General features: G+C 36.1%; 44 protein-coding genes across 56 annotated transcripts in view; 23 read left to right on the forward strand and 21 right to left on the reverse strand.

Annotated features, from left to right (window-relative positions):
* Positions 1-5,759: 5,759 nt before the first annotated feature.
* LOC132177416 (transcription factor MYB106-like) lies at positions 5,760-8,058 on the reverse strand. The gene is made up of 3 exons (XM_059589722.1): positions 7,911-8,058; positions 7,668-7,797; positions 5,760-6,800 (listed from the first exon to the last, which is right to left on the reverse strand). Exons 1-3 carry the CDS (start codon positions 8,041-8,043, stop codon positions 5,897-5,899), a joined length of 1,167 nt encoding a protein of 388 aa, XP_059445705.1. The 5' UTR covers positions 8,044-8,058; the 3' UTR covers positions 5,760-5,896.
* A 7,732-nt stretch (positions 8,059-15,790) lies between these two features.
* On the reverse strand, positions 15,791-18,532 carry LOC132177848 (transcription factor MYB106-like). The gene is made up of 3 exons (XM_059590321.1): positions 18,244-18,532; positions 17,993-18,122; positions 15,791-16,808 (listed from the first exon to the last, which is right to left on the reverse strand). The coding sequence occupies exons 1-3, from the start codon at positions 18,374-18,376 to the stop codon at positions 15,911-15,913; spliced, it is 1,161 nt and encodes a 386-aa protein (XP_059446304.1). The 5' UTR covers positions 18,377-18,532; the 3' UTR covers positions 15,791-15,910.
* A 5,819-nt stretch (positions 18,533-24,351) lies between these two features.
* On the reverse strand, positions 24,352-29,090 carry LOC132176911 (mitochondrial uncoupling protein 3). The gene is made up of 2 exons (XM_059589069.1): positions 28,662-29,090; positions 24,352-24,947 (listed from the first exon to the last, which is right to left on the reverse strand). The coding sequence occupies exons 1-2, from the start codon at positions 29,016-29,018 to the stop codon at positions 24,405-24,407; spliced, it is 900 nt and encodes a 299-aa protein (XP_059445052.1). The 5' UTR covers positions 29,019-29,090; the 3' UTR covers positions 24,352-24,404.
* An 89-nt stretch (positions 29,091-29,179) lies between these two features.
* On the forward strand, positions 29,180-39,493 carry LOC132179103 (anaphase-promoting complex subunit 2). Of its 3 annotated transcripts, XM_059591743.1 has the most exons (18): positions 29,180-29,557; positions 29,650-29,727; positions 29,811-30,018; positions 31,360-31,655; positions 31,850-31,921; positions 32,941-33,185; positions 34,184-34,600; positions 34,708-34,909; positions 35,041-35,155; positions 35,681-35,763; positions 36,113-36,232; positions 36,362-36,450; positions 36,528-36,609; positions 37,043-37,234; positions 37,886-37,954; positions 38,044-38,218; positions 38,418-38,779; positions 39,076-39,493. In XM_059591743.1, exons 1-16 carry the CDS (start codon positions 29,318-29,320, stop codon positions 38,164-38,166), a joined length of 2,631 nt encoding a protein of 876 aa, XP_059447726.1. In that variant the 5' UTR covers positions 29,180-29,317; the 3' UTR covers positions 38,167-38,218; positions 38,418-38,779; positions 39,076-39,493. The 3 variants fall into 3 exon arrangements, with proteins under 3 accessions (XP_059447726.1, XP_059447725.1, XP_059447727.1); XM_059591742.1 differs by lacking the exon at positions 39,076-39,493 and having other exon boundaries at positions 38,418-38,923; XM_059591744.1 differs by lacking the exon at positions 39,076-39,493 and having other exon boundaries at positions 38,537-38,923.
* A 412-nt stretch (positions 39,494-39,905) lies between these two features.
* Positions 39,906-41,931, forward strand: LOC132179331 (methyltransferase FGSG_00040). The gene has a single exon (XM_059592035.1). It carries the CDS (start codon positions 40,134-40,136, stop codon positions 41,736-41,738), a length of 1,605 nt encoding a protein of 534 aa, XP_059448018.1. The 5' UTR covers positions 39,906-40,133; the 3' UTR covers positions 41,739-41,931.
* An 811-nt stretch (positions 41,932-42,742) lies between these two features.
* Positions 42,743-46,969, forward strand: LOC132179403 (26S proteasome non-ATPase regulatory subunit 11 homolog). The gene is made up of 2 exons (XM_059592130.1): positions 42,743-42,894; positions 45,435-46,969. The coding sequence occupies exon 2, from the start codon at positions 45,461-45,463 to the stop codon at positions 46,727-46,729; it is 1,269 nt and encodes a 422-aa protein (XP_059448113.1). The 5' UTR covers positions 42,743-42,894; positions 45,435-45,460; the 3' UTR covers positions 46,730-46,969.
* A 1,613-nt stretch (positions 46,970-48,582) lies between these two features.
* On the forward strand, positions 48,583-53,792 carry LOC132177288 (2-hydroxy-palmitic acid dioxygenase mpo1-like). Its single transcript, XM_059589547.1, has 4 exons — positions 48,583-49,252; positions 53,247-53,309; positions 53,390-53,461; positions 53,556-53,792. Exons 1-4 carry the CDS (start codon positions 48,896-48,898, stop codon positions 53,670-53,672), a joined length of 609 nt encoding a protein of 202 aa, XP_059445530.1. The 5' UTR covers positions 48,583-48,895; the 3' UTR covers positions 53,673-53,792.
* On the forward strand, positions 50,154-52,544 carry LOC132177287 (uncharacterized mitochondrial protein AtMg00810-like). Its single transcript, XM_059589546.1, has 2 exons — positions 50,154-50,560; positions 50,651-52,544. The coding sequence occupies exon 2, from the start codon at positions 51,119-51,121 to the stop codon at positions 51,896-51,898; it is 780 nt and encodes a 259-aa protein (XP_059445529.1). The 5' UTR covers positions 50,154-50,560; positions 50,651-51,118; the 3' UTR covers positions 51,899-52,544.
* A 173-nt stretch (positions 53,793-53,965) lies between the features above and the next one.
* Positions 53,966-56,146, reverse strand: LOC132177289 (cytochrome P450 704B1). The gene is given in 6 exon segments (XM_059589548.1): positions 53,966-54,145; positions 54,213-54,413; positions 54,500-54,900; positions 54,977-55,265; positions 55,364-55,579; positions 55,747-56,146. Coding segments are annotated over 6 exon segments (1,614 nt in total). The 5' UTR covers positions 56,074-56,146.
* A 675-nt stretch (positions 56,147-56,821) lies between these two features.
* Positions 56,822-58,232, reverse strand: LOC132177285 (NAC domain-containing protein 2). 2 transcript variants are annotated; one of them, XM_059589544.1, is made up of 3 exons: positions 57,973-58,232; positions 57,584-57,864; positions 56,822-57,487 (listed from the first exon to the last, which is right to left on the reverse strand). In XM_059589544.1, exons 1-3 carry the CDS (start codon positions 58,136-58,138, stop codon positions 57,095-57,097), a joined length of 840 nt encoding a protein of 279 aa, XP_059445527.1. In that variant the 5' UTR covers positions 58,139-58,232; the 3' UTR covers positions 56,822-57,094. The 2 variants fall into 2 exon arrangements, with proteins under 2 accessions (XP_059445527.1, XP_059445528.1); XM_059589545.1 differs by having other exon boundaries at positions 58,010-58,125.
* Positions 58,233-67,666: 9,434 nt separating this feature from the next.
* On the forward strand, positions 67,667-79,426 carry LOC132177246 (protein SHORT ROOT IN SALT MEDIUM 1). Of its 2 annotated transcripts, none has more exons than XM_059589495.1 (21): positions 67,667-67,761; positions 67,937-68,049; positions 68,555-68,758; positions 69,433-69,723; positions 69,882-69,979; positions 70,233-70,907; positions 71,013-71,058; positions 71,777-71,869; positions 71,951-72,006; positions 72,413-72,524; positions 73,685-73,896; positions 73,979-74,042; positions 75,350-75,523; positions 76,125-76,155; positions 76,383-77,548; positions 77,671-77,745; positions 77,916-77,990; positions 78,073-78,642; positions 78,757-78,798; positions 78,884-78,946; positions 79,088-79,426. In XM_059589495.1, the coding sequence occupies exons 2-21, from the start codon at positions 67,978-67,980 to the stop codon at positions 79,175-79,177; spliced, it is 4,209 nt and encodes a 1,402-aa protein (XP_059445478.1). In that variant the 5' UTR covers positions 67,667-67,761; positions 67,937-67,977; the 3' UTR covers positions 79,178-79,426. The 2 variants fall into 2 exon arrangements, with proteins under 2 accessions (XP_059445478.1, XP_059445479.1); XM_059589496.1 differs by having other exon boundaries at positions 67,667-67,756.
* A 1,622-nt stretch (positions 79,427-81,048) lies between these two features.
* Positions 81,049-81,995, forward strand: LOC132178998 (photosynthetic NDH subunit of lumenal location 2, chloroplastic). Its single transcript, XM_059591604.1, has 2 exons — positions 81,049-81,560; positions 81,703-81,995. The coding sequence occupies exons 1-2, from the start codon at positions 81,081-81,083 to the stop codon at positions 81,799-81,801; spliced, it is 579 nt and encodes a 192-aa protein (XP_059447587.1). The 5' UTR covers positions 81,049-81,080; the 3' UTR covers positions 81,802-81,995.
* A 122-nt stretch (positions 81,996-82,117) lies between these two features.
* Positions 82,118-83,347, reverse strand: LOC132178997 (casparian strip membrane protein 1-like). Its single transcript, XM_059591602.1, has 3 exons — positions 82,790-83,347; positions 82,522-82,645; positions 82,118-82,367 (listed from the first exon to the last, which is right to left on the reverse strand). The coding sequence occupies exons 1-3, from the start codon at positions 83,026-83,028 to the stop codon at positions 82,149-82,151; spliced, it is 582 nt and encodes a 193-aa protein (XP_059447585.1). The 5' UTR covers positions 83,029-83,347; the 3' UTR covers positions 82,118-82,148.
* A 5,261-nt stretch (positions 83,348-88,608) lies between these two features.
* LOC132180058 (uncharacterized) lies at positions 88,609-92,247 on the forward strand. The gene is made up of 7 exons (XM_059592902.1): positions 88,609-88,748; positions 89,936-90,092; positions 90,502-90,564; positions 90,670-90,717; positions 90,830-90,883; positions 91,782-91,857; positions 91,963-92,247. The coding sequence occupies exons 2-7, from the start codon at positions 89,946-89,948 to the stop codon at positions 92,100-92,102; spliced, it is 528 nt and encodes a 175-aa protein (XP_059448885.1). The 5' UTR covers positions 88,609-88,748; positions 89,936-89,945; the 3' UTR covers positions 92,103-92,247.
* Positions 92,248-92,610: 363 nt separating this feature from the next.
* Positions 92,611-94,871, forward strand: LOC132180057 (uncharacterized). Its single transcript, XM_059592901.1, has 6 exons — positions 92,611-92,999; positions 93,121-93,216; positions 93,322-93,540; positions 93,967-94,063; positions 94,300-94,362; positions 94,485-94,871. The coding sequence occupies exons 1-6, from the start codon at positions 92,676-92,678 to the stop codon at positions 94,676-94,678; spliced, it is 993 nt and encodes a 330-aa protein (XP_059448884.1). The 5' UTR covers positions 92,611-92,675; the 3' UTR covers positions 94,679-94,871.
* A 3,272-nt stretch (positions 94,872-98,143) lies between these two features.
* LOC132180056 (uncharacterized) lies at positions 98,144-103,647 on the forward strand. Of its 2 annotated transcripts, none has more exons than XM_059592899.1 (4): positions 98,144-98,312; positions 99,358-100,072; positions 102,366-102,406; positions 102,526-103,647. In XM_059592899.1, exons 2-4 carry the CDS (start codon positions 99,751-99,753, stop codon positions 103,387-103,389), a joined length of 1,227 nt encoding a protein of 408 aa, XP_059448882.1. In that variant the 5' UTR covers positions 98,144-98,312; positions 99,358-99,750; the 3' UTR covers positions 103,390-103,647. The 2 variants fall into 2 exon arrangements, with proteins under 2 accessions (XP_059448882.1, XP_059448883.1); XM_059592900.1 differs by having other exon boundaries at positions 102,372-102,406.
* Positions 103,648-113,961: 10,314 nt separating this feature from the next.
* Positions 113,962-115,676, forward strand: LOC132178504 (expansin-A1). Its single transcript, XM_059590932.1, has 4 exons — positions 113,962-114,066; positions 114,191-114,321; positions 114,439-114,751; positions 114,869-115,676. Coding segments are annotated over exons 1-4 (753 nt in total). The 5' UTR covers positions 113,962-114,064; the 3' UTR covers positions 115,176-115,676.
* A 2,389-nt stretch (positions 115,677-118,065) lies between these two features.
* On the reverse strand, positions 118,066-124,770 carry LOC132177790 (agamous-like MADS-box protein AGL30). 3 transcript variants are annotated; one of them, XM_059590248.1, is made up of 12 exons: positions 124,213-124,770; positions 123,407-123,594; positions 121,309-121,368; positions 121,181-121,199; positions 120,990-121,054; positions 120,862-120,877; positions 120,712-120,773; positions 120,500-120,596; positions 119,846-119,893; positions 119,621-119,748; positions 118,943-119,306; positions 118,066-118,524 (listed from the first exon to the last, which is right to left on the reverse strand). In XM_059590248.1, the coding sequence occupies exons 2-12, from the start codon at positions 123,589-123,591 to the stop codon at positions 118,513-118,515; spliced, it is 1,056 nt and encodes a 351-aa protein (XP_059446231.1). In that variant the 5' UTR covers positions 123,592-123,594; positions 124,213-124,770; the 3' UTR covers positions 118,066-118,512. The 3 variants fall into 3 exon arrangements, with proteins under 3 accessions (XP_059446231.1, XP_059446229.1, XP_059446230.1); XM_059590246.1 differs by having other exon boundaries at positions 119,846-119,896; XM_059590247.1 differs by lacking the exon at positions 124,213-124,770 and adding an exon at positions 124,089-124,198 and having other exon boundaries at positions 119,846-119,896.
* A 642-nt stretch (positions 124,771-125,412) lies between these two features.
* On the forward strand, positions 125,413-126,491 carry LOC132179057 (transcription termination factor MTEF1, chloroplastic). Its single transcript, XM_059591682.1, has one exon. The coding sequence runs from the start codon at positions 125,446-125,448 to the stop codon at positions 126,334-126,336; it is 891 nt and encodes a 296-aa protein (XP_059447665.1). The 5' UTR covers positions 125,413-125,445; the 3' UTR covers positions 126,337-126,491.
* A 12,534-nt stretch (positions 126,492-139,025) lies between these two features.
* On the forward strand, positions 139,026-141,045 carry LOC132179142 (transcription factor MYB105-like). Its single transcript, XM_059591790.1, has 3 exons — positions 139,026-139,759; positions 139,861-140,340; positions 140,501-141,045. The coding sequence occupies exons 1-3, from the start codon at positions 139,360-139,362 to the stop codon at positions 140,785-140,787; spliced, it is 1,167 nt and encodes a 388-aa protein (XP_059447773.1). The 5' UTR covers positions 139,026-139,359; the 3' UTR covers positions 140,788-141,045.
* A 2,197-nt stretch (positions 141,046-143,242) lies between these two features.
* On the reverse strand, positions 143,243-145,568 carry LOC132178429 (L-ascorbate oxidase-like). Its single transcript, XM_059590868.1, has 5 exons — positions 145,278-145,568; positions 145,119-145,211; positions 144,817-145,032; positions 144,293-144,484; positions 143,243-144,208 (listed from the first exon to the last, which is right to left on the reverse strand). Exons 1-5 carry the CDS (start codon positions 145,566-145,568, stop codon positions 143,252-143,254), a joined length of 1,749 nt encoding a protein of 582 aa, XP_059446851.1. The 3' UTR covers positions 143,243-143,251.
* A 4,298-nt stretch (positions 145,569-149,866) lies between these two features.
* LOC132177815 (cyclic dof factor 2-like) lies at positions 149,867-153,633 on the reverse strand. The gene is made up of 2 exons (XM_059590278.1): positions 153,255-153,633; positions 149,867-151,697 (listed from the first exon to the last, which is right to left on the reverse strand). The coding sequence occupies exons 1-2, from the start codon at positions 153,441-153,443 to the stop codon at positions 150,414-150,416; spliced, it is 1,473 nt and encodes a 490-aa protein (XP_059446261.1). The 5' UTR covers positions 153,444-153,633; the 3' UTR covers positions 149,867-150,413.
* A 6,646-nt stretch (positions 153,634-160,279) lies between these two features.
* On the forward strand, positions 160,280-161,243 carry LOC132179862 (uncharacterized). The gene is made up of 3 exons (XM_059592654.1): positions 160,280-160,584; positions 160,671-160,729; positions 160,812-161,243. Exons 1-3 carry the CDS (start codon positions 160,305-160,307, stop codon positions 160,935-160,937), a joined length of 465 nt encoding a protein of 154 aa, XP_059448637.1. The 5' UTR covers positions 160,280-160,304; the 3' UTR covers positions 160,938-161,243.
* An 8,324-nt stretch (positions 161,244-169,567) lies between these two features.
* LOC132177425 (myb family transcription factor PHL8) lies at positions 169,568-171,465 on the forward strand. Its single transcript, XM_059589734.1, has 6 exons — positions 169,568-169,915; positions 169,998-170,074; positions 170,172-170,229; positions 170,320-170,398; positions 170,498-170,567; positions 170,659-171,465. Exons 1-6 carry the CDS (start codon positions 169,798-169,800, stop codon positions 171,307-171,309), a joined length of 1,053 nt encoding a protein of 350 aa, XP_059445717.1. The 5' UTR covers positions 169,568-169,797; the 3' UTR covers positions 171,310-171,465.
* A 551-nt stretch (positions 171,466-172,016) lies between these two features.
* LOC132177424 (protein HOTHEAD-like) lies at positions 172,017-173,989 on the forward strand. Its single transcript, XM_059589732.1, has 3 exons — positions 172,017-172,120; positions 172,207-172,848; positions 172,932-173,989. The coding sequence occupies exons 1-3, from the start codon at positions 172,024-172,026 to the stop codon at positions 173,807-173,809; spliced, it is 1,617 nt and encodes a 538-aa protein (XP_059445715.1). The 5' UTR covers positions 172,017-172,023; the 3' UTR covers positions 173,810-173,989.
* A 45-nt stretch (positions 173,990-174,034) lies between these two features.
* LOC132177426 (E3 ubiquitin-protein ligase MPSR1-like) lies at positions 174,035-174,967 on the reverse strand. The gene has a single exon (XM_059589735.1). It carries the CDS (start codon positions 174,775-174,777, stop codon positions 174,121-174,123), a length of 657 nt encoding a protein of 218 aa, XP_059445718.1. The 5' UTR covers positions 174,778-174,967; the 3' UTR covers positions 174,035-174,120.
* A 1,461-nt stretch (positions 174,968-176,428) lies between these two features.
* LOC132180016 (uncharacterized) lies at positions 176,429-180,463 on the reverse strand. 4 transcript variants are annotated; one of them, XM_059592852.1, is made up of 6 exons: positions 180,215-180,305; positions 178,084-178,244; positions 177,871-177,978; positions 177,529-177,617; positions 176,872-177,024; positions 176,429-176,765 (listed from the first exon to the last, which is right to left on the reverse strand). In XM_059592852.1, exons 2-6 carry the CDS (start codon positions 178,088-178,090, stop codon positions 176,610-176,612), a joined length of 513 nt encoding a protein of 170 aa, XP_059448835.1. In that variant the 5' UTR covers positions 178,091-178,244; positions 180,215-180,305; the 3' UTR covers positions 176,429-176,609. The 4 variants fall into 4 exon arrangements, with proteins under 4 accessions (XP_059448835.1, XP_059448836.1, XP_059448837.1 ...); XM_059592853.1 differs by having other exon boundaries at positions 178,084-178,237; positions 180,215-180,304; XM_059592854.1 differs by lacking the exon at positions 180,215-180,305 and adding an exon at positions 178,326-179,034 and having other exon boundaries at positions 178,084-178,237.
* Positions 180,464-183,074: 2,611 nt separating this feature from the next.
* LOC132180073 (protein DMP9-like) lies at positions 183,075-185,214 on the forward strand. Its single transcript, XM_059592918.1, has 2 exons — positions 183,075-183,138; positions 184,474-185,214. Exon 2 carries the CDS (start codon positions 184,514-184,516, stop codon positions 185,162-185,164), a length of 651 nt encoding a protein of 216 aa, XP_059448901.1. The 5' UTR covers positions 183,075-183,138; positions 184,474-184,513; the 3' UTR covers positions 185,165-185,214.
* A 344-nt stretch (positions 185,215-185,558) lies between these two features.
* On the reverse strand, positions 185,559-191,678 carry LOC132179348 (beta-1,3-galactosyltransferase GALT1). The gene is made up of 9 exons (XM_059592051.1): positions 191,467-191,678; positions 189,717-189,931; positions 188,796-189,592; positions 188,126-188,361; positions 187,716-187,997; positions 187,142-187,270; positions 186,886-187,065; positions 186,264-186,371; positions 185,559-186,158 (listed from the first exon to the last, which is right to left on the reverse strand). Exons 2-9 carry the CDS (start codon positions 189,731-189,733, stop codon positions 185,949-185,951), a joined length of 1,959 nt encoding a protein of 652 aa, XP_059448034.1. The 5' UTR covers positions 189,734-189,931; positions 191,467-191,678; the 3' UTR covers positions 185,559-185,948.
* A 4,716-nt stretch (positions 191,679-196,394) lies between these two features.
* LOC132178956 (ribonuclease 3-like) lies at positions 196,395-198,169 on the reverse strand. Its single transcript, XM_059591540.1, has 3 exons — positions 197,882-198,169; positions 197,630-197,785; positions 196,395-197,104 (listed from the first exon to the last, which is right to left on the reverse strand). The coding sequence occupies exons 1-3, from the start codon at positions 197,981-197,983 to the stop codon at positions 196,682-196,684; spliced, it is 681 nt and encodes a 226-aa protein (XP_059447523.1). The 5' UTR covers positions 197,984-198,169; the 3' UTR covers positions 196,395-196,681.
* A 3,708-nt stretch (positions 198,170-201,877) lies between these two features.
* LOC132179228 (extracellular ribonuclease LE-like) lies at positions 201,878-203,346 on the reverse strand. Its single transcript, XM_059591896.1, has 4 exons — positions 203,152-203,346; positions 202,886-203,041; positions 202,292-202,490; positions 201,878-202,188 (listed from the first exon to the last, which is right to left on the reverse strand). The coding sequence occupies exons 1-4, from the start codon at positions 203,254-203,256 to the stop codon at positions 201,965-201,967; spliced, it is 684 nt and encodes a 227-aa protein (XP_059447879.1). The 5' UTR covers positions 203,257-203,346; the 3' UTR covers positions 201,878-201,964.
* A 2,350-nt stretch (positions 203,347-205,696) lies between these two features.
* LOC132179067 (extracellular ribonuclease LE-like) lies at positions 205,697-207,149 on the reverse strand. The gene is made up of 4 exons (XM_059591693.1): positions 206,913-207,149; positions 206,653-206,808; positions 206,141-206,339; positions 205,697-206,035 (listed from the first exon to the last, which is right to left on the reverse strand). The coding sequence occupies exons 1-4, from the start codon at positions 207,012-207,014 to the stop codon at positions 205,812-205,814; spliced, it is 681 nt and encodes a 226-aa protein (XP_059447676.1). The 5' UTR covers positions 207,015-207,149; the 3' UTR covers positions 205,697-205,811.
* Positions 207,150-207,702: 553 nt separating this feature from the next.
* Positions 207,703-209,697, reverse strand: LOC132179066 (amino acid transporter AVT1I-like). Its single transcript, XM_059591692.1, has 4 exons — positions 209,634-209,697; positions 209,310-209,484; positions 208,544-209,151; positions 207,703-208,271 (listed from the first exon to the last, which is right to left on the reverse strand). Exons 2-4 carry the CDS (start codon positions 209,425-209,427, stop codon positions 207,756-207,758), a joined length of 1,242 nt encoding a protein of 413 aa, XP_059447675.1. The 5' UTR covers positions 209,428-209,484; positions 209,634-209,697; the 3' UTR covers positions 207,703-207,755.
* Positions 209,698-211,305: 1,608 nt separating this feature from the next.
* Positions 211,306-213,956, reverse strand: LOC132179065 (pentatricopeptide repeat-containing protein At2g02980, chloroplastic). Its single transcript, XM_059591691.1, has one exon. The coding sequence runs from the start codon at positions 213,944-213,946 to the stop codon at positions 212,162-212,164; it is 1,785 nt and encodes a 594-aa protein (XP_059447674.1). The 5' UTR covers positions 213,947-213,956; the 3' UTR covers positions 211,306-212,161.
* Positions 213,957-215,177: 1,221 nt separating this feature from the next.
* On the reverse strand, positions 215,178-217,217 carry LOC132179813 (amino acid transporter AVT1I-like). Its single transcript, XM_059592595.1, has 3 exons — positions 217,100-217,217; positions 216,117-216,724; positions 215,178-215,706 (listed from the first exon to the last, which is right to left on the reverse strand). Exons 1-3 carry the CDS (start codon positions 217,215-217,217, stop codon positions 215,191-215,193), a joined length of 1,242 nt encoding a protein of 413 aa, XP_059448578.1. The 3' UTR covers positions 215,178-215,190.
* Positions 217,218-223,728: 6,511 nt separating this feature from the next.
* On the forward strand, positions 223,729-230,022 carry LOC132179334 (probable apyrase 6). The gene is made up of 8 exons (XM_059592039.1): positions 223,729-224,550; positions 226,174-226,286; positions 226,869-226,976; positions 227,115-227,169; positions 228,486-228,677; positions 228,778-228,875; positions 229,082-229,278; positions 229,441-230,022. Exons 1-8 carry the CDS (start codon positions 223,944-223,946, stop codon positions 229,712-229,714), a joined length of 1,644 nt encoding a protein of 547 aa, XP_059448022.1. The 5' UTR covers positions 223,729-223,943; the 3' UTR covers positions 229,715-230,022.
* Positions 230,023-232,100: 2,078 nt separating this feature from the next.
* Positions 232,101-235,991, forward strand: LOC132179815 (uncharacterized). The gene is made up of 7 exons (XM_059592598.1): positions 232,101-232,658; positions 233,617-233,688; positions 234,209-234,267; positions 234,399-234,555; positions 235,077-235,157; positions 235,271-235,360; positions 235,589-235,991. The coding sequence occupies exons 1-7, from the start codon at positions 232,398-232,400 to the stop codon at positions 235,706-235,708; spliced, it is 840 nt and encodes a 279-aa protein (XP_059448581.1). The 5' UTR covers positions 232,101-232,397; the 3' UTR covers positions 235,709-235,991.
* A 3,401-nt stretch (positions 235,992-239,392) lies between these two features.
* LOC132178430 (CLAVATA3/ESR (CLE)-related protein 45) lies at positions 239,393-239,677 on the forward strand. Its single transcript, XM_059590869.1, has one exon. The coding sequence runs from the start codon at positions 239,393-239,395 to the stop codon at positions 239,675-239,677; it is 285 nt and encodes a 94-aa protein (XP_059446852.1).
* A 7,848-nt stretch (positions 239,678-247,525) lies between these two features.
* On the forward strand, positions 247,526-249,111 carry LOC132178562 (zinc-finger homeodomain protein 11-like). The gene has a single exon (XM_059591005.1). The coding sequence runs from the start codon at positions 247,873-247,875 to the stop codon at positions 248,788-248,790; it is 918 nt and encodes a 305-aa protein (XP_059446988.1). The 5' UTR covers positions 247,526-247,872; the 3' UTR covers positions 248,791-249,111.
* A 2,053-nt stretch (positions 249,112-251,164) lies between these two features.
* Positions 251,165-255,691, reverse strand: LOC132179645 (TATA box-binding protein-associated factor RNA polymerase I subunit B). 2 transcript variants are annotated; one of them, XM_059592401.1, is made up of 5 exons: positions 255,491-255,691; positions 254,612-255,400; positions 253,473-254,300; positions 253,225-253,358; positions 251,165-251,817 (listed from the first exon to the last, which is right to left on the reverse strand). In XM_059592401.1, the coding sequence occupies exons 2-5, from the start codon at positions 255,240-255,242 to the stop codon at positions 251,185-251,187; spliced, it is 2,226 nt and encodes a 741-aa protein (XP_059448384.1). In that variant the 5' UTR covers positions 255,243-255,400; positions 255,491-255,691; the 3' UTR covers positions 251,165-251,184. The 2 variants fall into 2 exon arrangements, with proteins under 2 accessions (XP_059448384.1, XP_059448383.1); XM_059592400.1 differs by having other exon boundaries at positions 254,612-255,691.
* An 8,891-nt stretch (positions 255,692-264,582) lies between these two features.
* Positions 264,583-268,522, forward strand: LOC132178537 (uncharacterized). Its single transcript, XM_059590976.1, has 5 exons — positions 264,583-265,055; positions 265,140-266,734; positions 267,241-267,651; positions 267,748-267,950; positions 268,057-268,522. Exons 1-5 carry the CDS (start codon positions 264,949-264,951, stop codon positions 268,309-268,311), a joined length of 2,571 nt encoding a protein of 856 aa, XP_059446959.1. The 5' UTR covers positions 264,583-264,948; the 3' UTR covers positions 268,312-268,522.
* Positions 268,523-269,570: 1,048 nt separating this feature from the next.
* LOC132178544 (large ribosomal subunit protein eL34) lies at positions 269,571-271,643 on the forward strand. Its single transcript, XM_059590982.1, has 4 exons — positions 269,571-269,706; positions 269,841-269,920; positions 271,089-271,198; positions 271,303-271,643. Exons 1-4 carry the CDS (start codon positions 269,628-269,630, stop codon positions 271,394-271,396), a joined length of 363 nt encoding a protein of 120 aa, XP_059446965.1. The 5' UTR covers positions 269,571-269,627; the 3' UTR covers positions 271,397-271,643.
* Positions 271,644-272,091: 448 nt separating this feature from the next.
* LOC132179854 (glutathione S-transferase U9-like) lies at positions 272,092-272,902 on the reverse strand. 2 transcript variants are annotated; one of them, XM_059592646.1, is made up of 2 exons: positions 272,532-272,902; positions 272,092-272,463 (listed from the first exon to the last, which is right to left on the reverse strand). In XM_059592646.1, exons 1-2 carry the CDS (start codon positions 272,847-272,849, stop codon positions 272,101-272,103), a joined length of 681 nt encoding a protein of 226 aa, XP_059448629.1. In that variant the 5' UTR covers positions 272,850-272,902; the 3' UTR covers positions 272,092-272,100. The 2 variants fall into 2 exon arrangements, with proteins under 2 accessions (XP_059448629.1, XP_059448628.1); XM_059592645.1 differs by having other exon boundaries at positions 272,092-272,466.
* Positions 272,903-274,993: 2,091 nt separating this feature from the next.
* LOC132179892 (protein FEZ-like) overlaps positions 274,994-276,320 on the reverse strand; it is a 1,640-nt gene continuing 313 nt past the window's right edge. The window contains exons 2-3 of the mRNA XM_059592683.1: positions 276,049-276,320; positions 274,994-275,704 (exon numbers count right to left, since the gene is read on the reverse strand). The exon at positions 276,049-276,320 is cut by the window's right edge and continues 30 nt beyond it. Coding sequence (XP_059448666.1) covers positions 274,994-275,704; positions 276,049-276,320 — 983 coding nt within the window. The remainder of the gene's footprint in view (positions 275,705-276,048) is intronic.

A 276,320-nucleotide genomic window follows, 5' to 3' on the forward strand; every position in this document is an offset into this window, starting at 1 on the left:
CCGATGAGGTCTCATTTCGATGCCTAAATAAGTTTATTGAATAAAAGTTGTATATGCTCAAAAGCACAAAATTTCAATATGAGATTTATACCTGGTATATGAGCCTAGCTAACTATTTATAGGCAAAGAAGTATAGTCAAACTTAGATTAAGTCTCCTACTTCAATTCGACTTGGGATGTATAGAAGTTTGATTGGACCCGAACTCCTACGCTAATTATACTTGGAGTAGGACTGTTAGACCGGATTTGAAGAATTTGAGTTGGATTTGGATTATGCTTCTTACTCCAATTCAATAATTCAACTTGGAGTATGGAGTTTAATCAGAATTATTCGGGATAAGACACTGTCACGTAAAATCATGGATTGAGACCTATCAATACCCTTCCTGAGATTTTGGAATAAAAATTATGTGTACCTTTCGAGTTCAAGACACCTTTGTCAAGCATATATATCCCGGGATGTGACGCGGGACTTGGATGTAGTGGATGAATCTTGGTCTCGAGATGTGCACAGTCTCGAGACTTACTTGATGTGCAATCCTGTCATGTTCTTCCGGCATGTATCTATCTCAGGAGTGACCCAATGAGTATTGTTCATGTCTTCTCAGGGTATACCCACCCCGAAAGGGACCCATTTGTATTTGGGGCTTTGAATTAACAAATCTTTGTGGGTTGGCATTGGCCCTAGCGAACTCCTACAGTGGTTCTCCAGCTCCATTTGTGGTCCAGTTAACTTAGCGGTGTTCTATCGACTTCCAACAGCGGTATGGCAAACTCCAACAGTGATTAGAGTAGGAGATGCTTAAATTCAAAAAATAGTTTACAATTTTATTAAAGAAGATTTCCTTGATTAGACAAACTTTAAAAAAAAAAAAAAATTTGACAAGACTTTTTTATAAGAAATTTTCAAAATTAAAAAAATTCAATATATATACATTGGGTCCAAACAAATTTAACCTTAAATTTGGGAGCTAGCCACACATACTTCGGTGTTGGTGGTATTTAACATAAAGTAGGTTATCCACGTCCAAAGTTGGTCGTGACGCGTAAGCGAAGGTAATGGTTTTTATTGGAGGCAGCTGTGTCTTGGCAAAGGTCGTCGCCTCTATTTGTGGCGGATTGAGGGAGTATCTTTATGGCTGGCAGAGGACTTTGATTAAAAAGATATGGTTGGCGAGACGAGAGTCGACTCAGTTAAATTAACGGCCATTTCCAGCAGAGGCAGAGGTAGTCACGTGCTTAGCAAAAAAAATATAGTGGTTGGGGAGGTTTCTCTGTTGCTACCGACTGAAGCTACAATAATTTTTTATTTATTTTTATTTTTACCACGTTACTTCCTGAGACCAAATGATTATATACGTACGGAATTTTTCTTTCACTGACATTAATTAGCTGACAGTACTTCGTGAATAAATCAACGAGTAAAGAAAGTGGGACCAAAAAAAAAAAAAAACTTTTATTTTATTTTATTTTATTTTTTATTTTTTTATTTTTATCTTTTTAAAGTTTCTATGCTTTCGTAATTATTCTTTTAAAATTTAAAAATTGTGAAAAAAGTTAACAATTTTCTATATTAAATTGAAATTTTTTTAAATTTTTAAAAACAATACAAAAGTAATGAAAATTTAAAATAATAATAATAAAACTAGAAACACGCAGTTGGGTGAGAAACATTGGTTTTGTTTGGAAAAGCCTTTTTTTTTTTTTTTTGGGGTTACTGTTCATCACAATTTTTTAAAAAAATTAACATTAAAACATTCTTATTTTTTCTCACTTTTTATATCACTTTATTTACTGTTTATTATTATTCAAATAAAAATATTAATACAAAATAAATTTTTTTTAACTATTACATATAAGTTTTTTCACTTTTTTACACTAAACATTTTTAACTCTTTTTCCGTCAATCTACAATATCAACTCCGGTATCAAGGAAAAGGATTTGCCAAACAAAGTATTTGTGACGTGGCGAGGGTCTCAAACGTAGAGGAAGTAATGCTCAGCAGATGTCGTTGAAAGCAAACGGTCGGGCAAAAGATGGAAGGTCTGAGTTAAATATACAATAATTTTGAGCAGGTGTACGTAGTGACGACCCAGCAAATTGTTGTTGAAGATCTTTCTTTGCTCTACCAACTGAGGGTACATTTTATTTATCACATCACTACCTGAGATGAATAACGTCCATGTGCAGAATTTAAACTGGAGCACAACATCTTTAAGCTGGGTCGTGTCCAAAACCTGCCATGACATTTAAATTAAATCATATTTTGCATCTTTCTACTTCCACTCTACCACTTCTCTAACAGTACTCTACTACAGTTAGGCTCTTGTCCTGTCACCTACGGTTACTAAAGAGGGTGGGTGGTTCGGACCGCTCAAAGCCCACCTAAACCCAAAACTCTGGAGGCTGTTTGCCGTTGGTTTGAAAAAAAGAAAGTAGTATGAAACTGGAACAAGATTTTACATGTGTGAAAAAAGTTAAAGAGTGTTTAATATGAAAAAGTAAAAAATTTTGTTTGGTAATGATTTTTTTTTATTTGAATATTAGTAAGAGGCCCAATAACTCTATCAGCCGAAAGGAAATCTGACTGACTGACTACCCTGTGAAACTTACCTCCTTCCTCTCTTTCACAAATGTAATGTCCAGTTTTTAACTGTTCATTTAATAGGTACAATCGAAATTAAAGCTATTGTGTCGTATGATATACATGCCAAGGTCCTCATTGATCCAATATTCATTGATAATTTGATGTGATGTGATGTGTCATTTGCATGACAAGAGAGACCGAGGGTGTGTATGTTAAAGAATTTTGTTTTGATAGTGTAACAAAAATTGTTGTAAAAAAAATAAGAATTTTTTTTGTTTAAAAAAATAAAAAAGTAAGAATATTTAATAAGAAAAATTTTATTTTATCAGTAATTTTTATTTAAATAATAATAAAAGATAATTAACGTGATAAAAAAATTTTAAAAATAAAATAAATAGTATCGAATTAAAATAGTTTAAGAAACGAGACACCGCATGTTTATGTAATGCATCACAAAGTACGTACGTTTTGTATAGCGTCTTAATTTCTTTTTTAACACATGATCAGACGTGACACATCACATCTTGTATCCTATCATGTACCGCCCGAGGTCTATTTCAAGGGGTGCTTTCAGGATAATGTTTTAGGGAAAAAGGAATAGAATTAGAGCAGTGTTTGGGAGCAGCACTTTTTCCGGAAGTGCTGTTCCTAAGTAAAAGGTAGGGCGGTAAAAATTGGTGTAGCTGGAACCCATTTAATGGATTACGTAATTGGGTGAATGCTACAGGTACACGGCAAAGAGATAGCTAAGGTACATACGTACATTACTTTTAGTCCCTACCATGTAGGGGTGCCAAAAATACCTAAAAACCGGAAATTAGAAAATTGGAGAGTCGGTTCGGTTTTGATTGTAGAAAAACAAAAAATTGAGGACCCCGGCTTTGGTCCTAATTTTTGGCACCCAATAAAACAAAAAAACGAACCGTGTGATATATATAAAAAATAATATATTTTAATAACATATTCTCTCGACTCTCTCCCTTTTTTCTACATATTTTCACTATTTCCTATGCGTTCCAACTGCTGCACACCTCACATTGTTCACAATCATTCACACCACACGTAAGTCTAGGTCTAGGGTTCACACAAGTGAAAAAAACGCAAATCTCTCTTCTTCTACTGCCGCCGCTCTCTCTCTTCTTCCACAAACACAAATCTCTCTTCTTCTTCTAGCATCTTCTTCTACTTTGTTGGTTCTCTTACTTCCACGTCTCTCATTCTATTTGAGTATTTTCACATTTTCTGAAGAAGATGTGGTATTTTCACATTTTCTGAAGAAGAAGCGGTTGATTGAAAGGAAGAAATCATAGGTAGAAAAGTATTGCATATCATAATTTCGAGTTCTTCCAAAGAAGTATGTCAGCAACTGCAAAATCAACCCAACTTATAATATGAAGCAGATCTCTTTGGTATTTATATTTGTTTGGTTGATGAGAAAGTGTTGGAAAAAAACAATTTTCTTAAAAAACTGGATACCTAGCCCGGTAACCGAGTACAAACCAGAACCAGCCAGTAACTGGGACTCTATTCTTGGTTCCGGTTTCCCAAAACCAACAACCGAGGTACCCCGATTCCGGTCCCCGATTTTGGCCAAAAACCGAAAAATTGGACCAGGTTGACACCCCTACTATCATGTACTGGCCGAGGATCTAACGGTAGTGGAAAATGGGAAGTAAAATATAAACAACCAGTTATACCAATTGAATGGAGCTAATGACCCCCAACGATCAAACAGAGACCGCAAACTTAGGGTTTTAGAGTGCGTTTGTTAAATGATTTTGATTTGATTTTATTCATCTCATTTTTTTTAATATTTTTTTATCTTTTACATCATATCAATAACTTTTTATTACTATTTAAATAAAAAAAATCACAAAAAACAATTTTTTTTTTAAAAAAAAAAAATTTCATACCTAACGTTTTTACTTTTTCAAAAAAAAAATATATACATTTTTTTTTTTTTTACATCAATCATTTTTTATTACCGTATTGGACCAACATTCTTTAACAAACACATCTTGATGCTAAAAACCAACCCACTTTTAATTAAGTACGTAGCTAGGGCAAACAAATGCGTTGAGAGTCTATTCCAATTCGGAATTACAAGACATACTTTTTACTTGTAGAAACTTCTACTTCTTATCAGACATCAAGAAAAAAAGATATAAACGGAATAAAACATAATATGTTAACTTTGGGGGACAAATATGTATTTTTTTAGGGATGAAAGCATAAAATATGTATATTTTATAAAGAATTGTAAAAACTTTGAGGGGACATTGGTCCCCCACCCTTACGCTTGGGTCTGCCGCTATATGTATGCCATGACAAGAGTAGGATTGGTGAGTAGATATTAGTTCAATGACGTTGTGTTTTGGATTGAGAGAACAAAATATGACATGATATATCTATAGTAGCAAATTTTGCTAAGGAAGCAGATAACTGGAAGTCAACTAGCATATATATATATATATATATATATATATATATATATATATATATATATGTGTGTGTGTGTTTCTATTTTGGTGAAACGGTTGATTCTTGATTTCATAAGAAACATAATTGTGTTACGAAATTCACAATAAAAGGTTGAATATATAGCATGCAACAAAGGGGCCGGTAAGTAATGCGGTTTGGACTAAATGCGTTGTTGACCTTTTAAATATAAGTATACATATATAGCAGACGGAAAAATGTGTTTCACAACAATAACGGGGTTTCCTCTTGAATTTTCACCCCACCGGAATTAATCCGACCATACCAATTCCTTTTAAGTTCCTACACAACAAAGTACGAAACATGTCCTTGTCCCCGTTTTCTGTCCGACTAAATTATTACACCGACGTTCTGACTTAGATTAAGTTTGGGGTTGTGTTTAAAAAATAAAACTTTTAAGTAAAAGAAAACGTTTTTTTTGCAAAAACTTCGTTAAGCTATTTTTGGCTTTTTCAAACCCCAAAAAGCGCTTTCAACTTTTTTTTTTTTTTTTTATCAAACCGGTACTTTTTTCTTCAAACAGACTTTTGAATATTAAATACACTTTTATATCCCTTAAACGCACATTCAAACAGGCTCTTAGAGTTACGTTGGAATAATTTTTTTATTTTAAAAAAATAATAAAAAATAAAGAAAGAAAGAGAGGTGATTAAATTTTTGATAAGATGAGAAGAAATAATTAATCTTGAACGAGGTTAGTGATTAAATAACTCGTAATTTTGAAGTCCTACTTATTATTACATTGTGATGCAATGCAAAATATATAACACCTAATTATCTTGCTAGTCTCAGACAATTTAACGACACTTTCAAAACACGTGCGAACCAGAAGATGACCAAACATTCACCAGATTGTTGACGTTGTTCCAGTAATTCTTATTACTGTCCTCAAAATCTCCACTGCAGCTTTTATCTCCATTATCCAAGTTGATCAATAAGTTCATTAAGTTGTGGTCGTCACAATTATATGCCAATGTATCGGTGAAACCTTCCATGATATTTGAGAGAGGCATGTTTTCATTCCCAGCCCTAAAAGAGTCCACAGCCCATGCACTTTCCGTACTATTATACGTCATGTCCTGCAATCCCATTGTGTCAATATCCGATCTTTCTTTGAGTTCCGGCATTTGCGCACAGACTTCTTTGATAAACCCTCCATTGAATGATGTAGCTGAGCTTTTGGCGAAATCATGTAGTAATGTCGTCACTGTGCTTTCATTGAATGCAACAGTTTGAGTTTGGATGGGGAGCGCGTTCTCCGAAAAGTTCAACGTCGACGTTGGAGACTCGAGGTCGTCGCCGGCGATTGGGAACATGCTGCCACTCGTTGACTTCGACCATACCCCTTGCCATACTTTGAGTACGTCAAGGCATGGTGGTAGTGCGAGTTGAGCCAGGTTTTTGTTTCTGATCAGCTGAGCCGGGTGAGCCGGAGAGTTGAGTTGTGGTTGGATAGGGTTGGTAGACACAAGCTTGCACTCTCTTACCAGTCTGGCTTCGGCTTCTAGCCGCGCGCTTTCCCATTGAGCCATGTGGCTTAAATTGGCAGTGTCTTTGGAGTTGCCACCGCCGGAGCTCAGGGAATCGTTTTTGGGCTTGTGGGTCATGGGATCAATGCCCATCCTAGTTAGTCTTTTTTTGAGATGCGTGTTCCAGTAGTTCTTGATCTCGTTGTCAGTTCTTTTGGGCAAGTGAGTCGCAATAGCTGACCATCTGAAACAACAAATCATGTCAAATATTGGGAACAAGGTGCTATATAAGTATGTCGTTTTCATGGAACATTTAGGAATGAAAAAATGGCCCAGATCAAAGGTATATACGGATGGTCGTATGACTCGTATTTGTGTCGGTTATTGCACAATTCTTCGACCTTAATTTCATGCCTTCCAATTCGTTAAAGCTAAGCTTTCGAGCCCCAAGATAAATATATAGTTTTTTTTTCTAAGCAAATAAGGGATGGGTACAAAGATTAAAACACTAAATAAATAACCGGTAACTTCTCAACAATATATCAAAAATAAAAGTTAGAAAGTACATATAAATAGTAGACAATAGGTCATAAATGACCTGAACTTCTCGAAGGGCCACTAAAAGCGATTAAATAAGCAAAATTTAGACGTACATGAAGGTATTCCACGAGCAAGCATCGACCCAAACATCTAAAAAGATGTCGGTAAAAGGAAGACACTGATGATTTCTGAGAAGGATCTATCGGAGAAGCAAACTAATTTTTGGAGACAAGAATCTTCACAAACAAGTTCAAAGAAAACAACTCAAGGCAGAAATACTAATAAAAATCAGAAATAAATGGCACAGTGGTATCAACCGTATCATTGATAAATGGCAGTATGGCACTCTCATGCAACCAGGGCGGCCCAGTAAAAATTGTGGGTCAAAAGCAAAAAAGTTAAAATAAGTATTTTTTTTTAAATTAAAAATAATAATATTCAAAAATAATTCTCCTTACCTTACCTTTTTTGATACAAACGATATTAAAATAAAAAGTGAAAAAACAAAAAAACGATGCACATAATATGTTTAGAAACGGTAAGAACTATTGACTTGTGTTCAAAGATTTACCTGTTCCCGAGAAGAGCGTGGAGCTGAATGATGGTCTGCTCTTCCTGCAAGCTAAACTTTCCTCTTTTGATGTCTGGTCTGAGATAATTAGTCCATCTCAATCTACAGCTCTTCCCACATCTCTGCAGCCCTAAAATCCAACCAGAAAGACAAAAATGAAAAAGTTAGTGGCCTGTCGTAGAATATTTAATAATTAGGTTATCCACGACATCATTAACCACATAAGGGTTGTCGTAAACCTACCAGCCTTTGCAGGCAAGGCTCGCCAGCTTCCATGGCCATGCTTTTCGATGTAAGCAAAAAGCTTCTGGTCCTCCTCAGGGGTCCACGGCCCTTTCTTCAACCCCACCTTCTCACAGCACTGAGACCGGCGCATTTTGGATACTTTAGGCCTCTGAAAGTATCAAGAGATCGAGAGAGAGAAAGAGAGAGAGAGATCGGAGAAAGAGAAAAGTCGGAATCTGAAAGAGGAAAATGTTGAGATGGATCCGGTACTGGTGAAGCAGATTGGTGATTGACAATTTATAGAGGATAAAGAATCGTCTGTATGAGTAAGACCACGTGCGAAACTTTCTTATTCCCAATATTACCCTTAGCTTTATTCCTATAACAAAGCTCACGAGCTAATTTATGTTTGTGTCATTGTGTGTTTTAATCACGTACACTATAAATTATGAATAATCACCATAAAATTATTATTATTATTATTATTTTATTATTAAAAAAAACCAAAAAAAAAAAAAGGATATCTAATGATTGGGTTTCAGTAAGTAGGTGCATTTTAAGTACTATGATATACAGGTTATGTTTAGCAATGGAATAGACTTAGAAAGTGGATCGGTACCCTAAGTGGATCGGTACCCTAACAGATTTGATTAATGAGAAAAAAAAAATGTTTTGTATAAAAAAGTAAAAAAATTTGTTTTGTAATAATTTTTTTATTTAAATAGTAATAAAAACTAATTGAATTGATGTAAAAAATAAGAATGTTGGGGTTGATTTTGAAAAGAAAAGTTAAAAATTTTTTTTGGGTTTTGGGTCATGGGTCCTCTTTCCAGTACGGCCTCTTGCCAAACATAACCACAATTTCTTGGACCAATCCTTCTTCCCTAAAATTTGGATCCAGATGCCCTCTCGTATTCTTGATCCAGCCTTCCAATCTCTACAGAAGACCATGTGTCCCACTACAAAATAAATAATAAAATATTATTTAACTTTTAAAAATAAAATAATAAAAAACTAAAAAAAAAAAATGGGGGTGACCAGCCACCCTGTAGGTGGTACCCGACCACCTCAATTGAGCCATGGGGTGGCCGAACCACCCTCAATGGCCAAACTCATTTTAATAAAATAATGGGTTTGGCCCTTGGGGTAGACGATCCACCCCCAAGGGTTGGATGGGGGTGGACGAAGCCACCCCAAAAGACCGGTTGGGGGTGGCCGAAACCACCCCAAAGGGCTGGTTGGGGGTAGTCAAAGCCACCCCCATGGCACTTGGAGATGGATCAGCCACCCCCATGGCCCATGGGGGTGGCCGAACCACCCCTAAGGGCCCAAATAAAAAATAAAATAAAATATTTTTGGCCCTTAGGGGTGGCTGGCCTCCCCAGTTGAGTCATAGCCACCCCATAACCCTTGGGGGTGTTCGGCCACCCCCTAGTTGTTTTATTCTTTTATGTTAGTTTTTTTTTTTTTTTTTGTTATTATTTTAAAAAAGTTAAATGATAGTTTATTATTTAATTTGTAGTGGGATACGTGGCATTTAGTAGAGTGTTGGATGAGATTGGACTGTTAGGATTAAGCATATGAGAGTCTCATATTCTCCCACCAATTGGAGGGGATCCGGACTCCTAAATTTTTACCTGTTTGTAATTTAGTAGTGTTATGTACCATCTTTTTATCATCCTAAAGCTGATGTGGCTTTCAAAATTACTATTAATTTTTATCATCCTAAAGCTGATGTAGCTTTTAAAATTACTATTAAATTTTAGATGAATCATACTTGAATTTTGATCAAATGATGATTTTGAAAACCACATTAGCTTTAAAAGGATAAAAAGATGGTTCATAACATTACTTTTTATAATTTGTTGCACTCTTGTTGCTCTTGCTAAGGTTTCAGCAAGAGCTTTTGGTCCATTTGCCAAAGGATTGGAGTGGAAATGGACCAAATCGGACAAAAAATTTCAAAAAAATTTATATCATATCAATCGGTTTTTATTATTATTTAAATAAAAAAAATTAATAAAAAATAATTTTTTTTTCAATTTTTAATACAAAATATTCCCTTTTTTTTTCTTCACATTAATCAAATTTACTACTGTTTGGTCCATTTCTTAATGTCTAATTAATACAGTTAGAGAGTCTTAAATCATTGGATTTCAAGAAAAACCATAAATATGAGTACTATTATGTCAGACGAGGGTACAGCGGGGCCCAATTGATTTGATGACTGCTTCTGCTCCCAATAATGCCTGTCCCAACGGAATTTAGTGCTCGGTCATGTCAAACACAACCTTGTTATCCATTCTGTTCACGTATTTTTCTTTTTTTAATATAGAAAAAATGCAAAATATTCTTGAATTTTACCTCATTTGCAATAAACTTTCTTTGGTATGAAAATGTTTTGAAAAATCTATAAAATATGCATCAATAACAAATTAGCAAATATAGATTCTGTTAATGTACCTCGTCAAGACCAATAAAATCGCGTTACTTGTTGGTCACAATAAAAATTAGGTTACATATCTAATAAATTCATGAATTAAAGCGTGAAAACAAAAAATTACCTCAAAATTTATTTATTTATTTATTTTTATTCTGTGCCAATCAAAAAGGCATCATTAAGCCATTCCGTTACATTTTTTTCAAAATGTATAACGTCCGTTATTAAATCTTAAAACTTATTATTTTGCCACGTCAACTTTTTTTTACCTCACTTTAAAATATCAATTTTTACTTATCAAAAAAAAAAAAAAAACACAAACAAAAATAAAGGGGTGGCCAACAGTGAGGCTGCCACCCATGGCCACCCACAAACTTGCAGCCACTCAAGGGGTTAGGGGTGGCTTTGCGGCCACCCCAACACCCATTGGTGGCTTTGCGGCCACCCCAAACTACCCAACAGGATGGCTCGCGGCCACCTCATGGGTGTTGAACAAAAAAAGTTAATGTGACAAAATGGTGAGTTTTAAGATTTATATGGTGGTTGTTAAACAACACCATACATCACCACACTATTCATCTCATTTTTTCAAAAAAATTAACATCAAAATATTCTCAAATTTTTATATCACATCATTCACTTTTTATTACTATTTAAATAAAAAAATAAGTACAATTAAATTTTTCACTTTTCAATATCACTTTTTTTACTTTTCTATACCAATTAGTATTTTTTTTTTTTTTTTTAAATTTTTGTTAATGTCAACAGTAACTTGAAAAATGTGTTGTTGTTTAATAAACAAAACCTTAATAATGAACGTTAGACATTTTTAAGAAAATGTAACGGAATGACTTATAACGTCTTTTCGATTGATCCATGATGTAAAAATTAAAAAGAAAAATGTTGAGATAGTTTTTTGTTTCCACGCATGGAATAAGGGATTTATTAGATATATATTTACCCTAAAAATTATATAAATATACAAAATATTAAATTTATAAAATTATAAAAATTAAAAAACTAATCAATACATATATATAAAAGAGGCTGAAATTGGACGACCCAGCTCCAGCCACCTCTGAGGTGAGGTGGCTAGCGGACCACCATAATCACCGCCCTGTAGCCTCTGCCCCGAGCTGCATACCTAAGCCATAGTGGAAGAATATCAGCTTGTTTCGATCCGCTAGGAACATTGGAAATGGTGACATCACCCTTGGCCAAAGTCATATATATGTTAATTGAATGTGTAGTAAATCAGAGTTAAGCTGTTGGATCTGATTGAAGGCGCGGTGGCTGCTAGCAACCACCGCAAGGCCACCATACTGTGGCCGCCAAACGATGGCCAAGAGTGGCCACCATAAAGCAGCCCCACATGGCCACAGCACAATATATATATATATATATAATTTTTAAAAAACGTTTTATATTTTGTATTTTTTGAGAAATGTTTTGAGCTTTGAGAATTGAATTTTATAATTAGTTTTGAAAAATGCATAAGTTGTAGAACGTCTAAAAGGGCCTTTAATAAGTTAAATTAAAGAGCTCTAAAAAAACCTTTACCAAATATGCCCCATCGTTCTGCTTCTTCCTCGCATTTTCGTTTTGCTGCTATCTTTGTTTTTTTTTTATTAAATTTTTTAATATAGTAAATCACTCCCAGTGACGATCGATTTGCTTAGATGTATTTATTTTGAGTGAAAACTGTGGGTCCCGTACAAATCAACTAGACCAAACATTAAATTTATTTGTTAAACATGTGCGGAACGTGCTTCGATTAACATAAATGCTTAAATTTATTTATATAATAATTTAATAACTGATTTTTAACTCTAAAAGCTCCAAAAAATCGCTTATAATTTTTATTTTTTACTGCACCTATAAATCAAACCCTTTTATATTTATACTCTATATATGATATATCCCTCATAAATTAGACCAAAGCACGGACACCAACTCTCCAAAATGGTTGTGATGATAATTGGGGTGATAAAGGGAAAAATAAAGCTGAAAAATGATCATAAATGAGAGCAGGGTACCTGAACTATGACTAGCTGAAAATGTTTACGGAAACAGAACTCCACGTCCAAAAAGGATGGACTTAACACCTAAAGTTAAAAGAATCTCAGCAAAAGATATTCAAAAGCCATTTTTATTATTAATTGTTCCTCAATTTATTTCTTCTTGTGCCTATGACGTCTAGAGAGAGAGAGAGAGAGAGAGAGAGAGAAATGCTTTTTCTTTTTATATATATATATATATATATATATATCTACGATTGATATCACACCGTTTGGCAGTTGGGAATCTGGTCCCAAAATCAAATATTCGTGAATAGAGCATTAAAAGTTGGCTTTTTATTTTATTTTAACAGGATTACCCTTAGTTAAAGCAAACGCTGTGACACATTATAATCATTTAATTCCCTACGTTAAAAATAACAGTACAGAGCGAGTGGATGTTGTGGTCGATCTTTATATATATACGTGGTCCAGTTGCGTCCATCCACGTTTATCCAATAAGAGAAAGTTGAGTGATGGGAAAAAGTAAACAAGTTTCATTGCACTTCTAAGAGCATTTTCAATGGAGAAGCCATATTTTTATGTAAAATTGTTTTTTAAAATTTATTTTTATCTAGTTTAGTTAAATCATTTTTAAATGTCTCTACATCTGACTAGCTATATTTCTATCTATTTTATTAAAATATTATTAAAACTAAGAAAAGTTTTGGGAAAAAAAGAACATGTGAGAGGAAAAATGAAAAAAAAAAATTGGGAAAAAGAGAACATGTAGAGAAAAAGTAGGAAAAGATTTGGGAAAAAGAGAAAATATGTGAGAGATATAAGGAAAAATAAAATAGCTTTATTGAAAAGTGTTGCTACATTTAGCTTTTCTTTTAGCTCTTCCAATCAAATATCTATTTTACATTTTTTTTTTGCTAATCTAATGTATGGGGTTTTTAAACATTTGAATTGCTATTTTAGATAAAAGTAATATTTAGCTCTTTCATTGGGGAAGCTCTAAGTACGCTCCGGCGGTATTCCCGCTAACTTCCCTCCCCCTCTTTCTTTAGGTAAAGATCCTTTTTTTTTTTTTTCTTTTCTTTTCTTTTTTTGTGAGTTCTAATGTTCTCTTGTTTTTAATGCAATGTTTATTAAAAATAAAATAAAATAAGTAAATAGTACCAACAAAGAACATTGGAGGGTTGATATTCATATAGAACGCTTAATTAGGAAGGTGGCACTACAAAAAACTTAATTTTTAGTGATTACCTATTAGTGACGTTTTAAGGCCAACAACGTCTCTAAAGTTTAGTGACGTGTCACTGACGATGTGTGTAGCAAGTCAGAAATCAGAGTGTCGCTACTGAGACTTTAATGACGTGCCGAAAATTGACACATCACTAAAGTAGTGCCGTGTCAATTTTTGGCAGGTCGGCAGGTGACCACTTTAGTGATGTGTCAATTTTGGGCACGTCACTAAAGTTTAAAAAATTATTAAAATATATATATACATTTTTTTCTGAATTTTTTTTTATATTATTATAAAAACCACTGTTTGAGAAGGTTTCCTCTTAGAACCGCTGCACATGGAAACCCCTCTCTTCTCAGACCTCCACTGGTCCCTTTCTACAGAATTTGCAATGAAGATAGCAATCGTAAATGCTACTCCAGAATTTACAAAGAAGGAAAAGAGCAAAATTTCAAAGAAACATGCACCCATAGAAAAATAGACAGAGGGGCAGACTTTTTTCATAAATATTACTTGAAACATGCCAATAAAACGATAAATTATACCAGATGTTCAGTACATATACAAGTTCTCAGTATTTACTGACCTAGCCATGCATAAACTCATACAACTATTATCCAAATTCAGGGACAGGATGGAACAGAAATCTGTTAAAAATCCAACAAACAGAAAACCCAGAATGTATATTACAACATTTTCCTCCCATTTTCTCAGCAACCAATCACAGAAGCTTAGAATCATCCACAATAACAAACAAAAAAAAAAAACCCACAAACAAGCTAGACTTCATTTAAACACAAAACCCAAGTATCAACAAGAGCAAGATGGTACTGAAATTTTTTTCAAAACAAAAAAAATAAAAAAATAAAAATCATTTACTGACATGTGAATGTTAGAAAGAATTTTTTTTTTTTTTTTAATGAAAATTCATTTCGTGTTACGTACATTCACACGCCACTAATTAGTGACGTGTAAACATTCACACGTCACTAAATGAATTTTTATTTTTATTTTTTATTTTTTATTTTATTTTTTAAGGAAAAAAAAAGGATATAAATAAATAAATAAATCGTTCACAGTTCACTAAAAAATTTAGTGATGTGAGAAAAATGAGAAATGCTAAAGGCCTAACTTTTTTGCCCAACAAAAGTCCAACTTTTACCTTATTTTTTTTTTCTAAAAAATACAAAATGAAAAATGGAAAAAATGTCTGAAGCAACCATATCTATTTTTGGCCTTTCTTTTATTTAGTATTTTTTAAAAAAATGAAAAATAGTATTTTTCTTCATAATAATGACATTTTCTTTTTAAAAAAATGACATTATTATGAAAAAAATACCATTTTTCATTTTTTTTAAAATACCAAATAAAGGAAAGACAAAAAATAGATAGGTTTGCTTCAAACATTTTTTCCATTTTTTATTTTATTTTATTTTATTTTAAAAAAAGACAAAAGTTAGACTTTTATTGGGCAAAAAAGTTGGGTCCCTATCATTTCTCGTGAAAAATTAACATGTCACTAAAGTGAGTCTTGATAATGTTGACGTCTTTGAAATATTGAGGAAGGTTTGGTTTGTGAACAATCAACAATATATATTCACCAACTATATATAGTGAGTCTTGATAAAGTTCATGTCTTAAAAATTCCAGTTTTAACACTAGTCCCTTAAAGTTAATTAAGAGAAACTTTACTTACTTCCTCTAATTTTTTATCACAATTGCAATTACTTTTCAAAACTTTAAATACTCTCAATTTAATATATTATAATTTAAAAAGTTTGCAATGTCACTTTTATATTAGATTTTTTTGTTAAATCATAACGGAGGATGTAAAAATTTTCAAAATTCTCATAGGCTAAGGGAAATTTTGTATTTTATTAGTTTTACAGGGGTATATGTGACATTTTACCTTTTTATCGTTTAATTTGACCCGAAATTCTAATGGTATGGGTAATATTGCAAACTTTTTAAATTTAAGAATTAAGAATTTTTAAATTTAAGTGAATAATTGGAAATGCGATGAAAAATCATGGGTTAAGTGAAGTTAATTTCGCTGACATTAAAACTGAGATTTTTAAGACGTACACATTATCATGGCTCGCGAAGTAAATGTTTTTAGGACCTTCAGACGCACTAGAAACGAGTAGATCTGAGAAGAGTGGCGATTAAATTTCTGGTAAGATGAGAGAAATAATCTTGAACAAGGTTAAGTAGTGATTAACTAACTTGTAATTTTGAACTCCGACTTTTTATTTCATTGTAATGCAATGCATGCAAGATATATAACACCTAATTGTCCTGCAACCTCTCAGACAATTCATCGACACTTTCAGAACACGTGCGAACCAGATGACCAAACATTCACCAGATTGAGCATGTTGTTCCAATAATTCTTATAATTGCAGTCCTCAAAGTCTCCACTGGAGCTTTTATCTCCATTATCCAAGTTGATCAATGAGTTGTGGTCATCACAATAATTATACGCCAATGTATCGGTGAAACCTGCCATGATATTTGAGAGAGGCATGTTTTCATTCCCAGACCTAAAAGAGTCCACAACCCATGCACTTTCCGTACTATTATACGTCATATCCTGCAATCCCATTGTGTCAATATCCGATCTTTCTTTGAGTTCCGGCATTTGCTCACAGACTTCTTTGATAAACCCTCCATTGCATGATGTAGGTGAGCTTTTGGCGAAATCATGTAGTAATGTTGTCACTGTGCTTTCATTGAATTCAACATTTTGAGTTTGGATGGCGAGCGCGTTCTCCGAGCAGTTCAACGTCGACGTTGGAGACTCGAGGTCGTCGCCGGCGAGTGGGAACATGCTACCACTCGTTGACTTCGACCATACCCCTTGCCATACTTTGAGTACGTCAAGGCATGGTGGTAGTGCGAGTTGAGCCAGGTTTTTGTTTCTGATCAGCTGAGCCGGGTGAGCCGGAGAGTTGAGTTGTGGTTGGATAGGGTTGGTAGACACAAGCTTGCACTCTCTTACCAGTCTGGCTTCGGCTTCTAGCCGCGCGCTTTCCCATTGAGCCATGTGGCTTAAATTGGCAGTGTCTTTGGAGTTGCCATCGCCGGAGCTCTGGGAATCGTTTTTGGGCTTGTGGGTCATGGGATCGATGCCCATCCTCGTTAGTCTTTTTTTGAGATGCGTGTTCCAGTAGTTCTTGATCTCGTTGTCAGTTCTTTTGGGCAAGTGAGTCGCAATAGCTGACCATCTGAAACAACAAATCATGTCAAATATTGGAAACGTGGCATGCTATAGATATGTCGTTTTCATGGAATTATAGTTGATATTGAAAATTATGGTTGAGTTCAAAGGTACGGATGGTTGTATTTGCATGTGTCGGTTCTTGCACAATTCTTCGACTTAATTTGAGCAGGCCTTTATTGGTCGTATAGTTTGAGTTAAGTAACATTTTCATCAACCACGTGAAAGGTACGAGCAGGGTCCCAATAAAAATTGTGTCTCAATGACAAAATAGTAAAAATAACGATTTTTTTTTTTTAAAAAAATATATATATATATAATAAAATTTTGTATTAAATATACCGTACTATTCAAAAGCAATTCGATCTTCTTACTTTTTTGGATACAAAATTACTACACAAATATTAAATAATGAGGATGATTTAGAGAGGAAAAAAAAAAGTGATACATACTTTTGTTTGAAATATTCTTAGGACTGATTGAGATTGCGTTTGAAGAGTCTAAAAGTGCGTTTAATACTTAAAAAGTCATTTTGAAGAAAAAAAATGCTTATTTGGTAAAAAAATTAAAATAACTTTTAAGAGTCTAAAAAGCCTAAAAATTGTCAAAACGCACTTTTGATAAAAACTTAAAAATGAACATTTTGTCAAAAAGCATTTTTTTGACTTAATTAAAAGCTCAATTTCTTAAACACAATCTCAAATAGGCTCTTAGGGCCTGTTTGAGATTGCGTTTGAGGAGTTTAAAAGTACTTTTAACACTCAAAAATTCTGAAAAAAAAAAAAAAAAAAAAACTTATTTGGTAAAAAAATTAAAAATGCTTTTAAGAGTCTAAAAAGGCTAAAAATTACAAAAACACATTTTTGGCAAAATCTTAAACATGAAGCTTTTGCCCAAAAACATTTTGTGGCTTAAAATTTCTATTTTTCAAACGCAATTTCAAACATACTCTTAATCATTTAAACATTTCATGACATCTTACCAAGTTGACCTGATATATAACTCAATTTTATTAACAAATAATTTCTTCACTTTTTATTTATAAAAAAATTAAAATTTATTTCATCTTTACACTTTTTCAACAAAAATATAAAAAAGAAATCATCTTAAAAAGATTTGCCAATTAAACACCCATTATTATTAATGTTTTGAAACTAGGATCTATTAATTGACTTGTGTTCAAAGATTCACCTGTTCCCGAGAAGCGCGTGGAGCTGAATGATGGTCTGTTCTTCCTGCAAGCTAAACTTTCCTCTTTTAATGTCTGGTCTGAGATAATTAGTCCATCTCAATCTACAGCTCTTCCCACATCTCTGCAGCCCTAAAATCCAACCAGAAAGAAGAAAATGAAAAACCATAAAAATTAGTGGGCTGTCGTTGAATATTTAATAATTAGACTATCCACGACATCATTAACCACATAAGGGTTGTCGTAAACCTACCAGCCTTTGCAGGCAAGGCTCGCCAGCTTCCAATGCCATGTTCTTCGATGTAAGCCAAAAGCTTCTGGTCTTCCTCAGGGGTCCACGGCCCTTTCTTCAACCCCACCTTTTCACAGCATTGAGACCGGCGCATTTTGGATACTTTAGGCCTCTGAAACTGAAAGTATCAACAGAGAGAGAGAGAGAGAGAGAGAGAGAGAGTCGGAATCTGAACGAGGAAAGTAGTGAGATATCGATGGATCCTGATTCCTGAAGCAGATAGGTGAGTCACAATATATAGAGGAATGAGGATACTGAATTAAATATATGGCCACGTACGTACGAAAACTTTCTTATTGCCAATACAGAATTCCCACACTGGAAATTATGAACAGACTAACAGAGAATTGCTATCCAGCCTATCCACCATTTTTAAGTGTCTTTTTTTTTTTTTTTAATCATTTTTGTCTGCTTGGCATATATATATATATATAAGTGAAAAATAAAAAACCAAAATTTAAAGAATAAAAAGAATGTTAAGAGATATGAATTAGTATTTTTATTCTCAATGTTACTAAACATGCATTATCAAATGTTTATTTTCTAATATTCTTGTTTATCCGGCACATGCCTATCTATTCTTTTTTTTTTTTAATTAAAAAAAAAAAAAAAAAAAAAACTTGAAGATAAAAATTTAAGAATTCTGAGTAATATTTTGTTTTTAGATAAAATACATCAACAACCAATGGAACGATGTGCTAGCTAGTATATAATGATTGGCGGGGCTCGACTAACTAAGTGCATATGCATTTTACGTAGTTTAATATTAAATTTCTTGGACCAACTCTCTTTTTTGCCTAAATGTTCTACGTTTTCGAAGCAATCAATACTATCAGATTTTGCTTTCATCATATACACCCAAAGTATATCGGCTATATATAATCATCAACATGCATATATAATATAATAATATGTGAACCTCTAAGTTTTTAGTAGCGTTGACAAAAGAAGAACGACCCGTTAGAAGCAATGATCGACCGAGGTAAATCAGATTATATTTTTTTAGTGTAGTATATACCTAATATTAAAATGTAATTTGCAGCGTCGTGAAGTTAAGATGTCTGAGAATAGGGATGAACGATCGAGGTAAGTAAGTACTTACAGGACCGGTCTCTAAGAGGTATCTCAATTGGCTGGAACCACACTTAATAAAGCGAAGGTTATTAGTTCGAATTATTCTCTTCCCTATTGTGCATATATGTCATAAAAAAAAAAATAATAATAAAAAAGTACTTATAGGACCGTTAAATTTATTGGTAATCACCATTCACAGACGTACATCATTAATAGCATAATTAGGCCACTATGGATTGGACTTAGTCAGACCTCTAGTAATTGATAATATATATGCATGTTTCATTAGGGGACCGATGTCATACAGCATGTCTCTTAGGATAGTGAAAACCCTATCGAAATGGAGTTAAAGGCTTGAATTGACCGTATAGAAAAAGTTTTGATTATGTATATAATTATGTACAAGATTTTCCTTGTTATGATTTATGCATTAAATTATATTATGAATTTCCCCTGTAATTATGCTTATGTTAATTCAAAATAAACTAGTTCTTTACTATGAACATAATAACAGGGGCAATACTTAGCAATTTGCAAAACTTTATCATATTCAATTACCAGTGTTCAAGAGTTATATTTTTGTCAACTGAGGCTCATTGCATAACAAATTTTATGATAATTTACTTACTAAATCATAAATTTAAGTAGTTACTTTTCACATACGAAACACATTGGTGTTTTGCAGATTAGCAGGCTTGATGGACTGCTGGGTTGAGCTTTTGAAGTGTCTAATTACCTACTTGAACATGTGAGTCTCATATAAGCTGTTTCACATTTCTTGCTCATGCAATTTGATACCAAATTGCTGATAACAAATTATTAGAAATTCTTACTCATTAAATTCAAATATATATATATATATATATATATATATAAACCGTTAAATAATTTCTCGTAATTTCACCGGAGGAAAAAGTACTGGCAAAATTTATACCTTTAAAGGAACGACCAACCCAAAAGATGAGCAATAATATATATACGCAAAGCACATTATTACAATTAAAGGAACGAGCAAATGCCTGCCCATTTTGGAATTTATTTTTATTTATTTAATTATTCATGTCTTATCAGTATTCACCTGAAATTATCTACGGGAAACGGTTGGGTTATAATGCTTAACTAGTTGGCATCATGAATTCCATGAAAGAGTAGATTTCTATTTACTCTCAATATTTATTGTAAATTTGCAATGCTTCCTGCTTTCACATAGGGAGACAGGCTAGACAGCCACTCGATCCGGTTCATGATTGCATGCAGCTGCTTTGCATTTCTTGTAATGTTGTTAGGGAATTGAATATTATATTTTTATTCTAAATTGATGCGATAGTTTATATAATATATACTTTATCACATTAATTGCTAAATTATTATTATTTTTTTAGACAAATTCTCCTAAGGTGCTTTATGCATAACTTCTTATCAAATCGGCCCCTATTTAAATATAATCAATTTACTTTTAAGATCTGAACTATTATTAAATATATCATTCTGTCCTTCTTGCAAAATTTTCAATGTTACGGCCATGTTATATTCAATAAAAATATAAAAAGGTTGGTTGAGTGTTTTTTTTAACATGTCCATGCAAAAGAATGGAGATTCGAACTATTGATATTGATTTAAAGAGACGTAGTCTTTAACCGATTAAACTATCATTTAAAAATAATTGATTGTGCTTTTTGGAAAGAGTTTATGTTTAATGGCATGCCGACCATTTAATTGCAAAGATGAATTTACATTTATTTACTTTGAGTGAAAGCTATGGGTCCCATTCAAATCAATTAGACCAAACGCGTAATTTATTTATTTATTTTTTTTTTGACATGTCAGCACGACCAAACAGGTAATTAATTAAACATTTGCTACGCTAGAGTTAAAAAACCAACATGAAGTTTGTGTAGTTGTGAACCGGAGTCATTGCCATAACTGCCTCCAAAATGGTTCTGATCGATGATAATTCCGGTGGTGAAAGCAAAATAAAGCTGAAAATAATCATAAATTAGGCCACAGAACGGACACCCACTCACTCTGCAAATTGGTTTTGATGATAATTCCTGGGTAAAAAAAAAAGCCTAAAATTATCATAAATTTTACACCAGGGTACGGATCCGGCCCACTTTTTCCGAGGCGAAAAGACAGAAAGGCCCCAAGATAGGTAATTAATTTCCGTTTCTCGTCAAGAAAATTATCATCAAGTAGGAAATCAATTGGCTGTGTTTGGCAAAGCGCAAGATCGGACGGGACTCAAAAATTTAAAAAATTATTCTTAAAATTAATCATAATATTTTTACTTTTTACATCATATTAATCATTTTTATTATTAATCAAATAAAAAAATTATTAGAAAATAATTTTTTTTATTTTTTTATAAAAAAAATCATACTTTTTTATTCTCATATCAATCAAATCTGTTACAGTACCATTTCACTCTTTTTTTTCTATTCTATTGCCAAACACAGCCAATGGGTTCGTTTGGCAATCACTTGTAAAAATTGATTGAGTGAGAAAAAAATAAAAATATTTAATATGAAAAAGTATAAATTTTTTATTTTGTAATAATTTTTTTATTTAATTAATAATAAAAAAAATAATTAATGTGATGCAAAAAAATAAGTAACTGGCTGTTGGCTATTGGCTATTGGCAAACAAACCCATTTCTATCAATTCACTTTCTTTTTTTTTTCCTTTTACATGCATTTGTACTGCTTATAATATTTACAAATTGTTGTAATAGACTAATAGTTCATAATTAATAAAGTCATTAAGGGTGAATAATTGGCAAATTAATTGCTAATTATTTAAATTGATAAATCAATTTTTTTTTAAATTTTTTTTGCATTTTATCAATTTTAACATGTCACGTCAAATGTTTTTTATTTTATTTTTATTTCACATAATTTTATCAATTTCATCATTTTTTATATTAAAAAAGTACTATACTTAATGTACTGCTACATAAACGCTCCTCTGATTCAAGAGTGAAATGAACTTTACCTTTTTTTCTACATAAATGATGAACGTGCAGCTACATAAATGCCCTAGAATATATATATATATATATATTAAAAACCAATTAACTTGAAGTTATTGTTGTTGTCAGCCAGAGTCAGGCCCCATACGGCCACACCGCCTGCAAAATGGTTCTGATGATAATTATATCGTGACAGAAGAAAAATAAAGCTGAAAATAATCATAAAAGGGTCAGAGTTTTCCATTTCCTCAAATCCACTTTCAAATTAACGTGAAAAAAGTACATATATATATATATATATATATATATATATGTTTTTTAATAAATTTTTTAACAAATTTCACCTTGAATCTCTAAATTACCATCCGTTTTAACATTTTCCTTTTAAATTTCAAAATCTCTTAATTTGGACTCCTAAACTTTCAGTTACAGTCAATTTGAACCCCTCAATTAGATTTTAAACTAAATTGTCATGCATTTATTTATATGTAAGAAGTATAATGATTTTTTATTTTTTATTTTTTATAAAAAAAATTTAGTAGAAACTTCAACAATATATCATTATACTTCTTACATATTAAAAAAATGCATGACAATTTAGTTTAGAAAAAAAAAAAATTTAATCGATCATAAGTTAGGAATAATGTTATAAGTCTTCCTCGAGTCATTCCAAATATGATATAATTTTTAAAATTACCAATAGATCAAAAGTCAATAAATAACATCTTAAATTCAACAGTAATTTTAAAAGCCACATTATATTTGAGATGACTCTAAAAAGACTTATAATAGCATTACTCAACAAGTTAGAACACAGTACGGACACCAACAGTCTAAAATGGTTTTGATGATAATTCGGGTGACAGAAAGCAAAAATAAAGCTGACAATGATCATAAATTAAAGCAGGCCAGGTACAGACACCATATTCATTTTGCTGGTTATTAATGGAAACAAACAGACATGTGTTTTAATCACTTCCAATATTTAATCTCTTAATATCACACCGTTTGGCAGTTGGGAATCTGGTTCCAAAATCAAATTTTCATGAATAGAGCATTAAAACTTGTCTCTTTTTTTTTTTTAATTTAATTTTATTTTAAAATGAATTCCATTAGTTAAAGCAAAGGCCGCATCATAATCATTTAATTTTCCCTACGTTAAAAAAAAATAACATTACAGAGCGGGTGGATGTTCTGGTTTGTGGTCCTGTTGCATTCGTGCATGTGCGTTGTTAAATGGCCTTGAGCCTGAGGGAATTAGTTGGGGGATTAATGTATACTAAAATCCTAAGCAAATTTTGGTTGGTTGGGAAGTGAAAGTCCCAACCAACGACCAAAAATTAGATTCAATTAAAATAACCACACAAATTTTGGAAATGAAGTGGCTCTTTGGCTTCTTATATTTATGTATCAATTAAACGTCCATCTTTGGTCGGTCAAGATCCTAATAACCATTCCTAATATTTTTTGTCAAGTAATAAACACTATCAATTACGCAGAAGAAATTAAAAAGTTGATTTTGGTGGCCATCAATTAGAGCGGTCCGTTGGTAAGCAGGCAAACAAATTAGGTAGGGCACGTAGCATTCAATCCCCCTATCACGTACTGCACGATGATCCAACGGCAAAGGGATGCAATAATATTCATATTTCCGTCGTAACCAAATATAAAACAAGCAGTTATACCAATTAAATGGATCCCAACCCCCAATGATCAAACACCCGGCCCACCTAAATGACCTAATTCCCTTGAATTTCAATAAAAATAACCAACCTGCTCATTTAAGAAGCTAGGCAAACAAATGGACTCAAGAGTCCGGCCCAATTCAATTCCACACAGATAAAAGCAACCCAATGCATCCCTAGGAAGACCATTTTGAATTGGATAATGCTACATATATTTTCACTTCTTTATACTAATAAGAGGTGGATTTTAAAACTACCATTGGATTAAAATCCGATAAACACCAATTTCATATCTAATGGTGGTGGTTTTAAAAGCCACTTAGAAGTGTGGAGATACGAGTGTGAAAAAATAGATTGCCATTAGTAGCAACAGTAAAAAGTTGCCAAATAATTTATCAGAAGGAAGAGAGCCCTGCAATTTGTCGGAATTTCTCATAAGAGACCCAAAAAACAAATTGCCATGGACCAAGCCTAGCCCATGTCGGAAAGAACCCCTTCCATGGTGCTCTTAATCCTTCAAATCTAACAGTCTTCATCAGACAATCATAAGAGCTGCTGTACTTAATCTTCCCTTCCTTGTCTGCTGCCTGGTTCATCATTCTTGTCTTTACTACATCAGCTGGACAACTCAAAGCAGTAGCCGAAAGACCTGACATAATAGAAGCCAACGTGTGGGCATAGATATTATCTTGAGCTATCTTATTTTGAATAACAAAACGTTTTGCATGATCATAGCATGCTAATTCCCCCATATTCACCAAAAATGCTCTTTGAACATTTGGGAAAACTCCTTTCCAAAGTCCTCCAAAGCCTTCCATGCGCACAATCTTGTTTAAAGCATCAAAAGGCCCCGAGTATCTAGGTTGGAGACCTTGGCTCACCATCCGGCCATCTGCTTGCATCCTCACTTTAACAAGATCAGCAGGGCTTGCCACTATCTGCACAACTAATGGAAATAGAAAAAAGTACCGTTACTTATCAAACAAATATGTAATTTATGATACAAAAACAGAATTTTCCTTGTTAATCCAATATCCGTTGCAGTATAACATCATTTTGCTACCATAACATAAATTTGTTCATCCACACATGACATGACATGACATGGATCATTTAGCGGTAAAGCTGCCGTAGACTGAAAATGCTGAAAATCTCTAGGTCTGGTGATCAGATATGAAATAGAAACAGTGGATTTAAGGAGCCTCAAATGAGGACGCCAATAATCAATTTTCCTAGCCAATGCTTCAACAGGAGTACATTCATTTGGAGGGTTAAAGAAATTTTTTTAATATTCTGTAAGGGCTAAAAAAAGATTGAAGAGCATAATGCCCCTACTTCTAATTTTTTAGCCAGTTGACATCCTCCATGGAACAAATGAATGGTTTCAGATTTTCCTCTTGAAGACAAAGGAATGCAGGATGATTTTTCATCATCCTAAAAATAAGAGCTCCACGAACATCAACTATATTGTAAGATGTAAGCACTAAAAGATCAGTATTCAATAGAGAAACCTAGAAACCAGCACTAAAAGATCAGTATTCAATAGAGGAACCTAGAAACCAACTTTGTCAATAGAATACAACCCAACGTGATGGTCAATAATCCGGCTTTATGCACTTCATGGCATATATTTGAGTGCTTCAACTAAGATATTGAATATATGCACTTCATGGCATACAATTAGGCCATTAGACATTACAAATTGAATGGTATTTGAGGGGAGCCAACTAAGATATTGAATATATGCACTGTGCTTCAACCGTTACAAGGTCTTATTAAATGGGTATATGCACTTCATGGCATACAATTAGGCCTTTTCTGGGACTTCCTTAGGCCATCAGGTTTAGTGTTTGTTGGAGTGCTTTGCTTTTAGCTCTAATAGATTGCATCTGAGCTTTGTAATCCTTTTTAGCTTGTGATATGCTCTAGTCTTAATTGGTTTTACCAAATGTTTCCATTTGTAAGTTTGTCATTTACGTTGTTTTATAGCATCCCTAGAATTTGTATTTCAGCAATTAGAATTCTATGCTCTGCTATTAGCACTTCATAGAATACAAATTTGTAGTTGTGCCCTTTGGACTTACAAATGCTCCACCGACAATCCAATCCCTCATGAATGAAGTCTTTAAAGATGTTATTCGTAAGTTCACTTTGGTAATCTTTGATGACATTTTAACTTATAGTAGAACTTGGGAAGAGCATTTACAACATATTAATGTAGTCTTGAATTTTAAAGACAACAGTTATTTGCGAGGAAGAAGAAATGCCAATTTGGCCAAGAACTTAAGCCATTTAATCAGACAGCAAGGCGTGCAAATGGACCCTGATAAAGTAAGTGGCTGCAATGTTGGAGTCGCCTAAGCCTACAACTCTCACAGCTTTTTGTGTGTTTCTTGGCTTAACCACGTACTATCGTAAGTTTGTACAACAATTATGGTATAATAACTTGCCCTTTAACCCAAAGTCTGAACAAAAATTCTTTCATTTGGTATTCTCTTGCGGAACAAGCTTTCATGCACAGCTCAAACAAGTAATGAATCAAGCCCTTGATTAGAGTCTACTGGATTTTTCCAAGACTTTTGTGGTAGAATGTGATGCATCTGATTCAAGGGTGGGGGCAGTTTTGATTCAAGAACAACTGCCAATAGCCTATTTCAGCCAAGCTTTGCATGGAAAAAATGTAACACTCTCGACATATAAGAAGAAAATGATTGCTCTTGTTTCTTCCAAAAATAAATGGCAGCCATACTTGGTAGGGAACCAGTTTATTGTGTGGACAGACTAAAGGAGCTTGAAGCATTTGTGGCAACCAAACCATCTCCACTGATGCACAGCAGAAGTGGTTGGTAAAATTGCTTGGTTATGACTTCACCATAGAATGTAAAAACTACATGTCCAGCTGGGCTACTGCAGCCCTGCCCGATCCCCTCCCAAATTTGGGTTGATATCTCGATGAACTTTATTGATGGTCTCCAAAAAGTCAAGAGGGTAGAACCATCCTCTTGGTAGTAGACTGTTTTTCCAAATATGGCGACTTTACTCCCATCAACCACCAATACACGGCACCATTGCCCATGTTTTCTTTGAGCAAATCTTTCGATTGCATGGGATGCCACATTCCATAGTTTGCGATCAGGACCTGGCATTCACAAGTACATTTTGGTGCAAGTTATTCAGTTTGAATGGTACTAAATTTAATTTAAGCCCCTCCCACCATCTTCAAATGGACAAATAGAAGTGGTCAATAGAACGATTGAAATGTAACTCCATTGTTTTACAAGCTCTAATCCTAAAAAGTGGGTGTAATGGCTGCCATAAGTGTGGAATTGGTGGAGAAAACTCTTTACCCAAAGAGATAGAGTGTTGCAGGATGTTAGGGAGGATTTACGTGAAGCCCAAAATTGCATGAAGTTAGTTTATGATAAGCAACATGAGGAGCAGCAGTTTCAGGTAGGCGATGGGGTCTACTTACTTCTACAACCATACCGGCAGTCCTCTCTTGATGTTAGAAAAAATCTGAAACTTACTCCATGTTTTCATGGGCCCTATAAAATTTTACAGAACATCGGACAAGTTGCATATAGGTTGGAGCTACCTCATGGATCCAAAATTCACCATCTATTTCATGTGTCTCTCCTTAAGAAACAGCTAGGCATAAGAGCTGTTGTGCAAGCTACCCTTCTTCCCCTGGATTCACCTGAAGCTATTTTGGATCAATGAAAGAAGAAAAACCAGCAGGAGATATCAGTCCATTGGCAAGGCTTGTCCCCAGCTGAAGGCTGAAGCTACTTGGGATGACTCTTCTGACTTCCACCTTGGTTTCCAACCTTCTCCCTTGAGGACAAGCGCCCTTTAAAGGGAGGAGGAATGTTACAACAGGATAAGGGGGGAGAGGAAACGAAAAGGCAGAGGACAGTGGAACTTTGGGTCAGAATTAGAAGCAGCATGGACTCTACTTCAATGTGCATGGGGCAAAGAGGACTTCCAAAAGATTATTGTTATGCTTGTTATCAATGTTATGAGCTCGGCCATTGCTTGTAGGTCGAAGACTTCAACACTTCTATTATGTTGCCCTCATCCCATTCCTTTCTCTCAGAGGTGGCAGGTCAATAGGCTTGTAATTAGTTATCTTATTCGATTAGGATCAATAAGTTATTTTATGTCACAACTTGGGATTTGCTATCTTAGTTCATGCTTCTCATTTGTAAGCTATAAAGGAAGCCCCTCAGGAATAAAAGACAATCAATTGCAAATTTTCCAGAAAGTTACTCTTATCAAGAAGGTCAAGGTTTCCTCGAATTAGCCTACCTTTAATTTCCACTTTAATTATCTTTTCTTTCTTAAGTTAGGGTTTCCAAAATAGGAAACCAACGTAACAAAGACCTGCTTCTTTACCAGTATCAAAGCCCCTCATACGATCAGTTTACACTGTTAAGCAAAACTGTTCGGTTCTGAGTTCTTCTTCATGACAATACCTGTTGCTTTCTACATTTCTGAAATAGTGGGCAAGTTCTTTGGTACTTATCACTAATCAATCGGTTACATTTGCCTCTGAATTATGAACCAATTCTATACAAAACTAATAATTAAAGAGCTACAACAATTAAACAGAAAACCTATAAATCGTAAAGAAAAACGAGAGGGGCTCTTACCTGAGCGATGAATCCGGAGAAACCGCCGATGAGAGCCTTGCTGGAGAGCGAAAGGGAGCCAGCATCAGTGCAGACGACGTTCCTGAGGTGCTCGTAGCCGACGATCCGGATGGGCGTATAGAAGAGGTGCCTGAGAATAGCTGGGGATAGGCCCTTGTAGAGCCCCACTGGGCCTTGCTCGCGCACGATCTCAGAGGCCACCCGGAAAGCGTTGGTCCGCCCCGCCGAGGACTCGCCATGGAGCTGAAGCCTGGTCTTCGTTAGGTCTATCGGGAACGTCGTCGTCTCCGCCACCATGGCCGCGAGTGACGTCAGCAATATCTTCGTGTTGGCCCGCTTACCGTCGCTTGATCCCATCGTTCATGGCACACAACACGGAGAGAGAGAGTCTGAAACGAGGCCATCTTTCATAAAACGACACTCTCGTTATTGTCGCTTTGGCTTTGTCGTCTTTTTCACAAACGACATAAATGTTTAGAGCGCGGTGAACATTTCGCACGTAACTTACAAAAAAAAAAAAAAAATTTGGCACGTGACAATCAGAGTGGAAACCGAGTGCGCAGTGAGCACTGCGCCGCAGAGCCTTCCCTTCGCCTTTCAATCTCAAGCACTGGCGGCAAACCCAAAGGCTTGTTCAAAAGGAGTGTGAGACAGTGATGACCACGGAGGAGGAAGCGACGTCGTTAGTGCGTAACTTAGGGATTCTGGACACTCTCAGTGACGATTCGATCCAAGAGATCGTCGGGAGCTACAATGGCTTCTGTGCGGCCACCGAGGCCCTCCTCAACGGCGCCGGAGACCTCTCCGTGGACCCCAAATTCGTCGCTCACGTCCATGGCCTCTGCAACCACGGCCTCCGCTCTCTTGTCCGAGACCACTTTCTTCGAGCACTAGAGGTACTGTTTTGATGTCCATTGGAAATTGAATTGCCTTTTGTTATTCATGCTTCAGATTAGGGATGAGTCTCTCTGTATTCCAAATTTTGCAGGAAACCTTTGAGAAAAACGGAGCGTCAAAATTTTGGCGGCATTTTGATGCTTACAGCAATGTCGCACTCCTATGTAAAGTGAGCTTGAACTCTCTCCAGCATTACTCCATTTTAATTAATTAATTAATTAGTTGAATGATTGGAATTATTGATATATGCAGGCACGCGAGGGTGAAGTGGAGCGGGTATTGTGCAAAGCTCTGGAAGACATATGTTTGGAAAAGCTATACCAGGAGAACTGCTTGTTGGCGTTAGTTCACGCTTTGCCCTCCTACAGGGATCAGACATCGGGGAGAGCCCATCTCTTCTCTACGTACCAATTACTCGTGTCTTCGGTGCTTATGGCGACCCTTCCTCGGCATTTTTCAGGTATATAATCTATGACCAATTCCTAATGTGCTTGAGCTTAGAGCTTTTGCTGAGTTAGACTTCAATGATTGTTATTTGATAATAAGCGGTGTCAGGCCGAGTTTGTATAATATAGATTGAAAGTTTGGGTGATGCATACTATGGATTGATTGGATTCTAGTGAATCCAAGGTTCTTTGAGTCCTGTCTAGTGGGTTGGGTATTGCTTTGATCTCTGCATGTCAGTATCCATAATAAATGAAGACAGTCTATTTCATGGCTTATACAGAACAAAATAAGCTGAGAGCGTGATTTATGATCATTCAACTAAATTATTTTGTTATCTTCTGGAGTTCCCTCACAACCATAGCTCCCCCGCCCACCCACAAAAAATAAAAAGGTCAGAAACCCTAAAAATAAAATGTGCATAACCTTTTTTCTTTTTGAAGCGTCATGTACCATTGAGCAATATGATTGAAATGGAGAGGCTTTAAGAAGCATCTAATCTCTATGTTTTTTGGGGATCCATATTACTAGATGAAGCCCATCAGATTTTTTATTTTAAGTTAATTTTGTTCCACCCTCCATTGTTCGTTTGTGTACCAAAATCAGAACAACACTGCCACACTGGTATTTTCTGGAAATACCAAAGAGTGGCTGAACTCATCAAGAAACTAGATGCAGATTGGGCAGCCTTCCTTCTTGTCTTGATTCACTAAGTGTTGGATTGCTCTTCCAGGTATATGGTCTATATATTTGCCACCGCTCAGTTCACCATTCAGTACAGATCACACGTAAGAGTAAAACTGTGCTTTGTATCAGTTTTCCGCGTTCTTGGGATTAAGTGGGTTATGCATGGTGGATGATAGAGTTGTTGGCTTGTTGAAGAGGTTAATTTAGAAGCCACTGTAATATAGATGTGTGGAAGTTGATTACTCTATGCTTAATGTGGTGCATTTAGAGAGAACATAATGCTTGCAACTTCGAAGATTGTGAGAGCACTGTGCCAAAGTTAAAAGCCATTATGTTCAAAAAAATTTATATTTGGATGGTTGCTTACAACCGTGATTGTTTTTCTAATTTCTTAAAGTTTCTTGATTGGTGTTTTTCTTCTACTTCCTGATTGGTTTTTCTCTTGTATACTCCCTGCATATTTTTGGGTTGCTCCACTACTTATGAGAATGAATTGCTTAAATAAAATAATTGATTATCTAGGCTGGATATCTTTCTTAGAAGCTTTATGTTGTGTAACAGTTATACCACTCCATGCATATCTGCTTTTCTTTTGCCCCTCTTTTCTTCTAACAATGCCCTGGACCCTGGTAGTAACTTCCATTTCTTTTAAACTCTGCAATGTTCTTAGAGATACTCCACTGGTATTTTAAGGGAAGATTGGAGGAGTTAAGTACAATCATGGCTGGAGAACTTAATGGTGACAATGAATCTCAAGAAAAAGATGACATGGATTTAGATGAAAAAAGCAAACTTGCCTATCGAACTGGTGAAATGGATATTGATGAATGCTATCACCAAGTCAGGTTCTCAGAGAACAATAAATTGGTGAAGAACATTGGGAAGGTTGTTCGTGATCTTAGAAATCTTGGATTTACGTCTATGACTGAAGATGCCTATGCTTCTGTGATCTTTCTGCTTCTAAAGGTGAGCGAGCATGTGTTCCATTTTGGTCATATGTCCAGCTTATTTCTGTTCACCTCCACATCAGCTCTTTTCCTTTTTTTCTCCCCAATATCCTATTGTACATTCTCTTTTTCAAATATCTGCTCACTTTCTTTTTTTTCCTTATATGTAACTCACCTTTGGGTCCCATCTAAATATTCCTGTATGCATGGCAGGCTAAAGTACATAATCTCGCTGGTGATGATTACAGGAGTTCTGTTCTGGAATCCATTAAACGATGGATACAGGTTATACTGTTGTCTTTGCGTAATCTTATCTCCCCGCCTGCCCCCCAACAAAGCAATAATTAAAATTATTGATGTCTTAACTTGTCAATAGTTTATCTATCCAAGTTGTTTTCATTTGCATAGTACATATGATTTAATAAATTGGATGCACTTTTTAAGTTATTGGCTTTGCTTTTACTGATCTACACCATATCAGTATGGTTTCTTGTCTATCATGGAAGGAAGGTTATTGGCCAATTGTTGAAAGTTTTTTAGTGTTATCAGCTGGGCATGTTATTTCGTTGGTTTAAACATATGCTTGGGCATTTGACATAAATTAAATCTTGCTTATCATATTTACATGTGCAAAGGTATATGCTTGGGTATTTGATATAAATTACATATTGCTTATCATATGTACTCGTACAAAATTGTATTACTCCCCCGTCTTACAATAGATGATGTCATTTTTTTTTGGGATATTCCAGAGTAGATGAACTCTTCTGAAATGAAAGCATTTATCCACTGGAATTCCCATATTACCTTCAAATTTAAACTCACATTTCTCAAATTTGAACACATTTCTTGGCCTAGCTAAGGGTGTTTTAAGAAGAATGTATGTATCGTTAAAATACTTGTTGTTTGTAAACTTTCATCTATTGTAGGATGGAGGGAGTGGTCCTTTTCTCATAAGCTGTAGTTTGATTAGACTAAAGGAACTTCTGTGCGTCTTTTTCAGTTTAATGCTCGTGTAGTGGGCTCTTTTGTATACTTCCTGTGTACATGGGTTGCGCCCCTTGCGCTTTTTATATAATGCCTTTTACTTATCAAAAAAAAAAAAAAAACGTCTGTAATTGCCCAAAAGTGCTTCCTGCACAGAATCAATGTCATCTGCAAGATTATGTAAACTTAAATATTCTTTCTCATGCCATGTTTTGTATTTCTTTTGCTCATTTTCTTAGTTTCCTCCATTCTGTTTTCTAGTTTTATTATTATGCTACAAATAAATGACTCCTCATACTTGGAGGTATGTTGCCCAGGCTGTACCCCTCCAGTTTTTGCGTGCGCTTCTTGCTTATCTTGGTGACTCTGTTAGTTATGATAGTCATTCGTTTGGTCAAAAATCACCTTTGGCTTCACATCCTTCTTCATGCTATCCTGGAATTGATACTCCCTCTGAAGGACTTGTTAGATGGCAGCTGCGGCTAGAGTATTTTGCTTATGAGACATTGCAAGATTTGAGAATAGCCAAATTATTTGAGATAATTGTGGATTATCCTGACAGGTGATCTTAATCTGGTTTTTTCACTTGTTTCCTATTATAGACTTAAAGGAATAGCTTTAGTCGTTGAGTTGTCAAATTATGCAATGGACTTGCTCTATACTTGCATATTAAAAATAGAGAAAAGAATTTGGTTTGTGCAGTGGGTAGTGAGAACTGCAACACATTTGGTGTTATGAGATCTCTCTATCAAATGGATAATGAAATGGTTTTTTTTTTTTTTTTTTATGTAAGTAATGTTGTACATATCAAAAAGCCCAGAGGGGCGCAACCCTAGTACACAGGAAGTATACAAGAAAATGGATAATGAAATGGTGATATATAATACAATCACTTGAGTGCCCAAAAGATTCAAACTATGGCTATCCTCATGCATGCGATTTTCCAATTTGAATTTTTTGTTGAAGAACTTGTTGGACTGATAGAGGGGAATACTTTGTGACTCATTGCTTATGTGATGGAGAATTTCTTAATAAATTCCAGTATATCTTTGAATAAAATATGAATCAAAGGGATTTTACATTTCAGCTTCAATTTTGATGCATTACAGGGAATTAATTTGAACCATCTTATCCCTAGTGTGGGTGAACAATCACTCTGTATCTTGAAGAGATAAAGAGTGTTATATTAGGTTTCACTTACCTATTTAGTGTTTTATTTTGCTGGCAAGGATATGTATGTGAAGGTTGATCTTGTCCTTGAATTTGTGCATATTATTTAATAAGTAAGATGTAGACTAAAACTGCATATCACATTAATGCATTTTCCACGGAAGTTATTATGAACTTTGTTACACTGTCTTTTTAAAAGACTACCATGATTCTCGTTTCTTTTATCTATGCCATATTAGAGAGCAGATTGGAAGGGTATAGGCCATACCTAATTAAAGCAGTATTTTCTGTCTGTTGCATGATTAAAGTTAATGATATTGACATAAGATATTCTTGGGTGACTCCTTGAACCATTTCTCCTTTCCTAAATCTTCTCTATATGTTTTGCAGCTCTCCGGCTATTGAAGATTTAAAACAATGTCTTGAATATACTGGACAACATTCTAAGCTGGTTGAATCATTTATCTCGGCTCTACGATATCGTTTGCTTACTGCTGGTGCCTCAACTAATGATATATTGCATCAATATGTTTCAACTATCAAAGCACTGCGAACAATAGACCCAGCAGGTGTTTTTCTTGAAGCAGTTGGTGAACCAATAAGAGACTACTTGAGGGGAAGGAAAGATACAATAAAATGTATTGTTACAATGCTTACCGGTGGGACTGGTGGAAATCCAAATGTATCTGGAAATACTGGGGATTGCCTTCTTGAAGAATTAAATAGAGATGAAGAAAGTCAAGAGAATACTAGTGTTGATGATGATTTCATCACCGATGAGAAGCAAGCATGGATCGATGCTTTACGGTATTGTTATGCTATCACGTTTGTGGATGACATGTATTTTAGTTGTACCCTTCAGCTTGCTATGTTATTCTGCTGATTATATGTCTGCATGAATTGTTCCTTTTCAGCTGGGAGCCTGATCCTGCAGAAGCTGACCCATCAAAAGGTAGTAGGAACCGGAGGAAGGTTGATGTACTTGGGATGATTGTTGGTATAATCGGTTCAAAGGACCAACTGGTCAATGAATATCGTGTTATGCTGGCTGAAAAGCTTCTAAACAAATCTGATTATGACATTGACTCAGATATACGTACTTTAGAACTTCTCAAGGCAAGCAGTTTATTCATTGAAGCTTGTGATCTGTTGAACTAGGTCTTCTGGTTGAAGTTGACATCAGGGGTTCCCTTTGTCGTGATAAAATTTCCCACCTTAATTTTCATATTTGTGCTGTCATCCTGCAGATACATTTTGGAGAGAGCAGCATGCAGAAATGTGAAATAATGCTCAATGACCTGATAGATTCAAAGAGGACAAACACCAATATAAAAGCAACCATTACTCAGCCATCTCAGACGGGTAACTTTTGAATTTAAAATTACGATAAACTATGATAGAGCAACATTCTATCAAGTTTGATGGGGGCTTGCCGATTTTAATATTCCATGTCGAGATATTTTTTAAATCCAAATCATTCAAATAAATCTACATAGTATGAGGATGGATGACCTCTAAATTTTGCTTAAATTGGCGTAGAAATATGATCTATATGCTTACTTAAATCTAAATGGCGATTTGTACCGCATGTATGACAGTATGAGCCCAAAAATAAGGTTCTTCTTTTGGACAGAAAGAAGCATTTAACTAATCTTTTGTGTTTGTTATCTGTTACATAAGATATCCTTAATCTATTGAATAGTTTAAATTGTTGCAAAACTCGACAAACATATATTAAAAGGGGCCACGCCCCATCACTTGATCCACACCACCCTATCATAGTTTATAGGCTACTTGCATTAGGTGCCAAAACGCCTTAGTATCTTATAATCTATTTATTTATTTATTGAAAAAATTTCAAGTGACCTTGGGTGAATTGATTCTTAGGGGCTGAGCTGGGGGAAAATGCAGTGTCCATGGATATTCTTGATGCTACAATAATATCTTCAAATTTCTGGCCTACAATCCAGGTATGGTGGACAATATTGCTATTAGTATTGATAGTGAAAAAAGACATGATGGCGTACTTGGTTTTGTGTTAACATTACTTGGTGGGATATCTAAGATGAGAGGAGAGGGCATAATTACAGTCTCTCTGCAATCACACATATTTTCTCTACCGTCTCTGCATGAAGTGTCCGTTAACTGTATTCTCATGAAAAATGAGAATGGCAAGCACCATGTAGCATATACCTATATCTGTGGGCCTCTCTAACAATATCTATACTTAGATCAAAATTTCTTCTGTTCTCATAAGAATTACATTGTTTCTTGGTAACAAATTCTTGTTGCTCTTCTAACTGTGAAGAAATTTTTTAGGATGAGGCCCTTAATGTACCCGATCCTGTTGAGAAGCTGCTCTCTGATTATGCAAAGAGGTTTAATGAAATCAAAACCCCTCGTAAGCTTCTGTGGAAGAAAAATCTGGGCACAGTAAAGGTTAGGTGCTTTGAAATTTAGAAAAAGCCATTTGATGCCCTATATTGAGATATCTCTGTTAGCAGGTTCCTTCTCTAACCTGTCCTGAACCACTCATATAACATTTCATATTTTTATCATGGAGCACAGTTGGAATTGCAATTTGAAGACAGGGAGGTGCAGTTCACAGTGGCTCCTGTACATGCAGCAATTATTATGCAATTTCAAGAGCAAACAAGGTAACCATGTGCATTATATGAATGCATTATATGTTAATCATCAATAGTGTAGCTGCATTAATGTTTTCCACTTTCAGTTGGACCTCTAAAAGTCTTGCAGCTGCTATTGGGATACCTGTAGACGTACTCAATCGGAGGATAAATTTTTGGATAAGCAAGGTATCTGATAAAGTTTTTATTTTTTTATTTTTTTAATCATCAAGTAGTGTTTGACATGCAATAGATTTAATGGAAACCCCTAGCCCATTGTCAATTCCAATGATGTACATTAGTGAATGATCAATTTGTGTTGGACACTTGATAGATTTAAGTAGCCAAAACACTGTCAAATTTACTGGCTTGGGAAAATTTTCTTTTTGGCTTACAACTTTCCTCATTATCCTTACGATTGCTCCAATCTTCTTTTATTGACTTTGTGGTCATTTTGAATTGTATGATTGGGAAGTCAACCTTTTGTCTTCTCTTTCTTAGGGCTGGCTAAAATTCAATCAGGGAGAGAGTTGGTATTCATTGAAGTTTTAATATATCACAATCTTCAAGGGCTGGAGTCAAGAGGAAAACTAATTGCATTTGCGTTCTTTTTTGTAATCAGGGAATCCTTGCGGAATCACCTGGGGCAGATTCTAGTGACCATGTATTTACCCTGATGGAAGGCATGATTGAAACTAGTAAGAATAGTGGAAACAGTGGGAGTTCTGAGGACCTTGTAGCAGGTGATGAGGAGGGAGAGAGGTCTGTCGTCTCTGCTGAGGATCAACTACGCAAGGAAATGACTGTCTATGAGGTTAGTGATGCAAATTGGAGCATTCTTGATGAACTCTAAATATTCACACTAATGGGTTGTTTAAAAAACTGGTCCATAGTGTTTCAGATACTGTCTCTCATATAAATTTGAAAGTACTCAGACATAGGCTCTGTTTTGAAGGAGATTTACTTTAATGTATAGGGTAGTATTGGTCTGGTGTTTCATTTTGGACTAAGGACGATAATCAAAAGCTACTCTAACTCAAGGAGGTGAAGCAGAATTATTTGTGCCCAAAAAAAAGAAAAAGAAAAAGAGTAGGACTTTCTCTTTTCACTCAGCAAATGGCTGGCCTTAACCTCTAGCATTGGCTTGTTGTTATGTAACCTTCCATATTTTGCCGACACATTTTTTGGTGTGGTTGATCATTACTTTGTCAAATAGTAGTTTTTTAAATAGGCTTTCCAAGAAGGGGAAAGAAAGCACTAAAAATGTGAATGCTTGGAGATAAAAATATATTAGATTTGTTGCTTGTGTGGGAAAATTTAGTATCTCAGTTTTGGCAAGCCTTGGACAATGATTTGGTCAAGTATCAGGATTAAACCGAAGATGTAAATGTACTTATGCATCTTGATGAACTTTATCAAGTGTCATATTGTTCTCTGTATAACTCTAAATGGCATTTTCTTGTAGAAACTTATCATAGGGATGCTCACAAATTTTGGAAGCATGGCATTAGATCGAATGCATAATACTCTCAAGGTAAGAGTTGTTTTAACTTCCCCCAAAATTTGATTTAGGTACAGATAACATGATTGCCAAAGTAAATTACTTTTAACTCGTTGCTGCAGATGTTTTGTGTAGCTGATCCCCCTTATGATAAATCACTCCAACAGCTTCAGAGCTTCTTATCTGGTCTAGTTTCTGAAGATAAGTTGGAATTAAGAGATGGAATGTACTTTCTGAAGAAATAATGAGTTGATAGAATTGAAACACATCCTCCTGAAGCATTAAGCAATGGCACTGGTGAGACTTTTTGCAGATTTAAATGAAATAAGAGTTGGAAATAATGTCCGTTTTAATATCTTTCTGCTTTGTTCCTTTTTCTCTCTCTATCTCAAATTGAATGGAAAATGAAAATAGTGGATAGGCCGGAGGAGTGATTTCTAAAATCCTTTTCTTGTGATATGTTTTCATGTTCTCTTCATTGCATGAGGTACCGCAGAGTTGATGCCCAGATACTTTTCCCGCATTTTGTGAACGTCTACAGGAAATATTGCCAAAATTGCAGGGAGTTTTTTCAATCTGTATATAGCCTTGTGAAATGGTGGATCTTTGTGGCAGGAGTGTCGCGATCGTCCCTTGTCTAGTTGGGATATTCATTGAACATCATCCTGTTTGGTGATTCGAGTTGGAGTATCTTGGGGATGTTTTCCAGTGGATTTATGGAGAGCGACATTGGCCATTCTTGAGAAAATCACCCTTCAGCTCTCCATGGAAAACAGCATTCTGGTTTATCCATGCTCATGGATGTGGAGTTCTGGACAGCGTTTAAAATTGCAGGAAGTCAGAAGATCCTAAAGAGTGGTACTTAACATGTTCCTGTGATTGTTAATTATTAAATTTATTATGATTTGTACTATTAATAGTTGAATACATCATAAATGCTGCCTACACTCTGACATAGTGATAGTGAATTTTAAAATGCCCCCAAGCCCTGTTCTAGTTGTTGATTTTTTCCTAAGCAACCCTTTTTCCATGCTTCTAAGAATGTGAGTTTTCTGAAAAATTTAAATCTAGCCCAAGTGCAAATGATTCGTATTGCTTCATAAGAAAAGGCTTCTCCAGTTTTATCATAACCTTATAATTCAAACTTGAATCAGGATACTCTTAGAGAAGGCATGGGACTGAATGGGAAGAAATGGGGGAGGGTTCGCTTTCCTCTATTGCTGACATCTTTCGACCCAGAGCCATTTCACTTCCTACTAGAGCCTCTTATATTCTGGTATAAGAATGATTAGATAATGTGTGCAAGATACATTGTGTTAGAATTTTTTTCCCTTTACCCTATGTTGATAAATACCAGCGCTTAAAACTATAAGCATATCCTAAGCTACAACATGCCTGTTGGACCGACCCGAAAATGCTTTGAAAAAAAATAAAAAATTGACATAGAGTAATGCTACTCTTCACACTAGATTTTTATACTAGCTTCACACTAACTGATGTAACGTGTTTTAAATGAAAATGTATTTTTATTTTTTTTAACTGATTGATATGGGATGTCACTTAAAATATAACACATTTGCCGATGTAAAGCTAGTGTGAAAGTCTAATGTGAATAACATTACTCATTGACACGTAATGAGACTTTGTAGATAAGTTTGTTTGTTTCATCTTTTTTCAAATTTATTCCCTTTTTATTTATGTTGATTTCCATAGTAGAGAATTGTGAAATATAATCATCTTCATTTCAATGTACAGAATAGATTTCACATTTCACATAATAATATATATGTTGTTACATCAACAAATTTTAAATGACGACATAGCATTAAGTATACCATTAAATGTAAAAAGGGAAAAAAGAAAAAGAAAAAAATCTTGGGCCGTAAATTTAATCTACGTTTTACTTAAATGAAATGGAGAGGATTTGTGAAGTTTAAACGTAAAAATTAAATCTCAGCCATAAACTGGTTTTTATCCAGTATAGTCTTGTTTGGCATAACGTGGAACCATTTAATCATAAGAGGAAATAATGATAAAGAAGCCGAGATAGCCGTTGCCGTTACAACAGAAAATGTGAGGCCAAAGGTAAAATAGAATTAGAATAAGCAATGTGACCGTTACATACCCCTCAAATTCAATTCAAAATCCACGGAGAAACTTCAGCAATCAAAAAAGAAGAGCAGAGCAGTGCTAGTCCCCAATTACCCAAAAAATGAGAGAAGGACTGCAACAGCTTGAAATGGCCGAAGAGCAAATGCAACAGCTCAGATCCAAAGCCACGGAGCTACTCCTCAGAGAAGAATGGGAGGAGGCCGTGCTTGCCTACTGTGAGTTCATCAACCTCTGCCAAGATCAAATCTCAAAGACCCAACAGCACCCAGACCCAGATCACCTCCCCAAGCTCCACAGATCCCTCTGCTTAGCGCTCTCTAATCGAGCCGAAGCGCGTTCCAGGCTGCGGGAATTCGCCCAAGCATTGAAAGATTGTGATCATGCACTGAAAATTGGGAGTACCCATTTCAAGACCCTGCTCTGCAAAGGTAAGATTCTGCTAAATCTGAATAGGTACTCTATGGCTTTGGACTGCTTCAAGGCTGCTCTGCTCGATCCTCAGGCTAGTGGGAACGCTGAAAGCCTTAATGGGTATTTGGAGAAATGCAAAAAGCTCGAGTTTCTTTCGAGGACTGGAGCTTTTGATCTCTCGGATTGGGTTGTAAATGGGTACCGAGGAAAGCCCCCGGAACTCGCAGAGTACATTGGTGCGGTGCAGATCAGGAAGTCTGGGATCAGTGGGCGTGGCCTATTTGCAACAAAGAACATTGATGCCGGGACTCTGGTGTTGGTCACCAAAGCGATTGCCACGGAAAGGGGTATATTGCCTAGCGAAGATTCGGGCGAGAATGCCCAATTGGTCATGTGGAAGAATTTTATTGATAGAGTTTCCGGTTTCGTCACAAAATGTCCTAGAACCTGTAATTTGATGAATACATTGTCGACTGGAGAAGATGAGGAAGGGCTAGAGGTTCCCGATATAAGCCTCTTTAGGCCTGAGGCAGAGGAGAACAGCCACTCGAATGAGAAGCCTGATATGGGTAGGATTTTGAGCGTCTTGGATGTGAATTCTCTGGTTGAGGATGCGGTTTCAGCCAAAGTTCTGGGGAAGAATAGTGGTTATTATGGTGTTGGATTATGGCTACTGGCTTCATTCATTAACCATTCATGTAGTCCTAATGCAAGGCGTTTGCATGTAGGGGATTATGTGATGGTTCATACTTCAAGGGATGTTAAGGCAGGCGAAGAGATTACTTTTACCTATTATGATGCTCTTTCTCCATACAACAAGCGCAAGGAAATGTCAAAGACATGGGGCTTCCATTGTAATTGTAAGAGGTGCAAGTTTGAGGAGGAAATGTGTGCAAAGCAAGAGATGAGAGAGATTGAGATAGGTCTTGAAAGAGGAATGGATATGGGCGGTGCAGTCTACAAGTTAGAGGAAGGTATGAGGAGATGGGTGGTGAGGGGGAAGGAGAAGGGCTTCTTGAGGGCATCGTTTTGGTCTGCATATTCTGAGGCTTATGGTTGTGATAAGTCAATGAAGCGGTGGGGACGGCGGATTCCCGCCGTCAATGCAGTGGTGGATAGCGTACTGGAAGTTGCGGGAAGTGATGATAGGTTGCTCAAGGTCTTGGTTGACGGATTGAAGAAAAGCAATGGGGTAGCGGACATGGAGAAGGCTTTGAAGTTGGGAAGAGGAGTGTACGGAAAGGCAGCTAAAAAGCAAGCACTAAGGACATTACTCGAGCTTGGCTCTCACTAACACATCTATTATCTTTTTGATTGTTATTAACAGAATTGTTAGCCTATTGGCTAATAGATCCGATCATTTTTCTTTCTCTTTTCTGCCTCTTTGATCTGTTTAATTACTTCTAGAAAGAATGCCTCAAGTTGTCTTGACCAATAACCATTTCATATGTTCATGTTTCTAATTTGAAGTTCATTTAGAGACTTGCTTTTGTGGCTAAATGTGCAATAAATGTGAGAAGAAGTTGTAAATCAAAATTTTGAAATCGCCCTTTAATTAAAATTATAAGAGCGGTTCATGACAAAGTGCAAAGTGTGCCTAAAGTGCTACTGCGACTACGTGATGCTTGCATAGCGAGTTCGCACTGGGTGATACCACTAATATGTCTATCCAAGAGCCAATTTAGACTTGGGCTTTGCTTATTTGGGCATAAAAAAATTTTTAAAAATGTTTTATGTGTTTTTGGGTATTTGGTGTGACCGAAAATATTTTCAATTTGATAAAAAAACCTTCTTTAATTTTGGAAAATGATTTTCGTTTTTTTAATTTCGTAAACTATTTTTTTGAATTTGAGTTTATCGTTTTCAAATTATTGGACCTCCGCCGAAGGTTGCTGAAAGTCACCAACTATTTTCTATCATCACTCATTTGAAAGTATTTTTCGACCAAAAACATTTTATGTCGAAACAAACAGATATTTAATAAATGCAATTTCTTATAAGCACCAAAAGTTCTTATAACTTTTTAATGTGAGACAACGTGAAATACTCAAATGGAGGGAAAGCTACAACATTTAAATAGGATAAAAACTAATTTAAATGAAATCGCAAAATATATTCCACTTGAAATTGCGTTTAAAAATAATGATTATTTGAAAAAATGAAAAAAAATAAATAAATATCACTTTTTTCGTACAATAAGCAAGAGTGTGGTAAACGGTTTAATTAAATAAATTGTTAAAAATAAATAAAAAGAAAAGATAAAAGAAAAAAGAAGTTACTTGAAAGAGAAGTTTAGCACGAGTGTGGTACAGGTAAACGGTGTGAAGAGCAGCACCAGCATTCCTTGCTTCGCCCAAACAGAGACTTCCCCCTGCCCTCCTGTTTAGCGTCGCCAAGAGAGGGAGGAGTGTGTGGGCTTCCTTGGGGTGCAGTCCGGCCGTCCTCCAAAGGTATTTCTCACGTCAACATTTTTTTCCAAATCGGTAATCTCTTTAGCTTGTTGGTTTTAATTTTGGGGTGAGTTCCGAATGAGTAAAATGCTGAAATAAATTTGTTGATTTGTTTTGTTGCGATTTTGAGCTTGAATTTCCGGTTGTTTGTATACTGAATTTGGGGGTTTTCTTACACGGGCTGAATGGCCCAACTCGATTGAAGAGGGGATGAAATTTCTTTGGTTGCGGGATTGAAGTTTTCTTGGGTTGTTCTGGCTAAGCACCGAATGGGTGTTGTGATTTTGAAGAAATTTTGGGTTGTTTGGAATTGGGGCTGTCGGTTGGGAGGATGGCCGAATGAAGGGGTGAGATTTTGTTGTGAGAAATTGTTTTGCAAATTGCTTAGATGGCCGATTGGTTTGAGACTTTCGTGATATTTTTTTGTTGAGAAATTTTGTTATGTAAATTGCCCAGCAGTCCGATTGAGTGAAGAATGGGTGTTGAATGAAATGAAGAAATTCTGATGTGTTTTTGGTGGAGGGCCGACTGGTTGGAAAATTATTTTGTGCGCTGAGAGTTTGGTTTTGGTTGTTTGTTGTGAAGATGGCCGAATAGGGTGAAGTCCAAATTTGATTTCTTGGGTTGATGTGGCCGAATATGGGTTGTTTTTGTTGAGAGGAGTTTTGGCTGTGTAATTCTTGATATGGCCGAATATGGGTTGTTGTTCTTGAGAAGATTTTTGTAGGAAAAATTGTTGTGCTTTTGAAGGGCAGAGTGAGTGCCTTGATGAAGAAATTTTATTTGGGTTGAGCTATGCAACTTTGTTAAGTTGGGTATGTCAATCAATAGAAGAGAGGGAGAAGTTGGTGTGTTTTGTGGGAGATTGGGGGTATGTTATGGCCAATTGAGGATATTAGTTTCTTGGGGTTTTATGAAAAAAGAATCCAAGCTTCTTATCAGATTTGAACCAATGACTTATGATCTAATTACTTAAATTATTTATAAATTATAAGTTCTTTCAAAGAAAAATGTATAACTTGGAGCCTATCTAATATCTATATATCAAATTTTAGTAAGTAAGTAGGTTATAAATAGGATAATAGTCTAATCTAATTAGAATTATTAAATTAATTTTTAGAGTATTAATAGTTAGGTTCTATAATCTAATTATTCAAATATTTACTTAATTAAGAATAAAGTATTAAGTTGAATAATTTAAGGTGAAAAGTTATTGGGATTATAATATTTGATCAAAATAATTCTAAGGTACTAGAAAATAATATTTATATGATATTATAGAAAGGACAGAGTTTTCCTTCAAATTGGGTTGGAGGAACTTCCTCCAACCCAGTCTATAAAAATGACATGTGTCATTTAAACATATAAGATACACATGTTTTTTTAATAGCAGGGACAAAGTTGGAATAAATAATATTAAAAACTCATGTGCATCTCACATGTAATGTCATTTTTATAAAATGGGTTGGAGGAAGTTTCTCCAACCTGTTTGAAGGAAAACTCTGTCCTTGTAGAAATACTTAAATAGGCTCTTAATCCAATTGGAAAGGTGATTAAAATATTTAATGCATTATTTTACGCATACAGAAAGTGGCTAAGGGTTTTAAGGGTTTGTAGAGGACTAGGTTTAACCCCACTGGTGCAATGAATTATTTTAAGGCTAAGGAGAATTGAAAAATAGGGTTTCCTCAAGAAAAGAGAAAATTGAAAGGCCCCAAGTAGGGTTCAAGGGTTTTAATAGGTTGGGAACCCTAACTAATAAACATAGAGTATTGCGGACAATCACGTGACGCATGTTGGAGGAAGCGGTATTCAAGGCATTGGTTATGAAGAGGATCACCTTCCTAGGTTGGAATGGATGATGAAATTTCAATAATGAGTGGACAGGGCTGAACAAGAGTTTGGAATAGTCACTTAGTGTATAATTTGATGTGAGTATTAGAGCAGGTTACAGTGCTAACTTAAAAATAGATTTAATATTTGTAATGAATGTGTTTTTTTTTTTTTTTAATTCAAATTTAATTAAAGAGAAAAAGGAGCTAGCTTAGTATATTGGTATTATAAAAGAGAAAAATACCTATGGTAAAGGGGAAAGAAAACGTCTGATTACTACATCTTGACAATCTAAAACATCCATGAAAGATAAGCAACTGGGAGCCACCTTCTGCTCATAAAGCAATCTTAGAAACAGACTCTTGAACTTAGAAACTGAAAGTTGATGCCGTTAAATGTCCAAGTCTTTCTTATTATGTTCTAATAGTGAATTGCCTGATAATTTTGGTATCTTTCTTAAGGGATGAAATAGGTTTTCTGATGACTGACATGAAGTTTCCATGTTGAGAATGTTACTTATTGTCTCTAAATAGAGAATAGAGAGGCTCATAGATATAGAGGTTGGTTCTGTTTGCCAAAATAGCTTGAAACCACTTTGACCACCTAATTTCTTCATACTAAAGGGGCACTATTTTTTTGTTTGATGAACTGCCCAAGGCGATTTTTATTTATGTCAAATTAAGTTGATGGATTATTTTCATTTGCAGGACTTGGTTTTTTTGAACCATCAACTATGTCTTCATCATATCTCCCAGCAACAACTGACTCAATTGCTCAGGCTTTAGAAGCCAAAACCCCTGCTGAATCCATCTCTATTCTTTATCGTGTACTTGAAAGCCCATCATCTTCTTCTGAAGCCCTTAGGATAAAGGAACAGGCCATCACAAATCTCTCAGATCTTCTAAGACAAGAGAATCGGGCTGAGGATCTCCGAAACCTTCTGACCCAATTGAGGCCTTTTTTCAACTTGATCCCCAAGGCAAAGACTGCAAAAATCGTTCGTGGGATAATTGATGCAGTAGCTAAAATACCAGACACATCTGATCTCCAGATTTCCCTCTGCAAAGAAATGGTGCAGTGGACCCGTGCCGAAAAGCGAACTTTCCTACGGCAAAGAGTGGAGGCAAGGCTTGCAGCTCTTTTGATGGAAAGCAAAGAGTATTCAGAAGCTTTAACTCTCCTTTCAGGTTTGATAAAGGAAGTGAGAAGGCTAGATGACAAGCTTCTACTTGTGGACATAGACTTGTTGGAGAGTAAGCTCCATTTCTCTTTGAGGAATCTCCCTAAAGCTAAGGCTTCACTGACGGCTGCAAGAACTGCTGCCAATGCTATATATGTGCCCCCAGCTCAACAGGGTACTATAGATTTGCAGAGTGGAATCCTCCATGCAGAAGAAAAGGACTACAAAACTGCTTATAGCTATTTCTTCGAAGCTTTTGAAGCTTTCAATGCTCTTGAAGATCCTCGAGCAGTATTTAGCCTCAAGTATATGTTGTTATGCAAAATAATGGTGAACCAGGCTGATGATGTTGCGGGAATAATATCATCAAAAGCTGGATTGCAATATGTGGGACCCGAGCTGGATGCCATGAAAGCTGTGGCCGATGCCTATTCAAAGCGCTCTTTGAAGCTTTTTGAGACTGCCCTCAGGGATTTTAGGGCCCAGCTAGAGGAAGATCCTATTGTTCACAGGCACCTGTCTTCCCTGTATGACACTTTGTTGGAGCAGAATCTCTGCAGGTTGATTGAACCTTTCTCAAGGGTTGAGATTGCTCATATTGCTGAGCTGATTGAACTGCCTGTTGATCATGTGGAGAAGAAATTATCTCAGATGATTCTGGATAAGAAGTTTGCAGGAACTCTAGATCAGGGTGCTGGATGCCTCGTCATTTTTGATGATCCCAAGACAGATGCAATATTCCCGGCGACATTGGAAACCATTTCTAATGTTGGCAAGGTCGTGGATAGCCTCTACGTGAGGTCTGCCAAGATAATGGCATGAGGTTCTAGAGTTAGGAGTCAGTTTTCCGACTGCAACTATGTTTTTCTTGGTTCTACTTTGAAACAATTTCTGTACTTTCTCATTTGATATGCATGGTAGATAGATTGCTTGGTTGCCTTTAGCCTGACTTTCTTGTTGTGGGTTAAAATGTTGAATCCATGATGTTGTAGAACATTCTTCTTGGTTACAGAATTTGCAACATCCAGCTGGGCTGATCGGTTCTTTGGATTTCATGATAGAGATCTATTTGTTCCTTTAGGAAATCTGTCTATGCTCCGTAGTTTGTCAGTGATTTTTGTTTTCTTATTAACCCTGAAATAGGAATAATCATTCCAGCAAGAGCTTCAATATGATTTAACGTGCATTAAACTTTCACTATGCCTAATTCTGCATGATTGGAGTTGTAATGTCTTTTTTTTTTTTTCTTTTTTTTTTTTCTTTTTTTTTAACATGTCCCCTATACTAGGGAAGGAAGATTTGAACTAGTGATTTTTGCTTCGATTTTTGCTTCATGAGGTGTGCTTCTGGCCGATTAAACTAATTCTCGAGGACGGAGTTGTAATATCTTAGGATATTTGAAAATTACAATCTATCGAATATCTTAAAATATGAAGTGTTTCCTAATTTCTAATTGTAAGGGCGATTTAGAGGCTTGTAAACACAGGAAACAGAGAACGTCGTGACACGATTTCACAAATTTATGTATATAAGATTTATGTATACAAGAGCAGCCAAGTTAAACCAAAAAAGTAATTAAATGAGTATACCCATTAACTGAACCCACGCTGATAACTAGCATGTTTCTTGAAATGAGTATGCCATGTTGCCCTTTGGCAGCCTGATCTGTTTCAGTCCACTGAATTTCTTTCTTCTGAGTTGTGATTCCTGACTCCCTGTTTTCTCATTTCTATGTGATTCCTATAGTTCCATATGATCCACCCACAATTTTTTTTTTCAAAAAAAAATAAAAAATAAAAAATTCAAAGCATAGGATTGAATTATCTTTTTTGACAAGCATCAAAGATAGGGTGTAAATAATCTTTTGGGGTAATTACCTTTTGCTCCCATGAACTACAGCGTCTTGGCACTTTTCTCCTATGAACTATCAATTATGACACCTGACCCTATCAAATTACAATCTTATAACAAAAAGCCTCATTCTCTCAGTTAAATGGGTTAAAATTGATGGTCAACAGTCATGTACAAGTCATGTGCCATTTTAAATTTTTTTCTTTCACTTTTGTCCTCACTTCAGACCGAGAAAATTACGCTTATACCTTTTTAAACCCTAATCCAACACATGAAAACAATTTAAAATGAGGGCAAAAGTGAAAGAAAAAAAATTTAAAATAGAACATGACTTGCACATGACCGTTGACCGTCAATTTTAACCACTTTGACTGACGGAAGGGAACTTTTTTATCGTAATATAGTAGTTTGATGGGGTTAGGTGTCATAGTTGGTAGTTCACTTTAGACCGAGAAAATGACGCTTATACCTTTTTAAACCTTAATCCAACACATGAAAACAATTTAAAATGAGGGCAAAAGTGAAAGAAATTTTTTTTTTAAATGGAACATGATTTGCATATGACCGTTGACTATCAATTTTAACCTATTTGACTGACGAAATGGAGCTTTTTTTATCATAAAATGATAGTTTGATGGGATTAAGTGTAATAGTTGATAGTTTATAAAAAATAAATGCTAAGGCGACGTAGTTAATGGTGCAAAAGATAATTACTCCAAATCTTTTAAACGAGTCTGATACAAAGTCCATTTAACAACGTTATAATTTATAAGCAAAAATATTTAAACTTCCATGGAGGCGTCCCTCAACTGATTGATGATTCTACTCGACTTGGTTGATCTGCTTGACCGTCATCTGGTCAAAGCGAGAAAGTTCTAAGCATTAGCCAATTACGTTCTCCAGTGACCTTGTAATTCCCAGCTGGGTGATGCTATCATTGCTTTTGGAAGTTGGTCTCTTACGCCGTCGATATTCATGAAAAGCAAAATGAAGCTCTTCTCAGGACTTCTCTTCGCAAAACCTCTGGAATTTCGTGTTCTTCCCCTCACCATTCGGAACCCTTTTTCTCCCAATTCTTAGAGTCCTTTTCCTCCCACCCAAGTCCAAGCAAAACCCAATATTTCTCTCAATTTCTCAATGGGAAAGATCGGAGTATTTGACCTTGAGAAGCACTTTGCTTTCTATGGCGCTTATCACAGGAACCCAATCAACATAGCCATCCACATGTTGTTTGTTTGGCCAATCCTTTTCACGGCTCTTCTTATTCTTTATTTCACGCCTTCTCTGTTCAACCTCCCTCACATCGAGTTTTCTCTGTTTGGGAATGATGTTATTCTGGTTTTGAATGTGGGGTTCTTGTTTGCTATGATCTATTCGGTGTTTTACGTCTGTTTGGATGTGAAAGCTGGTTCCTTGGCTGCTCTGCTCTGCGTTATTTGTTGGGTTGCTAGCAGTTTTATTGCCAGTCAACTCGGGTTTTCGCTCGCTTGGAAGGTACAATTTTTTATTTTTCATCAGTTTCTGTTCATAAATTTACTATGGGTTTAATTAGTACCATATGCTTTTATTGCAAGATGAATAACTGAAAAATATGAAGGAACTCATATTTAGATTTGTTGATTCCTGTGTCATTCTCTGTTCATTGATATATAATTGTAATACAAAAATGATATCCCTAAAGACTCCTCCTTCTTGGAATCATCTCCTATTTCCATCCATGGGCTTGCTGGCACCTCACAATGTGGCTCTAGAAAATAGGCTTCTTCACAGCGAATACGTTAGAAATGGGTATTGGACCTAACTCAACCCAAAAGCTAACTCAAGAGTTGAAGTTTCCTCTCACCTTATAAATGACCAATATCCTTAATACCCAGGCAATGTGGGACTTCCAACACGCCCCTTCACGTGTGGCGGGAGGACATCCAAGCCAACACGTGCGACAATGGGGGACGGTGGGCCACAGCCAATTAATTGGGTTAGGCTCTGATACCATATTAGAAATGGGTCTTGGGTCTAATTCAACCCAAAAACTAGCTCAAGAGTTGAGGTTTCCCCTCACCTTATAAATGATCAATCTCCTTAATACCCAGGCAATGTGGGACTTCTAATATGATTTCTTTAACTCTCATGGAATAATCCATCAACTTAGCTGTGTTGAAACTCCACAACAAAATTTTGTTGTGGAACGTAAACATCAGCATTTGCTGAATGTGTCTCGAGCATTGCGTTTTCAAGCTCATTTACCTCTTAAATTTTGGAGTGATTGTGTTTTAACAGTCACTCACATTATCAACAGAATTCCTACTCCAAATCTTTCTAATAAGTCTCCTTATGAGCTTCTGTTCTCCAAAGTTCCATCATATGATCATCTTAGGGTGTTTGGTTGTTTGTGTTTTGTTTCTACTCTACATCGAAATATAAATAAGTTTGATGCTAGGGCAAAGCCTTGTGTTTTTCTAGGATATCCTAATGGCATTAAGGGATATAAACTTTATGATCTTACTTCCAAAACTCAGGTTATATCTCGAGATGTTCATTTTCATGAGTCTGTTTTTCCTTTTGCTTATCCTCATCACTTCAATTCTGATGGTTACTTTGTGATTCTACATTCCTTGTCTGATATTCCAACTCCCACTAGTTCAATTCCTGTTTCTGCATCAGAAAATCTACCTACAACTTCCATTTCTCCTGTTTCATCTTCTGCAGTTGATCCTTTACCTGATTCAATTGCTTCTTTACCTGAGTTATCCAATGTTTCAGTTCCTCCTTGTATTCCTTCCAGAAAGTCTACTCTGCAGAAATGTAAACCTGGATATTTGCAGCAGTATCATTGTAACTTAGCTACTCACTCTTTCAATTCAATTGATCCTAAGAGTGATATTTCTGTTTCAGGTATTCGCTTTCCACTCAATTCTTTCCTTGATTACAATATGCTTTCTGATTCTTACAAACACTTTAGTTTGGCTGTCTCATCCCAAGTTGAGCCTCAGTTTTTTCATCAAGCTGTATCTTCTCCTAAATGGCATGAGGCCATGGCAACTGAAATCAATGCCCTTGAAGCAAATGATACTTGGGAAATTACTGATCTGCCTCCTGATAAGCACCCTATAGGGTGCAAGTGAGTTTATAAAATCAAATATCGAGCGAGCCAATGGGGAAGTTGAGAGGTATAAAGCTCGTTTGGTTGCAAAAGGGTATACTCAAAGAGAGGGTCTTGATTATAGTGATACATTTTCTCCAGTTGCCAAATTAACCACAGTGAGATGTCTTCTAGCTTTAGCAGCAATCCATAATTGGCATCTTCATCAATTGGATGTCAATAATGCATTTCTGCATAGATCCCTTGATGAGGAGAATTTTATGAAGTTACCTCCTGGTTTTGGTTTGAAAGATTCATCTAAAGTTTGCAAGCTTAAGAAATCACTTTATGGTCTTAAACAAGCCTCAAGGCAGTGGTTTTCTAAATTCTCTTCTACCCTTATACAGCATGGTTTTACTCAATCCATGTCTGATTACTCTCTTTTGACTCAAGTAAAGAAAACCTCTTTTATTATTCTACTTGTATATGTAGACGATATTGTCATAGCAAGTAATGACAATCTAGCTATAGAAGAGCTTACAACATTTCTCAATTCTGTTTTTAGTTTGAAAGACCTTGGAGAATTGAAGTTTTTCTTAGGGCTTGAAATTGCAAGAAGTGCAAAGGGCATTTCCTTATCACAGAGGAAATATGCCTTAGAAGTTTTAGATGATTGTGGAATGCTTGCATGCAAACCCTCTTCTGTTCCTATGGAAGCTAATTTCAAGTTGTCTAGAGAAGAAGGTGAATTGATTTCTGATCCAACCATTTACAAAAGACTTGTGGGAAAGCTGGTTTATCTTACAATTACAAGGCCAGATTTATCATATTCTATGCAATTGTTAAGTCAGTTCATGGATTCTCCTCGTCAGCCTCATCTTGATGTTGCACACAAGGTCCTTAGGTACATTAAATCCTCTCCTGGACAGGGCATTTTCTTCTCAGCTTCTTCAGAATTACATTTGAAGGCATTTTGTGATTCTGATTGGGCCGGATGCCCTGATAGTCGCAGATCAGTCACAAGGTTTTGTATTTGTCTAGGAGATTCCCTCATCTCTTAGAAATCCAAGAAGCAACATACGGTCTCAAGATCCTCTGCTGAGGCAGAGTATCGATCCATGGCTGCTGTCACTTGTGAGCTTACTTGGTTATATGCTTTACTAAAAGATTTGCAACTTCAACTTCATCAACCAGCTTTGGTTTTTTGTGATAGTCAAGCAGCTATTCATATTGCTGCAAATCCTGTCTTCCATGAACACACCAAGCACATCAAAATTGATTGTCACATTGTGAGAGAGAAAATTGTTACTGGTTACATGTCCAGTCCAAGCATCAGCTGGCTGACTTACTTACCAAGCCTCTCTCTCGCACAGATTTTCATTCTCTGTTGTCCAAGTTGAATGTCATCAATATCTTCCATCCTACTGAACATTCCACTTGAGGGGGCGTATCAAACTGTATTAAACTAATCTATTTGGTTAGTTTTACAGTTTAGGAAGATGATTAGATAGCAGCTGGTTAGTTATTCTTCATGCACGTGTGCATCACATGTAATGAAAGCAGTTAGATTAGTTTCTGATTAGTTAGCTTGATAATCTTGTATAAAAACAGAGTTCAATGTAATCACATATACATTCATTCATTCAATAAGAAAAGAGAATTAGTTCTTCTCTCTGTTTTCTTGTTAGACCCATTTCTAACATGGTATCAGAGCATAACCCAATTAATTGGCTGTGGCCCACTGTCACCCATTGTTGCACGTGTTGGCTTGGATGTCCTCCCGCCACGCGTGAGGGGGCGTGTTGGAAGTCCCACATTGCCTGGGTATTAAGGATATTGGTCATTTTTAAGGTGAGGGGAAACCTCAACTCTTGAGCTAGCTTTTGGGTTGGATTAGGCCCAAGACCCATTTCTAATAGAATATCATGCGTTTATTTGACAAATTAGAAAGCTTGCCACATTCTACATCTTGAGGCAGTTTTTCACTATGCAAGCATTCTGAAGAAGAAAGATGTGCGGAAGTTGGAACCTGCACATTTATTGTTCTAGGGGGAGAACAAATCAAGAAAAGAATGTATATATATGCTGAATGAGGCTCGCTTATGTTTGTACGAATTAAGTCTAAGAGGATGGAGGAGGGACATTTAGCTTTAACCTGATTTTCATAGGAGATGATGTGGATGGAATAGGGGGATGTTATCAGTCCATATCGAGCAGTAGAAGTTGTTTTCTTGAACTATGTTTCTGTGAAACAAAGCCCTCAAATCGCATCAGCACCAATTTTTGATACGTCCAAGTATTTACTTGTTCCCTGCTTTTAGGGCAATCTACTACTTCTTGGTGATATAAGTTATATGAGGGATTTCGTTTTATCTCACTTAATTTCAACCTCTACAAACTTATTTTCAGGTTGTTCTGGTGGCTCAGCTTTTGTGTTGGACTGTACAATTTATTGGCCATGGGATCTTTGAGGTAGCTAATTTAGTTGTTTGTGACATTTTTAATGACTTGTTAGACTTATTAACACCTTGAAACTCATCCATGTTCTGCAGAAACGGGCACCAGCTCTTTTGGACAACCTTGTTCAAGCCTTTGTAATGGCTCCCTTCTTTGTCCTGCTGGAGGTATTTTCTTTGTAATTTTAATTTCTTTTCATGATCCCATTGCCATTTCTGATCTGAGAACTATGTTTTATATCTGCTTTTGTAATTTCTTTAGGCTCTTCAGATGTTCTTCGGTTATGAGCCATACCCAGGTTTTCATGCAATAGTGCAAGCAAAGATAGAAGCTGAAATCAATGAATGGCAAGAAAAGAAGCAGAAATTAATTCAGTAGTTTGTGCTGCTGGTGTTCGTTTGTATTGAGATCAGCTTTCACTGTAGTTTGCTGCGTATAGCAAACCATATATGCTATTATACTTGGATGTATATAAGATACACATGTTTTTTCTTTAGCTTTCAAAAGGTTGATAACCTGCTCAGCCCTTGACAAATGAGTTGATCAGATATGAAGATTATTATATATTATCTCTTGGATAAAATGGGAGTTCTGGATATTAAACCGCAAATTTTGTTGTTATTTCCATATCATACAGACTGAGAAACAAAGAAAACGGCCTCCAGGGGATCTTAAGAACGTCTCGCTGTGGTAAGCTTCAAGCCATTCGCCATTGATAGTATTGTCATCATTCTGTACTTCACTGTATGACCTGGTACCAAACTGTATTTGTAAAACCTACACAAAATGGCCAGTGCCATCTTCATTTGGAGGTATGCAGAGTCCTTCCCAAGGCATATTCTTGGCCCAGCCTGTAGAAGTTTGATTTGTTATACTGTCTTTCAGAAATTCTTGGCAGAGACTAAATCATGAACTTACCTGAAATGCAGTGAACTTGAAAGGAGATGCGTTTTGGAAGAATCCATCCTTGAGCCATCTCTCAGGCTTGAATGAGGGTGCATCAGGGCCCCAGTTGTACTCCATTCTACCCATTGAGTAGGGAACGTAAGTCACCATGCCTCCTGCTTTTACCTTGGTTCCGTCTGGCAAGACATCATCCTCTAAGACACCCTTGGGGTCCTATAATCACATCATGTTCATTCATTAAGAGTAGGCTCTTGAAATGAGCTTAGAGCAATAGACAATTTCTCCAAAAGGGAAAAAACCTGAGGGACTGCCGGGTACAGACGAAGTGTCTCTGTGATTACTGCATGCAGATAATATAACCTTCCCAGAGAATCATAATTCAAGAGGCCTGCAAATTGCTCTACTCTTCGACTGAATGATTCCAAGTCCTCAGTGTCATACTGAAGCAACGACACATTCTCTTCTTTGGCTTGATCTTCTTCGAAACTTTTGAGCTCTGAGTAAAGCTTGTTGTACACGTCGGCATGGGTCATTATCATGTATATTGCCCATGAGAGTGTAGTTGCCGTTGTGTCACGGCCAGCGATCACAAAGTTGAGGACAACATCTCTGAGATACTTGTCTGTTGAATTGCTTTCTGAGGCTTCACTTAACTCTATAAATCTTGACAATATATCATGCTTTATCTGATATTTTCATCGTGAAAAAAACGTTTCTTAACAGCAGAATACGTATTAATATGCTAGATAAACCTTTCTATTATGTTACCTTGATATTTTTGCCAGTCGCTCGAGCTTCTTCTATTTCTGCTTTCCTTCTTCGAATAACTGAGTAGGTGAAGTCGTCGATGATTTTCATGCTCTTATCAAGTAGAGCTTCTGAGCCCACATTCAGAAATTTCTTTATTTTCCACAGTGGGTCAATGAAGCGAAGCGTCACAATGATGTTTGCAGTGTCAAAAGCCTTGGCAAAGCGATTATCTGGCAGATTGGGAGCCAAAGTTCCAATTTCTACACCAAATCCCACCTTACATATGGAGTCCAAAGTCATCCTCATCAACAACTCCTAGAAAAGAAATGCCAAATTTTTATATTTAGACTTGGCATTTGTATGGATATGTTCTGTTACTGTATATATAGGAAATAAGGAGCTTTTGAATTGACCTGCATATCTACTTCTTGGTTTTGGAAAGAAGCTTCGCTTAGAATAGCAGAAAGCTTCAAACTATACTCTCTGAAGACTACAGTGCTGAAATCTCTCAAGTTCTTGGACGCAAACTCAAAGCTTGCAGTCTTCCTCTGTTTCCTCCAAAGCTCACCATCTGCATTGAAAATCCCACCTCCTAGCAGCACTTCCATGTACGATTGATACACTTCACCCTTCAATCAGAATTATTTTTTATCATAGGCATAAAATATAGCAGATAAGCAGAAACGGTTGATGCAAACAACCTCATAATTGCCTAACATTTGACAATTGTAAATGCGGAAGATTATTATATTGATAATAAATGACACTTTGAGCGGGTAATTGGCATCTTTTTTACCTTTGGATAATTGGCAAAGTTGGTTTTAAGGACATATTCCACATTTGCAGGATCTGCAATGTAAGTGTATGTTGTGAATGGCATCGGGACCACGACAGTTTTTGACTCAGACAGGTACTTGACAAGCCAATCGTGCATTCTGTCATAGTTCATGAACTGTTCGATTGCTGCACCCACGAGTGGCCATGTTTTTGGGCCTTTCTTATTCCTTTGGTTCCATATAGGGATAAACATCCATGACAAAACTATACAAGCCAGCATCAACATTCCCATGTTGTACCCATCTGGGGAAGAATAAACTAATGGAAGATCCTTTTCTTCTCCCATTTTTCAGATGAAAATGAAGTTTAATAAGAAAATCTATGTGTGGCAGAGAAAGCTTAAATGGGGTTGTTTCTTATAATGTGTATTGTGTAGAGGAAGTGGTTAAAATGTTGGTAAGAGGCGTGGCTTGTAAACTGCTATACTTTGTCAACTATCTTTGTGTGCTTCAGAATACTCGAGGATAAAAAAAATGTTTCACCCTCTTTGTGTTTTCAACCTAACTTGCTCAAGTGTAAGAGTCCATACGACTCATTCAACAAAATTGGCTCTGGTTAAAAATAAAAAAGAAAAAAAGAAAAAGAAAAGAAGAAAGACTTGTTCCTTAAACTGAGCAGAGGATAAAACTTCCTCGCATAAAGATTCCACCTTGCTGATGCAAGAGCCCTGATAAGTAATTATTATAATTTATTTAGGGGTCTGAAATATCGTCATCAAACCGAACGACATTTCAACCCATGCATGCGTGCGCCGAAGTCCTAAACACATCATCCATGACCAAGTTGCTTTCTACACGGTTTTTTGACCACAGGGAGCCTGCAAGCATTCATCTTTTTGGATAAGTAACACTTTCCATCCCCATCCCATGGAGCCAATAATTGAGAAACTAGTTTGAAAATATCCCCCATTCATTTGTCAAAGTATTTGGTGCCGACCCATTTCTTAATTAACAAGCAAACCGTGGGTGGCGGTTCTATGAATTGTTTCCATGACTAGCAGGCGTTTGACGAACTGCAAAACCAGACCCCTAGTGAATAGTTTAACACTTTTAACATGTTTTCATTACTTTTATATAGATTTAGTAAGTCTAATAAAACAGAATTTGCAGTCACCCAAAAGAGAGGGGATCACGTAAACTTGTGAAGCTCACATTGATTATTTATAGACAAGATTGACATTATATGATCTACCCGATTGGGAATCAAGTTCCTGATGTAAGATATCTCGGAGACAATTTCTCATTGGTTGATGCCCATTATAATATATAAACCAGAACAGTTTTTTTTTTTTTTTTTTTTTAATTTCTTTAGCGGTCAAAGCCAGGCATATCATACACCGGATTCAAGAATATAGGCTGGCTCAGGATGCTACCCTGATTCACTTGAAACTTCCCTGAGGCTGAATCCATCATATATTGGTAGGGCATTTCCCCTAGCTTGGGTTTCTCATCATTGCCCATGATGTTTTGGAAATCAAAGGCTGAGTTGTATGAATTGTCACATAAATGTTGGGAGATTGAGCTCAAATAATCCATATCCAATAGTTGAGTAAGGGAACAGGTCCTTGGAAATTTTGGCATATGTTGTTGCTCTGTCGTCACATCAATTTGAGCAGGCAGGAGAAAGTCTTCCTCTTTTTGCTCCAAAGACTTGGCCATAGGCTTCTTCTTATAGATCCTACATAGGACCCAATCATCCAACTGAAACAAACAAACACAAGAAATTGAAGTGATCAGTTTAACTGAAGGGCATATGAGCAAATTCTTGAAATTAAACTGAATCAAAAAAAGGCTTACCCTCATGGATCCCATACGCTTGCTGGGTTGTTTACGCGAATCACATAAGCGATATTCGTGCATAATCCAATCTGTCTTCACGCCCTTCGGCGGCCTGCCCGTGTAAAACACGAGAGCTTTCTTCACCCCGACGTACTTCGACCCACTGTAGATAGCCTTGTCGGTGCCGGTGGCTTTCCAATACCCGGACACCGCTGCTCTGTTAGGCCGCACCCCATTTGGGTATTTCCGATCCCGCGGGCTAAAGAAGTACCATTCATTCTCTCCAAATCCTGCTTTTTCTGCATTCACAAAAAGTACACACATCAATCAATTTAACGTCAATAACCAAGCATATATACATATATACATATATATATATATATATGCGTGCAAATATTAATACTAACCGGGTAATTGCCATGGATCAAATTTGTAAATATCGACCTCCGGGATCATTGAAGCAGGGCATGGCCTTGATGTTGCTTGGTTCCGAAGGTAATACACGATCAACTCCTCATCAGTTGGGTGGAACCTAAACCCAGGAGGAAGGTCGGAGCCGGCTCTAGCCTCCATTATACTTCTCCAAAGAATTTCCCAAAATCTGGAAATATCTTTTTTCTATGTTTTACTTGCTCTATAAGGGAAAAGGAGAGCTTAGAAAAGAAATGCTGGAGTGTTTGAAATGTTTAACGGGAGAGGGTTAGCCCTTTTATCAGCGAGGTGCTTTGTCGGCTTGTGCTCGCCCAGCCCACATTTCGATTGGTCGTTTCTTTGACTTTCGTACCTCGTATTGGTGTTATCAGCACCACTCGCACGACTGGGGAAACCTCGATGATATGAACTCCTTTTGGCAAAGCCTATCCGCATGGGGTTTATCCAATATTCCAATACGAGTATAATTCAATATTCAGCCGCACACCAAGCATTGAACTTGACAATAAACTTTTCACACACCAATACCATCACCCCCATTAGGAAAAAGATGGATAGGGATTCACGCAATTAGCGAGAGAGATTACCGGGTCAAATGAATTTTGAGTTGTCCCGTTGAATCTTACATAAAGTACTTTTTCACTGCCTAACAATTTGAACAAGTAACTGTTGATCTCAATTGTAACATATTACCATGCTTCGCAACATTCATGGCAGTCTACTCTATCAACATTGATTCGATGGTACCAAGGCATTTTAATCTGGTCTATAGGCCTCCTCATCCGTAACTCAACTGCAAAGCTGCTAGTTTTATTATTATTATTATTATTTAAATAGTAATCACATGCAAAATGACAGTGTGCATCCTAATTAATTATCTAAAAGGAGGTAGATAAGATACGTCAAATTCCATGACTTTGTGGGTTTATGTGCTCTGTTCAAGTGAACGGTGATCACATAGTCCAAGGTAAACTAATTATATGTTGTCTAATTATATTATAGTTTGTGTTTGAAAATAGAGACGTAGAAACTTGGAAAAAAATAGTATATAATAGAATAGATCAACGTGTTGGTAAATGTTAATAGACTATAACGGATAAAGTTGCGGATTCGTTTTTTTGTTTTTTTTTTTTAATTAGTAATTTATATCTATTTATCTCCTGAAAAGCACAATATTTAAGAAAACTGTATTAAAAATATCACTTATTTATTTTCTAATCTTGTCTTAGATTGTACTTCTAATAAGAAAAAATAATTGTAGTAATACGGGTAATATGGACAGTATATATAATAGGGCATATTTTTTTCAAATAAAAATATACTATTGTTTAAAACCAAGGGAATATATATATTTTTTTTTCAAAAAAAAATAAAGGTGGGGAGCGAATATATATTTTATTCTAACTTCAAAGTGGAAGATGATATAATGGTCACTAAATTAATATATTGTGTTTCTTTTGGAACTAACCAAAAAAAGTAGTTGTATTATGATACTCAAAGTATATACCGAATAGGATACCATAGAGGTTGCTGTACAAAATAGGCACGTTGAAACTTTAATAATATGAAGTAAATGATTGGTTGAGAGCAGAATAATAATCATAAAGGGCAAAACAATTGATTGAGTAAAAAGATAGTCTCTCCATTCATCTTAACCAATCAGCCAACAGACGTCGACATCAACTCCACTTTGACCGAGTGACGTGTCCTGCCGAAAAGAGGAGGCTAGGATAAGGTTACAAGAAATGTGGGTGATGGTTATAGTGGTTCTTATCTTGCCACGTCACTAATGCCCTTATTGGGAGCGGATAAGCCCCCTTGATTTTGACAACGTTTTTTAATAATATTATAATAGCACGTGGTGTGGTTGTGGCCTTTGGATTGAGATCACACTTGGCACGTGGCGTCGTTGAATTGATTCCTATTTTTTTATTGAAATTTACACGGTAAGGAATATTCTGAAATTTGAGCCGTTAAATTCCATCTAATCAGCCACTTTTCGTAGCACGCGTGAAGAAGTTTCTTTTTTTATTATTCGAAGGGGGGAAAAGGTGGAGATCATTACGAGGGTACTTTTCGCTTGGAATAAGAATGGGATTAAGGGCGGCTGAAGCTACAAACATTTTTATTTTTATATATATATTTTTTAGATGATTTTTAAAATTATTATTAAATTAAAGCTCAATAAATATTTATTTAATAATAATTTTAAAAGTAGAGTGAAAAATTAGAATTACACTACACACTTTAAGGTGTGTTTGACAAAGAACTTGATAAAAAAATTACTATTTTTCTAAAAATTAACCATAACATTCTTACTTTTTACATTACATCAATCACTTTTTATTAATACAAAATAAATTTTTTTTACTTTTTCATACAAAATATTCTTTTTTTTCACATTAATTAAATCTGCTACAGTTTTAGTCCACCCTATTTTTCAAGTCATTTCTCAAACACACCCTTGACAATCATACCCTAATTGCCACATAAGAGAGCAGAATAATTGTCAATGTCCATTGAAATCACGCAAATCTGCCAATGTTTCCCCAATACAAACGAAAAGATTAAAACACTATGTAATAGAACAAAAATAATACTATAAATTCAAGAAGAAAAGAAAAACTAAAAAAAAAAAGAAAGAAAAAGGAATGTTTCGATTCAACCACCACCCCAAAAACGTTTAGACCAGGGTTGGTCCAGCCGAACCACCCTGCGACTTTTCTTTTGTTTATTAATTGCTTTTTTAAATTTTTAGATTTTTTTTTTATTAATGGTGTTTTTGTCATTTTATGAAACATTAACAATTTTTAATAGTTTATATGAAGTACCAAAATAATTGATAATTTGAAAGGAGATTAACAATCACATGATAGTTTAGCGAATATTTCTCTCTCTTTTTTATTTTTATTTTTTAAAGGAACATGAGAAAAGTAAACAAGACTGGGAAAAATTGGGAGGGGATTACGTAATCCCTTTATTATTATTATTATTTTTTTATTTATATATCCCCACAGGAGAAGAAGAAGATTCAAACTAATAACTTCCGCTTCATGAGATATGGTCTCAGCTGATTGAGCTACTTCTCGATGACTTTTTTTTTGTATATGGTATAAGACACTGCACTATACGTAATTTAATAATGCCATAATGGTAATCTCACATCACCATATATGAAATTTTGTTAAGACTGTTTTTTATAAGAATTACGTAATCTCACATCACTATATAAGATTTTTTTATTTTTTTTTCAATGATTGATGCCAGTGCTTTTATTGATTTAACAAGAATTTAATTATTAATGGACATGATAGGTTATAAGTTGTAACGGGTTTAAAATATAACAAGTGGAAACCAATAATGTGTGATTTGATAATTAAAAAGTCATATAAAATTATGTTTATTTTGTAATCGATCAACTTTACAGTCCCCAAGATAGTTAACTATAATATACCACAACCACTATTGCATGGTCTCGTAAGTTTGTTCCCATTATGTTTATCATTTTCTCTCTATTATTATTATTTTTAAAAAAATTAAAAAAATGTGCATCTAACATATGCATGTATTATGTCTATCATTTTCTATCCTTGAAAAGAGGCATGCGTGTACAAACACCTAAAACACACGCCAATCTTAACACAAGAACACACTTGCTACTCGCATGATCATATAAAGAACACATTCTTATTAATTTATATGAATACTGATCCAAAAAAAAAAAAAAAAAAAAAAGCCCCCTTTCAGGCCGGAATCTATTTAGTATTTACCCAAAAAACACAAAATTCTCGGATTTGTTTTGAAGGATGTGTTTGGTAAAAGCTTTTGGTTTAATACTATTCATCTCACTTTTTCATTTTTATAACAATATTATTTTTTACATCGCATCAATCACTTTTTATTATTATTCAATTAATTTTTTCATATTAAACATTCTTATTTTTTCATTTTTTCAAAAAGAAAAAACATTTTTACCTTTTTTTTACATTAATCAATTTTTATTACATTATCAAATCAAAACCCTTTACCAAACACACAACAGAGTACACGAGGAAGCACGGTGAACAGAATGTAAGTACGACCAGGATCACACGCCCAGTTCCACCCTCATCTACCCTCACCTAAACTATCAACCACTACACATCCTTGTTACTTTTTACATCAATCAATTTTATACTGCTATCCTAACGGAGTACATGAGAAAGCACGATGAACAGAACCGGAACCGGGCGCGTGGTCTTGAATGTCTATTTTGCAGGTAGGTAAAGCGTTTCACCAACCTGCTGAATTATTGAGTTGGTAAGAGCATGTCCAACAGCCCTTTTAAGTTAACTTTTTAGTTAAAATAGCATTTTTCCTTCTTCTAGCAGTACCTTTAAAATTGTGTTTCTTTCTACAAATGCTACAATGAACTTTCATATTTGAAAGTTCACTGTAAGTATTATTTAATTATACTTTCCATTTCTTTCAATTTTTTTAATCTCTTCTCTCTCATTGTCTCTCTTTCACCCTTTCTCTGAGTTCTCTCTCCCACGGACCCTCAAACAAACTCAATCCCAGCGCCTCATCTCTCTCCCTCAAACAACCTCAAATCCAAACCATTCGAATCAAATGGCCTATCGTTTGATTTTCTGAGTGTATGATGTGTTGGGTTTTTTTGTTTTCTATTTGTAAATGAAACCAACACATTTACGGTCTTTAATTATCACACTTCTCCCTGCACTCTCCAATCTTCACCGGACCCTAGCTCACTGTCATCCAAATACGGGTTCAAGAAATTCTTGAGGCAGAGAAACAGAGATCCATAGAAATCCATAGACAAAGAAAATCATTCATTGCATGAGAAGTGGATCTGAGCAAAAAGAAAAGGCATCAATTTTTGGTTTCGCATCTCTTTCTCCTCCCTCCAGAAGTTGTGATCTTCACCGCATCAATTTTTGCTATGTGTGTGAGAGAGATTGGAAAGAAAAGGGAACGATAGAAAATAATAAAATAATATTTAATTAAAAGATACGGTTAAAATAGATGTTCGGTTAGAGTGTGTAGTAAAAAATTAATAGCTAAAATAAAAAAAATATATATGTATTTTGAATGGTTAAAATAACCACCATTGCTGGATAATACACTTTTTGTTTCATGATATCATACTACTACTAAGACATACCCTTACAAAGTTTTTCATCTTCATCAACATTTTTATAGGTCTCCTCTAATATATATTTTCAGCTCATTCAAAACGGAAACACATTAATTTAGTAAGTCAGTTTACTACGACTTACCTCTTCCTTTACAAACTGCATAAACTCATCTTTCCTTATAAACTGCATAAACACCTCAAGGCAACCCTAATATATCAAACAACAAATAGAAAATTAAGACAACATATACGTATATTCTAATATATATGAAACAAAATTTGGTTCTCAATTTTAGAATACCTGTCCAGGTATGTCTGTGAGTCCGTTGAAAATATAAACCCCGCAGTTTGTCTTCCACCCTGTTTAGTCTCAAAATCAACAAGTTTGCCCGCGGTGGTTTGAAGAAGGCATCACAATTCAGTATGAACTCATTTCCAGAGGGAGACCACCTTCCTTTGTAAGTGCATCTTGACGGTAAGTGTAAGCAAGACCAGTAATTTAACTATTTTTATTTTTACATGATATATAGAATGTAGATATATCAGAAAAGGGTTGTGGTTCGTATGGCTAGAATGGAGATGACTTTGCAGTTGGAGATACATATATCAGCTCGACAGATATATCAGAAAATGGTTGTCGTTCGTATGACTAGAATGGAGATACATATACATACGAACGGAGATGGCTTTGCCAGCAATTACGATGAAGTTGGAGACTTGCAATTTTGGCAATTTCAGGGTAGATGCAGAGATGACAGGCAAAAAAAAAAGGAGGAAACATTGAAGACATTTGAAGGGTGAGAGTTACAGCTAAACTGGCTTGTTAAATTAATGTGTTTCAGTTTTGAATGAGCTGAAAATGATAGAGGGGACCGATAAATATGTTGATGAAGATGAAAAACTATGTCTTAGTAGGTGAAATGCTATACTTACCTGCAAAATAGACATTCAGTACTACTCCGTTAGGATTGCAGTATAAGAAACAAATCCGAGAAGCTTTTTGTGTTTTGGTAAATGGGTAGGCCGGACTGAAAGAGGGGCTTTTTTTTCTTTTTTTTGGGGGATCAGTATTCATAGAAACTAACAAGACAACGCGTGTTTTTTACATGATCATGCGAGTTGCCAAGTTTGTTTTTGTGTCAAGATTGGTATGTGTTTTAAGGATCTGGCTTCAATGCGGTTGTCACAGGGCCTGGGCATCGGTCGGTGTCGGCAGAAAAAAACTTCAACCACACTAAAGTCGGTAAATTCATAGACTTTTTCCGACGAAGATTTGTACCAACATCAACGAGTCGGTTACGGTGACAGTTGATAATGTCGGTTTGGGCTGGGCCTTATCTGGATTGGAAAATCAAGTCCAAACCGAAAGAAAAAAATTTTCCTCCACTTTTTCGGCAACCAAACAGCAGAAAGAAAAAAAAAAAAAAAGAATTAAAAAGCATTAAAGCATATTAAAAATACTCGGTCAGAGAACACAACTTGAACCATAAAAGGCACATAAACTCGAAGCCAATCACGGTCTAAAACATGCTTAGCAAGAAAATATCTCTTTTCGTCCACTTTCTTGGCAACCAAACAAAAAAATATATAATCAAAATCATATAAAAAAACACATAGACGTGGAGTCATGAGTAAGAGTGAGAGAGGAGGAGATGTGATGAGAGAAGGGTGAGAGAGAGAGAGGCAGAGAGAGGAAGATGAGACTGATGGCTGGCTAGGGTTAGGGGAAATGAGAGAGAGATTCATTTGAGATATATATAGGCCACATATTAAGTCAAAAGGACGCCGTTTTGATAGGAAATTTTTTTTTGTTTGAAGTAAAATTATAAACATTACGCCTTGTATGGGGCTCGAACCCAGGACCAAAGACAAAGAGCCTTGCGCTCAACTAACTGAGCTACATAAGCGTGAAGCAATTGTAACTATCTTTGTCACCGAAATATAATGAATATTAACAAATATTCAAAACGGTGTTGTTTTGACATATCATTATGGCATCGTTTTGAGAGGCGGTAGAAGTCAAGTCGGTGTCGGTCGAAAACCAACTTTCCCAAAATCCTTTCCGCCTATCGAATCGACAATGTCGGAATAAAAAATTCCGTTCTGCCTACCATCCGTCATCTAGTTGGTTACGGTCAGTATGCGGCACGCAGTGAAGTTGCCCAAGCCTAATCACAACTACCTCATAGATGCTATTATCCTGTCCTTGCTGGAGAACCCACTTCACTAGCAGCAAGGACGGGATTCCAGACCCTTATACTCAAACCCTAGTCCATCTCTTTGAGCTACAATTGTTAATCTATCAGCCGCAGCAATGGCGAGAAAGCAAAGGGCTCGAATTCAAATCCACCAATTAAGGCAACCCAACCCCAAAGAAGCAACAATAATAACAAAAGTAGAAAGAAGAGGATCATACCCACTTCGAAGTTGAGGAAGACCAAGAAAACATTGAAGAAAAAGAAGAAGATGATGATTATTGATGAAGAAAAGGAGAATAAGCTACTCTCCTTTCAAGCCTCAAGCGCAAGACAGGGGTTCGTGTTTTAGGTATTGTACACGCATGCCTCTGTTGTGCCACATCATGTTGTAAAAGTTTATTTGTAAGCTTAGTGTTCCTCTTTAAAATGATGATTTTCCTTGAGCGAAATGTTAGAATCTAATAAAACTCCCACATTTTGCCCATCAAAATCCTAAGTGGCAAAGGGCACATGGCCCCAAATTGAATTTTTTATTATTTCAAATCTTTTAATTTTAAATTCAAAATCAAAATAATAAAAAACTTGGACCACCCCTTAAAAATCTTTTTATTTATTTTTTCATTATTTTGATTTTTAATTTAAAATTAAAATATTTGAAATAATAAAAAATTCAATTTGGGCCATATACTTTTTGTAACCTAAGATTTTAATAGGCAAAATATTAAGGTTTTATTAGATTCTAACATATCTACAAATGCTAGGCTTACATGGTTACAGTGCGCGAGCCTAACTCTATTTGATAAGTAAGTAAAACTTCATTTAATTCCATATATTTAGAGAAAAAAAAAAAAAAAAAAACTAATGTGAGGGCTTTCAACGGAATAAATAGGAGTTAGTGCACGAAAGCGATCGAAAAAGAAAACTACATGTAGCCTGTCGTGCACGATATTATGTATTTTAATAATTAAAAACGTAAACCCCCATGACATGATTCTTAATTAAGGCACTCACCAAATTTTATTAGTCAATTTTTTTTTTTATTTTTTTTTTATTTTTTTTTATCTATTTAGTTATAAACTTGTTTAAAGCATTTATAACTGCATTATCATTTTACCTATTCATTTTTACTCTTTAATTTAAATATTATTTTTAAAATATTTCTTTATTCTTTTCCTAAATTTATATTTTTGAATATTTGTTTTTATTTTAACAATCATATATTTTTAAGAAATTTTATTTTCCTAACCTAACGGGTATTTTTTTTTAAAAAAAATATTTGACTTATCATAATGGTTATATTTGTTAAAATTTGTCTTTTCCTAACGATGGTGATCAATGGTTTGGCTTGCCTTCGTGTTCCAACATGAATGTGTTGGGTGGAATGAGAGTATGAGAAAAAAATAAATAAATTTTTATTATTTTGATAAGTGAACAAGTCACGAATTTGCTGAGTTTAACAATTTGGATTTTGGTGAGTACTAATTAAGAGCACTCACAACAACCGTTTCATTTTTATTTTTTAAAATTTTTATAACAAAACTACTTTTGATTTTATATTCAAATATACCTTAATAATGGCTTTCTCTATTTTTTCTTATACCATTAAAATATTATTTATTTATAAAATACATGTTTCAAAATTCCATCAAATATAATCTCTCAAGAGGGAGGAGAGAAGTAGTTTATGTTAAAATAATTGATAGCGAAGCTAAAAGCTACCCTATTGCTACTTCTTGTCCCTAAATATAGGTTTATTTATTTATTTATTATTATTATTATTATTATTATTATTATTATTATTATTTTAAATACTTGAGCAACTTTAGGTTTTCTAAGCATTGGATGTTATACCATGTGAGAAATACGTACATACTTTTTAGTAACATGTTAAAAGACATTTTTTTTACCAACGTATTTAAGAAAAGTGTTCAAATAATATCTCACATATTAAGAGACACCTATTATTTATTGATAAAGGAAATCTCTATTCTCCTTTAGAAACCTAAAGGTCATCCTCAAAGTAACTCAATCAACTGAGAATCACGTCTTGTAAAATGAAAGTCATTAGTTTAAATCTGTCGCCCTTTCTCTACTGTGACATGTTAAAAAATAAAAAATAAAAAATAAAGCATTTAGGAATGAGATATACGGGTCAGCACCAAGGAGGAACACCTCGGCCCAAGTCGGCGAAGTCTATTTGAGCTGGATCATTTTCCAAACAGGTCAAATTCAATCCCAATTTTGACTCTTGTTAGGCCCACTGAGCCCGGTCTGACCCGCGAAATCTGAGTGATATTGCGCTTAAGGCAAACGAATTTCGGGGTTTCTTTATTTCTTATCCCTCTGTCATTCGCAGTCGTCGTTCTGAGTGTGTTAGGGTTTTCGTCTGCTCGACCGCACAAAACTTTCGTTTTCTCTTTTTGCGTACGGTATTTCCTTCAATTTACCTCTCAAATTTTGGAATCTCAACGCAAAAGTACAAATTTAAAAATTAACCAAAAGATTCTCTACAGCTTCAATTTGATTTCTTTGATATTATGTTATTTGAAAAATCGGATCTTTTGTTTCTCTAATATCGTTTATGTGATATGTTTTTTAATGCAGATTAATCTATTGGTAATTTATATCTTTATATGTGAAAGAACATGTACTCCTCTAGAGGTAGCAATGCCTATGGGCAGAAATCGTTCGCCGGGCAATCCGCTTACGGCACAAATGTAAGTTTTTTTTTTTTTTTTTTTTTTTTTTTTTTTAATGTGTTAGTCAGAGTCAAATCTTTATTTTTATCAGTGCTCGGAGCAAATCTTTTGTGTTGTTCTCGCTGGGTTTTATTTCAATTTCATTGAATGCGCAGCCACTCATTTTATGATATTTGATTTTGGTTGGTTAAATAAATTATTTTGATTCGATAATGGTGCTGCCAGTGCCGGTTTGGACTATTGAAAAAGAGTGAATCTTTGCTTGTTTTAATGCTGGAACTAAGAGAAATTGGAACCGAATAGATTATGCATTCTGACTGAAGAAACCATTACAATGCTGTTCTTTGACTGCCTCGTGGACAAATGCAATTATATATAGATATTTTTTCATGTCTAAACTTCAAGGAGTTGTTGTGTCACATGTGCGTGTTTGGTGTCCCTGGTTTGTGTTGAAATGTGGGAGTTGTGGCCTTGCTTTTAGAGTAGAGGTCTCATTTGTCCTTATTTTATTGTATTTTTGTAGTTGGGGCCTTCGTATTCCAGCAATTCTGTTGGAGGCCCTGACGGGGGCTCTCAACAGTCATTGGCTTCTCGACATACCTCAATGTTAGGTGGCTCTCAAGAAGCCGATGTTGGTGGGTATAGAGCTCATCCTCAAGCTGTAGCTCACTATGGGGGCCAGTATAGCTCTGTGTATGGCTCGGCTGCATTAAGTGGTGCTCAGCAGGTCAGTGGATTATATTTTTTAAGTTCTTTTCCTTTTCTGGTTACTTATGCATTATCTTATATCTGCTCAACAAAACTTGGTCAATCTTATTTTTCTGCTTCCAAAGAGTTTATACTTTGTTTTATTAGCTGTCTTGTGACCTTGATGCCCTATATCATTCCTATTGACTATATGTCTCTTTGTATCCGGGAAAATGTCAGTTGGAGACCTCTCTACTTACTGTGCCTGTCTCCTGTTAACTATGATCCCCGAACAATTGACTATATATGGGGTAGTACTCTTGGAAGGAGATAATGCCTACATTTGGCAATAAACTCTCCCCTTATTTTCACTTCTCACAAAAAAAGTCGACCTCCTTTCAAAACTATTACCAAACAACATTCTTCGCTTTTCCCTCACAAAGTATTATAAACTTCATTCTGCTTTATATCACATCAATCAATTCCTTCCTCTTTTCCCCGCTCAAAACTCTTTACTAAACACACCCAATATCATCGCTTGAACATAACATTAGGTTAGATTCTCTTTGAGTGTATGCATCCTGCCAACTTGGTCATAATCCTTTGTGAGCTTTGGGGGGTTCACTCATCCAAGTCTTGGCTTTAATTAGTTATTCAATTTTTGAGTGAAGCATCTGGTGTCATATAAATACATGAAAGGCTTTCTTTGTATAGGTTCCTGCATTGAATGTGAAAGGTGCTGGACCATCAGCTTTAGAAGGTCATGGTGGCTATGCCTCGGCTATAACAGATTCACCTAAATTTGCAGCAAGTGACTATGTCTCATCATCAGGCCATGGATATAGTCACAAAGGTGATCAGTTGTATGCGGAGAAGGTTCCAGATTATTCTGGAATAGAAAGACGGCAATATGGTGACCGACAGAGTGCCTATGTTGGGAGGGACTTGCAAAGTGAACCAACTGGACGATATGCTGATTCTATTGGTTTTAGTCATCAAAATCAGGTACACCATTTTCATCATTCTGCAACAATTTTATTAGTTTCTGCTTCTTCTTTTTTGTTGGTAGTATTTTCCATATGATGAAATATGCTATGTTTTTGTTTGTGATTTTCTTTTTTCATAATGATAATAATCTTGGTTTTTGTTATTTAATTCAACAGACCGATATGTATGATCGCATTGATCAGGCATTGCTTCGACAAGAACAATTATTAAAATCTCAATCACTGCAACCTGCTTCTCTGGATGGGAGTGCCAGGTACTTCTAGCTTTTCATTGATAGATGGTGGCTTTATGATTTTATAAATGTAACTTATAGATGTAGCTTTTCATCTTTTCATAGCAACTATAATCACTTATGAATTATATCCTTTTCCCTATAATGAAGGGCCAAGGTCATCTTTAATTTTGTTTAATGAAGTGGGTTTACTCTCAATGGTATCGTCTATGCAAAGTTATATTAGATTGCAATATATTCCTTACAACACTGAGTAGCAACACATTTCTGGCAGACAAGCAGATTATCTTGCAGCAAGGGGTACTGCTAATCGTCACGCCACCCAAGATCTTATCTCTTATGGAGGAAGAGTGGATGCTGATCCTCGCAGTTTATCAATGCTTAGTGCTTCTTCATATAGTGGGCAACAAGCTCCATCAATATTAGGGGCAGCTCCCCTTAGAAATATGGATGATATCATGTATGCACAAAGTTCTTCAAATCCTGGTTATGGTGTGAGCCTGCCTCCTGGTAGGGACTATGCCTCGGGGAAAGGGATTCATGGCACACCCCTTGAATTGGATTATCAAGGTAGCATGTTGTCACGTGGCAGTCATTCAAGGGTTGACGATCGCAAGGATGACAGGGCTGCTTATCTTCGGGAGTTCGAGCTAAGGGAGGAGGAGCGGCGTAGGGAACGTTTGCGTGAGAGAGAGAGAGGTAGAGAAAGTGAGAAGGAATGGGAGCGAGAGCGGGAACGCGAACGAGAACGAGAAAGAGAAAGAGAGCGTGAAAGGGAACGCATCGTTGAAAGACGGGAGAAGGAGAGAGATCGAGAGCGCAAACGTGGACTTGAAGCTAGGCGTGGTCGATCTCCACCAAGATTCTCTCGGGACCGACCTGCTTCCTCTTTGGCGAAGGAGGGGAAACCTTTGCGACGGGATTCCCCACGTTATGATGCTCTGCATAGGTGGATCTTGATGTTTTATTTTGCGTCCTGCTCTAGTTCTGAATATATAGCCGCTTGTGTATCTTGCAGCCCTTGTAACTAACTTGGTGTTCTCTTATGCTGAAGGCTTCATTCACCTGTTAAAGAAAAACGGAGAGAATATGTCTGCAAGGTAAAAAACATGTAAAGAGCTTAGGAAATTTAATGATAATGAGAATATTGTCTTCAAGGATCTGCTGTTTTTCCTCGTGGATGTGGAGTTCAGGGCTTCATATGATTCAGTCTTGTTTCTTCCTATTATTGCTCTAGTTGTGCCTTACTCCTTTCGTATTGCTTTTTTGTCTTTGGCTTTGGGTATCAGTTTTTACTAATTTAGGTTTGCACGGCCTTGATCATGTCTAGTACCCCAAGAGTTTGGGGGTATTTTTCTTCTATATTTCCTCCTGTTGGTCCTTTGGATCTGGTTGGGAATGTTTGCATCTGGGGTTTTCATTTTGCTCTTTCCCGTCTATTTCCTTGGCTGCTCCCCATGCTTCGAACATCTCTTCCTTCTCCAATATCTTGGCCTTCTGTTTGGTACATCAGATTGATCTCACAGGTGCTTTTTATGGAGATACCAATGCCTACCTTTAGCTTTTCTACGATTTATGGCCTTGACCTTAGTTTGAATCTAGTAAACTTGTGTGTATGATTTATTTTGTTCATGGCTGATGGTGGATGTTTACCTGTTTATGGAAGAGAAGTGAATGATTTAGCGACAGGAGACAAAATATATGAGATTCTTTCATTTATTATGGACTATATATTTTGGTGCATGATTGAATTTTTTTTCTGCAACCTGATGTGCTTAGATTTCACTGCTTTTAGTAATCAGTGCTGTCCACTTGCAGGTTTACTCATCCAGTTTGGTTGATCTAGAGAGGGATTTTTTGTCGATAGATAAGAGATTTCCTAGACTCTTTGTGTCCCCAGAATTTTCCAAGGTCAGTCTTTATTATTTATTTTCCTATTTCAAGTTTAGATGGTTGAATAATTGCCTCAGGGTGGCATTTTAATTGTTTTAGGCTGTTGTGAACTGGCCAAAGGAGAGCCTTAAGCTTTCCATCCATACCCCCGTCAGGTGTGTCTCTTTGATGCTGTTACTTGACTTGTTTTCCAAAGTTTGTCTTATGCTTATCCAGGATATGCATTTATACCTTCAATTTTTTTGGTGCAAGCAACAGTTTTTGTAGTTTTTAAAAGTTTTTGTGAAAGAATCTATGACTTGTTCTTCTAAAAGTTTGGTCAAGTTGCTGGCCCCAAAAGAAAAAAAGAAAGAAAGAAAAGAAATGAAAAGGCAACAAAGTCTGGATCTCAGAACAAGCATTTGAATTCCAACTGGTTTGGTGATTTGTAATGCCCTATTTCTTTTTTTAACATGTACTTCTTCAAACTGAAAAGGATAGTCGTTATGTACTTATTTTTTTCAAGAATGGAAAGATAAGGAGTTAAGGTGTAATTGTTTAATAATTTTTTGAGTGGAGCAGTTTTGAGCATGATTTTGTTGACGAAGAGAGGACAAATGAGCTGAAAGAGCCATCTGCCGAGCTTTTGGCTGAAGAACGTGTAAAATGTGGAAATACAATTTGGAATGCAAAGGTAGGTCATTTTATATTTTATATCATCAAAGTATACCATTATGCATCGTGATGGAGTGAACACATTATTTAATTGGTGCTTCTGAGATTCTGCCCTGCTTTTGAAATTAGCAAATACAGATCACAGAAGCTTAGACCTTGTGTTTTCGTTATTACATTGTATGAGCAAGTTCTAACCCTATATAAACTGGTTGTTTTAATGTTCTTTGGCATTTTGGAATTTTTTGCTACTTGCTGGATAACTAAAACAATTGCGCATTTAGATCATAAGAAAACTGAGTGATTGGTGCTTTATGATTAAATATTTTAAAACATGGTTTTCCATGTGATAAATTTACCTTGAGAAAAAAAAATCATAATGGGCTTTCTCACACAGGCTTCATGATTCTCCCTCTTCTGCAAAGATTTTAAATGAAGTACAAGGACATTTTCCCAGCTGTAAAACATAAGATTCAAAACAAGAGCTTTACATAAAAAAGTTTGAAGTGAATACATGTGAAGCTCTCATGCTTAGATAAAAGAAGAAAAAATCGTGCGTGGATAAAAACTTTGAGCATGCGTTTAGATGACATTCTACGTGAAACTCACTGGACAAATATTGTATGTTGACATGGCTCACATTAAGTTCACATTTTCGAAATCTATTGAAGTGGAGAGCTCATAGGAAGAGGAATGAGGCCATGAGGTTGACTTTGTCATAGGACAAGTTGAAATGTTAGTTCTCTGAAGTTGAGGTTTGACTTTACCATATCACATTCTAAACTCCAACTATGCAATCTAATTTTATATATATATATATATATACATACACACACATATAAGAGTCGAATTTTGCAATCTACTAATGATATATAGAGTCCTACCCCACTGTAATATGATCCGACTTGTGTGTTGCACACCAGTTGCCTCTCTGCAGAGGACAATATTATCTTTTTGGTCCTTTTGGACTTCTTGCTGATGCTGCTTTATTGTGATTTTTATGGCCAAGGATTGGTGTCACCTCTCTCTCTGTATTGGAAAGTTTTCTAATTTATTTGTTTTATCCTGATGGATCTATCATTTATGTGCAATATCATTTTATTATTTTAAAGCTGCTTTTGGGTATTGAATTGTATCAAAAAAATTCTGCTTGAGTAAGGGTTCTTTTTCTCCTTGGTTCAGATGATCTTGATGAGTGGACTTAGCAAGAATGCTTTGGAGGAGCTGTCATCTGAAAAAAGTTATGTTGATCGCATACCCCATATTTGCAATATCCTCAGGTTTGCTGTGCTGAAAAAGGACCAGTCTTTGATGCCAATTGGTGGTCCATGGAATTCTGCTGATGGTGGTGACCCGTCAGTTGATGATACCTCTTTAATTCGGACAGCCATTAGGTTTGTGCTGTCTATTATTTGTTATAGAGGAATATTGAGTAGTACTTTTTTCTACTGAACTGAATTGATTGTTACTCTGTAGATATGCGAAAGATGTTACTCAACTTGATTTGCAGAACTGCTCACATTGGAATCGTTTTCTTGAGGTATTATGTGCTTATGATGATTGTTACATTTATTAATACCTCTTCTGTTACTTCGGATTCTTTGAATGGCAGTGAATCTACTTGTCATTACTTCTGTAGCTTATTTCATTATGCTTTTGACTTATAAAAAAAGAGCAAAGAAAAAGAAAAAGAAAGAAAAATAAAATCATGCGTGTTTATAAAGGTAACTGTTACTCTTGGTTTGAATTTCATCCACTTTCTATGGACCCGTTTGCTTGCCACCCCCATTGTCCATTTAATGCTCCTTTATGTTGGCGCCCACCTATTTTCTTGCCACCCAAATTCTTATGTCTTTAACCAATGCAGCTAGTTCACTTAATACATGGATTTTATCCGTTCACCAAGCCAACTTGGATGCAGCTTTTTAAAGACATTTTTTCTACAGCCTTTTATTTCGGCTAAAGGCCGTTTTCTTCACAAGGAAGTCGAAGTCTTTCCTTCCATTGCTTGGAAACTTTGGCTATATATGGATATTCCACATAATACTTTGACAATGAGAGACGTTGTGTTAGAATAAGCTTGGTTATAGCATACTTAGAGAATTGGGATACTAGAAAATTCTCTGAGGATATTTTGTTAGTGAAATTTGTCGGAACCTGTGGGTGTAAGCCATTTTGTGAACCGCATAAATTTGTGTGTCCTTGTGTGATTGTTTATATATATTTTTTTCCTTCCATTTCTCTACATGTTTGCCATCCAAAATTTTAATTTGTTACAACAGCAATTTTGGTCACTGGAAAATGGCAAGATTACTCAACAGGGCATAATTTGTGAAGGGGTCATAATTTGTGATTCATCTGCTTTATCTGATGAGTTGTAGAGGTCGGGCATTCTTACAAGTTTGGATTCCTTCTAGATTGTAGAGGGTGACTTGGTGTTTTTCATTGGTACTATAGCTTACATAGGTATGGGAAATTCCTTGACAGTTTTAGAGTACTCAGCAATTTCTGAGTAGTTTCTATTTTTTCATGTTCTGACTTTTTATCTGCCATACATACAACTACAGACATTTTCCATAAACATGGCATCTAAGTGCTTGGCTAAGTCAGTACATAATATTTTACTCCACAAGTTCACGATTTAGGTCTCTTCTTTGTTCCTGAAGAGCAAAGAAGAAAAATATGCTCCCTTTTTTTGTATGATGCAGATGAGACAAACAGCAATATATTCTGTTCATGGACTCTTCTCATGTTTTTGGGCTGTATTTAGAGTTTTATATATTTGGTTACTTGCACATGCTTCCTGCATTCAGTGAGCTAATTTTCAATTCTTCTTGGCATTTGTAGATACACTATGACAGAATTGGCAAAGATGGACTGTTTAGCCACAGGGAGGTTACCGTATTGTTTGTTCCAGATTTGTCTGAATGTCTCCCTTCATTGGATGCATGGAGGGACCAGTGGCTTGCTCATAAGAGGGCTGTTGCAGAGAGAGAGAGGCAACTTTCGTTAGAAAAAGAGGTCTGCAGTTATTTTGTTTGGAACATTGGTTTCATCAGTTTCACTTATGCTAAGGTTTTTTGTGCAAAAAAAAAAAAATCTAGTTCAAACAAATGTAGAGACAGAAATTCAAAAATATGTCAACATATGGATGGACATGCAGATGTTCTTAGGTTGAGTGCAGATCAAATTACACCTTGCGAAACCGTTCAGTCATGCACTTTGAGCATTATGCTTGAAATTGTTTTATATGTTATAAACAAAGTTTTGAAAAAAAAAAAAAAATAGTGAAGTGTAGAGTATTGCATGGAGATGTATCAATCACCATCAAAAGAAATTGATATTTGGCTTGCATGATATGGACTTGTGAACCCAAAGTGGGTTTGTTGAAATATTTCTGGCACGTCATCGAACTCCTCCCATCAAATTCTTAAAACTAATTGCATGGGGTTGTCTATTATTCTCCATGGTGGCTCTATTTATAGCTACAATAGTGTTCAATTTTTGGCAATCATGCCTTGTTTTTTTGGGGAGGTTTTAATTTGTAATAGCATTTTTGCTTCGTTCTTCCCCCGCTCCCTTGGTGATTTATTCTCTCTAATATAATGATATATTCTTTCAGAGGTCCAGAGAGAAGAAAGATGGGATGAAAGGTAACTTGTACTTTTTAGCTTTGTAGTTCATTTTCTAAACAGTAGGGGTTACTTTGTATACATCCTGTATACTTGGGTTGCGCCCTCTGCGCATTTGATATTACATATTACTTTATCAAAAAAAAAAAAAAACTTTTTGTTGTGCATATTCTTCCTTTTTTCTTATGATTGTCATCCATGATCAAATTGATATATGTATACTTTTTTCTTTTTGGGAAATAATTTAGATAAAGAAAAAGATTCCTCAAGAGATGTCAAAAAGGTTGGAAAATCAGAAAAAAAGAAAGAGTCTGCATCCTCTGGACAATCAGAAGATGCTAACAAAAAGGAGAAAGATGGAAATGAAGTGAAAGTGATCATGGCTGAAGAAAAGGTTGATGCAAATGACAAAGGACTCGAGCAAAAAGGTGGGACAGAAATAGGTGAGCAAAACAAAACTGTGGAGAAGAAGGAGCAGGGAGAATCTGCTGGTGCAGAGACAGGTGGCAATGTGACGTCTGGGAAGAAGAAGATTATAAAAAAGATTGTCAAACAGAAGGTTGTTGATAAGGCAGATGGCAATAGTGCCAGCAAACAAAAGGACAAGCTGGATGAGAAGGATAATGGAGAGAAGAATGCAGACTCACAGATTCCTGGTCTACAGGATGCATCTTCAGTTGCTCTTTCTGGGGTTAAAACTTTTGTAAGAAAAAGGGTGATAAAAAAGGTTCCAGTGAGAAAAACTGCTCAGAATGAAGCTACTGAAGATAAACCAAAGGATAATTCAGATCCAAGCAGTGCTGCAGTTGTGCAAGGTACCGGTGTGAAAACAACTGTGAAGAAAAAAATCATTAAGAGGGTAGCTAAAAGAAAGGTTGCTAGTTTGAAATCCAGTGATGGGGTTGCTGACAGTAAGATTGACGTTGATGCGGATGGGGCAAAGGCAGCTCTGGCAGTAAATGAGACAGAAAATGCGGAGAGGCAAGCAGCAGGTGCAGAGAACCAGGACAGTGAGATCAAAAGATCAGAAAAGAAAACAGTTCCTAAGACCAACTCCAAAACACTTGCCCCTGAGAAGCAAGACGATGTGGTTGATCCAAGTAATGTGGAAATAAAGACTGACAAGGATGATAAGAAGGATGAAAAAAGAACAGGCGAGAAAAGTGGCTCAGGGAGTAAAGTGGAGATTGAGGCTGACAAGCAGAAAGCATCTCAGAATGATAATCATAGTGGCAAGAGGGGAAAATCAAAAGATGGAGAAAAATCTAAAGATGAGAAAGAGAAAAAAGACAACTATGGAAAGGACGAGTCTAGAAGCAAATCAAATAAAGAATTGAAAGAAAAGAGGAAGTCTGAAGAACCTCCTCGGCACCCGGGATTGATTTTACAAACGAAATGGAGCAAGGCTTCCAAAGTAAGTTGATGATAGCCTATACAGTATTGAATACTACATGTTAATAAGATATGTTCTACATGTTCACCTAATTTAAGACTCCTTTTACGTACCCTTGTCTAATTTTGGATCTCCTATTACAGCTTCGCTCATTGTCTCTTTCACTGGATTCACTTTTGGATTATAGTGACAAGGACATTGAAGAATCAACTTTTGAGGTTTATTCTCCTGCTTTATCCATTTATCTTTATGTGTACTTTATCTGTACATCGTACCTTTAGAACTGTAGTTCTGAGTGTTTGGTTTTCATAACCTAGTTTGATGTAAACCTTGGAACAAGATTATAGCTTTTTTGATCCTTCCTAACTGTGTTTTGCCTTTCTTGCAGTTGTCATTATTTGCTGAATTACTGTATGAAATGCTTCAGTATCAGATGGGTTGTCGTCTTTTAACATTTCTCCAGGTTGGTTTTAGACATTCTATCAATTTGCACGCAACTTGACCCCTTCACTGAGGCATCTTCATTTACATGCCTTTTTATGCAGACATTACGTGTGAAATTTATCACGGAAAGAAATCAACGTAAGAGACAACGGGATGAAATCCATGAGAAGGAAAGGGACAAAAAATCATCAGCGAAGCGACAGAAGACTAATGAGCTCCCTCCGAAAGATTCTATTAAGTCTGAAACATTGAGTGCAGCCCAACCAGATGATGACAAAATTAAGGCCAAGGAGGATAAATCTGTTGATCATGTTGATGAGGTGAATATGGGAGAAGAAACAGATGGTGATGAAGATCCGGAGGAAGACCCAGAGGAGGACCCAGAGGAAGATCCTGAAGAATACGAAGAAATGGAGTCAAGTATGCAACATGGCTCATCTAATGAGAATAACGAAGAAGAGAGGAAGACCGATGTGAAAGCTGAGCCTGGAAAAGTGGCAGGACTGGAAAAAGAAGAAGCAGAAGAATCTTCTAAGGAGAATTCGAAAGCTGCAGAGACAAAGCCCAAGTCTGATGGGGATATGTGTGAAAAGAGAGACACAGAGGTGGATACTGGAAAGAAAGCAAACTCTGCTGTCAAGGAGGTTGCTGTTGATAAAGAACTATTGCAGGTATGCTTTTGGGAACTTTTAGCTGCTTTTATTATTTCCTGATTTCTATTTTAGCATTTTAGTTGCATTCTCTCATCATCATTTTATTAATGTTAAGTTTTGAATCTGAAACAGGCTTTCCGGTTTTTTGACCGTAATCGAGTTGGCTACATTAGGGTTTGTATTTGTTCATGTTTTATTTTATTTTATTTGGTATGTGATGTTATGATTAGTAGGGTAAGGAGTGTCTCTTGTGTTCCAGGTTGAAGATATGAGGTTGATCATCCACAACTTGGGGAAGTTCCTTTCGCATAGGGATGTCAAGGTGAGAATCTGTATAATTCAATTACTGTTATCATCACCACCCTTTTTTTTTTTTTTTTGGGAGTGTGCTATGTATTCCTTTTTTTATTGTTTCGATATCTTGCTCTTGATGGTTTGGTAGCTAACGTTTATCTGACATCAGGAACTTGTGCAAAGTGCGTTGTTAGAGAGCAACACGGGTAGGGATGACCGCATTCTCTACAATAAGCTGGTGCAAATGTCTGGCATATGAGATAGGAAAGGTCTTCGGAATTTTCCTCATTTTTCTTAAAAATAAACTTCAGTATGAGATTGCTATATTATGGTCTTGAAAGGGGATGGATACTTGGGTTTTGGTTTCCGTAATTAGACCGTTCCTGTGTTTGTTTATAGTGTCTCCCAAAATGCAAAAAGCACTTCTTTTTTTCTTTTTTTTGTACCGTTTTCCGATGATAATGAGAAAGATTCGCAAATTTGCCAGATGAGCAGCGTTTCCGAATGATGTCAGCTGCTTCTATCCTTAGCTTTTCCCATTTTGCTAGTTGTCTTGCATATTTATCTGCCTTGTTTGATCTATCTAACTAGAGTTGGCGATTGATGAGAAATTTCGGCCGCCAAAGCAAGTCTCTAAATGAACTTGAATTTAGAACTAATTAAACATATCAAAAGTGGCTGAAAAGAGAAAATTAGCTAATAGGCAACCAGTTTTGTTAATAACAATGAAAAAGATAATAGTTATATAATGAAAGCCAAGCTCGAGTAGTGTCCTTAATGCTTGCTTTTTAACAACATTCAAAGCCCTCTCCATGTTCTCTACCCCATTACTTTTCTGAAAGCTCTCATCACTTCCCGCTACTTCTACTACACCAACCATTACTGCATCCATGTCTGGAATCCGTAACTTCAGTTGTGAAGGATTGTGTATCTTTGACTTGATGGGGGCTCTGGTGGCGTTTGTGAATCCGAGGATAATTTTTGTTTTCGTCTGTGGTGGTCCGGCATAGTTGGCTCAGGGAAAAGGACGGGTCAAATTCGGGGCCTTATAATATGCGAGAACATTTGAAGAATGATCATAATTAGCTTGTATCCTTGGGCTCTGGACCATGCTCATCCACTGCCACCTGTTGACATGTCTCAGTTCAAATCTTTCATACACATCAACATGGCCATGTGGTGCACAAGGACCTCAAATTGTTACTGCTGGTTCGTCTGTTCTAAATTCCGGATTTGGATCCGGAGATTCAATCTTATAATGACAAAAAAAAAAAAGGTTAATTGTATTGCACCATAATCTATGAGACGAAGAAAAATAAAAAATAAAAAATATGTATTTATTACATTATCACATGATCATATACTCTTCTTTTAGTTTATGTGATCACGAGGTAAACATGTGAATATAAGATTAAATATGACAAATTTAGAAAAAATTTAATAGGATAGCAGTTCACAACCAATTAAATTGTTATGAATTTGATTGTTCAAAATTAAAATAAGGATAAACCAACAAACAATATATCATCTTTACTTTTTTTTAAGGATCCACCTGTTAAAAGTAATTTCAATTATTGTTGCTAGCCGGCATAATCTTTACTTTTTACAATATTACAATGAGTCCATCAAACTTCTTACATGATATAATTTGGGGCAGGAGAATCCCAAGCTTTATCAATCAAGCAAATTCACACATACCATGTGTAGTTTTTTTTTTTTAATACATAAGAACGAAATAATAAATTACAACAACAAAGAGTAGGGCAACCCAAACAAAATGCCCATAAATCACCAAAACAGATCGGGTAAAAAAAAAAAAAGGATGATACATCAAATGAATGACGCGAGCCTATAGTTTCTTGACACGAAAAAACCATGTTTAGTTTTCATTTGTTATTTTTGAAGACTATCTTTTCTTTTATTTTCTTTTTTCGTTGGTAGTAAGCCCACTCAAAGGCCACAAGCCCAGCTGAGTTTCAATCTTAGTTGGGCTCTGCCCAGCCTCCACCAAAACAAGATAACTACCACGTGGCGTGAAGCTAAGGTCCATGTTGGATTGACGGGCAACACGGTCAGCTATAACACCTGCCCAGAAATCCTCCACAACACCACAATTTCTTATGACTTTGAAGTTCCTTCACATTTATCCTTGAGCCATCATCATGTCCAGCTTCACTCACACGACCACTCCCCTCCAACCCCAACTCACCAAACCCCGTCGGAAAAGAAGCACACTCCCAAGAGCTGAAGCCTCGTTTCCGGGGGAAGAAAATGTGTCGACCCATCGACGACAATTTGTGACGACTTTATTTGCCACTACTTCAATGGCGGCGCTAGGTCTGCAAGGAACCCCACAAGCACTGGCCCAGAATTGGGGCACGCGTTCATTCATAAGGGAGCGGTTTTTTGAGCCCGGGTTGTCGCCGGAAGACGCGGTGGCGAGGATCAGGCAAACTGCCGAGGGGCTGCATAGCATTAGGGAAATGTTGGAGACCATGTCTTGGAGATATGTCATTTTTTACATTCGGCTGAAGCAGGCTTATCTTTCTCAGGATCTGAAAAACGCCATCACTACGTTGCCCGAAGGCCGCCGAAACGATTATGTTAAGACCGCAAACGAGTTGGTAGATAACATGCTTGAGGTAATGCCTAGCCCATTGGAAAATTTGACTCTGCTTCTCAACGTTATATTTGGTTAGACTAATTTTGGTGGACATATTTATTTACTTTTGAAACAAAATGTTCATATATATTTCTAACAAATGATATTGATTTATTTTTCAGCTTGACTATTATGTTCGCACGCCAAAAGTCTATGAATCGTATCTATACTACGAGAAGACATTGAAATCAATAGATGATCTTGTGGCATTATTTGTTTAGTGTATATTTCTCTACATGCTTTAATGGAAGCATGGCTGCAATTCACAATCAAAGATTTGCGGCCAATACAAGGTGATTAAAAGATCTTCAATGACTTCTGCTAAACTCTTTGCAGTATTTGTTGTTGTTGTTGTTGTTTTTTTCTTTCTTTTTCATGTAAAATGCAGATTGAAGGAATTATATGACGGCCTAAATCATGTTATGTGAAGGGAAATGTTAGAAGATTTGGAAAAAAGCACTTCTATAAACATCAAAAGACTCAAACAAACACCTATATAATACATAGATGTAACTTGTGCATGCTTATATATATATGTATATATGCATATAACTGTCATGATAGATGATCATGAGGGTCGAGATATTGCTACAGCTAAGGTAATAATTAGGAGAATGAATAGGAGTATTCCTCCAAAAGAGCCAATTAGAGATCCAGAAATGCGGTCACAGAAGGAATTGAATTGTTGGCAAAATGAAGACCAGTTGGCACTTGCATTGCCGTTGTGTGCCAAGTAGACTATAGCTGCCGCTGCAGAAGCTCCAGCAGTGAGAAGAGCCATCATTACCTTAACCAAATTTGAATATATTATACTTCAAATAGAAATATACTTATTCTAAAAGCTTAATTAAGCTAATAAGAATGGGTAAATTTAAACATTTAATTTATATTCTAACAAATAGTTCTTAACTTGCTAATTAATAGTTGAGTATCATAATTACCGTGTCAAAGATGAGCAAGATGATCCTAGTATTTTTTGCCGCACTCCTGATGATGTGGAAGATAGATAAGGGAAGAGAAAGACCAAGGTAGGCACATACAATCGAATTCGCGATCACAAAGAACCTGTTGATCAATATTATAGATCACCACTCGAGTAACGTTAACTTTGATGATCTCAAAACATATCTAACAGGTTTATTTATTATAAGAAAAAAAAATTATGAAGTGTACGTATCATGCATGCATGGTGACAATTAAATTACTTACGTGAAGGTGGGAATATCGTTGTACTGGGCAGTAAATTGGAGAAACTGTGTGAAAAATGGAAGTGTTTGGTCGGTTGTAGCCATTGCCACCGCACTTGCTAGCGTTCCAGCAGCTGCAAGAAGTCGAAGAATGAAGTCCATTATAGACAGCCCTCTTCTATTCATCACCCTTCGTACTGTTGAGGTTGAATGCTTGGAATGAGGTTCATCACCAGCAGCCTCAAGTGCTCCTTCCTTCATTTTCTTCGGATGATGATGCTATGATCAGCTGAAACTACTGTTTGGCAAAGCTTATATATATATATATATATAAGGGAGACGTGCATGCCTTTATATATATATAGTTTATACCACGAAAGCAGGTTTGGAGTTTCTAAAAGAATCCACCACTTAGAAACAATCAAAGTGGGATAGGTTGGGCAACTTCAAGTGGGCTGGGTCTTGCTTCTGTGAGCAGGCCAAATTTCATTCTGTGATTGGGTTCCTGATTTTACCTATACGTAAACTTAGGATGGAGCTTTTGTATTATATCAATAATCCCAAAACCCTATTTACCTGCTCATTGTTGCTTTATCTTGTGGATATTTTAAACAAATATGGGCTTCTTTTTTTTTTTTTTATTTAATTCAAAAAGTGTAAGTAAGCTGGGGAGACCAATTGTAGCTATCCTACCTGGGCGTGACTATAGTAGCACCTACTCGTTGAGAGTCGCACAAAAGGGGCCTAGACGGTGAGAACCGTAAGCGCTCCCTCAAGTCTGACTGAGCCATAACCTAATCCAACCCCACCAAAGCGTCAATGAGAATCTAAGGCAACTAATACTAATCAGATATATGTGAAAATTCTCAATTGCAAAAATTCAAACTCATGTTCTAATACATACTTTGACTGCTTAAAAATCTTCTTGAGTCATTGAACTACCACCCTTGATGATAAGTGTCCTAGGCTTTGATGTTTGGAACACCATGCAATACGTTTCTTTCACGCGAATTGGATAAGGCTCAAGCTTTTGCCGATAAGTGTAACCCTAAAGAATTCAAATATTATATCTATATGGGCCCTCGTCCTATACTCTAGTAAGGCATGCTATGAATAGTAACAAGTGGTCTTTACATATTTGGTACGACTGTCCAATGCCCTTAAATTAATTAATAAAAATAAAAAAACTGTCAGCTGTATAAATGCTCGCATTTTTTGCATGCGATCGAGGTCAAGTTGTGAAATGTGTAGGTTGGAATGAGCAATTAACCAATCAAGACTATCCCAGGATACTACCTGTTTTTTTTTTTTTTTTTCTCATCCATGAAACCCTTTACAGCATTTTCAGTGTATCCTTTAAATGCTTCCTAATACCATTAAATTTGCAGGACTCATCTACGTGAAAGTAGATCAAATGGTTTTTCTTTTTATTTTTTTTATTTTTTAAGTATGGAGAAAATGGGGAAAAAAAATACGAGTAAATGCTCTAGCATTTTTTAATAAAAAATTGCAAAGATTAGACATTAGTTAAAATTTAACGAAATTTACAAAAATACTCGCACCAGAATCTTTGCAATTTTTTATTTAAGAAAATATGGGTATTTTTAAAATATTTAATAAAAAATCTTAATAGAGGTAACATTACAAAAAATTAAAACTTCGATAGTTTTTAAACTTCAACTAATAATTTCAAAATAATTTTGTAAAATTTTTTCAAATAATTAATTACAGACACCACCAGAGTTTGGCATGGAAAAGTTAAAAGAAGAAAAGGATCTTCTCGCATAACGATGAATTGAGTATAGAATAAGGGGGAAATTTTTTTTTTAACAAAATAGGTAATGGAAAAAGGGTACGAATTAACCAAAGTTGTATCTGGTACGCGCATAACGCGGGCCAATGCAACTGCTTTCCAACGAATGTGACTTTCCGATGAATTCTACGGCCGGGCCTACAATTTTAAAATAGCCTTCATCAAAACATTTTATCCTAATCGAACAAGAAATTAACTAAAACAAAGATTAGTGGTTTCATCGGTTTTGAGGTGGCCGCTACTAACAATCGGACCCAAGTTTAATGGTGGTTGCACCAAATGTGATTGCAACTATTTTAAGTTTTTAAGAATGGCTCAGTCATTTTGAATCGTTCATTTAAAATGATGGCTCAAATAAGGTATTACATTCCATGCAATACTTAGGGTAATTACAGAATAATATAAGTCTACAATTTTAAAGAATTAGACAATTCATTCGGAATCAACGATTTGGATTTCGCCACCTAAAACAATCATAGGTTTACCCACTTGGGTTTGGTAACACTTTGTTTTGCTTCTATATAACGTGCAAAATGTTACTTTTGCTACCCTAAAATTTATTTACTTCCACAAACTTTGAGCTTAATTTGCCAATTTGGTTGAATTTTCTTCATCAAGTACTAAAAAAACAACATAGTCACCCATCACCGTCACTTGTATCTTATGCCGATGGGAATATATGAATATCAGGATTTTCTTCAGTTCAAATGAATTGAAGAAGATTCAGTTAGTTACAGTGGAAGGGTATTTTTGTCTTTTCACTTTTTGAGATGACAAAAATACTCATCCACTATAACTAACTGGATATTCTCCTATTCTAGAGAGATCCTAATTTGAGATATGGAAGCCTAAATGAAATAAAAATTGAGTACTTAATTGTCATAAGGATCTTTATGTCCATGCTATATATATATTGTAACAAACCCAAATTCACCATATCCAACTGCCATGATCTTCAAGCATTAAACCCAGCCCCCTCAATCAACTCCAACTTCCATTAGTGTCAAGCTAGAAAGCCCCCTCTTCTTCTTCTTCTTTCTCTCTCTCTCTCTCTCTCTCTCTCTAAGATCATTTTAAAATGAAAACAAAGAATAAGGGGAAAATGGGTAAAAAGATGATGAGATCTTCACTTATCAAATGGAGTTTGATTTGTTGGGAATAGTGAGTGGAAAGAGGGAAGGAAGATAATGTAGATAGAGAGATGGAATTGAAACTAAAAACATATATAAGAGTAAGACACATGAATTTTCACGTGTAAATGACACTTCGCAAAAGCACATATTGTAGAACAATGCACTTGGACCAAATCATTGAGAGAAATATGGTAAAGAGAGAACTTACTTGGTAGCTGCAACATCGATAATTTGTACATCTCCTAATCGCTAGTAAACCTCTTCCACAGCATGTGAAGTGATCATTGCTATTGCCACTATCGATCATCATAATCATAGATCTAGCATGTGAATAGGAGATAAACATGTAGCCAAAGATAACTTGCCGATCCATTAATTGTAATATATAGAAAGAATCCGGACCATCATAGATGTATGTATGTATGTATATCTGTATCAAAGATGATATAAGAAATATTTAAGCATATCGGCAAGTCATCCTTGGCTGCAGCGCATTACCTCCCATCCTCCACATGTAAGACCATGGATGAATAATACGATAAACACCAACCTGGCCTGTACTTCAAGATCAAATCCCCCATAGGCCATAGACATGTCTCTGTAAGCGTTTGTCATGTGGGCTATTTGTGGAAGTGGGCTGAAGAAGAAAAAGAAGAAGAAGAAGAAGAATGGAAAAGTGTGTTGTTCTAGCTATAGCTAGTAGAGAGTGGAAAAGTTGCACTCTGCACACCTACCATGGTTGAGGCGTTGAACCAAATAGGCAACTCTTTTCCTCTCTCTTTCATCAGGGATGAAAGTCAGAGAAATTTTTATGTATTTCAAGGGGTCATGGGTTTGGATTCGGATTCCACAGTTGCATATAAGACCTTTTAAGAACAGCTTTTAAACGCCACATTATAAAGTTGACTTTTAAAATTATAATTAAATTAAAATTAACTAATTATTTATCTCAAATTTAATAATAATTGTAATTTGACCAAACCCTCAATCCTTCAATCCCTTTGGTCAATTAAATGGTTCGATGATCCCAAACCGACCACAAAGAATTAGGTAAGAAAAAGTGTAGAATTAATTGGTGAGGAGATGGGCATTAATTGGTGACGTAATGGGAATGGCAGTAGTGGATATGGGTATGGGCTATGGGCGGGAATGACATGGGCCAGGGCTGCTTTTTGGTGATTGGTACCAAATTCCACCATGATGAAATAGAAAAGCGAGCTTATCTTCAGAAGCATTTTCGTAAAAAAGTGTTTGTAATTTGTAACTCTTTCTTCCATCTTCAAATCATCAAATCATTTTGATTCAAAATCAATACCTTATTTTGCAAAACATATTTTTCTACTTGCCAAAACTAACCACAAAAAGTATTTTCAAGAGTGCTAGGTAGAATAAGGATTTTGCACTCGAAGGGATCACATTAACTGCCTATTTGGTTTAAAAGTTTCAAAGTATGCCGCTCGAAAAAAATAATGATTTCAAAATAGAGTTAATAAAAAGTAAAAACACAATTTTTTTTTCTTTTTAAATGCAATTAATCTTTTGATAAAATTGACTAACACAAGACTAGATCAAAGACTACAAAATTCGAAAAAATGAGTTTTTTAAACTTAAAAAAAAAAATTAAAACGAAGACGAACATTGTGGAAAGTGAAGATGAGTGATGAGATTTGTATCATTTGTCAACCAAGGGATGCGTGGTGTGTGTCTATAATTGATGGTCATGTGTTTATTTGTTAAGAGAAACTTCACTTTAGACTCTTGAACTATCGTGTGTTTTGAGAAAACTCGTTCAAAATTAAAAAAACTCTCAATTTACATCCACGAACATTTAGTTTCAATCATTTTACTCCCTCCATTAGTTTTAGGCTTTTAGCCGTTAAATTCTAACGGAAATGTATAAAAAGACCAAATTACCTTTCAATTTTGTTTTTTTTTTTAACCAAAAAATAAAATAAATTGAAATTAAGGGTAAATTTGAAATTTTATGAAAAACTCGGAGGTATAAATGTCATTTTGTCACTTTTAATGTTTAAAATCTGACGGAGGATAGTCAATTGAATCAAATTAAAAGTTTTAGAAGTTAAATTGAGAGTTTTTGAAATTTAAGATAGTCTTCTCAAAACACGCAATAGTTCAGGGGTCTAAAGTGAAGTTTTCCCTATTAAGAGCCCCTACTATCAGGTCTATCCTGATAACATTCATTTTTTAGCCTTCAATTACTATGTGACACATCATTAATTTAAGAGAAATGCAAAAAATAAAAGTGAGAACAATCACACTAAATCAGAGAAAAAAAAAACCCGTAACCAACAAGACCCACGCCATAGTGGGTCTGGCCGTCAGTGAATGCCTCAAACCCCGGCTGCCGTGACCTGCCTCAAAACCCGTTTCTAATACCTCAAAATCTATTTGTAATGCCTCAAAATCTGTTTCTAATGTAATGTCACAAAACTCGTTTCTAATGCCTCAAAACCCGTTTCTAATGCCCCAAAAGCTATTTTTAATACCTCAAAACCTGTTTCTAATGCCCCAACACCCGTTTCTAATGCCCCAAAACCAATTTCTAATGCGTCAAAACCATTTTTTAATGCCTAAAAACTTATTTTTGGATTCGAAACTAAAACCTAGACGTGAAAGGTTAATCATTTTAGAGATTTTATCACCCTAAAATTTAGTGTATTTTGGTCCAAATCATTTTTGTACACTTTTTATATTTTTACTTATATATTAATTATTGATTGGAGGCTGTAAAAATGATGTTTTCATAATAGTCATGATAAAAAGTTTTCTCTTCCCTATTTGTTGTTATAATTCGTGGCTGAAGCTTAGAAATACAGGCCCGGTCCAGCTCTTCAAGCCGATACTCTATTACAGAACCCACTCGATCTCCAAGCCCATGAGTCATGACCACCCTTACCCAACGCTCAAAGATTTTCTGCGTGCTGCGTAGCCTCCAATCTGATTCACTCTGATCGGACGGTGAATTCGGGTAGGAGCCCCCATTTCTCCATCAGCTTCTCAGTCGATCCGATCAGGTTTGAACCAACCTTCATCTCTGTCCCCTTTCTTTATTCTCCTACTGCCATGCTTTAACGACCTTCGTGTTCGTCAATATCAATATCGAAATTCATTGTTATCCAAAGAAATTTGCAGCCCATTATAGATTATCAGCTTTGCTCATCTGGGTCTTCTTTCGTTTGGGTTTTTATTTGTGATTTTGCGTGAAATGGGCAATGATTTGAATGCATGAAAACTACCTGGTAATTTCTTATGATTAATCTTCTGTTCACTGCCCAAGTCGTTTTTCTTAATTAAGGACCATTAACGGTAGCTCTGACCAGTTCCACAGATCAATTAAGAATCTATGTGCTCTCATACATAAGTTGCGTACTCAATTGACTTGTGCATGAATTGGTTATGACAATTTATTGAAGTTTCGTTTAGGAACCGATCAGGGTGTACATGATAAATAACCATCGTAATAAATCAATTGGAAGATGATTAGGATAAGCCAACTTATAGAATAAAGTGCATAAATATGACATTTGACATTTTCAGGCGGAGATAGGGAACAGTTGCAATTGGTAGTCAGAACATTTATGGAAGCAATCATAAGTGCAATGTATTGACATTCAACTAGAAAGGGTAAAATATTGAGGAGATTGAGATCTTAGAGTTAGATGGATAAAGAGGAAGTCTGCTTCTTGAGTGTCCTGTATAAATTCGGTTATATTAATTAAGCCATAAAATACCTTTTAAGGTGATAATAGGGATCATACTTCAAGTGTCAAAAATCCCTGTATAGAATGTACAAAAAAACATGTTCTGAGTTTAGTTTCTGTGAGGATGCTATGCTGAGATGACATAGTGGGCAAGCAAAAATGGCAAAAATGCAAGTGAGTTTATAAGAACAGTTGTATAATGTGTTGTTACTACTGTAATTTTTGTGATTTCATACACTAATGAACTAATTCATGTTTATAGCGCATTACAGGGCTGTATCTGTTTAATTTTGCTGACATATCACTCATGTTTGCGACTTTATTATATTTATTGGCAACATGAATGGACTCATTTCATCTGCAGTGTAATTGCTGTGCATTCTCTCTCTTCTATTTGGACAGTGCACCGAAAGCCTGCACTTGACAAGTATAAAACCTTGTCTCTCATTTGTGAAAGATGTAAAATCATTTGTTCATGAGCACTGTTGTCAACCATGCAGAAAGCAGAAAATGTCAGGCACAAATATTGAGGATGTAAAGGAGCAGGAGCCTACTGATAATACTCTTAACAATCAAATTGATGTTGACAGTTCTTTGGAAGACCCTAAAGCTTTGGATCAAAATGATGAGAATCCCATGCCTTCACCCCAGCAGGAGGTATAGTGCTGCATCTTCGTTTTACAGTTTGGTTAGTTCATGTAAGTATAAGGACTTTTTAAATAGGAAGGATAGTGGACTATAAAGACTAAGACCTGTAAAAACTTCTGGCCTCCTGCTCTGCTATTTATACTGAAGTATCTCATGAAATCCTGAAGAAATTCTTTGGCCGAATTTTCGAAACAGTTCTTGGTTTCTCCGCAAGCCACAGACCCAGAAAATAATATAAAATTAGTAGAAGCAATGTGGTTTACTTCCCAAGAATTGTAAAGTGGTGTGCATAAAATGTCTGTTTATATGGATAGAATAAGTTTTTTTTTTTAGAATTTCTTGTTATTGTCCATGGTCATCATGTGTCTCATATGGATTTATTCAGTAGAATCATTGTCTACTATTCTGCCTTCTGCAGGAGGAAATTATCAAGAAGAAGTATGGGGGACTATTACCTAGGAAGCCTCCACTGATATCCAAGGTGAATGTTTTTTCTTTTTCATCCTTTCTATCTCTCTGAGGACATTTATTCAGTTCAAGTTTTACCAAGTGAAAATCACCACAAATAAATGTCATTTTATGCCAGGATCATGAACGTGCTTTTTTTGATTCTGCTGATTGGGCATTGGGAAAGGTACTCATTTTGACTGCTTTAGAACTCTATAACTCTGAATTTTAATATTGACTGCGTGATTTCTAGTTTAAATGCCTAATGTCTTGTCCCACCTCTTTGACTTGTTGAACAGCAAGGAGCACAAAAGCCCAAAGGACCCCTTGAAGCACTCCGCCCAAAGTTGCAGGTATTTGCTGTTAAGGCTGTCTGGTTTTTCTACTTCATGTTTTAGACAAAACCATCAACACATTAATTTTATAGTTTATTCGTTACATGCTATGCAGAAAAAAAAAAAAGAAAAAAAAAGAAGCAATTGCATGGTCTTGTTTATTACAGTTTTAAATTGTATATATGGAGCTGCTTAGGATTAATGTCATTGATAATTCTACCTATAAACCAAGACATTTAAAATTGGAAAAAAGACCGTTTCTACACGGGTCGATCATATGGGTTGGACAAAGAAATTGCCACCTCTGGTTCCAGACAACTTGGGGGTATGGTAAAAGGATGATCTATGCCCATGTGCTCATATGGGAAGTTAAAGCTCTATCAGTTAGTTTTGTTATTGCTAGTTTTCATGATTTAAACTACCAGTCGGTTTGTTTGTGTTGGTGCCACCTGTGAATGAGTAATGCTATATATCCCCCCTCCCCTCATTCCCCTTATGTTTATGTGGCGTGGTCTTCCATAACATTTGGTTCATTGATTTTTTGGTTGGGAGAGACCATGCAACATAGGTATTGGGGGGATGGGAGGGTGATGTATAGCATTACTTCCCTTGAATATGTCACTAAGCGTTTCACTTTGATAAAGGCTGGGACAAGCAATGTTGTCCTCAACAGTGACCAACCTTCTGCTCCTGCGATATTTGTTGTCAACTCCCTCAAAAAGGGTAACAAAGAAGAAGAAAATAAACAAACAAAAAGTAACCAGTTAATTCACTGCAACATAAAGTTAATATCAAAGCCTATACATCTAAGGATGCCTTTGTTTTTTTTTGTGTGTGTATTTTATTATTCCATTTGCAGTACTAACAATGCTCTTTCTTTTTCATTGTTTTTTCTTGTCTTTATTATGGTCATCAGCCCACGCCACACCAGCAAGTTCGTTCAAGGCGCTCAGCTTATGCTCCTGCAGATGATGGTGGTGATTCTGGTGAAGGTATGTGCAACAGATGATCTATGTCCTAGTGCACAACCACTGAAATCCACCTAGTATTTGCAAGAACCATGTTTGAGCTCCCATTTTGCATTTTGTTTTTAACAGTTGATGACGGCAACGACATCACAATTTCTTCAGAGGACCAGAGCTGCACATTAGACGGTGGCGACAATAGCAATATTGCTTCCGATGGTGGTGGGAACAATAAAAGTACTGCTTCGGAGCATCAGAGCTGCCATGAGTAGCTGTCTATGTGCTACACTCAAAACAGAACATGTTTATGTAAAGTTTGAAGCTGATGATCAGCCCCCTTTTAAGGTGCTTAACCCAATAAGCAAAACTTTGCAAATTTTGGCGTAAATTGTAACGAGCCAACGAAATATTCGAGTACGTAGAAGGCATACACCACCAGTTACAATTCCTTTTTTCTTTTTTCCCCCAACTCAATTTCATAGATATCACAAGGAGGAGATGGGAATTGGCAAACCAAATTGACAAGAAAGTGCCCAATGAGCCAAGTTCAAAAGCAAGGAGATGGCCAAATTTATTTAGTATCTTTAATTACCTACTAATACGAGTCAGCAAGTATAGCATTATTTAAGAGTGTAAGTAATTAAATTGTAATAAGTCAAAATTTTCGACTAATTATATTTTTTTACCGATTATAAACAGTCAATAGTAAAAGCAACACTCAGACAGCTATACCGTGGTTGTATCCCTTCCCTTCTCCAATTTGAGTAAAAAAAAAAAACACTATCCCCTGGTTGAGTGATTAACGAGGAAGAACGAACCCCTGAAACCTTAAAAAGGAGACAAAAATGGTCGTTTACTCGTCGCCCGCAGCGTCGTTCGTTTTCTTCAACCTCCCCAGCAGTACTCGATGCTGCTCTTCTAACATTAAACTTCCACCTGCCAAAATCACACCCTTTTGTTGCGCTGACTTGAAGTACGATAATTCGTCTCCAGCACGGGTCAACCCAGAATCACCAAAGAGAAGCAACGGTGAGCAACTTGCACCGGACTCAACTTGCTCCAGCATATTATGCTCCTGCACAAGAAGGCGTTTCACTGAAGCTGCGGCAGCGACGGCTTTGTTCCCAATATGCCCCTCCAACGCCTCCAATTTACAGTCCGATTATATGGTACGACTACTCTCTGTCTCAATTGTTTCCAAAATGTTATGCTTCCAATTTGATTTACGCTAGCATAAGCTTAACTGCTGTATCAATGGCGGTAGTTCACAACTGAAGTTTGTATGTGTAGACTGTGCTGAAAAAGGTTCACCCTCCGAGACCAGATTGGTACGAGGAGTTATACGCATCGGTTATGGATACAAGTATGAAGTCCTATGAAGCCGAGGTTAGTATCAATTGGTTTGGTGTTTGTTATTAACTAGTTCTTCTCGTTTCGAGTGTACACCTCCTTGGCTGCAATTTTGTGAAATCTTCTGTGTGGTTCGGTAAGATTGCAGGTTACAAGTCGCAATTGTTCAGTAATTTGAAGGGGAAGGCTCATAAGGTGTTGGAGATTGGCATTGGCACAGGCCCTAATCTCAAGTATTATGCCGGTGATGCCGATGTCCAGGTGTTTGGTATGGATCCCAATGGAAAGATGGAAAAGTATGCACGGGCAGCAGCAGTGGCTGCTGGCCTGCCGCTTGCAAAATTTGAATTTATACAAGCAGTAAGAATGCTTCCCTGGCGTTACTTTTTCCTAAAACTTTTTATGATGGTGGTATTCTCTGCTTAGAAATTGTACTGCAACCTGGTTATATTTTTGCCTTGAAACTATCAATGCGAGAAAAGCACCCAAATGATTGGAAAACATTTTGATGTTTCTTAGACCTTTAAGTTGATGGATCGATGGGGAAGATCCAATGGCAATTGTTTCCAATTTCAACAATTGGATTGATCATTGATGGCCTGTGATTTGTACCTTAAGCAATTGAAACATCTTCTAGTGATGTGCACTTTATCGGTCACATATGCATATGTAGTTAAAATTGCAACTGGATTCGGATGTTGCTTTTATTGTTTTTTCCCCTTGGTTATATCTGGTTGTGAACTACAAAGTTGTTCTTTAGATTTTGAAAATGCTCATATTATCCAGGTTGGGGAGGCTATACCATTGAGTGATGCTTCTGTTGATGCAGTTGTTGGAACACTTGTATTGTGTTCTGTTAAAGATGTTGATATGACACTGAAAGGTATTTAACCATCTAGCAGTTAAAAATTACATTATATTTTTAGGCATTTGAAGCTATAAATCCGTCCATTCTGAAATGGAGCATCACCAACATTCATGCTTACATTGAATGCTACTTGAAAATAGATTGAATGACTTACTTTCAAAATGCACATCTGGGAGTCGTTTGTGTTATAACTTGGATAGATTTTATGATTCTAAATAATTGAAAGTTTTCATTTTTATCTTTGGACTCAGAGGTGAAGAGGGTGCTGAAACCCGGTGGGTTTTACCTTTTTGTGGAACACGTGGCTGCAAAAGGTATTGAGCTGAACTTCTTGATTCACAGGCAAGAAAGAAAGCTGTATCCATTAATTGAATGGGAAATTTTTTAATGATTTTTTTTTTTTCCCCTTTCTGTTATTGTTGTTGTTGTGATGCAGATGGAACAATTCTTAGATTATTACAGAGTGTTCTTGATCCTCTCCAACAGACAGTCTCTGATGGGTGTCACCTTACCAGGGAAACAGGAATGCATATATCTGAAGCTGGGTTTTCAGGCGTTGAGCTTAGCATGGCTTTCTTGTCTAATGCCTACTTTGTAAACCCCCACGTATATGGGATAGCTTGTAAGTAACACCAAGAGTAGGGCATCGATGTTCTCAATTGCAGTGAGCCCTGCTGCTCACCTACTTTTGATGTGAGAGTACTAGAGAACCATTGACACATGGGGTTCCTTTCCTCTGTCTGTAAATGTTGCAGAAGTAATATGGAGATAAATTAAAAGTTGTATTAGAGTAGGATTCTATTAAATGAAGATCAGATTTTATTTAAAGATTAATTTATATTAGTTTTATTATCAGTATTTTAATACTAGATTTATCATTAGTTTGAATATTACTTATCTCATCAATTTGTAAGTCTATATAAAGACCCATTAATGTTAATAAAAGGCATCAGAGAAGTCCATTCCCGAATGAAAATTTGAAGGAGGTCCAAGTTCCTTCTAAGAACCCATCCAATTTATCTCGTTACAAACTGGTATAAAGGCTAATCCTTATTTAATAGAATTCTTGTAGTAGGCTCATGATAGAATGATTTGGGAAGCTGAATTAGATAACTTAAACCCATTGGTAAATAATTTTTTCAAGTATTATAATTTGCTCGATTTTTATTTTTTTTTAAATGTATTTCAAGAGTTTAATGGTACAATCTGATCAAACCTGTAAACAAAATTGTAATAATAGTTGTAATACTCCAAATATATATTTCATCATTGAATAGCACTACTATTTGACTTCAACTTCCACCCCATTTAGAAATCGAGAGGGGGGCCTTCGGGCTGGGGGGATAAAAAAAGAAAAATCTAAAATAACTTTTGATTGAAACTTTTAATTATTATCTAATGAAGTTGGGGAACAAAATCCTCACTATTTCAAATGAATTATATTTGAAGGGTATTTTTGTATTTTCACTTTTTGAAGGGACAAAAATACTTTTTTACTATACCTAATTGAATATTATCCAGTTCATTTGAAATTGAGATGATCCTAATTTTGAAGTTAGGAGGTCTATATTAGTGGTCATGTTCAAAATGAATGCCAACTAACATCTAACAATTATAATTGAGACAATGATTAAAAATGGTGTCATAAAGTGGTGGATTTCCATGATAATTATACACTATAATATGAGTAGTCGTTAGGTCTAATAACAATGGGGAGTTGGTAAATTTGTTCCCCTCTGAGTTATTGGATCTTATTATATTCAATTTCAATCTCGTATTTTATTTTATAGTGATTAACATAGCACAAAGGAATAGTATTATTTGTTTGCTAGTGGAGGTTTAACATACTAATGATTGCAATTTTCTTATTTGTGATTTGTGACCCCATAAAGCATCATCCTTGGGAGTTGTGGGTAGGAATTGGGACATTCAGAAAAATATCTAATAAATTAATTCAATTTCTTGCCTTCTTTAATCGTATTTTTAAGTGTTAACAAAAAAAATAAAAAAAAGGGGAAACTTTACTTACCCTCTTATACTTTTGCGCTTTTTGCAGACACCCCCTCATTGTTCAAATCCTCTCACTTTGGTGTATCAAACTTTCGTTTCCTTTCAAATACCCTCCTACCGTTAGCTTTTGCAGTTAAAAAGACCTTTCTACCCCTAAATGTTTTTTAAAAAAAATTATTTTTAATAAAAAATAAGGGCACGATTGTTATTTTCCACCCTTTCCGTTAGGATTTAACAGAAAATCCTAACGGAAGGGGCAAAGTGAAAGGAAACGAAAGTTGGATATATCAAAGTGAGAGGTTTTGAACAATGGGGGGTTGTCTGCAAAAAGCGTGAAAGTATAGGGGGGTAAGTGAAGTTCCCCCCCCAAAAAAAAAAAAAAAAGAGGTTAAATTCACTTTACCCCCTGAAGTTTTAGGAGATTTTCAATTCGAACTCCAATATTTAAAAATTTGCAATGTATCCCCCTAATGTTTCAAAAATTTTCAATTCAGACCCTTCGTTACTAATTTTCGTATAATTTGACGGAAATCATCCCACGTGCGTCTTACGTGGGATTTTGATGCACTCTATTCCAATTTTACCCTCATTAAAACCTATGAAATTACGTAATTAGCCTCAATTTCATAGGTTTTAATGAGGGTATTTAGGTTTTAATGAGGGTAATTACGTAATTTCATAGGTTTTAATGAGAGCAAAATTGGAATAGATGGAATCAAAATCCCACATGAGACGCACGTGAGATGATTTCCGTCCAATTAGACGGAAATTAGTAACAAAGAGTTTGAATTGAAAATTTTTAAAACATTAAGAGGGTATATTGCCAATTTCTAAACATTGGGGTTCGAATTGAAAATTTTCTGAAACTTCAGGAGGATAAAGTTAATTTTCCCCATTTTTTTTTTCAAAGTAATATAAAAGAAAACTTTATGTAATGAATATTTAAATTACAGTTAAGTTTGGAAGTTGGTTATCCATGCGCTTTGAATTGGGAATTTTAATGAAAACTAATTATTAAAAATATGAATTAATTCGAACCTCAATGTTTAAAAATTGGTAATGTACCATCTTAATATTTCAAAAATTTTCAATTTAGACCCTCCGTTACTAATTTTCGTCTAATTGGACGGAAATTATCCCACGTGCGTCTCACGTGAGATTTTGATTCATTCTATTCAAATTTTGCCTTCATTAAAACTTATAAAATTTAGGCTAATTACGTAATTTCATAGGTTTTAATAAAGGTAAAATTGAAATAGAGGACATCAAAACCCCACACGAGACGTACGTGGGATGATTTTCGTCTAATTAGACTGAAATTAGTAACGGATGGTCTGAATTGAAAATTTTTGAAACAATAAGGGGTAACATTGCTAATTTTTAAATATTGAGGTTCGAATTGAAAAACCTTGAGACTTCAAGGGGTAAAGTGAATTTAACCCAAAAAAATTAAACCGGTTAAATTGATATGTATTTTTAATAAAGCATGTGATTATGGTATGCATCTTTTAAATATATGTGAGAATTTAATGCTCTTAAAATATATGTGAATTTAATAAATTAGTTATTCATAAAAAAAAAATTACATGTTTTCTTCATTAAAAAAAAAAGTTAAAAAATTCAATTTAGGAAAAAAAAAAAAAGTTTAAACTAAAAAGTAATAGGATAAAATTCACTTAACCTCCTCAAACTACCACCTCAATGACAATCTACCCTCAAAACTATCAATTACGACAATTTACCTCCCAAACTACCAAAACAATGACAATGTATTCCCTAATGTTAGCAAAATGACAAAATTACCCCTATAAAATTTTCAATAAGACAAAAATACTATTAAAATTCGAAAAAAAAATTAAAATTTAGTATTTTTATTTTTATTTTAGCAAGGGTAATTTCATCATTTTTTAAAAATTGGGGGTACATTATCATTATTTTGGTATTTTTGAGGGTAAATTATCGCAATTGATAATTTAGTGATAGATTATCAGTGAAATAGTAGTTTGAGGGAGTTAAATAGATTTTAGTCGAAGTAATATATAGTTGAAGGGGTTAGAGGGGATGCAGAAGAAAAATGGAGGACCTGAGTGCAAAAAGGGCGTGAAGTAATCCAAGTAAAGTGATCTCCCTCTCTCCGATAAATTAGGGTTTTGGGTTTCCACTTTTCATTTAATGCTCCGACGAAATCCAGTCGGCACGCTGAGCATTTACCCCTGTGGCGTTCTTCCTCCTTGTCTCTCCTCAACCTCCACTCGTAAGCTTTCTCTCTCTCATGTTTTTTTTTTTTTTTTTATTCATGCATATCAGTGGGTTCTCACTGCGCTTAGTTTTCAGTAATCTACTGGTTTTGGTGTTGCCCCGCAATGGTTCTTCGCTAAACTCTGACCCTTATGAGTTCCAATTATGTGCACTCTGTCGTGGTTTCTCTTTCTTTTTTTGTTCAATTTTGTTTCCTTTTTGTTTGTTTTTTGTTTTACTCTGAAAAATGTGTTGTTTAAGAGCTTAGCTAGTGGATTATTTGGTGTGACTCGTGCATTTTTGTGTCTAATTTTCAATTCGATTACTCTCTCTATCTTCTTGGTCGGGAATATGACAAATGCGGTGTTATGAGGTTGTTGGTGATGGAAGCTTAGAGTAGCAAAGGTTGTTGGAGTTCCTCTATCTTGGAGAGGAGAAAAAAAAAACCTTCTGATTCTAGTCACGAAACTTTCTTGTTCTCAGACATTTTAAACAATTGTATTTTACGTGTTATGATTTTAACATGGTTTTGCACACGGAAATTATCATATAAATTCATGGTTCTGTACCTGTGGGCGTTAAGCAATTTGACTCGGATTAAGTGCACTTATTGCATGAGGTCAATCATACTGAGAATAGGATAAAATTTATGGAGTTTATGTTTCTTCTAAGCTATTTTATTTTGTTGGTGCGTTAAAGTAAGTGTTTCATCCCTTGAATTTCACATGGTCCCTTGTTCTACAAAAAAGTTTCGTTTTGGTCTATCTTCCTACACCTTCTAATGGAGTGATGAAATTCGAGGACGTAATGGTTTTTTTAGTGATGTGGTCTAATTTCAGAAGTAGAAAGTGCCACAGCAGGAAATTATGTCAATCTAGTAGATGGTGCAAGGGAGAAAAGACCAAAATGAAACTCTTTGAAAAACAAAAGGACCGATTGACATTCAGAATTTTCAACGTGTGGACTTAAAACATATTATTTGACCATTGTTGGTGGTTGTTGGTATTTGGTTTATTGTGTAGATTATAATGTCTGATTGATTTGTTATCTTTTCATGATAGGCTTTGTGCTATGGCGCTAATGAGACTTTGAAGGGAATCTGATTTCTGGAACATGGTTAGGGTTTTGGTGGATTATGTAGCGTGTGTTGGTAATATTCATGAGCAAATGTTAATCAAACTTGGACAAAGGAAAGTGAGCATGAATACTCTTATGTATTGTATCATGTGATTTTGATGAGTGAGATGAGATGGGGCATAAGCTAATATGCATAAGTTGGAAATGTCTATTTTCAGTAACTGATGTAAATATTTAGCTGTTGGTTGCTGAATTTATAAAGTTTGAAAGCAAACAGAACATTTTGGTGAGTTTTATAGAAAATAGCTAAAACGGGGTCGCTTTGTTGTGTGGCTGCAAGGCCACATGGATCAAATACAGCCAGTAGGGACTGGTCAATGGGTCCCCATGAACCTTACTGGCGGACTAATACAAGCTTTTCGCCACCCCCATCAAGATGGGATTTTCGATTTCAATCTGAAGGGTTACCATATGGTTCACAAGAAGGTAGTCAATTGTATGGGTCTTCAACATCAACAAACAGTAAAGAAAGTCGGAGCTGGGTGAGAGGCAACTGTCTCTATAACCATCAATACTCTGCATCTGATGGTACTGGGTTGTTTTTAAGTAGTCCATCTGATCTTTCTCAGGGTCCTCAGTGGACACCTCCTGCAGTACAGGAAATCAGTGTTGATGATTATGAAACTGTAACAAGAAGAGGTAATACAGTCGTCAATGAACTCGTTTAATGTTTACTTATAAATGTTTACTTATAATGATGTACTTATGTTTTATATTTGAGAAGGGTGGTAATAATGTCTCAAAAATAATATTCCTTTAAGCTTCATTTTCTGTTACTGATGTGACACTCGGGTGAATAGATTAAAAGAACAAATTGGCTTACCGCTGTTGTTTGTATTTACTGCTAAAGGGATTTGTTTTATTAGACATTTCTATTTTTTATTCATTTTTATGTTTGCTCTCAATTAGTAGGTAGTCTTAAACTTGGGGGGGTTTACTTTTATCTGGTTGATATATCAGGACACATGGACATGAGTCATATACATATATGAAGTATGTACATGCATATTCATGCCCTTGTATGATTGTGCAGGACAGTAACCTCTTTACCATAAAGGGGATGATAGCAACATCTTCAAAGTGATGTGATGAACTTCTCTAGTTGTACATTCGAAACTAAAATTGTCTTTACAGAAGCTCCTCGCTCGGTTTCCAGCAAGCGAGAAAACATTCATTTTCCATTTGAAGATGGAAAAAATTGGAACTATCTAAAAATGATGTTCTTATCCTGGACTAGGCAATGTTCCTTTTCTACATTTCTGGTCCATTGAAAATACCATCTTGGGCACATGGGCTATTCAATGGGGATTGTTTCTTGTGCAATGGACAAGATACAATTCACTGCTAGAATTTCTAGATGGTTGCCTTCTTCCTTTCCTATTATGTATTTCTAGGTGTAATGTTGGAGTGTAAATCTCGTATCATTTCACCTTTTCCTATTTATTAGAAATCTAAAAAATTGCTTCAGATATTTAGAAACAATGAGTTTATGTCTCTCACCTCTGATTTCCATTTTTGCACCATACTCGTCAAGATAGGCAGTGTCCATGCTTAAGTGCTACATTTACAAGAGTTCTCTCTTCCTTCATCCTGCCTATGTTATATTAGCTTTACTTATCAGAATATCTTATTTTGGATTATTGCCTTTATTACAACATATTTTGATGTAAGATTTGAGATCGAGTCCAGATGCTGAGCAACCAAAAGGTCTCAAACAGTCAGCAAATTAGTTTATATAAGCAAATCATAAGAGTCTAGATCATTTAGACATCAACATTTTGAACTTGGAAAAACTGTTCCTCAGGGGGTGGGGGTAGAGAGAGTGAGGTTGCAGATTACCTACTTATAGAATATGCCAATGACCTTTAGCTCAAATGGCTCTTCTTCTTCCTAGAAGAATGGGACAGAGTGACACTGTTGGTCCATTAGGCGCTGACTTGCTAAATCCTCTGTTTTTTTTAGTTCAAACTATGTTTTTTAAATTTGTAAAGTTTTTTTCAATGGGGTTGATAAGCCATCCATGCTAAAAGTTTAGGTTTGGGTCTTTGGAGTCCTTGAATCAAGAAAATCTGCGCATGATACCTGCATTATTCTCTCTCTCCCTGAATTTGGTTGGCTTTCTTTTCTTCTCATCCTCCTTTCAGTACTTGCATATTCCGTTACAAATCAAGGTGGCCAGAATCCATCCACCATTGATCAAGTTTGAATGCTTTTACGCACATAAGGGAAGTTTGTATTCATTTTCCTTTGATGGTTACCTTTAAATTTTGGTTAGCCTAGAAATTATATTATTTCTGAGCTAGAGTATTAGCTTTTTAAATTAGAACCTTTCCCTCCAAAATTGACGGTGCAATACAGCAAATAGTAATCATACTAAAATAGGTAATATAAATATACCAATGGAAGGGCTAAGTGGAAAGTGGAGTACGAACCTTGTAGCTCTGTAGCTCCTGCTGCTTTTATGTAGAATTCCGAACTGTCGGAGCCCAAAATTGATTTTCTGTTGTATCATAGTCCAAGCTTGTGTTGTGGATATTGATTGCTGATTTCTCTTAACCCTCTACTATCAATTCTACTCTGAATGCCATCACATTGGTTAAAGTGTTGTGTTATTAATACTTCATCTAGCTTAGAACTATTGTGTAGACTCACTTTGCTTCTGGACAAGAGCAGACATAAGTTGTTTCATTCTATTTTTCGTATTTTATATGCCCATATGTTAATTAGAATCAAAACTTCACCATTTCTCTTCAAAATTCACCATGATGGTTCAATCTTCACTCTTCAGATGCTGTTATGTTTTAAGCAAAACAAAATCTCTCAGTTGTCACTCTTGCTTTGCTAGTATTGATATTGACTCTCTTTGCACCAAGTTTCCAACTGAATAGTTTTTTTTTTTTTTTCTTTCCCTTTGGCCTTCTTTTCTTGCTAGATCCAGCTACGGCGCCATTATCCTTTAGACCCACCATGGAGGTATAGTATTAAAATGACTCTCTCTGAGATTATAAAAATAGAAACTAAAAAGGAATATTTGGCAATTATTTGATATCTCTCTATAATCTAATTTCCTTAATGGAATGAAATATTTGCAGGGATCCTCAGAAAATCCTGATAGTGGTGGCTCGACTTCATCCCATTCAGACAGTAGCGAATCAGAGCCAACAGTCAAGTCACGCTTATCCTCTCACCGCAACTTCTCAAGTCGTCGTTCTTTCATGTCCAAACCTATACACCCATTGTCCTTTTCCGCTCAAACATATTCTAGAGAAGCTCCTGATTCAGTAGTTGCTGGGTTTTCAGAGTTTGAGACTGCCACTCCACAAAGAGATGCGCACCGATGGAGCAGTGCTAGCAGCAACACTGATTTTGCTGATGTTTCTGAGTCGTTTGAGTCTGAAATTTTCAGTTGGTCGTGCAACCATTCTGATGGTTTTAGGTGTGGCTTATGTGAGAAATATCTTTCACAAAGATCACCTTGGAGTTCTCGTAGGATTGTGAAAAGTGGAGATATGCCAGTGGCTGGGGTTCTTTCATGTCGTCATGTTTTTCATGCAGAATGTTTGGAGCAGACAACACCAAAGGCACGTAAGCATGATCCTCCTTGCCCTCTTTGTCTTAGATTGGAGGAGGACAACTGCCTCGAGCAACGGGGTCATTCAAGACTGAGGACTGGTTTCCCAAGGCGCAGACCATTTTGTGAGGATGGTCCGTCCAGGCCTTGGGGCTGTGCGCAGGTAGGAGATTGTGTTGAAGGAGCTTTGCATGCACCACCTCGCAATTCTATGTTCTTACTTAACCGAAATCGCATTAAAAAGAACCTGTCTTTGAGCAAGGAATTTCCAGGGAAGTTGAGAAAAAGTGGTCCGTATTCTTCACAGCAGTTGAGTGGAAAGTCAGTTGATCAGGGAGCGGATGGCTGCTCAAGGACAACAGCAGGACCAAGTACAAAGAGATGATGAAAGATTTGTAGATAAATGGTAACATGTAATTTATCTGTGTAAGGGCTCCTCTTTTTCTTGATGTTTGCAATTGGCAGTGTCACTTTAGACGGATAGATATTACATTAATGAGATTGGATGACCCGATTAGGTGTATAGATTTGATTTTGTGCAAACAGCGGGTTGTCTGTTGGAAGTAGACAATTGTGTGTTTATGTTCAACTGCTGCACTTTATGTTTTGTTGTCAAATGAAAAGGGTAAAAATTCCTTGTTCTTGTTGCTGGAATCATGATGCTTTATCTCGAGGAATATTTATTGGAGATTGGTTCGAAATGATGAAATGTCATGTGTTGGAACGTGTCAAATGGTTGATTGGATTTGAATCATTTCCTTCCTTATTTTCACTCAAGGAGTCATGGGTGTGTCATGTGTGGACTGCATGACTGTTGTGTTGTCTGGTTGGTCCTGTGTCTGTGTGCAACAAAGTGCATGTTTGTATGTCCACTGCTTTGGAGTTGTTTCCTCTTGTCGGTTCAAATATCCGAGAGAGGAGTCCTGATTACTGAATGTCAGATCCTTCTCCTGCAATATGCCCCTAATTGGTCCAATCTCCACATTGACTGGGCTGCGTGTAAAATATGTGGGATCGTTTCAGCTTGCTCCAGAGCCCAGAGATCTTATTGGACTTAGGAAGAGGCTGGCTCTTAGGTTTTCTTAGTTACCAAGGTTAAAAATAAATAAACTGTAAACTGTCACCACAAATAAAAGATTGAATACCAAACAAAATGAAGAATAACCGAGTCTTGAGACAAAATTTGGAAATAGAAAACAAAGGATAAAAAAAGAAAAAAAGAAAGGAATCTTTTTTAAATATACAAGTACTAGTGCATTTAATTACATATAGGTTGAGTATCAAGATTGGTCCTCTACAAATCTTGCAAGCTAGAAGTTGCAATGAAGGGTTAACATGATTGTAGAAGGAGCTTTCAAACTGTAACCAATTCTTCGGGACCAGCACCCCCACCCCCATTTAAATGAGAAAACCTCTTCGGCCAATTTCCCTGGCCATTCAAATTTAACAAGAAAAAGAAAAAGAAAGAAAGAAAGGAATATTTGCTAGGCCTCCTCTAGGCTGCTGTAGATGGGGACCAGCCTCTCTCTTCCCCCACACTCATGTGCTCTGTTCTCCTTAGCCGGGACAATTGCACATTGTACGTGCAACATGACATAGTTTTGAGTATTTCACGATGTTTGCTTATTTGTTTGAAACCTGGATTTTCCTCTACAGTTGGGCCCTTTGGATCATGACAAGTGCCCGCCCACCCACTAGCCATGTTCTAGCCCTCGTCATTTTTCAACAATTTGCCACTATCAGTTCAAAACCCTAATCCCATATGATAAATTCTGAAAATGACCATTTGTTCAAGTGAAATCACTAGGGTTTGATTTTTCCTCATCTTGTTTCTTTTTCAAAAAAGTCCAAACCCAAATATCAAGGATTGCGAGGGAGAGCTTCCATATATCTGCATGGTTTTTCAAAAAATTTCAAGTTTGTGGCAGCATCACATGAATTCACATCTACCATTATCTACAACCTTATCACGAGGCAAATTAACTGTAGAGCTTCCTCCTCAATGGGTGCCTTAAATTGGATTTGAACTAACATTCCATATGCACTAAAGCCTAAAACAAGAACCCACTTGGGTATTTTGAGGCCTTGACGGGAAGGTGTGACCATGCCATGTGATAGATGATATCCGTCAATGGCCTTAATCCTTTCAAGCAAAGTCCCCATCAAAAGACCCATGGAGCTCAAACATGTTGCCTCCAACATGTGGGACTGTTCCCAAGCACGTAATTAATAAAAGTTGTTCTACCAACCTAACTTTTCTTACCAAATCTAATAAATTCACCGTTAAATTTGTAAATTTATGTAAGTCTTACAAAATTTCAATAGTAGATTCACTCATTCATTATGTGAAAATGGTTGAAAGATGATCAAGAGATTGATTTTTATCATTCTCATAGAACACTTTTTCACAATTTTGTTTAAGAAGACACTTTTTTGACCAGCGAAATCGTAATAACAAACGGAATCTTACCCCTGAAGAAATGAAGAAACCTTTTTGGCATGGAAAGTGCTAATTAGGTTGTCTAAAAGCAAGTGCGGTTTGCTTTATATGTGGTGCTTCATACCCTTATGACGTTGTCAATGGGACATAATATATAATGGGTTTTTACAGGTACAAGGCATTAAGTGGAGTACCCTGTTGCCGTTGGGGTGCAAAGCTGGAGACTGGAGTTTTTTTCTTTCTCTTTTTCGTAAGCCTTAATCTTATCTTCTCTCTCTCTCTCTCTCACTCTCCATGCACACCACCACACGGTGTCATGCTTACGCATCTCGATCCAAAATTCCCTTCTCAAGCTTCACTGGTTTTGAGAATTTATTGGTCAATTTTTTACGACTATATATATATATATATAAATCTCTTTGATTTTGTACGAAAATTGCATGTGAAAATATCCTGGTACGATTTTATTTTATTTTTTGGGACGAAAAGATTTAACTTTACGTGTAAGATGATGCACCTACGTAGCCGAGCTACCCATCCCAAGTTACAGAAGGGGCATGCGTCACAACAGATGGGCTACCATGTACCTGATGCCGCACAACATGCACATGGAGTTCAACCTCACCATAACATTATCCTCCTGAAAAAGAAAACAAATTTAAAAAGTAAATAATATATTAATATAATAAATTTTATCTATTTAATTTTTAAAAAGAAAAACACAATGATGCATTGAGAGACGCATTGAGCAACACTTGCATTTTCCAAGTCAACGTAAGAGTGTCAGGGACTCAGGTGTCATGTCTTGTTAATGAAAATTAAAGGAATTAAAGACGAAACAATATTGAAAAAAAATATATATATATATATTAAAAATTGATTTATAAACATTTTTTAAAATAATAAATCTTATAAAATAATATCACATTATTTAGAAACTAATTTTTGAAAAAAAATAAAAAAATCTAAGATGTATAGCAGTACTTCTCTTGAAACAAATATAATAATTTTCCATGGTCGTTTTGTATTTCATCTGATGATGTTGTCTGTAAAACATGCAAAGAAGAACAAGAATGGAAATCTTATTTTCACTAATTAATCTTTTTTTATTTTTTATTTTTTTTGGATATGTAGATTGTGATTTTTATTTTTTGCTTCATCTAGAGCAAGGCTCTTTTGATTTTAGGGATGAATTCAAGAATCACCAAGACGCTTAATTACTTCACCGTGGAAGAATATGGTTGTTGGAATAAAGAGTTAAAGTAAGAATAAATAAAGACGAAATAAGAATATTTAAATGGAGTAAAGTAAGCTTTAAAGAGTTTGATGTGGGGGTATTGTTGGAAAGTAGCTAGCTAAACTACCAAAAAAAAAAAAAAAAAAATCTAGCTAAATTTTAGTTAAAGAATAGCTAGTTCATTATTATTATTATTATTATTATTATTATTTAGTGAATAGCTAGTTCATTAGGAATGTTCTTATAAGGGAAGAAAAAGTTGCAATGCAAGGGTAATTAGGGCTATCATAAAAGATTTTGGATTCCTCTTTAGGATGGGTGGTGTTGTGATCATTTGGAAAAGAGAAATGATAAATACTATACTCTCATCTCACCTTATTTTATTTGGCTGATGCGGCAGTACACATCAATCATTGGATTTATTTTTTAACATGAGCTAATCAATGGGTTAATGGATCATGGGCTGTGATTTGGAAAAGATAAATGCTTAAGATTATTCCTATTGAGCTGATGTGACAGTGCCCATCAACTTTAAATATTTTATTATTATTATTAAGAAACAATTCATGGGTTGACAAAAACTGCTACATCAATCCAGTAGGATAGAAATATAATATGTAACATTGCTCTTTAGAAGAAAGGGACGTAAAAGATAGAGGGAGACAAGTTTCAAAAAGATAGCTTATGCCTCTTTGACTCGAAAATCAATTTCTCCCTTGCAATGGCAAATTTCCTATTGGGTCGGAAATCATTTTCGACTAATCAGCATCTTTTGCCAATTAACACCAAATTGACATCATAAAATGGTAACAAGATTTAATTTACGCCAAAACAAATACAGGAAACCTACTCTATTAGTATTAACAAATTAGGTTACGAAATATGGGTTGGTTATGTATGGATCACGGCATGCATGTGATGTGTGTGAGTGTGAATGTCCTAATGCTGCAAGATCATGACCCTAATCACATGTAATACATGCGATGACTGAAAGAAACACCCACATGCATGATGCATGATGCATGCATTTGGCACTCTCGTTGCTGGTTGTAATGGATGGAACTTGTGAAAATTGGGTCATGTTATTAATTGCATATGGTGTACGTATCGTGTATACATAGAGTGAGATTTTTCCTTTCATACGCGCGGCCTGCTGGCTGAGAGTGATACATTTCTACACAACCAATTACATTAATGGTCTAAGATGGAAGAAAAAGAAAAACACTCTTTAATTTGGAGATGTTACGTTGATTGCATTCAATTCAGTCTCTATCAAAATTAAAACAAATCTTTGAGTCTTTATATATGAACCTTGATTAACGTTTTGGGTCGACTTGCTCGCTGTTCAAAGCCCTTTTTCATTTACTCAATAAATTCTAACTCTTAAAATTGTCTTACTTAGCTAAGGTTGCTATCAATCACATCGATTAATTTGCTCCGATCCTGTTTATTTATAACATATATATGAATCAGTTTCTTATTTGTAGCAATATATTTCATGAAAAATTATGTTTTTAAATGCTATAGGATAACTTCTCCAGCTCATGTTTTTACTTAAGACGATATATAATAACAAAAATAACAAATAAAAACAAGAGGGACAACAAACAAATATAGGTGCCAAATGGGGTGACCGAACCATCTTGCAGTGAAAGGAGTGGTTCAGCCACCACATTGGCCATTTTGGCTACTTGAATGATTCAGCCACCTCCAGTCGTTATTGTCTTAGTAGCTTGCGTGTAAGTTATTCTTCTTCTCTTTTTTTTTTTCTTTTTGTTATTTATTTTTATTTTATGTGCTATCACAAAATAAATGACCCAAATAAGAATGTTGTTGCATTGTGCAATACCCAAAGCATTACATTGGATTTCAATCTATTTTCTTCGCGATCCCTCTTCAAAACTTGACAAATTCTCTAGACCCTTTGGAGAAATAATTAGATAAATCAATAAAGCAACTACATAAGCTCGAGTTTGTGATACATTTATCTAATTAGTATAGAAGCTAATCAAAAATAGTCAAGGTCTTCATTGATGCCTTAGTGTGACTGGGTGAAGTTATAACTTAATCAGATTTAAAGAAGCGTCTGCGGTTCTCACTGTTTTATGCCCCTCTTGTGTGGCTCTCAACGGCCATGGAATGGAGCCAAATTTTGGTATGGGTAAGGGCCAATGGCCAATTTAGTGGGGTGTTTTTTTTTTCCCCCCGCATGCCTCCCCCCTTGGGGAAGCATGGCCTACATTGGCCACCTCCTAGATCTGTTACTGCCAACGGATAGATGTTATCGCCTAAGTAGAATAGTCACAGTTAGTTTCTTTCCCTAGTCTTTTCAATTAAAAAAAAAAAAAAAAAAATCCAAGGCCCAGCAGAAAGGTGAATCAAAAATAGATTTTTTTTTTAAAAAAAAAAAAAAAGGAAAAAGGAAAAAGGAAAAAACCCAAGGCCTAAGTGCGATATGTGTGTCATTGATGATTCCAAACTTTAGCTGAACCAATTTAAAATTTAAAAAGACTAATCCAAGACAAACTTTTAAGTAACTTTTTACAGTGGATTCGAATTTAAAATCAAAGAATCCATGATTATAGGGGACAATGAAAGAAAAGAATCAATGAGAAATCTCTCAGGAACATCAGTGTCGGCAAACAAATTTTACTTCTTACTAATTACTTACTTACTTACTTACTTACCTCCAAATCAGAAAGATTACACACAATCATCCATCAACCATCATCAGCCATATCAACGGTCCTCATTTAACAATCATCTTAATCCTCAACAACTCTTTATTAATGACTCATTATGGTTGGTGGACCTTGGAACTGGAAGCCTCTCACCCCTTTACCAGAATTTTGAACCCAAACCCTAAAAGTCGTTAAAAGCTCTTCACCAAATCAAGTAGATAGTTGGAAGTGCTTTTTAGAGCATTACTTTTACTTGTATTATTCAATTTTAGTGTTAAGAAAAAGCAACCCAAGAGGGGTAGTTATTAAGTTAGATGACAGCAAAAGCTGTTAAGACACAGCAAATCTATTCCAAAGATACAGCTTCACCCCCTTTACTAGGCAGTCCTCCTTCGATCACGGGCTTCCATTTTCCATTATTATTATTATTCCAACTTTCCCACTTTGTGTTTGGATGGCGGGAGAATTGGGTTTCACGCATGGGAAATGATGCTTGCCTTGGTCAAGATTTTTCCAGGCTTTCTTTTTTGAGGGCGCCAGCTTTTTGCTCTGCTATTGATACAGAAGAAGAGTTTCCAGTTTGTGAAGCGACAGCGGGCAATTAGGGTTTCCTCTTTTGTTATTCTTGAAAAAATAAAGCTTGATTTGATTTTAGGGTTTTAAAAGTCATAACAAGATATGATTAGGCACTTTGAACAACGTACCACATCACATGCGAGCGGCTAGTGGTTGGGTTGGACTTGGACCACAAATAAACTATAGTCGACGCAAATATCGTTATTAATTCCAATCTTATTATTATTCACACCAAATTTTGTCATTTCTAACGTCCTTTCCTTTCTTTTTCTAATTTTTTCGTTACCCACTTTTACTTATTTTATTATATTCTAACGGTATGAGAGAATTACGTGTTGTTTGGTGTTAGAATATATAAAATTTAATAGGAATTTAAATGAAAATTTCAAAAGTTAAAAACCTATACTCAAAGTAACTTAGCAGACAAAAAAAAAAGTGCAAATTAATTAGTGGGACCAATTAATTACACGTGATATGGGCATGGGCACAAGAGAAGAAGAACATCTCCATTGGGTTATAGAAAAGTAATACACGAGTATAATCATTATTAATGTGATTAGTACACAAATCATATAGTCATTAATCATTATCAATGTGTCAAAACTTGTCACTGTTTGCCAATCAGAATTTTCCACCAACCCAGAAAGTGTATAGGGACTAGCATTTTCCAGACCCCGGGAATCCAAGAATTAAAGAACTTTGAAAAAAACAGAAAAAAGAGGAGTGTGTTATAGATATATATATATATATCTTGGGTGATTAGTCAAGAATGAATGTGATTTAGCAATTTGACTTTTAGCTGCAGAGAATCAAAATCCAGAAGTTGGGCAGTGTGTGAATCCTGAGCAACAGTGAAAGGAGTGAGGAAACGGAAAAGGATGATAAAAAGCTTATACGGCCCACCCATGTCTTGACTCATGGACCCATGGTGCTCAGAGAAAAAGTTTCCCAACATTGACGGTTCAGATCACATCTTCATAAAGGAGGAAAAAGGAACAGTCAAAATAAGAAGTTGGAATATTCAAACGACAAGTTGGTTATTGGCCGTTAAAGTGTTATTTACCGAACCCTTTTCAAATTCTGGACCACTTGTTTTAAGGCAAATCGGATGCAAAAATAAAATTCTATAAATTTTTTTCAAATTAAATTTCAAAAATCGAAAAAGAAAAAAGAAAATCACTCTCATCGAGGAAATAGCAGTCCAATTTCCTCGTCCTGTACCCAGAGTCTGATTTTCTTTCAGATTTTCTTGTCTTGTGGGTTGTGTGCGTTCTACTCAAAGAATCTCATCGTCATCGATCAGAAGCCAAATGGGGTTTGTGTAAAGAGAGAAAAGCCAAACGGAGTGCATGTGCAGCTGCTCTCCACCGCCGTTGAAGGACTGCAAATCGCTTTCGACTGCCCAACGCCACATGCATCCATCCTATTTTAAATCTCATCGTAATTTTTCTTCTTCCCCACCCCCGAAAAAGACCATTTCCAAAACTTATTAAAATCTTTGCAGGAATAAGACAAACACAGCCTTAAATTTCTGTCTCTACTGTTCTTCCTAGCTAGTCGGTCTTATTACATATAATTGTAGAGCCAGCCCTCTAGGCTCGGCTCTACGGCTCTGTTTTTGTTTTGGAAAAAGGCTATAATAATGTTCAAGTTGCCTGTATATGTTTATTAATCTATTAATTGAATTGGCAATTGGTCAGGTCAGTAAACAAAATTCAGATACGATTCAATATGGTTGAGAACATAAAACATTCTGACACATTTTTTGGTCCATACCCCCTACTTGCTTCCTCAATCAAATTTATTAGAATCGCGGCCACTATTACTACTGTTTTTTTTTGCTCGATCTCTTTCTTCTTCTTTTGGATTTGCTTTATGATTTTCTCTCCAATGAATTCAAGATGCATATCTACCACTCAAATTCGTCTAATAAATACAAAAACCATCCCATTTCCTCTCGAATTAGTTCCTTCGACGTTGCTTCTCATTAGTACCCATTTGTGTGGTGTCAATGCGCGCAAGATCTACAATTCTTTCAAGTTGAATATTCGCATTAAAGTTTATATATATATATATATATATATTGAAATACATTAAAATTCTTCTAGTTGTTAGCCAAGAAGAAAGAGTTAGTATTAGTTTGTTCTTAGTATTTGGCTCTTAATCAGGAAGATTGGAACACTAATGCCGAGAATCACGGTTGTATAATCTTGTCAATCAATTTTAGAATCCAGGGTTATCGTTTTGCATGCAGATCTCTTATCTTCTTCATTAATATGATTTCCATCATTTAAATTATCACTAAATAACCCATGCAGGGGGAAGATGCCAAATCCAGCTAACATCATCGTACAAAAGTAAACCACACGGAGAGCCACACATGGCCTTCGTCTTTATATTGGTTGGGTCTTCGTTAATATTATTAACTCAAATGAGATTATATAATTAGCCCAAACAAAAGGGTTTTTAAAAAGGTCGTATCAAAATGTCGTCACCCACGTGCTGGGCTCTACGATTCAGCTTCACAGAGGTCACCTGCAGGCTGCAGTGACTCAACGTGTTGGCTGCTATTTGGACCGTCCGTGATAAGGACGGGACCCACCCGTGAGAGAAGTGAGGAAGCCAAGTTGAGTTTGGAAAGCCACCGAAATTAAGGTTTTTTTTTTTTTTTTTTTAATGACGTCATAATTCAGTTTGTATTTTTGGACCCTCTAGAAGAAAACATACATAGTGAGGTTTTTTTAAGTCTTTTAACCCAAAGCTCTTCGTGAAATCAACGGCACTCCTTACGCCAAAAATAGGTTTTTTTTTTTTTTTTTGGGATATTGTTGCTGAATTTTCTTTGCGATTTTGTTTGGTAGCTGAGAAAAGACGAGAAAAAGGAAAGAGAGGAAAATAGAATTTGACGATTGAGATTTTGATGAGTCAGGAAATGCGGCAAAAATAGATAGATTAATCTTATATTTTGTTGGATGTTTTTTTCCTACGTTGGTGTTCATAAACTGACTTGTCTTTGCTTTTGAATTTTCTCAAACTCTCTTGAGTCAGACGTACGTTGTTGTTTTGATCCATGGATATCATATCTTGTTTGTTTCTTAATATAATATAGAATATCTATGATATGGTGGTTTGCGTCTAGACTCTAGAGTGTTTGCATTAGCAAACAAGCTAGTCATTTTCTTTCGAGATTTTGCTTAGCTCTTGTAAAATTAATTATAATACTCAATTTTTTTAATGATTTAAATTTGAAACCAAATTCTTCTTTCCAATTCTCCTATCCTTTACTTCTCCCTCTCTCTTGCCCCATTGGCGCCAGACAACGTGAACGAAGGACATGGAAATTCTTTTCATACAGTCAAAGGAAAAATTAAATACGGTTACCAGAAAAGATTTGGGCATTCATTTCACCCACCGCCTACCCCGAAAGTCCCACTAGACGGCTATAGCAGTCTCATTACTCATTAGTGTGAATGTAAAAACGTGCCTCCCCTCCCAATTAGTTTATATATAAATAAAATTACCTTAAAATTAATTATTTCTTTTTTGATATTGAGAAATGTTATTTTTTTTTTTCATAAACTTAGTTTAACAATAAATACATAATAATGAAAAGGCGTAGAGGTAAATGTGAATAGGATTTAAAAAGAAGAAGAAAGAAAGCAAGTAAAATAAAAAATAAAAAAGAGTGACAAGGAAAAAGGAAAAAGCAGAGGGAACCAGAAAAGAAAGAAAAAGGGCAATTGCGGCAAATGGGCGATGCTTGCATGTGCGTATGGAAGTTTACTAGACATGAGAGCAAAACAAAGTATACCCCACAAGGATTGTGGGGGGATTTCCCGCTGTGAAAGCAACAAATCCACGCGCCATCGACCCACAAAACAACCTTTCAAACCCAAAAGAGACTTTAATTTCATTGTTATACTCAGCGGTTTTTTGGTCCCAAAAGCCTGAAAGCGTTAGTTATTTGTGGCTGTGAGCCTGTGCCTAAAAGCTAAAGGGTCCCTAGCCCTTACCCTGTTACCCTTTCCCAAAGTTCTATATATTGGCCCCTACCCCCTCCCATTTTTCTCACTCAACTGCCTCGCATTTCCTCTCTCACACTCTTACTTTTGAAGATTCAGTCTCCATGTAAACATTCTTACTGTCTCTCACATTTCGTTTCTACCTAAACCAACTTCAGAAAAAAATGTTAACAGTTTTTGGGGAATTTGTGAAAGTCCTAAATGTCTCTCCCTTGTTTGTTTGTTTGCAGGAAAATGGCTCTCGCAGGGTTTTTCTTGGTCGGTTTTCTTGCAATGGTCTCATCCGTTCATGGGTATGGTGGCGGATGGGTTAACGCTCATGCCACCTTCTACGGTGGGGGTGACGCTTCCGGGACAATGGGTATGTATTTCGTACGAATCGAGTGCATTTCCTCTCTTCTTTCTTTATGAGATTCTCAATCAAACACATGAAGCGCCCCATTCTGACTGATGTTTTTTGTTGATGAAATTTGTGCAGGCGGAGCTTGTGGGTATGGGAACCTGTATAGCCAAGGGTATGGGACGAACACTGCAGCTCTGAGCACTGCTCTGTTCAACAATGGTTTGAGCTGCGGGTCTTGCTACGAGATCAAGTGCGTGGGTGACCCCAAATGGTGCCTGCCAGGCTCCATTCTCATCACAGCCACCAATTTCTGCCCACCAAACAATGCTCTCCCTAACAATGCAGGGGGTTGGTGCAACCCTCCTCAGCACCACTTTGATCTTTCTCAGCCTGTCTTCCAGCACATTGCCCAATACAGAGCTGGAATCGTGCCTGTCGCTTACAGAAGGTATATAATATATCTGTATGCTTGCTGTTTTTCAGCATTATTTTTTCTTCATCGTTATCGGAGCCGGAGGGATGGTAAATATTTAACACAATTTGTTTTGGTGGGTGGGTTTTGTAGGGTAGCATGCAGGAGAAGGGGAGGCATAAGGTTCACCATCAACGGCCATTCCTACTTCAACCTAGTCCTCGTCACAAACGTGGGTGGTGCTGGTGACGTACATAGCGTTGCCATCAAAGGTGCCAGAACAGGGTGGCAGGCAATGTCAAGGAACTGGGGCCAAAACTGGCAGAGCAACACCTATCTCAACGGCCAGAGCCTGTCATTCAAGGTCACCACAAGCGACGGCCGTAGCCTGGTCTCCAACAATGTCGCCCCATCAGGGTGGTCCTTCGGTCAGACCTACAGCGGTGCTCAATTCCGCTAGACACAGGAGATCCCAACCCATCCACGTGGTGGGGGCCTCCCCTCTATATTTTTAGACGTAGTTTGGTAGCTTAGGGTTATATTTTTAATCTATAATATAATATAATATACTAAGTACTTACGACTCTCCTCTTGGTATGCTAGGGATTATTAGATTTAGTGTACTACATCTACGGGGTCCGTCCAAAATGTGAAGGGCTTATTTTAAAATGGCCCTTCATCATTTTAACCATATTGTATTGTATTTTTCCTTCTGTTGTGAGGCAGAAGTTGGCCGAGGTGGACTGTCACCACCCGCCACTACTATTTCAATACTTCTTTTTTGGAATTTTTAGGATCATTTTTCCTTTTTATTATCTCAATTAATGTAATCAGCTTTTGCTGATGACTATATTTTATATATGGTCCTTGCTTGTAATGTTTGAACTTTGATGGGGTTTTGGAGATTATCAACTCTAAATTTCCAATTTCCCACTAGTAATGAGAAGAGTGTTTTATTTTACTTATTGCCCATTATCCTTTTATTTTATTTAATATTATTATTAGAATTATATTGAAATGCTTTTGGTCTGCCATGAGTGGTCCATGCTTTCCCCAAAAAAAAACAAGCAGTGGTCCAGGGCTCCATGTGCTCTTACAGTTTAAGTTTCTAGAAATATGCAACGACGACGTAATTCGAGAAAAGTCATTTTGGGCCTTGGCACAACATATATATTAACTCTTATTTTATTATTATTTATAATGAGTTAATTAATATATGTATAGCAGCATGCAATTAATTAAGTAGAGAACTAACAGCTCCCTGTTTTGGAAGACCTATAAAAAGTACCGAAGCAATTAAGTATGCTTTCAATGTTGTTAGTTGAGATTTGAATTTCCAGACTTACCTACCCCCAAAGTCGTTGGATGAAGATTTCCTAGAATTGTTATAATTCAGACCAATAATCATTTGGTCCTTTTCTAATTTAAAAAATTTCAATTAATTTCTTTTAAACAAATAAAAAAATATGTCAATTAAATTCCTCCACTTAAATCGATCCTTTTAAAATATCATTAATTGTAATTTAATCATAGAGGCGGCTGTGCACAATACGCAGGCCCAGCAACCTCCAAACCCTAAACCCAACCGAGGGCTGCTGCCTGCATTTCCGAACCAATCAACAGAAAGAAAAGAAAAAAAAAAAAAAAAAAGAAAAAACTTGATGGTTGAGAGTTGAGAGATGGCCAGAAAGCAAGGACGAGCAAAATAAATGGCACAAGAATAATTGATTTTGGCCATACAGAGATAAATGGGTGGTTTGTTTGTTGAGGTACACGTTAGGTTTGATTATAAATATTTTATTAAGTATAAATTGTGTCTAATTTCATTCTTCTATAGTTGATAAGTTATTTGAGTTGAAGTGATTTTACTTGGTCGTCAAAATTGTCGTGTTTGATGTTTTTAGGGCTTTACTTTTTATATTCTGTCACTTTGCAAAATTTTCAATAAGATTATTAAACAAAATTATTGACATAAAAAAAAAAAAATCCATGTAATTACTTCAAACTTAGAAAGTCCAAAAGTAAAAACGGTGTGCATTGGGATGCCTCTTCATTTCAAGTGAAATGGAAAGAAATAATTTTACCGTCCAAATTTTGTTTTGTTGAATCTAATAGTATACATAGTATCTCGTCATTTAAATGGTAATATATATACCATTAGATCTCTAAAATCAAATATGTAGGATCCTCTCCATTTCCCTGCAAAGGAAAAATAGTTATGCAATTTAAGCTATAAGAAAATGCTAGGTGTTCTTCTGGTGTCCTCCTAACTGTGATGTGATTTTTAAAATCATCGTTGAATTTAAGATTATCATTATTGACTTTTAATCTATTGGTAATTTTAAAAGCCTAATTACAATTGTAAGGATACCAGGAGAACACTAGAAGAACACCTAGCATTTTCGTAAGCTATAATCCTACTAAGAAAAGTAAAACATGAATTTTTTTGGGTGAGTTGCTTTATAGAAAAAATTTCCAGATGTACGTGGGTAGGTTGATAGATAATTAAGGCTGTGATTAACATCCTAAAGTTGTAAGGAGAATTAGATAATCTTTTAAACTTAGAAGTGATGGCTTATTTATTCGAAGAAACAGGAAGCTAGTCCCCATCATCTGATTCATACATACATATGCATGCTGGCATCCAAGAGAGAAATAGTAATATAGTCATATCAGATGATTCATACAGCTATTGCAATCTATATATGCTGGCATCCAAGACATTAATAGTAATATGGTCCTATCATATGATCCATATTAACAATTGCATCTCTATGCTGGCATCCAATATATATCATAAACTGATCATGATAGACATAGACTTGTTTCTTTTTCTTGGCCTTTCCTTTTCGTACTTTTGCTTGGAAAGTTTGTCAAGTCATTGTTTTGATCAACCGAATCAGAATAAACGAGTCACACTCTAGAAATCAACCCAAAGATGACATCAATTCAAATTATTTAATTCAAATCATTTTTTAACTGATCAGAAACTAATAATTTTTCGATGTATTATGTACTCACAACTTTCACCATGGGCGCTACTACCAGTACTACCGGCAGCTTTTCCGCTTTCTCCTTCCATCAGAAAGATCTTCTCTGGAGTTGCGAAAAATCCTAATGAAATTGGGTAATTGAAAGAAATTGAAAGTCTAATACCCATAATTGAGAGTTTTTTTAAACATTGGGAAAGTATGTGTGAAAACGAGTGAAAGTTCAAGAAAAATTTTTGTAAAGTAAAGTTTCCCTATAATTTTAGTACATCAATTGCAGTAGCAATGACAGGCAAGAGTTATCTTTCCGGACAGGAATAGGGAACTAATAATGTGCCATATTTATGAGAAGACAGTGCATTATGAAATTGAAGACGAAATTATCAGCAGATATGTGATTTTGGGTAACTGTAATTGCTATACATAATTTAATTTACAGTTCAAGTTGCTAAGAGGGAGCAAAGGAAGGCAAATTCTGGCTGCCATTAGTATCCTTGGCACCCAAAAGATGTGGGAGAAGCACAAACAACTCAGCAGACCTGTTAATATATAATTTGTATATAGAAGATTTAATATCATAATGCGGTGCCTCATTCAAGGGAGTCAGCACCATTCCTTCTGGCCGGTGACTAATGTCAGCGCAGTCATATGCTTAGTGCTATACATCACTTGCTGGTTGCCTCCTATATTTGCACGGCAAAGCTAACCATGGGAAAAAAAACCTTAATGGATGAGTAGCTTGTTAAAGCATATGATCCAAGTTCAAGAACTCCATCTGTGAATGAATGGAAAGATGGCTCATGCATCTCAGTTTGGTTGCTGCAACAGACAATGATAATATTTGTAAGAATCCAGAAGTATTTCCACTAACCAAGGCACAAGCAACCTCCCTACTCAAAAGAAAACAATTTTTTTCTTGAAAAGAAAAAAAGAATAGAAAGGAACAAGGTTACTTCATTTCTTTCTTCACATATGCAACTTTGTGTGTCTATATTATATTACAGAAGTATATGCGATATTTCTTCCTTGTCAGGAAAAAAAAATTGTGCTATATTTCTTCCTAGGAGTTTCAAAGGTCAATAAGTCATTGTAGAAGGAAGACAGCATTATGTGGAGACTGGTTTGGTTTTCATGAGACTTCACACCCTTGATTGATTTTCCTATCTTAAGAAGCTTTAACGTGATTTCAAAAACAAAAAAAAAAAAGCTTTAACGCAAATATTAGTTTGATGCTTACCTGGGCATACAAATGTTCATCAAACATGGTAACTGGACAAGGCCCAGATGTGGAAGCCCAACTATGCTGAGTAGTCTCATACCCTGGTCTAGGAGTTTCAAAGCTTCCATTGACATGATAATCCACAGGGTTTTCTTGTGGGTTCATCTGTGCTGATGATTGGAATTTAGTATCATTCAACAAGTTGAGATTGTACGGCACATAAGGATATTGCCCACCCAGTTGTAGCCTCAGAGGGGCAATTCTGGTTAACTCATTCAGAACACCATTTTCTTGCCCAGAATTAGGAATCTCTGAACTTTTACCTGTGCCAAAGTAACCAGAATAACTCCCAAGGGAGGAGGTTGCAGGGCACTCCACATCCCTAGAAGGAAAGGCAGATTAATCCAATGAGTTGACTATCAGATTAAGGCATCATTTGAACTCTTCCATGAAAAATCATCATACCCTCTGTCTAAATTTGTACCATATCATTTGCTAAGTCAGATTTATCTCTTGTTTGTAGAATGCTTCTTGTTAGAGAACATTTCTTCCAATAATAAGACACGACTTCATCATGCTTTTTTTATTTATTAATTTCTACTTTTCTTTTTAACACTGCTTATGAAAAGGCATAACCATTCTATACACAGATCTGGACAGCGTAATGTGAAAAATGCTTCTCAGGAGAACACTCACCCATGGGAAAGCAAGTTTGGGTCCTCGGATAAAAGCATATGGTGGTTGTCATTATTAGGAATCCACGATAAAGGTTGGAGCTGTTGCTCAGCACTCATCCTGAAGGGTATATGCATCCCATTTTGGAACTGCAAGATATGGCTATTTAGATTACAGATTATATGATCATTCCAAGGAAACACATCATCAGCAAAATATCCTTACACCAGTTAAGTCATTCTTTACCTGATTATTGCATTCTAATGACATAAGTTGCTGCTTTTGTAGATTCTCCTGCTAAAAAGAAAAAGTAGAAGGCATTAATGACTATAGAACTGTCGACAACAAAAATGAGATGAAGTGAGGTGTCTAATTTTGGAGACTCTAAAGAAAAGGATATCAAGGTCATATGTGTTTTCCTATCTTTGACTGGCTCTTCTTCCCTGACTCCTTAATGAAGTCATGCACACACTCTAGCCTCTAGGTGTTGGCACTGTATTGTTTCTCATCCTTTTACAGCACTTTTCCAAAGAATAAAAATTTTATTGAGTGCCAAATCATTCATATACCTCCTTTGGATCCTTTTTGTGTTCAAATTAGATATTAACCAAACAAGACATTCTTCTCATAGGCAACTGTGCTTGATAATATCATAGATGTAGATCATCTAATCATTTATTCTCTCATAAATAGCTCGCAAACCAATTCTAAATAAATCAAATTTCAATCACTTTTTCTTTTATTGAACCAACACAATCCACAGTTATCAGTCAAGTTCATAAGTTTGGAGCAAAATCATACCCACTGTCAACCAAGGTATTTGAGGACAATGGTCTTAAAATTGGACAAATAAAGACGAACTTATTAAAATCACACCTACCACAGAAATTAAAGGCATACCTTATGTGTTTGAATTTGGTTGAGTGATTCCCTAAGTGAATCTTCCATTTGCCCCAAATCTTCTACAGTATTGATCTTATCAGGATTTATCCAATAGCTGCAGAACTCAAAATAATATAAAACGAATTAGGATGGTGACCAATCATAATATGGGATTATATTAAAGAAACCAAACAACCTAACTCCACAACCAAATATTTCCAGGCATTCACCTGAGTCTTTTATGTATTTCAGAAAGTCGGTTCTCTAATGCTCTTGCTTGATTAGTCAGATCCTGCCCAAAGCAATTTAGGAATACATGTCAGCAGCAAGAGCCGTAAATGATAATAGATAACATTATATTAATCAGTTCCAATACATACCTCGATAGTTTGAGAACTGAAACAAGAAGAAAAGGGAAAAAAGCAATTAGTTCAATTTCATACTTCTGAAAAACATAGTAAATCAAGTAAGTTTCTACTTGGAACAAATTTATGTCAACTTCAAATACCTTGTGCCGAGAAATTCTTGTATGTTTACGTCATGGTCCAACTTCTTAAAAGTTTTCTTGAGTGCCTAAACTCTCAAAGAGAAAACAAAAAATTATGTAACAGACAATGGTGATGAATGCATACATGAAAGAGACATAAAGAGGAAATAAATATTTCTTTTATGGAGGATGGGTCTTAAGACAGGACTTACTTCAAGGCTTTCCAACTTCCTGTTCCAATTCAGTGAAAATGGTTCAATAACATTGTCATAACCAAGTAGATGATGTAAAATAATGTGATTTTTTTTTTTTTTTTTCTAGTTGGAAAAATTGAATTTACCTTTTTGCTCTTTCCTGTGGAGTTAGTTGCGCGAATTTTGCGATAACCTCTTCGATGCTACTAAACTCACCAAAAGTAGGAAAGGAGAAAGGAGACAAGAAAAGGCAAGCCTTTAATTAATAAACAATAATAATACAATAACAATGGTAATCATGATACTAATTGTAATATTAAGTTTTTTTTATCATGCTGTAGACCTATAATCCCCTTTGATTAAACTTTCCTTCATTAAAAGTTAGAATATTGAAACAAAACAACAACAGCAACAAGAAGAATAGCAAAAAATACAGTGATAACAACAATACTAATACTATGTTTATGGTTGCATGAAAGTCATCCACACTGGTCCATAAGTATCCTATATATTACTTACATTATCAACAATGTTTTGTAGATGATTTTATTTAACTAAGAAAAAGGGCTGTACGGTCATGATGGTTATAGTGTGTGTAATCTTTTCAGCAGATATAATATGGTTGCAAGACCATGTCGCATCCTATACTTGCCATAACTAATTCTGGTAAAGTTAGCAGGCCATATTGGCAAAAAAGCTTCCAAATTCCAATTCCGTGTATATCTTTAAGAATCATTGGCACATACCAATTGTAAGTTTATTTCTTGAAAGTTCTAAGTACCAACAGTTGATGATTGGGTGCTAAGATCACATGAGATCAGATTATTTCTAATTAATTCTTGCCCCAATTCAAATCTCCCCTTCTCCCTCTCCTTAGGGCCAACTACTTATCAAAAAAAAAAAAAAAAATCTTGCCCCAATTCTCTGCCATTCTCCCACTCATTTGGTTTAAAAACAGTTCTAGTAAAAATTTTGGATGGTCCAAGTAACTCCAAACAAAATTATAGTGAGAAAGTCTCCAGTGCTTCATGTCTGCTTGATTTGTATACCGGTCTCTGCTTGATCAATCAATTATGCATAGTCTGCCTACTATTCTTTTTAAGTAATAATTGATATCTCCAGGAGAAATTACACCTACACATTTCACACCTCATATAAACGAAGTATACATGAAAGATCTCATCGATAACCCTAAACAAGAAGGAGCTGCTCTCGATGTGAAGACTAGCGGCAAAAGAAAGAAAAGGAATTGGAAGCCCTAGGGTAGAACACCCCCATATAAGCTTTAAAAAAGAAAGCAGCAAACTTTCGGCAATAAAATTTTTCTAAGGTATAGTTACAGTACACAAGGAGTATAAAGGAGAAATTAAGATGAGCAGCAAAAGAAAGAAGAGGAATTGGATTCCCCAAAACAAAGCTCACCATAAGCGTTTGAAGGAAAAAAAAAAACAACACAAAAAGACTCATTATCATTATCTTACTTTTGTTTTAGCCTTTCCTCGATGCTGGTCCTAGCTTGCAAACCTACATGGCAAAGTGCAAAAGGATCTCTAGTCCCTTTTATATGTTGCCTTCTTGTTTTAAGCACTGCTTACTTCATTTCTTGAACTATCTTCTAATTACTTTGCCTACATAATTATTATTTAATCTGTAGCTCAAGCATTTTTCCTCATTTCTCATTATAATTGTTGCATATGTTAAGATCTAGTTCCTTCATAATTTCAAGCTTGTCTACTATTATAATAATTTTATAAACTCATGTTTGAACCTCTTTCATATATTTTAGATATTCAGGTAGTATTTGATGTTTTCTTAGATATATCCCTTTCTTCGTCTAGTCAGTCACTCCCTGCAACTCCAAGCCAAAATGTGCATGTTTTTTCCACCACAACGGCCCACATGCACAAAACAAACAATGTCGACTACTAACGCATAAGATATAGCAAATTCAGGGATCAACTAGAAGAATGAGTCAATGATGCTTCATACCTTCTGATTTCTTAACACCGCATGTTTTAAATAACCGTGACTTACCTTCTAATGATTTTGGATAATTTAATGGGCAAAAATTACACTTAAGGATTAATGTTTTGTGCTATCCCTATTTACCCCTAAAATGAAGAACTGAGAAAACCCAATTTGATGCATTATCTCCCTTCCTAAGTCTAGGCCATCATTGTCCTTAGAGTTCATCAAACATTGATTCCGTATTATGTGAATAAGTAGGAGTACAAACGAGAATACCTGCGCATTCCCCTGCATAATGAAGGCTTGCCGGTTGGTGAGAACATGAGAAGAACAATGTCTATGTCGCATAGTATGGACAACTCATTAGCCTTTTTCATGATGCCGTTCTTCCTTTTAGCATAGGTCGCTTGACGACCATTAGTGTTCTCCAACCTCTTTATCTTGAGCTTTACCCTTCCCATCCTCTACAATGTTAACCACAAAACTTAGTCCAGAATACCTATGAGAGTACAAAATCTTCCAAACCCTACATAAAAATTATCATGTTGCTCCTAGTAAATTCTCATGCACCAATTTCAAATTAATCCTCCACACTTGAACAATTCCAGCATGCACTTCAAAATGACATAAGCATCGCAGGACGTCAATATGCAGCAATTACATGTCACCTCAAGTTTGCAAAAGGAAACAAAACTGAAGGACTTGAAAATCCTTAAAATTCTAAAACCTAAGGAACCAAAACCCACTCTTCTGCGGTTTAGGGAATTGTCAAATTGAAATAATTGAAAATTGAATGACCCAAGATAAAACCACCAAAATTGACAAAACCCATTTAAGCATTATAGCCAGAATCACAAGCAAACAAACCTACTTTATCATTCAGACACCTCAGAAACTTTCGGAAACATGGTCAGCAAAAACAAAACACATTGAGAGTAGGAGAAACGAAAAGGTTTACCCAGAAAACAAAGCAATCGCAATATCCAAACGTCTAAAATTTGGTCGGAGAGCCAGATGATTCAGACAAGAGGAGATTCAAATGCAACGAGAAGGAGAGGAGGATCAGAGAGGTGTGAGCTTACATATAGATTATATTACACGACCGGGTGACCGGAAAAATCGGTCATCGATGTAAGCGGGAGAATCGGGAGCGTCAGAAATCTCCAAACCAACCAAACAAACTCACTTAATTTGTGCCCTTCGCGCCCTCGAGGCTCATTCGATGGTTGAACATCGTGGAAATGTCGCTGAAAATTCGGTTTGGTTTGGGCAGTTGGGTTTTTAGATGTCCTTCTTCACCCATGTAATATGTAATTTAGAATGAATAAAACCAAGGTTATGATTGTCTTTGGAAGGAAATGGAAGACGGTAAATAGTTTTGAAGATTCTGAAAACCAGCGGGTGGAATGGGAAAGATTTGGATCACAACAACCCAACTTGAACAAATCCTCACCCCCTTTGCTAACCGTTAAGATTTATCTTTTTCAGAAACCTTGCTGACAGACGTCCTAAATCTAATCACCTACTCCCAACATCTTCTCACTTGTATGAATTTCCTGATTTTGGACTTACTTTCCAATTTCCATAATTGGAATTCTTATACATTCTTATCATCCGACATCTTGCGTACATGTTGTCACAATCACAAACAATATATTCAGACATCCAAATAATTGGGATTACTTTTTGCAAACTCCTTCTTATTGTTTATTTGGCATTTCGATCATAACCTCGTTCATACACCTAATAAGACCCACCACAACAAGAACCTCTAATTTTACATATTTACCAAGCCAAAGCTCTAAAAAGCTCTTTAATTATTTTTTCACAAATTTTGTGTTGAGTTCGTGCTGAGTTCACGAGTTGTGTCAAAAAAAGCTAGCCATAAATGTTATTTGTCGAATTCAAATCATATTGAAGCATGAATATAAAATTTTATAAGTCAACCATAACTTAATTCATTTAGTTAAACGGGTCAAACTCATCAACTTTAAGTCAGTAATTTTTTTCTAGATAGATTCATGTCACATTTGTGAGTCGTATAAAAAATTGTTAGTATAAAGTTATAAGAGTAATGCTAAAAATTATATTTTTATTTTATAACTTTCTCATAGTATTAATGTGTCAGTCTGGACTAACATTTAAATTTATTGCTATTAAAACATTTAAGATTAAAAATTAATGGGAATTGTGGGATAAAAATACATTACTAAAGTTGTAACTTGTAACCCATTGACCAGTTAACCATATTTCGGATAACAAACAACAATAAAAGCAGCTAGAATCCCTCTCTTCTTTCGGGCCTCAAAAGAAAAATGATCATCCGATTCCATCTCCCAAGTCAAACTCCCCGTCTCATCCCTCACTCCTCAAAACCCTCCAAAACCCCACGCTGCTCCCTCACTCCCCTCCCCAAACCTTCTCTTCCCAACTCCGACGCAGGCCTCCTCTTCCGCGAGAAAATCATATACCTCGAGAACCTCAACGTCAACTCCCACAAGGCCCTCCGGTTGAACCCAGACTTCCGCGCCGCCCCACTCGCCTCCCTCATCTCCGTCGAGCGCTGCCTCTCCTCCTTCGGCATCGGCCGCTCGTCCCTCGGCCGCATCCTCGACATGCACCCGCAGCTCCTCACCTCCGACCCCCATTCCGACCTCTACCCAATCTTCGATTTCCTCCTCAACGAGGTCCCCGTCCCCTTCCCTGACCTCCCCAAGTCCATTATCCGATGCCCCAGACTCTTGGTCTGCAGCGTCACTGATCAGCTGAGACCCACCTTGTCTTTCTTGAGAAACTTGGGCTTCGTCGGACCCCATTCCCTCAACTGCCAAACCACATTGTTGTTGGTTTCCAGCGCCGAAGGTACCCTTTTGCCCAAGATTCAGTATTTGCAAAGTTTGGGGCTTTCGTATGAGCAAGTGGTCAACATGGTGATAAGGTCACCTGGATTGTTGACGTTTAGTGTAAGGAATAACTTTTCGCCCAAGGTAAAGTATTTCTTGGAGGAAATGAAGGGGGACATAGCGGAATTGAAGAGGTTTCCGCAGTATTTTTCGTTTAGTTTGGAGGGGAAGATTAAGCCCAGGCATAGGCTTTTGGTCGAGTACGGCTTGACGCTTCCTTTATCCGAGATGTTGAAGGTTAGCGATGGAGAGTTCAATGCGCGGTTGATCGAGATGCGGTTACGGTCGATGGATGGCAGGTAGTTTTAGTCTGTAAAAGTTGAGTGGTGCTTTATATTTTTTGTTAATTAATTGACAGTGAGAATGTGATTATTGTAGCGAGATTAGTGATGTATGTTATGTATGTTTCTGTGGACAAGCTTACAGTTTCTACAAGAAAAGAAAGATTTTTGAGTTTCTATGTATGTAACTATGCGTTAGCTTTGGTAATGGTAGCTTTGCGTCTTATGTTTGCAGTAGCCAGTAAGCCAGTGGCAGTAACTATTTAGACATATATGGATGGTAAAATGCAAAATTTTTACCTGGAATGTTTGAACTTGTTTTACCTTGAAAGATTGTTGATTATTGAAATGCACAAAATCCACTAACATTTTCTCCTATTATGGAGTTTCTAGTCATTCCCACAACTAATTTGGTACTGAATTCCCTTCAGGTGTGTTTGCACCATTGAGTTTCTTGTCTCCTTGTGTTTGCTCCAATTCTGAGCATGTGGCAAAAAATTTAAAACATGTTTTTGCTTCTCAAATGCCGAAACTCTTCTCAAATACCAATTATCCAAACGGATTTTTAAATCTGATAACACCGCTAACACATTTTTCAAAACAAACTACAAAACTATTTTCAAAATACCAAATACTTTTAAAAGAATAACTAACCACGCTCATTTTTTCAGGTCTGGATGTTGCTTGTTATATATATATATATATATAGTGGCGGCTGGCGTGGTGGCAGCCAAAACCATCTGGCAGCCCCATAGTGGCAGCCAGATCACCACCTCAGTGGCTGCCACTAGGCAGCCACCACTCATGAACCCCCTCCAGCAACCCATTTCTGTTTTTTTGAAAACAATTTATCAGCTCTTTGTTTTTTTAGAAACACTTCTCAAAACATAATGAATTTTTAGCTTTTTTGGTCCTACTCTGACCTCTCTTTTATTTTTTGGTCGTGGATGTCATATGTACTTTGATATTGATGGATGGCTTTTATAGTTATACTGAGCTGGAAATTTGATGCTAATATCATTTCCTAAAGGCACGCCCCTGTGAGATAATTCTGGAGTTGTATTGCGTATTGTGCGGGTGAATGATACTCATGACTTCCCTTTACATGAGTGTTGCTTATCTTCCTAGACTTCTTGGAACTTGATTGTTCAGGTGTGATCATATTGAAGCTTGGTTTTCTGCTGTATAATATGAAGGTATCATATTCTGCATTATCTTGATGATGCTAGCCTAGTGGATCCCGTAGCTTGAGCTCACTTGCTAAAACTGGCTCTAATTTTTGAATTACTAGTTCAGCCTCACCTGTAGTGCTTTTACAGATGTTAACATCCAACAAATACCTGAGTATAATATGTGGTAAGGGAAGTCATCCTTAGGATTTCCTTTTTCAACTTGCAAAATTGTGTGCACATTCTAACCTTTTTGTTCTTCAACATGGGCAATTTTGTCTAGCCATTCATGAAATGCAGTCAGTCATTGATCAAAGCCTTGCCTAGGATTAGTTAGCAAATTATTCTTTTAATTTTTTACTCCAATTTGGCATTATTCTTCAATGTCTGTTTAATAAGCATCAATCCTCTAGGATGCTGCTCGGAGGTCATTAGATATATCTCCTCTGATTGGGCCTCAGGCCCTTCTTGATGCTCCAAGAGATTTGCTTTGAGGAAGCTCAATGGTTCTCTATCATGGAGAGGGAGTGGCTGGATTCAGTGCTGCTATACATTAGATGCTCTTTTTATTTTATTCTCTGATGACCTCTCACATGTTGGCTGCCCTGTTTCTCCATTTTAAATAGCATTATTTCCTATGAAATTTTGCTTGGATTTAGACTGTTGCCTGGAATTGCCTTGTGATGAAGTATCAGCAATTCAAACTTGATTCAGAGAAGTAAACTCTGTGGGGCTAGCTTTTGTTAGTTATCTTTGAAAGGGCATCCTTTATTATAGCTGACATTACAGTTGGAGTTTTATATTAGTTCCTGTTACTATGCACCTGGCTACGGGGAGTTGTTGCCTAGATAAGCCTTTCTTTCTTGGCATAACAATGAGTGCATCAGAGTATTCATATCTCATAACTATGTTGTTTTTTAGTCAATTTGTCGAACTGCTGCTCAGACCTATTCTTGCAGTGTACTAAACGCAACATAATCTTTTTGATATTTCTGAAGTCTCTGAATTATTGGGACCCTATTGATGATATGAAATTTGTAACACTCTCATACCCCTGTTTCTCATCTGTTGTCTTCTATTAGGCATGTGCATATAATGAATATATTGGTTTTGGTGTGTGGATGAAAATTTGGCGAACACATTGTGAATGTTGCTGTCCATTTAGCATGTATCCATCCGAGGCCTACTTTCTCTGAAACATGATCAAAAAATTCTTTGACATGTCGATCCAGAATAATGTTTGCTATTAACATGACATGCAGACACTCTGGGGTCTCATGTGGGTTGAGGTCGCTAGGAGGTTAATCTGTCACATGATTTTGATGTGCCCTTGGTTGGCTTCTATGCTTCATGGAGAATCAACTCAACACCCTCTGCAGACTGTATACAATCGAAAATCAATGCGGTGAATGACCCGGATCATTGCGTGAACTGGGGCCGCCACAAAAGGCGGTTTGCCGAGAGAATTTATCAGAAACAGAACTACCTACACAGTAACAAGAAGGAAACTAGCATTGAATAAGGTTAGATTGAAGAGAAACTTCACCACGTTATCAAAGCAAGGACAGTACCCAGTGTCTCTCTCTCTCTCTCTCTCAAAAAAAAGAGAGGAGAATCTTGTCTTGTCAAGTCCTAACTTTGGGTCATTTGTGTTGGAGAAATGGCTTTACGTCTAATCCCAGTGTTGGACCCTCTCCCCATTGAACCTGGACTGGCACAATGGGCCAAGCCCTTTTCTGTTTTTTTGTTAAATAATTTGAGGAAGAAAAGGAACAGATGAGGCCCACTAAGACATGCTCATTTATGCCTCCGTTTTCCAATTCCTCCCATACTCCTCCATTTATAGCCGCTGATAAACGGAGAGACCGTAGAAAAGTGATTTTTCCTGGGGGTGAAAAGCCACTAACCTCTTTCAGTTAGTGGCATTTTCAAAACTATTAACCGCTTTATATAGATATATATATAAAACAAAAATATATTGTTTGTATGTTATATAATATAATATTAAGTTCTTAAAAAATGAGTTGCGCATGAAGCGAAGAACATTGACGCATGGGGAGTGAGGTTTTCAATTTGTCTCTTGGTCTTGTCCCAGACTCCCACACGGACAACGACACGTGTTTTCAATTGCCTCTTGTTTGTCCCACATCGAAAAAAACTCACCACTTCCACCTTCACTCATCTATATAAAGCACATATCCTTCCATAATACTCTAAATATTGCCTTAGTCAAACACTTAAGCTAGGCGAGCAAAGAGCCAAGCTTCGAGTACTCAGCTTGTCTAGCAGGCGAGCTGAGTCAAGCACAATTTTTTCTTTTAAAAAACGATTAATCGTTAACCGTTTATTACGGTTAACAGTTTTAACTAATAACTATTAACTATAACCGTCTTTTGCACCCTTAATTTTTTCTGAGCGGATAGTAGATAGCATAGATCCCAAATCTTAGGAATTTCCATTGTACTTGATTGCACCCAGCTAGCTTGCAGGGAAGGCCATAGATTAGGACACGTGGACTTCCCCTTTGCATTAGTTGCATGGAATATAATGTGTACTAATGAGTTACATTAATACGTCTGTGTTAAAAGCAACTGCCAACAAAACCCTCTTTAGGGTATACGTTACATTAATGAGTTACCTAAGTTTCTGAAACGCACAACAATATTCATTTTACTTTTTTATTTTTTTAATATTCTCTTATTTTTTATATCATATAAATTGTTTTTTTTTTTATTATTATTCAAATAAAAAAAAGAAAAGTACACTTTATCCTCCCAAAATTTGGAACGATTTTTAATTCGACCTCTAATATTTCAATTTTTGCAATGCACCCCTCCAAACTTGTAATTTTTTTTTCAATTCGACCAATGTTATCCCAAAATTTTCATATTGCCCTTAATTTTTTATTTTTTTATAATTTATTTTTTTAATAAAATAGAGGTAATATGAGAATTTTTGGATAACATTAGTCGAATTGAAAAAAAAATTGCAAATTTGGGGGGTACATTGCAAAAATTGAAACATTAGAGGTTGAATTAAAAATTGTCTCAAATTTTGAGGGGATAAAGTGTAATTTTCTCATAAAAAATTACTACAAAACAATTTTTTTTTTTCATTTTTTCATACCAAATATTCTTACTTTTTCACTTTTTAAAAAAATTATTCTTAATTTTTTTTACATTAATCAATTTTTCTAACCCGCCTTATGGAAATGACCAATGAGGACTGCCTTTAACCAAAGTATGAGTTCATGCAAAGGAGCTATGAGTATCATTTTTTATTTGGTTTTTTGGTAAAACTCTGTTGCAACTCTTATTATATAATATAGTGAAATCACTGAAATAGATAGCTGGGTAAACGGAAAGATGCAGTGGGGTCAATTTTAGCTCAGGGTTGTTCAGAGGTTTTACTAATCTGTCCGTCAGACAATCTGTATCCACTACTGCTCTCCAGTGTCTTCTAAGTCAAAAGTATCAGACCCCTCCATAAATTTTGAGATGTAGGACTTGTATTCCACTTACATACGTTCTTATTTAGAGAATGTAAGAGCATTTACGGTAGTCTCACGGCTTTAACAATTTATTTTACTATTTTATTTAAATATTATTTTTTAAAGTTTTGTTTATTCTTTTTCTAACTTTTATATTTATGATTGTTTATACTTTTCTAATGGTTTATTTTAAGAATATGTCTTATTTCTCTCTCTGTATTTCTTCATCTTCTTTCTCTATTCTCACCCTATTTTGCAAATTAGCAAACTCATTATATTATGCATAATACCTTATGTTTTACAAGTATTAACATATGGGAAGTTTCCCCTCACACTTTTTGATGGAAAAAAAAAAAAAAAAAAACTTAATAATATTTGTTTAATCACACTCTTTGGGAAAGAAAAAGAAAAAGAAAAAGAGAGATAAACGAAAAACAAAAAGGGAGAAAGAAAAATTATATTAGTTTAATCAATTGGTGAGTACTGTTCATTTCACTACTTTTTTTTTGTTAAAGTAATGAGGCTGAAATGTGGACATTTAGGTCATTTTACTTAAATTGTCTCACCAAAATAACCAAAAAATAGTTTTAGTGAGATTGCAAAGAGTGCTCTAAGGTGGTAATATTTTTAGTAAGATTATTTATTTATTTATATTTAAAAACTAAGCAAATAATATTTAGAAATAAATGCATTTTTTGTTCATATGAGATTTGTCTCTGAGTTTTAAAAAATAATTAATCACTCCAAAAAAAAAAAAAACATATGTTTAGGGGGTGGTCTAATCACTCTCGTTTAATATATTAATGAATTTTGTCAACTTTTTTAGCAACCGACGATAAAGAATAATTTGTTATTTTCTGCTTTCCCCAAAGAGTGATTAATGAGAGCTTTTGTCAAAATTCTAAACTACATGAATAAACAAATGCATTTATACCTCAAATTTATTATAAAAAAAAAAAATCGTTTTACAATAATTAAAATTGCCAATGAAAATTTAATTTGCTTCTATTGTTATAAAACGGTCAAAGACAGAATTTTCATGGAGTAATATTTAAAACCTTCTTCTTCTTATTGAAGGCAATGGCGTAATATATATATATATATATTGGGAAGAGGTGAAGTGAACTTGAGAGTTGAAATTAATTAGTGTGTATTTATGTTAACTTTGAACATAAACCAATTACCTTAAATGGTTTATATAATTCAACATGAAACCCTGCGCTTAAAAGTAAAAAAGCCAGAAGTCTCGTGGTTTGGAAACATAAACAGTGAGGCTTTTATGGTACGGCGTCCATGAACCGTTGGCCTGCTCTGTTTCTCTGAAGCAGCACATAGGGAGGGGTCTACGCACGTGGAACTGGTACAATCACTTGTTCTACAGTGAAAGGGAGAAAAGAAGAGTTTGAAGACTGTAGAGAAGAAAGATATATATATATATATATATATATATATATATATTAAAAAAGAAAAAAAGAAAAAGAAAAAGGGTAATCGGAAAAATGAGGTACAGACAATTCCTCTATGTTAAAACGATGAAAGGAAATCTCAAAGGAGATCAAAACCCCTGTCCTTTTTTCTTCACCACCTCCCTCTCTTCTGTCAACCTGTGCACGGTTACTTAACTTCTTACTTACAACCCAATAAATAATGTACAGAAATCGAAATCCCCAGCATACCCTTCACAGTGCCTTTTGATATTTCATATATTTTTGTTGATACAGAGTACTATCCTATCCAACTCAGATCCAAACAGAGAGAGTTCAATAATTGCTTTGAAACCACCCATTTGCTCTGACTTGTTAACATCTTGGGGAAATGTGGGTAACAAACCTCTAATTTCCATAAGGGGTATTGAGTTTGCAGTGAGGTCATATCTTTTTAAGCCTGAATTCTGAATATTATTTTGTTTTCTGTATCAGTGAGGCCTACTGACTGGGAGAGCTTACTATGACAGTGTAAACTCCACAACCTTTACTACCCATATGTGGCATCACGAGGCTTTTAGATCACTCTCCTTGTTTGGATGATTCGCGGAAGTCAGTAAAAAGAAAACGGCTCTTTTCTTTTACCTTTCTCTCTCTCTCTCTCTCTCTCTCTCTCTCTATTACAAATAGCCTACACATGCTGACTTCAGCTTGTTTATTATTGCTAGTCTTATAGCCGGGCTGTACTCTACCGATTTGTTACTTCAATCTTGAATGATTTGAACTACTGTTGTATATATATATATATATATATATATATAATGATCACATGACATGAAGGAATATGGACATGCAACATGGCATCATCAATATCATCACCATACTGCATTCACAGTTGAGCTACACCGTACTGTTACTATTACCACTTTTTACCCAAAAACAATGAAAATTAAATATTTATGGCTTGAATGACATTCCCTCTTTCAAATAACGAGATGGATGACTTATTATAAACCTAACAATTTTTTTACATGAAATTTAAGTGGGTTAAGATTAAAAAATTTAACCCATTAATTAAATAAATCAAATTAAAATTAATTTATATAATAATTGTATGCTTTAGAAAATGATGCCAGAAGACTAGGGAGAAAAAATGATGCCACAAAAAGTAGTAGTTTTGACCCATATCCTGACCCAAGATGGGATATTGTGTAATGGGGTTGAGAAATGTCCCGTCATCAGAAATGGTGACAAAGGAGCTGAGTTTCTAATCAAATTCTCGTTGCACAGACTTGAAAGAAGTTGTTGAGAAATTGACATAAATTTCCTGAGCATGAATATATATATATATATATTCTTAGGAATTGTGATCATTAATATTCATGGACCAAGATCCCATAAAAAAACACATGCCCGAGTCTGTGTTTGGGGTGTAAAGGTGTTGATGCTCAATATATATATATATATATACGAGATACTTTTGTTGTGTATGGAGACATGACAATAAACAATATGTATTTGATGCTCTAGCTGGTCGTAGTTGTTGATATATGTTCGTATATAGTTTCAAAATATATACACCCACACAAATTAAAAATTAAAAATTAAAAAAAGCTATAGGTCCAACCAACTAATAGAATAAAAGGTGGCTGTATGGACTATGGATTGAATGAAAATCCATTAATTTAATTAAGAATTCCAACATTTATGGTTCGCAGGTATTGGTCCTGCGTGCCACAATATTATCCTATAATTACATGTTTGTCAAACAAAATGAGGCCTAGGTTGGAGTTGTTGTAGTGGTATAGTTTGGGTCTAAAATTGGACCAAATGTGGTGTCAGTGAGCTAGCTCATGATTAAGAGATTGGCATGGTTGGAGAATATTTGTTGGTATAAGCACTGGACAAGTATATGCCACGTGTGCAGTAAATTAACAAACTATATAGTACTGATTGCACGTGCAAAACGTAGCTAACCTAATTAAAAAAAAAAAAAAAAAAAGGTTATGTAAGTTAACGTTTAATCGGGTTTAGTGGCCGGTAAAATAAAATTGGTGGGAGTGGGGAAAAGCGGCACGGCAGGACCACGCATTTGATTTCACGTAGTTCCAAGGGAACAGCCCCAACAGAATCGTATGGATGAGTCGTAGGATTTTGTGTATGGTGGGGTATATGGATTTCAGATTTCAGATTTCAGCCTTTGATTTTCATGCATTTGTGGCTCCAACTATTTGCTTGCGTGGGTCATTCAAAAAGCATGTTCTCTCATTTCTGCTCAACATAACAAACCTCAAGCACATGAGCTTGGGATGCTTCTGCCTGTGGGTGCCCATCCATCACCCACAACAACTGACGGAACACCCACAGCCAAAGGCACAGCTAAACGTACAATATTGCTGCTGCTGCTCCCAACCACTCTTAAAAGCCTCTTCCAACACTCATGCTTCTAATTGGTTTGTCAATTTAACTACATTTTCATTTTACCTCATCTGACAACCACCTGTAACTGATATTGCCCATTCAACCGTATATATATATATATTTTTGGTCATATTAATGCTTCTTCATTAATCATTAATCATTATCATAATTAATTAATAATGTACTTGTACGTATATCCTTAATTTAGATATTATGAATGATATGTGGATTTCTTCAATCAACAATATAATATAGAGTAATCAAATCAATTAACCCATGTCACTTTCTGATGATGTAAATGGCCAATATTGGGTGTTCATTATTGAAGTGTGCCTTTCTGTGCTCGATCGAAAGGGGCTGCCTGCTACCACTGCAACACCAACACCAACCCCTTTGGAGTCTTTGGTCGAGGTGAGAGACTGAGAGTGAGAAGAGTAGAGAGAAGATGGATGTTGTGCTGGGGCGTGAGTAGCACGCGTTTTCATGATGACGTGGGCCTAGATGTAAGGACAAATGACTCTAAAGCTGACTGGACTAGATAGGGCATCCTAAGTTTGATTCAGGCGGTCAGTTAATAATTCTCCATGCAAAAAAGCAACAAAAATCTCTCCGTGAGTTTAAAAACATATGGATCCACACGTGCAAACGAAGGCAACAAAGACATGGGGTACACGTGGGACTGGATTGCCAGAGAAAGAGAACAAAAGAAAGCACAGGATGCATGATGGGATTGAGAGCGGTAGATCCTCTCCACTCCACGCCACTTGAGTAAATTTTTAACCGTCGATCCACACAACACAAAAGAGCTTACGTCCCTGTTCCTCTGCGTGGAACAGGACGCAAGCAGTATCCCAGGAAGGATTCACTTCCTTTGCATTTGGTCTGAAAAGATGCAGACCAAGGGATCCATTGTCCTTTCACTGAAAACATGAGATATGGTCCATTACAATTTTGATGTTTTCTATTTGGCCTCTTCCCCTCTCAAACCACATTGTGCCAACTCATAACTAACTGTTTTGCTCCTTCTCTCTTAAGGGTCTTAATCACAATGCTAATCATTTTTTCTTTCTATCTTTTTTCCCCTTTGGATGCGCTTAATTATCATATATATATATATATATATATATATGGGAGATTATTGTTGAGACGGCAAAAGATATAATAGTCATTCAATAAAGATAGTCTCTAGATTTTGATTTGGTAAAAAAAAACAAACTACACCTACAAAATCGTCAAACTTCAATCTACACCGTACAGAAAGAACCAAGCAATTTTCACCTTATAGTCTCTAGATATCTTCTTCTTTTTTTTCTTGAAATTACTGGGTTCAAGAAAAAAAAAAATGATACCAAAAAAAAAAAAAAGTTAAGAATTATTCATCTTTTTAAACTCACACTATAAAAAAATTCATATATAGTAACCATTGGAAGATACGTTTTAAGCCCAAAAAACGTCACTATTAATGTAGTGACTCTTGGTAAAAGACTCTAAATATAGGGTATGGATTCAAAAATATAATTGTTTCTATAGTGAAAATAATACTAAACAGTATTCCTTTGGGCTAAAGCGTCACCTTCTAAAAGATAACACTTGAAAAGTGGGCGTCAATTAAGTCGGACAGAATTTTAGAATATATTGGATATTTTTCATATTAGCAATAATATCTTTTCTACGTTGTATGTCTATAATAAAATCTATATGATTTGACCTCACTTACGTACCATCTCTTCAATTAAGATTGAATCACTCCAAATTTTTTTTTTTTTTTTGGGCGCTGTGGCTTTCTTATATTTTATATTTTCTACATTGTAAGTGCTGTTTACTTAAAATCAATGGATCAAGTCCTTTAATTGTTTATTTATTTATTTATTTTTTTTTCACTAAATGGGTTATAATCTTAAAAACTACCAACACGAGCACAAGAACAGTGTAGTATGGCATGAGTTGAGAGCATGAAATTATTGATCTTTCTCTGAAACATTTACAGAAGTATTCTTGTTTGTAATTGGTATGATAAGATCTGTATGGTCATGGTTGGGTCGTTGCGTCCTTTTCAAGTAAACATAACCTGGCCTGAAACTCATACACTGTGGCCTATGGCCTATGGGGCTCCCTTATATATGCAGATGCTGCTAGCTTTCCGCATAAGGATAATCTGCATTTATTGTCAAGAGTTACAAAATTCATAAAACAATAGAGCTGTTCATTATATATATATATATAAGTTAAGTAAATTTCAATATATTTTGATTAATAAGGTAACAGTAGATACAAGTGTTAGAGTAGAGTGGTCATGGTGACATCAAGAGAGTCCAATTATCTCATAAGCATATTCACATGTATCTTAAATGCTATTGGCATGAACCAGTACAAATACAGACTAGACCCCATGAGAAACGAAAATTTTAGAGACATATAATTAAACATGTCTTCTTTGTTTGGGACCCAGTGCTCCAAGAGAGTTGTTGAGGGTGGAAGCCACCCCAATTTGGGTCTGTATTCCTTTAGAAATGTTATTAATATATTATATATAAATTAAACTATATAAAATTTAATAATAATTGTAGATATATTTATATCATTTTCTTTCTGATATTCTAGTAATTAGAGTTGTTGGGGTGACTTTAGTTGGGGTGTTTCCGAAAAAAAGTCAGGGTTGTCAAAGTTTTGACCCAAAGGTGTTCAGTTCTTCACAGCACAGATAGTACATTCCTGTTACACTGGGACACAATTTAAATGAAACGTCTGCCATTGGGTTATCCGGGGAAGTGAAAACTGAAGAAGATTATTCAATAAGGACAACTTTTTTTATATATTAAATAGAATATTTTTAGTTTTTCTGTTTTTATTTTTGGGTAAAAGGCAATGAAAGGCAGTCTAGAACATACCTTACAAGGAAACATAAATGGGGAACATCCTTTTGACTGGTTTTATTGGGGGTCTCTTTAGAATGTGCAGATGACACTTGCAGTGAGAAGGGAGAAGGGGAAACATGGAAACATTTTACTGTTTTAGCTCGTCAATATTTTATTATTGAATTAATTAACCAGTGGGATCTGCTTAAATGAGAGAATCAGAATAGTAACTTCCTGCTGCAGTAATATCTGAGTTTCACACTCCAAAAAAAAAAAAAAAAACTAATAAAATTTGTTTCACTTGATATTTGCAACTCATAGTTTTTTTTAAAATTGAATTGGAAAAAAAAATTTCAACCTATTCTATAAAAATGACATGTGTCCTCTACATATGAGAAATACACATTTTTTTAAATTGCTTAAGATATAGAAAAAAAAAGAACACTTTCAAGGAATTTGCATTATGAATTCAGGTTAATTACTAAAATCTAGTTCTGAATTATGGGCTTGTTAGGATAGCTTTTTGATTTTTAATAATAATAGTAAAAAAAACATTAACAAATAATTTAAAATTCAAAAAACATTTAAAACTGTTTTTATTTTTATATGATATCGCATACTAAAAAACAAAAGGCATTCCTCAAAAAGTTTTACAAAACAAACCTGTAATTTCTTACGTGAAACAAGCAAAGAAAACAGAAAACAAATGGCATTCGAACTAACTCTTAATGGTTTAACGGGTGAAAGAGGTCTCAGCGTAGAATCCCAAACTTGAGATTATTTTTATACACTCGATAGAGCAGAATCAAATTATAACTGAAAAGAAGACTTGAATGATGCTAATGAGCATTTGTAGTGTTAGAGTTAGGTGTGAAGAAGAGACATGAATGAAGTAATTCTTTCCCAAAGGGTTTGGTTGTTGGGTCAACTTCAGGTGGTTAACTGGCCAGGTTAAAATGCTTGTCTTAAAGTTAAAATAGGGACTGATGGAGATGGGATGCTGTAGCTTTATTTACTAGTGTTGACATGGGGCATGTTGTGTCCAAGTCTCATTTTCTTCTGGCTTTGAAAAGAAAGGTGTCTAGCCCTGCACGAGCCCAAGCTAGCACACATCACATTATGAGTCTTTCTTGTCAATTTAGAGAGGGACAGCCTAAGAACCTTCAGCCCATAAATAGAGAGAGAGAGAGAGAGGGGGGTTTGTTAATTGTTGTGCCTCTCACTTTCACACGTGTGAATGTTGTGGGTTATATATCCAAAGAAGAGCTTATCATATAAAGAAAAAAAGAAAAGAAAAAAAAAAAAAAAAGTAAGAAGAAGAAGAAGGTGAGCAAGAAGCCAAGATTTATATAATATTATAATAATCTGAACTTGTTAAATTAAGATGTCAGGGCGGATCAGAGTGGTTAACTACTTCATAGTGTACGCACTCTCTCTCTCTCTCTCTCTTTCTAAATAGTCTGAGCCTGTGAAAGGGGGGGGAGAAGCCTTGGAGTTGTTGTAGGTTTCTGTTAAAGACAGTTCGCTGTTTTGGGTGTTCCAAAGCTTTCTCTTCTATCTTTCAAACTTGGTCCAACCTCCAACATGTCATTTTTGATAATTCTTTTCTGGCGATGGATGATGGAGATGACTTTGTAACAGTTCTTTTTCATCATAGTTTGTGAGAGAGAGAGAGAGAGAAATGCCATGAGCAACAAGAATGAAATAGATCGCCTCAGCAGCTACTCATTTTATGCAGACATGGGTTCTCTCTCCCTGGCTCCCAACAATGGAGTAGCTTCTTCAGCCGCAGCAGTCTCTTCTTCACAGGAAAGTAACCTCTCTAAGAATTCTGAGGTGGAAAACGGGAGAGCTTGTTGGGGGGGTTTTCACTCAATTACAAGAAGCTTTGAAGAACACCACAGCAGCGACGCTGAGGGCAGTGATGGTTTTGGGCAAAACAATGCCAACCTTAATGATAAGAAGTCAAAGCTTTGTGCCAGAGGGCATTGGAGGCCTGCAGAGGATACAAAGCTCAAGGAGCTTGTCGCTCTTTATGGCCCTCAGAACTGGAACCTTATAGCAGAGAAGTTGGAAGGAAGATCAGGTAATTTCATAGTGAGCCAAAAATCACTTCTTATTTTTCTTTTTCTTTTTTTAAATTTCTTTTGGGTAAAAAAATATTGAATTGTTGATGTTACCTTCCAGGGAAGAGCTGCAGACTGAGATGGTTTAACCAGTTGGACCCAAGGATAAATAGAAGAGCTTTTAGTGAAGAAGAAGAAGAAAGGCTAATGCAAGCTCATAGAATTTATGGGAATAAATGGGCTATGATAGCAAGGCTTTTCCCGGGAAGAACTGATAATGCAGTGAAGAACCATTGGCATGTTATTATGGCAAGGAAGTTTAGGGAACAATCCAGTGCTTACAGGAGGAGAAAGCTGGGAAATCCAAGCGGAGATGCAGCTGCCACAACAAGAACAGAACCGCTACCTTACTGTCTCAATCTCTCCAACGGAGAACTCACCAATATTACTACTACTACTTTCCCCTTTGGAGCCTTTAATGGTGGTGGGGTTGATTATGGCTTAAGCAGTGGAGGAGAAGCAATCTCAAGGAACAGCAGCAGCAAGCTCCTTCCCTACACTGCTTTCTGTGCACAACAGACTCCTTTTGACTTCGTCCCGGGTGGGTCTCTTTTCCCTCTAAACCTTTTTTGTTCCTGCACTTTTGTGCATTTGGGTTTCTGTGCTAGCTACTCTCCTCTCCTCTCCTCTCTCTCTCTCTCTCTTTTTTTTTTTGTTCTCATGGTTGTTTTTACAAATAAATTGTGTACATTTTGGTTCAGGTTGTAAGGGCAATGAGATGATGGGGAGGTTGATGAGGCAGGGCAGATCTTGGGATGAAGGTTTGTATCCCCACCAGCAGCAGCAGGCTCCTTTTTTGATGGCAATGCAACAGTCAAACTCAAACAACAACCACAGCCCATACAGTTTATTAGAGTCGTCGTCAGCAGCAAGGCCTCAAGTTTCAGCCAGTGAGCCTTCATCATCAGCTGCAGAAAGCAGGGTAGGCAGCCAATTTGAGGGCATTCCACCACCATTCATTGACTTTCTTGGAGTAGGAGCCACATGAAGTTAGAAGCGATGAAAAGCTGAAAACAAGCTTTCACAGAAAACCATCATAAGAAGATGTGGTCCATGATCAAATGAGAAGCCATTAGAGGTAAACAGAATGGATTGTTGTTCCAGTTAGATGACAGTACAATATCTGCATCACTTTGTTCAACTCATATCCCCACCACCACCCTTCTTTTTCTTGTAACCCCCTCCCCCCCCTTGCTCACATCAGACTCTTTCCCAAGGTGAAGCAATAAAATAAGTTATATGTTATTCGTCACAAATGCCATGTCACCTTTCTCTCACTTTTTTTTTTTTTTTTTTTTCTCTTTTAACTTTCTGTTATTGATCACTTCTGATAAGGAAAGAGTTTTTTTTTTTTCTTTTTTTTGGGTTTGCAAGTAAGATATACAGCCAGCTCTACCACCACCTTTCCGGCCCTTCTCCGCTGATCTTATCAGCATCCAGTCCTCTTCACTCCACCGACATTTCTCCCTCCAAGAACGAGACCGATCTGGGTTTTCTATTACTCTTACGCTCCCTAATGATCCATTTTCATTTATTTATTTAATTTGTTTTCAAGCTTGGTGCTTTGTTGTTGGGGTTGGGGATGCCTTTCCCACCAAAAATAGAATATATATATATATATATATATATAAGAAAGAGAAATTTAAGAGCTGGAATCCCATTAAAATAAGAACACAGGTGGCATTCCTTTGAAAAAAGGAAAAGAGGACAGGACACCAGGATCAAACGGACACCAGGGACAAACACAGGGAAGGCTGAAACGGGGTCATAATTTTTGTCATTCTACTTTATATTTTAGATTTATTTATTTATTTTATGATAATAATAATAATAATAATAATGTAGCTAGGTGAATATTAGATTATGGTCAAATGTAATTTGTGTAGGTAGAGCGAGTAGAACAGTAAAAGACGAGAGTGGAGAGAAAATGAATGCGTGGGATATAAGGAAGGGAAGAAAGGACAAAAAGAGGGGGGGGGGGGGGATTGAGAACATCCTTTTGTGATGGGCCTGCAAAGGTGAGGCAGAAATTGTGCCAGCTGAAAACCCAGCAAGCAGCAGAGGCGGAGGCGGAGGTAATGCGTTGATGATGGAAAACTGTTGAATTCCCCTCCCCCCATCAGCAGAATCTCCTGAGAGCTCATGCCACCCACATGGGGTTCGCTGTTTGAAACTGTTTTGCATTACATGGGGGACGTTTATCCAAAAATTCCCTCGGATATTTATTATTTGCTGATTCAACAAGCATAAAATCTGGTGACATGATCATCCATCCCAATCCCAATCCCACTCCCACTCCCACAAAACTATTTTCAACAGCCTGGAACCACCACATACAGTAATGTGATGCGTATTTACTCTTTGATTGACATAAACAGTCGTTCCTGACTCAAATCTTTATTTTCTTTTATACGAAATCAACAGTGACTCCCTGACATTTGAAAATGATGCCTGCCAGCCTGCACATACAAACCAGACGATCCTTGTATGTGAGAGATGAACCAACTATCGGGGTGAATTAAAGAAAGTTTTTAAGTGATTAGGGCATGTTAAATCGTGAGTTTGAATCTTCGCAATAGATAATTTTTATATATATTTGTTTAGTATTAGTCACCTTGAATTTCTATTGATGCCTTAGTAAAGTTGGATCAGACTATGGCTTAGTCGGAATTGAGGGAACGTATGTGGTTCTCACCGTTTAGGTACTTCATGTGCAACTTCTAGCGGGTAGATGCTACTATGGTCACATCCAGGTAGGATAGCGACAATTAGCCTACCTTTTTCGCTAAAAAAAAAAATAAACTAACAAATGTATTCATACATCATTTTTTGCGAAAATATAAACATGTTGCATGGTAATAATCGTTTTTGCTATCAAAAAAAAATATAATTAATAAAATTTAAAGGTAAGAGGAATAGTAAGGGAAGGGCAGGCACCGATGTTAAGATGATCGGATATTGTAATAAAGTTGGGCCGAGTTTGGGCTAAAATGATATTGACAAAAGCCCAACTCTCTGCAAAAGGAATTAGCACACGAGCACCATATTTTGTTGCTGAAAACCAAGATGCCCATGAAAGGAAGGGTCCAGTTGAGATTGGGGCAACCTTAATTTTTTTTTTTTTTTTTTTTTTGTGTTTTTGTCTTCCATTCCTCGTACTCATCTTCATGTACGAACATGCTAGTAAGGAACCTTCGACTTCTGATACCAAAATTGACGGAAATTATGCAGAAAACGCAACAGTAACAACACAAAGCACACACTAGCAATGGAGTCTCACCATTGGCTAAGGAGAAGTCTCAATATCTCACAAGATTACTGAAATTGATAATAATTTATTTGATCATTTCTTAGAACTTGATGAATACATTATTAATAGTTCACCACCTGCTGATTGAATAATTTAAGAAAAAACGGCTTAATATATAACTTTACCTACCTTTTTTTTTAATCTAAGGCCTCATCAAGCGTTTAGTTTCACCACAGCCCATAATGGATGTGGGCAACGTTCCCACCATCTCTACCCCAGCTTCAAACACAATCCCCATACCCATGAAGAAGTGAGGCTCAATATGACAATGGAATATCCAGACACCTGGATTATCCGCCCGAAACCTCAAAGCAGTCCATCCATATGGATATAGAGCCACTGTGTTCTTCATGATCGGATCAACGAGGTTGTACGTTGCCGGATCTTTTACCACATCAAACTTATTGCTTCCGTAGCCTAAAACCCAGAAATCATGGCCGTGCATATGCCAAGGATGTGTCTCGCTGGAACCCGGGGTCATGGTGTTTGCATTTTGCAGTATAATATCCACTGTCGTATTGAAGCTTATCCTATAAACGGCATTGCTAGATGTGGCGTTTACGTTGTGAGGAACCTTGGATATGTCATAATTTGCAATGTCATAGCTATCCGGAGGTGGGTTTTGATCAAAGGCGTCGGTGAAATTTTGTTTTAGTGCAATGAGGTAAGGAGTGTGGGGAAGTGTGAGAGATCTGTTATTTAAAGACCAGCGGTTATAACCATCGATCAAATTTTGTGTGTTGAGAAGCACAATCACCCTATCTGATTTAGGAGGCGGCGGTTGTATAAAGTCATGGTGTGCCCTGATGGCACGGCTCTGAGCCAGTTGTGAAGCTATGTCGTTCCAGAGAGGGCCTGTGGTTGGAGCCGTTGGAGGGTATTTATGGGGATGGTTTGGATAGTAATTGAAGATGGCCAGACCGGTCGGGGTTGATGGTTCCCGGTTAACAACGTTTGTAGTGATCCAATAGTTTCTTGAAGGATCTTGGTCGGCGGTTACTAAAACCGAGTATGTCTCACCGGAATTTATATATAGGTTTTTTGTTTCAAATGCCTCAACATAGTTCCCGTCGGCTTCTACAACGGTCATATTATGGCCCTGCATGAGAAGATGAATCACATGAAACATGCAGGCACATCATAAATAATTGGAATTTGGGATATGACGAAGGAAAATCAATACTTCAATTTGGAAGCTCAAAGCTGATAGAGAAGTCAAGCTGCCAATCCTCAATCTATAAGTTTCTCCATGAACTACTGTTAAACTGTAGGGAGAACATTCAGGATTTGTTGCATCACAAATTTCCGAATGATCTGAGCTTGGTGCATTAAGAAGAGAGCAGTTGAACCTTCCTCTTCCATTTATCAAAAGTGACTAAAATTAAAGAAAATAAAGGAATATTTTTAGCACAAAACTGATCATTAATGTCTATTGTAACGCCCCACCCCAAATGATACATAATATTATCTACTTTTGGCTCTTCTAAACCAAACTTCTCAAAAAGTCACCTATCATAGTATTACTCTCGCAGAAGCACGGTTAATTACGGAGTGCTGATAGGTTCATGACCATAACGGCTTTAAAATACATTATTGTCAAAGAAGGGTATATACGATTATATATATGAGCACATCTTCGTCCCTATACCCAAACGATGTGGGACGCCACATCTATCGTTTTATGTGAGCTGTGAATCAGTTACTTACCTGTGGCTCTCCAACCCAACCGAAGGGTATGGAAGATAAGCTCGTGGCTTGCTCGTAAGTGGTAGCATGGTACCAATCTTTAAGAATGATGCTTCGATCTTGATCATACACAAATGGCTCAGGAACTCCATGAAGAGGTATTGAAACAATAATGAATCCATACAGCCCTGCTGATAATTGCATTCCATAATGCGCATGGTATAGATACGTCCCTGCCTATATTTTTTAAAGTAATTGTTTTAATTAGGAAAAAAAAAACAAAAAAACAAACAACCCCAACCTAATAATTTGAATGGACTTACTCTGTCAACTACAAACTCGTACGTGAAAGAATCTCCTGGCATGATTGGACATTGAGTCACCCCTTCAGTTCCATCACTCCAAGGTGTTCCAATCTGCGGCCAAGATCACACAGATATAAACTTGTATCAAAAATTGAGAAATGATGACAGTAGAAGTACCTGTCGGATTCCATGCCAATGGACAGCAACATTCTCGGTGGGCAAAGTGTTGGTGAGAGTAACAACGACTCTATCCCCTTGTGCAGCATAGATGGTAGGCCCTGGAGAATCCCCGTTGATTGTTATAGCCAGCTTCTTGAAGCAATCGGGAGACTTGTAGGCATATTTCACCTCCCATTTGTGAAAGTGAATCCCAGGTTTTGCCTCGGCCGTTGGATTAACACTACTGATCATCATTACAGAAAAGACAAAAAAAGCTACCAAACACAAACAACTTCTGCACTGTACCATGTTTGGTTTGATTTCATTACAAGATTGGTCACCTATATATATATACTAAGTGTGTGGTCCAAGGTTGTTTCAGCTTGCTTGATGCTTCTACTTAAAATAGTAGCTAAACGACAGAATCCCTGCTGACCTGGAGTCTCTCTCTCTCTCTGTTTTAGCAGATTTCCACCTCAACTTCTTTAAAAGGTTGTCGGCGCAACGAGAAACTCGGCGAGAGAGAACAACGTGAAAAACACAGGCACGAGCTTTATTCTTTTCTTTTTTTCTTTTTCTTTTTCTTTTTGCTTTTTTGGAATGCTGACATTCAACATGTTGATTGTATATATACATACAAGACTTCAAGAATGAATTTTTTAGTGATAAAAATTAATTTTAGAAATTTGTATCTAAAGTATTTTAATGAGCACTTTAATGAAAAGAAAGGATTGATATTTGTGAAATTGGATATATAATCGAAAGGAAACATAATGAGGAGTTTAAAAGAGATAACTTAGAACTTAAGAGTTAATGGTAGTTATAACTTGCATTCAAACCCACAAAAAAAATAAAAATAAAAAAAAAAAAACATCAAGGGTGGTAGTTCAATGACCCAAGAAGGTTTCTAAGTGGTTAAGGTATGTACTAAGACGTGAATTTGAATCTCCACAATAGAGAATCTCTACATATGACTGATTAATATTAGTTTCCTTGGATTCTCATTGTTGTCCTGGTGGAGCTATGTCAAGCTATGGCTCAATCGGATTTGAGGGAGCACCTGCAGTCCCCTCATGTACGGCTTCCAACAGGTATGTGCTACTATGGTCACGCCCAACTAGAATAGCCACAATTAGTCTCCCCGCACTACCCTTTTTGCTAAAAAACAAAAAAATGCCAATGAAATAAGGCCCACGATCACACATAAAATGAACACCATTTCAACAAGTTAATTCTGCCATGTGCCCAGAGTCTTGAGCATTTGATCTAGACATAAAGTTTAATTGAGTTTTACTGATATTTTGATGGGCTGGAGATCCGAGTCCTTAAAGTGGACAGGCTGGACAGCAAAGAAGGGCAGTTGTATAGGGGCCCAATCCATACTGATGACAGTCTGGGCTTTTCTGTAACTTAAATAAAATGATGGGGGTCCAGGCTCCCAATTAAGGGGTCAAGACTTATGGCCATATTTACAATTTGGCACTTATCAACCCTGGAAGGCCCCAAATTTATGGGACATTGACACAATTAGTCGTTTACAAAGACATTGATAATGTGGTGGTAGTTTGAAAGGTACGCCTACTTTTCTCCAAGGTGTGTGCATTGAAAAAAGTAGTGACTTTTTGGATAGCTCTTTGGTAAATTTAATCTATTAATTGTGGGTTCAATTAACTTGGTTATTTATTTTTTATGGACTTTGGTTACTTCGTAAGGCCCAGTTTTCAAACAGGGCCTTAACTTGAAATTGGACCTAAACAAATTCACACCACAAAGTCCAATCCTAACCCAACTGTCACTGACCATTGTTATACAATTTAAATTTCTCCCATAATTAAGATTTTTTTTCTTCACTATGAATGTCAATTAGAACTAAGAGCTTGGTTGAGATCGTATTTGAAAATTAGAGTTTTTAAGTTAAAAAGTGTTTTTTTGTAAAAAATTCATTTTTAAACTTTTACCAAAAGTACATTTTGGCTATTTTTTAGCTCTTTAGATCGTTAAAAGCGATTTCAATTTTTTTAGCAAACAAATATTTTTTTTTCTTCAAACAGACTTTATAAGTGTTAAACGCATACGAAAACAGGCTCTAATTAAATTAGTAGTACTAGAAACGTACCCAAAGGAGCGAGCTCTTGTCATGTGAAATTTGCCTTAACCAAATTGGAATCGAACTCGTTAGAATTAAGATACGTGTTTTTTATGTCTTGTTAAAGGTAACGTCCAATAAATCAAGTTCCTTATATTCGGGACTCGAGCCAAGCTCTTATAAAAAAGTTAGAACTAAACCGGTTAGAATTGAGACACGTATTGACAAGTGTTGATAATGTAATCTAATTGCAGACTTATTTTTAAGTTTATATAAAGTTGAGTATCTTTGTGTCTCATATATGTTATTTTGTGTTTTCAAGATATGACTCAATTGGTTAGGATTACACCTTATGAAGTTGAAGTCACTAGTTCGAATCCTCCTCTCCCTCTTATGCGGACATGTAAAAAAAAAAAAAAAAAAAATGTAGATGTTATATAGTATATAATTGGGAATCTAGTGTATGTTATATAGTAGGATGATATTCGCATCTCTATCAGTTGAGTCTTTTCCCACTAGCAGATAATTAAGGAAAATAAAGTGGGACAACCTCTTTTTTCCTGCCTACTTTTTGGGTGGGAAGCTAAAAGTACATTCCCACGTCTTTTTTTCCATGGAAAACAATGTCTCTTCTGACATACTTTTCACTTTCACCATAATTCAAATAATAAAAACTACTAATATTTATTAGCCTTCAACGTCAATCATTCACCTTCTTATCATCTCATACACATTTCAACACTTGAAAACTTGACGCCCTCTTTTAATCTCTTTTACTATGGTCTATGATATGATGTTGTGTATGTGTACGTGTATCACATACACGACCTAGGAAGGGAACGTGCATCACCAATCAATCTGTCAAAAATCGTTTTTTCTCTTTTCATTTGTGTATCAAACTTTCCTCTGCTTTCTTCTAGTGAAATTTCTTGATCCGTGGCCACTGGTAAGTTCTTTTGTTTGTGATGTATGAATTAGAGATGGCAATTTTGGTTTGTGTATTAGGGTTGGATTGTGTTGAGATATACGTATAAGATTATTGAGATCAATTTTAACTCAACCTATTTAATTAAATAGGGTCCGACTTAGAGGCAAAACTAGAATATTTAGTTTTAGGAGGCAAAAGTTAATTTTTAAAGGTACTTTTATTATTATTATTATTATTTTATTTTTTTGAGACCACCCCTTGGCTTGGGATAGGGGTCGTTCCACCCCTGGTCCGACCCTATAACTTAACTCACTAATTTCGTGTTGAGTTTGTTTCATATTCGCAAGTTATGTAAAAAATTGATAACCCTTATATCATATATCGGGCTCGAATTGTATCGAAACATAAATATAAGACTATATATGTCAACTATAATCCGACCTATTTAATTAAACGAGTCAAACCCATCAATCATAACTTGTTAATTTGTATTGGGTTCGTATCAAATTCATCGATCGTGCTCTAATTTAATATCTTTTATTTTCAACTCCTAAGAATGTTTTTCATGTTCAACTTTTAAGAATCTCAGTGAAGCTATCTTTTCAGAACATGATTGGGATATAAACAGAGTTTGGTAACATCCTCAAGGTTCCCCCTTTTTTTTTCTTTTTTAAGGTTGGGACAAGCAATTTTAAGTGTTGAGTAGCATGCAAAAAAAAGGAGAATAAAAGAGTGAATTTATGAGAGTGGGAGTGGATAGGTTTTGAGGGGCCATTTAGCTTGAGCAAGCTCTTGCCACGTATTTAGTAACCGATAATGGTGAAGCTAGGATATTAATATTATGAGAGGAAAAACCAAGCACATTTTTGACTTTATATAGAAGCAAAAGCACAAAAAGTAAAAGGAAAGAAAAGGAATGGCCAAAGAGGGTGACAATAACCCTTCATGGCATCACATGCTTTGGGTCCCATTACAACTAATCTTGTGTAGAAATAGTGACCTCACAAAGTCGATACCAGCAATTAAATATCTGAATGTTTTTCCCTGGCTGAAAGATTATAGACACATCATATACAGCAAATTTAAATTTTATATCTCTGTCCAGGAAGAATGAAATAAGGGAAGGTCCCCTTTATTTACTTTATGTATATCTACTGTGAAAGAAAATGAAACAAAATAGGTAAAAGGAAAACCAAAAGTAAGGCAAAAAAGAAAAGATGACTTTATCCTTTGTTTTTCAAACCTTTGGTAGTGATAGGTACGATTCTTTAGGCTTGAGAGAGAACCATTCTTGGCCTTTTCTGAATACATTCAAGTTATCAGCATGAATGTGGGCCTAGAAAACTTTTCTATCTTTTTGAATCTGCTCCATCTCTGAATCTCTATATTCACCCTACCTTGGCTCTCGAAAGCAAAGTTCATCAGTACTTCGTGTTCATGGAGTCAGTTCCACAGCTTGATATCCCTTTTTCGAGTTTTCTCAGAATTGTAGGATCGAAGAATAGCTAATTCATGAGAATAACAGCAGTAAGCATTCTTAATCAAAGGAGAAAGTTAGAAAATATTCTAAGCTTAAAGTAGAGCAAGAGCAAGTATTTGCTAAGATTGAACTAGACATTATTTATTGAAAGCTCCTGGAAAAAGCAATAAATCTTTCCAGATTTATCACAGAAAAAGAAAGCAATACAATTTTCCAAACTACGGCCTATAAGTTTATTGTACATTACTGGATTTTGATCCATCCAAGAATCTAATATATTTGTTCCAGCTCTATTTCACACTCACCACATATAGGTATGTACAAGAACATGAAAACCCATCTAAGGTGAAGGCAAAAACACCTAGCTATACTGTTACAGATGAGATGATTCGGCGGCTACATATTCATTGAACAAAAAAAAGGCAGCTATATAAGCTAGTAAGAGATACATCTTCACTCCTACAAAGTGACATTTATCTGGTCTTCCTCTAAATTGGATTGCTTTGCTAACCACATCCTCCATCGAGGTTGGTTAATGATACGACCTTAGGCGGAAAAAAGGTCGCGCAAGTTTGTCAGCAGCGAGAGGTTGTAGAGAGGTAAACCCCATTTGTTGTATTGCCATCACAAGCAGAGTTTACAACGCAAATTTCTCTCTGATTATGTGCTCTCATGGAAATTTAGTGACCGGGATAAGGCTGCAGGGTTGGCTTGCAGCACTGGAGATGTCTCGACCACATGACTTTTGTCATTACCCTTTGATTGGAATGCCTTAAAGAGACTTCCACCATTGGCAGAATTAGTCTTATCATTCTTGATCCCCAGTGTTGCCCATATAGAGCTCTTAGCGGCTTCACTGGAATCATCAATCCTCAAAGTTTTAGGAATCCAAACACATCTTTCTGAACTTCGCTCTTTAACAGACTCTTCTTGCTGTGAGTTGGCCGGATTAAGGACGTCCCCGTCCCTTGAATGTTTGCCCAAGGTTGAAGAATTAGGAGCAGAGCTTTGGCCACTGTGGCTAAGAAAAGAGGATGGTGGGGAAAGAGATTGCACATTCCAAGAGCCTGGTACAGTACAACCCCAATATGCTGGAGCAGGGTAGAACGATAGTGGATATCCTGGTGGGCACAAAGCAGGTGGAGGCATTACAGAGCCCCACTGAGCTGAGTTCCACTGTAAAGGCCAGGGGGTTCCTGGAAAGCACGGTACTTGAGGAGGAAACCCTTGATAATTTTGAACTGCCGGCTCTTGCAAACCTTCCTTCTCGGTTGAATTTAAAGCTGTGATAGAGGATCCACTTGAGTGATCATCCCCATTATCTCCTCCTCCAGAAACAAGAGTTCTTTTCTCAGGTCTATGAAACCCATTTTGAACATGGTGTTGTTGTTTCTCTGCAAGGCTTAATACAGTAGCCATGGATTCACAAAGAGGAGAATCCGAGCCAAAGGTGAGGACGGTTCCATTTTGTCCCAAAGCAGAGTTGGGAACTCCATTAGCTCGAGCTGTTTGAAGAGCTTCTGAAACTATAATGTGACGATAGTGTGAACTAGAGTTGTTCTTGTTCTTACGGCGACCAGCACCCACGGGCACATTCCTCATGGTTCCACCAGCAGTCCAGTATCTTTGACAGTTCTTACAGAAATGACGGGGCTGGTTGACATTGTAATTGTTGTAGTAACAGAACTTGGTATCCATGCTATTACACCGGGGACATGGAAGTATTTTGTCAGGCTTCTTCAGAGTCTTTTCTTGTGAGATAGTTGTCTCGCTCTCTTCTCCATTCTTGGAGGCTTTTAGCGACGATGTTTCTCTGTCAATCAAGGGAGTTTGGGGGTTCTCGCTAATTCCTGATGATGTTGTATGATCTTTAGAGTCTTCTACGGTCTGATATGAGTTACAATCTTCCTGTTTATCTTCGGTGGGTTCTCTTCCCAAGTGTACCTAATATTTCAAATAGAAGTTCCAATTAGAAAAAATAGTAGATAACGCATAGCTAAAAAAGTTCAAGTAGAAGAAAACTAAAATATAAGGCTTTAAATATGCAAGAACAATAAGATTAGAACCACCAGCCAAGCAAAGATTTGGCTCCAAGCATAACTTTTCATATGTATTAGTGAATAGATTGATGAGTGAATACATGCCAGAAGGGCTTTATTGATATGTTTTTGGATGATATTATTTAATTAAATGTAACTATTATGAGAAGATCAGAAGCCATTTGACTGACCATATTGCACTGTTGGCTTTCATGTAACTCATAACAGCATAAAACAAGAAGAAAAAGTAGTTATCAATCTTCAGCTTTTTTTTATGCTTAGAAACCATAGACTCTCTCTTTTTCTCCGAAAAAATGAAAGAAAAGGAGTTCACATACAATCATTAGGAGGAAACTGAAGTAGAAAGGATGGAAATAAGAAAACAGTAGAAAAGAAAAAAAAGAGTAAAGCTGCAAAGATATGTTGCTGGTAATTGTTGGATTAATTCAATCATGTCTTGGACAGGAGGATCAATCCAACATACAAGCAGACAGAGAAAAACAGAACAGTAACTAAAGATATTATTATATGAAAAAAAAAAAAAAAAAGCTAGCAATCATAAAGTGGATAAAATTTTCCTAATCACTGCAGAAAAACCCAAAAGCTCCGCTTAGAATTTTTCATAAAGCAGTTGCATCTGACAAAAATTTCCAATAAAGAAAGTTCTAGAATTTCATCTCTTTTTGTGATATATTCTAAAGAGTTCTTCTGCTCAGTCAATCCACAAACTGTGCGGATCAGTTCTAAGACAGCAACGAAAGAATTCATTACAAAGCAGCAAAGAATATGTCAGAGATGGCGAAACATTGATTCATAACCCACAATTAAACAAAACAGATTATGAATTGCTAGCAAATAAGACAAAAGGGCCTCAAAAAATCCTTTTGGATTATCATAAGAATATAGAAAACACCCAAAGTACTCTTACTCTGAAACAGAGTTTATCAAAGAGGTACCAGTTAAAAAAAGTGTCCAAAAGTAAAATATATTTGGCTATAACCAAACTGCAGTGGCGAATTATTAAATTGGAAACTCATAAGTTTCAAACCAAAGACTCCAAAATATGATCCCAAAGATTTTTTTTTTTTGTAAATGAAGAGAAGAAAACAAGGAAAATAATAAAAAGTGAATGGATGAAATCAAAGTCGGAAAACTCAAGGTAAATCAAAGAAAAAACAGAAAATGATTCTTTAGTTCCCTACCAAAAAAAAAGATACTTACGTTAAGAGGTAACCCAATCAACCATTTGAAATTCGTGGATTTCTGAAAAATGGGTTCCTCTTAGAATTACAAACAAGAACATAAATTGACACCGCAAATCCAAAAATCTTGTGAAACAAGACCGACCCAGTAAAAATTTCGAGCTTCTGAAAAGTGGGTTGGTCTGAAAATTGCAAATAACAGAAGGCATATATGATATATGTGATATTCAAATTCAATACAAGGCAAGGCACGTGCATACCTGATCCCCTTCTTGCCCAGCACCTTCTCTGCCAGAGTTCTTTTCGCGGGAAGAAGTGGCTGAAGAGAGAAGATTTTGGTCAAACCGATCTTCAGCCCCACAAAGCTCATTAGCACAAGTTCTCTGCTTCAGTGGCAAAGGAATCGTCTTCCCGAACAGCTTTATCGCCGGGTCTCTTAACGCCGACATTCTCTGCCTGACTCTGGCTCTGAATCTGACTGCCTGTGTTCCAACTCCGAGCCTTCCTTTCTGTGCGTGTCTAGATAACAACAACAGTGGTGGTGTCTGTGCTGTGGGTCGTCGTTTTGGTCGTTTTGGTGAGAGAGTGTGGGCTGGGAATTTGGTCGAGGAGGAGAAAATGTTGGGGAATTGGAAAGAGTGGGGGTGTTTAACGAGGTGAGAATGAGAATGCCACATCACTAAAGGGGAAATTTTGTGAGCCACAAGTTCTTGTGGCCTTTGAGATCTTTCCGTGCTGTAGGATTCCCCACATTTCTCCAAAAGACACTGCTCTGCTGTCTCCTCCTTTTCTTCCATGTCACCACCTCTTTTTTTCTCTCTCAAATACTCCTACCCATTTCCATTTTTATCTTCCTAACTATTTTCACATTTAATCATCCTATTTTTTATATTTACTAGCAAATAGTCAAAAAGGTTATTTTAGCTAACAAAAAAAGAAGTAAAAAGAGATAAATAATGAATATTTAAGTGAAATAGTAAAAGTAAATAACTAAAATGTTGAACAGATATAGATGCTTTGAAAAAATTAATAGCAAAAAAATATATATATATTATTTAATTAAACATTTGATGAGCCGAATGTAAATATATATAGGCTTTGACTCTATCAAATTAGACTTGCTCTCTCATTATTGTTTTGGTCCCTTCTAATAAAAAAAAAACTAATTTTATCCTCGTATTTTGTGCACATAATACACAGAACGCAAACCTTACCCTGTATACCCTTATGCCACACTTTCACAAGGATGACCAATGAGTTGAAAAGGTTTCCTTTTTTAAGAAAAAAAAAAACAAAAAAATTAAATATGAATAAGGGGAATTCGAAATAATAACTTTATTTCATGAAGTGTGATTTTTAGCCGATTTAGTTATCGTCAATTTGATCTCATTTATTGAGTTTGGTTTGAACTGCTTCCTACACGTATATTTATTGAATTTTATTTACTAGCTTGAACAAACTTGATGGTAAGTTGACCCAAATGCCTTTTATAACAGAAAAGTCTGTTTACTTGCCTTAGTGAGATTAGTGATCTTCATATATGCTTGAAAAAATTGGTCAAATTATTTTTTTATTCTGACATGACAAAGTCCAAGATTTTTACATCAACTACTCCAAAATTCAATTAAGCCAAGTCGTTAACAAAACAGTACAACAACTGAAAATGAAGTTTACCTTACTTGCCATCTTTAAGATATTGTTGCATGCCATTTATATGCCTTTCAATTTTATGCATTTCTTCCAACAAATTATAATTTAGAATAATGAGTGGAGGGCTCGATGAGTTCTAAGCTTCTATTCAAAAATTTTATGAATTGATTAACAAACCAATCATCTCAAAGAATTGGGGGCTACGAGAGGGTCTAACCTATTCTTCAAAGAGCCCCATATATAGGATTTTTTTTTTTTTTTGACATGTCCGCACAAGGAGGGGGGAGGGAGATTCAAACTAGTGACCTCCGCTTCATTAAGCGTGGTCCCAGCCGATTGAGCTACCTCTTGGAGACTATATATAGGATTATTGAAAATCATGAGTTATTAGGGGTTTGATGGACCACGACCCAATTAACTACCTAGATTCGAGTGGACCTTCGCGTAAGGATAGCACTTAGCAGCCAATTTACAACTAACCGAATGTTCACGCCATATAGCATTTCCCAACAAACCGAATTTATGCTAGGAGTACTACTTTTACTACAATTTTTTTTGTAATTAATGCTGTACATCACTATCTATTGTCCAATCTCTTAAAGCCTATGTGGCATGGTCTTCCATAATACTTAGTTCATGAGAATTTATTTTTTGGTTGGAAGACCACGCTACATAAACTTTGAAAATGATAAATAGAATTACTTCATAAATATATATGTGCTCTATAATTAATGAAGTAATTAAGTACAAAAATCCACTTATCAATTTAAATTTAAATAGTTAGTGTATTATTAATTATTTTATTAATTGTAAAAAATACAAAAAAATTTAGTGTAAATTACACGCCATCCATTTTTAGTAGTTAGATTTTGATGTTTTAAAAGAAAGAAAAAGAGAAGGTTAAAGGCTGGCAGAGCCCACTTGCAATACAAACACGTGGCAGTAGCCCACCGGGGTGCCTTGTATAGGCTGCAAAGCGTTAACAGCTGCCCCCTGACACATCAGCACCATATTGAATGTAGACCCACCTGCAAAAAGCGAAGTGAAAAGGTCATCTGACAACATCCCTGCCGTCCATTCTCACCAATAGAATCTGGGCACGTTTCCTCAGTTTTGAACATCTACCCCCGCATTTCAGTCAGCATTGTGCGAAAGGATCTTCTTCGAGTGGCTGTCCTTTGCTGGATTACTTTCTTTGGTGACTGCCACGTGTCCAGTTCAGGGATGTGATAAGACTGGACCATAATCTTTTTCTCTTATCCAACAACCCCCCCTCTTTCATCTTTCTAAATGTTGGTGGAACCCATTCCTTTTGGGTTATTACCATTTAGCGCCAAACTCTCAATTCTTTTTAGTTTTCACCCCTTGCAGTTTCAAAAACCCATTACGTACAGACCCCTCTCTCTCTCTCTCTCTCTCTCTCCATATATATTTTATTAATTATTATGGCCAAAAGAAAAGTTAACAAAAGCTAATATAAAAGGGGAAGAGAACTTTCAGTTGTCAACTTTAGAACCAGTGACTTTTATTGCACTCTAAGTTTTAGCTTTATCAAGGATGAAAGGGAGTTAAAAAAAAGGAGACATCAGAATATCAAGGGAAAATAAAAGGAAAATGTTCGAGATACTATAAATTTTATTATAATTCTTTACACACTTAAGTGTCGGTTTATATGAATGCCATGTAGTGCCACATGTTAATTATTGAGCATATGAGAAATGTCACACCAAGTCTCACATTAATTTATAAAGGATTCGTAGTAAGAACTATAGAGATATTCTAATACTTTCCATTTTATCAAAAAAATGGACAAGATAAACAAATAAAAACACAGGGGGTGTTTGTTAAACTCCCTCACATTCCCCCACATCCACTACACTATTCACTTCATTTTTTTTCCAAAAAAATATTATTACTTTTATATCAAATCACTCACTTTTTATATCTAATCATTTATTTTTTATTACTATTCAAATAAAAAAATCACTACAAAACAAAATTTTTTACTTCCCAATACCACTTTTTCATTTTTCTATACCAATTATTATTATTATTATTTTCTTTTTTTTTTATCCATGAACAGTATCCTGTAAAATGAACAGTGCTGGGGTGTTTAACAAACACCCCCACAACGTTTGATATGAGTAGGATGTTTTCTATTCCGTCCCCATTTCTTAAATTTATTTAATTATAAAGCAGAGTCTTACATAATAAGGAACTAATATGAAACTTATTAACACTCGTGAGCTTTTTTATAATCAACCCACTCCATTTTTTAATTTCAGACTAATTTTCTGAGATGTTATAGGACGTCGTTTGACAATGCCTATTGCCTTCACCTTCTGCTTTCTGTAAAAAAAGAAGAAATTAAATGTAGTAACAAACAACTTTAAATACAAAAAAAGAAAAAATTTAAAACTATTTTTAATTTTTATGTCACATTAAAACATTTTTTTTCCATTTAAAAAGTGTTATCAAACGAGTTCCTCGAGATCATTTCACTTTAACATTGATAAAATCCTCTGAATTTGGTTTTTACCGGAACTTAATTCAATTTATTGTCCAGATTTTACTAAAGCAAATCTAAGGTGATGATATTTAACTCCAAGTCCATGTCATTTAAAACCTGAAATGCGATCCAAACCACTCCACCATCAATGTCGTCCCACCACCTGAGTGGATTTGTTGCAGGGTCTAGTATATAATGGATATTCCATGGACAATTTGTTAGCACTATATACAATATATGGGAATAAGAATTTTAACTTGTTATTTATTTATTTTTTTTAACGAATTATCTTTTCATTGATATAACAATTAAATGGGACAAAATGCTATGTACAATACCAACGATACAAATTGGAATCTTCACAACTCAAACTTTATCTATTACATACATAATAGTCTATCGAGTCATTATAAGATAATATCTATGAAAAGTCATCATTCTAATCAGTTTCAGATTTACAGCAAATTCCAACAAATCGTGTCTCTATCCCTGCCAGGTCATTGATTCTCTGACCTTTTTTTTTTTTTTTTTTTTTTTAATCTCCGCTACTAGTGCTTTATCAATCGCAATCTTCTTTGCTGTCTCTACCATAGTGACAATTTTTCTTTATTCCTGATAATTCCTCCGTTATTGGTCTATTGGTTTGCTCACAAAAAATGAACTATAAGAAAACAAAAGACCGACTGGAAATCAATTCCATTATTCTTAATGATTTGTAAAAACAAAACATAAGAAAACGAATAAAACTTCACCCCATAAATTGTTACTAAAGGCAAATCAAGAGAGAATATATTATTATTTTAAAACAATAAAAATACAATAATAAAAACACAACATACGCTCACGCGTTCCATGCTCCATCACAGGCGAGCCACGCGTGGCTAGAAAGTACCATGAAGACCATTGACACATGCATCCTGGTTGATCTATTGTGGAGGTGGGGAAAAGGAGGGGGAATGGCCACAATTTTAACTTGTTATTAGGCAATATTAATCTTCATTAAAACAGAAAACAAATTATTACAAGACGGGGTGGACACCTTAACAACAAAACATCAAACAGAAAAGACAATGTTTGAGAAAATTAAAGTACAAACAACTAACTGAAAAAAGGGCCATAAAATAGCTGGGGGGGCAATGTTTTTTAGACCGAAAACCAAAATTTTATATTAATTATGTTAGAGAACGAATGGAAAAATCTATTTAGGATTAGCAAAGGGCAAATTAGTAACTATAATTTCCTTAAAATTTTGATTGTATCTTACTTAAAATTATGTTTCATTCTCCTCGTTGGTGGCTTCCATCATCATCTTATCCATTAATAATTTACTATAACTGTCCACCTTTTTCATTTTATTTTATTGTTGATTTTTTTTGGCTTTTTCTATATTTAACTAAAGAATTCGCTGCATCTTTGTTTACAATTTAGAACGAAAAAGTATTTCTTGTGAATTTCTCATTGATAAGGAGTTGCCATTATATTGTAATTGTAATTAACCATTAATTATTTAAATAGTTAAATTCATTATGTCAAGTTAAGTTTTTGAGATAATCACAAATACGAATTCCGCGTAGTGCTTGAAAAAGGGTTGTGGTATATGTGGATAAAGAGCAAGTGGAGCAACCTTTTACCTTGTCATGACATGAGATATATATATATATATGAAAAGGTTGTCATGCTGCTGAATGCTGATGATAGCAAGCACAACGTTATTTACTCTCTCTCTCTCTCTCTCTCTCTTTCATAGGAAAAAGGTGTTAAAATGAGTTGCAAATTAGTTTCAACAGTAGCCAAAATCAAGAGCTCCACAACTTTATTTTATTTTTTTATATATTTGGCCGACCAGAGAGGATTACATGGTCATAAAGTGGTTAAATAAATCTAATTGCATAAACAATATTGATAGGATGGGGTGAAGCTTTTCTGACCAAGAATTCTTGTCAAGACTATACTTGTGACAAACTGGACAATTTGAGCAAGGTTTAATTACAATCTGATTTGACAATTCCTTAAAACCCTAGTGGGCTTTTGGGCCATATTGTTGACCACTATATTTCCGCATGCCTCTCATAAACTGTTGCCACCACAAACTCTCATGAGGTACAAATCCAACCAAAAATATATGATGCATCGATAGCCAGGAAATAATCACTTTTTAGGAAGCTGCAGCTTGGAGAAACAAATGGTCATTCCATCTTCAAGCTTCACAAAATTGTCCTTGAAGCATGATTACTCCTTTCATCGGTCCACACAATTTGGATTCTTTTAACTTCACATGGGGATCGCTTGAAACAAGATAATACTAATGCAGAATCATCCTCTCCTTTATGGTGGCTATGCTCTCCAAATGGTTATCTTTCTTTCTTTATTAATTATTATTGAAGAATCAGTTAGCCGGAAAACACCGTATTTCAGGCCAACAGAACCTGCAATGAAAAAGAAATAAGGATGGGTGACCTTGTTAGGTGTACTGATGTGGGAATACTCTGATGCCTAAGTTAGTAATTGTTTAGAGAAGAATAGTAAGAAACTTAGAAAACCGCAGCTTGTTTTCTTCATGGCATGGGCTCTCTCTCTCTCGTCTGCATGAGCACCGTCAGGTGTCTTTGTACTATTAGGCAGTTTTTTGACAAAGTATAGTGTTTGTTTACAAATCAAGAAGAATCACATCTCATGTCATGCCTTGCCTTCTGACCCATACAGTTATGGGAAAAATAGTGGTCTCAAATTAAATGTCACATGCTACTATTGCAAGAAGGTAAGGTATGTCACATGTACCAAGGTGTGTCGTTGTATGCAATTCTTCCGAGAATATAGAAAGTGATTGAAGTGACACAATATGTTAGGATTATGCTCCTTCTTTGACTCATTGTGTATCAAGTTGTTGGGCTCCCCAAGGGCCTGATTGGGCCAAACTTTCTTGTAGTATTACTTGCCAAATGGGCCTTAGTAGGTCTATATCAGGCCTAGGGGCCCACTACTTAGAAAATTCTTTTTGGGTGCACCAATTATTATTTTTGCTGTTTCTCATGATGGCATTCCACTATATAAACTCTTAGACCTTGCTGATTTCCCTTACAAATAAGTCAAGTCCACTTTATTCATGGTGCTACACCAACAATTGTGAATTTTGATTAGTCCAGAAAGGCACATGAGGTTCCTTTTTATAAAGCAGAAAGTTTGCTATATTATAGACAAAGAGAGGGAGAGACCCTGGGTGTTGGTGGCCAAACAAGTTTGGCAATCCTCCAAAAAAAATGTGCCACCTTGCCTTTTAGACTTTGGTGAAATGATGTATCAATGCTTCACCAACACAATTCCTTCATCATTAACTTGGGATATAATGAGAATGGCAGGCAATACCCTTCATCTACTTGTGATTCTACTGGCTTTCTCTAACCTTATCTCCTTGAATGCTGCCCCAATATCAAGTAAACATCCAACAGTTCTCCATCTCATAATGCATACTTTTCTGTTCGATTTCATGCTAAACCACTATTTTGTTTTGCAATTACAGGGGCAAGAAATCTATTGCATGACAGTAAAGATATTGCAGCTTCAAGGAGTATCCGTGGGGTATATCACATGCTTTTCCCTCTCTCTCTCTTTTTAATCAATTAAAGGATATGCAACTATTCTGTTTGTCCTGTGGAAACAGGCAATCACAAAGCAATCCGTGGAAGAAGAGCTCACCAATGGCGGGAGTGACTTGGAATCTGCTGATTATCCAGGATCAGGGGCTAATCACCGCCACACTCCAATGCCGCCAGCAGGGATACACTAAATTATTTGTTTAGTTGTTGTTTGTGTTGGATTTACAACCTCAAGAAAGAACTACTTGTGTTAATACAGCTTCTTGGGTAGGATGTTTCTTGATGTTTAACTTTCTCAAGAATCAAGGATTCTTCCACTAAGATGGGAAGAGGTTTAGTAGCAAGAACGTAAAAGATTCATTTGTTTCATTATCCTGAAACTCAGCATTAAAAAACACAAAAACAAGAAAAAACAAAAACAGGATGATCTTCAAGTATAAAGCTGATCTTATTGTCTCTGGAATTTATGCATTTGTCATAGTTAGACTACTGTTTGAGGTGGAATCCGAATATTTATCAATCAATCAAAAACTTTTTGAGCTGGAATTCGAATACTGTTAACCCATTATCAAAATAATCATGTTAAGCAGCAAGATAATCTGTCATGTTATGCTTGGGTCATTCATGACATAGAGGGGATCTGCGAGGACGCATTAGTTTTTGCTTGTTCTTTTCTGCTCCAAGATAAGGTTTCAATCGAGATATGTGATCTTTGTTAGGGCCAGAAGATATACTACAATTTTTGGGATTCTATGATTCTCCTCCAAACAGTAAGGAATTCAATCTTTTTCCCTCTTTTTTTTTTCATTGTAATTAAACTGATGGAATTAAGTAGCAGGAACCTTAGGATTCTGTTCCTAGTCTGAGCATGCTCCCTAGACAATGTTAAATGGTCAGTCACATGTAAAATAGATGTCAGGAATGGTAAAAATCAGTAGGACTATTGAAGCAAAGTTCCAGGAAAGCTCAACCATCCCATTAGGCTGCCCCCTAAACTTAAGACCTCCATTATTGTATATGTATTTTGTCACTTTTAAATCTATGAACCTTTTTGATAAAGGTGTATAAATTATGCCTTTAACCCTTTAATTAATACCTTTAACACATCATAAGACATACATAATCATAAAATAAGGCAACCCATTAGATTTGTACAATTGAAAACAAGAAGCTCTAAAAAATATTGTAGCTCGCGTGGGATGGTGTGGGCTGGTGGCCAAGGCACTAGACAAAGTAATTGAAAAAGCTGGCTGAGAGCAACTTTTGGCATGCTCAAAATCTTCATGTTTCTAAATTAATTGTTTTCCTCAAAGGTTTTGGCTTCCATCCAAGTCCAAGGTACAAGGTATTAGGTATATATTATTGAATTTTATCTTGAGGAATTAAAAAACAATGTTAGGTGAATCTTGATAAAGATGGAAAGAGTCCAAAATCGAAATAGGGATATTAGTGGAGGAAGTGGGTCTAAAGGTGTTAGTCACTACGTACCTCTCTATCCCTGATGTTTCTTTCTGATTAGCAAATGAGCATATATGCCAACAAAGAATCTCATCTCCATTGTCGTTGATAAGGTAGAGGAAGATAGCTTTCACTTTTAAAGACATACAAATCCCATTATAAAATTCCCCTTTTCTCCTTCTCCCGAATTGAATAAAAAAAAAAAAAAAAATCCCGTTATAAAAGAGCATATAAAATTTTGAGAAGAAAAGTTCATGCAAGTTAATTCTAGTGTTGATTACCTTTTTCGTCCACGAATTACAACTTATTTAAAAAATATTTCTTATAAACGGCCACTTGTCACGCTTATTATATTGAATTACTATTTTGTTATAAAAAGTTAAAAACTTCTTGTATTAGCTAGGGAATCTCATTAAATTAGACTCAACATGTGTTTTTACACGTTAAAGGATGAGAATACTCTCAAATAGCTAGGAAAAAAAATACAATTTTTTTTTTTTTTTTTTTTGTTAAAAGGAAATAAAAACTTCATCTTTTTTTTTTTAAAAAAAAAAAAAAGAAAAAAGAAAAAGTGGTGGTACTCGTTGTACCACGCCCACTCCCAAATCAAACAAGGCGACTCAACGACCCTACTAGAATCAAATGGAGTGGCTTGACCATCCGAGAATTATAAAATTTAAACATACATATGATATGATGTTGCCTTGCCTTAAAGTTATGAACTTTCAAACATATCCAAATGGTGGTACATACATATGATGTTGCCTTAAACATACATATCCAATTGAGTATAAAGTTATGAACTTTCAAATATCTAAAAAAATAGCAAGAAGTGAAACCCTTTCAAATACGATTTTTGAAATTCTATTGAGACATATAGCGACGATAAAGTTCGCGTTGCGAAAGCATAAATCTTCGTTCCAATAGAAGCATTTCGTAAAGACACGAACAGTTGCCTCCGTTAAAGAGTTTGTTGCAGCGTTTCAGGTGGCTTAACAACCAGAAACGTGGCTGTCGCTACTACTTTATCAGAAACCGATGCGTTTACTCCTGAAGCAGCACGCCTCGAGCAAGTGAAGAATCTCCACAGCCAGAGGCATTTTGGGTTGCTGCTAAAGGTCAACCTGAACCATAACTTACTCCTTATTGATTTAGCTTCTTTGCGGCCTCAAGAGCTCAAAAGTTGTTTGCTTAAAGATAACCTTCTTGTCGATGTTAGCTACCTTGTGTGATTATTGTTTCCCTTGTTTCATGCTGCTAACTCAACCATTACCTTTTCTTCCACTTCCTTATTGATAACGTTTTCAATCTGACTGTCCATCTAAAGTGGTCAGCTATGATCTTTAATCGAATTACATAATTACATTGTTGGGTTTCTATCAAAGTCCAATTTTTTTTCATCTGGGTGTCCGTCTATTTTCGCCAAAGATAGCTCAATCTCCATTTCCATGTCCTTTTAACTAATTGTTCAGCACTTGGAGCCGTAACATTGAATTCTAATGACCCATTTACTCACTTCTTATAAAAATTATCTTTTACCCAGATAATCAAGGCATTTTTTCTCATTCAGGAGTGAACAAAGGTTCAAACTTCCTGACAATGTTGTAGGGTTGGCATAGTGATCTTGACTACAATTTTTTGTACTTTAGATTTTTGCATCATGATCATAAAAAGCTGTCTGTTGAAATTTGTTGGTGTTATTAGCTATTTGGAAGTTTCAAGGTCTGTTCGTTGGAATGTGGTAATTTCAATCGGTTTGGCTTTCTTAATCTTGCAGGAAGTACGCAGCAAATTTGATTTGTAAGTCGTATTGAGTTGAGAACCTCCGTGTTCGTTTTTGGTCGTTGATAAGAGAAATGGAATTTTTTTTTTTTTGGGGGGGGGTGGGGGTGGGGTGTGGGGACGGGGGGCAGGATTCGGCTTAAACTGCAGAAGGAATTGAGAATTGAGAACTGAAAAATTAGACCTCCTAATGGCAGAGCTCATTTTGTGTTTCTAGTGAAATGTGGCTCTTTTGGGTAAGCACTAGACTTCTTTGGTGCTACAATTAGGCAAAAGTTCAACTTCATTTGTTTAAACTTGATCAACCATCCTAAACCCTGAAAAAAAGAAGAAGAGAAAAATCAATCAACCGTCACTATTCTGAATTATGAGACATCCTCTGGTATGGTTCACTTTAGGAATCCTAGAGACAGCTTGAGTTCAATAATCAATACGAATCTCCACTTGTCTGTTTACTAACACAGTTCCTGTGGAGGTCCAAGAATTGGCTTGGTTGGGCCTTGCCTTAGGAAACCTAGGGTCTTGGATATGGTCTACGCAATATTCTGATGTTTGAGAGTTGATATCTGAGTAGCTTTACTTTTGAGAATGTGGTCTAGAAGGCTATTGCTGTGCTATCTTCTTTTGTGTTGTGGTAGACTCTAATAAAAAAAAATATTTTTTTGTTTTGTTTTGGTCTTTTATGAGATTAATTGAAAATTAGGTGGAAATGCTAGTCACACTTATCCTCCTTTTAGATGCTTAGGATATGAAGAAGACAAAAATATGCCAGGACTCTTGTTAGAACCAACTCCAAACCAAGTACTTGTACATTCAAATTGAATATTCCCCCTCTCCCCCTCTTTCTTCTCTATACCAAATAGAGCATTACTGTTTCAGGAATTGTCCTCATGCCTTTTCCAGATACGAACTATTGGATTATATATGTAGGAAACTCAATTTCAACAAGGGGAAGATCTTGTTCCTTACTCAAAAAAAGAAAAAGAAAAAGGAGCTTCAGAACGATAAAAATGTATCCTGCGACCTTATTGAGAAGCTGAGAAAAGCATTGTTCAGATGGAAATAGTCAAGTCTCTCTAGAGGGGAAAAAAGACTTGAATTCCAAACAATCCTAATTACTTAATAACTTGGAGAAAGTTTAACTCCTTGATAAATAATCAAGGATTTAGCATCCTTAATTATTCTTCACTTATCAGGTAGCAGATACAAGAAAGAACGAAATTATTTTTTCTGCAAGAGAGGAAAAGAGTTTTCTTGTAGTTTGACAAGACCATTGTTTTTTTTTTTTTTTTTTTTTTTTCTTTCAATTACTTCCTTTTTTCAAAACAAAAGAAAAAGGTAGTGAATTCACAACCATGGTTCACAGTAAGAAGGAGAGAGAATCAAATTAAGGAAAACAAGAAGGGTCCAAATATTGACCTGCTAGAAAGAGTTCATTGTACATTTTAGATCTCTTTCATGCACCTGATATCAACTTTAGAAAGAAAAAGCAATAACAACTATAGCTTTGTCGGTCATACTGTTTACGGCATTTATAACTTTTCAATTTGAAGTATATATAGTGATTAGGAGTTATAAGACTTATATAGGCGGTAATAAGTTTTCCAAATTGACTTGAGGCCTCCTTCACGTTGATGCTGCTTCTATTCTCCGGCAGCGGTCCCCCTCTTGATGCAATTGAACCATGCTTTCTTTTGGGTTGAGTCATGTCAAAGCAAGAGGAAATATGGATTTGGATGTACCATTTTATCAGGAATGAGTTAGTCTTGCCTGAATTATTCGAAGGAATATTTCTGCATGATTCTTTTTTGTCTCAATCAATCAAGTTGTGGGGTCTTGGACAAAGATGTTGTGTTTCATAAGATTCTAGAAATGAGACATCACTTAATGAGGCAAATAACTTTTACTGCCTTGGTGGAGTTATCAATCATCTCTACCACAGGTCACATCTAAGCCATGTGATATCTTAGATTCTTGTATACAGCTTACATATGCTAAGGCATAGATGAAACCTAGACCTTGCATCATCACATAACCATTGTTTGGATGTGGATATTGGTGAAAAGTTAAGACTATCAGATAGTTTAATTACTATGCACTAAATTGGTAGTTTTGAGCGCTGATTTAACTTTTGTAACTGTTGACTTATTCTTTCACCAACTTGTAATACATTTGGCTCTTGGTTTGAAGGTATGGATCATTTAACAAATCTGACTTTCGCGTATGCTCAGGATAGTAAATGGTTTACAAGATAAATATAGAAGTTTGGTGATTAATGGGCCATTTGGCCCATTTCTGTTGAAGCTAGATTATGATTGTGCCTATGCTTCTAAAGGGAGATGATTTCGCAGAGGTTCTCAAAAGATGGAAGAACATGTTTTGTTCAGTATTGCATATTAAACAGCTTTCTTTTTATGTTCTCGTTGCATTTAATAATGTACCTTTTTTCATACTTAAAGGAGTCTACATGTTGTTTATGAATGTTGTTTAATAATTGCAATCTTTGTTATATCCTCTACTTTCTTTTTCCTTATTTATTTTATTTTTTTTCACTTGAAAGAAATTTCCTATAGACTTAAGCCACCCCCACCCCACATAATAATAAAAAATAAATCCAAAAGAGATTCTAACCATTGATTGAAGTGTGACCACGATATGACTTCAGCATGGAACCACTAGTGCCTGTGATGGGCACAACCCAGGTTGAGGGGACATGAGTCTGGTTGTGTATATACCTGTATGGTAAGTTGGTAACACTATGACTGAGCATTTATTTCGTTTTTGCTTTCTGTGATCTACTGCCACTGCAGACTTTGATTTGCAGAATATTTTCAAGTATCATTTGAATACAACCATGCTTATTCTTCCCTTTCTTAAAGCCTAAGATCACTTACTCAGATAATAATAGAGAAATAAATTGCTTAGTGACATAATGCTCATGTCATTTCTATGGATTTGCTTGACATAAAATTTCAGCTATTTATTCAAATTATTCTTTGGTAAGATGGTGACAAGTTCCTTTTGTTTCTCTTTTCCTGATTCCTGAGGCCATATTCTTCTCATCTTCTTTGCTTGCTTTGGATTTGTGAGATCTCATCTAATGGGTCCCTTTAAGAATAATAATTGATGAGGCACCTTTGTTTAAATGACTTTTGATTCACCGGACCTTCTCCTACTGACCTAAGAATACCAGGGGCCGTTTGGCATCATCCCAGAATCTCCTTTACCTGTTATGGAATATATTAAAGTGAGAAAGTAGCTTCAAGTACAGCAGCTGGCTAAAGAGAAAGGTACTTCAATAACTCTCCCTTCTTTTCTTGTTTTTCAAACATTCGGGCCACATACCATTAAAACTTGTCAATAATTAATATTCCTTTCTTTGAATGCGAACGATGAGCTTGCCACTAAGGACTAATAGTTCAGGACAGAAGAAGCAGATGCTTGCTCAGGAAGAACCCTCCTTATTGATGTGAAACTGGACCCACCACTTATTTGCTCATATAATGATCCCTCTCCCTCAATAAAAATTTTATCTTGAGTAAATATTTGGTAATGGTAAGAGTTTTTTGAGTTTTGATCAATGGATTTTTTCTGTCTATTATGCTGACTGCTGTGTTTCTTTAACAGTTTTACTAACATCTGACCAGTCCACGGATGGGTATCTTTCTGTGATAACATATTCAAATACTTAAAAAGACACCCTTGTACATGTCCTCCAGTTTGTTCACTAATTAAAGGAGTGTCTCTCTATTCTAGTTGCCTGGTTAAAATAACACTTTGGTATCTAAAATTTCTCAGCTTTGAATCCTGGGAAATTGTTTATCAATGCAGCAGACCAACTGAATGTTTGGCACTGAGATGGCAATACTTGAAGATAAATCATTGGATTTTGATTCCAGTGATCAAACACTTGACCGCAACCCAAGAAATCTGAAGATCTATCTAATACAATTGACTTTTACGATTTGTTGTTGGCCATTGAGGCCTCCCTTTTTCTTTTCTTCTTTTCTTTTCTTTTTTTTCTGGGTGAAAATTTCTTTTCTTCAGTTCAGCTTGGATATGGATTACAGAATTAAAGCCTACACTCCCTTTGGAATATCTTTCTTTATGGGACTTTTATGCAGAGTGAGTGCTCTTGATTGCTTTCATATTTACAAGAAAAGTGTGCAGCCCTAAATTTTGTGAACCTTTTTTTTTCATTTCATTATTAATTTGTGTTTGTCCGAATTAGAGACAGAGATTCAAGGGGTATTTTGTTGCTTTGTGTGATTGTATCACCACTGCCATGCGGTGCTGGCTGGTTTTTTGCTTTTTATTCCTAACCATTGTTAAAGTATTTGATTAAATGATTAAATTTACTCATTCTTATGAGTTTAAGTTTTTGAAATAAGTAATGATTTAACATAGTTTCAAAGCAAGAATTTAAAGTTCGAACACTGTTTCGACGAAGAGTGTTAAAGTATTGATTAAATGATTAAGTTTACACATTCTTTTAAGCTTAAATTTTTGAGATAAGTGATGATTTAACAACCATCAAAAAAAGATGTTGGCTTAAACTTAGGTTGTTACTTATGTTATTTTGAACTTTATCACAACCTGAGAAGGATCTCCAATTCTCTTTATAATTGAATCAAGCTGTAGCTTGCAAGTGAAACATGCAAGTTCAGTCGGCTCCGAAAGAATATAAAACTGGTAATTTTTTCTTTTCTTTCTTTTTTAGGTAGTATGGGATGTTCAGAACTTCAGATACCTGTTGATTGATGGTACCCCTTGGGGTATTAATCCCTTATGTTAAGCCATGTCTAGTAATGGGTCGTATTGCCAGCCTGCCAGCCTGTGTATAAGACTTAGTCCTGAGATTCCCCTGTATTTGGATAATCTTACAAATCTGACGGGCCTTTGCTTCAATTTCCAGAAAAGAGAAATTTGTGGGTTCATATTACGTAGGAACAGCACCTTCAAATTCCTATTCAATAAGATAGATGATTTGATTCTCTTTTGCTAGAGTACTTCTTTTAAAGAAAAAATAGAGTAAGTTGGGTCCTAAAATCTAAGGTGAGATTCTTTGATTCCTCCATCCCTACTAAGAACAAAAAGAATCTGCCAATCGCACCACACCCTTCTAAGGAAAGAAAATGAAAAAAGAAAAAGGGAAAGAAAAATTAAAAGAAAGCAAGACACCCATTTGGTTTTCCCTTTCAATCACCAAAAAGAAATATCCATTACACTATTACAGCATCCCCCATCAATTTAATTTTTTTTGTTTCAAAGCTTCTCAGAGTGCTAGGAAAGTTGCACCCATTATTCATCATGGTGGGGCCACCTAATTCAGTAAGGAATCTAGCACAAAGAGGGGAGGGAGAGAGAGAGAGGAAAACAGCAAGATAAAAACAAACCATACACTTTTCCTCTTTTCTCTCCTTTTAAGACTCAAATTAAACTGTGCTGCTTTCTCTGTTTTTGCTGCATCAGAGATTCTCTCCTCCTCTTTCAAGTCAAAGAAGAAAGAAAAAAAAAATTAAATAAAAAAAAAAAGAAAAAAAAAAAAAAAGAAAAGAAAAGAAGAAAAGTTGATATGAAATGGGAAATGAGAGAAAGGAAGAGCCACAGCTCATGGCATATATTCCCCCAGCATAACCCCACTTATGTTTCCAGATATGGAGTGAGAACATAGGACAGGCCAACAACTCCTCCAAATTATAAAGAGAACTATAGCTGCCGCATATTGACACAGAGCTCGTCAAAATTCATTTCTATGTTTCAGTTTTCTTGCTCTATCCCATCCACAAAACACAAAAGGGTCTGCACAATATGCAAAATCAGAACATGAATTTGGTTTTGTCCACTGATGCAAAGCCCAGGTTAAAATGGACACCAGAACTTCATCAAAGATTTGTTGAAGCAGTGGCTCAACTTGGAGGAGCAGACAGTGAGTATAGAAGCTTTATTACTTGCTTGTAATATTTTGATCATAGTATAGAGTTTCTAATGTCTTTTATGCACATGGCCAGAGGCAACACCCAAGAGTCTGATGAGGGTGATGGGAATTCCTGGGCTGACTTTGTACCACTTGAAGAGTCATTTACAGGCACTTTCTTTTCACAATCATTCCATCAATCTTTGTTAATCATACCAGCATGCTGGAAGGCTGAACTGTAACTGTATGTTTGTGTTTCTTGTCGCAGAAATACAGGCTAGGGAAAAGCCAACAGTCAGAATCCTGCACCGACAACAAACAAGAGGGTAACTTTAGTGCTTCGGATTTATCAATTATAGCATGATCCATTTCTTTTCTTTTCATTTTGGTTTTGATGTTTCTTGTTATTGGTGCAGATTACAGAGATATTCAGACCACCGATGGGCACAACTTCAGCACGGAAATCAGTGATGCAAGCCACAATAAGACTAACGAGTAATAGTTAGAGATATATCACATCTATTTGATGAATTTGGATGGAAAATGATCATCTAAAGAGCTTCTATTGATTTAGTGTTGTGTTTTGTTTATCAGAAGCTTGCAGATTGCTCAGGCTCTCCAATTGCAAATGGACGTCCAAAGGAAACTGCATGAGCAGATTGAGGTAGGACTGATAAACATATCCCATTTGCCAATATGCCAATTTCCAGTTTATAAACCAAGACATGCCAATCGTGTTTGAGTTCTGTTTTCAGGTACAGAGACATTTGCAGCTGAGAATCGAAGCCCAAGGGAAGTACTTACAATCAGTGCTAAAGAAAGCTCAGGAGACCCTTGCTGGGTACAGTTCTTCTTCTCTGGGAGTAGAACTTGCAAAAGCTGAACTCTCTCAGTTAGTCTCAATGGTTAACTCTGGCTGCCCGAGCTCTTCAATTTCAGAATTGACAGAAACAGGAGGTTTGAGTATAAAAGATGTTGAGAGGAGACAAATGAGAGGCACAATTTGTTCCATGGAAAGCTCCTTGACATCGTCCGAAAGCTCCGGGAGAAAGGAAGAGAAGCGGCCAATGAAAGAGAGTGGTGACCTCCAAAAGTCTAATTCAACTATTGAACTTTCATTAATGGACATGCACCCAGGAGAAAAGCAAAGAAGCATTGATGTAAGCAAGCAAGCTAGTGGGAGCAAGAGAAGTGGAAGTGCCATTTCTGATGGAATTTGTATAGAACAAACAGTTGCTAAAAGATCATCAATCCATAGAGACAAAAGTAATAATCAACTGAGAAAATCTGGATTATTGGAGACACTAGATCTCAACACCCATTTTCAGCTTGACATTGATGCAGGTCCAAAAGCAATAGACTTGAACTGCAAGGGTATGGAACAATGCAACGGTTTGGAATCTTGATAATACAGATGGTCTTTGGTCATATTCTACGCAGAAAACTTAATTCTTAGAGCTAAGCTTTTGTTTATAGACTGTATATTGTTGTATGTATGGACCCCCGGAACTTTTGAAAGTATATCCAAATCAAAAGAAGGAATTAATATATATTTTTCAATAGCTCTCTCTCTCTCTCTCTCTCTCTCTCTCTCTCAATTTTACAATCTAAAAATGCCGACTTTTGTGGGAAATTGCTAATGACAGGCATGCAGTTTCCCAAATTTTACTTCAAAACTTAATTGCTAATGATGTCGAATTCTATTCTGTGGCTGGACTTCTTATATCTCCACCCTATCCTGTCAATCGGTGCGCACCACGTTCCTCAAAAAAGTTCTAAACCTGACCATTCCAATATCTTCCTGAATTCTTTTTCGTATAATTATGAAGTAGGGTATGTTTAGTTATAATTTTCCACTCTTTATTCCAAGTAAAAAAGCAAAGATGGGGTTAAAAATCATCATAGCGGCAAAATCATTAGTTATCCAACCAACAAACAAAGAATCATTGGCCAAACCATGCGTATGCTTAAATATAAATGAACATAAAGAAACTTCCATCAATTTGTCACTAGCTAACTCTAATAGTCTAATAGACTCAATAATTATGTAGCCAGCGCACAAGGTCAATAAATATTTCCCTACCTTCACTCCTTGAGCAAGAGATATGGAAACACTAAGCATGGAGCTTTCACAAACCTTTCGTGGTCATGGACTTCTCACAGCATTTATGTTCTTACTAATTAACTTGTCTTTAGCTGCTTCTTCACCGCCTCAAGGTATGAACTCTCCACCTGTTTCTTGATTAGCACAATTCATATTAGTTGAATGAATTTGCTTTGATCTCATTCTTCATTCACTGTAGGAAAGAGTCTCCCCTACATGACTTCGGATGTCGAAGAAGTGGCGGGCAAATCTTTCGATTACATTGTTGTTGGGGGAGGCACCACCGGATGTGCCTTAGCCGCGACCTTGTCGGAGAGCTTCACTGTGTTATTGGTGGAACGGGGTGGCTCACCATATGGAAATCCATTGGTGTTGGATAAAAAGTACTACGGGTTTTCGTTGATCCAAACTGATGATTACACATCAGTTGCACAGAGCTTTATCTCCAAGGATGGGGTCATGAATAGCAGAGGAAGAGTTCTTGGAGGATCATCTGCTATTAATTTTGGGTTTTATAGTAGAGCGAGTGAGCGTTTTATCAATAAAGTTGGATTAGATAAGGAACTAGTAACAGAAGCTTATGAATGGGTGGAATCTAGAATTGTATCTAAACCTGAGTTGACCCTGTGGCAGACCGTCGCTGAATTTGGCCTTCTCGAAGCAGGAATTCTGCCTTATAATGGTTTTAGTTTGGAACATATTGAGGGAACAAAGGTGGGAGCAACTTTGTTTGATGAATTTGGAATCAGACACACCTCAGCTGATCTTCTGGAGGCAGGAAATCCGGAAAATATCACAGTTCTTTTGAATGCGACAGTAAAGAATGTCATATTTTGTAACGGTAAGCAAGAATGGTTACAATAAACAGTTCGCATCCAAAACATCTTTCATCTTAAATCTCATATTTCTCTTCAAATGATGCAGAAAACAGGAACAAAAGCAGAGCCCATGGCATAAGGTTTATCAAGAGCAGCGGCTGCCCTGATCAAACCCATGAAGCTTATCTCAACCAACCTGATGAATCCAGTTCATGGGGAGATGTGATATTATCAGCAGGAGCTTTAGGCAGCCCCCAAATTTTATTGTTAAGCGGCATTGGACCTCAGCAACAGCTCAGGAACTTCAATATCCCAGTTGAGCTCGATTTGGAAGGGGTTGGACAGGGAATGAAAGACAACCCTGGTATTGCCCTCTTAGTGGACAATAAGCCACAAAATCGGCTACCAGACACTCCCCAAGTTGTCGGAATAGCGGATGACTTCAAAATCATAGTTGAAGCAGGAATAATACCTGTAAGCTTGAATGCAACAAGAATGACAGTTGCTGCCAAAGTTGCATTCCCAGCATCAGAAGGCAAGCTTGAATTAAATAGCAGCGACCCCAGAGAAAACCCATCAGTACAATTCAACTATCTAGCAAAGGAAAAGGACTTAGAAGAATGTGTGAAGTTGAGCCAACTGCTTGAGCGGGTTGCAAGGTCTCAATCGATTGCTATGTTCGTGGGAATGCAACACAAGAAGAATAACCTGATGACTAGTGAGGATGAGCTGAAAAAATCTTGCAAGAAAAATGTAAGGACCTTTTATCACTACCACGGCGGTTGTACCGTTGGATCGGTTGTGGACAAGGATCACAAGGTTTATGGGGTCGAGGGTTTGAGAGTGGTGGATGGCTCAACATTCCTGGAATCACCAGGCACCAATCCAATGGCCACTCTCTTAATGCTAGGGAGATACCAAGGGATCAAGATTCTGCAAGAAAGGGAAGATACTTGTGCAGTTGGTATCCAGCAAAACCCATAAGAAACTCTATAAACTCCATTGTGTATCAGTTGACCAAGAATCTGATAGTACATATTAATAAACATTTTCCAGTTCTACATATTAATGAACAATTTCCAGTTCTTGCAATGAATCTAACAACAATAATTTCCTATTCCATCTAGCAGGGTTCTGGTGTTTTTTTTTTTTTTTTTTTTTTTTTTTTTTAAATTGATAATCCCAATTTCAATATTAAAAAAAAAAAAAGGCAGAAAAGTGTAAACCATTTATTCCTTCAAGAAAAACATAATCACAGTTCTTTCCTGTACATCGTATTTCCAAAAAATAATTATCTAACCCTCCGTTTCATGATCAGGCCTAGGACTCGAGGAAGAATCACTGGTTGGAGTTTGATTTGAATCCCCACTCCTACCACTATTGAAAGAAAAACTAACCCAAATCTCCCTCTCAACCCTCCTCTCTCTCCCTTCCTCATCCCTCTTCTTGCCCACCTCTTCCTCCTCAACAGGCATCTTGTACCTGCAAACAGGGCAAGACCCATGAATCCCCAGCCACTTCTCGATACAATTTGTGTGGAATCTATGCTTACAGGGCATCTCTTTGGCCACCCCACCAACCTCCAACTCGTCCAAGCAAATCACACACTCCCCACCGTCTTCATCCACCTCCACATTCGGCATGGCCTGTATAGAAGCCTTCGATGCCGGTGGCTGCCCATCCTTGCCACCCTGTTCGCGCAGCAGGGAATCCAAGCTCGACGTTCCGTCAATCACCACCATGCCTTGCGTGAAGGGGTTGATGAGGATGATCCTGTCACGTGGCGTTGTGGGTGTATTCTCAGAGTCTTGATCTGAGACGTCCTCCGGTTGTGGGTCTCTTCTTGGGTCGGCGAAGCCCAGGATAAAGGGTATGAACAGAGACAGGTCTCTGTTCCTCACCACCCTTTCAAACATTGAAGAAATCTCCGACATCTCGGCCTCAGAAGCCATATGATTAAAGATTTTGTAGAGAGAGAAAGAGAGAGATCTAGGCAAGCACAAGAGGCTGCATAATGGAGATGAAGAAAGGTGGAGTTGAGGATATAATAAGGAGAAAGAGGTGTGCGCCCATTGGAAGGTTGTGGAAGGATCTGGAATTTGTGAGCACAGTACTGTTGTGTGTGATAGAGAGAGAGAGAGACGGAAAATACACTGCACTGTTTTTTTATGTTTATCCCAAAACTGCCCTTTTCGGATGGGATGAAGATTTTTATGGGGTGTGATCATGTACGGGTAAGCGTATTGTACTCTATGTCCAAATTTCGGAGAATCTGAGGAGGCAATCAAAGGAGGTGTTCCAGCAGGTGGGCCTGAGTAGCTTTTTTTTTGGTGGGCCTGCCTGAAGATCTGTTCGAATACCTCCAAAAGGGCCCAAACACGCACTTCCTTCTCTCATCAAAAAATCGCATTAATGTTGTGTGAATATTTTTAACTCTTTTACCCAACAAGAATTGGTAAATCATTTTTCTTTTTTATGCTTGACTTTTGTAATACAATTTCTTTATGTTGTTAATTTTACATCGAATTATAACTTCTTTCTTTATTATTATTATTATGCATCCATTCCTTTCTTAGATAAAAGGTGACATGAGTCTTGGTGCTTTTGTTCTTGGCTCTCATGATTGTATTTTGACGAAGCTTTCATGCTGAGGAGACCCTACAGGCTACAACTACTAGTAGTAGTACTAGTAGGAGGATTAGCTTTCAAGCCTGTTAGTGTTGGGGGGTGAATCGACATGAATATTTCTTATGTTTAAATGTTTACCTTTTTCTAAAGGAGTAGTTGGTAACATGTTTCAATGCAGTTGGAGGATTCAATAAGGATGCAGGGTAGTAAAGTGTAGCAAATAAAACCTCGTACTCGGTTTGGTGGGTGGGTGAGTTGATAGGATAAAGAATTCCTCCATCCCCACTACTATAGCGACAGGGCAGCATTCCTTGTAGATTCTACCTTAACATACGCGTGTCGAGTGCAAGTGAATTCCTTTCCTTACATTGCTATAGGGAATGGTTTTCTTTTAGGAATATGAATCAAAATAACTACCACTACTCTAATTTAAAATTATCTCTCTCTCTCTCTCTCTCTCTCTCCCTATATATATATTTTAATGTTGTGAATACAAATTGTTATTTATAGGTTAATATGATACTATGAAACTATATAAGAAATAATTGGTGATTTGCCCTACAAAACAAGCGCTGAAAAAAAAAAAAAAATTGACCATTTTCAAGCTTGCAAATAAACAATAAAAAATAGCTAATTTTTATGGAATATGTATTCAATTGAAAACAATTTTTTAAGGGAAAATATTTTTTATCAAAACAAATGGAGCGAGAGTGAAAAATCCAAGAGAAAAAAAAAATCATATTTGGCTGGGATGAGCAATATAGTATATAGGAATAACGATATATACTACATCACTATTCCACTATGTTGATTGGCATTGTCAATTCACCATTGAATTTTTCTTTTCTTCTAATAAGGCAAATCTAAAGGTGAATTGGTAGTGTCATGTCAGTGCTAGTGGTGTGATAGATAACATTACTCAATATATATATATATATATCTCTTTTCTTTTTTTTCTTCTATTTTGCAGGATAAAATCGGAGAGCATAACATACAATGTAGCCCTTAACTAGGGCATGAATTTCCATGAAAAATAGGAACCTTGAAAATACTCTACAAAATTCTGTTTTGGCAGTTGATGACAAGTACATTTATATTTGAGATCTTTAGCTCCAAAGATTATCGACCCGCGATAAAAATTGAAGAAGATACAAGTCTATCGCGGCAAGAACCCATGAGCAGAAATTGCAATCTCAAAGGCTTGCATTCTTTCCCCACAAGCAAAGCCATTGCGGTCGTAAGATGATATTTCATTTATGTTTAGATCATTACAAGCCTTGACAAGCTCCTCACCAACACGTTTAGCAGCTTCCTGATAATCAAAACAGAACAATCACAACCATAGAGCAAAAAGAATGATAGTGGCCAAGATTTTTCCTCCACAAACATGAACTTTTACAAACATTTTTTCTACTTACTATGGTGCTACAAGGAGGATGCTGACGAATAGATTTCTGCAAAGAGCTTCCATAAAACAAACACTTGTTGTTTTGATCATCTACTAGCATAGCATACATCTGCTTGTCTGAACAGAATACTGAAAGCCTTGGTCTTGTAGGTGTGCCATTAAACTGGTCAACAATTAGAAATTATGGTTCTGATAGACTGGCAAAATAACTATTACTAATAAAATGTTATTTTTAGAAAATACTTAAACAGCACAGGAGTAGAATTCCCTTGTACAAGGCAAGATGTAAACTATAGGCTGTGAGACATATATATCAGCTTATGCCATAGAACCAAAGAAATGCAATGCAGTAGCATCACCTAGACTCATATTCTCGTCATAAGTCCAAAGAAAATATATATATATATATATATAGGAGGACTTGTATGCCAAAAGGCGATTCTTTAGCTAAAATTTAGTTAAACTTGCTAAGTCGGATATGAGTACTCTTAGAATTCAGACGAAACAACCTAGAGGGAACTTAATCCAGTTGAAACTACCACTACTTCCTCAACGTGAAATCAGGACCAGCCCACCAAAAAGTAGCAATGCTAAACAGGAGACAGGAAAAGAAAGCCCTATGCATCAAACTCACATATTGTCTTAAAATAAAGAAGAGAAGTCATACCTTCTTTCGCATCCTCCTGTTTCGTATTTTTGCACTTTCCTTTCTAGTATTTGCCCTCGCTTCGACAAGCAATGGCCTCGCAAAGAAATCTATGAAAAACCAAGTATCTAAGTAAACCAATAGTGATAAAAGTTGTTTACGCAGAGTTAAAGGTATATGTTGACTGGTTTTATATTTGCACATTTACATGTGCGCGCAGACACACAAAGAAACCCAGTAAGCATGAACTTATCACTATGTTCAGTACTGCAAGCATCTTCTATGCTTTGTGCAAACAGTTGAAAAGAACACATTCTAGCCACGGGGAGAGGGGGGGTTAGGAGGTAACTTGGTTGCACTTACTTCTACTCCGCATGGGAAGGAAGTTAAAGGGTTTTGAACAGATCCCAAAGACTGCAGAAGACTTGAATTGCAGCACAGGAGCATTCACAAGAGCCATACTGTGCAGTTCTAGAAAAATTGAAGTACCCAGAAGTGAGTAAGATCATGCTTTCGGAAAGACTTCCAAAGAGCTAACGTTTAGAAACACAACAAAAGATCGTTCAGGAATTTTACCAAACATGTCACGTGCAACCGTTCTAAAAAGTTGTGTTCCGCTGAGTACAGTCGAAGTCCTGCCAAAGGTCTTCCTTTTCTAATTCCAGTAAAGGGGGAGAGCAAGGGCCAAGGGACATGGTTTGTGGACTCCCACTTGGGAGAGAGAGAACTACTGCAAACTATATAAGCTCCACTTGTCAGTAGCCAAAAGTAGAAATTATTTACGGGCCGGAAGAAAAATAAAAAATCTAATTCCCAACGTCGTATTCTCAGTGAAGAAGTGCAACGGTTGGGGAGGGCAGTTAATGACCATTTGCAGCCCTCAAAAACTATAAAAAGCAACTCTCAGAACATCTTACAAACACTCTCTCTTCAACCCAAGTATAATAAATATTTGGACCCACACAAGAAAACGTGTGGTAGTTGGTGCAAAATGCTGATAAGTAAAATCAGACTCTTCTTTCAAACCGCCATTTAAAGCGGCTTTTTTCTTGACCCGTGAGCCAAAGAATCTAATAGATCAACCCAATTTGTCAAGCATTGCTTAGTTGTATTTGAGTGTTTCTTGGGCTGCCCGAACCCCACATATTTTGTTTGATGCCATTTTCTCTTACCTATTTTCTTTTGTTCTTGCTTAGAAGAAGAAGGTAAAAAAAAAAAAAAAAACACAACGATCACGAGTTAGGGCTCGCTTGGTTCGTGGAATGACTATTCTATTCGGAAAAAGAATAGCTATTCCTGGGAATAGAAGAGTGTGTAATGGAATAGCTATTCCTATTCCTTAGTTTGGTTGAAGCATTGGAATGGAGTGTGAAATGGAATAGCTATTCCTATTCCTTTGTTTGGTACAGTCCAATAGGATTGTGAATGGAATCATATTGTAATCAAATTTTCTAAAATACCCTTATGATACAAATATAATTTATTTTTATAAAGGACTTTTTTTTGTTTATATTATAAGGTATAAGAACACAACCAACACAATAAAATATTGATTAAAAGGGTACTTTCATAAACAAAGAAGATTCAAATTAAGCAAATCCTTGAAACTGCTATGTATCACTTTCAAATAAAATAGAAAAAAAAAAACTATATGTATATATATATGGTATAATTAAAACAAACCATATCTGGGGACTAATTAGAACATCCATGAACCTTGATGAATATGAGAAGTAGCGAAGCATCTTACTGGATGGAAGCAGCCGATATGAGGTCAAGCAATCATGGAATCCAACATGATATACAGAAATGAGAGTTCCAATGCATCAGATGAAGAAGAAACGTATCGACAGTTGTATGCCCTTCCAAGTCAAAATGCATCTCCAATAACTATAAGCTTTAGCTAGCAAGCTAGGATATTTTATCCTGAAGTTGAAGTGTTGCCCTCATGAATTCACTCCACTGTGCTTCTTCTGTAATTTTAGTTCTATGGCATTGGCAAGATAACTACTAAACTGGAAGTGTCATTCCATTTCTTTTACTATAACTACATTAGAAGAAAATTCTTGGAGAAAGCAAATGGTGTTGATGAATCTAACGGTGGAGTTCCATATCAAAGCACCCATCTAATTAAACCCTCAAAACCAACCAGAATAACAAAATCATAAGCCTAAGATGAACTACAAACACAAACACCCAATCAAGACCCAAGTTCGGCCATACCCCAAAAATCACCAAATCAAAACTCCTCTCGAAACCCAATTGGTTTGACAGCCAGAACATTTCAATTCAACCACAATTTGCAATCAATTAATCAACTACAAGTGAACAAGAACACCTAATCAACCCTTCAATCACCGAAACAAATACCCAAATTGATTTGAGCTTCATCAACCACAATCACCCGAAATCAATATGAAACAGAGACCGAAATAACGAATCTAAATCACAATACATGTCAATATAAGACCCACAAAGAAATAAGTACCAAATCACAATACATGTCAATATAAGACCCACAAAGAAATAAGTACCAAATCACAAAACACATCAAATGAAACCCTATCTTCTTCCAAAACCTTGAAAATTTAACAAGATAAGCCAAAGAAAAACAGAAAATGAGTGCAGAGAGTGAGATTTACAACAAGAAATGAGCGAGAGCGGGGGAGAGAAGAAATACCCAAGGCTGGAAAAATTAAACACTTACCCAGCTGATTCCTGTTTGGACACCGAGAAACACAAGGGCCAGAGTTGGGCCAAGGTCTGCCACCCCAATCGCTTTCCTCCGCACACCGACAATGGCCAAGCCACTGTGCTTCAATCTGCAAACGATTTTCTAGAGAGGGAGGGAGGGCGGAAGGAAGGAATGAAGAAAAGGGACAAATTGCTTTGAAAGACTCAAACAAAACAATGGGCATTTAAATTTTGAGGGAAACTATTTTTGGCTCGACGAATTACAAACGCCATGGCATTTTCTCTCCTAAACTATTAACTATAATACTAGACCCATGAATTATTATTTTGTACTCAAAACTCTTCTTCTATTAGTCAAAGGTCCCTTTCATCAATCAAACGCGTTAACTCAGACGCTCAAAATGACAATATGTTGTATAGAGGGTAAAGTGACAATGCTTTATAGTTCATGGGTCAAAGTGATACGTAGATCATATGAGTTAACGCTTTTGACTGACGGAATAGGCCTTTGATTAAGTGACGAAATGGGGATTTTTAATAATTCATGAGAGAAAGTGTCAAAGTATTGTAATTCATCAAGTGTTACAGTTGGTAATTCGTATGTTTGCTTTTGATAAATTGCCATCGGTACACAATCACATTTTTTTTATTTGATTTTAATTTTTTATTATTTTAATTTTAATTTTCTTTTTAAAAATTAAATAATATTTTATTATTTAATTAAACTGAAAAATATAGCGTCATATTGACTGTTGAATAAAAATAGACAACCAAAATTAAAAAATTCCCTGTAATGGAGGGTGACGTGTTTTACAAATTGTTCTTTTTAAATAATAATAATAATAATATAAAAAGTTATTTAAAACATACCATGTAAGTCTACTAAATGAATATAAAGAATAACATAAAAGTTCTTCTGTTTCTCTTGCTTGGATTCACAAACAAATAAACAGGGACAGAGAAATAAAGGTTTTGTGTCTTTTTGTATCAATGAAATCATTTTCTCCTCCACAAGCAAAGACTCTAATCTAAATCCCAAGCCAAGTACTCTATCTCTTAGTGACCGAGTCCATTCAAGAAACACATGTACACCCAAACTAAATTACTGTAATTTTTTAAATTATTATCCATATGTTTTTTCTTCTACTCCGTCTCTTCCTTCTCTTTCTAACTGACGTTCTCTCTCCCTTCATTTATTCTTTCTTCTCTATTTTCCTTACGTTAATACTCTTTCCCTCTCCCTCTTAACTATCAAAAGCCAAAAGTCCCACAACCAACAGGAGGGGAAAAAAAAGGAAAAAAATATAAAGCAGCATATATTTCAGATAATTGCTAACACTGTATAGATAAATTGTTTAAACATAATTGTAATTTGTATTTGAGTCTATCTTCGCTCCATTTGGGTATAATAAAGTTTGAATCATGGAATCTATTGTTTTACGGCTTTAAAAATATATGGGTATTCAAAATAAATGAAAAGAAAATCTCAATTTTGACTGTAAATTAGTATTTTCTTCTAAGCAGACATCAAATGTTTAATTCTGTAAGTTTTTGGTTCTATCTTGAATCAATATATATATATATATATATATATATATATATATATATTTTCTGTTTTCTGTACATGGTGCTGATCTTTCATTTGCAATTCAGTGAGATAGATTATGATCATAATATAAAAGAAAGAGAGGGACTCAAAACCTTGTTGACAAAGACGACACATTGGACTGGGTCTTGCAGATGTAGCGACTGCGTATACAAATATATGTAGGAAATGTAAAAAAAATTGAATGTGAAACAAATATCTAAAATCCAAAACACTATAGAAGAAGAAGAAGCGTACCCGAGAGAGAGATTTGTGAGAAGAAAGAGAGGGAGAGAGAACGTCCATGAGAGTTAAGAGAGACATTCTATCAAACACCTCCGGAGCCTCATCCAAAACATTAACAGAAAAGAATTACCACAAAAAACAAAACAAATCTATAATACCAATTAGTGATATCATAATCTTATCATTCAATTAGTGCAGTTCTCTCATCTCTCATCTCTAAGACGCTTGTAAAATCAACTTCAACTTGGAGAAAGAACGCACTCCATTTTATCCCTGCCAACATGTTATCAAATATATTTACATGATAAGAAAACCTTAATTATATTTCATACACGATCTTGATTCCCAAGAAATTGATCTTATAAACGGAAATTTATTCAAACGAGTTCAATCACAAAAATTCACTGGTTCAGGACACATGTCGCAATTCTAAACACTTTTACTTAAACCGGTTCAATTATCAAAATGTACATGTCTTTTGATTTTAAACACACAATCTAATCTAATCTAATATATCTAATATATATATAATCTAATCTAATTACATTTAATTGACAGTTGTTCTAGGGGAGTTTTCTACAGGAGAGTCTAATAATTTGACACGTGCCATTACATTTAATTGACAGTTGTTTAATTTAAATTAAACTCTGCCAGAAGAGGCTAATATCATGACATGTGGCATTCCATTAATATGAGAGTTTTCTACGGGAGAGTCTAATAACTTGACACGTGCCATTACATTTAATTGACAGTTGTTCTAGGAGAGTTTTCTACATGAAAGTCTAATAACTTGACACATGTCATTACATTTAATTGACAGTTGTTTAGTTTAAATTAAACTCTGCCAGGAGAGGTTAATATCATGACATGTGGCATTCCATTAATCTGACAAGTGATTATTTTAAATGAAACTGTGCATTTAAGTTTGTAAATCAAAACACACGTACGTAACACCTTTTCATATCGCTTCAAACTGCTCTCTCTCTCTCTCACGCTCAACTGCCTACAAAATATATAACTTTGTACTGCTCTGTCTCTCTTCCTCTATTATGCTGTTTTTTCCAATTGTTTCACAACCCTCTGAAATTTCACTCTATCTACAGCGAGTAAGTTTATTTTATCTCTTTTCAAAATTTAATTACCTTTTGAGACTGCCAATTAGATCTCCATCTTCTTCCTTGCTTTCTATTTGTTGAATTTCATTGAAATATGTTTATTTTAGATTCCTTTTTCAAATACGTTTATTTTAGGCCATATATGGGTGTAGTGAATTGATATTAGGGGAATTGGGAAAAATGGGTGTTAATGGCATTGAATTGGGTACTTTTGTTTGGTTGGTTTCTAGTTTCACAGAATATTTATCTCTCTGTTTCTTTCATCGCCCTCCCCGAAAGAAAAAAAATGACGGCAAATTGTTTAAATTTCAATTGTTTTTATTATGTTTACAAATTGCCATCGTTCAATGTTATTGTTTATCTTAACACTGTCATTCACTGTTATTGTTCGATTTGCTTTTATTATTTTTGATGAGTCTATTATTTATATATATATATTCCTTTTTGCAGTTCAAGGTCTACATTCTATTTTGTTTGATAACAATTGTGTTTTCCTATTCATTCCCCATAACCACAAATCAGTTGCTTTTCTTCGGTACTTATTTTTGGCATAAGAAAAAGTGTTGTAGAGGGAAATGAAATTTAATTTAAATTATTAGTATTTTTTCTTAAGAAGTAAGAAGATAAAATAAAAAATGCTCAATTTTTCAAACTAAGTATAGAATGATATTTGTCTTTTGTTTATGCATTCTGGAATAAAGTTTTCTCTCTTTGAAGGTGTGGACAAAATAAAATCATCATCTTTTTGTTAGTGTTGTATTATAACAGTTTTTTGCACACCTTTTAATTTTGATTATTAGTTTCAATATGTGATTCTTTTTTTTTTTTTTTTTTAATATATAAATTCTTTTATATTTGAAAGAAACTGCAGATACATATAGCAATTTCTATTCAAGCGCTAAGTTAATTAGTGTAATAGGTTTTCGCAATCTCTTTTTAATACAGAGTTTGTTATATTTTTCACATGTAATACAATTTGAGCATTTTTTTTTTCCTTTTATTAATTATAAAAAAATACAACTTGAGCATTTATGTTGTTGTAAATGTTATCTTAACGCTTTTATTTTTCTTGAAATTAAGCTTTATAGAAGGGTTTTTTTTTTTTTTCTGCTTCCTACTTGAAACTTTTTTTTTTTTCTTTTTCCTTTTTCATTTATGCATCCACTAATTATTATTATTTTTTCCTTCCTGTCAATTTTAGAAACAAAGTTGTGCATTGCACGGGTTTCAAGCTCGTTTAACATAAAATGACACTTAGTAGCATTTTAAAACGCCACATGTTGCAATTTTATGTCATCCTACTTAAAACTCCCCTATTATATATAGATTCTCTGTGAACTTTGGCGAGTCACAAACTCAATGCACAATGGAGCCGAACCCAGAAGAGGACTTTGGAATCAAAATCTACAATGCTCCACCCAATGACCCGACCCAAATCATTTCCTCTGATCCCCAGGCCGGTCCTGAAGTTGGCAGGAAACGGCGAGCAGTTGCCAAGGGAATGCAAAAAACCATATCAAAAACTTCGATGCTTGTCAACTTCCTACCAACCGGGACGCTTCTGACATTTGAGATGGTTCTCCCGTCCGTGTCCGGCAATGGCTTGTGCTCTCCTGTTAGCACCATGATGATTCATTTCCTTTTAGCCCTCTGCGCCCTCTCCTGCTTCTTCTTTCACTTCACCGACAGTTTTCGGGGCCCCGATGGCAAAGTCTATTACGGCTTCGTGACCCATAAAGGTTTGGCAGTGTTCAAGTCCGGGCTTGGTGTCGAAGTTCCAAAGGATGATAGGTACAAAGTTGGGCTCACGGATTTCGTCCATGCAATCATGTCGGTGATGGTTTTCATGGCAATTGCTTTCTCGGATCATCGAGTGACCAACTGCCTCTTCCCTGGACATGCAAATGACATGGATGAAGTGATGGAGAGTTTCCCTCTGATGGTTGGGATTATCTGCAGTGCCCTGTTCTTGGTGTTTCCAAATACTCGATTTGGCGTCGGATGCATGGCTGCCTGATTCTTATGGGGTTTGTTAGTTAACATGCTTGTTCTTCAGATACTATCAACTTCTGTACATCCTACAGTACTAACTAATAAGGATTTTATCACATTTATGTAATTTCTTTTTGTTTGTCATTAGTAATAATCGAGACATTAAAATCTCTATTATGATTGTCATGTCACTGTCGAGCTTTGACTCCAGCGCACACGAATGCGGAAAATGCAAGTTTGCTAATTATTGCATGTATTTTATTTATGGGTGTTTATAATCTAGTAGAAAATGGTAGAGGATTTGAAGCATTTCAATGGGTTCTCGGTAGAGAATTTGAAGCATTTCATTGGTAGAGAACTTGGAATCTTTTCCCGGAAAAAAAATGTACAAGCATTTTCTCTTTGAAGTGAGACAATGATTAAGGTATAAGGAACAGTATATAGAAATGTGAGCAAGATTATAGAGTGGTAGTATATATGACAACCTAACACCGAGTGGAATCTGTACAAGGTTCTCTCTCTCTCTCTCTCTGCAGTCCCTTCTGAAGTGCTCATCTCTATGAACTCTGAACTATGCTAGATATATTTCTAATTATACAACACTGGTAACACCCCCACCCCCCTCAAAAAAAAAAAAAAAAATTCCCCATCTCGTTTTAATTTAAAAATTGGAAGAAGAAAAAAAATTCTTCTCATTTCGTTCTCTCTTTGGGTCTCCCGCAACCCTGGTCAGTTAAATCCGAACAAAAGTCGGCAGCAAGATTTTTAGTCTCCACTAATCATCTGGCTTCAAGTAAAACTAATTATGCTTATCGATCCCCACAGCACCTGGCACCGGTTCCTTCTTGAAGTTTCTGCCACAAACAGAGCATCTCCCTGGGACCTTGGTAATGTGCAACAACGTAACCATCCTTGCACCCCTCATTATAGATCCTCTGTTCTTTCTCATACCGAACTTTCAAATTGCCCTTCATATCCGCAATCCAGATGCCCATTGCAACATCTTCTAGCTTAAACATCTGAAAATATCTCATTCATTTTGTCAGATTGAGAAACAAATGTTAAAACCATGTACTATGATTCAACATGCAGAACGGAATACAACTGGTGATTGTTTACTGTACCTTTAAATTTCCTTCTTTGTATCTCCTGTAAATTTCCTTTGCAATGTCATATGATACCACATAGCCAGGGCCATGCGCCCAAGGGGGATAACGATCTTCAGGCCATTCCTTCAGTAGCGTAGATAGTGGAGGTAGAAGCAAGACCCCAAACAAAAAAAATTACAGTTATAATATCAACAAAAGCCGAAGATAGAAAGGATTTATATACAGCTACTAATAGTCAAGCTAAGTAACAATCTAATCTTGAGTTCCTAGTCAATTAAACCTCAGTCCCCATTCGCAAGCCTTGCAAAAAGGGTCAGCAAAAAGAAATCGGATTGTGTATTTGAAATACTAAATAACTGCAAACAAACATGATTGGTAATTCTTTTCAGATCAAGGCGATGGAGCTATGGCACTAAGTCACCCATGCGAGATATATATAATGCTAATTGTTTCACTACATTGGGAACTAGCCACATATGCAGCAAAAGCTTACATGGTATTTATTTTCTTTCGCTATTACGAAATACAAACAATAAGCAAAGATTTGCGATGCTGAAAAGAGTTTTACATCCAGCAAGATTGAATGGCAAAGCTGAAACAACTGAAAGAAATTGCTAAATCAAATATTACGAGTTACCTCAGGACTGATGTACCACTTGCTATCAGGATTTCTATGTGGTCGGGAATCTGAATTTATGAGCCCAAAAAGCAATCCATGAGCCACATTGATCCTATTTAGAGAAGCTAGCACTTCATCCACACGAACGAATGCATCGTCATCTGTCTTCATGACAAACCTTGCTGAAACAACCTCCGTCTGTTGAAGAGGTGAGGTCAATGAGGCAATCGAAGGATTCTCCTTGTTTAAGAAAAAAAAAAAAAAAAGACTTTACCCCAAAAATGCAGATTGCTAAAGTTTTCCAGGTGATGAGGCTGTAGTAGTCAACAAAAGGCATCAACTGTATGTCTCCATATGTCTCTGCCTCATTCCATAGTTCCTCATTCACTATTTGGTTTTTATGCTGCAATCCCACTCAAAATTGATTAAAATTCAGCAATAGGCTTAAATAACTACTCAACTCAACGGGTCAAACTTTTATTTTGTAGTAAAAGAATTCAAAGCTATACAAGAGGAAGCTAGGGAAGTAATGAACAGCTAAAATTTTCATTGCAACATGCAACAATTGCAATCTAAGAGTGCCTAAGTATACTAATAGTAAATATCATAATCTAGTTTTAGACACTAACCAAGGCACCTGACTTGTTTCAAGGCTAAGCATTTTAGGCAGCCTGTTATATGCATGCCGTTATAAACAAAACAACAAGACCCATTCATAGAATAATCATCCCCAAGATGCAGAGTATCAATTTTTGTAGCGTGAAATCACCAAACTCTTTCACACAGAAGAGTTGTCACCCTAAACAAATGTTGTACTGCACAAAAGAAAGTTCTCGTGTGAAACTCACCAAACCGACAAAAAATCGCACTGCAACCGTCCCTGACCGCACTGCAGGATACTGCATCCATGTCCTTCGAACAGCCATCCTGCGCTTAAAATTGTTTGCAGTAGAGAAAACGCCGATGAAAAGATCCAGTGGTCTTCGAGGAGAGAGAGGAACTGATTTGAGTGCTTCCAAATCAATTATATGCTCGGAATCCTCTGATGTAGGTAAACCACTGGCGAGGACAGAAATTAACTTTAGGTCACCAGAAATTCTTATTTCACTAGCAAGCCAAGGCTCCAAAGTCTGAAAAGATAACCAGCCAAGACAGCAAATAAATTGAAAGAAACATTAACCTATCCACAAAATCATATATGCAACTGGCGCAAGAATGAAAAGATGAAAATAAGAAGGAAGAAGAAGAATAAGATTACTTCACGGAAAGCAAAGGATGTTATGTGCTTTCCATCAACTGTCATCTGGAGCCCCTCTGAACCCACTCTAAGTGTTGCAACAAATGGATAATTTTGCTTAAAAGGGAAGTATTTTCTGGTCTTAGATCCTTCTTGCACCGCTGAAGACCACCTTGACTTGTTGGAATGCGTGCTACCAAGGAGGAACTGGTTATCATGTTTCCCTAACATCTTGTTGCACTGGTCCAACTCATCCACTAGCATAAGAAACTAACAGTGTTATTATACAATGTAAATGGAAAATGAACTGAATTAAACAAACCTCATGGAAGAAACAGAAAACAAAAAGTATTGCTGCCCAATTAAAAAACCTCATGGAAGTATCTGGAAATGATTTCAGACTAAGACATTCTAAGAGAAAGAATAATGGAGACACGTATTGCTACAACTAAAGCTGATTAAAAGGTATAAATAACCATGGCCAGCTGCAAAGCCACTGTCTTGCATGGAAAAGCTTTTTGACTAGATACAACAATATGGTAAAACGAACAATACTAGGCTAAAAATAAAACCATACCAAGTTGTCAGTAACAGGTTGAATTGCATGTGGTACAAAACAAATATTTTAAAATAATAAATAGTAAATCAGTGTTGAATTCAATAAGCTGATCAATTAGACAGTTATCTGTACCCTTTTTTATTTTTTCAGGCGCAGGGGATGGACAACGCTCCTCTTCACCCCAATCATGAGCAACAGTCCAGGTGTTTTGGACAATGACAGAGTCCTCAGTTATCTTATCACCATGAAGCCTTACATTGTAATGCAAGATGATGGGCGGATCAGGCTCCCCTGGAAGCTGTTCCCCAGTTAAGTCGATACGGAAATTACCAAGAAGACCATTTGGAATTCCTATAATTGTAATGGCAGAACCCTGAGTCAGGCCACAGGGAACCCTCAACTTATATCCCCTATTATCAAGTTCTGTGGCATTCACTTTATCAAGAAAATGAGGGCACTGTTTCTCTTTTGCTTTCCCGTGTGAACTTTCATTTGCACACTGAAGTCTTTGCTCGTCAACTGAATGCATAAGGCTATTCCATGCACCTCCAGCTTCCTTAATAGCATCCACTGTATTAGGTAAACCCTGAGCGTGATTAATCAAGTGATTCAAATGTTTCCATGTCTGCAGACTTTTTTGCTCTTCATTGGACGTATTCCTCTGAGCAAAGAGAGCTAAGACTATGGTGTCAGTGGAAACCACTTTAGAAGCATTCTCCGGATTTTGAACTGCAGGTGGAACTACAGCATTCAGCCATTCAAGAGGATTACTGGTATTGGAGGAGAACGGACTTGTCAAATAACTCTCCCCAATAGGATTTTTCATAATACCATATCTCAGGATCAGCAGCATAAACAATGATGCAACTAAAACACCACCCAACCATTTTTTCATTCTACTGGGCACAAATACATCAATAGCTTTGAACCTGATTTCCATGGTAATTGAGCATTAAAAAAAAACCAGAGAACTAGCCGTTCACGATCATAATGTGCATCAAGAAACAAATTGTGCTCTACTACATGAATAAAGCCCTCCAGCCATAAATAAACCTGATCAGAAGATGCATATATGTAAGGATTTCACTTCTTGGAAGTAAATGCTTCAGATATTTTCATTCTCAGTCTGTTCTCATCTGATATCAAGTACCAGGTCATGCAACCAAGTTCTTGTGGCCTGAAAATTGACCGCTTGAGTACTCTGGAGTTGATAAATCTACCGCAGAAGTCGCTCATAAGGCATTTGACATAAGATACTCGCACTGATCCTATATTCAAAACAATCAGTCTACAAAAATATACAAGTTTGTGCAAAAAATTAAGTCAACAAAGTACATATACGTCTGTCCATCTAAAACCATGTAAACAAAAGGTTACCTAACTGATGATGCACTTTATTCATCGTAAAAGATGAATACTTCGTAAAAGAAAAACATGACCTCCATGGATTACTATCATATAGTGAAAACAGTTTTAATGAAACATATATAACTCACGGGGAGCTAAATAATGTTGGTACATGAGCCCTTGTTGACATACTCTACAATAAGCTTGAAATGGGTATTCATCCAGATTGATTATCAAGAAGTAGTACTTCAATGACATGGGTTGTTGTTCATTCCAGCATAAATCCTAAATTGACAATTGACTCACCCAATGTTCTTGAAAACACGGTCACGTCTCTCTCAAATTCATGGACATTTCTGTAAATAAAAGAAACCTATTTGTGTGTATGTATATATGCGTTTGTGTTGATACATATTACATAGACGTGTGTGTGTGATATTGTCAACAACTGTGCCAATAAAAATATGAGTTGACACCTACCCTAGCTCTTCAACATCACCTACTAGTTAAAAGCGGAGGTAGTGTTTACTTCTCTCTAGACATCTGAACAATAAACGTAATTTATTTTATGTTGACCAAGGGAACCAGAAGATTAGTGCAATAGTTTATTAATGAAGATGCGATGAACTGGTGGTCCTATTCTAGTAGCAGACAACAATATTCATATATTACAAGGAAACGATATCATGCAAGCTAAGGAGGATGGGGTGGTCCCATTACAACTCTTATTCTCAAAATATAATTCGTGAAATTGAAACCCTAACTTCAAACAGCAACAAATGTGATGCACAGACAAGCTTTGGGTTATTCCTGTACTTAATAGTATATTCTATTTAGTACAGTCATTTCGGCTTATTTTATATGACTTTGATTACTTATTCAAAACGAAACCTCTTTCTAGAATTACTCAACAGCCATTCTGGTCTTCTAAGGCCACCATTGACGCCGAACAAAAAAAAAAAAAAAAATCAGCCAGCTGTTCAAAAGCTCAACTATCTAACATTTCTCTGATTGATTGCTGAGAAAATGAGGGAAAAGCAAAAAAAAATAAATAAATAAAAGATAAAAAAATAATAATAATAAAAAGAACCGAATTCGAATCTCAAAAGCATAATTTAAAATATCCAGCTAATTGCAACACAAGAACAATTTTATAGTACTGCTTTTCTTTTCTTTGCTTCAATTTTCTCGGCAAACAAACAGAGCCTGCATAAACCAAAAGTAAAAGAAACTAGCCAGCGGACAGATCCGAACACATTAAATTAAGATACGACCACAGAAAGCCACTGAAAAAATCTTTAATTAAAAAAGAGCAGAAAAGGAAAATAAAAAAAAGGAAAAAATGAAGGAACCAAAGCTCGAAAATTCAGACCGCTGCCGATAACAGAGCAGAAAAAAAAAAAAAAAAAAAAGGCTTCAGAGTGAAGTTGAAGGCTTGGAGAGTAGAGTTGGTTACCTTGGAAATCTCCTCGGAAGAATGCCGGAAAAGTGAGAGAAAAAATCGGCGAGAAAATCTGAGGAACGGAGGGAGAGCTCGATCATATGTCGTTTGAAAACTTCAAGTCTACGCTTAACGGTGGTGGGAAAGAGTTGAATTGAAAAGAGCAAACTGTTCGTTCTGGTCTTTTATCATGACCAGACTAGTCCTTGAGTGAATGGAAAGTTAATGGAACCATCGCTTTGACTATTTTTCTATTTATTTAATTAATTACCAAAAAAAAAAAAAAAACAACCATACGATACAAGTAAAAGACGGCCTTCTTGAGTTTCGATTACGGTCACTTTTTGGGGACGACAGACATGTGCCAGAATGCCACGTAGGGTACGTGATGTCTCTTTTTGTGCGTAAGGCGTCGCCGGCCCGTGGATGAATGTGGTTTGAGGAAAAAAAATTTGAGTAATCTACGCACACTTCTCTATATCTATTTCTTAACTCTTATATCTCGCTTTTAAAATTTTAAATGAATTTGTGTTGGGTGTTTATTGGATTTAAATCTAATAATAATTTTAAAAATTATCATGTAAAATAAAAATATAAAAAGAAGAGTTCCAACAATAAGATCTATCCATAATGGCCATAATTTTGGTTTGATTGAAAAAACATCTTTAATTTTTTAAAAATGATTTCAATTTTTAAAAATCGTAAACTATTTTTTTTAATTTAAACATCTCATTTTCAAGTTAATAAACCAAGTTAATGCGTCGCAGAGACTGATACGGACCCATAAGACCCTTTGGGATAGGATCAATACTTGATCGGGACCTGTAGGACTTGAACTGGACCTAAACGGAACCTCGCCAAGATTTGGTTAAGACACTGCCGCCACTCAGTTAAGACACTATTGGGACTCAATTAGGACACAATTGAGATCTAGTCAAGACATTTTTGTAATTTAAAATTTAATATGATTGAATGAATATATATATATTTGTGATTTTTGTACAAGTAAAACACCTACGTAAACAAACGGAGCCTAAAATAGTACCAATTTTGTTTTGTTTTAGCTCAAAGGAGTAATTACTCATTTTTGAAGTAAGGAGAGAAATAAAGCTCTTGAGGAATTTTGGACAAATTCATTCATTAGTGGTGATAGGCTTTTAATCTTTGTCTCCGGCATTAACTTAACCCACATATGGGGCAACCCAAAAATAAATTATTGACATAAAAGTAAAAATTGATTTCATTTTTTAAATAGTATTTTATGTTTTAAATTGTTTGTTAGTATTTTTTTATTAAAAACAAAAAACAAAAAAGAAAGTTTATATTAAGGATAAAAATTCCGTTAAGAAAGTGAAATTCACTTGAATTTTTTAATAGGTAGTTCTTTAAAAAATCACGTGGCTAGCTTTTACGTACTAATTAAAAAATAATATACGAATGATATGCTAAGGAGTAAGGAATACATAGCTAGGGCGGGGTCTTTGGCAACTCAAATTTGCTTCTTTTTTTTTTAAAAAAAAAAAATTATACAAATATTATTTTTATATCATGCCCTGTCATCTCCTAGATAACTAGGTAATTTACCTTTCTACCCTATTAAATAAATAAAGCAATAAAAAACTTTATTTGGTAGTTTTAATTAAAGAGTTTGTTGGAGAAAATGAATGTCCAATTTTTAATTCTTGTTCGATGTAAACACGGTGGCTTGAGATTGAAGGGCAGGCCGGGGCCGGTAGCTGTGGAAAAATGGGAAGCTAAAAGACAGCCGGATTTACAATGATATCCCGGCTGTTTTGTAGAATTACAAGTTAAAGGTAAAGATAAAAAAATGAGAAATAGGGTCCGTTGTTTGCGGACGAAATGTAACTTTCGAGGACGGCCATGATGATGAAGGGGGACAAGGTGACAGTCGAGTTTGCAGACGATTGGCCAAAGCCCAACCACAAGACGCCACCTAATCACCCACGAGACTAGACTTTGTGTTTAATCCATGTTAATTAAATTAAGCAAACAATATATGGCACCGACAGCGTACCAATTTTGGTGGTGGTGACCACTAGGACCCAATTCCTTGCTTTGTGGATGGAACAATGATAGAAAAATCCGTACACGTGTTAAGAGTGGAGGAACAGAGAGATCTATCGATCTCTTTACATTACATGAGTAATGATATAAAGAGGACTATAGTTTTTTTTAGAGTCATTCAAAATATAATATGACATTTAAAATTACAAATAGATCAAAATTCAATAATGATTATCTCAAATTCAAAGTAATTTTAAATGACTTTATAAGGACTAATTATTTTTATATCATTACTCTTTATACATGTGACATGTCATACTGTCATGCATCTTTCATCCACCTAACAAATCAACCGACTATGTCCTAATAAACGTGGTCTTTATGGATGTTTCTTCTTTTTCTTTTCTTTTTTCCCTTTTGTGATGAATTAGATGTCTATGTTATGGAAGCTTTCACGTGAATGTAGCCATTTCCTGATGGTTTGTGATGTGCATGTGCAATGGGGAAATTATTGTATGACACTTTACAAATTTCTTGCATTATTCTTTTTTTTTTTTTTAATTATGGGTATTATTAGGGCAAATGATACTTTGTTCCCATAAACTTTAACTCAAGATCTTCCTTTGACCAAATAAAGGGGGGCTGAACCGACCATCTACAATGATCATGAGTCGGCTCAGCCACCCCAAATGTGCCCTCTCAACCCAGCGAGTTTCGGGTCGAAATTGGTACCAAATTGCGTCTCGACAAACTTTTGGATGGAAGATATATCTTGGACTTTTCAGCCCATTTTGCCCATGACATCCGGGCTTTAATTTCAGCCCACCCTATATGGTTTGATGATTTAAAATTGCTTCCTGTGAGCCCCGAGGCTAAAAGTGTGCTGTTGTTTATCTTGGTTTACCCATCTTCTCTAGCTTTTTGGTTTAATACAAAATATTTTTATGAATTTGAAAATAATAATAATAAAAAAAAATTACAAACGTTGGTTTGTTAATATAAGTTTATTCGTTTTTTTTTTTTAAATTTTTTTTTTTTAATATATATACTTTTCCCAAAATATTTTAATGTGATATATAAAAAAGAAAAAGAAATTAAAGCAACTGAAATAATGAAAATAAAGGAGTGATATTTGTGAAATTAGATCAAAACGAAGAAAACAGAATAGCTAATAGAAATTAATAATAACTTAAAACTTAGACTAAACACTCATAACTTGCATTCAAACCAAATAAAAGAATGGCCCATTAAATAAGGCCCACGATCACACATAAACCGAACAACATTTCATAAACCCACTCCTTTCAATTATTCAACTAGCAGTAATGGTCTAAACCGAACCCACGTGCCAATTGCCATGCATGAAGACCACGAACATGAACATGTGGGGCACATAACTCAGTCTGAGGCTGTCGTCCACGTTCACACATTAGCACTGAACACGCCACGCACGTTAGATGGGCAGAAATAGCGCAGTATACCAAGGGTACGTAGAAGAAGAAGAATAATAATTCCAAAAAAATTTAATTACTTCTTCATTAGGGCATATGAATCTCTCTTTTCCTTTTTCTTTGCGAACAAGAAGTTCTACGCATTTAAGAATTTGGCTACGATATCATATACGCTTCAAAAAATAATCATACCAAATGATTGTGAAGGGGGAGTAAGAATTTAATCGCCCCTGCATGTGACAAGACAAATATACAATTTACAATTATTAGATTCTTCATATTATGAGGTTATTTAATCATAATCTTATCAAATTATTAATTGGTAAAATAAGACAAGTGATTTTCCCGTGTTTATGCTTTCATATATATAGAGATTCAAAAAATATTTTAATGCTATATATAGATTTCGGTATCTTGTTTTATTTGTATTATAATGAAAATCATGTTGAGATATATTGAGTATTATGTTACAAATTTAACTTAGTAATAGGAACCAATAGTTAGAAGCAAGAGACCCATGGGCCATGGACTATACTAGTAGCTAGTTATAATAATTTTATTGTTTGAATTGCTAGTAATTTAGACAATAAATTTGAAACAGTTTTTATTAAACTCACTTATTTAAGTAGATTCGGACATTTCACCTTTTTTTTTTTAATTGAATGAGGGAAAATGATTACAAGGAAGGATCTTTCCCATTTCTGATTCGGATGGGAGAGAGAATAGGAGATCTTGTGGTAATACTTCCAAAAACAAGATAAAAAACGACTAATTTAATTAAAACATGTGCCCAAAAATTAATACTACGAGACTATTTCAAAGCATTCGGAAAATATAGCCCCGTAAGAGCATTCCCAATGGAAGAGCTAAATGCTACTTTTATCTAGAATAGCTCTTCAAATGTTCAAAAAACTTCCTACATTGGATGAGCCAAAAATAAATGTAAAATAGATATTTGATTATAAGAGCTAAAAAAAAAGTTAAATGTAGCAGCACTTTTTAAGGGAGCCATTTATCTTTTATTGTTTCTCTCACCTGTTTTATTTTTTTCTCAAATCGTTTCTTACTTTTTCTCTGCATGTTCTCTTTTTTCCAAAACTTTTTTTACTTTTAATAATATTTTAATAGAATATATAGAAATATAACTAATCGGATGTAGAGACATTTAAAAATGGCTTAACTAAACTAGATAAAAGTGAGTTTTAAAGAGCCATTTCACATAAAAATATGGTTCATCCATTAAGAATGCTCTAATAGTTTTCTTAACATTCTCATCAGTAAATGGATGAAGATTCAGATTTTAAAGTGGACAGCAAAGAAGAGCCGTTGGATATAAGGGCCCGGCCCATACTGATGTCGCTCAGCCGGCTTCTGTAACTTGAAAAAACCATGCACAACTTACGTACATAGTTTGTGCATGGTGGCCTGGTGGGGGTCCCAAATGAGTTTAGCAAAGCAAAGCAAAAAGGTCAAGAGTTTTGGCCATAATTACAATATTTGCCAGTATGGCATCAAAGTCCAAAGCTCAGGGAGTTAATTGCCCTTAATTATATTATCAACTTGCACGCCTAAAATAGTTGGTAGATCTTGTTTTAATCTCGTATCACATATTTCCGAAGTTTTATTCAAAAACAAGAAACATGCACGGAATTTAAACTTACTGGCCATGAAGTTTTATTTAAAAACAAGAAAAACAAATGATGATAATTAAGCAGTCGTAAATGATGATGTGGAGAAAAGATCCTCTCTAGTCACTAGAACTTAGCAAACTGGAGATTTGAAGCACATCTCCCCTTGGGCAGCACCGGGCATTCGATGAGTTCAGAGCCGGAAGTGTCGACACACACGAAAATCTGGTAAAGTTGGCTGTTACCGGCAGAATCCTTGTTGCACTCTATCCCAGGGGCGTGGCCGATGGCCTCTTTTATGGCGTCCACAATGCTTTCCAAGCTGTAAAATCCATCATCTGGCTCGATGCCAGCTTTGTTGAGGATTTGTAGGAGGTTTACTTTCTCCTTCAGTTTAAGAGCTGCTTCGAAGTAGTCACGCTGGTCAAGTTCTGACTCTGAGCAGGTCCCGTGTTTCTCCCATTCATGTGACCAGAACCTGAACCCATTGCTACTCGGGCAGCTAAGTGATGGCCACTTCTTTTCCAAGCTGCTCATCAACTCTGAAATCTGCAGTACCCATTAATTATGTCAACGCCAATCACAAAACAAATTCAAGTGTTTAATTAATTTGATTCCCATTGTCTCGCCTAGCTAATTTCATGGACTAATAGGACAACAAAAGGTTTATCCTAATTATATATAATTAATGACCATAATATAAAAATATCAGTTTTGAACATTTATTTACCAGAAAAAATGTGATGTCTAGATTTCTTTAATCTCTTTTACCGATGTATATGGAATATCCAACTGCCAATTTATTTTTTATTTTTTAAAATTACTTAAAAAAAGAAAAGGACAAATCGAAAATCTCAAATATTGTTGGACATTTGATCGAAGCCTAGACCTGTTTTTTTAACCATACTTGCCACCCTATGCATTATATAGTGATCACTTTGGTCTTGCCCATAAAACAATATATATAGAAGAAAAAAAAAAAATTATATTTGTTTAAGCAAATAAAAAAAACTTCCGTAATAAGATATATTTTTGTAGATAATTTGAAAGAGGAAGGCAACAAATGTTAGTAACCTGTGATTTATCGAAGACACTATCGGGATCACAGTTGGAGGGGTAAGAGCCATCTTTGTAATTAGGCCAAAGTCCATGAATGCCGAAATCTGCGACAGGCTTTCCTGTCTTAGGATAGCAACATGTGTGCTTTGTGTCACAGTATGCTCCTGGCCACTGCAAATTAAGATATATGTTTCAAACAAATTAATAAAGTTTTGGAAAACCTCAGAGGAGATGAAAAAAAAACTAGACCAAACTAATTAGTATTACCTGTTGAACGAAGTAAAAGAAATCAAAATCCTGTGAAAGACAAAGGAGTGAGAGATATTGCAGGATCAAAAGTTTGATCAAGATTGAGCGTTTGAGTTCCATGTCTAAAACTCGTTGAACAACTCAGTGGGGTAGTTAGGTTATGATGAGCTCGGAGGAATGATAGACCTACTATGCAGTAGAGGTTTGGTTGAAGCTATATTTTATAGGCAAAAAGGAATGGTTGTAGATAGAATATGCGGGACAGTATATGCTTACAGCTTTACGAACCTTCATTAACTTATTTCTTTGCTTGCGTGTGCACAGATCTCACGCCTGTTTTTATATATATATATATATGTCTTTGGCTTCCCTTTTGGTATTTCCTTTGATCTTTGTTTAAAAGCGTCGTTGGCTTCCCTTTTGGTATTTCCTTTGATCTTTGTTTAAAAGCGTCGTCTACTGTATATATATATTTTCCTTCATATTCAATGCAAAAGTGAGGAGATGGGAGTGAAACCTTAGTTTTGAAGGTTGTTGAGTTGTCCATGTCTTGTCCTGGCTCATTAGAGTTTGATCGATATTCAAATTATAAACTCTTTTTTGAGTTGGTAGTTGAACAATATTGGTTAAATGAGTAAAAAATTTCATTTATCAATTTAAATTTTTGGAGTAACTTAAAAATTAATTTATGATGATATCAAAAATACAGTTAGTGTTGAAATGATTAGTTAATGCATCATTTAAGTTGTATAATAAAAATTAACTCTTAGATGCAATTGTATATAAATTTACTAAATTATAACATTACTTCTAAAATAAAATGGAGGTTAAAGTTGGTAATTGAAAAACATCCAATTCTCTTGAAATTAATTTAACGTGCAAAATGGTCCCATACGTGCTTTTCAAAAAGCTATGTTTTGGTTTGGGTAATTATATAATAAGTCCATGAGTCAACCCTCCAAAATTTAAAAATCGTTAAGTTTTTTTTTTTACAAAAATCTCCTTCTTGGTTTAATCGAAATGACAATAAAATTTCTACCATTAAAATTTTTTAACAGCCGTTAGTCTCAATTAAAATGCACCGTTCAATCTCATCAAAATATTAATTTAATTTTAAAATTTAAATCTAAAAATAAAAATAAAATAAAAATTGAACCACCCCTCCACCCTAGGGGTGGCTCGCGGCCACTCCATGGCCAAACCACCCATGGGGTGGCTCATAGGCCACCCCCAGGGGTGGGCAAGGGGTGGCTTGCAGCCACCCTATAGGGGTTAGGGGCTGTTGCCACCCCTTCAATTATTTTATTTTATTTTTAGATTTAAATTTTAAAATTAAATTAATAAAAAATTTAATATTTTAATTAGGTAAAACGATGCATTTTGATTGAGACTAACGGCTGTTAAAAAATTTTGATGGTAAAAATTTTATTGTCATAGAATAAATTTTCAAAAAAAATAATTTAAGAATTTTTAAATTTTAAAGGGTTGTGTCAGTAGTACTTATTATATAATTACCCTTTTGGTTTTTGTCCTTGTACCGTCTGCCGAAATGACAAACTGACATCGTAGGTTTTGGTTTTTTAATGATGTAGCAGCACAGTTTCAAACGTAAAACATCCAATAAACAACTAGAAAAAGCAACATGTCGCAATTCTCAAGCAATTGCGTTAATCTTTTCTCTCCAAACTTGACTTAAATATATAGATACAGGTAAATTAAGGCGTTGAAGCTTATCCCTGCTGTACTGTTATGTTCAATACGCAATTCTAACTCTTAAAGTTGATATATAATGTTGCGTGCAAGCCAATTAACTTGTTCGTTAAATAACACTTTCCCATCTCATCGATCTCCAATGGATTGACAAATGACTAACTTCCGATTGGAGAGTCAGAGTCAGACACGTACACATCATGGATGGCAATGTACGTGCATGTTCATTCATTCCGAATTGTGAGAGCCATCTTTTTTGTTGGCATCTCAACCAATTAATTAATTACTTTCAGTACTAGGCATCAGATTAGGATAAGGTTAATTTACACAAAACTAAATGACTCGGACGTACACTTCCTAATTTATAGATGATCATCCTCTTAATTAGGCATTGATTCATCTTGTGGCGCAACCAGTATGAGGATAAGTTATAGCTATGGTTTTCCTCGTTAGGATGGAAAGAAATTGACATGTAATCTGTAGTTGAAATATAACACTTGACATCTCATTAGAATTAAACTTGACATTAATTAACGAATTTAAACAAATTATAGTATATGAATGGAAATATAAATTCCATGGAATTTGATTTATATATATATAGCCATTAGGGAGTGATATCATGGGAATTTTTTTGTAGAAATTGCTAATTATATATATATATGCAAAATTTTACTTATGTAATTAAATTAGCTAAACAAAAACAAAGATCATAATATATAGTATTACTTTAATTGGCTGCGTTTCTTTGTTTTATAAAGTTGTTGTTATCCTTTCATTGCCTCACGTACAGGAAGCATGAAAAATGAAAACCATCGTCTTGATCATGAGGTGATCTTTTCATAATGTGAAGGGCCAATTTGTCGTCAATTGCAAACTTTCTCAAATGTGAAAGCAACATGCATGCGGTTGTGATGGTGATTGAAAGGAATTGCAGATCGATTAGATTTCCTGGAAAAGAAACATGGATCTCCTAATTAACCTAACTAATCACCGTCAAAATTGTTTGAATTTGTGGGGTCTCTTTCTCCGACATGTCATGGCCGCAAGTGTTAATTAACAAACATGTTGACTAATTTGCAGTTTGCTTTGCACGCAATCTTCCTTAATTACCTAGCTAGCTAGTTACCGGCATGGTCCATTGTATAAATAAAAGCATATAAGTGGATGCCGCAATTAGGCTTACATAATGGACCTAATGTAATTAAGTAAGCTCCAAAGTTTTCTCAAATTGGGAGAATTTGAAAGGGAAACGATGCTTGTAAAATGAATTTTCATGTACATTTCTTTTACAATTTATCAAAATTTTAATTGGTGTGCCATATAATAAGCCCCCAATAAGTGGGCATTCTTAACGTACTTAACCGGTCCTAGCAGGCCCATTCTAGACAAGCCTTATAGGCTGGTCGAACCTAGCTAGACAAAGAAGGATGGGCGCACAAGCATTAAAAATGATCGGGCGCGCGGTGTCTAGTATATCGTAGTCTTACTCCCACCTAGACCCAGCGAGATATATACTTTGGGCTTGACCTTCTTTCTCTTTGGTATACTCTCAATTAAGAATTTAGCGTGCGATGATCAACTGATTCTTCGTTGATAATGTATAAACAAATCTTAAATCACTTGTCCATTCTATCATGACCTTCAATTTGCATGACTTCCATTAATTATCAATTAATGTCCACTCTATTTTAAGAATTTATCAAAATTTCAATAATGTATAAAGAAATTCTTACTCTAATAATGTCAATAGGATTGTGTTATAGTATATTGTATAACACACTTATAGAGTATAGATCAGTTCCTAATTGGTAGCTCAATCGATTGAAAACACGTTCAATCGGTTGAAAACACATATAATGAGACAGAGGTCATTAGTTCAAATCTAACTCCCCTTTTTCCTCTCCTTGGACGGATATATCAGAAAAAATTAAGTATAGATCCATGAGCACAAGTAACTTATACATGTATCTAACGGTTCTACATTTATGATCGGGCTTGACCTTCTTTCTCTTTGGTATTTCCTTTTTCATATTGTATTAAATTTCCTGATTCTGGACTTTATATTCAAAGCAAATCAGGAAGAAAAAACAAAAAATCTAATTTTGGAAATATACTGTATATGCCCAATCCATGGCTTATGAAATTCTACTACTTCTTTTTTTTTTTTTTTTTGATGAAATTCTACTAATTAATTACTCTAAAGGGGTGGTGGGGGAAAGAAGAAGAAGGATTTTTAGTTGGGATCGATGGAAATTATGTAAAAGAAGAAGCGTAATTAATTGGTCATCAAAACAGGGACAATTAATTTTGGATTGATGATGGATTAGTACTAAGGTGGCTGATGAAATAGAGACATCATATTTATTAGCCATCTGTCACAATATGTTTTTAAAAGGAAGGAAACTCAATCTCTGAACTACATTTCCCATTTGGAAATACCGGACATTCGATGATGTCTGACCCAGAAGTGTCCACGCATAGGTAGATCTGGTAAAGCTGTCTGTTACCCGAATCATCCACATTGCACTCTATCCATGGAGTGTATCCTATTGCTTCTTTTATTGCTCCCTTGATGCTTTCAAGGCTGTAAACTTTCCCATCTGGTTGTATTCCTGTAATTTTTTGTTTTTTTTTTTACCATGTTATTAATTTAGAGGTGGAATATTATAATCCATAAAATTAAACCTAATATCTAACAAAAGGCTGGAATTTTACCTGCGGTTTGAAGAGCTTGGAGGAGGTTTGCCTTGTTTTTAAGGTTGAGAGCTGCTTCGAAGTATCCATGTTGGTCAAGGACAGACTCTGAGCATGTCCCATGTTTCTCCCACTCGTGTGTCCAGAAAGCTATGCTGTTGCTGCTAGGGCAAGCCAGTGATGGCCAATTCTTTTGCATAGTGCTTGTGAGGTCTGATATCTACCCACATGGTAAACAAGAAGAATATTGAATTTTCCTTTGTAATAGTTATAGAACTTGAATGGTAAAAAGTTTCAAAATATGCCAATGACAATGACAACTACAATTAATGATGATGATCGATGACATGCGAAGGTTGTCATTTTTCTTGCCCATAGTTACAAGGAAAGAGAAGAAAATGTTTTATATAGATTCCCATTTACCTGAAAAAGAAGCCAATCATAAAAGACAAATTCTAAAAACTAAAAGGACACATACTCGAGAGAGATAAGAACGTATAGTACTTGAAAGGTAACATGAGAGAGCCTATATAAACTTCACCTGCCCAGAAAATAATTGAGCTACCCGACCGCCTATCCAAACAGGTGAGCTTTATAATTGTCTTGTTATATTACCTCAGATTGATTGAAGGGGCTGTCAGGATCACAGTTTGACGGATATGAGCCATCCTTGTAATTAGGCCAAAGCCCATGAATGCCAAAATCAGGTGCAGGCTTCCCGGTCGTTGGGTAGCAACAACTTTTTTGTGTGTCACAGTATGATGCTGGCCACTGTAAATATTAACAATGGTGGAAAAATTAATAAAACAAATAAAGAAATGAAATTCTTTAAGCTACGTACCCAAGATTAATCGAGAGAATGAACAAAAGTCAGTGATCACCTGTTGAACAAAGTAGAAAAAATCAAAATCCTGAGAAACACAGAGAAGGGAGAGACATTGTAGCACCAAAAGCTTGAGCAAGATTGAAGAGTACTGGGATTTCATATTTGGGCTTGTGTTAAATGACACAACCTTGGTGAATCTGATAGCTGTATTAATTTATAGAAGAAAAAATGGAAGGTTTTGTGTGGAGAATCCTAGTAACGGATATGCTGCAATCATATTAATTATGCAGGACATCTTCTAGGACTTTCCTTGTGTAACGTTTGAAGCACAATGATTGATTCATGTCGGCTAACCTTTTTCACATGCATGTCAGTGCATGTCACTCGTTCGTTTTTTGTTTCTTTCTCCTTATTTTGCCTCCTTTACTCAAATTTACAGCGCCAATTTGGTGATCTTTTTTTATATCTTGTCTAATAAAAACACAGATAAGAATAAAGGGTAGATTAATAAAATAAAAGCATATATATATATATATATATATATATATATATATATATATATATATATATATATAATGTTCTTGTCAATCCCTTTCTATTCCATGCTATTTTGTTTCGTTTTCATCCCATTTTTTGTCAAGAAATAATCAAACACACTTGACATATATATGTTAGTAGCGCCAAAACTTTCAGACTTAGCTTGTTAGGTTTAACATAAAAGTCTGTAATGCTTTCACATTTGGGACCAGTTAGGTTGGCACTGATGAGATGGATATGAACTCTTAATAAAGCTTTCTATTTGGACCATTCATTGAATCTTGTCATTCATATTAAAAAAAAGTTTGAACATTAATTGCCATTTTTTTTTTTTAAAAGTTTTGCCATATATATATATATATATATATATATACACTAAAATTCCTGGTTCCACAACTTCCACCCCTGGCAATGTCTTTCTTCTTTTTCCTTAATTAATTTCTTATTGTTTTAGAGGAAGATGAATCTTATTAGCTCTTGATCGATGAAGATCAACCGTACCTATTCCTTAATTAATTTTAGAAAATTGGAATAATTAACAAGATCCAACTGGAAGGTGTAAAATGAGGGTTTGATATATAGAAAGTCTTTATTAGGTAGCAGTAAATCCCCCGTGGTAGGATAGCGTGTTCACAACAAGCACTTGATGAGACAATGACAAAGCCGCAAATAGGACGCTTGTTTGGTTTGTAATTATTTGGTGAGAGAAGAGAACCTATTTATTTATTTATATTTATTATTGTGAAATTAATTGATATTTGTTTGGCCATTTGATGAGTAGGGAATTTCATTGCGATTTTATGTTTATAGGTGTTGATTTGATTATAATTTCATTGTATTTGGTATCATATTTAAATAATACAAATTACAAAAAAAAAAAAAAAAAAAAAAAAGGTGTTCACATGGTGCTACTAAATTTAAAAAAGGAAGAGAGTGTATAAAAATAAAATGCATTAATTAAGAATGGGATTGAGACCCAGTACAATTGCTCCCATATTACTTTCAATTTGGCCCGTCAATTGTGATAGCCTTTGTGCGATTCACTTGCCTAGACACTGTAATTGGGAAGCTCGAGACTTGTTTAGGTAGGTGGGCCTCATAAAAAGCCCTCTTACAATAGCCGCTCAAAAGTATGGGAAATTGGTGAAAAATAATTTCGTATATGAGAAGCGTAAACCATTTTACGCTTCATGAATGTTATTTTTCTTGATCAGCTGAAAATATTTACAAGCTAACCAATGTTTATGTTGCACCAAACACTTAAAAGTAAAAGAAAAAATCATTTTCAAAAAAATCGTTAAGGACCGAAGCAACAAAATTCATCAGAAATTACGCATCCCTTTGAAATTTTGAATTATAAGGGTGAGATAAAATCCTGGAGTAGCTCTGTAGAATGGGAGGCGTTTTAAGTTTTTTTTTTTTTTTTGACATGTCCACACAAGGGGAGGGGGAGGAGGGGGAAGAGGAGGAGGGAGGATTCGAACTAATGACCTCCGCTTCATGAGGCATGGTTCACCTCCGTTTTATGTTATTCTATTACTTGTTAAAAAGCAACAATTATTTTAAATATTTAATTAAAACATTCGTATAATCGTAATTGCCCAGGAACCAAAAAAATTAAAACGTCCATATTTGTTTGTTTATTTATTTTTTAAAGGGTAGTGATCAATGTCATTTTAATACCTGAATAATAGACTGATATTTGGCAATATTGGGCATTGCAAGTTACATAAAGTGAAATGACATTTTAAGTGAAACAGAGATTATCTATTTTACGGTCAAGATTTTATTTTATTGCATTTAATGATACATACGGTGTTAAATTATTTAAAAATTTTAATGATGTGACACCACATGCATTTGTGATGGAGATGATCCTAATCTATTCATCTTAGTTATCTTAATTAATACCATGGCAAATGTTGATCTCCACAATTTTAATGTCTTGCTTTCACACACACTTGGCTTCTTCATTTTCACCCACATATATTTATGAAGTTTTGTTTTCAATGCAAGATTTTCAATCTAAACTTTATTCAAGTTTCTAATTGTTTTTTTGAGTGTTTTGCAATCTGGGTATAAAAGCAAATATGATTTTACTGTAATATGATTTTCAACCCACTTAAGGAAACATGTTTAAGAGGATCAGAGACATCCCACTTCCTCTGCTATAATATCCTAGAAGGAAGGGAACTCAACATTGGAGGAACATTTCCCTTTTGGTAGAACCGGACATTTGATGAGGTTGGATCCAGACGTGTCAACACAAAGATAAATCTGGTAAAGCTGGCTGCTACCTGATGCATCAACATTGCATTCAATCCCAGGAGCATACCCAGTTGCTCCTCTAATAGCTTCACTTATCCTACTTAAGCTGTAAGATCTCCCGTCTGGTTGGATTCCTGTAAAATTTTGAAACGACAAAATAATTAAACATATATGGTTGGAACTTGGACAACCAATTGCACGTACGTTAAAGAGATGAGAGGTTAATTAATTAATTTTACCTGCACTATAGAGAATTTGGAGGAGGTCTACTCTGTCTTTGAGGCTTAGAGTAGCTTTAAAGTATCCATGCTGCGGAAGGATAGACTCTGAACAGGTCCCATGTTTCTCCCATTCGTGTGACCAAAAGGCCAAACCATTGCTGCTTGGGCAGGCCAGCGATGGCCAACTGGTTTGCATTCTGCTAATTAGGTCCGAAATCTGTTGAACAATGATACACAAATGGGATGTGACATGAATAATTAGGTGTTCTTTTGTTTTGTGGGTGTCTATTTAATTCTTCTTTAGTATTCTTAAACAGATATATTTTCTTTTGGGTGTTACTCCTCTTCCTCTCTTTTCCTTCTTTTGGTAGAGAGATTCTACCAAATTTCCCTTCTCTTTGGATTGCGTGAGTGACTAATTCCCTTCTCTGTTTTTTTTTTTTTCTCCCAAATTTCCCTTGTCCTGCATCACAAAGTCTGCAGCCGTGGCATATGTGCTATATAATTATATAACATGTTATGGTAGGTACCTCGGATTGGTCGAAAGGGGTGTCGGGATCGCAGTTGGACGGGTATGAGCCGTCGTTGTAATTAGGCCAAAGCCCATGAATGCCGAAATTTGTTTCGGGTTTTCCAGTTGTTGGATAGCAGCAACTTTGTTTTGTGTCACAGTATGATCCTGGCCACTGCATTACTTACACCATTAGAGGTTCTGATGCACGTCAGGAAGAGCTCAGATCGATAATTAAGAATAAAGTAATCTCTATTGAAACAAAACAACTCCACTCACCTGTTGTACAAAGTAGAAGAAATCGAAACCCTGTGAAACACAACCAATTGCTAGACATTGTACACATAACAGCTTGATGATGATTGCAAAATTGGATTTCATCTCTCTCTCTCTCTCCTGGACTTAAGGTGGTAGTACTGTCATGTTGTAAAGGGCTGTATTTATCGGCCAAAATATAAGTGTGGACACTGGACAGAATATTGGCGGCGCCGCAGCATATCCTTGCTGATCCTCCTAATAATCTACTGCTGAAATTTTGTGTGTGAACACGTGCAAGTTAGCGTTTCAAGTCCTTCATTTCCTGCTTATATGCTGTCTGTTGTCTTAATCTTCATCATTAGTGTAACTCTGAGATTGCAAAATTAAATTAAATTAACTTTGGGTTGTTTTATTTTTGTAATTATTTTTTAATAAAAATTAGCTTAGGAAGAGTTTAGAAGGCCAAAAAGAGCTACAAAATCAATATTTTATGAACTGCTCCCCTCCCCCCCCCCAATGGATAAGAATTCACTTTTCCTATGCTCCTAAGTGGCCCATGTCAGCTAGAAAATCTTTTTAACTGTTTATTTTATAAGTGGGTCGGATCCCCTCCGGGCAGCCCTTCTCTGTGGGCTCTGCATTTCAGACCTTTTAGAACAGAGTGAGTCTGGCAAAGTCCTTTATGTAAGGTTGGTCGAAATGCGCCTTGTCAGTGATTGTCTCTGTGTCTAGTGCTGCAGTGCATATGTTTTCATGCATTTTTCTTCTCAATATGTTTTTCAAACCATAAAAATGCCATTGGCTGGTTCAGGATTCCAAGCAATCTTATAACTGTTTACGGAGGTGTGCTATCCACCTTCAATGTCAGAGGTGATTTACAATTTGTTTGAGGGAAATATAGGTGCCCAAAACACCAATAAAAGACCCTGTAACTAAAATTCCTACAATTATTATCAACTCTAACCCAAAACTTCGAACAGTTTTGTTCATCTTTAGGTAGCACAGGCATGGTAATAGTATTGACAATGTAACGCCTGTAAAAGCGCCAATAAACGCCATAACATAGCCGAAAAATGGTACAGTGCAGGCCACAAACGCTGTGCTGATCACAAGTGCCGTTCTGATGAGGACACTAGTAGCAAATCGGCTGTTGCCAATAGAAAATGTCTCCTCAATAGCTGTAGCAACCGGAGTAATTATAACTGCATACTTGGTGAGAGGAAGAATGAGTGTAGTATAAATTGCTATTTTTGTACTGATTTTTCTGATTGGAAGATTTAAGGTCACTTGAGACTTCAAATTTTGTCCGTACATCAGGTAGCCTAGGATGCCCACTGATCCATAACTGATGGTACTACTAATAAAGCAGACAAGTAAAACCTGCAATGAGAAGTTTTTTTTTAAAAAAAAACAGTGAAAAGGAACTCGTAATCATTGCCCAAAAATCAACCTTTCTATACCAAGTAAAAGTCAATAGACAACAATAAGAATTCTAAAATGATCTCCCCCTCCCCATTGTGTGGAAAAAAAATCCCCTTACATAAAAATGTGATGTTGCGGTTATGTATATTATCTAATCTAGATGTTATCATTATGTGGAAATGATATGTACCATTAAGTAAGATATTGGAATTTGGAGTACTATTTCTTACCTTAGAGAACTGGCTTCTATCTTTCATGGAATTGCGTAGTGTGGGGAAAACTGCATGACCACAATAACAGAAGGCAAATAAGCTTATAGCAGTAGGCAGTCCACCCAAATTCAAAAGCATATCCCCTTCATGGAATCCAACACCATCAACTGCGCCAGCCCAGAAAACACAACCAGCCACAACAACAGAAGCCGAAACCCCTCCAGCAGAAAAATAGGCCAGCACGCCCAAACTCTTCAACCATGTGGTTGGCAAAATTACAAGGGCTGTGAGCAGAACAAAGCCTTTTTTCCCAGCAACTTTTAGGCCTGCAATTTTGAAGGCCATGTTTGGAAACAACTTCTCTAAGTTGTCACCTTCTAATATCAGAAACTCAACCGCAACCAAGTAAAGCTCAAGATACATGAAAATGGATATCATGGCTCTTCCTTTGTATCCAAAAGCTACCTCACCTATATCAGGATAACTTTTGATGACAGGATTTGTGTCCATACACCGTTGTAGAAGTAACCCTGTGTACCAACACAGAATTGCTACAAGGAGAAGAAGAATTAAGCTCAGCCACCCTCCTTGAGAAAGTGCATATGGAAGTGACAGTATCCCCACACCTGGGAAACATGGTGTTACCGTGTTAGTATATTAAATGGCATTTTGCCCAACGTGGACAACATTCAAATTCTACTTATTATAAAATTCAGTCATGTCTACCTTTTTCTAAGTTGTCCTATGGTATCTAAAGCATACTTGCCAAAAAGCAGAGATATACCTGACAAAGCATTGATCCCATTGAAGCAAGTTTTAAGGAAGGTGGTGCCTCTGCCTTGATGCTCTGATTGTGGGAGCTGGTTCTGGCTCTCCATTCCCTCTGCTTTTAGGCCTTCCATCTTTTGTTGCCCAATACCCAAGCTTTTGGTTCATATAAAAGGAGGAGAAGCAGACACCTGCAATTTTCAATTGGTGACACATTATCTCCATTATTGGCTTCTGTTTTTTTCAGATAATAAAAGACAATTGCTTTGCTAAAGTTGATAATCATGGTGATGAGTAGATAGGCAATTAGTGGCAATTACCAAAAAGGAAGTGCACTCACATGCCACAAGCATTTCTTTCTAAGTGAACTCCTTCTCCATGTGAGTCCTCAGATTAGTCGTGCAACTTTCTACTACTACTCACTCGTTGTCCATCATACCTACCAGCACGACTACATGTGGAGATATTCTTACAAGGGTAATGTGCGTAGGATATAAAAGTGCAGTTTATAAACCTACCATGCATTTGATTTGAGGTTCTGTAATTTCATACTTGTAATTTTCTCTCTTCTGTGGTAGAACTGTTAAGCGAAGTTGAATTTGCCATGCCAAACTGCAATGATGGCTCCATGTGGGGGAATCGAGTTCTCAAAGTATTATAAACTTAAACTTTTGAGATACGTAATAATTTAACCCGATATTAAAATCAAAAAATCAAAAGACACTAAATGCACAGTGCAAGTCTAATTGCAAATTATTAGAACTGGGCCTACAAACTCGCTCGCACATATTAACAGAGTGGATTGTTTGAGTTTTGATCAAACTGGCTATTGATCTTGTAATTGGGACAACTTCAATGGATGGTCATAGTATGCATGCTAGTGATTTTCACGTGCATTTTAATTTTCAAACCTCAAATCGCTACTTAAACATATCAAAAGGAAACGGAATTTTTTCTACTGTGAGAAGCAAATTTTTTTTGAAAAACAAACTACACGTGATGAATTATGGTGCGAAAAAATTAGTTGGCCTGCTCTCTCTGTGGCCATTCGAGTCGAACGAAAAAAGAAGGTACACTTTGAAAATGGCACCCTTTTTCTTTGGACAGGAAAACAATATAAATTGGTGTCCGTTCTCAACCAACATCCACCCAGATTCATGCATATTTTAAGACTTGAAGACTTGGCTCTTTGTGATTATTAAAATAAAATAAAATAAAAAATAAAAAAAAGGAAGAAGAAGCCGGAGACACCTGCCTTTACATGTTTATAATTTAATAGAATCCATTGACATTGAGCAACATAGCATAGAGAAAGACAAAACCCCACTGGTAAATCCCATAAGCTAGAATATTATTACCAAGCCAAAAAACATTTCTAAAAAGTACACCCATCTCACTTTAGAACATATAATTTTCTAAGACTGGCCATATATCTCTGACGTAAAAATATATAATAAAATATATGTAAAAGTGAAAGAGAGAAGAGAGTGGAGGCAGAAACTGATGAAATTTAGGACTATATCTGTACTATATCGAAGTATATTTTTAAACTGTATCACAATTGTCTATATTTATTGAGAGGTTAGGAGTAATAAGTACGTGAATAAAGACTTAATATAAAATATTCTAACATCAGTGCTGGCCTTGCTTTTGGTCACTTGTAAGTCTCAAGAGCATCCTGAATTAAGAATTTAGACTCCAAGCTTTTGGTCAACTACACTTTTAGTCTAAACAAGTATGGATAAGTAGTGTTATGTGAGATCTTAGGTTCAAGTCTGAATTATATTACCAATATACAATAAGAAAAGTGTCCACATCTAATCAATCTTTATGATGGAATATCTTGGCTGATCAGAACATGAAAGCACTCTTCTTTATTGATCATCTGGGATCAAACCAAATGCTTGAGATTTTCTTTTCCAATAACAAGAAGATAAGAAAGTAAAATAAGTCACTTTCGTTGCAACTGGAAATGTCAAATTACTCTCAACTAAAGACTTAGGAAGAAAACAAATTAGAATGTCTCAGACTGGTGAAACTTAATACGCAATTGCAATACATAACATATATCGTACATATTGTATGATAGTTTTCCTTAATCTTTCTTCTATACCATTTAAATATTCTTTCTTTATTCTCCTATCACCGTTCGGCCAAAGCTCAACCAAACAACACTTAACTGAACAACCCAAGGAAAAATCCCCTCTCAACCTCATAGCTATATATTAGCCGAAGGATGGTAGAACTTGGTGAGGTTGAGGGGACGCCCATGTTATTACCTTATCATGGAGAGACCAACGAGTAATTCTATAAGTCCCTCTTGTATCTCTCCAAGAATGATGTGCCTCTTAAAATTATCATTTGATTAAAATCAAATAATGATCAATTATAAGCCCAATGATGATTTTAAGAACCACATCATTTTTTGAGTGACACAAGAAGGGCTTGTAGCATTACTCAAGACCAACAAATCACCAGATATCATTTTTTCTTCTGTATTTGAAGAATTTGATACATAACTTGTTTTGGGATGACAAAATAAATACTTCCCAGTTCAAGGATGTTATTTCTCGTGAAAATCTTTAAGCTAACTGTTTATTTTGTAAGTGGGATAGGTACCCGTTCGGCACCCCAGGCTATTTGGAACAGGTGGATGTGCAGCCTCCTCTATGTAAGGTTGTCTGCATTGCAATGGTAGAAAAATTGCGCCATCAGCTAGCATAGTATGACTTGGACAATAGTGGACCTTTTCGAATTGATGGATCTCAAAGTACATCAGTAGCCGAAACAAACCAATAATGATCCCAAGCTGATATCTACAAGCTCGAACATGAAATTGATCTTGTTTGCTGCTAACAGCAAATTCTACTACCAGTAATCCCCACAAGAGCACTTCCCATCCTTGAAATGATGGAATCGTTGGACATCTCTAAGTATTATCTGCCTATCAAAGATCAATGATATAAGTTTAGCAGCAGAATGGCAATCCCCACATACTCGTAGGTTCTTCACCACCCGAATTGTTGTACCAGGGGGAGTGTTTAGGAGCCCAAAAGTAATAGCCAATTTCTCACTATGATATCTTAGAGTAATTTCTTTGTCTTTATCTTCCATGTCTGCATGAAAGACTAAAGAAGTATCAGGAATGTACCCAACCAACTTCAATTCCTTGACTAACTCATCAAGTGCTCGGAGCAAATCTGTAGATACAAATTGAACCCCCTCCCCAGCGAAGAATTCATGCACTACATTGTTCACCTCCACTGAGCTACACCCAGGCACCTTTGCCACCCCTTTATCTTTCATCCATTTCCTCAAACAATTCACATCTTCCCATCTCCCAGCCCTTGCACACAAGTTTGATAGGATCACATAGTCGCCACCATGAGAGTCATCCAGTTCAAAAATTCGTTCAATCACTTGCTTCGCCAATTCTACATTGCCATGGCTGCTACAAGCAGATAACAAGGTTCGCCAAAGTATGGGAGTGGGCTTGATTGGCATTTGATCTATGAACTTATAAGCCTCATCTAAGCGCCCAGCTCGACCTAACAAATCCACCATACATCCATAGTGCTTGTTCCCAGGAATAATCCCATACTTGTCAATCATACTGTAGAAATACCCACAACCTTCGTCTACTAAGCCATTGTGGCTGCAAGCATATAAAAGACCCAAAAATGTAATCTCATCAGGTTGCACTCTCGCCTTCTTCATTTCTTCAAACATTAATATGGATTTTGAACCATGCCCATGAGTTGCATATGCCATAATTATTGCTGACCAGACCTGTGTATCTCTAACAGACATGTTCTCAAAGACAGACACTGCATCATCCAGGCTTCCACACTTTGCATACATATCTATAAGTGCAGTGTTTACCTTTACATATTTATCAAAACCGTTCTTCTTAACATACTCATGTATCCACCTCCCCAAGTCTAATGCTCCTAACAAAGCACAAGATGAAAGAACACTAAGCATAGTTACATCAGAAGGCTTGAGATTGCTTGCTTGCAATTCTCGGAACAATGACAATGCCTCATTGGGCCGACTACTTCGAGCATAACCCGTGATTATTGCATTATAAGATACAACACAAGGCTCTGTTATCTTATCAAAAACACGGCGAGCTGCATCCACATCATTGCATTCGGTATACATATTTATCAATGTAGGGCATACATATACATTTTGGTTGAACCCAAGTTTGATAGCAAGGCAATGCAATTGTTTACCTTCTTGCAAAGCCTTAGAGCCTGCGCACGCCTTGAGGAGGGACGGGAAGGTATAGTCATCAGGGGCGACGCCAGAGCATAGAATATCAGCAAAGAGAACAATGGCTCGAAGAGGGGTATCGGAGCGGGCGTAGCCGCGGCCCATGTAGTTGAAGACCACAATGTCAGGTTGGGGAATTTGATCGAACAGGTTTTGGGCGTGGTCCATGGAGGCCCCACTGGGATTAAGAGTACAGAAACTGATGAGCTTGGAGAGGACAGCGGTGTCATTCTGGAGGTGGGTTTTGATGGTGAGAGCTTGGATTTGCTTGAGCTCTCTGAGAGAGGTGCACAGGGGTATGGGAAAGAGAGGAGAGTTTGTGTTGGGTATTGGAGAAGAGAATGGGCTTATTTGCAGAGCGTTAGCTGCTGCCATTTGTGCTTCGACTGTGTGATTGGGTTTGGTTGGGTGTGCGTGTGTGACCGTGAGGCTGTGGATGGAAAGAGTGCTCGCATGGTAACCACGTGGCACGTCCATATGATAAAGTTTAAACTTAAAATATCTGTTTTGATAGGATGTTAAATAATTAATTATTTTAAAATCTTAAATTAATAAAAAAATAAAATTATTTAGGGTAAAGTCAATTTATCCTATCAAATTATCACTTCAATGACAATTTACCTCTCTAAACTATCAATTACAACAATTTACCTCCTCAAACTACCAAAACAATGACAATGTACTCTTAATTTAAAAAAAATGATGAAATTACCCTTACTAAAATAAAAACAAAAATACTAAAATTTATTTATTTTTTCAAAATTTTAAGGATATTTTTGTCTTATTAAAAATTTTATAGGAGTAATTTCGTCATTTTATTGGCATTTGTGGGTACATTGTCATTATTTTAGTAGTTTGAGGAGTAAATTGTCGTAATTGATAGTTTGGGGATAGATTGTCATTAAGGTGATAGGTTGATAGGGTTAAGTGAACTTTACCCAATTATTTAATTAACATTCTAATAAAAACCAATACAGTAACTCACAATTTCATATCTTTTTTTTGAACCTAAGTTTCACAATTCCATATCATTTGTCATCTTTAGTTAGCATTTTATACTACACATTAATTCATTGTTCTCTTTACCCAAATCTCTTTTTATTTTAAATTTGAAACCCATCAACTTCTTTGATGGACAATTTTTAGAATTTTATTTCTATACTAATTACCTGGTATATATGTGTGTTAATCATACATTAAAAATAAAGAGCACAACAATTATTCATCTTTCACGTCCAAAATATAGTCTCAGATTTCTCACACAAAGATGGAATGGGCATGAGCGAGTGCTAATGTTTGAAGCGGAGACCTTAACCACCTATTTATAAAGTCCTGATTTCATCTTGGTCTTTACACATAAGCTAGGTTAAGTGTGCACCAATTTAACGCAATTGACATAACAAAACATGCGTGTTTGCTTTGACGCTTAGAAAAAAAAAATGTTAAATCACTGTTACCCCAAAATCTTAAGTCGATAAGAAATAGTAAATTCACATACCGACTGACGTTCCCGGAAAGAAGTAAGATACTAGTGTTTTAGTTTGGTAATCAGAATTCATTGTTGACTTATTCTTATTACTTACAAGTTGAGGTGTGCCAGCAGCCAGCCACCTTCAATGTCAGAGATGATTTACAATTTGTTTGAGGGAAATATAGGTGCCCAACACTCCAATAAAAGACCCTGTAACTAAAATCCCCACGATTATTATCAACTCTAACCCAAAACTTCGAGCAGTTTTGTTTATCTTTAGGTAGCAAAGGCATGGTAATATCATTGACCCGGAAACACTCAGAAAAGCACCAATAAACGCCATAACATAGCCAAAAAATGGTACAGTGCATGCCACACACACTGTGCTGATCACAATTGCCGTTCTGATGAGGATACTAATAGTAGATCCACGTTTGCCAAAAGAAAATTTGGCCTCAATAGCTGTAGCGATCGGAGTAATTATAACTGCATACTTGGTGAGAGGATTAATGAGTGTAGTATAAATTGCTATTTTTGTACTGATTTTTCTGATTGGAAGATTTAATGTCACTTGGGACTTCAAATCTTGTCCGTACATCAGGTAGCCTAGGATGCCCATTGATCCATAGTTGATGGTGCTACTGATAAAGCAGATAAGTAAAACCTGCAATGAGAAATAACAACAGTGAACAGGAACTTTTTGTAATCATTGCCCAAAATCAACCATTCTATCCCAATTCCCAAGTAATAGTCAACAGTAAAGATTCTAAAGTCTCCCCCTCCCCCTCGATCATACCGGATGTGTTTGGTAATAGAATGAAAAAACAGTACTGGTTTGATTGATATGAGAGAAAAAAATAAGAATATTTTGTATAAAAAAGTAAAAAAAATTATTTTGTAGTGTTTTTTTATTTGAATAGTAATAAAAAGTTATTGATGTGATGTAAAAAGTAAAAATGTTTGAGTTAATTTTGAGAATAATTTTTTTGGTTTTTTGGTCCGGTCCGGTATGGCCCTTTGCCAAACACAGCCACCATTAAGTAGGATATTGGAATTTGGAGTACTATTGCTTACCTTAGAGAACTGGCTTCTATCTTTCATGGAATTGCATAGTGTGGGGAAAACTGCATGACCACAATAACAGAAGGCAAATAAGCTTGTAGCAGTAGGCAGTCCACCCAAATTCAAAAGCATATCCCCTTCATGGAACCCAACACCATCAACTGCACCAACCCAGAAAACACAAGCAACCACAATAACAGAAGCCAAAACCCCTCCAGCAGAAAAATAGGCCAGCACGCCCATACTCTTCAACCATGTAGTTGGCAGAATTACAAGGGCTGTGAGCAGAACAAAGCCTTTTTTCCCTGCAACTTTTAGGCCTGCTATTTTGATGGCCGTGTGTGGGAACAATTTGTCTAAGTTGTCACCTTCTAATATCAGAAACTCAACCGCAACCAAGTAAAGCTCAAGATACATGAAAATGGATATCATGGCTCTTCCTTTGTATCCAAAAGCTACCTCACCTATATCAGGATAGCTTTTGATGGCAGGGTTTGCGTACATACACCGTTGTAGAAGCAACCCTGTGTACCAACAGAGAATTGCTACAAGGAGAAGAAGAATTAAGCTCAGCCACCCTCCTTGAGAAAGTGCATATGGAAGTGACAGTATCCCCACACCTGGGAAAACATGGTAATGAGATTGTACGTTGTTAGCTCTGCCTCTGTGTTAGTACATTTACAATGATCACAAGTAACTGATAAATAACTCAATATGTGTATTAGTAATCGGCGATATACTTGCTTCCCAGCTGCATCTCTCTGGTTATTTTGTATAGCATTTGAACACATAAAAATTCATGATCTAGAATGGAGCAATTATATATGCAACTATGAGCTGAAACTCTCAGTGAAGCAGTGATTCATACTAAATGCCAATTTCAGCAACGTGGACAGCATTCAAATGTTACTTTTATAAAATTCAGTCATGTCTACCTTTTTCTAAGTTGGTCTACGGTGTCTAAAGCATACTTGTGCCAAGAGGCAGAGATATACCTGATAAGGCATTGATCCCATTGAAGCAAGTTTTAAGGAAGGAGGTGCCTTTCTCTTGATCCTCTGATTGTGGGGGCTGGTTTTGGCTCTCCATTCCCTCTGCTTTTAGGCCTTCCATCCTTTGTTGCCCAATACCCAAACTTTTGGTTCTTATAAAAAGAGGAGAAGCAGACACATGAAGTTTGCAATTGGGTGACACACTATCTCCATTATTGGCTTCCTTTTTCTGATTATAAAAGACGATTGCTTTGTTAAAGTTGATAGTCATGAGGATGAGTAGATAGGCATCCAACTTCAACATTAATTCGACCAATACTTTGGTGTTCTTGAACCTAGTGACGATTACAGAAAAAGGAAGTGCACTCACATGTCACAAGCATTTCTGTCCATGGGAATTCCTTCTCCCTGGCAGTCCTCAGAAAATTAGGCATGCCACCACCTCTGACTTATTTGAAATAATTTGAATGGTACACAAAATTCTTATTGAAATAAAATAATAACAATATGAAAATTAACAATATAATAAATAAACTATAAGAGATGAAAAGTAAAGTATGAAAAGATCTCACAATGCTATAGAATCAATGAGTGTTGTCCTTAAAGGTTAATTCGTGTCTCTCAAAGTGTGTAACTCAGTGCGATCGAATCCTTTAACACGCAACCTCCCAGAATTAGACTATAGCGTCAACTTTTATTAATGACGCATTTTCAATAACAAAGAGTGATAGAACAACCTTTTTTTTCTCAAAGTGGATGATGGAGTACAACAACAAAATAATTGTTACTAGGAAGCAATAACAAAGGCTAACACAATGCATGAAAGTCCAAACGTTGTAAGACAAAATCAAAAGCCACTTGAACCAACAAAGTCGTGATATATATATATATATGCTGGACCTAAAACATAAAGAAAATATAATGACCAAAAACGGTTGAAAACCGTAAAACACTTGTTAATGAGCAAATGCAAATGGTTAAAGGAATATTATTGTTTTATTATTTTTATTTATTTATTTTTGACATATCCGTACAAGAGGGAGAGGGGGATTCTAACTAGTGACATCTACTTCATTAGGCGTGGTCCTAGCCAATTGAGCTACCTCTTGGGTTAAATTTGTTATTTCTTATAAGTTGAGGGTTTTTCCTTTTATACTTAGTGATTTAATATGTTTTTATTTTTTTTAATGTTTTTAATAATTTTAGTTTTAAATTTTTAATTTTTAATCAAGTGTATGGATATGTGTCAATTTTTTAAGGGGGTTGACATCGATTCTGTCAAATTTTAGACAAAAATTAGACGGAGATACTATCTCTGTTTTTAGCCATTATCTTTTTTGAGAAAATGATATCTTTTATAAGAATCAATCACTTGATAGAGCTAATTGCTCTATCAAAATAACATCATGTATACAATCTGAAAAACTCAGAGTCCAAGTTCTATGTATGATGTCATGGGCAGCAATAAGTTAGGAACATCAACTTAGATAAAACAAAAGCACATAAATAAATATAATTTATCTATATGTGTGTTTGTGCTTGTTTATATAAAATAAAAACATAGAATTTTTAAATTTAATCTCATAGCATCACAAAAATACAATTATATAAACAATTAGCAAAATAAACTAACAAGATCTATAGAGTTCAAGAAAAATGGTACAAAAAATAAATATTGTAAACTCAAACGACTGCAGAATAATAACCCAAAAAATAAATAAAAATAGATATTTTCATCATATTCCACATTTCTGTACAAATAAATGCAAAGAAAAAGAGATGGGAGGAAGATGGCTAAGAGAAAAAAGAATATAAACAGAATGATGCATAATATGTTAATTTTGGGGGACAAATATATCATTTTTGGGGAGAATGAATTCATAAAAGAAGTATATTTTATAAAGAACTGTAAAAAATTTGGGAGACATTCATCCCCACCCCGACACTTGGGTCCGCCCCTGTCCAGGGCCTGCTCGATCCATTTTGGGGCCTAAGATAATAAGTTTAAGTGGGACCTTTTTCTTATATTTAAATATTAATTATTTTATATTTATTTTAACAATTATATTATATTTATTTTATTTAAAATATTATTCTTACTTTTTATGATGCATAATTACTAATTAAGTTTTTATAATCAAGTTTTCCAACATCTCATTTTCAATTGATAATATGGATATTCCATTTAATTTTTCTTGTGACATTGTCGATCTTTGCCTTCTTAGGTAGGATTTTATCAAATTTAATTTTGAAATTTCTCCATAAGCAACCGTAACAGGTATTGTCAATCAAATTTTATAGGCGATACATTTAAAAAATAATCAAATATTTTTAGAGAGCCCCTACTATCATGTCCATCCTGATAACACCCATTTTGCAGCCTCCAATTATTATGTGACACATCATCAATTTAAGAAAAATGCAAAAAATAAAAGTGAGAACAATCACACCAAATCAGAGAAAAAAAAAAAAGACCTGTAGCCGGCAAGACCCAAGCCAAACCCACGGACCCACATCGTGGGTTTCGCCAGACCCAACAGTGAACGCCTCAAACCCAGCCAGCCGTTACCTGACTCAAAACCCGTTTCTAATGCCTTAAAACTCGCTTTGGGATTTAAAACTAAAACCTAGAGGTGAAAGATTAACCCTTTTATGGATTTTATTACCCTAAAATCTAGTGTATTTTGGTCCAACTTATTTTTGTGCACTTTTTATGTTTTTGCTTATGTGTCGGTTATTGATTGGGGGCTGTAAAAGAGGTGTTATCACGATGGTCCTTATAAAAGGTTTTCTCATATGTTTATATAATTTAATATGTCAATCAAAACACTTTCTTTTATTTGTAAAATTTGTTTAAAACTTTATTTTATTTTATTACTTATTAGATATAGAATGACTTATCACTTTTTTGACATGTTCGCACAAGAGGGGGAGGGGAATTCGAACTTGTGACCTCCACTTTATTAAGTGTGGTCCCAGCCGATTGAGCTACCTCTTGGAGACGAATGACTTATCACTTGATTTAAGAACATGAAATAATAAGACTTAAAAGGAAAAAAAAAAAAAAAGTAATGAGAAAAATGGAAAGCTATAAAGTGCAATTTATAGTAGAATACAATGAGAAAAAAAAAGTTGGAAGTTGAGAAGTCACTAATATTATAATTTTATCTGTTATGCATAATGTAAACAATTAGAGTTTTATGCATTTTGAAAACTTGTTAGTTTCTAAAAATTTATGGATGTTGAGACTTTCTATGAATATGAATAACGAATTTCAATATATAATTACTATCACCATAATTAGGGGCCTTAATTAGATACAATTTATTAACTTTTACCATATATTAGAGCCCGCCCTGCCCTGTCTATGATCAACAGCATTTGCAGTACGGCTCACATGTACGCACTTCCACTCGGTGTGTCTTCCACCAAATGGCGAAAACGACTCCAGCTATTCCCCTTTGATACTATTGCGTCCACCACCTGCTTAGCATCTCCCTCAGACTACATGGGTCAATGCTAGCTCTTTACATAATAGTGCTGCATAATAGGAGGCCTCTGTTTCCCCTAGCACTATCGTCTCCACCATCCTATAATGCCAAGCCCATTCTGCTTAGGTGGTTGGCAAAACCTGCATCCCAATTTACAAACACCATCTATCTGGGGTGCCTTCCATTTCGCTTCTGGGGTGCTTTTGTTTTGTATCATCGATGATACAAAATAAAACTGAAGAGACAAAAAAATAAAATTATTAAACCACATGATAAAAAAAAAAAATTAATCCTAAATATAAAATGCACCCCGGCACCGACATCTAGCTAACTCCCAAAAGCCTCATCTTCATTTGGGTCACAAGAGGGACCCAAGTGTTACGAAAAAGATTGTCTACACCCGAAAAAAAAAAAAAAAAAAAAAAAGAAGGAAAAAAAAAATTCTACCATTCAAGAATTTAAGAGAATAATTGTTAAGATAGAATGTGCAAATCATTTCACCAATCAAATAATGACAAGACATCAATAAGGAAACAAATCATTTTGAACCAATGGATTTCACCATTGCCATGATCAACAAGGAAACAAATCAATTACATCATTTGCTTTAGGAGCAAGATTGAATCTGTCGGGAAATAAATGAAGCACATTCTTTGCTTTAGGAGCAAGAGTGAATCTGTACGTTCAATAATTCCATTCACATACTAAGTAAATGATTATGTTTTTCCTTAATTTAGGATGTTGCTTTTTGTATAGTGTTCATCATGTGTATAAGAATCACCACATCAAGCAATAAAATTATTATTTTTCAAAAATTTGTTAACATGTATCACAGTCGGAATCTTAAATTTGAACATTGACTTTATATTTTATCCCACGGTTTAACATGTGAATGAATAGTTAAAATATTAATTAAATAGTTAAATTTATTATCTTTTATAGACTTAAACTATAAATAAATGATAATTTAACAATAATAGGATTGTGTATCGCATGCAACTTGAGACATTCTATGTCTAATTAATGCTCTACGTACAATAGAAGATTACAACAACAACCCTAAGAGTCCAAGACATGTCTGTCTGAGAAATGCTAAGTTTTTCAAAAATAAAAAATAAAAAATAAAAAATTTGGTTCTTAAATAATTTGTTACCATTCTCACCCTTGCATGTGATATATTGTTTTAGTTATTTGAGAGCTCAAAATTTTGAAGAAAAAAAATAAAATTGAGAAGATCAAATGTCTGTGTTTCTCTCCATATCTTGTCTGTCATATTCATACGATCCTCTTTCTCTTTAACCTCTGGATTTTCTAAACAGAAAGATCAAATGCCCATTTAAAGGTAGCTAGATTCCCAACTTTATAACACCTACAACATGGATCGAATAAAGCTTCGACATCAACCCAGCACTCCATCCAATCTTTTTTTCACGAAATCAATCCACGATTGGTTCGTGTGACGTGATTGCCTGAAATTCATCAAGTCACGTAGGTTTCAGCTCTCCTTTCCCTGTTTGAAATGGTATCAGCCGCCTACATTTCCTTCTCAACCCAGATGGAGACTTCTATTTCCATCTGAAAAAAGAAGCTTCATAGTCTTTTGCCGCAGCAGCCGCCCATGCATTGAAAACAGTGAGAGGACGTGAAACAGAGTGTGTGTGAGAGGGAGAAACAACCCCTCCTTTTTTCTTACTTTTGTAGTGCTGCACGTCCTACCAGAAGATTTTGATTCTTATTTGGATGTATTAAAGCTATTTTTTCTTTACTAATTTACGGCTTGTTAATGCTCTTGCTACCGAATCACCAGTTCACCACTCATTCCAAACCCACCAAGCATGTACGCAGCGAAGTATTAGGAGTAGTACACTACAAAAAAGACAGGAATGGTGACACCTTTGTTAGTGTTGTTGTGTTAAAACAATGCTAATAGGCGTTCCTTTACTGTTCAATCGACATCTTTTACAGTGCAACAACGCCACAAATGGTGTCGTTGCAGCAGAAATTCAGCTTTCCTTCAATTAATCAACAATACAACTCAAGCAATCCCCACCAATAGCAAACCACTTAAAATTAATATTTAAATATTAATTAGATAATATTTATTTATTTAAATGATATGAATTGTTGTTCATTTTTTATTTATTTTTTGTATGTCATGAAAAGCAAAGTAACAAAAGACATTTAAGTTAGATTAAAGTTTGACTTTAGGAGAAAACTAATGTTGTTTTTATCATCAAATAAACATTTTACTATTTTTAAGGGGGTTTTTTATATTATCTTTTAAGATCTTTTATTTTTAAGGAGGCTTTATATATTTGCGGAGTACTGTTCGGAATCATTTTGTTAACCTTTTTAAAGTTGATCTAAAATTTAAAATTTTCATTGAATCAGCTCTAAGAAAATAAAAAAGAATGATATTAAACAATCAACTTTAACCGTCCATCCTTTTGAGCCGCCTTGCTTTTCGCCTTAAACACTATTTACAAGTTTATCAACTTCTTGTCATGATATGTTGCTTTTGCACTGAATTTCCGGTTTCTCCACTTCTATCCCCTACTAACTTAAGCAGAGTGTCATCCTTGATTCCCCCTCCTGCTATCTTATCTCTGGGAATGATCAACTTTGACCACCATCCAAGTTTCATTCATCCAAGTTTCTTCATACTATGAAGTCAATGAAACTTGGCAAGAAAATAATATAAAACTAACTAGAAACACAGCATTAGTAAATAGAAGTAGAATATTTGTAATTATACCTCAATCACATTCTAATCAGAGATGGAATCGAGGAGTAGGGAAGGCTGTTATTAAATTATCCAGAAATTTTAAAACTTCTGGTTTCGTCCCCTGATTATAAATTGTTTTTGTACTGATATGGTTCCTTGTACCAATTAAATTCATTTAACAAGACTAAGCTATATATGGTTTTATTGAAATGAAATGTATATGCATCAACAGTAGCCTTGCCATTTAGAACTGTGAAAAATGGAGTAATTGTTTAATCGGATATAGAAAGAAAAACCTTATAATGAAAACGGTTCAGACAGGTCAAGAACCGGGAAAGCGCCAAAGCAAAACCGAACCGGACAACAACGCGTAAAAAAGCAAAAAAGCTTTTCCTCGCAGACTGATTAGACCAAAGCAGAGCAAAACGGAGAGATAGAGAGGGCGAAACGTATGATTGCCCTCTCCGCCTCCGATCCCAATCTCCAGCACTACAACCTCGTTTTCCAACGACGACAACAACAACATCGAACAACCCTAACGTTATCTGATTTTATTCCTTCATTCATTTTTTTTCCCTCTCAATCACATGAATCTCTCATTCTCATTGTCCACGCCATTTCTTAGTCTTTGATGCGACGGTCGAATGCTCGTACACGGGTCTATTCCAAAGCTAGAACCCACAACGGAATGGATCCCATCAAGCTCCAAGTCCGACCCACCAGCCGCTCCAACTTATTCTCCCGCAATTCCAACTCCAAGCACACCAAATCGAAACTTTTGATCTTCGCTTTGATTTCGATCTCTTTTGCTTTGCTGTTATGTTACTTGTTGGTGTTCGGGAAAAGCTCGCGGAGCTCCGTGAAGAGAAAGTACGGGATCGTCATCGACGGAGGGAGCACCGGCACCCGGATCCACGTGTTCGAGTACCGGGTCGAGAATGGGCGTCCGGTGTACGATTTCGGGACGGACGGGTTGGCGACGATGCGGGTGAACCCAGGGCTCTCGGCGTTCGCGGAGGATCCGGATGGGGCGGGCAGGTCGTTGACGGAGCTCCTGGAGTTTGGAAAGGGAAGAATCCCGAGGGGGCGCTGGGGAGAGACCGAGATTCGGCTCATGGCAACCGCGGGGCTCCGGTTACTCGAGTCGGAGCTCCAGCAGCGAATTCTGGAGTCGTGTCGGCAGGTGCTCCAGTCGTCGGGGTTTAAGTTTCGGAACGAGTGGGCTTCGATTATTACCGGTATGCCATTCTGGTTTTCTTGTGTTTTTTTTAGCTTCCTGTGCTGTCATTATGAGGGTTCTGTTATGCTTGTGATTTTGTATGTGAAAATGGAGAATCATTACAAATGTGACACCAGTTTGATATGACGGAGTTATGGGACGACAGGACGTATTGTAGCTCTGCTAGTGCCACATTGTCTTACTAACTAATGGAGAATGGTTTGGAAGAGAAAATGTGTTACGGATAGAAATTATTGGTGAGAAAGGCTTAGGAGTTGTGTTAAATTAGGAGTTTTGTTAATAATTATTTATAGTTTTAAGATTAGTTTCATCATTTTAGAATTAGGATTAGTTAGGTTTATCATTACTACGAATGTTAATTTGTCTTTTTCTAATGTAAAAGACGGCTGAATTTTAATAAATGCACCTGGATAATTATTTAACCAGTTACATGCTTGAAAAATTAAGCATGTACCAATTTGATATCAAAGCCAAGTTGCCCATAACCCACACATTCAAGTTAATGGGAAATTCCCATCTATCTAGACGTGTGGAGCAACTGATGGATCGTTTAGAGCAACAAATGAGGTATTTTAGCGCTTCTTTGGGCAAAATGATTCAAGAAGTAAAATAGAAGAACCGTGCAATGTCTGCCAACCTCAACAACATAGGGGTTGAAAAAACTGAGGAAATCAAATATTCTCAATAGCCACGGACATTGTCACCCCCACACCCATCACAACCAAAAACACCCAATGACCATAGCAGCCACTCCATCGATCCACATGAGGGCTTCACCACGTGGAAACCCCATCTCCACAAATAGTGACATTCCCACACATTGTTTTGTGCTTAATTTCTCAAGTGCATAATGGGATAAATTTAAGTAGGTTCTTAGAAGGAACCTACCTACGTTTGGAAAATAATTCTCTGCATGCCTTTATTAAAATTCAGCAGTCTTTAAATAGACTCACAATAGAAAAATATAAATAACATTCAAACTAATGATAAACCTAATCTTAAAATAACTAATCATAATCATAAAATGATGAAACTAATTTTAAAACAACTATAATCATTATTTTAAAAAATCCTAATTTAACACAAGTTTTAAGCCTTTCTCACCATAACTGTTATCTGTAGCAAAATGTTTCTGGTTGTAGTTCAATTGGGGTATGTGTTTATGTATGTGGGTTTGAAGGTTGGCTGGAAACATAGGAACAATGAGAGCTAATCCCAACAGAAGACCACCAAGACTAACATCTGTATCTATGAAAAAGACGAAGGGGAGAGCTTATGGGTGTGTTGTTGGTCGTTATAAAATTTGCAAGTGATGTGTATGGTTTTTGTACAATATCAGTCTGCTCAAACTGACTGTTGATAATTCCATGCTAGCGAATCCAGAAATTGTTGGTAAAATCTTTTTTTTTATTGCGATATTGCAGCATTTATTGCATTCACGTTTTGCTATTGCCTATCTTGGCATCCTATGAATTTTTAGATATATGATACTAAAGCTTTATCTCTTCTTTTGGACATTATGAATCCCGTTGGTAAATTGATCCTAATCATATATATTATGCACACATTTTGCTTCACTTCCTCCGTGGAAGCTTAATGCTGAATAATGTGTTTGTGTTAGGCTCTGATGAAGGGCTTTATGCTTGGGTTGTTGCAAACTATGCTCTTGGGACTCTTGGGGGGGATCCTTTGCAGACAACTGGGATTATTGAACTTGGTGGGGCTTCTGCTCAGGTTTAGTTCTTTCTCCCTGCTTCTAAGTATTTTTGAATATTTGGAATTCTGGTCACTGTATTTTGTCCCATAGCAATTTGCTATATCCACTGCCTTACAATTGGGAGTCATACAAGCCAACAAGTTGGATGCATGGCATTGCAGGTCCAGAGTAGTATGCATCTATTAGATCCTTCCCAGCAATTACCCTTCATATATGGAAAACTTGATTAACCAATATTTTTTAGCAATCTTAGTCTAGAGGACAAGAATATGAGTTAGTCTATAGTATGCTTAACGTGTATATTTTATTCTCAATAATCTAAGTTAGCGTCATATTAAGATGTAAGAGCTGTGCAAAATGTGGAAGTTTATTGATTTGGGCATCTAGTACTCAGTGCTAGTAATCATTTATAGAATGCTGAAAATAAAGGCTTCCGCAACTTCATTCCATGGCTCATCTAGGAACTTATTTGTTATATGTGTGTCCTTTTGAGAGGCTTCTGAAATGAATTTCAATTTATCTGCTTGTTTTTTTAAAGTTTAGAAGCATGATTATCTGACATTGTTACTTAGAATATCTGGGTTTTCATCTTATTTCAGGTTACCTTTGTTTCAAGTGAGTCAATGCCTCCTGAGTTCTCACGTACTGTCAGATTTGGGAACATTACGTATAATCTCTACAGCCACAGTTTTCTTCATTTTGGTCAGGTAACTGTTCATTCCTATCTGTATCGAACTTCAAAAGGAATGAAATCTGTTTTTATCATTATCTTGCATAATGGTCTGAATTTTCATTTATGTTCTACAATATGATTTGGAGCTTTTGTAATGTGTGCTTTTTGGCAGAATGTTGCCTTTGACTCATTTAAGGAAGCACTTATTTCATCAGACTTGAACTTGGGTAAATATACATACTTTTGCTCTTCTGTTATGAGTATTGCAACATTGAATTTCAGTCAGTATCCTGTTAGACACCTGCATTGGGTTATTGCATAAAAATATATATTTTTTTTTGATAAGTATACTAAAGAATACTTATCAAAAAAATTATTTAGTTTTATGTTTTATTTCATTTTGACGAGTATGGGTGTTTTGGGCAATTCAATAAACAGGCGTTGCTCTAATTTAGGGTTTAGCCGTGACTCTATTTAAGTGTAATTTGTACTCCAATAGAGGGAGACTTTGATAGAATAAAAATTATGCCCCCCCAGCTTCTTTCTGCACCCCAGATTCTTCTCTTTTTCTCTCCCCATAGCTTCTACTTTCTCTCCTTTCTTCCCGTTTGTTTCTTTCTTCTCTCTTTGCCCTACTTTTATCGTGTGATTTTTTGTGATTATTGCGGTCCTACATCAAATTTGGCATCAGAGCTTAATCCGATTGTTAACTTATAACAATCATGCGATGTGACAACCACCATTCCAACATAGCCACTGTCCATCATCATTGCCTCTCCACTGTCTACCAAAGCAAAGCAAACTGTAAAACCCACCAACTTCCAAAACCCCGAGACTGCTGCCATTCAAAAAAAAAAAAAAAAAAAGAATTAAGAAAATCCCCAAACAGCACTACCGTGCCACAACCAACCGCCCACAGCAATCTGCTCACCGCCGTGGCCCAAACCCACCACAATGCCACAACCAATGACCCACAACATGATGGGCAGTCCTCTGCACAGCCTAAAGCACCACCACCAAAACACCCACACACCCAACCGGTAACCACCACACAAATCCAACCCACCATCCTATCCAAAAGAAAACAAAAACTGCCTAATACCTATCGCACCAATCTTCATCCATCGGAGCCAACCCCAACCACGCTGGAACCAACCACATCACCCAACTGCCCGCCATCACCAAATTCTAATCCACAAACCCACCTGGCATCAATCATTCATACCCATTGGTTGCTACCGCTTGTACAAGCTGGACATCTTGGCCTCTCTCTGTCTCTCTCTCTATTTAAACCTCGATTTGGGATTCATACAGTTTGCACAGGTTAAGTAGAAGTTTCTTTGGTATAAAAGATGCAAGGAATATTGCTATTGCTGTTTACAGTCTTTTGTCATCAGGTGTTACCTCCGATTGGGTGGGTATGGGGCATAACTATGTAATGTCTTATGGTCAGTAATAAGAGGAAGTTCTTTGTCCGTAAATGCAGTTACTGAATCAGTTTCCGTAACTATGTAATGTCTTACATCAGTTTCCTTTAATGCAGTTACTGAATCTCTTCAAAAGGGTACTTTGTTAGATCCTTGTACTCCTAAAGGGTATTCACATAACGTGGAGTTGCTGAAGCTTTCGCCAGGTTCTATGGAAGATAAGAGTAAATATTTAGCTACTCTTCAATCTAATGGGAACTTTTCAGAGTGCAGATCTGCTGCATTGATGCTGTTACAAAAAGGAAAAGGTTACTATTCAGGACTGTATTGTTAAATTCCTGTTTCAAAATTTCTGTTCATTTTTTTCTAGATAGTGGTGGGGATGATCATTTCTTTATCTGAACGCAGAGAAATGCTCATATCAGAGTTGCTACATAGGATCAACTTTTATACCTAAACTTCGGGGGAAGTTTTTGGCGACAGAAAATTTCTTCTATACGTCAAGGGTATTTTGCATTTTCTTTTTAGACCAATGTATCATGCTTGCTTAGTGTCCTGCTTTTATTGTTCTTGACTTCTATATGATCCATCTGGAAGAATCGATAGTACTTTTCAAAGACTCTTTAATTTCTATTCTGACCATATATAGCATCTTTAGATGTACTTGATTACATGTTTTTCTGATTCGTTTTTTTCTTTTCTGTCTCTTTAGTTCTTTGGTTTGGGTAGGAAGGCATTCCTTTCTGAGCTGATGATGGCTGGACAACAATTCTGTGGAGAGGATTGGTCAAAGTTGAAGAAGAAATACCATTCTCGTAACGAGGAAGATTTACTGCGCTATTGCTTTTCTGCAGCATATATCGTGGCCCTACTTCATGATAGTCTAGGAGTTTCTTTGGATGATAAAGGGTATGTTCCTTTAGTAGCCGGCTGGCTTGTTACAAGCTTCTTTTTCTTTTTAATGACATCCATATTTGTGTCTGTGTAGTCCACGTGTGTGCATTTGTGTATGTTTATGCCTGTGTTTTTGCAGTAAGTTGAATGTTATTGTCTGGAATTACTGTTGACCAGGATTGAGGTGGTTAATCATGCACGAAACATTCCACTTGATTGGGCTTTGGGAGCTTTCATTCTGCAGAGCACAGCAGAGTTGGATCAAGAGCACCCAGACTGGATGGCTAACATTGTAGGTGATGAATCACCCACGCTGCTCTCAGTAATTGCCATCTTCGTAATTTTGATGTTTGCGGCATGGTCTGTATCAAAGTGGAGGAAGCCCCAGTTGAAGACTATTTATGATCTTGAGAAAGGTCGGTATATAGTTACCCGTGTCAATAGATATTGATTGTCTATACACGTGGAGATTCATCCTAGGCGTGGGAAAAAAAAACAAAAAACAAAAAAAAAAAGCTTTGTAATTACCATACATTTAAATTATTTTATGCATCCCCAGTCTATGCCCAGAGTTCTTAAGGCTTTATGCAGATGGGAGAACAAAGAGTGCATGTTTGGGGTATCAGTACAGATTGTAAAGTTTTGTGGAGAAATATTAGAAGATCAGATTCCCATTTTGTAATCGGGTTGTGATACACACAACCTAGCACGCGGGGCAAAAATTTTTATTTTTTTATTTTTATTAAAATATTTTTTCGACTGGCATGCTTAGCACACCGGCATTCTCTTTTACTTCACCCTTTGTAATAAGCGGGAGTCCAAAATCAATTGAGAATCACCAAAATCCTTAGATACCATTAAGGATTTGTTTGGATGTGCGTCTGAATGGTTTAAAATTGCGCACTAAAAAAAGAAAAAGTACACGATTGGTAAATAAAATTAAAAGCACTTTTAAGAGTTTAAAAAGTCAAAAAAAAATGTATATATATATATATATATATATATATTAAAATGCACTTTTGGTAAAAATTAATAAAGTTTTTGCAAAAAAATATATATTTTTTAAATTAAAAGTTTTATTTCTCAATCATAATATCAAACATGCTCCAAGTGTTATAGCCAGCAATTTTTTTTTTTTTTTTTTAAAAAAAAGACCTTAATATATGTATGATTAATTTTGCAACATTAATATATATTATTTTAAAAATATTATAAAGTATAATAACATAATAAATTTTGAGTTAATAAAAGTGACAAGGACTAATGTAAAAGTGATCATGCTTATTTAATTTAAAACACTTATTATGTCACGTTAAAACGTTTTGTCAGAATAAAAAAAATAAAACCACCTCGCAAAATATATTAACTAACATACCCTGTATTTAGAAATGAACAATAGCTTTGAAAATATTCAGAGGGAGGATATATATATATATATGTCACGACTCACGTCAGCTGTGGCGTTTATAATCTTCGGTGATATTTTCCCAAGCCATTGCTTTTTTAGTTAATTTTAACAAAACAAAAACATCAAAAAAGGAATCAGTCAACTTTGGCACGACATATTCCGCTTCCAAATAACGTACAAACAAAAACCACAGATGATTACTCAACAAAAAATTAAAATAAAAATAAAAACCAGAGATGATTATGACGGTCAAGCAAAGTCCCATCAGAATAATAATATTAAAATATATATATATATATATTCAAATTTCCAAGTCTTCTTCCCTGATAGTGTACTCAGTACGACAGTGGTGGTCTACTTTGGCGCCTGTGTCTTTTACTTTTCTAACCTCACTATTTATTGCGTCATTTACAGCGCTAAAATGATATAAATTGATTTCTGGTTCTTTTGAGCTGTATGAAATGGATTTGGAAGCAGCAAAATTGACGTCACATTGGGCAGCTTCTTTATTCAACTCAATCCAAAGATAAGATATGAGGTCGATAGCCCAACAAAACTCGTTAGAAATTTTAATATTCCATAATGGCAAGAGAATGACATATAAAATAAAAGTGCAGGAAAAGGCTGGTGGAAGCCTTGATTGGGAAGCACCAGAGTGGGAGTGGGAATTGGGTTAGGCGACCCGGCTCTCTGGGTCGGTCAAAACTCAAAACTGCCCTGCCGCCCTATTCACGTACCTAAATTCAACATCAAATACACAATCATTAATTCACAATAAAATAAATGTAGATATGATCCACATATTTATACCTATTTAATAGGATGGAGATTAAATAACTCATCAACCCAACAGATTAATTTTAATTTTATTTGTTTAGTCCGTACAAGAGAAGGAAAAAAATTGAACTAATGTCGTCCGCTTCATGAGACGTAATCTTCAACTGATTAAGTTACCCTTTAAAAACTAGATTAAATCTATTTTGGTTAATCTTCTTCAACAATCCAACCAACATATTAATGGATATCTATATTTTATGGATTAGGATTATTTCTATTTCAAGTAAAACCAAGAAAAACCAATAAATTTTCTTGGTTTTACTTGAAATAGAAATAATCCTAATCCATAAAATGTATATGATAAATATATTTTTACATTATAAAAAAAAATTAAAATGCGGAAGATCTTCTTCAAATTTTATATGCAAAATAATCCTTTACTCGTACCAGTTGGGTCGTGGGTATTTGTGGGGCCCCGGACCGGATTAGGTTGGGAAATGGGAATAGGTCGTTTACGCGGCAATGCATATGGAAAATGACAGAAATACCCTTGAAGCCGTTGGATGCAAGGCTAGAAAACCCCGTTGACGATCGGTGAACCCGAGGCCAAGCCCGAATGACTCCCCCCACTATATATAGGCTATAGCCACTTTTCGGCAATTTCCAAACAAGTCAATAGGAAAGCGCGGAGCAAAATTCCATTTTTTGTCCTATTTCTTCGCTCTCACAAACATTTCCGCTGGTAATATTTGTATCCCCTCATTTTCTCTCTGGAATTTTCTCGGAAACCTCTCATTCGCTGCTCTCCCCCAAGCGATCAAGGAGTCCTCTACTCCCCGATTTCGCAGAAATTTGTTCAATTTAGGGCTTCTTTTTCAAGTTCAAGGTTTCTGAAGCTGTGACCTTGGGGGAGATTGTGGTGATCAATTTTAGGGGTTCCGGAGAGAAAATGAGCGATCACTTGGTGGTGTACGTGGACCGTCTGATTCCGCCTGCAGCCGTACAGCCAGTGGCGGAGTCGCAGACCGAGGGTCCTTCTGGCCCAGACCCAGACCCAGAAACTGCGGGGCCGTCGCGCTCGGTGGATGAGCGAAGAGAGGGCTCCGATGAGGAGGAGCCGCTGATTCAGATGGCGGAGTGCCGCATTTGCCAGGAGGAGGACAGCGTCAAGAACTTGGAGACCCCTTGTGCTTGTAGTGGCAGCTTAAAGGTATATAAGCTTTGTGTCCCTTCTCACGTGTGGTAATCGAATTGGAAGTATTTGAATCTGTTTGTGTATGTGTGTTGTTGGTAGTTGTAGGATTGAGATTAAGAAGTTCGTGGTTGGTTATCGAAGAGGCTCGGGAAAATATGTTTGGTTGGTTGGGAAGGAAAATGGTTTTTATATAAAAGCAGATGGAAGTGATATAGATGTATTTCTATTGAAGGAGAATGGAAACAAGTAATGAGAACTTGAAATTGTTTGTTTGGATAACGAAAGGCATCTTGATTATGTTTTTTTGAAGCTGTTGAAACTTCTCGTCTATTTGGTTGATATGTGGTGGCTCTGTTGAGGGTGATGGGTTTAGTAATTATGTTTTGTTACCATGAGGTCGCTAAGGAAAAGTGGTAGTGGTTCGACTTGGTTTGGAGTTTGCTATTCTCTCTTGCACAATACAACATTTTTAGAGGTTTCAGGTTGGTTGTTAAAAGCTAATGGCAATAACTAATAGATTCTTTGCTAGGAGTAATGTGTGATACTATGTTCCACCCATTTTGAAAAACAAAACCACAATCTTCATGCAGTGGGTGATTATCCTGCATTTGATAACAGTAGATTAATTACCTTTCTCGTAAATCCTTGATCTAGAATTCTGGTAGCTTCTGTGTTTATGAGAATTTGTGCAAACTGTAATAATTAATTCAAAAACCATGGCTATTGGTACTAGCTTTTTTTTTTAAGGATTATTTCTGTGGATAACAAGTTAGAGCTAGCAAATAACTTCTTTTGGTATAAATGTGAAAATGTTTTATTAAGCCATGGACGCCACTAAAAGCTACACTGGGGAGTGACAGTGTCCGTCCTTTTTTCTAATTATCTTTTTCTTCTCTTAAGCAATGAAATTTGTATTAGTTCACTTTGCTATTTTGATTTCTTGCATATATTAATGGCTTCCAATTTTGTTCAGTATGCGCATAGGAAGTGTGTTCAGCATTGGTGCAATGAGAAAGGAGATATAACTTGTGAGATCTGTCATCAGGTATGCTTTTTGAATCTTATTCTTTATGTGGTGTGCTATTTCCTAACCTATCAAAAAAAATGTGGTGTGTTATTTCCTAAGCAGCATCCATGCTGTAAAAGTTAATTTTTTTTATGATACTGATAGCTATATGATATTCAATGTTTTTCCTTTAAAGCATTCTTGAGTACTATTATGCTTGTACCTTTAGATATGTGATGGTTAAAGATTTAATATAATGGGGCATGGGTTGAACTACCAGTTTCCTGCTCTCTTAAGAAAAATAAATTTTAACTGAAATGGAAGCCATAGGTATGAACCATATATATATGCTTCATGGAGTTGTGCTTATGTACAATTTTACCTTTAGATAAGCAAGCTATTAATATATTTTCACTGAGAGTGTGTTTTGGATCAAAGTGGATGGTGGCATGTTTTGGAATGTATTTTGGCTGTACCTTTTGATTGTTAAAATCTTGTAGGTTAAGTTATTTTTATATGAACCTCATTGTTGATGCTGCTCTTTGTTTTTGATATACAGTCTTACCAATCTGGTTATACTGCTCCACCTCGCCCTGAAGAAACTGCCATTAATATTGGGTAAGTTAAAGCTTCGTATGTGTTTTAAATTATATAAGTATATACTTTTGTGAGTTTTATGATCATGCATGGTAGAGATATCAATCTGGATAAGTCTCACGAAATCTTTGGGTAACGGTTCCTTCTTTCAGTGGAGGCTGGACAATCTCTGGCACCCCTTTGGATCTTAGTGATCCTCGCATCCTGGCAATTGCAGAAGCGGAACGTCACTTTTTGGAAGCTGAGTATGATGAGTATGCAGCTTCAAATGCTAGTGGAGCCGCATTTTGCCGTTCAGCTGCTCTAATTGTAAGCCCATAAATTATGAATTCTTTAGCGTAGAATTATATGCAGAATTCCATGAATCATCACACACAAAGGCATACACCTACGCATACATACATATATACATATGTATGAATATCATGAACATTCTCCTGTTAAGAGGTCTATTAACCTCATATACATAATGTATGAATATCATTGAGCATTCTCCTGTTAAGAGGTCCATTTACCTCATATGGTCATGCGAATAGCTCATTGCTTATATGTAATATTTATCGAAGTATGTATACAAACTTTAAGCTCTTATTGATATTCAATATTTGATGGAAGAGAGCTTTGGGGAAATGAAAAAACTAGAACTGCTTGCCATGATTGTTAAGCCCTTGAAGGTGTTTCCTCTTTCCAGCATTAAAGTTTCATTTATGCCAATTACCGTTGGTCATGCAAATGACATTTTTCTGTTAAGAAAAGGGGAAAAAAAGAAAAATATTTCCCATTCTTAGAAATCCCATGCATCTAAGATCCTGACTTGGTCTATTTGGCAGTTAATGGCCCTCCTGCTCTTGCGGCATGCATTGACCATCACAGATCCTGATGGAGAAGATGATGCATCTACTTTTTTCTCTGTAAGTGTGGAATTTAAACTTAAAAGTTCTTGAAGGGCCATGTGGTGCTGCACCCTTTATTTCAAAGTTCATTTTGTGGTTAACCAAGCTGATATTTAGTTGATTTTCTGCAGCTCTTCTTGCTTCGAGCTGCTGGGTTTCTGTTGCCCTGCTACATAATGGCTTGGGCCATAAGTATCTTGCAGCGGCGACGTCAAAGACAGGTCAGTCTTGCCTTTAGCTCTACTCTTAATTGTAAATTCTATTATTTGTCTTTATTTTTCACCTTTTTTCTTTCTATAACTAATTTTTCTCCTTATAACAACTTATCAAAAAAAAAAAATTTCTCCTTATAACAAACTATCCAAACATGTAAATATTGTACTTGCTTTTGACAGCTCTTTTTGAGAATTCGAAATCTTAATGTGATGCATATGGTTTTGTATTTACAGGAGGCTGCAGCATTGGCAGCAACACAAGTTGCTTTTGTACTACAACCTGGGCAACGTAGGGGTCTGCAATTTGCGATAGCATCAGGACCCCCTGTGACTTCACACCAGGAACCTGTTTAATTTGCATGTGCACGCACCAACTCTTCATAGTTTCTATTCGAGAAGAAGAAAAAATTAGTGGAAAATAAATTATGAAGAAACAATGACGTTGTATTTTCCCCATATTTTGTTTTCCCCGTCCGATTCTATGTATGTATAGAAGAATTCGCACGCCTTTGCTTGAGCGAGCACCTGATTGTTATCTAGAATGTGTTATCTTGTTCGCATAAATATCTGTTAAACTTGTTTGGTAATAACTATTCTTGATCCATCTATTTTTGTAATCATCACTGTTCCTCGTATTGATATTGGGCCTTTAATAGACCTTTTTTTCTTTTTTAATTACCAATTTGATGTTTCATTATGTGATTCTCTTACAGAAGTTTTCTTTCATTTTTCCTTCCCACCAAATGGAACTTGATTTAGTGAATCTCGAAGAAAGTAAATGCCAAGTATAGTTGTAATCTCATCTCTCATAAGTACGTGGCACGTCACATTGAGGATAAAACTAGTAGATAGCAGGTCTCACTCACTTTTTTACACACGTGACAACCACTATTGAGCATAACTACGAAAGCTCAGCCTCTGGAGGTTATAGGAATCACCCTTAATAAAGTAGCGGGCGTAACAAGGGTTTAATATTTGGTCATGAAGTGGCAAGAGCAAGCATATATTCTCCCTCAGTCTTGGTGGCAAGGATTGTGATCCGAGGAGATCAATGCTAAAGTAGAGCAAGGAACTCGCCTTTAACTTATAATTTGCTAACATTCTGATTGTTGTTTTCCCTTTTGTCTTTGCTTTTTAGAATTAACACATGCTAACCAACACATCTATCTGTTCTGCCAATAATTAATCTAGGCCATTGTTCACCCATCTCTTACTTGATGGTTCACATGATGTGATGGACGGCGGCGGTTTAGCATGACCCATGATGCTGCATTAAACGCTCAAATTCAGTCACATGGTTCTTAGTTCTTACAGTATAATCAAAGAAATAAACTTTGGAAAAGCAATGGAACAGGGAATTGTTCAAAGATTGGTAATGATCTGTGAACTCAATTTGCTTTATCTTCTTTTACTTTGCTTTGTTGTGCTCCTTTTCCTCCCTTTTCTTTGGTGGCTTAGTCAGTAGACCATTGCACTGAGACAGTCGAGGTAGGGGAGGGGGAGCTAAGGCTCTTGGGACCTTTAGATTTTAAATAAAATTAACAAAAGCCACAACTTTAAGACTAACCCCCGAGAATCCAGAAATATTATATATATCATAAGAGGGTATGGGATCCACCTAATTATTAAAAGGATTCATTGTAATGGTATAATACTTATTAAAAAAAAAAAAAAAGCCAAAGGCTATCTAATAAGTACATTAACAATAACATAGTACATGCCGTACCATAATCTAAGTAGAAGGCCCCACCTAACACTTATTTATTTCCTAATTTGGCAAAAGCTTGAAATAGAACGTTAGTATTATACTATTACATTCAATGACTGAGTTCGCAGGATCTAAAATTAAAAATTAGAAATCATTAAAAATATTTTAATTAATCAATATAAAAATTTGATTACATAACTGAAAATTTTCGAAAAGATTAAAAAAAAAAAAAAACTATATACAGTAAAGTGGCTTCAAAACTGCAAAATTAAGAAAAAAAAAAAAACACTATGGACATGGGCGCCTGCCGCCTGGCGGGCAAGGGGCATAGTTCGAGGGAGGGAGGAAGGGGAATGAGATGGAGCCCCTTCCCTCGTCTGTTGGCATGCACAAGGGATGGGGGTTTCAAAGAAGAAAATCTCTAAGAGATTCTCTATTGGAATATAAATATATAACAAAACCCGTTATTTCTTGTGAAATTAAAAGTTTTTAAGATAACTAGTAACTTAACATAATATCATAGAACAAGTCTTAAATTCAAACTCTAATTTCATAGTTTACCTTTTGTTTTAATTAAAATATTTCATGTGTTGTCTAGTCTCATACATAAGGTAAAGTGTTGGAATATTTATTAAATAATTAAAACTATCATTTTTCAATCAATTTAAACGTCTAAAATAAAGTGATAATTTCACATTCTCTCTCCTCAAAAAAAAAAAAAAAAAAAATTATTGATAATTTAACTTGTGTATAACACATCCACTCCAACATCCGTTGGGCACATCCAACACGCCTCCTAAGGAGATTAGTTGGAATTCGTGTGCCTTTCAATTTATCATGTTGCCAAAGAGATTGACATGTATTGCAATTCACATGGGTTCATGCATCATGATGCATGATGCATGATGCGTGAAACCCTCAAAAGAAAATTCAAACCTCATGGAGAAAAACGTAGACCAGAAAGCAACAACTCATCCAACCCCTTTTACTTTAATTGGAGGATAAAAAGCAAAGAATCATCCATTAACAAAACACCCAAGCTGGGGGCTGCATTGCTTGGACCATGACCAGTCACCCTTCAATATACGGCATTATGTCACCAGTTTGATAAAGTGTAAGAACTTATGCTTTAGAATGTTCCTAGTTGCATGTGATATACTGTGATATATATAGTTTGATAAAATAATCAAAAAGATGGTCTGCATGAATAAACGAGAAAAAATAATAATAATAATAATAAAATAACAGAAGAGAGAAGCTTGAAGTGGGTCTTATCCAAAATATTGAATGGGGAGATTTAGAGGTTGGCAGCACAAATAAGAGCGAAGAAAAGCATAAAGAAAGACATTTAGCACAAGAAACCAAGTGCTGTAATTTTTGTTGCATGGGGAATAGAGCTTGGAATTCTAAAGTGGAGAGGAGATCTTAGAATGGCATAAAGCAAGGGTTTGTTTCTTTTGGGGGCTGTTCTATTCCCCCTTCTTTCCCTTCCCCCCCATCTATTCTTTATATGACTTGCTTGTCACCATAGCAACGTTGTAGTTTTTGGGTGGTCCATGGCTTCTGTCTGCCCTGTTAAAAAAACAAAAACCTACTTTTCTTAATAACCAAGGAACAATTATTTACAGGAATACCCCTGCAAACAAATATTCATTTTCTTAAGACTATATCTCATCCCTCTTTGCCTATGGGAAAAGAATAATTAAAAAAAAAAAAACCTTATATCCTCCTGGTTGCATGTGACATTGATACATACCCAGCATATATTGGACCTAAAAGTACAGTTCGATGGCATCCACATGAGCTGAAACGATACTGAGCATAAACCATTGGGATAGCAAGAATATAACAGTCAGGTGCAAATACACGCAGGAAAGGTTGGGTAAATGCTCAGAAGAAAAAAAAGAAAAAAAAGAAAAAAAAGCAAGAATGATCGGGTAATGTGCCAAGATGGCTATGAGTCCGAGAGACAGAGTTGGCCTTTCCTTGGTAGACAAAAGCATGCCAAATGATAGAGAAGTACGAAAAAAGAAATGAAAAAAAGATACTTGGCTTCTCAAGGGTATTTGTCCTTGTCAGATTCTTGTATAACAGCCTTAATTTGCTTAGATTGCATAGTGAATCTAAAATTCCTTAAGGTGTCTTGGGTCCCTCTCCACTTTAATGCTTTAAAGCTCCCTCCAAATCCAATAAGAGATAAATAACTGGCTTATCTACAGGAATGGAACATAAGAATAGAAGGTTTACAAGCTCAGACCTGCTTATTCTGTTCTTATCCTAAACGAAAGGGAGATACTTCAATTCTCCTTGTTTGTTCGAGGGTAGAAACCATGGTTTTTAGTGCTCATAGAGCGTTCATCCTTCTTATCTGCATTGGGTTCTTAGCGGTTCAGCCAGATAAAGTTTCTGGCGTGAGAAGAACAGACCTTGCCCCCAAACCAGGCCAAGAAGTTCGTGGTGCACTGGCACAGAATCGACGTATTCTTAAGGATGTCGCCATGGAGGGAATGAACACAGAGAAGAAGTCAGCACGTGTAAACAAGAAGTTTGATCCAAATGAATCAAGCAAACGGAGAGTGCGAAAAGGATCAGATCCTATCCACAACAGGTCTTAATACATTCTTGTTACTCTGACTAGAAAGAGGAAGAGCAAGTTGACATCAAATGAAAGAATTAGCTTCTAGCAAAGAAGAGGAAACTAGAAGGCAGTAGATTCTGTCTGCTTTGTCAAGGAACTTTCATGAGGGTTTGTTGGTTAGTTGGTTGGTTGGGTTTCTTTTCTTTCTTTCTTTCTGTTTTTTTTTTTTTTTTTTTCAATCTTGTTTTGAGAGTTCTTTATCATAGAGAGGTGTATAGTCAAGCTACTAGAGGAAGTCCTGAATGGCATTCAGTGGCAAGCATCATATCTGTATTTTAAGCTGAAATCATAATCAATGACTGACAAAAGGCCAGTGTAGATGATGGTGCAGGCTCCCAGAAGAGAAACATATATAGTTGTTTTTCTAAATTTTTCTTTGATGGAAAAGATTATATTTGTTCGCATTAGTGCTACAGCTTTTTGCAGATTATATTGATTTTTTTTTAATCCTCTGGCTCTCACAAATATCTTTCAAACGTAACAACCTTATTATCATATTTTGATTGTTTCAAACTACAACGAGAAACCTTATTTGTCCACCTCAACGAACAAAATGCAGTGGCACACACAATAGCACTCATGATATTATTCACTCAACATACACCTATTGAAAACCCTTTCAGCTGAAGTAAATACAAATTGATATGTTAAGAAGTAGGAAAAAGTAATTGATTCTTCCTGGCTATTTTACTAGTCATTTCCTAATGAAATAGTGCCTACAGGTGACGTTAGCTAGGAAACCGGGGCAGCACTTATGTCTTTTTACAAAGAGCTTTCATCCTATGTCTTAGACATCACTCTTCTAGGGGTATCTGCTTTTCTTTTTAATCTTTCTCATGACAACCATATGGACTATCTTATTAGATCTTAGGTTAAATATCTAGCTAGAATGGAAAATCATGCAAATTGGTGTAGAATCTCATATCCCATCATCTGGTCTAGCTGTCACCTCTAGTCTCCCACATACTTCAGATTATTCTACATAAAATCACTATTGACCTTATCTACTTTGAGCAGACTAAGATATCATCAAATGTTAGCTCATCTTTATTGCTGAGACCATAGAAAAATGTCAAGTGGTGATGTGTGAGGGAAACGATTGGAGGAGGGATTCTCACCAGCTGCAATTCACATCACTCAGGCGAAGACATCATCGGCTGAAGAGTTGTTTCAGCAAAAGTTTTAGAAGAAAAGTGATCGTTTTTTACATCTTTGAGAAATTACAAGGTTCTTAATGAATGTCTTGTCAATATCAATGACTATAAACAGAAGATACATTACTGTAGAGAAATGACATAAGTGAAGTAAAGATAACAACTTTAACAATTATTAAATACGAATATTCCCTAGGGCATCTGCAGAAAGTAAGACATTGGGATTGGGTCAAGGAATGGGACAGCGGCAGTATTGGCAGAAAAGGTAAGGAGGCAGGATCAACAGAGAAATTTATCTAATGTAATATATTGAATTTCAAACTTTCCATACAAATGGAGAACACAGGAGTGAATCTATCCACTGATTTTTTATCTGTTAATCTGATATTTTAACTATCTTCCCTAAAGCATGACTTGACCCTGGGTAGCCTTGCTAAGCACTCCCAATTCTACTGGTTCATGTTTTAAAATATCACATGTAAAAGCTCAAAAGAAAGAAAACTAGTAACTTCATGCACGGGTAGTGGCGGTGGTAAGCAAGGAAGATTCAGGAAATTTCAATCTAAACGTGGTTATGTTTGTTTCAAAAGAAACCACACGTCAAGGGAAAGTAATATGCTGATTGATAACACATCGATATATGAGATGCCATTCAAAGTATTTGCATAACAAAGAGACAAGTACTAATGAGAAGAAACCGCTATTCCTGAAAGTTGCTTATCATTATTTCTTCTCATTACACTGCTTTACGTAATTTTGGAAGATACATTAGCAAATTATTATCTACATGCACCATGAACTCAAACTCAATTGAAGTTTGAAATCTAAGGTGCACTTCCCATGTAAATTTTCCATGTCATATCATCATGCAGAAACCAGTGTTAACAAACTTATGAGACAGACTGAGAGACATTAGGCCAATACAACAGAAAAATCTCAATCATTAATAGTTAGAAACACTTTATAATCTTATAATCTGAGTCATTAGTAGTTGAGCTGAGTTTTTTTTCCTATTCTTTTCATTCTCATTTTTTTTTCTTTTGTTCTTTTTTATTTCTTGGCAGGACTAGGAACTGTATGCAAGCCCAGTTAAATTGTTACAAAAACAGAGAGATTACAAGTTGAACAACAATCTGGGAGGTCCTAAAAAATTCATCCGGGTTTCACTACCAATCAAAATCCACACTTTTATCACATATATTAGAGAACTCAAAACCAACAAAATCACACACACACACAACTGAGGGGGTTAAAGGCCACTTTATTAATGGACAAACTAATCCAAAACCAACTCGTACCCATTTAACACAAGAGCTTGTTCTTAAGGAAAAACATCAGCAAAATCGAAAATACAAAGAGAAACCCCTCTCCAAAAGTGAACCCCACCAACATTGAAAGGAAACCCACTAATTCGTGTGCACCTGATTAATGTTCAACCTGTGCGCGCACGCGTTCAAATTCAATGCCGCTAGACTCCTTGAACCCCAATCTAATTGGGCGCATTTGTACAGCTGAACTTTGGCCCTAAAGCCACACTGGCCTTCGACCAGGAAGCAACGGAGCAGAAGGGGGAAACGGCGACGTTTTATCACCTTGAGCCTTTTACTCTTCTGGGCCTGGTGGACTTTTCATGATAACCCAGACTTTGATTTGGGCTTATGTCCGGTTATATTATGGGCTAAGCCTAATATGTTCCAGAGATATTGGGCCCCCATTTGGTTCAGCACTCTATGACTATTACAATTTAAATGTACTGGGCTAACCAAGAACGATGCCACGTAGGCGTGTTGCTTGCTGAATTAAATTTCCAGTCAGTTTCGTACGGTTATGATTGGATTAGGTTGCAGAGACAAGGGACGTTACCTCACGAACAGCTAGCGGTTGTGCAGCTCAACACAAAATTAAGAAGATATTTGACCACAACTTGCCACGTGGGTGGTCCTAATATTTGGAGGATAACAAAATATTTACCCCAAACATCAATAAATCGAGACTAGGTTTTATATGTTGTCTCTGTCTCATTTCTTATGACATAAATATCATTAAATGCAACAAAATAAAATTTTAATTATAACGTGTATTATTTTCATATCATTTGAAATTATTTCAATCAATCATTTTATAAAAAATGGTCTATAAGTATTGGATAATCATATCACCTACGGATCCTCAAGACTTAGCTTTAGTGATTCACTTATTGTCGAACCCAATTCAACCAAATTTTCATGTATCGATTGATCGGTGAGTGATGATACAGAGAACACGGGCATGATGCACACCTGTGTTCTCTCTATCATCACTCTTGATCGGTTAACCATTCAAAAAAATTGAGAGACTACCAAAAAACTATACTCCAGACGGCCTCCAAAACTCAACCTTAGTAGTCCATCAACCACCAAATGTTAAGCATCCAAAGCCATTTTCAAAATGGCCTCTTTCATGTAAATGGTAAAGATTTCCAAAATTAGGTCTGTTCATTGTTCTCTCACATTCACATGTATCACGGCTTCTCTTTACTATTTTTCATTCGGTCGTTGCAAATATATTGACTTGGGCTTTCTAAGTATTCCCAATTCCTTGAGACCATCCGTTTCCAATGATCTATTTCCCTTGTTTGACAAGTGGTCATGTGCTTGTCTGGCAAATTGTTTCAAAAAATATAAATGTTTTTGTGATCGTTTACCACTCTATAGATTATCCCACTAACTAATTCATCGTCTTATATTGATGATTTGATTTGAATCGTCTTATATTGATTTGACATTTTATTTTATTTAGTTTGGTTTTGTTTGTTTATATTTGTCTTGTCTTTTGTCTATGTTCTCTCAAAATAAAACAAAATATTTTTAAAAACATAAAAACCGTTTTCATCAAAATGCTTTAAAAATAAAAAATTATAAAATACATTAACAAATATACTGATGCACGATTCTATTTAGGTAAAGAACCTGAGAAAATTGTTCTCTTCCACAAAAGATAGGTGAACAACCTAGTACACCTTCCTTCTCTAGAGAACAGGAATTGAATTCTTCGGTTATGTCCGAAGATTTGAGGCGCACTTTTCTTTTAGGAACAAATAAGACAAGTGATTGAAAAGAACAAGATTATATGTAATATTCTATTCTCTATTATTATTGTCATTAGATAATCCTTATAGTTGCAAGCATTTTTAGCAAAATCTTTATATGGGGTTCTCTTTCTTAAATTTAGAAAAAATGTCAAAAAAATTACAAAAATTACCCACAATAGACTTTCTAAATAAGCCAGAAACATAATGATTGCTACCGTAGAATTCAAAGTACTATAGCAATCTTTGTAATTATTAAATGAAAAAAAAAAAAAAAAAAAAAAAACTCATTCTCTCTCCTCTCTCATCTCATGTGATTATTAAATACAAAATATTTCTCCTCTCTCCTCTCTCCTCCCTCTTCTCATGTGATTATTAAATTCAAAATATTATTTTAATGATATAAGGAATTATTAAGAAAATTTATTGTAGTGTATATTTGTATAAAAAAGTAAAAAATAGTTTTGATCTTTAAACTTAGAGAAAATAATTGAGTAATTGCTGAGAATGCTCTTATAAAAAAAAATAAAACAGATAATCTTTATCGTTACTTTTTTGGCAGGCTTTCATCAAAATAATATATTTTTTTATTTGTATTTTGGGTCCTTAAGCTTATCTTATCTTTTCTACTCTAATGTTGCATGCAGGAGTATAAATCATAAATAAATGCTTTAAGGTGGATGCTGATCCACACCCACAACTTCAAATTAATGCACTTGTGGCATCTTTCACTGTCACCAGTTTGATCCAAATAACCATGACAGTAAAAATGTGGGGCATTTTATTGGGTATGTGGGCCCGCATCAGCCTTGCTCTTGGGGTGTTGGCCAATGGCTATCTGCCTATCTCTCTTTATCTGAGTGTCTTTTTTTCAAAGGTTTTGCCCTATATACACTTGCATCAGGAGTAATTTACTAATTTTAGAAGTTTTTCATTTGTCTATTTTAAGTTCTTTCATGAATAATGTGGCTATAAAAATTATTATTTAATCAAAATTCAATAATGATCAATCACAAATTCAAAATTGAGACATATTAGTCGTTGCATCATTGCATGGTGCTGAGAATTAACGACTGAAAAAAGCCTTTTTCAACCATTGCACTTGGGCTACTTTTAAGGCCTTAACTACCCTTAGCAGTAGGACATGTCTTCCCCTAACATGAGAAACCCTCAATTATTGTAGAAAACCCATGTTAGTTGTTCTGTTGACCATCACTCCAAATATCAGACTAAAGGATAATGGAATCACATTTCTTTTTTTTTTTTTCTGGTTTATTCTTTCCTTTTTCCTTTTTCGTCATGAATGTGATGGTGTTAATCTATTAGCATTCATACGATTAGAACTGGACAAAAAAAAAAAAAAAAAATCCTCTTAAATACAATAATGCATGCTTCTTTAATCTTTTAAAAGAAGTTGTTACATTTCAGGTTAACCTTGCGACAAATAAATCCATATAGTTTCAAAATGATCCATCCATACAAAATAATCATTTTCAATTTTCAATTTTACCATTAAGTAAAAAATTATTAAAGAAACAAAATGTTTTTTTTTTTTTTTTAAATATTGTTGGTTCATGGGTGGGGGAACTACCTAATTATAAGCCCTAGGGGTGGTCCACCATCTCCTTTGACTAACTTTATGGTCAACCATCCCAAGGGCCTTAACTACCCCTATAATGAACTATCCTAAGTTATTGAGAACTGAATTTTCACCCGTTTAATTGAATGGGAGAATATTTAGTTAGTTAAATTTGAAAAAAATATTTTTATTATTTCACTTTTTGAGATAACAAAAATACTCTTCAAATATAACTAATTAGATATTCCACATTTAAATGCACTGAAAATGATCTTAATTCAAGCTATCGAGAGTAGTCTAACCACTCGCAAGGACAATGAGAACAGCTTAGCCGCCCTTAGAGTTAAATCAGCTTTTAAGAGTGGTCGACTTCTATCAAAATGGGTCAAGAGGGTGGCCGACCATTCTCAAAGGCCTATGGAAGTGGTGGAATCACCTCCAAACCAATCTCTCTTTTGTATGGAGTGATAATTTTGTCATAGAGTCACACACCACAAGGATTTTTGTTTTATTTTGTACGGGAAGAACATTTTGTCTGTTCTCATTTGGCATAAAGGTAAAACTATTTTGAAATATTTTATGTTATAAATTGTTTGTTATATTTTTATTTTAAAAAACCAAAAAGGCCAAAAAAAAAAAAAAAAGAAAAAAAAAAAAGGAGAGAAATGATTCAAGAAAGAAAGCTATGATGCACATAGCATAAACTTGGTGGATGGCATGTAGTAGATCCATTGGCCGGGTTGATACAAATCTAGTGCCCCTACTACTGATCAGTCAGCTGTTTATCATTTTGGACGACGCGCGTGCTTCTTGATGATGACATATTTGTCAGAGCATTGTTTTAAGCCATTAACAACTTGTTTGACTCCTAAGCGCCACACCCCCTCCATTTTTCCTTAACATGTTGCCCATTTCCCATCATATTCCGTTTATAGCGCAGCAAAATTCACACATCTTCTTGGCTCAATTTTTCACTGCATAACTTCATACCCATCTGAATTATATTTGGAGAAGAATTTTTCTTGGATTCTAATAGACCATGATTGTGGATTAGGCTTTATTATAAAAACGACAAAAACATCACATCTGTCTTCCTCACCCCCCATCTATCAATATATCTCAACCCAATCCCTAATAAAAAAGTATGAAACTACAAAGATGGGAGTTTTCTTTTTTAATCAACTAGGTTTCGTGGCTACCCACCAAAATAAATAAAGTAATGGGTAGTTAAAAAAAATTTTAATGGAAGTTGAATAAAATTTTGGTAAATTTAAAGATACATAAACAGAATAAACAGACATGTCGTAATCTATAGATTTCTTTCAAACACGTGGAAGCGTGGCGAAACGATAATTATTTAATGGTGACCCCACATCAACGTACTTTATTATTAGAGTTATCTCCTAATCAACAATTTTCATTTCTGGTTTTCTTTCTATAATTAAGAACTGCTCTAATAGGCTCTTGCAAGTCCAGTTGCATATATATATCAGCATCTCATTAATTTACAATTTTTTTTGTTCCTAATTATTAATGTAATTTGGATAATAAACATGAAATAATTCTTATAAAGTTTGTCCATATATCATATTAAATTATGATTTATTCTAAAACTTTAAATTTGGAAATAAGTTAAAAGAGTTTTACGTGAAATTGGCTTGTTTTATTGTCAGAAATTAATCATGATTTGGTAGATCAAAGCACGAGATCCAAGTCATATATGACAATAACAAATGGGCCTCAAAATATTTGAAGATGTGGGTCGTACAAGAAAAAGGGCAGGCATGAGAGTGCACCGGAGACTGGAGGTGACTGGTGAGGATTTCAGCGATAGTAGACAAACCATGTAATATTTGCAGTGGGAAAATCAAATTGCAGGAGGCAGAGCATGATCACTGGGCCTCAAATGTACTTCGGTACTTAGCATCGATCCTGTGCATGAGCCACGTATCGGCTTAAGACCGAGTTAAACAAGACAAGCTTTCTCCCAAATTCAAATCGAAAGAATATATAATTCTTTCCTCTGCCAAAAACATATATTCAGACAAATTTATTGCCCACAGCTAACTCGTGAAATCACAGGAGTAAAACGGAACCCCGTTGTAAATTGTTTACTCTGATTACTCAAAACAAATCTGAAACCCCCGTTGTGGTCTCCGGAGCCGTATACCCCTATCCTTAAAAGATATTTGTCCCCATCTCCATCCTCAGCGCCATGATGTTCTGCCATTATCATTATCATCATCATCATCATCATATGTCTTAAGCCATCAACTTCTTAGCTTATTCCCCTTTCTTTCACATCCATTTTCCAAAGGACCCTCTCTCAGCTTAACAAAACCCTCCTGACCCCCAAAGTTCCAAACAGAGCCATGGAAATGAACCCCACCACCAAAACCACCCAAAACCCAGATACAGATACTGAAACCCCACCACAGGCCAAACCCCTCAAGTCCTTATCCTTCACCAACGGCTCACTAAAGCCCCACCAGCGCCACCCCGCTGACCCACCGCCGCAGCCACGGCAACCGCTCGCGGTGGTGTCCGTGTCCTACAAAGAATGCCTCAAGAACCACGCAGCGAGCATGGGTGGCCTTGCCCTCGACGGCTGCGGTGAGTTCCTGCCCTCCCCCACCGCAACCCACTCCGACCCTACCTCGCTGAAATGCGCCGCTTGTGGCTGCCATCGGAACTTCCACCGCCGCGACTCAGACGATCTCATTCCCAGAGCCCTCAACGTACAACACCTCTCCTCCACGAGCCAAAGCCCGAGCCCAGTGTGCTCACCGCCACCAGTCTCACACCTACCACCATCCCAGTACTACTTCTCATCGATCCCACAAACGCTGTTGTCTCTCAGCACCGCCTCTCCTCGGCAGTATGACGAGCACCACAAAAACTCCCATCCAACTCTGATGAGGACAGAGAGCGGCGAGAACCCACTTGGGAGAAAGAGATTCAGAACCAAATTTTCTCAGGAACAGAAGGAGAAGATGTTTCAGTTTTGTGAGAAACTGGGCTGGAAGATGCCGAAGAGCAATGAGATGTTGGTGGAGGAGTTCTGTAATGAGGTTGGGGTAGATAGAAGGGTCCTCAAGGTTTGGATGCACAACAACAAGAACCCTTTGAGGAAGAGAGAGATGGGTTTCGGTCAAAATGGTAATGGGAATGGCGATAGAGTCAGCTTTGAGACCAGTGATTATTGCAGCAAGAAAGAGAGCGAGTACATTAATGGAGTTGGCAGTGGTAATCTTCATGTTTCTGCTAATGGGTCTTCTTCTTCGTCTTGATCTGGGGATGGAAAAAGTACTGGAATAGAAAGAAAAAAAGTATGTTTTTTTTTTTTTTTGTTTTTTCGCCCCTTTTTAGCTTTGCTGATTAATGGTTACTGATAACTCAAATGTTGATGGTGGAGAGGAAGAGGAGAGATGTTGACGATCAAAGGGAAGTAATTTTTCTTAGTTGTACGTGAATCCGTCTGTTAATTGACGTTTAGTTTCTGCTAAGTGCTAGCCTGAATGTTGATTTCATTTTCTGACATGTTTCTTGCTCAGTTTCTTTCTCCTCCTGTTCAAGTTGATCATCATAATATATCTGATTACTGTTGTAGAGCTTGTTTGTGGAGCAATTAGTATTTGCTTAAATGTTATCCGTTTGATAAAGAAGAAGTGAGAGGCTCCCAACGGCTCCGGCCGATCCCATGCTTATTTGTCCAAAGCTTGGAGCTTATCAATTTTGGGATGCAATTTGTTATGATTTGTCATCTGCAATCCTGTCCTTATTCATTTATACAGCATTCCTACTTTTGCAGAAACGTGCACCCTTGTCCTGTTGAGGGATAATGGCACCGATGCAGTTTGGTGCACATTCACTGGGGCAAACCTCTCTTTGTCCGCATTCTTTTCTAATAATTTTAGTTTTTTTTTTTTTTTTTTTTCCTAATCTAATAATTTTAGTTGTTTGGTAAGTGTAATTGATATAGGCGCTCCTTATTTATTTATTTATTTATTTTTGGGGGGGCACTTGGCACCCTTCTATTCATTAGTCTGTTTAGTCTTGGTGGTATTCCAATTAACCAAAAAAAAAAAAGGTTCTGATATAAGTACTTTTGTATGTTATCTTGGTTTATCTGAGCTTTTAAGGCAAGAAAGAAGGCTTTGCTTAATCAATGAAAGATGCTGGAAACAGACAGGCAGTACTACTCTGAAGGCCTGCCACCTTTCCTTATTTGGTTTGTAGATCAAAGCGGCAAGTTTTGTTTCTCGTTTGCTGCTAATCATAACTTGATAAGATGAGAAAGCCGAAAGCCAATTGGTTTTGGTTAGAGTTATTCTTTATTAATTCATTAATTAATTAATTAATATCTGATCCACGTACTAATGCCTCATTGTCGGCTAAGATACATGTTCCAATCCAACAGGTTCGGTTCCATTTAGAACTGGGCCAAGCCGGACCCCTCATTGTCATGGCACGAGGTGCACTTTTTTTTTTAAAAAAAAATTTCCTACTCTCCTTTTTAATCTGTGGCAGCCTTTTGGAATGGAAGGTGGTGGACCAAACTAAACATCAATTCTTCATAGCTGGTGTTCTAGTCGTGGGACCTGTTGTTTGCATGGCCTCGGCCCAGTCCAGGCGAAAGTACATTCATTTTGGATGCGGATTGAGCTTTTAACATGGCGCGCAATTTTTACGATTTTTTTTTTTTTTTTGGGGGGTCAGTGTTGCTCTTTGTTCTCTTAAATTCAATTACTCTCGGAGGATATGTATGATCTCCATTTTTTTTTTTCTAGGGGTAGCCAGGAAGATAGGAGAAAAATAAAATGAGTGACTTTGGTAGTCATAATAGTAGCAGTTTGGGTAACTGAACCACCCACTTTAGCCGTTATGGTGATTCAATCATTCTTGATAGTTGGGTTGAGAGTGCCCAAACCGCATGAGGTAGTTTGACCACCCCCAGTGACCAGTTTAGAAGAAGCCCAACCACATTGATTATTTCGCTACCCCAAAGGTCAAATTAGAGTGGTTGAACCACTCATTTTGGCCACATGGATGGTTCAACTATCTTTAATTCGGCCATTGAAGGTGGACGGACCACTCTAATTGGCAAAGGAGACAATTCAACTAGCCCCTCTTTCTTTCTTCTATGTGTTGTGATATTCTGACTGTTTATTTAAAATAAATCATCTATATTAAGAGTATTGAACCCGGTGCAATACCTAAAAAAAAAAAAAGAGAATGAGTTTTGACACATAAATTCCTTCAGGTGGCGAACTGTTTGGAATGTTTTTGGGGCTAGTTTTATTAGGTTGGCAACGTAATGACAATAACAGGCGTATTGTCAATTTGAACTATTTCCCGTCCCTGAAGGCAGCTGGTCCAACGGTTGATATTCTCTATAATAGTCTCTTACAGGTCTATGGAAGGATATAAATGAAGCATCACGTGGTATTGCTTGTACTGTACTATTTCCTAGCAACTTTATCATGGTCATCATACTCTATTTAAAGTCCCACGTTTACGAATTAATTGTGGATGCAGAGACAAGCAGTGATAATTACGAAACTAGAAATGTAGAGGATCCTATTCCCTACTAATGATAAGGGGCCTGCAAACCATGCTTATTTACCTTAACACGAAAAAGTAAAATTAACGAAGAATGCGAGCACAGCCCAATGGTAGAAATCTTAAATATGCAAATTTGAAAATCCAATGGAATCATCAGCAGCATGTTCTGGTGCGACATCAGTACAAAACTCACAAGAAACAGTAGGTGGTGTCAAATGCAAGCAGTGGTCGGTTCGGGTTTCCAACCAAGCCAGTCTCCTCTCAAGACTCAAAACCCCAATGTGCATAATTCGAATGTCCACTTGTGCAACCCTAGCACAAGCACGAAGCAGTATGTAGTAATCTGCATGGGCAACATAAGTTAAGGCTCCATCCTTCTTCCTCACATAGAGGAGGTAATCAAAACTTTTGACATTGACCCTTGGTGGAATGTATAAGAACCTATTCTCTTCCATGTCTAATTCCATGCGTCTGATGGCTTCATTTTTAAGAGTTTCAACTGAAGCTTGGCCCTTGCTTTCTGAGTTTTGATCACCCTCTGAACTCTGAGAAGAAGGATCACCATCCCGGCCCCCCTGTGAGTCATCTGCATGGTAAGTTCCATTATCCGAGGATGGGCTGCTAATACACCCTTCATCTCTCATCTTCTTGTTATAATTAGACATATGACTACTCCATTCCTTATTCCTCGATCTCTTTTGGTTAAAAGCACTACTACGTCCCTCTTCAAGAGGTTCTGCTGGCTCATTATCCTGAAGTCAATGAAATATTTTACAAGTTAGAAATAATAACAATTTGAGTTATTTCCAAGCTCAAACTGTTCTGCACAAGCAGTAGTTATATGCACAATCCTATCCGCAACCCATAAAAACAACCTACAGAACAAACACAAAGTGAACCACTTAACTGGTAGCTCTCAATCAAAGTTAGGTGCTAACAAATATTGTCTTCTCAACCATTGAAGAGATGAGATGTCATACAAGCTTGAGATTAGATATCTATCTCCCATATGCAGGAACTATTTGAGTGAGGCAGACCTCGGCAGAGGAAGGGGGCCATGGCTGCCCCCATCCCCCCACAACAATAATAAAAATAAGAAAAGGCTCGTGGTCCACCTTCAAAATCTAAGAAACCTCATTAATCTCCCCAAATATCTGGGAAACCCCCCTTAACATCCTCCAAACTCTGAGAATTTTTTTTTTTTTTTTTTTTTTTCTCAGAAATCTAAGAGCTTTTCCTTTTTTAAAAAAAAAGTGGGGGGGGGGGGCCTTTTTCTATATCCCGAGAATTAACACCTAATCGCGCGACCTTTCTCCATACTCCTCCCAACTCCTCCCTCTCTCCCCTGCTTTCTTCCCCACAACTTCAAAGTCGCCTCCCAAATTTCCTCTCTCATCTGTCTCACAATGATATTTGGCACCTCCAACTCCAAGTAAAAATTCATGGGTTCTCCACTGGAGACAGACATCAACGGAGCTCTTAATATATCATCTCTAGACCTCATGAGAGGGTAACAATAAGGAACCAAGAGCGCAGGCACAACTATATGTGACATCTATCCCAAGTTCACTGAAACTTAAATATATACCTCAATTAGTATGCTTAACCCAGAGACAACCACAAAGAGTATGCACAAAATGACAGGAAGAAAGAAACTGCTTAGCAGATGGTCACTAATAAGACAGCAAACCTTTCCTAGCAACCTTCCAAGAGCAAAAGAAAGACAAAAGTACCCATTCAAACTGAAAAGAATACAGATAATGTGATTATCAGCATATCTCCTTGAGACCTTTCATGAGTAATTGGCCAAGAGTGCACAACAATATTATCTTTTTCAGCCAGGCCAGTAAGTATGGAAGACTCTCCATATGACAAAGAGCAGAGTTAAAGCAAGCCCTAGGTTTAGAATTAAATTTCGACCCTCAAGAGTAGAATGATGTTTCTTTTTTTTATGAAAAACAATGTCAATCTGTAAATCAGACATATCAAATAAAAAAATAATTTTTAAATATTAAGCTTGTTTTGTGTTCTTCTATGCTAAAAGAATTGGTGCAAATTGTTACTTAGCAAACTAGAAACCAAAAAGAAATTCAAAGATTTACGAATCACAGGCACACATTTGGAGAGAAAAAATCTTAACTATATTAAGCTGTAAATACCTTCTCTTTCTGATAAAAATCCCAGAATTCTTCTATTAACCTCTCTTCCTCGTGATTCTCAAATGACGGTTCTAATCCAGCAAAGGCCACATCCTTACAGTACTGGAGATATGTAGGTAAGTCCTTTGAATACTCTGTCAATAAAAGGTAAAAGGTTAATTACCGCATAGCTGATCATCTTAAAGATTCAAAAGGAAAAGCTTTTATAACATAGAACCTTTAAAATATTAGCAAACATTCATCCTTACCAAAGGAGTCAGCAATCTCATTATATCTAGCTTCAAGCTTGTGCAGAAGCTCTGCAGCATCCAACTCAGATTTCTGAACTTCTGATGAGTTTCTATTAGAATTTGTGCCCAAATCATCTAGATTGTGGTAAGGAGAACCAGATGCCCTACCCGAATCGGAATCACAAGTGAGGTCCAACTTTCCTAACCGGTCCAATGTGGGGGAGGAACCACAATGACTAGATAAACTATTTTCCCATTCTCCAAAACCATGTATATTATAAAGAATTCTTATTGCAACAATCAGTATTGACATCACACAAACACGCGAAGGAAGTCTCAACTCATTTGTTGATAGCCATAAATCTGGAGGCGTTGACCACTCATATATGTGGCAAGCATGATGGAGAATCTTTTCCGTGGGAAGACATAATTTTTGGAGATAGCGGCAAGCTATGGCATAGAAGTTGACTGGAGGCAAATCCAAGCCTATTGACTGAGCAACTGATGCTGCTAGCGATTCCAACTTCTGGAATGAAAGAGCCTGAGAAGGTTTAAACATAACATTTGAACTTATAGGGCAGGCACTTGATGGCCGTCCAATGCGTTTCTCGATTTCAACAAACGCAGCAAAATATGGAAGCTTCCCTTCGAGGGACCATTTCACTATGTCTGTTGGCAAGATTGCTTCCCTCGCAATATGACAAGCAAGAAATGAAACAGCCAAAGAACAATATAATGGGATCCTCTTCCTTAAGGATCTACACCAAATCATCACTGCTCGCTTACCATACATATTATGAGGTTCTGCTCTGAATTTAGAGCGCTGGTTGTGATCTTCCGGCTCTTCTGAAATCAAGGAAGAAATGCATTCCCTTATCAAGAAAATAGCCATAGCAAAACAAACAGACACCCCGTTACCAATTATATGAAAGTAATCAACACAATAAGGTTACATGTTTTTTTTTTTTTTTTTTTCACGAATAATAAAGTTCCATGTTATATGCATTGCATGGAGACAATGTTGATTAAATTAACGAGCCTAACATAAATGTATATCAAGGCACATATGAAGAGTCGATTCGCTCTGAATATGCACATAATGTCCCATCGAAATTCAACATGGCAAGTTGTATTTAACTACAACGATGTTGCTGTACCTTGTGTCTGACATTCGGAGTCCTGAATGGTTTGGTCAGCCCAGTCGTCGTCAAAGACGCCAGTGCCAGCCACGAACCTCATCCAAAGCGTCCCAGCAAGTCCACAAATCAATGGGCTCGCCTTGAACTCCCTCACCAAAGCCTCGCACTGAAACTGAACCATCATCTGCACACCCATCACATACCTTATCCTTATCTCGTTGTAATAATCCTCGAAGCCCGGACCCACACCCTTCACCGAAGAACCACCGAAATCCTCAGGACCCGAGGGCCCCGCCCCATCGTCGAAGTACTCCTCTGTCTTGATCGGACGCTGAGGTTTAGGCGTGGCTTCGGCGTCGAGGGTAAGGGTGTTCCAGAAGAAGCCGAGGTTGGGGGAGTCATAGAGGGGCTGTGAGAGCGGCTCGGCCTTGATGGTGGAGGCGTTGCGGCGGCGGCTGTGGCTGTGTATGTACATGGTGCCGCCGCCGGTGTCGAAGCCCTTGTCAATGAAGTCCTCCTCTGCCACGCCCGTCTCGATGAAGTCATCGGCCCGCGCGCCGCAGCGCACGCAGTAGCAGAAGCCGTCGTTGCCGTCCTCTAGGCCCACGTTGCCGCAGGTGTTGCAGGTCCACTTCTTTGGGTCCGACATTTCGATTGCCGTGGGGCGGGTCTCAAAGCCCGATTATGTGTTTGCGGGGGGGAAGAGATTGAAGCGGTTACTTTTTGGCGGCGAGGTCTGTTCGGTTCGGCTGCTTGGAATAGCGGCATACGGTCGTAGCTAACAACAAACGCTGTCGTTTTGGAAGGCTTACGTTGGGTGAAGCAGACGTTTGGTTAGGCTTAATATTTCGTAGTATGGTCTAAAACAAAATCAAATAGAAAATTTTGGTTTTTCACCTTTCAACCTCCGCGTACGGGTTTTGCATCTTGGCGCGATCGAGCTTGCTGACGATGAGGTCGTTAAGAGTTTGAATTAGGGAATTAGGGTTTTGAAAGAGTTGGGAGTGTGAGGGTTGGGCCGTTTTGAGTCGGAGGAAGGAAGGATGAGAGCCCAAGGGAGTGATTTCGTTTCTTTGGGCTTTGTGTTTAAAGCAGGTTTTACTTTTATTCCATTATTACGTATTATTTATTTGCACTAACTTTCCGTTGCAGAATGAAAGGAAAATAAAAAGGTACAATTAGTGTAGAGTTCAACCCGACCATGTGAAGAGGTCCTCTTATCCTCAACATCGACCTCAGCCCCCTCCCCGGAAAAGTCTCTGGGGTATGTAGATGATCCACCATCTGTGGACACACCAGCTAGCTAGATTCCAACCGACCTTCCACGTACCCACATAGATCTACACATTTTTATCTTCTACTTTTGCTTTCTAGTAATGTCTTTTTAATAAAAAAAATATTAGGTGAAAGCAAGAAACTTTATTAGGAAAGAAAAAGAAATCAAGTATGATAATTGGGTGCCCCTAATTGAGTTTATAAATATAACATAATGAAATAAATCAAACCTAGCCTCTCAACATACATATGCTACTGCTAATAGCCTAATAGCAAACATCTTATCTATTGCTGTTGTTGAAACTTTTCTCCCTCTAATCATCGAACTTGACCTCGACGGGATACATAGAATCAGACTGGCACCATTGGGGGAATCCAGTGAGTTTGGCCGTCCTAAAAATTCTTGTCTTGGTATTATAATAGAAAAGGCATTGTTTCTTACCCAAAAATTTTGATGTTAGTCGCATCTCACCGGTGTTATATTGTCGAACGCCAGAACTTCCCTATTCTTTCTCCGGTCAAGAGGAAAATGAATGGTTTCCTTAATCCACTTGCCATTGTCCTCCAATATCCAACACGGAAACTTATCGTTCTCCCCCGATCTCTCCCGCAATTCCTCTTCGAATCCTTCGTACGCTTCCTTCAAAGCCAAACGGCCACCAAATGTAGTTAGCTTTCCACTAAAGGAATCATCCGGAAGAGGGATCTCTCTAAATTTCTCCTCCACTATATCAAAAGCCAATATAGATTGTCTGGGGTACGAATAATCTTCTTTTTCTTCATAAATCAGTGAATTGTGCCAATAGCAAAAACAGCAGAACGAAATCTATCAAAAAAAAGGTGGAGAAGGATGTATCCGATTCCATGATCCGCTGCCTCGAGTGAAAATCCAGAAACGTTCTTTGGTGGGACTGCCCTGGGCTGGTACCCTTTGAAAAAGGAGGACCTTAGGCTCGTTGGACAAAGGATCTAACCCAAAGTAGTGTAACCAAAGGATCACAGGGAAATTTGGGAGTAGGAACCTCGGGGAGAGTGGAGAACTCTCCGGTGTCGGCACTAAAGATGTAAAATTGAGAGTCCTCGCGATGGCAGAGAAAGCCGTTGCGGGCTTGGGAAAGGTCCATATTGGTCAACCTTTTTAAAGGGATTGGGGGGAGCTTGATGGCAGGACCTAATAAGGTGTCGGTGTCACCCTTTTGGATTTTCGCCGAGTAAAAGTGGTGCTCCTTCAATACACCATTCTCCCTTCTCCTGGCAAAAAACAGGACTCGGCCGGTGCAAGATTCGGTGGTGAGGTGACGATGACGTTTCAGAGAGTTGAAGGATTGGGAAAGGGAAACCCTTCTCACACAAAATAAGAGAGACATCCCTTTGCCTGCGAACTTCAAGTCTGCTCATTAGGCCGCGAGGAATGAATGAGCATGAACCAGTGAAAAGTGGGTTTCTCACGAAGCAAACGCAGCCCAGATAGGCCGTCATTTAGTTTGGGTATTAGTTGTATTTGGACTTGTGCTTCAACGCTCATTAACCTTGTTAAGAGCATTTCACTCACCAAATTTTACTCGCCAAAATAACCATAATTATATTTTTCACCATTTTAACTACTTACTTATTAGACTCTTTTTGGGCTGCATTTAAGGAGCATAAGAGTCTGTTTAAGATTGTGTTTGAAAAATAAAGCTTTTAAGTTAAAAGGAGCTTTTGAGCAAAAACTTCATTTTTAAGTTTTTGCCAAAAAATATTTTTTGACCATTTTTAAGCTTTTTAGACCCTTAAAAGCCCTTCTAATTTTGTTACCAAACGAATACTTTTTTTTTCAAAAAGACTTTTTAAATGTTAAAAGCATTTTTAAACCCCTCAAACGCAAATCCCAAACAAGCTTTAAAAGTGCGTTTAACACTCAAAAATTTCATTTGAAGAAAAAAGTACTTATTTGGTAAAAAAATTAAAAGCGTTTTTAAGGGTCCAAAAAACATAAAAATTGTCAAAATGCACTTTTGATAAAAGCTTAAAAACGAAGCTTTTGCTAAAAAGCGTTTTTTGACTTAAAAGCTCTATTTTTTAAACACAATCCCCAACACACTCGCAACCTCATTATTTTAACTATCAACTTTCACTACATTTAAGTATTCTTTTTAAATATTCTTTTTCTTTTTAAATACTTCTTTATATATATATATATATATTAACTTTTTCAAAGAATATGAAATGCAAAGAATATGGAATGAGAGATAAAATTTATATTATTTCTTATTTATTTATTGAGTACTATTCATTCACCATTTTATTTGCTTAAAATGGTGAATATGAAAAGTAGAGATTTTAACCAAAAATAATAATTTTGGTGAAGCCGCAAGGAGTGCTCTTGCATAGCCGCGTTTTGAATTGTCCATTTAAATTGACAACTCACAATGCTATACGTCATTGATCTGCGTCGAAAGATCCAAACCATCAAAGTGATCCTTGTGCATAGTGCTGTAATCAAATCGAGCTGAGTCAATCTTTAAAATTTAAAGACTAACTCGTTTACGAATATACTTATTCAAACCGAACTATAAAATGTGTATTCAAGCTCGAGTTTGTTAAGAATGTTATTTGACAAATAGCCGAGCCGGACACAACTCGAGCTCAAACTAAACTATTAAATTATTTAATATATGATTCGAGCAGAGTTCTAGCCCAATTTTTGAAACAACCTCTAGACATTTATCTATAGTATAAATATAAATAGGGGGTACATTTTTCCCCCATCAACTATAACACATTATCACTTTATTCTCATGAACTGACAACCCTATTGCCCGACCCCATCAAACTACTATTTTGTGCCCAAAACTCTCATTCTGCCAGTCAAAGGAGTTAACTCAGACAGTCAACTCGTCACTTTGCCCCCATAAACTACAACGCATTGTTACTTTGATCATTTGAGTTAACACCTTTGACTGACGAAATTAAGTTTTTGACACAAAATGGTAATTTGATGGAGTTGGGCAATAGAGTTGTCAATTCATGAGGGCAAAGTGACAATGCATTGTAGTTGATAGGGAAAAAGGTAATTATCCCATATAAATACTAAGTGATTTATATTACATATACTACTTAATTACTAACATACATTCTTAAATTTATATAATTAATTTTAGTAATACGTATATATGAATGAGCTAACGAGTCGGGTAAACGAATAGGTTGAGCTTTAAACGAGTAAGTCGAATATGTATCATTTACTAATCATCAAGCTCGAGTTCGAATTAAACTGAGCATCTATTGCAAATAAAAAATAAAAAAATAAAAAAAACCGCATCTATTGCAAATAAAATCAAACATGAAAACTATTTCAATCATATTTTGGTTGCCTACGCTTATCCTAATGCAAAATGGGCTACTAGTCTACGCTCAATGCCAAATATTTCAAAATTATATAATCTTTGATCAAAGATTAAGATATCCTTAATTGTTCTCAACCCCTATAATAATAAAGCTCTAATTTGAACCCCATGCATATTTGAATCATTTATGTTTGCAGATCTTGTTGGAACGGTTTCGGCCCCTCCTATTTTGCAAGTTGAGAGTGGTTTCGGTCACCTTCGTTGACACAAAGGGGTGGTTCGAACCCCCGAAATCCTGAGGACCCGATGGCCACCTCTCATCGTCGAAGTACTCCTTTGCCTTGATCGGGCGCTGAGGTTTAGGCGTGGCTTCGGCGTCGAGGGTAAGGGTGTTCCTGAAGAAGCCGGGGTTGGGGGAGTCATAGAGGGGCTGAGAGAGCCGCTCGGCCTTGATGGTGGAGGCGTTGCGGCGGCGGCGGCGGCGGCGGCGGCGAGGGGCTAAGTAGAGGGAGCCGCCGCCGATTAAGTTCTCCTTTGCCACGCCCATCTCGATGAAGTCATCGGCCCGCGCGCCGCAGCGCATGCAGTAGCGGAAGCCGTCGTTGCCGTCCTCTAGGCCCACGTTGCCGCAGGTGTTGCAGGTCCAGTTCTTTGGGTCGTCCGACATTTCGATTGCCGTGGGGCGGGTCTCAAGCCCGATGATGCGTTTGCAGGGAGGAAGAGGTTGAAGCGGTTACTTTTTGGCGGCGAGGTCTGTTCGGTTCGGCTGCTTGGACTAGCGGCATATATATACGGTCGTAGCGAACAACATCATTCTCACTAGCTGCTCTTTTTAAACCAAACGCTGTCGTTAGGGTTTGAATTAGGGTTTTGAAAGAGTTGGAGTGCGAGGGTTGGGCCCTTTTGAGGCGGAGGAAGGAATGATGAGAGCCCAACTGCCCAAGGGAAAGATTTCGTTTCTTTGGGCTTTGTGTTTAAAGCAGGTTTTACTTTTATTCCATTATTACGTATTATTTATTTGCACTAACTTTCCGTTGCAGAATGAAAGGAAAATAAAAAGGTACAATTAGTGTAGAGTTCAACCCGACCATGTGAAGAGGTCCTCTTATCCTCAACATCGACCTCAGCCCCCTCCCCGGAAAAGTCTCTGGTGTATGTAGATGATCCACCATCTGTGGACACACCAGCTAGCTAGATTCCAACCGACCTTCCACGTACCCACATAGATCTACACATTTTTATCTTCTACTTTTGCTTTCTAATAATGTCTTTTTAATAAAAAAAATATTGGGACACTTGAATCGATCCTAACTATCACATCATCACAAGTTACATTATCCATTCCGTTAGCATATAACATTAAAATATATGAAAAAATTGTCATAAGCTACACGCGTCTTTTATTTAGAGTCATATTCAACTTATCCATAAAAGTTATTAAAAAAAAATTGATAAACTTCACAAATAATCTTCGAATTACTACAAGATTTAAAAAGACCCCTTAAATTTTAAAACTTTTCAATTTCACCTTCCGAACTTTTAATTTGATGCAATCTACACTCCCTCCATCAATTTTTGGACGTTAAAAATGATGAAATGACCATTATAACCCTAAAACATTTTTAAAAATTTCAAATTTACCCTTATTTTCAAATTGAAAATTAAAAAAAAAAAATTCAAAAATTGAAGGATAATTTGATCTTTGTAGTGGTTTCCTTTAGAGTTTAATGGGAAAAAAATTGACGAAGGGTCAATTGTATCAAATTCGAAAATTCAATAAGTGAAATTGAAAGTTTTTAAATTTGTGCGATAGTTCGTTTAAGGATTCTAAATGAAGTTATCCAAAAAAATAATAATAATAAATAAAAATGAAAGGTGACCAAATCTTCCCTTAATCTTGGGGGATGGTTCATCCAAATTTTGTATCAGGACCGTTGGATGTTGATCAAACGACCCAGAACAATCCACTAAAAAAATAATAATAAATTATTACTTTTTATTTATAAAAAAAAAAAAATCAAAATAAAATTAATAAAAACTTAAAAAAATTTATATGTTTTTTTTTTTTGTGGTGGCTGGGGGGGTGGGCTTCTTGTCCCTTGGGGGTGACCGAGCCACTCCCAAGGGCTTAAAACAAAAAATTAGGTGGTCCTTGGCCCTTGAGGGTGGCCAAACCACCCCCAAGGGGCGGTTGGGGTTGGCTCAAAGGTCAGTTGGGGGTGGCCGAAGCCAACCCCATGACCCTTGGGGGTGGCCAAAGCCACCTCAATCACCCCTTGGGGTGGTTCGGCCAACCACAAGGGCCAACTAGATTTTTTTTTTTTAAAAAAAAAAAAAATTTAGCCCTTGGGAGATGGCCGAACCACCCCCAAGGGACAAGGGCTGGCCAAAGCGGTCTGGGGTGGCTTCGAGTTTAAACAGTGGTAGCCGGCCACCACCTGAGGTGGCTAACCACCACAGAAAAATTTACAAATTTTTTTTAGTTTTTTACTAATTTTATTTTATTAATTTTATTATTATTTTATTAGTGGATTGTTCTAGACCGTTGGATCAACGATCCAAATGCTTAATTTGAGCCCCTCAAATTCCCAATCCTGATCCAGTTAAGAGATATCCAACTTACACCCTAAGCTTATTACGTCTGTAAATATGGTTTGACCACTCTTAAAAATAGTCAAAGGACTCTTCAAATATCCCGAAATGTTCTATCACTTCAGGAAAAATTTCAAAACCCCATCGAGTTGCCTTCAAAATATTTTCAAAAGTGCCGAACCACCCACCTCAAAGTCATTTGGTGGTTAAACCACTTACACAACCATCAAAGAGTGTGGAGTGATTCGTTGCCAGTTGCCACCCAACTGGTTAAGAGCATGAGAGGTGTTTTGCCATTCCCTCAACTGGTCAATTGGTCAACAAGCATGGCACGGAAGAAGTCGCTTCTCACGTTGACTCCGTCGTCGTAGGGATCGCAGGTCTTCAGACGTCGTTCACAAGGCGAAGGGAAGGTTACTAGTGAGGTGGCCAATAATTCGCGTCAACGAGAGCTTTATGTAAAATGAGACTACATTGGCAAACCGTATTTCACGGGAATGGAAATGACACTTGACCCATTGGGACGTTGTGTGTCTGTGCTTTGTTACTATACACTTGGGGTGAAAAAGAGAGAGGTTAAAATAGACAAATCTCCTTCATTAAGCATATAATTGCGGTTGATTATCTTTCATCTCATTATTTCTCCACACACAAGCGTGCCGTAATGGGTAATTTATATTTTCTTAATTATTATGATTATTGTATTGGGCTATATTGATCATGATATGATCACCTGAAAATGACCTCCCCTCCCTTCTTCCATGTATGGCTAAGAAAGAAAAAAGACACCTGAAAATGACATGAACTGCCGGCCAAGATGATTGATTTTTACATAAAGCAAACCGGGCCCGGCATACAAACATGAATCATGTGATCATTGAAAGGAAAGCCACATTAAGAATAGACCTAGTCTCTAATATAATCATATTATATGGAAATATTAAAAGGAACACCCCAAGTTTAACATGTTTACGTGCATACATAACAAGGTATAATAATTTGTTTTAATTTAGTTTGCTAATTTAAAGTATGTATTTGTTATATGTATAACGATTTTGTATAATGTGCTTTAAGAACACATTACTTTAATATATTTGTGACACATAATATTGATATGTGTCTAATCCAAACACTACCGAGTATCGACCAAGTCATACGAAAAAAAAAAAAATGAAAAATTACACTTTATCTCATAAAATTCCAGGCAATTTTCAATTTAACTTTTAATATTTCAAAAATTGTAATGTACTCTATCAAAGTTTCAAAAATTTTTAATGTGGCCAATCCGTTAACCATTTATGTCAAATTTGTCTGAAAATTGGTCACGTATATATTTTTTGTTTTAAATTTTCAAAATTGTCCCCATATATTTTAACAAATTCTAAAAATGCTTCCAAGTCAAACTAAAATCAGAAATAAATAAAAATTTGGGGGTGGCCATAGCCTCCCCCATTGGCCAAATGGGGGTGGCTGGCCAACCCCTTTGGGCACAAGCCACCCTCAATCCGGCCTTTTGGGGTGGTTGTAGCCACCCCCTTTGGCCATTTGGGGGGTGGTTTCGACCACCCACTACCCACTTTGGCCATTTGGGGGTGGTTTTGGCCACCCCCATTTGGCCCCTTGGTATGGTTGGCAATCCTGATGGGCCAATCTGATTGTTTGAGGGTGGTCGAAACCACCCCCATTTGGCCACTTGGGGGTGGTGAGATGAGCCAATCGCCATGGCTACTCCCAAATTTATTATTATTATTTTTTTAAATAAAAAATAAAATTGTATGAGCAATTTAGTATTTTTCATTATTTTATTAGATAAAACAAAAATGATTAACGGATGGGCCACATTGAAATTTTTTGAAACTTTGATAGGGTGCATTGCAATTTTTGAAATATCGGAGGTTAAATTGAAAATGACCTAAGACTTTGGGAGATAAAGTGTAATTTTTCAAAAAAAAAAAAGAAGGAAAAATTACAGTTTACCCCCTTAAAGTTGACCACGTTTTTCAATTCGAACACTATAGTTTCAATTTTTGCAATCCACCCCCCCAAAGTTCCAAATTTTTGCAATTTGACCAATTGTATCAAAAGCTTTCCATATTGCTCTTAATTTTTTTTTTTAATTATTTTTAAAAAAAAGTTCGTGGTGGCCAAAGGCACCCCTTTGGCCATTTGGTCATTTTTGTACCCTCAAATTTGTTTTTTCTCTTCATAAAAATAAAAAAAATAAAAATAAAAATTAGGGGTAATATGAAAATTTTGGGATAGTATTGGTCGAATTGAAAAAAATTGAAACTTTGTGGGGGTGGATTACAAAAATTGAAACTTTAGTGTTTGAATTCTCGTGTGGTAAACGTAATTTTCCCAAAAAAAAAAAAAAAAACTATCTAACTTTGAAATGCATATGCTTAAAAAAAAAATAATAATAATAATAATAATAAAATAATAAAAGTTGATAGTTAAAATAAAAGGTGAAATGTAGATGCTTTAATTTGAAAAAGGTGAATGATTAAATAAAAAAAAAATAATAATTTTTTAATTAAAATAAAAGGCGAAAATTTGTTAACGTGAATGTAAATCATCTATTATAAATATAATAATTTTGATATCATTAAAGAAAAGGGCAAAAAAAAAAAAAAAACTTAATGGACACAAACCGACCAAAGTGTCCACCTCAGGATTCGCCCTTTGACTCCCGGGTCTCAGCTCAGAAACGTGTCACGATGTCAGTCTCAAAGTAATTATTCCCAAAGGCCAAAACCGCGATGGAAACTCTCACAGCTATTGCCCCGACACATCAAAAGGAACCAGCTTCCCCAAAAAGAAACTCCGATATTAACACTACATTAAGTATACGTAATCATCTTCCTCACACGTTGCTTTCTTTCTCTGCAGATTTTTCTAATCGCCCCTTCAATCTCGCCCGTTTGGTCTCAATTCTCAAAGAATACCTCGGATTTTTTCTTTCACTCCCCACAAATTTCGCTGTCTGCAAGTGGAGCGTCCACTATCCCCAGTAAATCTCGATTGAGAAATTCCGTGCCCATGTCACTCTCCAACCTTGCTTCGAATTGAGAAAAAAACTTCGAGGTTGATTGAAATGATGGGTATCAAAAACTTGCTTACGCTCAAAGCCCATGTTGATCTCGATACTGCTTTTTCTAAATGAATTTGTGCACGGAGAACATGACGAGCGTTATGGGTTCTGTATGGGTTCTTTTCTGCAACTATGTGTTCTATGTTTTTGGTTTAATGATCAGATTCATATTCAGGTACGCATACATTTTTGTGTTATGTCTTGTTGTTTTTCAAGCATTTTAATCGATTAAAACTGAGAGTTTTTCTTCTTTTCTCAGATCTCCGGCAAATGATTCGAAAAACGACTATGGTTGCTGTATCATTCCTTTCCAACACAATCAAACAGGTTCAAGGAATTCGGATATTGATGGGTTCAGAGAAGAAGAAGAAGAAGAAGAGGTTGATTTTAGCTTACAGAAGAGTAGAAGTGGCAATAAAAGCTTCGGAGAAAGAGACAATTTTAGGTCCGCTACGGCTGCCAGCGTTAGTAAGTATGAGTTTTCGCCTGGGAAAGGTATTGGTGGATTCTTGGAAGGACCAAAAGCCATGAGTTTCAGCGTCCAAGAACTGTATACTGGTTCAAATGATTATACTGTTTGCAACGATCAAATTCTCCGTTCTGGGATTTTTGCCGATAAGGATTGTCAAACACTTAATTCAGAAGAGGCTGTTGGTCAACCAAAAACAGAGCACTCTGTTGAAAGCTTTGGTATCGGAAAGGCTTTAGAGAAAGCAGAACAGAACACATTCACTGAAGATAGAAAGTCAGAGTTTTTGACTGGGAAAGGTATTGGTGGATTCTTGGAAGGACCAAAAGCCGTGAATTTCAGCGTCCAAGAATTGTATGCGGGTTCAAATGATCATACTTTTTGCAACGATCAAATTCTCCGTACGGGTATTTTGTCCGACAAGGATTGTGAAACGCTTAATTCAGAAGAAGGGGCTGTTGGTGAACTAAAAACAGAGGAATCTGTTGAAAGCTTTGGTATTGGAAAGGCCTTAGAGAAAGCAGAACAGAACACATTCGCTGAAGATGGGATTTCCGAGAAGGGAGAGATGGTTGGCTCAGAAGCAAATTTTCCGGGTAAGGATGGTTCTGTGGATGAGGCTGAATCAGTTTCAGAAGATTGCTCACTACGGTTTTGTTCCGAACCGGAGTCAATTTGTTCAATTGGAGAGTTGTCGGATAGTGATCACATAATTGATTCAATAATTACCCACGAGTTTTTGGCTGATAAAAAAGTCGATGAAGAATTGGAATCTGAAGCCCTTTTGCGCAACGATGGTGAAGAAGTACAAGATATACAAGAAATTCCAAGTTGTGAGAATGTTGATGAACTTTCGGACTCTGAAAGTCTTTTGGGTCCTGAAGAAACTGTCGCCAGAGATCAGTCGGATGATTCTGATGAAGAATATATAGAATTAGAACCCCATTTGCAGAATTCAAGCAGCTGGGAAGCGAAAGCTTTGTCTGGCAAAGTTGAGAACAAACATCTAGCAGAAGATTTAGTCCAAGAAGAGTCAAAAACTGAAGTTATTTTGGAAGAATTTGAAGGAACTGACTTGCAGAAGAAACCATCCGAATCAAGTTCTGATTACCAAGATGACTTGGATTTCCTATGGGAGCACCGGGATGTAATAGAACAGCTGAAAATGGAACTGAGAAATGTGAGAGCTGGGGTACTTCCTACTATTTTAGAAGAAGAAGAAGAGCCAGAGTCTCCGGCAATGGTTCAAGGCCTAAAGCCACTGAAGATTGATGAAAAGTTCGAGTTCAAAGATCGAATGGAAGAGGTCCAAAAGGTTTACAAAGGCTACGCAGAAAAAATGCGAAAACTGGATATGTTGAACAGCCAGACCATGCATGCAATTGGTGAGTTTCCGTCTACCCTCTCTCTCATCTACTTTGATTTCTGGGCATGTTTAAACCAGTAGTGCACAAAACCAAATCTAGGGTTCTACTTTTTTTAAAAAAAAATTTTTAAAAATAATTTATTTTTTTTATGATCCTTAATTATTTGTTTGTATCTTTATTCTTTTGCTAATTAAGTGCATTTAAAGCTACTCCTCCGAGTCACATATCTTTTCGCCACTCAATGCCATAACAAGTGGCAGGTCCATATCCAAAGGGTTTGATTTGATATAACCTACCTTTCCTCCTTCCCTTTAGGCTTTAGGTCTACCAATGCTTCAAAGATATTAGTAATGGTAAAGCTTTATATCCCACTTCCACATCTCGTGGTTCTAAAAGTATACAACACACAATGAGCCTTTCAAAGTCAATTTTGAGCGAGACAAGTTTCATATCAAATATTTGATAAAGAAAATGCAAAACAAATATCTTCTTCTGATTTATTTTCTGTTTGTGATAATCTGTAGGATTTCTCCAGCTGAAAGACCCAGTTAAATCAAATTCAAAGCAAAAACCTTCAGCTTCAGCTGCCAAGTCTGTTCCACACAACATATGGTCACGTAAAGCACGAAGGGTGATGGCTGATCCAATGCAGAAATTCGTTGGAGAATTGCAAAGGGACTTGGAATTGGTTTATGTAGGACAAGTTTGCCTTTCTTGGGAAATACTCCATTGGCAGTATGTGAAAGCCCAAAAACTGCAGGAATACGATTCTCAAGGTTTTCATTGGTACAATCAAGTTGCCGGTGAATTTCAACTGTTTCAAGTTCTGGTGCAAAGATTTGTGGAAAACGAAGCATTTCAAGGCCCCAGAGTGCAAAACTATGTCAATAATCGATGTGTTCTTCGTAACCTTCTTCAAGTTCCTGCCATTAGAGGTAAATAAATAAAGTCATATGTTTAATTATGTCATTTGAGCACCTTGCACTTAATTCATATAATTTAAGCATATATATATATATTTGCATTGCCAGATGATTGCTTGAAGGATAAGAAGGTAAGAAGGGGTGAGGAGGAAGATGCCATTTCAAGTTGCATGATAGCAAAAGTCATTGAGGAATCAATGCGGGTGTTTTGGGGATTTATTCGTGCTGATAAAGATGAAGGGAATCGTATGAGTCTCCAAAATGATGCAGACTTGGGGTTCCTGATGGAGATTCGAGCTGATCTTCAGAAGGTTAATAATATTTTGCTTTCTAAATTTTCAGATAATTGATTGTTTGGAGTACTTTTTGTTTATATTTCAAGATGTTAAGTTAACCCTTCTAATTCATGTCTTGCAGAAGGAGAAAAAGCTTAGGGACATATTGAGAAGCGGAAATTGCATAGTAAAGAAGTTTCAAAAGCCTCACAACGATCAACTGCTGGATCATTTACTACTGTTTGCTCAAGTTGAACTGAAACTGGTTTCAAGAGTGCTAAATATGTCAAGATTAACGACGGACCAATTGGTCTGGTGTCGTGAAAAATTAGACCAGATTAACTTTATTCACAGAAAGATTCACGTGGAACCCTCTTTTCTTCTCTTTCCATGTTGACATGTGGCAAGCTGTACTGCCGCGACATTTCTTTTGAGCTGTACAGAAACTTCTTGGTTTCAGATTTATAGCGACAGCCGACAGACAAAGAAAGTAGCATTGGACTAGACTTGCTTGATATATAATTTATACAAGTACAACCATGTATACACACTAGTGTTTTTGCTGATTCACTAGGCAAGGTTTATACACAATACTCGGATTTTTTTTCTTCCTATTTTGCTCCTACTATATATATATATATATATATGAATTTTGATTTATTCTTTGTTGATGACAATATGAAACAGAAAAGCTGCAGAAGATGGCATTGACTGCATTTTAAAACAAAATTGTGAGATTTTGTTTTAAAATGTGTTTGGAAAAAATGACGGTGTGAAAATGTAAATTTTTTTCAAACTTACAATTTTAAAGTAATTTTTAAACCTATAATTTCTAACTACTAAGCCAAACACATGCTTGTTTTGACATTATGAAAACATGGGCTTTAAAGTAATTTTCAAAAATAATAAAGTAACTAAAACTGAATGGATAAATATTCTATGTCAAGCTCTAAGAGCACTTACAATTGCTTAGCATACATTGAATTATGCATCTCAAATGTAAAATACAATTTTTCTTTTTTGCATTTGTAAACAATTACCGCTACACGTAGCAGGCACGGTTCACACATTCATCTCATTAATATACTATTTCTCTCTCCACATTTCTCTTTTTCCAAAAGTTTCTCTTATTATTTTTCTTCCACATCTCTCTTTTTCCAAAATTTTCTCAACTATTTCTCCCTTCACATCTTTTTTTTTTTTTTTTTTTTGTTCCCCAAAAGCAGAAAAATATGATCTTTAGGAAAAATACAATCCTTATTAAAAAAAAAATTATATGATATAGATAAAAAAATAAATAAATAATGGGATGTATAATATCTTTTAAAACTCATTAACTAAACTAAATAAATTGAGTTTTGATTAGCCATTTTGTATAAAAATATATATAAACAAATGTAAATGCTCTTAGATTTTTTTAATTAGGATTGCATTAACGCGCATAAATGTATCGTTATTGCGGCGCAGGATGATCAGATTAGCAATTGTTATCGACTTAAAAAGGCCCTTCTCGCTACATCGTTTATTAAGGCGAAACGTTTCGGCTAACATTAATGTTGCCGCTACACTAAAATTGCTCGTTTGCGGGGAAGGAACAAACGACGGCGTTTAATATTTCACAAAATTCTTCAACTTTATACGCTGCCGTAACCCTCTGGCCTCGGCCATTGCCCAAAGCCCTAGTAGAAAGAGGGAGGTTAGAGGTTCTCAAAGATGGTTCAACGTCTGACATATCGCACGCGTCACAGCTACGCCACCAAATCCAACCAACACCGTATCGTCAAAACTCCTGGTACATCCTTCATCTCTCTGTTTCATGCTCATTCAATTTCTTTTTCTGGGTTTTATATATTCAGTGTATATGCGGGGGATTTGGTTTGGGATTTTGATTTTGGGTTTTTGTGTTTGATGTTTTGGGTGTAATAGGAGGGAAGCTAGTGTACCAGAGCACCAAGAAGAGGGCGAGTGGGCCTAAGTGTCCTGTTACTGGAAAAAGGATCCAAGGGGTATAAAGCACGTCTCTATTTTCTCCAATGGTTTCTTGCTTTTTGTTTAACATAGCGATCTGAACCTGTCATTTTTGTTCTATCATTTTGTGAAGTTTATGCTGCTTTAATGTGATTCCTTGTTTTGGTGAAATCTGCGAAAAAGCTGCTGTAATGCGTGAAAGCAATTGAAGATATAGAGTTATGATGAAAATCCGACTGGTCTTGCTGATTAATATGAAAATAACAGAAACCCAATTTATCTTTCAAGTTGAGTTATAGTTTCGTGATTAAGTGGGATAAAGTTATCCCTGAGACGGATTAGAGTGATGGAGACCAAAAACTGTCTTTCTTTGGTTTATTTGGTTAAGACGAATGTAGTCCGTGGACAGATCTAAGGGAATGAAAACTTTTATAATTTTAGGCGACGGATTTTAACTGTTGCTATTGTTTTGGGCCTGGGACTTGTGGAATGGAGGCAATTTGATTTGCCACTGTGTCTGCCTCCCAAGCATGTGTAGGCACTAGGCAAACATGTTTGCAAGGATATCACTACAAAATTTCCATCTGTAGGCTTGAGACTGCAAAATTTGGTCTACCTTTCTCTCTATCTTTTGTAGGGGCTTCTTTTTCCTCTTTGTCATTTGCTTTAGTGTGGCACCCAGTGACGAGGGTGCATGTTAAAATATGCCTTGTGCCCGTGTACATGGAAGTTTAGGAGGTTAGTATCATAACTAAAAAAATCAATAGATGAACAAACACAGCTGAATTGTATGTTTGATGACAATTTTTCAACAATTGCTAGTGTTTGCTACATTTATTCATTATTCCAATAGGGTTTTGTTTTACAGTGTTGCATGATCTCTGTACTTTGGTAAGAAAAGAAATTACTTCTTTCCTGAATTTAAGCATTTTTACTTATGAGGGAGTTGATGGCCAAAAAAGCTTGTAACTCATTTTTATGCTGTACAAACATATCAATTTATATCAAAATCACATATGTTGTTTCTAAATGGAATAATTCAAGTTCTGTAGAATGTGTTGATACTATCCTTTGAGTTTTGATTTATAGCAAGTTATGATTGATATTGTTATAATGCAATTATGGATATAAGGTGTGATTTATATCTTCTCTACCCGAATTATTAGTACACTTTCAGCTATGATACATAGCTTGCTGTGTTTGCAGATTCCTCATTTGAGACCTGCTGAGTATAAGAGGTCGAGGTTATCTAGGAACCGGAGGACTGTTAACAGGGCTTATGGTGGAGTTCTTTCTGGTGGTGCTGTAAGGGAAAGGTGTTTTTCTTAAACCCAAGGATTAATAGTCTCTCTCTCTCTCTTGTGTCTGTGCTTGGGTTGTATTAAATAAGCATCCGAAATTTGTTCCAACTGTTTTGTAGGATTGTTCGAGCCTTTTTGGTGGAAGAGCAAAAGATTGTGAAAAAGGTCTTGAAGATTCAGAAGGCAAAGGAGAAGGTAGCCTCAAAGAAATAAGATTCAAGAGTTTAGTGCGAGTTTCAAGCAGCTTCAGTGTAGTTTTTGCTATGGCAGAGCATGTCAGAACCATTTAAAAGTAATTTGAGTTTTTCTGATTTGGATCTTTCCCCCTTTGTGCTTTTGCCTTCGCTTGTTTAAAACCATGATTTGTATTACCCCCCATTTTGTCGACAAATCCATTATGCTAAGATTTTAGTTATTTTTCTGTTGGTGATAATATATACTTCCTTCTAGATTGTTATTATGATGCCATATTAGTTTTCTACCCTTTTAAGAAAAAATCCGGCTCAGATATTTCATAAGCATTAATGATTTTCAGTCACCTCAACCTGATGATCCCCAATAGAAACCTGTATGCTATTGCTCTCCTTTCCTAAGTCCCACTTCTCGTTTATTTACTTTGCGTGCAATACACTATTGTGGGTGTTTTGATGTCATTTTTCCATGAGTTTTGCTGGGTTTTGATCACGCTGATGCATTTAGTTGTAAATCCTTTTTAGGTGAAATCTTAAAAATATAAAAGAAAATGTTTTCAGTTATTTGGTGTGATGCTGGAAATTATTATATTGACACAGGAGGCCAGAATGACCTTCAAGACCTTTTTTGGTCCCAACCAGCTCGAAGGCCGTTTGAAAAGAAATGCTATATCCCACACTTTTATTTCATAAGTAGTATATGGTAGGATTCAGTTAGCCTAAGGATCAAACTGAAGGAGACTGGGAAAGTCTCTGTGTCATACTGGCAACCAAGTTGTCATGACGTGGGAGCGTTTCCTTCAGCAATGGGTGGTCCTTCAGAGCATTCACCCACGACAAGAATTCTGGGTTCTTTTCCGGGGTAATAACTACTGCAACGGCCTCATTGAAAGCTTCGTAATTGCAAAAATGCAAGCCCACAATAATATCAAGAAATCCCAAGCTCTTGCCGTCAAGCAAAGGGAATTCTTCTGTAAAATCCTTCTTCGTTCCTTCTTTAAACACCTCAAGCAACTCGTTGAATTCTTTGATTGCTTGCTCTCGCTCGTGGCCTTTACACATGATGATGGGTAACAAACCTGGCAAAAACTGCTAAAAAGAAGAATTTTAATCTCTTCTCCAAAGAAATAAAATAACATAAAATATCACAAACCCACCTTCTGATCATGGAAGTTAGCCCAGAAGCGAACTTTGGCCCTCTGGTAAGGATCCTCTGGCAGCAGTTTTGGGGCGTTTTTCCAGCAATCATCGATGTACTCGAGAATAACAAGCGACTCAGAAATGGATTTCCCGTTGTGAAGAAGCACAGGTACCTTCTTGTGGACAGGGTTGTAGTGGAGTGACTCACTCTTATTTGCGAGGTCTTCCTCTACGTACTCATAAGGTATGCCCTTGAGTTTAAGGGCTAACTCAACTCTGTTGCAGAAGCCGCTAGCCCATGTTCCAAACACCACAACTTCATTTTGCTTCGCCATTATTGTATGTGACTGTCTCTCAAATAATGGAATTTATCCATGGCATGCAGCTTGAGGCATTTATAGAGTTCCATCTGTGGGATTTCTTATCGTTGTTTTGTGGTGTTTGATGAGTCAATCTGCGCTGTAGTCAATGGTCATATTAGAGGAGTCAAGGACTAAACATTAAAGCTTGGAGAAGAAGTTGAAGTACTTGTAGTTTTTCAAGATTTTAATTGTGAAAAATTGGATGACAAGAAAAAAAAAAAAGCGGCAAAGCAACCTTAGTTTTCGTGGGCAAAAAGACAGTTACGATACATTTGGTACATTGAAAGGATAATTTCTTTGCAATAAAAATGAGTATTAATAAGAATAAAGGAAGCTTAAGTGGAATTACTAATCTTATTTTGGTGACAATAAACAAATGACTAAATTTTCTAACTGGAATTAACTCAAACTACAATGTCTTAAGAGTGGACTTGCACACTCGGCTTATTCTGGACTGAAACAAAAGGCCCAAAGTACTGACCCAGCACTAGCTGGTGATCACATATTTGGGCTTCTTGTAGTTGTGAGCCATTTCCTTTTTTCTTTTTTTCCCCGAACCTACGTACCTTTTTTTTTTTTTTTTTTTTTTTTTTTTTTTTTGAAGTGGCTGAACCTACGTACTTAATGCGAGCGTGAACTTTCACCATCGATCATTTGATCATTTCTATCTCGAAGTGTTGTGATTTGTGATGAAAAGTAATCAAACTGAAACAGTGTAAAGGTTACGACTAACGAGTATTTAACTGGTGATATAATAAATAACACTCTTCGATTCATTTTGAATAATTATTTATTGACTTAAAGTATCCAAAACTCTTTCATCTTTTAAAATCAATTTAGGTGACTTTTTATTTATTTATTTATTTCTTGTTTTACAAGTGACGTATATAGTCAGTCTGTCAAAAAAAAAAAAAATCTTTAACATTATCAATTATCCCCCCCCCCCAAAAAAAAAAAAAAATTGAAATGCTTTAATAGCTGGTAGGAAGTCAGCAATTAATTAATTTTCAAGAGCTCTCTTCTACCAAATGTATAATCTGTTGTAACACCTCATTCCAGAGAACTCTAGTCTCTCTCTCCCCCCCTTTCCATTGAGCCCTCTCCTTGCAAGTGACTCATTCTTCAAAGTGAGTGTCAACTGGGGAGGAGGGTGTTCTCCTTCCTTATTCCTTAATTTCTTCTTCCTTTTCCCTTCTCTCTCTTCTCTCTTCTTCGTCTTCTTCTTTTCTTTTTTTTTTTTTTTTTTTTTTCCAACTTGGAAGTCAAATTTACTGTGCATCGATCCGCTCCCCTCCGCCTCCAACACACCTCCCCTTCCTATCTTCACCGGCCCTTGCTCCACGTGTCTCCATCCTCCTCCGGCCTATCCGCTCAAGCCTCTACTCTATGAACTAAGTCTCAGAAAAAATCTCATTTAAACTGTAATGTTTCTAACGTCAAACCGGATTCAATACAAACCATTAATCTCCACGTAGCCTAACATCTCGATCAGTAGCAGTCTTTTTGTAGCGTGAGATATAAAACTATCACCTAAATATTAATTCCTCAACCTACTCAGCAGCAGTCTTCTTTCCTTGCTCCTTAACCCTAATTAAGAAACAGCTGTCTCAAGTCTCAATATCTTCTTTTTGTTTTTGTGCAAGTCTTAACAGTCTCTCTTCTTTTATGAAGTTACGTACTGTTAAGAAACTCTTCTCGGGTGCATGCTTAATTAAACAACGGAATGGTCAAAGCTTGGTAGCATTGGTCAATATATGTAAGACATATTAATTAAGTATATTAAAAAAAAAATGAAGAAGAAAAATAATGGAAAAATAAATTAAAGCTGGAGACAGAGTTTCCTAGTTTAATTTCTTGCTACACGGTTTGCCGGCCGACCTGAAAAGGCATGAGATTGAGTTCAAAGCCCATGTTTGGCGTGTTTGTGTTTGTGTGCATGTTTTTGTCTTTCATTTGGACTCCGAATATATATTGCTGTCAAATTTTCAATTCATTAAACACGTGGGTTCACATTCTCTATTTCAGTCGTTATACATTAATCCAAGGGCCTACAAAATGAGCTTGATCGACCAACTAGGTTAACGTCTAAAAGCTAGAAATTAAACAATGACTTTGACTTAAGTATAGCTCTTGGTCGTCGAAAAACTTGTTGACAATTCACTAGGACATGGTGAAGAATCCCACACTAAGTTCGGCTTCCAAGCATCGGCATTGGAAGGCAAACTGAACGGAAATCCAATGGATCGGACGGTCTCCCACTGCTCATCTGTACTATGCATTAGATTAGGATTCTTCATGATCAAGCCGTTGGCATGCTCACCTTGCATGTGATCTTGAAGTAAGTTGATTGAGAAGCCATTGCAATTATGTTCTTGTGGTACTCCACCATAGTGATCTATGCTGTCAGCAGTGGCCTTGGTTCCAAAATCTCCAAGCATTGAAGATGGCATGTTTAACAGCATGGAAGAAAGATCAACTGTGCATTTAGCCGGCATTGAAGTTTCTAGAGGAGAAAAAAAGAAGCTTGAGGGTAGGTCTCCAGTAGTACTCGAGATGGGGAGTTGAGGGGATTTATCAACTATTTGGTTTAAGGATTTGTATGATGCAAAATCTAGGGGAGAAAATGCAGAGATCATGTCATTGTTAATAGAGAACTGAATGGGCGAGCAGCTGGTTTGTTGAGAACTGAATTGAGTACACTGTGATCCTTTGGCTAGCATGTGATCATTTGTGTTAGTTTCTGGTAGTGGAGAGACCCAAGAGTGGGAGAGGGCTCTTTGGGTTGTGGAATTAGCTTTCTTGAATATCCTGCATATTGCCCACAAGTCCTGCAACCATATAATTCAAACATGCAAAGATTTAAATAAATATACGAAAGTATTAATTAAATTAATGATTAAGTTTATTCTTTTTGTTAGTTTAAACTTTTGAAATAAATAGTGATTTATCATGGTATTAGAATCAGAAGTCCAAAGTATTAACAATATATCAACAACCTTTACTGTCAAGATAACAAACTCCACACAGTTTCTGTTTACTTGTATTCTGCAGATGTTGTTGATATATCATTAACACTAAGTTTGAATCGATCCAACTTTAGACTTTATTTTCTATGATCATATGAAACTTTTCAGATAGGTGGTAATTTGTCAAGGAGTTTGAAGACGCTTACGTTGGCAGGAATGGTTTTGTCGAGGAATCTCTTTGGCGGTGTTGAGTCGGAGAGTGAAGGTAACCGAAACTCATGCATCATCCAGTCAGTTTTGACCCCTTTGGCAGCTCTACCTTTGTAGAAAACAAGGGATTTCTTCAAGCCAATGCACTTGGAGCCTTCAGAGGAGTAAATCGGCCTGTCAGTTCCCGTGGCTTTCCAAAACCCTGCTCCGGTCACCCGGTTAGGCCGCGCACTGTTTCTGTACTTCCTGTCCCTAGGGCAATAGAAAT

This window comes from Corylus avellana, chromosome ca4 (assembly GCF_901000735.1).
Source record: "Corylus avellana chromosome ca4, CavTom2PMs-1.0".
NCBI classification, from domain to species: Eukaryota; Viridiplantae; Streptophyta; class Magnoliopsida; order Fagales; family Betulaceae; genus Corylus; species Corylus avellana.

Bases quoted from the DNA above. Each gene is read 5' to 3' on its own strand.
- LOC132177424 (XM_059589732.1), top strand. From the start codon at position 172,024: ATGGAGCTTTCACAAACCTTTCGTGGTCATGGACTTCTCACAGCATTT. The intron at 172,121-172,206 runs GTATGAACTCTC...CATTCACTGTAG, and splicing joins TGCTTCTTCACCGCCTCAAG to GAAAGAGTCTCCCCTACATG. The intron at 172,849-172,931 runs GTAAGCAAGAAT...CAAATGATGCAG, and splicing joins GAATGTCATATTTTGTAACG to AAAACAGGAACAAAAGCAGA.
- LOC132177246 (XM_059589495.1), top strand. From the start codon at position 67,978: ATGTACTCCTCTAGAGGTAGCAATGCCTATGGGCAGAAATCGTTCGCC. The intron at 70,908-71,012 runs GTGGATCTTGAT...CTTATGCTGAAG, and splicing joins CGTTATGATGCTCTGCATAG to GCTTCATTCACCTGTTAAAG. The intron at 78,947-79,087 runs GTGAGAATCTGT...ATCTGACATCAG, and splicing joins TTTCGCATAGGGATGTCAAG to GAACTTGTGCAAAGTGCGTT.
- LOC132180016 (XM_059592851.1), bottom strand. From the start codon at position 180,425: ATGCCCATTGTTTTGTTTGAGTCTTTCAAAGCAATTTGTCCCTTTTCT. The intron at 177,618-180,214 runs GTAAGTGTTTAA...GGTTTTTCATAG, and splicing joins TCCAAACAGGAATCAGCTGG to ATTTCTTTGCGAGGCCATTG. The intron at 176,766-176,871 runs GTAAGTAGAAAA...TTTGATTATCAG, and splicing joins ATCCTCCTTGTAGCACCATA to GAAGCTGCTAAACGTGTTGG.
- LOC132179815 (XM_059592598.1), top strand. From the start codon at position 232,398: ATGAGCGATCACTTGGTGGTGTACGTGGACCGTCTGATTCCGCCTGCA. The intron at 232,659-233,616 runs GTATATAAGCTT...AATTTTGTTCAG, and splicing joins CTTGTAGTGGCAGCTTAAAG to TATGCGCATAGGAAGTGTGT. The intron at 234,268-234,398 runs GTAAGTTAAAGC...TCCTTCTTTCAG, and splicing joins GAAACTGCCATTAATATTGG to TGGAGGCTGGACAATCTCTG.
- LOC132179645 (XM_059592401.1), bottom strand. From the start codon at position 255,242: ATGTCGGACCCAAAGAAGTGGACCTGCAACACCTGCGGCAACGTGGGC. The intron at 254,301-254,611 runs GTACAGCAACAT...CCTTGATTTCAG, and splicing joins CTCCGAATGTCAGACACAAG to AAGAGCCGGAAGATCACAAC. The intron at 251,818-253,224 runs GTATTTACAGCT...CATTGACTTCAG, and splicing joins ATTTTTATCAGAAAGAGAAG to GATAATGAGCCAGCAGAACC.
- LOC132177426 (XM_059589735.1), bottom strand. From the start codon at position 174,777: ATGGCTTCTGAGGCCGAGATGTCGGAGATTTCTTCAATGTTTGAAAGG.
- LOC132179403 (XM_059592130.1), top strand. From the start codon at position 45,461: ATGTCTTCATCATATCTCCCAGCAACAACTGACTCAATTGCTCAGGCT.
- LOC132178537 (XM_059590976.1), top strand. From the start codon at position 264,949: ATGAATTTGTGCACGGAGAACATGACGAGCGTTATGGGTTCTGTATGG. The intron at 266,735-267,240 runs GTGAGTTTCCGT...GATAATCTGTAG, and splicing joins CCAGACCATGCATGCAATTG to GATTTCTCCAGCTGAAAGAC. The intron at 267,652-267,747 runs GTAAATAAATAA...TTGCATTGCCAG, and splicing joins TCAAGTTCCTGCCATTAGAG to ATGATTGCTTGAAGGATAAG.
- LOC132179331 (XM_059592035.1), top strand. From the start codon at position 40,134: ATGAGAGAAGGACTGCAACAGCTTGAAATGGCCGAAGAGCAAATGCAA.
- LOC132179066 (XM_059591692.1), bottom strand. From the start codon at position 209,427: ATGGAAGGCCTAAAAGCAGAGGGAATGGAGAGCCAGAACCAGCTCCCA. The intron at 209,152-209,309 runs GTATATCTCTGC...CATGTTTCCCAG, and splicing joins TGGGATCAATGCTTTGTCAG to GTGTGGGGATACTGTCACTT. The intron at 208,272-208,543 runs GTAAGAAATAGT...TTCTCATTGCAG, and splicing joins ATAGAAGCCAGTTCTCTAAG to GTTTTACTTGTCTGCTTTAT.
- LOC132179334 (XM_059592039.1), top strand. From the start codon at position 223,944: ATGCGACGGTCGAATGCTCGTACACGGGTCTATTCCAAAGCTAGAACC. The intron at 226,977-227,114 runs GTAACTGTTCAT...GCTTTTTGGCAG, and splicing joins GTTTTCTTCATTTTGGTCAG to AATGTTGCCTTTGACTCATT. The intron at 227,170-228,485 runs GTAAATATACAT...CCTTTAATGCAG, and splicing joins TTCATCAGACTTGAACTTGG to TTACTGAATCTCTTCAAAAG.
- LOC132179854 (XM_059592645.1), bottom strand. From the start codon at position 272,849: ATGGCGAAGCAAAATGAAGTTGTGGTGTTTGGAACATGGGCTAGCGGC. The intron at 272,467-272,531 runs GTGGGTTTGTGA...TCTTCTTTTTAG, and splicing joins CTAACTTCCATGATCAGAAG to CAGTTTTTGCCAGGTTTGTT.
- LOC132178430 (XM_059590869.1), top strand. From the start codon at position 239,393: ATGGTTTTTAGTGCTCATAGAGCGTTCATCCTTCTTATCTGCATTGGG.
- LOC132178544 (XM_059590982.1), top strand. From the start codon at position 269,628: ATGGTTCAACGTCTGACATATCGCACGCGTCACAGCTACGCCACCAAA. The intron at 269,707-269,840 runs GTACATCCTTCA...TGGGTGTAATAG, and splicing joins CCGTATCGTCAAAACTCCTG to GAGGGAAGCTAGTGTACCAG. The intron at 269,921-271,088 runs GTATAAAGCACG...CTGTGTTTGCAG, and splicing joins CTGGAAAAAGGATCCAAGGG to ATTCCTCATTTGAGACCTGC.
- LOC132179348 (XM_059592051.1), bottom strand. The intron at 187,998-188,125 runs GTAATCTTATTC...TTATCTTTTCAG, and splicing joins CATCCTTTGCTTTCCGTGAA to ACTTTGGAGCCTTGGCTTGC. The intron at 186,372-186,885 runs GTAACTCGTAAT...ACGCTACTGAAG, and splicing joins AGTGGTACATCAGTCCTGAG to GAATGGCCTGAAGATCGTTA.
- LOC132178429 (XM_059590868.1), bottom strand. From the start codon at position 145,568: ATGGTACAGTGCAGAAGTTGTTTGTGTTTGGTAGCTTTTTTTGTCTTT. The intron at 145,033-145,118 runs GTAAGTCCATTC...TAAAAAATATAG, and splicing joins ACGAGTTTGTAGTTGACAGA to GCAGGGACGTATCTATACCA. The intron at 144,485-144,816 runs GTAAGTAACTGA...CTTTAATTTTAG, and splicing joins GTTGGGTTGGAGAGCCACAG to TCACTTTTGATAAATGGAAG.
- LOC132179103 (XM_059591743.1), top strand. From the start codon at position 29,318: ATGACCACGGAGGAGGAAGCGACGTCGTTAGTGCGTAACTTAGGGATT. The intron at 34,601-34,707 runs GTATTGTTATGC...GTTCCTTTTCAG, and splicing joins GCATGGATCGATGCTTTACG to CTGGGAGCCTGATCCTGCAG. The intron at 36,451-36,527 runs GTAACCATGTGC...TTCCACTTTCAG, and splicing joins CAATTTCAAGAGCAAACAAG to TTGGACCTCTAAAAGTCTTG.
- LOC132177416 (XM_059589722.1), bottom strand. From the start codon at position 8,043: ATGCGCCGGTCTCAGTGCTGTGAGAAGGTGGGGTTGAAGAAAGGGCCG. The intron at 7,798-7,910 runs GTAGGTTTACGA...GTTGGATTTTAG, and splicing joins AGCCTTGCCTGCAAAGGCTG to GGCTGCAGAGATGTGGGAAG. The intron at 6,801-7,667 runs GTAAATCTTTGA...TTGTTGTTTCAG, and splicing joins CACGCTCTTCTCGGGAACAG to ATGGTCAGCTATTGCGACTC.
- LOC132176911 (XM_059589069.1), bottom strand. From the start codon at position 29,018: ATGGGATCAAGCGACGGTAAGCGGGCCAACACGAAGATATTGCTGACG. The intron at 24,948-28,661 runs GTAAGAGCCCCT...TTAGTTGTGCAG, and splicing joins TCTCCGGATTCATCGCTCAG to ATAGTGGCAAGCCCTGCTGA.
- LOC132179813 (XM_059592595.1), bottom strand. From the start codon at position 217,217: ATGGAAGGCCTAAAAGCAGAGGGAATGGAGAGCCAAAACCAGCCCCCA. The intron at 216,725-217,099 runs GTATATCTCTGC...ATGTTTTCCCAG, and splicing joins TGGGATCAATGCCTTATCAG to GTGTGGGGATACTGTCACTT. The intron at 215,707-216,116 runs GTAAGCAATAGT...TTCTCATTGCAG, and splicing joins ATAGAAGCCAGTTCTCTAAG to GTTTTACTTATCTGCTTTAT.
- LOC132179862 (XM_059592654.1), top strand. From the start codon at position 160,305: ATGAGGTTCCTTTTTATAAAGCAGAAAGTTTGCTATATTATAGACAAA. The intron at 160,585-160,670 runs GTAAACATCCAA...TTGCAATTACAG, and splicing joins GAATGCTGCCCCAATATCAA to GGGCAAGAAATCTATTGCAT. The intron at 160,730-160,811 runs GTATATCACATG...CTGTGGAAACAG, and splicing joins CTTCAAGGAGTATCCGTGGG to GCAATCACAAAGCAATCCGT.
- LOC132179142 (XM_059591790.1), top strand. From the start codon at position 139,360: ATGAGCAACAAGAATGAAATAGATCGCCTCAGCAGCTACTCATTTTAT. The intron at 139,760-139,860 runs GTAATTTCATAG...GTTACCTTCCAG, and splicing joins GAAGTTGGAAGGAAGATCAG to GGAAGAGCTGCAGACTGAGA. The intron at 140,341-140,500 runs GTGGGTCTCTTT...ATTTTGGTTCAG, and splicing joins TCCTTTTGACTTCGTCCCGG to GTTGTAAGGGCAATGAGATG.
- LOC132177815 (XM_059590278.1), bottom strand. From the start codon at position 153,443: ATGTCGGCGTTAAGAGACCCGGCGATAAAGCTGTTCGGGAAGACGATT. The intron at 151,698-153,254 runs GTATGCACGTGC...TTGAAATATTAG, and splicing joins CTGGGCAAGAAGGGGATCAG to GTACACTTGGGAAGAGAACC.
- LOC132179065 (XM_059591691.1), bottom strand. From the start codon at position 213,946: ATGGCAGCAGCTAACGCTCTGCAAATAAGCCCATTCTCTTCTCCAATA.
- LOC132180073 (XM_059592918.1), top strand. From the start codon at position 184,514: ATGGAGCCGAACCCAGAAGAGGACTTTGGAATCAAAATCTACAATGCT.
- LOC132180058 (XM_059592902.1), top strand. From the start codon at position 89,946: ATGTCAGGCACAAATATTGAGGATGTAAAGGAGCAGGAGCCTACTGAT. The intron at 90,718-90,829 runs GTACTCATTTTG...CTTGTTGAACAG, and splicing joins CTGATTGGGCATTGGGAAAG to CAAGGAGCACAAAAGCCCAA. The intron at 90,884-91,781 runs GTATTTGCTGTT...TATGGTCATCAG, and splicing joins CACTCCGCCCAAAGTTGCAG to CCCACGCCACACCAGCAAGT.
- LOC132178997 (XM_059591602.1), bottom strand. From the start codon at position 83,028: ATGAAGGAAGGAGCACTTGAGGCTGCTGGTGATGAACCTCATTCCAAG. The intron at 82,646-82,789 runs GTAAGTAATTTA...ATTGATCAACAG, and splicing joins AACGATATTCCCACCTTCAC to GTTCTTTGTGATCGCGAATT. The intron at 82,368-82,521 runs GTAATTATGATA...AATTTGGTTAAG, and splicing joins TCTTGCTCATCTTTGACACG to GTAATGATGGCTCTTCTCAC.
- LOC132180056 (XM_059592899.1), top strand. From the start codon at position 99,751: ATGGGTCCCCATGAACCTTACTGGCGGACTAATACAAGCTTTTCGCCA. The intron at 100,073-102,365 runs GTAATACAGTCG...TTTTCTTGCTAG, and splicing joins TGAAACTGTAACAAGAAGAG to ATCCAGCTACGGCGCCATTA. The intron at 102,407-102,525 runs GTATAGTATTAA...AAATATTTGCAG, and splicing joins CCTTTAGACCCACCATGGAG to GGATCCTCAGAAAATCCTGA.
- LOC132178956 (XM_059591540.1), bottom strand. From the start codon at position 197,983: ATGGAACTCAAACGCTCAATCTTGATCAAACTTTTGATCCTGCAATAT. The intron at 197,786-197,881 runs GTAATACTAATT...CTTAATTTGCAG, and splicing joins TCTTTTACTTCGTTCAACAG to TGGCCAGGAGCATACTGTGA. The intron at 197,105-197,629 runs GTTACTAACATT...TGGGTACTGCAG, and splicing joins GTGTCTTCGATAAATCACAG to ATTTCAGAGTTGATGAGCAG.
- LOC132177425 (XM_059589734.1), top strand. From the start codon at position 169,798: ATGCAAAATCAGAACATGAATTTGGTTTTGTCCACTGATGCAAAGCCC. The intron at 169,916-169,997 runs GTGAGTATAGAA...GCACATGGCCAG, and splicing joins TCAACTTGGAGGAGCAGACA to AGGCAACACCCAAGAGTCTG. The intron at 170,399-170,497 runs GTAATAGTTAGA...TTTGTTTATCAG, and splicing joins AGCCACAATAAGACTAACGA to AAGCTTGCAGATTGCTCAGG.
- LOC132179067 (XM_059591693.1), bottom strand. From the start codon at position 207,014: ATGAAATCCAATTTTGCAATCATCATCAAGCTGTTATGTGTACAATGT. The intron at 206,809-206,912 runs GTGAGTGGAGTT...TAAGTAATGCAG, and splicing joins TCTTCTACTTTGTACAACAG to TGGCCAGGATCATACTGTGA. The intron at 206,036-206,140 runs GTAAAATTAATT...AAAATTTTACAG, and splicing joins CCAAATTCTCTATAGTGCAG to GAATCCAACCAGACGGGAGA.
- LOC132177848 (XM_059590321.1), bottom strand. From the start codon at position 18,376: ATGCGCCGGTCTCAATGCTGTGAAAAGGTGGGGTTGAAGAAAGGGCCG. The intron at 18,123-18,243 runs GTAGGTTTACGA...GTTGGATTTTAG, and splicing joins AGCCTTGCCTGCAAAGGCTG to GGCTGCAGAGATGTGGGAAG. The intron at 16,809-17,992 runs GTGAATCTTTGA...TTGTTGTTTCAG, and splicing joins CACGCGCTTCTCGGGAACAG to ATGGTCAGCTATTGCGACTC.
- LOC132180057 (XM_059592901.1), top strand. From the start codon at position 92,676: ATGGTCGTTTACTCGTCGCCCGCAGCGTCGTTCGTTTTCTTCAACCTC. The intron at 93,000-93,120 runs GTACGACTACTC...TTGTATGTGTAG, and splicing joins ATTTACAGTCCGATTATATG to ACTGTGCTGAAAAAGGTTCA. The intron at 94,363-94,484 runs GTATTGAGCTGA...GTTGTGATGCAG, and splicing joins GGAACACGTGGCTGCAAAAG to ATGGAACAATTCTTAGATTA.
- LOC132178504 (XM_059590932.1), top strand. The intron at 114,322-114,438 runs GTATGTATTTCG...AAATTTGTGCAG, and splicing joins TGACGCTTCCGGGACAATGG to GCGGAGCTTGTGGGTATGGG. The intron at 114,752-114,868 runs GTATATAATATA...TGGGTTTTGTAG, and splicing joins GTGCCTGTCGCTTACAGAAG to GGTAGCATGCAGGAGAAGGG.
- LOC132178562 (XM_059591005.1), top strand. From the start codon at position 247,873: ATGGAAATGAACCCCACCACCAAAACCACCCAAAACCCAGATACAGAT.
- LOC132179057 (XM_059591682.1), top strand. From the start codon at position 125,446: ATGATCATCCGATTCCATCTCCCAAGTCAAACTCCCCGTCTCATCCCT.
- LOC132178998 (XM_059591604.1), top strand. From the start codon at position 81,081: ATGTCCAGCTTCACTCACACGACCACTCCCCTCCAACCCCAACTCACC. The intron at 81,561-81,702 runs GTAATGCCTAGC...TTTATTTTTCAG, and splicing joins TGGTAGATAACATGCTTGAG to CTTGACTATTATGTTCGCAC.
- LOC132177790 (XM_059590246.1), bottom strand. From the start codon at position 123,591: ATGGGAAGGGTAAAGCTCAAGATAAAGAGGTTGGAGAACACTAATGGT. The intron at 121,369-123,406 runs GTATTCTCGTTT...TGGTGAGTTTAG, and splicing joins TTATGCAGGGGAATGCGCAG to TAGCATCGAAGAGGTTATCG. The intron at 119,749-119,845 runs GTAAAGAATGAC...CATATCTTGCAG, and splicing joins CATTAGAATGCAATAATCAG to TTCCAAAATGGGATGCATAT.
- LOC132177285 (XM_059589544.1), bottom strand. From the start codon at position 58,138: ATGGAGGCTAGAGCCGGCTCCGACCTTCCTCCTGGGTTTAGGTTCCAC. The intron at 57,865-57,972 runs GTTAGTATTAAT...TTGTGAATGCAG, and splicing joins TGATCCATGGCAATTACCCG to AAAAAGCAGGATTTGGAGAG. The intron at 57,488-57,583 runs GTAAGCCTTTTT...TGTTTGTTTCAG, and splicing joins AGCGTATGGGATCCATGAGG to TTGGATGATTGGGTCCTATG.
- LOC132177288 (XM_059589547.1), top strand. From the start codon at position 48,896: ATGGGAAAGATCGGAGTATTTGACCTTGAGAAGCACTTTGCTTTCTAT. The intron at 53,310-53,389 runs GTAGCTAATTTA...CATGTTCTGCAG, and splicing joins TTGGCCATGGGATCTTTGAG to AAACGGGCACCAGCTCTTTT. The intron at 53,462-53,555 runs GTATTTTCTTTG...TAATTTCTTTAG, and splicing joins CCTTCTTTGTCCTGCTGGAG to GCTCTTCAGATGTTCTTCGG.
- LOC132177287 (XM_059589546.1), top strand. From the start codon at position 51,119: ATGAAGTTACCTCCTGGTTTTGGTTTGAAAGATTCATCTAAAGTTTGC.
- LOC132179228 (XM_059591896.1), bottom strand. From the start codon at position 203,256: ATGAAATCCCAGTACTCTTCAATCTTGCTCAAGCTTTTGGTGCTACAA. The intron at 203,042-203,151 runs GTGATCACTGAC...TAATATTTACAG, and splicing joins TTTTCTACTTTGTTCAACAG to TGGCCAGCATCATACTGTGA. The intron at 202,189-202,291 runs GTAAAATTCCAG...AAAAAATTACAG, and splicing joins CCAAGCTCTTCAAACCGCAG to GAATACAACCAGATGGGAAA.